Below are 288,358 nucleotides of genomic sequence, written 5' to 3'. Positions count from 1 at the left end.
GGAAGATTTGATGACCCAAAGTTGTGAAACTTATACAACCTTGTGGAATCATCAGCAATACCAGTAGCTAGAATCTGTTTAGGATCTCTTAGATCCTTGATTACAACATCATGAGGTGAAAATTCAACAATTTTACCTTCACCTGAATGAGTTATCTGATATACAGATAGCAGGTTGCAGGATAAGGTTGGAACACATAATACATCATTAAACTGACCATTGTCTAGATGAACAGTTCTAGTCCCTACAACATTAAGAGATCTATCATCACCAACATATATATTTTTGGTGTTACAATCATTTAAAGAAGAAAACATGGCTTTGTTTTTGGCCATGTGATATGAGGCTCCAGAATCAATGAGCCACTCATGAGAATGAGAAGAAGAAGATACATTTAATGCATAACCAGACTGAGATGATTAACAACGACATGCAAAAAGTGCCATTCCTGAAGATGAAGCTGAAGTTGAAGTTGAAGAATGCTCCACATGGATGTTATGTTTCTTCATTGCGGCTTCCAAGGCTTCCATCTTCTTAAAGCATTTAGATTCTAAGTGGCCATCTCGATTACAAAAGTTACAATGTCTATCAGTCTTCTTCCATTTGTTTTTATTGGTCCTATCATTTTGTTGAAATGATCTTTCATTTTGAGGCTGAGTTTTCTTAGGACCCTTGTTTAGTTTAGGACCATTCTTTTTAGGATATGACTTCTTAGGATTCTTTGAATTTGGTTGCTGCTGGGCGGCTAACTCTTTCTTGGAAGAGTTTCCAAGATTAAGAAGACCAAGGTGTAAGAGTTTTTCTTGTTCTCTTATTAAAGAATCACAAAAAGAGTCAAAGGAAGGGACCTTGTAGTCTTTTCCTTGACAAATGAAAGCTTCCCTTGTAGAATGGAAGGTGGAAACAAATATAGAGTAGGCTGGTCCCAACTTAGTAAGGATGGAATAAATAAGGTTACTATCTTCTTTCTTAACCTTAACACCTTCCAAGAGATATCTAAGGGTCTTGAATTTGGACAAGAAATCTTCAATGCAAGAAAAATTATTAGGATCCAATGTAAGCAACTCATTTTCAAGTTGATGGGCTCTAATTTCATTTTTAATCCCAAAAACTTTAGTGATTTGTTCCAATGCTTCATGAGGAGTTTCAAGTTCTGCAATATGGAATCTAAGATCAGGAGAAATAGACATCCCTATCAAACCACGTGCTTGATCTTGTCTATTTTCCCATTTTGCAGCCTTGTCTTCATCTTTTGGTTTCTTCTCTTGGTCTGTGGTTATTCTGTAGAGACCTTTACTTCTAAGTAAATCTTCCATGTAGGATATCCATTGGAAGTAGTTAGTGCTGTCAAGAATGACTTGGCATGGACTTTCCATTTTTAAAAAAACTGAAGCTGAAGATTCTAAAATTAAGTGTTCCAATGGATAGATCTCGAAAAATTAGGCTGTTTTAAAAAAAAATGGCTCTGAAAAAGGCTTCCGGATGAAGAAGTTATGGCTTTTTGAAAAAAAATTGTTGAAGTTGCCGGCAAAGTGCGCGAATGTGTGGGAATGAAAAAATCCGCCCCCACAAAATGGAGACTTGAACCCAAGACCTCTACTCTCTTAAAATAGCTTTGAACCAATTGATCTATACAAAAAATTTGAGAGAGAGAGAGAGAGGGGGGGGGGGCCTTGGTTTGCGTGCTTGCCTTGAGAAAGCTCTTTTTCCCTACAAAACACAAAACACAAAACCCAACACGGACATGCAAAGAAAACGAACCTTATGGCTCGAAGTTAGCTTTAGCCAAAAACTAGATATTTTCAAAAATGAACCTTGCGTCTCAAAGTTAGCTTTAGCCGAAAAACTAAATATTTTTCTCAATGTTTCTGATTTTCCGAGATCACACTAAGGTGCAGGGAAAAGAGCATATGCATGAGAAAAATCCTTCCTTTCTGTTTCTGATTTGCCCAGATCGCACAGAGTCGCAGGGCAAAGAGCATACGCAGAAATGAAAGGTATAGATCCGGTTAAAAAAAAAGCTAAATAAACCGAAACCGAAATAAGCAGAGAGAAAATAACAGTAAACTGCAAATAAAGACTGTATACCTCCAGATCTTAAAAATGACGCAACTAGGGCTACCGGAAACCATTTCGCGTGAAACGAAAGGGGTTCCTCACTGGAACAGATGCTCCGAACACAACAGAGTAGTCCTCTTGGCCCGAAAGCAGTCAGAAACAGCAGATCTAGGAAACGGCAGTCGGATGCAGTTCTACCGGCTTCAGATTTGGATCACCAACGGACGCGACCCTCAAATAGCTCTGATACCATGTAGGAATTTACAGGGTAAGTTCCTCAGAAAGAACACCAAAAGGACACCGCTCACAACCAGATCACAGATCAATACACCAGTATTTTTGACGTGGTTAAAACCCTCAAAGAGGGAAACAGTCCACGGCCTGCGCCAACGTGGCTACTACAGGCAATTTATTAATCAAAGAATGAAAATTTACATAAGCTTCTCTCATGCACAGATTACTCGAACAATGACCCTCCATGCGCTTTAAATAGAACTCATGGACCAATCGGGTGTCAAGCCACGGATCAAGTGTCGGTAATACCGAGGAGAGAGTGAACCGTCGGATCACTACATATCGTGACCGTCGGATTGTAAGTTACAATATGTACAACGGTAAAGAAACACACTTTACCAAACTCTATACTAGACCAAGTTGAACTTAACTATTTCCTATGTGTCGGAATATCCTAACAGAAGGCAATGTTAGAAGGTTGGGTCAACTCATCATCAATTTGAGTAAGAAAAGGATTGAATTGCAAAAGGCAAAAAATAGGGAGGTTGGTAGTCCCATAGACTATTTTTAGTCTCTTGGACATTAAAATATCATTCATTCATTCTCCCCCCAATGGCTTGAGGCCAAATCAATGGAATCTAGGATCCAGACGATCCGCTCCAAATGTTGAGTACAAACCTTCTTTGGACTGGGATATCCAGATTTATAACTCTCAAACTGGATTGAATCTAGGTTGGATCACTCTTTTCACATTTCCCAAAATTCGAATGTCTATCAAACCGGATACTTTTATTTGTAAATAAAGGTTGTGTGTTGAATGTTGGTTGCACTTCCAAACTTACATCGCTTAGAACCTATTGTAATTTAACCTCGATACATTCTCACTGAGAGATGTTGATACTTGAACTGGCAACCTTAGAACTTCATGACGAACTTGAAAATATGGGAATTTAACTTAGACCCACAATTAGATCCCACGCAAGAACAATCACTTTGATCTTATTGCATCAAAACACCACACATTCCATATGTATATTTATTTAATCTAAAAGGGGAAGGTTAGAAAACTTCTCTAATATGAATAGTGACACCCCTGACCTGGACCCCGAATTATAATGTACATGTACATGTAATGCTTAGTCCGGTGAGCCAGAATGATATTAAGGCTTACATGCCTTTGTATGTATAGAAGGTTAGGTCAGTGTTCCAAGGAACTGATATGTTTTAAGGTCGATGTACCTGTGTAATTGGGTTAGAGAACTAGTATTATTAGGTTGGTGAGCCGAGTTCCATTGAGGTCGGTATGCCTTGATATGTATGTTGTATTAGGCTTGTTAGCGCTTGAATTTGGCCTCAGGCTGAAAAAGACAAAATCCAAGGCAACATCAAACCACTTAGCCTCGTAGCTAGCCGTACGGGGACAGGAGAGGGCTCTCTCCGGGTCTATCTCGGCAAAAGGTTTTCAAATGGCTGAGATGACCAATAAAGAACATTGATTTTAGGCTAGTAAACTGATAGGGAAAGTTTGATTTTAAATTTTTAGAGTTTTGTTGGAAAACTGAGCACAACAATTTTGGGTTCGGGGATGAGACACAGTTTTTGCAGAGGTCTTTTTGGGGCAAGGTAGGAGATTTTCTTGATGCCTTTGAAATAAGTGAATGGATAGAAATGACCGGTGAGGAACTAAGGAGAGCAAGAAACCATCGAGAGTTCTCCTTAAACAGATGAAAACATAGATATTAAGCAAACTTAAAGGCAGAGCATAGAAACCATGAATTCTACCTTAACACTTCATTTACTTAATTTGCAGAAGAGAGGAGTAGGAAAATGATACACATAACAAACTTACAAGTACATGAGAGAAGCACACCATCAACACAAAACACAACAGGAATCCCAAATAGTGCTGCAAAACCCTGGTCTTTCCTTTGCCAAAATTGCAGAGATACAAAGAGTAATACAGTCTAAGCGTATCCCTCAAGAGTCCAACCATGAAAATGACTAAGAAAATACATAATATAGGCAAGTCAACACATTCCCTTGCCTCTAGGGGTCGAGCTCATCATCCTAGGAGCTGTTTCAACCAATTCTAAACTGAGCACTACAAACTAGGCAATCAAAACAACTTGCCTCTATAAACTAGGAAACCAACTCATTCATTAATTTTTTGCCATTTTATGAATGAATCTTCTAGAATAGGTAAAAAAGTGTCATGTCAACATGAAATTACATCAATTACATCAAGGAGGATGAAAAATCCCACCAAAAAGTCAAAACTGGTCAAATTCTGCGTTTTCCTGAGCTGAAAGTGCAAAACTGGCAAATTTCCCTCATGCATAGCGCGCCATTTCTCAACACGTAGCACGCCTTTCAGCCCACTTTTGGTGCACTTCCCGGCATCCAAATGATGCACAAGTGGTCTTGTTGGAAATTTCTGGATGTCTACTATCCAACCGAAGTGGAATTTCTCAATTTGGTGGCCATTTGCCCCTCCAAAAATTCAATCTCCCAAGACTGCTTCCTGTGTGTCCAAAAAGTGGCAAAAGGTCATTTTTTGCTTGTTTTTTGACCTTTTGGGGGCTCAAATCTCCATGAAATGTCTTGTCAGTGGCTGAGCAAGTGTAATTTGTCATGAAAAATTCACAAATGCTGAGTTTTTTTGAAATGGACCTCCCCAACTTAAGGGTAGCGCGCGGCGCGCTACGCGTTGAGCCAAAACCCTGATGCGTAGCGCGCCTGAGCCCTACGCGTAACGCGACTTTCAGATGCTTTTTGGAGGCCTTCCCGGTGTCCAAATTGGGCGCACGATAGATCATTGGAAATTCCTTTGAGTCTAATTTCCAACACAACTGGAATTTTTCAATTTGGAGTTCATTTTCCCTGTCAAAAATCAAATCTTCCAAGACTGGTCAAAATGTGCCAAATGAGGCTGCCTCAAGGCAGAGTGTTGTTGCGGTCAACTTTTGAATGCCTTCCTCAACTCCAAATGGAGCTCATGATAGCTCATTGGAAATATCTTTGTGTCTAATTATCATTTGACTCATCAATAAAGTCATTTGGCCAACCAAGCTAGGAGAAAACTTGAGTTTCCCAAGGTCACTTCAGAGGTGCATTCGATTCTCCTGAGGCAACGATAGTTTTGACATTTCTCTCAAAACATGACACCTGTGTAAAAACTGAAGGAGGTTTTTCTTCATTGGTCTTGTTTTAACAAAAGCCTCTCTTGTTTTTCCAAAATTCATCTTTTATTGCTCAGAAACATCATTTGAGTAAAACCTACCCCGATGTGTGGAACAAGAGATTTTGTCGAAATGAAGCGAAATGAAGGGGATAAGTGGCTTCTAAATTCTTGGGGAAATTTTTGGAAGTAGGGAGGGATGTTAGGAAGCAGGGGAAAGTGGAATCTTGGAGATCGAGTGAGGGGAAGGGGTCCAAAAGGGAAAAATACAGGCCCAACCTAAAAAATTGTCAAGTTGTAGCAAGAAACTAGGGTTTGTGCAAAAATGAGGAATTTGGGGGATCTCAGTGATGGGAAGCATTTGATAAGGTACTTTAAGGATAGGGGAAGGTGTATGAACATCAAGATACAAGTTTTGCCAATGATTTGACCATCCAAGAGAAATTAGCTTTCAAAACCCTAGGAGAGGGAAATGACCTTGCCTAGGCACAACTGAAGCATGAACAAGGTGTAAAATGACTCATTAGACACTGACATGATGAGGAAAACCCTATGAATGATGATAGGCTCAGCTGAATGATGACATGGACCGACATTTGGACAACTTTAGAAAGAGTGAAAGCAAAACCTAGATCTAATGCCTAGTGACCAAATTTTGCTTGAAGACTCTTTGAAATGAAAAAATTTGACCTTGACACTCTGAGACCACTTTGTACGAGCATATTTGATCACTGGAGGAAGGCTGGAAAGACTGACACTAACAAGGCTGGTGGGCCAACATACTTATAAATTTCAGGCCAGAGTGGTTGGGGAAATTATACCAGTGAGCCTGGTTGACATGGCATTGTAGTCAATTTGTTATTATGTTGCAGACCGAAGGACAAAAGAATTTGGGGTTCCAAACTCCACAACAAAAGGCATCATGAAATGAAAATATATTATAATATTATAATATAAAGTAAAGGGAACACCAAGTCTATAAAAAGGTGTTTCAATTATTAAATTGGAAAAATAGAATGGAGAGGCAGGGTCTCTCTAAGTGATCTTGTAAGGGCACCTGGAAGGCTTGTAAAGGCATTGATACTCCTAGAAGCCATAGGACTGCTAGTTGGATACTATCAAGCTTGGTACCTTGATTGTGTGAGGCCTGGGAGGGTACCTGGAAAGCTTGTGAGGCTAGTGTTACTCTTGGAAGCCACAACAACGTTGGTTAGAGACTGTTAGCCTTTATACCTTGGCTATGTGAGGCCTATAAGGGTACCTGTAAGAACCATGAAGTTAGCAAAACTCTTGGAAGCCACATGACTCTGGAACATTCGTGGTCAATTGAGATAAGATTTTATGGGGGATGTGAGCTCATTGGTTATAGAGTGTCAGGTTTGGTACATTGGCCCTATCATGTTTGGTGTGAGGCATGTACCTCGCTCGAGAAGCCGCTGCCGAGAGGAGTTATGACCCCATCTTAGGGGTGAGCAAGAGCTGAGAGAATAATAGCAGTGTGATCTACAATTAGGAGGAAAATCAAAGGTCTGCAACGAGCTGAAAAATTTTGTAGATAAGTATCCAAAACTTTATTTTCTCTTGTTTATGAGTTATCATAGCACGTTTTTGTTATGTAATTATATGATTTTTGGTTGCTATGGTTTTATCGTGCACAATAGTTATGTGCTCTGGTTAAATTATGTATGTGTTCTTGGTTGTGTTAGTAATTGTGTGAGTGTCGTCACCTGGCGGGATGGCTGGGGATGTTACAAGTGGTATCAAAGTTCGGTTGTAGCATTGGGTTTTCATGTGAAAAGGCGTGTAGAGACAAGATTTTCAAGGTTTTCCTGCAAACTATTTGACTAAATACTTCAACCATATGTTGGTTTTTGTACTTCTATACTTTCCAGAGAACGAACATGATGTTCTTGACAAAGTGTTCCAAAGAGTGGTATTTTCCTCTATATGGAACAGGGACTACAAGTCATATAGATTCCAAGGAATTGAACCCTCCTCTAAATCTGCATTTGGATTTGAGACCCCATTTGGGTTTGAGCTCTATGAAGGTTTGGTTCACAAAGATGAAATTATTGACATGTTCCATGGGCATATTTCATATAGAGGATAGTCTGTGGCAAGTACATGCCAAATGTTTGACAAAATAATTATAGTATTCCTTTTTGAATCACCTCACATTATTATTCCTACGTTACATCGCATTGGGCCTACAAAGGCTAACCAGAGGCAAAGTACAAAAATTTTAAGAGTTTGTTTACAAATTATTTGACAAAGGTTGAAACATGTGTTCTTGCTAATGAAAGGATTCTAACAGTTGCAGTTGTCATTAGTATACCTACAAACTGTTTGAGAAAATTCCCTAGGTGAAATAGAGCCTAGGAGCCCCAAATTCTCGAAGAAACCTTTGGTAAAAGTGATTGCATGGGGATTAATTGAAAATCATGGGGTTGTGTACCAAGTCAATGATTGAGCTACAAGATAGAAATACCAACATTGTTGTTGTTTTTTATTAATAAAATTGAAGCATACGTTGACAACCCTTCTAATGATGATCATAAGTCTAACAAGTAATCAATGTATTACATTTTATGGATTCTCTGTAAAATGAATGAAATGAAATGAAATTTTAACTTCCACGAGACTAGATATAGTCTATGGGACCACTATCTTCCCTACTTTTTTCCTTTTGTAATTCAATCCTCTTATTATTCAAATTAATGATGAGCTAACCCAACCTTATAATAGTCCCCTCACTAAAAATACAATGCCAAGGAACTGATGTTAACATACTATTGTAATTGTCTCTAATGTCTCTGAAAGCAACACATTCCAAAATTAAATGCTTTTTCTGATTCCACTGCCCCAGAAGTACAAAAAGTACGCACCCATTCTTCACAAGCTTCTTTAGGTCTTTTCCATCGACCTGTTTTGCACCGTAGTTGATTCGAGTTAGTTCTTAATTGAGCAATAAGAATCTTTGCTCTCCATGGAACGTTATCTCCAATGTACTATATTTATTGGAAATCACAAGTGGGGTTTAATTCTTGAACATAGTATTTCTTCTTCCTACCCAACTCTTTTTCCCGTATATACTTACAAAACTTCTCCATAACAAAACTCTTTTAATCCTTGCTATTTGTGGGACATGCATTGAGGTAAGTATTTTTTTTTTGCATCCATCTATTGTTTTGTCTCATCCATGATTTATTTCTTTCACTCATTCCTTCGTTGAAGATAACTTTAGGTATTCTACCTTCTCCCATTTGTTCAATTCTTTGTAGATACCTTACGAGACACACCATAGCAATTGCTTCGATGGAATTTTCTCCAGTTTCACTCAACATTATCTCATAAGAAGCCAAACTTTTTATTTTAAACTTGCTCATGATCAAGCGTTTTTGGATTTTCTCAATTTGCTTCCATTTTGAGAAAGGGATGCTACTAGCCACAATTCACACCCATATAATATCGGAAAAACTAGGAGTCCAAAAAGCACTTTAATTGTTTTCCAATCCCATAACTCTCTCTCTACATCTGTTTTGAAGAGAATATAATGCTTTCCACCCTCCTAAAATTCTCCTTTTTGTAGTGCTCCCAATTAAGCTTGTTATTGAAATCAATCCCAAGGTACTTGTATTCTTTTACTTCTTCAAGGATGTTGCTTTCAAAGAAGAATGTATGTTGGCTCTACTTCTTTTTATTTGAGAAAATCATTATTTTGGTATTGCTAGTATTGACTTGCATCCCCACTGCTTTACAAAAATGGTCAAGGGCATATAGGTGCATCTGCAATCCCTGGGTTGATTTAGCAATCAATACAAAGTAATTAGCATATAAGTGAAGCTTTATCACAAACTCTCCCAACTGAACACCATCCCCACCTTGTAGATTTAGCCACTCTTCCAATTTATCAATATATAAACCAAAAAGAGTAGGGGATAAAGGGCGGCCTTTCTTGACTCCGATGTCACTTCTAAAGATTTCTAAAATGCCTTTTGAAGTTCTAATTTTGACTTTCACCTCTTCATAGAGCCTATGGACAACAACTGTATAATGCAAAGGAATTTTAAGTTCTTCCATTGTACTCCACAACTTATCTCTAGGGACCGTGTCAAATGCCTTTTTGAAGTCAACAAAGCAGCAAAATACTTCTTCTTTGCCCTCCCAAACCTTTTCAATAATGTCTCAATGTGATACCAAGATCAACTATAGAATTTTTCGGCCTAACACTTGCTTGCCCTTTTGCCCTCTTTTCTTTGACTTCCGCCCACTTACTAATTCTAGTTTTAACCACGCCATTCAAGAGCTTTACAAAGAAAGGATTGATCATAATGGTTCTATAGTTGATAGGATTATTAATGTCTCCACTTTTAAAAAGGGGTATTGCTAGATTAGTTGTCCAATCTCTTGGGAATCCTTGCCGAATCACGTCGTTGAATATTTCCATAATGTGCGGTGCAAGAATGTTAATTCCCCACTTTAGATATTATGCTTGAAGTTCAACCAAGTCCTTTGTCTTTCCGATTTTCAACTTCTTATTTCATGTCTCTACTTCCAACCCTTGAAACTCTTGAATGGCTCAAACAAATGTATGTAGAAACTATGAAATTGACCAAGTCCAGTTTGGTAAGCATCATCTATATGGGTGATGAGTTTCTGGCCTCAAAACAAGGAAAGCAGGTACATATCTGCAATATTAAGAGTAGGTTTGGGTTCAAATAACATTTTGGGAATGTGCTTATTGATACGTATACAAAATGCAACAACATTGTAGGCGCATGTAACATGTTTGACATATTGTGTGAACAATACATGAAGACAATGACTGCTGCAAATTTTGTCATCAAAAGAGGAGCATATGATCGGCAATTATTGTTTGTATGTAAGTATTGCTTGTTTTCATACATATCTACATATGAAGGCTATAAGCTAGTTATATCTCGATTTAAGGGCAACAACCCACTTGTGGCCAAATTGCAAGGACGATCTTGACTAGAATAAATAGTGCACCCCGAAGGATGCATCACATTTTCCCATATGAATGGAGGGCTACTTACAAGGCAAGCAATCATGTGGAGGCCAGTTACAGACCCAAATTTATACTAACTATCACACAGAAGGATCATGATATTAAGCTATTTCCGTGTAGTGGTCCAGGAAAGGAATATCATGGCCTACCCATTATCATGTAATAGTGGATGGGGATCTGAAATACCTAGCACTAGAAATTCATATTACAGTCACCAGGAACTTCACTCGTGTATCCTTTCCATTGAAAATAATTTAAGCCAAAATTAGGACATAATCATCCACAGAGATGTCATGCCTAGATTGTTGGCTATATCCGAACCTCGTATCTCCCAAAATATCCCAAACGATGGTGTTGGAATGCACAGATTAACTGTGGTTACGTAGAGTTTACATGGATTAAATATGGTTACAGAGAGGTTGAGGAGGGAAATTCGTTTTTTGTAAGAAAGCAGTATGCGGACCCCCTGGTAGTTTTGGGATGAGAGAAGAGAGGACCCGTGATGCACGCCCACCGTCGATTTGACGTGGGCAGTATTGGACACAAACCATTTCCAAGAAGTGGCTCTTGCTTTGCCAAAGACGAGAAGGCATGATTTAACTTAGTCATGTCCAAATTTGTGAAAATGATGTTATTTCTTCTGGGTTCAATGTAAATATAGGAAGGTATATCAGTACAACTCCTCTTGAGGTCTGGCATTGTGCAAACATACCTTATTCGTTTCTGAAGGATATCACAGATGTGCTTTTCTCACTGTTGTTTATAAATGGTCAAGAAAGCATGTCATTGCTCGATTCAATGTTTGATGCTAGTGCACTTGGATGTGGGTTAGAGCGAATGTCCAAAGACTATGACAATGATTTCACTAGGCTCAACGATGAGACTTTATTCTCTTTTAAAACTTTTTGAATTGCCAAAGTTCCAGAGTTAAACAAACTTGGAGAATTCTATCCAAGTTCAATACAAGGAAAGTCAAAAGTGCAATATCCAATAAAAGCATTATTCTCTAGGTCTTACTTGAGTATTGTAGATTTATTCCATTAATGCTTGACTCAACAATTGAAGACGAAGAGCATGATTGGAGCTGAGATTCCTATTCAAATAACTATATTCCAGCAATTGGAACATCAGTTGGCTGCTATTTGGGCTAGGTAAGTGGAAACTGCTTTTCACTGGCTCGAAGATTGAATTCCAACCCTCCATTGGGATAAAATTGGGGATTATCATTGGAAGGTCTGAAAAGTCTACCCACCCAATTTTGTTTGGATAAGAGATTATATTGAGGCATATTGTTGGAAATAATACTGAGAGGGGGATGAATCAATATTATCAATTCAGTATAACTTTTTCATTTCCATATTAAGATTCATATACGCTACTTCAGTTAAGGAAAACCACGTGTATACGCAACTGTGTGTAATGCAACAAACACATATCCAGTGAACTTGTGATTCAGTTAGTTGATCCTTAATGCGTGCATCAGAACATTATTAACCATATGAGCAGTAAACAGGAGCAGTAAAATAGAACAGATCATCACACACAAGAAGCACACATGAAAACCATGATGTAAGGTGGAAACCCAATGTGGGTGAAAACCACCTGCTGCAAGTCGTCTCAATCTTCTTTTTAATAAGAAACTTCTTTTTACAATATTTCTGTACTGGTGCAAGTCTTATACCAATACACAGGCTTCTACCTGTAGAAGGCCACAACCTTCTCTCATTTTCTAGCTTCTCTTGGAAGGGAGCTACAAACCCCTTAGCTCTTGTACTAACCGATCCTTTTACTTGTACGTAGGTGCCTACTGAATGCTCCAACCTTCACTTGTTTTCCAGCTGCTACTGGAAGGGAGCTACCACCCCTTAGCTCTTGTACTAGCTGATGTACTAGTACGTAGGTACTGACCTACAGAAGGCTACAACCTTCTCTTTCTTCCTCCAGGTACCTCGTTTCATAAATTTTCAGACTGGATACTCTTGAAACACAACACCATAATCTGAAGGCCGCGTTTCATCCAATTTTCATGTTGGACCATCAATATCATTTAATCACACAACCAATCAACACTAGCATCATCAATCTCTGAACCACCCAATACTGAATCACTGAAACCCTGTCAACAAAATGCAGTCACCAAAACACAGAGCAGAACACTGAACTCTGCAACAATATTCAGAACCAACTATATCATCAAAAATCATGCATCAGAGTGCATACGCTACTTAGATGTATCTAACCTACGTATGTACGCGCTTTTATCATAATCAACCAGTGTATATGTCTGTAAATATTCATTCATGATTTGCAGTTATTCCAAGCTTGAGTTATACCCAGATCATAACATTTACAGAACATTACATGCGTCAGTATACGGATCTAGACTAAACAAGATCAAACCATATGGAGATAATTCATTCCAAGCCATTAGATCTCGATCTATCCTTAGATCTTGTTCTCCATCAACCGCTGAGATTCCTCCTTAGCTTAGATCAAGCAAAGCATCATGAACCCATAACCTGCATATTGGATCTCATACTTCATCAGATATTCAAGACTTTCTCAATGCATTTGCCTAATGATCTTCTTCTCCTTTTATAGTCTTAGGCCTTACTCAATACCATGGTCCAAAACCATTGAGAAGCAATACTAGGGACCCAATACCTGGGTTCAACACTTCTGACGCAATACCAAGGACCAAAACCATAGGTCTAAATACCACAGACCCAAAAATAAGCTTTCCCACATGTACGCGCTTTTCCGTGCATGGAAGTGCGTGCATACGCATACACGACTTTTGATCAGCAATCCCGCGTGTATATGCGTCTTTGTATATAGTGAACCTACGTGTATAACATGCATGTATACCCTACTTGGTATATAACGTACCTGCATATAAACGCGACTTGGTACATAGTGAACCTGCATATATACTCTTCTTTCTTCATTCTTTGTAGTCTAATCATCAACTCTTTGCTACTGACCTGCTGCACTATGATCTGTCATCTGTGTGAGTTTCCATCAAGGACAACACTTGTATCATAATGCCAACAATCTCCCCCTTTGGACTTGATGGCAAAGCTAACTTGTCGTACTGAGAACTGTCATCTGATTCCTTTGAGTTGTTCTGCATCCCATGTATTCTGTCACATCTGATATCTCTTCTATAGATTCATCTAGTTATATATAAGTGAGTTATTCTTCTAAAAGTGGGTTGCCATCAAGTAAAACACATGCATCATAATGCCAACAATCTCCCCCTTTGGACTTGATGGCAACAACCATACCTAGTCACTCTCCCCCTTTGACATCAAGGGCAAAGGGCGGACCAAGATATTCTCTTCCTTGATATACATTCCGTTTTCCATACTCCCCCTGAGTACCTGCTGAAATCTCTGATTGAGATCCCCCTTTGTATATGCCAAGTTGTACCAATCTATCCATGATCCCTCTGAGTACATGCTGAAATCTTTGCTCTATTGAAGAGTGTTGCTCATGCTCCCCCTGACTGTAAGCAAGGTCTGCAAAAAGATGTTCCACAAGAAGAACATGACTCTATCATAAATGACCTTCCTATCACCAAAAACACATACATACATCCATCTCCCAACCAAGTGGGGATATACCAATATTGACTCATCCACCCAAGCAAGTGGGGATGCACCAAATACCAATTGTTTATACATGACTAAAGTATTACATCATCGTTCCCATGCAAGGTGGGGGTACAAATTACATCATATGATCAAAAGGGATTCATCAAATGACTACAATAGATAGAGACAAACTATTACATCATGAGTCTTGATATGACCTTTACATGACTTTATAACAGAAACCAACCATCTAAATAAGACCATGATAGTCATCAGCAACTATCATACACAATGTATGATCTGCTCCATAAGCATCTGTCAACAGCATCTAGACCAGCAACCTGTATATGTCCAACAATGTATGTCTTCATATAGATATCAACTCATCCTTTTGAACATAATTCTGCATATGACCTACAAAAACACCATAGCCATCTCATCAAGATCTGCATGATCCAAGTATCATCACTTTGGGAACATTTGCATCAATAAACATATGTAAGTATCAACCTATCATCATATAGGTAAGAACTCATCATCATTATGTCTCCAACAATGCAACTTTGAGTAATCATTCATGTATCCAGCATTATGTATTTTGAGCTCAAGATCATTTGTCAAGACTTCTTGATATCATCAACAGTGACAATCCTCATCACCATAACTATATTATATGATCTTTATGCATATGACGACAGCAGCATATGAGTGACTCATCATCAAGTAACGAAGATGTGTATTCAAGCTTTGTAGTTCTCCTTATCCTTATGAAGATCACCTTGTCAGCAGCATATATGCATCATCAAAGAATCAACCACAAATCTGATTTGAACACCAACTATGTAACCCCAAAGAATCATATGAGATTTTGTCATGGATAACTCATAACCATATCATAGCAAGATGTATCATTTATCCATATAAGCATCATTACCAAGGACTACTAGCCATAATGCCAACAATGCATTATTAAAAGCATATGCTCCCCCTGATCCTGTGCCATCTGTTCACTGTCAAATCTGATCATGCATATATCAGCAAGAAGTATCAAGGCATCATCATCATTAATTTAGGATCAAAACACTTTAAAACATCTTACAAGTTTCAAGACATTTCCACACATCATCAGTAGATTGTAATCATTATCAACCAGAGAAAATAATGGACTGAATCATATCAGACTCTTTTTCTGAGCCTGTCCCTACTGCTTTTCTTCAAACTAACAAATACGCCACTGTGCCGTAACTAACTCACGTATATACACGACTTCCCTTTATGAAACTTGCGTATGAGATTTAGGACACTGAATTTTTACACTTTCAACTCCCTCTGAGTCTGTTATGTCTGTATATTGCGTTGTGCCACATCTTTTTGGCTGTACTTCCTTCTTCTACCATATCTTCAAGTGTGATGATGTTTTCTCCTTTTGGTATGGTGCCCGTACTTTGTTCCTGCAATCCTTAGCTATATGTCCAAGCTTGTTACATGCATAACATCTCACATGTTTCATATTCCTTCTGTAGCAATCAACAGCTCTGTGACCAAACATATTGCAAGCAAAGAAATATCCCTTAAAGTACCTGGAACGTGATGGTCTTTCTGTGTGATGGTCTTGAACCATTCTTCTTCTACATCTAGCTGCAACATGTCCAAGATTATGACATACATAACATTCAACATTATTCATCGAAGGAGTAAAAGATTTTCTTTGAAGAATTTCTTTCCTTGGCTGTTGATGGGGTAGTCCTCTCATCTCCTTGTTGATTATTTTAGATTTCTCATTAGAATTACTTGCCTCTCCTTGTGAGCTAGATTGATCTTCAATAGATTCATAAAAACCAAGGCCAGTTTTGATAGCAGGAGACCTTTGACTACTAAGAATATCATCCAAGATCTTAGTGCTATCATGAAATTGTAAGAGCTTAACATTTTCTTCTAAGTTATCTTTTAGAATATTTACCTCAATCTGATGTTCCTCCTCCTTCTCATGATACTGCTTCTTCATGTTTTCTTCAACTTTTCTTCCTTCTTCCAACTGATTTCTTAGTTCAAGAACTTCGTTTTCTTGTTTTCAAGATCTTGGAGTAGTTCTTTATTCTACTTATTTGATTCTTCGAGATCTTCTTTTAGCGAGAGAAACATGGCTTCAATACTTTCATAGTAACTGGATCTTTCTCTGAGTTTCTTGATTGTTGTGCTCCTTTCATTTACTTCATTTCTTAATGATGTCACTTCATCCTGCAACTTTTGACATTTATCTTCCTTTTCCTTGAATAGCTTCCTTACCTTGTTTCCTTCCTCTAGTTGAGCTTTTAGTTTGGTAACTTCTTCTTTGGAGATACATTCCCTTTTGTGCAATAGATCTTGTTGATCTCTAATTTTGTCTGTAAGCCTTTTAAATTCTGCCTCTATTTGATATCTTTCTTTCTCACCCATAAGAGAAAATTCAGTTGTTTCACTATCACTTTCATCATCTTCAAATGGATAGATAAGTGTATCACCAGAGGATAACAAATTCATACCTGATAGTTCATCTTCATTCTGAAGTGATTCTGAATCTGAAGTGCTTCTTCCACATATTCCCTAATCGATTCTCCCACTGTCATAGTTCTTCTTAGATGTCTTCTTCTTCTTAGGCGATTTCTTCTTAAGCTTCTTTCCCATTGTTCTACGGATCTCCTTCAAGCGATCAAGCTTCTACCAAAGGACCTGCTCTGATACCAATTGTTGGAAATAATACTGAGAGGGGGGGGGTCAATTAGTATTATCAAATCAGTATAACTTTTTCATTTCCATATTAAGATTCATATACGCTACTTCAGTTAAGGCAAACCACGTGTATATGCAAATGTGTGTAATGCAACAAGCGTATATCCAGTAAACTTATGATTCAGTTAGTTGATCCTTAATGAGTGCATCAGAACATTATTAACCATATGAGTAGTAAACAGAAGTAGTAAAATAGAACAAATAATCACACACAAGAAGCACACATGAACACCATGACGTAAGGTGGAAACCCAATGTGGGTGAAAACCACCTGCTGCAAGTCATCTCAATCTTCTTTTTAATAAGAAACTTCTTTTTACAATATTTTTGTACTGGTGCAGTCTTATATTAGTACACAGGCTTCTACCTGTAGAAGGCTACAACCTTCTCTCATTCTCCAGCTTCTCCTGAAAGGGAGCTACAACCCCCTTAGCTCTTGTACTAGCCGATCCTTTTACTAGTACATAGGTGTCGGCCTACTGAATGCTCCAACCTTCACTCATTTTCTAGCTGCTACTAGAAGGGAGCTACCACCCCCTTAGCTCTTGTACTAGCTGATGTACTAGTACGTAGGTGCTGACCTACATAAGGCTACAACCTTCTCTTTCTTCCTCCAGGTACCTCATTTCATAAATTTTCAGACTGGATACTCCTGAAGCACAACGCCATAATCTAAAGGCCACGTTTCATCCAATTTTCATACTGGACCCATCAATATCATTGAAGCACACAATCAATCAACACTAGCATCATCAATGTCTGAACCACCCAATACTGAATCACTGAAACCTTGTCAACAAAATGCAGTCACCAGAACACAGAGCAGAACACTGAAATCTGCAACAATATTCAGAACCAACTATATCATCAAAAATCATGCATCAGAGTGCATATGCTACTTAGATGTATCTAACTTGCGTATGTACGCGCTTTTATCATAATCAACCAGCATATATGTCTGTAAATATTCATTCATGATTTGCAGTTATTCCAAACTTGAGTTATACCCAGATCATAACATTTACAGAACATTAACATGCGTCATTATACAGATCTAGACTAAACAAGATCAAACCATATGGAGATGATTCATTCCAAGCCATTAGATCCCGATCTATCCTTAGATCTTGTTCTCCATCAACCGCTGAGATTCCTCCTTAGCTTAGATCAAGCAAAGCATCATGAACCCATAACCTGCATACTGGATCTCATACTTCATCAGATATTCAAGACTTTCTCAATGCATTTGCCTAATGATCTTCTTCTCCTTTTATAGTCTTAGGCCTTACTCAATACCATGGTCCAAAACCATTGAGAACCAATACTAGGGACCCAATACCTGGGTTCAACACTTCGGACGTAATACCAAGGACCAAAACCATAGGTCTAAATACCACAGACCTAAAAATAAGCTTTCCCACATGTACGCGCTTTTCTATGCATGGAAGTGCATGCATACACATATACGACTTTTGATCAACAATCCCGCGTGTATACGCATCTTTGTATATAGTGAACCTATGTGTATACCCTACTTGGTATATAGCGAACCTGCATATATCCACGACTTGGTACATAGTGAACATGCGTATAACCTGCATATGTACGCGACTTGGTATATAGTGAACCTGCGTATCTACTCTTCTTTCTTCATTTTTTGTAGTCTGATCATCAACTCTTTGCTACTGACCTACTGCACTATGATCTATCATCTGTGTGAGTTACCATCAAGGACAACACTTGTATCATAATGCCAACAATCTCCCCCTTGGACTTGATGGCAAAGCTAACTTGTCGTACTGAGAACTGTCATCTGATTCCTTTGAGTTGTCCTGCATCCCATGTATTCTGTCATATCTGATATCTCTTCTGTAGATTCATCTAGTTATATATAAGTGAGTTATTCTTCTACAAGTGGGTTGCCATCAAGTACAACACATGCATCATAATGCCAACAATCTCCCCCTTTGGACTTGATGGCAACAACCATACCAAGTCACTCTCCCCCTTTGACATCAAGGGCAAAGGGTGGACCAAGATATTCTCTTCCTTGATATACATTCTGTTGTCCATACTCCCCCTGAGTACCTGCTGAAATCTCTGATTGAGCTCCCCCTTTATATATGCCAAGTTGTACCAATCTATCCATGCTCCCTCTGAGTACATGCTGAAATCTCTGCTCTGTTGAAGAGCATTGTTCATGCTCCCCCTGACTGTAAGAAAGGTCTGCAAAAAGATGTTCCACAAGAAGAACATGACTCTATCATAAATGACCTTCCTATCACCAAAGACTCATACATACATCCATCTCCTAACCAAGTGGGGATATACCAATATTGACTCATCCACCCAACCAAGTGGGGATGCACCAGATAACAATTGTTTATACATGACTGAAGTATTATATCATCTTTCCCATGCAAGGTGGGGGTACAAATTACATCATATGATCAAAAGGGATTCATCAAATGACTACAATAGATAGAGAAAAACTATTACATCATGAGTCTTGATATGACCTTTACATGACATTTATAACAGAGACCAACCATCTAAATAAGACCATGATAGTCATCAACAACTATCATACACAATGTATGATCTTCTCCATAAGCATCTTTCAACAGCATCTAGACCAATAACCTGTATATGTCCAACAAGGTATGTCTGCATATAGATATCAACTCATCCTTTTGAACAAAATTTTTCATATGACCTACAAAAGCACCATAGTCGTCTCATCAAGGTCTGCATGATCCAAGCATCATCACTTTGGGAACATCTGCATCAATCAACATATGTAAGTATCAACCTATCATCATATAGGTAAGGAATCATCATCATTATGTCTCCAACAATGCAACTTTGAGTAATCATTCATGTATCCAGCACTATGTATCTTGAGCTCAAGATCATTTGTCAAGACTTCTTGATATCATCAACAGTGACAATCCTCATCATCATAACTATATTATATGATCTTTATGCATATGACGACAGCAGCATATGAGTGACTCATCAGCAAGTAACGAAGATGTGTATTCAAGCTTTGTAGTTCTCCTTATCCTTATGAAGATCACCATGTAAGCACCATATATGCATCATCAGAGAATCAACCACAAATCTGATCTGAACACCAACTATGTAACCCCAAAGAATCATATGAGATTTTGTCATGGATAACTCATAACCATATCATAGCAAGATATATCATTTAGCCATTTAAGCATCATTACCAAGGACTACTAGCCATAATGCCAACAATGCATTATTAAAATCATATGCTCCCCCTGATCCTGTGCCATCTCTTCATTATCAGATCTGATCATGCATATATCAGCAAGAAGTATCAAGGCATCATCATCATTAATTTAGGATCAAAACACTTTAAAACATCTTACAAGTTTCAAGACATTTCCACACATCATCAGTAGATTGTAACCATTATCAACCAGAGCAAATAATGGACTGAATCATATTAGACTCTTTTTCTGAGCCTGTCCCTATTGCTTTTCTTCAAACTAAAATATATGCGACTGTGCAGTAGCTAACTTGCGTATATACGCGACTTCCTTTTATGAAACTTGCGTATGAGATTTAGGACACTGAAGTTTTACACTTTCAGCTCCCTCTGAGTCTGTTATGTCTATATATTGCGATGTGCCACATCTTTCTGATTGTACTTCCTTCTTCCTCCATATCTTCAAGTGTGATGATGTTTTCTCCTTTTGGTATGGTGCCCGTACTTTGTTCTTGCAATCCTTGGCTATATGTCCAAGCTTGTTACATGCATAACATCTCACATGTTTCATATTCCTTCTGTAGCAATCAACAGCTCTATGACCAAACATATTGCAAGCAAAGCAATATCCCTTAAAGTACCTGGAACGTGATGGTATTTCTGTGTGATGGTCTTGAACCATTCTTCTTCTGCATCTGGCTGCAACATGTCTAAGATTATGACATACATAACATTCAACATTATTCATCGGAGGAGAAAAAGATTTTCTTTGAAGAATTTATGTCCTCGGCTGTTGATGGGGTAGTCCTCTCATCTCCTTGTTGATTATTTTAGATTTCTCATTAGAATTCCTTGCCTCTCCTTGTGAGCTAGATTCATCTTCAATAGATTCATAAAAACCAAGGCCAGTTTTGATAGTAGGAGACCTTTGACTACTAAGAATATCATCCAAGATCTTAGTACTATCGTGAAATCATAAGAGCTTATCCTTTTCTTCTAAGTTATCTTTTAGAATATTTACCTCAATCTGATGTTGCTCCTCCTTTTCATGATACTGCTTCTTCATGTTTTCTTTAGCTTTTCTTCCTTCTTCCAACTGATGTCTTAGTTCAAGAACTTCGTTTTCTTGTTTTCAAGAGCTTGGAGTATTTCTTTATTCTACTTATTTGATTCTTCAAGATCTTCTTTTAGCGAGATCGTAGCTTCAAGGCTTTCATATTAACTGGATCTTTCTCTGAGTTTCTTCATTGTTGTGCTCCTTTCATTTACTTCATTTCTTAATGATGTCACTTCATCCTGCAACTTTTGACATTTATCTTCCTTTTCCTTGAATAGCTTCCTTACCTTGTTTCCTTCCTCTAGTTGAGTTTTTAGTTTGGTAACTTCTTCTTTGGAGATACATTCCCTTTTGTGCAATAGATCTTGTTGATCTCTAATTTTGTCTGTAAGCCTTTTAAATTCTGCCTCTATTTGATATATTTCTTTCTCACCCATAAGAGAAAATTCAGTTGTTTCACTATCACTTTCATCATCTTCAAATGGATAAATAAGTGTATCACCAGAGGATAACAAATTCATACCTGATAGTTCATCTTCATTCTGAAGTGATTCTGAATCTGAAGTGCTTCTTCCACATATTCCCCAATCAATTCTCCCATTGTCATAGTTCTTCTTAGATGTCTTCTTTTTCTTAGGCGCTTTCTTCTTAAACTTCTTTCCCATTGTTCTACGGATCTCCTTCAAGTGATCAAGCTTCTACCAAAGGACCTGCTCTGATACCAATTGTTGGAAATAATACTGAGAGGGGGGGGGGTGAATCAATATTATCAAATCAGTGTAACTTTTTCATTTCCATATTAAGATTCATATACGCTACTTCAGTTAAGGCAAACTGCATGTATACACAACTGTGTGTAATGCAACAAGCGTATATCCAATAAACTTATGATTCAGTTAGTTGATCCTTAATGAGTGCACCAGAACATTATTAACCATATGGGCAGTAAACAGGAGAGCAAAATAGAACAAATCATCACACACAAGAAGCACACTTGAACACCATGATGTAAGGTGGAAACCCAATGTGGGTGAAAACCACTTGTTGCAAGTCGTCTCAATCTTCTTTTTAATAAGAAACTTATTTTTACAATATTTTTGTACTGGTGCAATCTTATACCAGTACACAGGCTTCTACCTGTAGAAGGCTACAACCTTCTCTCGTTCTCCAGCTTTTCCTAGAAGGGAGCTGCAACCCCTTTAGCTCTTGTACTAGCTTATCCTTTTACTAGTACGTAGGTGCCGGTCTACTGAATGCTCCAACCTTCACTCGTTTTCCAGCTGCTACTGGAAGGGAGCTACCACCCCCTTAGCTCTTGTACTAGCTGATGTACTAGTACGTAGGTGCTGACCTACAAAATACTACAACCTTCTCTGCTGACCTACAGAAGGCTACAACCTTATCTTTCTTCCTCCAGGTACCTCATTTCATAAATTTTCAGACTTGATACTCCTGAAGCACAACACCATAATCTGAAGGCCGCGTTTCATCCAATTTTCATACTGGACCCATCAATATCATTGAAGCACACATTCAATCAACACTAGCATCATCAATCTCTGAACCACCCAATACTGAATCACTGAAACCCTGTTAACAAAATGCAGTCACAAGAACACAGAGCAGAACACTGAACTCTGCAACAATATTCAGAACCAACTATATCATCAAAAATCATGCATCAGAGTGCATACGCTACTTAGATGTATCTAACCTGCATATGTACGCGCTTTTATCATAATCAACCAATGTATATGTCTGTAAATATTCATTCATGATTTGCAGCTATTCCAAACTTGAGTTATACCCAAATCATAACATTTACAGAACATTACATGCGTCAATATACAGATCTAGACTAAACAAAATCAAACCGTATGGAGATGATTCATTCCAAGCCATTAGATCATGATCTATCCTTAGATCTTGTTCTCCATCAACCGCTAAGATTCCTCCTTAGCTTAGATCAAGCAAAGCATCATGAACCCATAACCTGCATACTAGATCTCATACTTCATCAGATATTCAATACTTTCTCAATGCATTTGCCTAATGATCTTCTTCTCCTTTTATAGTCTTAGGCCTTACTCAATACCATGGTCCAAAACCATTGAGAACCAATACTAGGGACCCAATACCTAGGTTCAACACTTCAGACGCAATACCAAGGACCAAAACCATAGGTCTAAATACCACGGACCCAAAAATAATCTTTCCCACATGTACGCGCTTTCCGTGCATGGAAGTGCATGCATACCCATACGCGACTTTTGATCAGCAATCCCGCATGTATACGCGTCTTTGTATATAGTGAACCTGCGTGTATACCCTACTTGGTATATAGTGAACCTGCGTATATACGCGACTTGGTACATAGTGAACCTGTGTATAACCTGCATATGTACGCGACTTGGTATATAGTGAACCTGCGTATATACTCTTCTTTCTTCATCCTTTGTAGTATGATCATCAACTCTTTGCTACTGACCTGCTACACTATGATCTATCATCTATGTGAGTTGCCATCAAGGACAACACTTGTATCATAATGCCAAAAATCTCCCCCTGTTAGCGCTTGAATTTGGCCTCAGGCTGAAAAAGACAAAATCCAAGGCAACATCAAACCACTTAGCCTCGTAGCTAGCCTTACGGGGCAGGAGAGAGCTCTCTCCGGGTCTATCTCGGCAAAAGGTATTCAAAGGGGCGGAGATGACCAATAAAGAACACTGATTTTAGGCTAGTAAACTGATTGAGAAGGTTTGATTTCAGATTTTTATGGTTTTGGTGGAAAACAGGGGGAAAGCAATTTTGGGTGCGGGGATGGGACACAGCTTTTGCAGAGGTCTTTTTGGGGCAAGGTAGGAGATTGTCTTGATGCCTTTGATTTAAGTGAATGGATAGGAGTGACCGGTGAGGAGCTAAAGAGAGCACGAAACCATCGAGAGTTCTCTTTAGACAGAGGAAAACATAGATATTAAGCAAACTTAAAGGCAGAGCATATAAATTATGAATTCTACCTTAACACTTCATTTACTTAATGTGCAGAAAAGAAAAGTGGGAAAATGATACACATAACACACTTACAAGTACATGAGAGAAGCACACCATGAACACAAATAACCACAGGAATCCCAAAAAGTGCTGCAAAACCCTGGTCTTTCCTTTGCCAAAATTGCAGAGATACAAAGTGTAATACAGTCTAAGCTTATCCCTCAGGAGTCCAACCATGAAAATGACTAAGAAAGTACATAATATAGGCAAGCTAACACACTTCCTTGCCTCTAGGGGTCGAGCTCATCATCCTAGGAGCTGTTTCAACCAATTCTAAACAAAGCACTATAATCTAGGCAGTCAAAACAACTTGCCTCTATAAGCTAGGAAACCAATTCATTCATTAAATGTTTGCTATTTTATGAATGAATCATCTAGAATAGGTAAATAAGTGTCAATTCAACATAAAAGTACATCAATTACATCAAGGAGGATGAAAAATCACTCCAAAAAGTCAAAACTAGTCAAATCTGCATTTTGCTGAGTTGTAGGTGAAAATGTGGCAAACTTCCCTGATGCGTAGCGCCCCAATCCTGAACGCGTAGTGCGCCTTTGATCCAACTTTTGAGGCACTTCCCAGCATCCAAATGAGGCAAAAGTAGGCTTGTTGGAAATTTTTGGATGTCTTCTTTCTAGCCCAAGTGGAATTTCTCAATTTGGTGGTCATTTGCCCCTCCAAAATTGCAATCTCGCAAGACTGCTCCCTGTGTGTCCAAAAAGTGGCAGAAAGTCATTTTTTGCATGTTTTTTTACATTCTGAGGGCTCTAAACCTGATGAAATGTCTTGGTAATTGTTGAGCAAGTGTAATTTGTCATGACAAATCCAAAAATGCTGATTTTTTTAGGAATGGACTTGCCCATCTTCAGGGTAGCGCGCGGTGCACTACGCGTTCAAAGCAAAAACCTGTGTGTGGCACAAAAAAAGTCAAAATTGACCAAAATTGCTCAAAATTTCTTGAAATTTGAGCTGGAAGTGCATCATTGAGCACCATGCTCCTTCAAGGTAGCCTCAGCCAAAATATGAAGGATATCGGGCCTTTTCCTCCGTTTTAGTGCCTTGGCCAACCATCCTTTGAGCACCTATATTCTTGCTTTACACACATGCATTCGAGCCCAATAGTGATTCTTCATGTGTCGGAGCATGTCCTTGTCCCTGTTTTCTTTCGCTATCAACCTCTCTAAATGTGTGTTCACCTGAATGAGCATAGGGTTTTTCTCCTTAGGTGTCAAATCACCGGGTCTCTTGCGAGCCAAGTTCCGGTCTTCTCGGATCCTCCGCAACTCATCAAGAGAGTGTTCATCCTCTAATTGCTTGTTGCGTTGCTCTAAATAAGTGATTGTCCAATTTTCCATCTCCAATTTTTGCTGCAACAAGTCATTTTCAGCTCTTAGTTGCTGGATGATCTCCTCTGACTCTAGGCTAGGAGAAATGATATCAAGATCAACAACATCTATGCCTGGAACACCTCATGGCCCCTCATCAACCTTGGGCTTCTTGCCTCTCTCTGGTACCTGTGCTGCTGTCGAAAGCGAGGCCCCTTCCACCTGATGTGAAGATAACACTCGCTGTGCTGATGAAGAAGGCGAGACCCCTTCCACCTGATGTGGAGATAATACTCGTCGTGCAGATGCAAATAAGACCCTGTGGCCTCTCTGATATGTAACATAAGGAGGAGTGCTAACATGCTCGGGCTCAGGAATATCAAACTGATGTGAAGGCCCTCCCTCATCACGAACAACCTCGGGAGGTGGTTGTGGCACTGTGAACAAGTCACGAGAAATAAAATCCTCCCATGGCATACCCTGTTGTGCCAACTGATGCATGACCACAATCTTGATCAGTGCATAATGATAAATGCTATTGTGTTGCTGTGCTGGGCTCTTTCTTTGCACCAAGGGCACCATCCTCTCTATATTTCGGCACATGAAAAATGGAATGTTCATCATTCGTACCTGTGTGAAATGCATCAACAAACGGATATGGTACGAATACAAACGTGAAAATCTACCCTCACAAGTGAAATAGCGAATGATGATCCTCATCAAAGGTGCATACTCGTCTTTTAAGAATCTGAAGGGAAAAACACCAGTTAGGTACCTCAGATATGCAGGTTTGATATATGGGTCATAATGAAATCTGTCCAACTGTTGGCGCTTGCTCCATTCTTCTCCAATATTGGGTATCCCTGTTGCTTGAGCAACAATCTCAGGTGACAATGTGAAGTTCACTCCTGCAAGATTCACATGCCCATTGTGCAAATGTAGGAAAAACAAGCGGTTCAATTCCTTGTGGTGTTGAATTTGGGAGATCCTCTCACAATATTCATAGCATGATAGATATCGGAAACATGACACTGCAAGTGGACAAGCTTGTAGATAAGCCAAAGAGGTGGGTTCCTCCCTGACATGCTGACCACCCTTACCACCCATGTGATGCCTCCTTGGCACCTCTACCTCTAGTGTTGATTCACGGTCATCACTTTGCTCATAATCTATTTCGGTTTCTGACATGGTTTTGGAGGCAAGTGACTGAAAAATAATGCTGACTGTGTACCCAATGGACTGCTGTTTTGACTTGTTTGAATGCTGAAAGATTTGGAGAAAGAAGCAGATTTGATGGCTTGCTGGCGATTTCCTGAGCAAGAAATCCAACTCGTAGCGCGCCCAGCCTGATGCGTAGCGCGCCTCCCAACACGTAGCGCCTGAGTTAAATTGAACTGGAAACTGCGCGTTGATGCGTAGCGCGCCCTCCAACGCGTAGCGCGCCTCCTCTGATGCGTAGCGCGCTGCTGCAACTACTCAATTCGCCCAATGAACCTTGAAATCGACTTGACAAGTATCTTCTTGAAGTGTTGAGAGGAAAATGAGTTACCAATGAGGGATGGCATGCTTTTATAGGCTTCCTTTTAATTTTTCACTTGCCCAAAACCCACTTTGTTATGTTTGCATGTTGACATTTTTTTTGCTTTAATTGGCTCTGACCTTTAATTTCATTTCTTTGATAAATTGGTTGAAATGATGATTTCTTCTGAAAAAATTTGCAGGGATAGCTTCTGGGATGCTTTGGCATAGGAGACCAAGGCTGCACTTCGACATTTGAAGAATTTGAAATTTTGAGAATTTTTACAAAAATGAGATAAAGACCTTGTTTTCAAAAACAGAGTTTTTAAGAACAAGGCAAAAATTTTAGCTGTACAATGATAAGAAATGTTTAATGAAGGACATCCCTCTGGCCTGCTGGTCCTTGATGACCTCTCAAGACAAAACTAGACTCAACCCTAGACCTAAGACCTTAAAATTTAAAGCAAAATGAATGACCCTTTGAGGACTTTATTTATTTGAACAAACATGAACCAGCAGTGCCAAACAAGAGGGGAATAATGACATAAATTCCTTCCACCGAGATTATGGCATGCCTAACGGAATGCAACATGATCACACTGATGAGACACCTAACTATGAAATGCAAAAATCTTTTGATCTCTGGTGGAGGGCTACTAGACCGACTCTAACACCCCCTTTGGACTTGATGGCAAAGCTAACTTGTCGTACTGAGAACTGTCATTTGATTCCTTTGAGCTGTCCTACATCCCATGTATTCTGTCACATCTGATATCTCTTCTGTAGATTCATCTAGTTATATATAAGTGAGTTATTCTTCTACAAGTGGGTTTCCATCAAGTACAACACATGCATCATAATGCCAACACATATAAATGAAGATGACAATACAAACCGTAAGGCACGGATTTTGCCTATTACAAAACATAGCTATTTAAGGAAACTCCCAATAGTATTAGGTGAGGAACCTGTCCAGGAGCACCTGACACTGGTTTGGAAAGGCAAAGGTCAACTTCACTTAATGCTTGTTTCAATGTCGTACTTCTGAGGTAAGAGATACATGAGAAGACGTTGATCCTCTTAATTCTTTCTTCAAGATTGGTATCTTTGATGTGTGAATTTCGTATTCTTGAGAAGAAAACTCTCCTCTTAAAGCGTGTTTGACAATGGGTGTGTCTAATGTTCATACTTCTGAAGGTTGTTTTGAAACAAATATCTTTATAGCCTGAGAAATATCTTCTACATCTAATGCTTCTCTCGAAGTAGTTGTATATGATTCCGATGCATTTGAAACAATCATATTGAAACAAGCTTAAGAAGGGAAATTATTTCACATTCAACAGAAGTAGCCTCCTCCAAACAGTTATTAGGAGGAGAAGAAATTGAAACTACAAAATAAACATGCAATGTGCCAGTTACATTTCAAACATTAGAGGTAGCTACTGGAAAGCGACCAAAAGGGACAAGCACTACTCAGAAAATTGCAAGTTGGTAATTTATCAACTTAGAAGAGTTGATAGGGTAAGGCATTTGAAGGAAGCTTAATAGGAGGAGACATTTGCATTCGACACTTCCCTATCATTAGGCACAGGTACATCATAGGAAGCAGAGCAAATTTCTCAACACATAGAACACAGACTATCAGACTCATCATATATTGGCGATACAGAGGAGAACAAATGGATATCCAAACATGCAAAGGATTGCATATGTAATTCTCCTCTACCTTCAAGTGAGAACCTTAGTCCCCATAGCAGTGTTATTGGTAGTGGCATTTCCTTTAAGAAGAACAAGTAGTGTCAAGTATAGCACTAGTGCAAACATAAGTGGGGCAATAATTGAGGATGAGAAAGCTAGTGCAGTGAACAATAGTGAAAGTGATGAAGCTGGTGCATGGGAAGATTTTGTTGAGAGTGACAAAAAAAATGTAGTGCAAGTAGAGGTAGTAATAGTAGTGTAGTCAGCAACGAAAGCAGCTGGTCTAATATTACTAGTGGGGTCAACAAGCCTCACAAAACAAATGACCGAAGATGGGAAGCCATACTAGAAATTCAGCAGTGAGATGGAATTTTAGGACTGAGCCATTTCAGATTGTTGAAAAGATTAGGGTGTGGTGCTATAGATGGGTAAATTGTTCACTCGAAATGTTGGGATCTTCAAAAAATTCACACATTACTCCAAAAGCTCTCATTAACAATATGTTACTGACTATGGAATCATTCATGCTATTATAAAATCTCCTTTATCGAGTCAGAAAAATTTGCAAGGGCTCAAGCCGAAAAAGAAAACCTACAACCTTTAATGTAAAATTAGATATGCAAAATTGTGGTTGCAATTCCCTTTTGTCTAAGAGCCATTGCTTACAGAGTTTTGGAGCAAAATATATTGAAGCACAATACAATGAAGTCGATCTTCCTGATTTTCTATGGGGGCCTAAATCCTTTGACTTATGTGCCAAATTATTTTATGGATTTGCTGCTACACTCACTGCCTACAATGTCGTTGTAGTTTACTGTGATGCAGAATATCTTGGAATGACAGTAGCCGTGTGAAATGGAAATTTAATCTACAAAATTGAGGTGTTTTTCATCTTCAGTTTATTGTGAAGTTGGAAAGATTCCATTATTGTATTACATGCTACCAAAGCATGCTCACAAGACTTCAAGGTGGAAGGAATGTATACTGACCCCTGACTTAATTGCTGCCAGGAATTTGGTTGATCCTTCAAAGGAACTTCAAAGGATGCACAACCTGGAAGTTTAAGGTCCATTGTATCAGTCTTAAGTGGTAGGTCTGCAGGAGGTCAAGTCGATAAGACTCCAGTGCCAATTATAGATGGAAATGAAGGTGGCTTCTTGTGGTTGGTCCAGCTAAGTATACCATGGAAAAGTGGCTCTATATATATTTCTAAAGTCAATACTGAAATTCCTTCTGATCCTATTAAATTGCTATTGCAGCTATGTACAATTCAAAGGATAATTTCTCTACTGCACTCTATAGCTGAATGTAGAGGATCATTTTCGGACTTGCCTTCAACAACCAGGGAAAAAATAGAAAATAGTAACATGGCAAGATATGACCATCAGCATATCATCATGGTCAGCTATAAACTCTCACAAGTTCAATATGGCTAAAATGTAGCGATGGTGCTTCAATGATAAGCACTGAAATGCAGGATGTGCTTTGTTCATTTGAACGAAGTTTTACATTGTAATATACTATTGTTGTTAATTATGTGTTGTATGATTGTTCTTGTTTTTTCTAGGGGAAAGAATATACAGAAAGAAAGTATTGCAAGTATTAATTCATTTATTTGATGCATTAACGAAGGTATCATGGTGGTCGTGCTAGATTGCACACTCATCAAGGTCAGGCCTGGATCCCGTTGGTGCACGAATGGCACAGGGAATTGAGGAAGCCCTGAATGGAAGTCAGCAATGTGGCATATGAACAATGAACCCACAAAAGCTACTTGGGAAGATGAGGACACTATGCAACAATAATTCTTATAATTTTGATTATGCAATGCATTGAGGATAATGTATAAATAAGGGAGAGGGGAATGTAACACCCCTAACCCAGATCTCGAATTGTAATGCACATGTACACATGATGCTTAGGCTAGGGAGACAGAATTGTTGGAAATACTGAGGGGATGAATCATTATTTCGTTATTTTTAACAATTTTTCATTTAGTTAATCTTGAAATTGAACTCACATCACATAATCAATCATTTACAATGTATGAACACAAATATCAAAAGTGAAAGTCAAAATCTTGAAAAAGAAACACTTGTAGACAAACTTCAATTTATTATAACCATTTGTGAGGACACCAATCCTCTGTAAGCACCAACTTACAAAAATTGCATGCTCCAACTTGTCAAGAAGATGAGCGCACCAATCCTCAGTAATCACCAACTTACAGATTTCGTAGGCACCAACCAACTCCTTCAATTTTCTCTTTGGACCTGTCAACACCAATTCTCATAATGTATTCATTTTCTTTAGTGGGTATGTCCCCCTACCATGCCGCCCTTATGTTTACACCTTCAAGCTTGACCACAACCACTTTTCCTTCTTCTTTATCCTACTTCCCGGTCACCTTGAAGTCTGCATTGCATGATCCAACCTATTGAAGACATTCCTTAACAACTTCGACAATCAACAAAATTTAGCTAACATCTCCCTCAACATTTTTGTCACACCTTCAAACATACCACCACCTCTTCTTGAATTTGGTCTTGATTTTAGGCTTAAAAACAAGTCTGTAATAAATGAATTAGGGACCAACCTCCTTTTACACTACACACTAAACTCAACCTTCTACAATGCTAGAGTTTTGCCACTAGAAACAAGCTTGAAAACAACCTCCAACATAACTCAACTAGCTTCAAATTTGGATCAAAACTTGCCCTCAAAATTGTGCAACAAAAGGGCCTCCAACCAAGCTAGGACTTGGCCTTCAAACTAGGCCTGAATTCAGCTTTCAAACAAACTTGAAATTTGGCCTAAAACACCCATTATTATGTCCTTAAAAAATACCTCAAACAACTAGAAACCCTTCCCCAAAAAAAATGCCAAAAACCTTTCAAAAGATGTGTCAAAACCCTTCCACAAAAAGTTGCTTCAACCCAACGTCACTTCACTTGTTCTTAATTCATGAGGTATGAACTTTGGACCTGCTACTTCTCTCTCCTAAACATAGAACAAATATTTGATTTGAGTGGTTATAAATGCTCCTTCTAATGCCTATTTATAGTGCATCTGGACACTGGGTTAGGGTCGACTTGTCCAATGATTGGGCCAACTGGTGCAATTGGTAATGTGTATAGTGAATATAAAAAAATGCATATCTCCTCAACCATGAGGAGTTAGAAGGTGTGTCATATACCATTTGAAAGGCCTCAAATAATATTTCTAACAATATATCACATGCTCCCATTTTAGCTAGATAATTGGAGTAAAAGTTCCTTAAAATATAGGGTATCCAAATGGGGCCTTCTTGTACTCTGGTTGGGTCATGCTGACAAAATATTCCATATCTCCTCATTCCTATGGAATTAGAGGGGGTGTTATATATCGTTCGAAAGGTCACAGAGTTATGCTATTTGACTATACAATTTCCTCTTTCATTTGGATAACCTTTGACATCAATAACAACCATTCTCAACAATATCCCACTTTGTTTTTGATGGAAATACTTTGATTTCTATTTCTTCCGACAACTATTCTCATGTCGGAATTCTCTTCATACTTCTTGTCAGTTGCTCCCTCTATCTACATTCTCTCCCCCTTTGACATCAATAGCAAAGGGTGCTCCCTTTGTCTACACCTTCTCCTCTTTTACTTTCACTAAGGATTGATCCCCCTGAGTTCGTACTCTAATACCTCATAATGTCATATGTATATAATACAATTGTGTCATTATATGTAACTTCATAGTGTCTTCAAGACTGGACAGGCCTAACTTCATAGAGGCCAAGCTAGGTGTCTCCATCATAAGGGCTTATTAAACAATAGGTTGTTAGATCATTGATTTTTGTGCTTTTATTTGAACCTTCTCCCTTATTGATGAAGCACTCTATCATGTTCACCATAATTTGTTATCACAAAAGTTCACTTCCAAAAGGGAATGCTTAATGCACATTGATTGTTTTCCTTATAACTCATTGTCATTAGTTTTTCAAAATCACGAATCAGAGGATCTTCCACTTTAATATCCTCATTAGCAGACGTATTTTGGTGTTAATTATGGACCTTCACTTTTTCTTCTTATGTTGCACATATCACTGTCATTGATGACAACAAGTTTCACTGATGTCAAAGGGGATGTATGAGACAACAACAATGCCATTCATGGGTCAAAGAAAGCAACATGACAACTTTATATCTTGCATACCCTCATCACATGAAGGCAAAGGAAACTTGATTTTTATTGAGTCTTTTACAAGGTTGTGATGCCCTAATGATCTTATAAATACCATGGTTGGATAGTGCTTGTTGAGACTTTTCCAATAATATGTCCTACTCTGAAATACACCTCCCAGATGAGAAGTTATGGCCATTTAAAAGTAAACATTTTTTGAGGGCCCAAAACTATAGGGCAGAACCCCCAAATATCAATACGTTAAACAATGCACAACCCTTGGGCAGATATATGGCTTGGTGGTTAAGTCTACAATGGATATCAACAAAAGTTGCATGAATTTTAACATGACTAAAGGTTGTGCATCTTCCCTAGATCAAACGGATTTGAAATTTGACCACAAATTTGAACGAAAATAGATGAGTTAACTTGCATGATGTTTAACAACGATGATGGTCGATTACTGACATGACATGTGGTGCATCATGATTGGCTATAGGAAATGACACTATGAACAAATTATATGACTAAAAAAACTTTAAAAATAAACACTTGAATGAAAGAGTCATTATTCCAAGAGTAATTTTTATTTTAAAGGCTAAAAGTATAGATTTTTTCAAATCTTAGTCTAAGACAACTTATCCCATTGCAATAAATACATAAAAATCAACCATCAAAATGAAGTATCACCTTTTAATGAGGCATTAAAATTGCAACATTTTTCTAACTATAGTATTAATCAAATGATAACAATAAATAATATCATGGAAATATCTTTGTATAATTTAAAATTCAACATTAATTTCTAATTTTATTTTTTTTACTTTTAATCAAAATATCAATACTTGTAGATGGAATGAAACATAAATTATTTATTTAAGTTATTGTTGCATTGTGGATATTCTAAACAAATGAATTTATCGTAATTAAACCATATAATCCAACAAACATAGAAATGACTCATAACTTCATGTAAGATCTTATGGCAGTTAAAATATTTATTTCAAGTTACCATTCAAACATCATTTACATAAAATGTCTTACATAATTATTTAAAATCACTCATATGCTTTGACACACCATCAGAATTTACAACATTTTTAAATGAGTGACTGGATGTAGATGAAGATGACTCATATTCTTCTCTTTCATCAAATAGTGCCCCATCTGAGTTAACATGCATACAAAATTATTCTAAATCTACGATTGGGTTTAACAGACTCCCATCTCAACATTGTTTCTTCTAGTAGCAACCTCTTCAGAATCTCTATCATCCTAAAGCGAAGAGTTCATCTCTTTGTTAAATTGAAGTCATAAACAAGTATGTCAACATCCTCCAATTTTAAGAGGTTTGTGCAACGACAATTTATATTTGTACCCTTTCTTTTTCTCTTTCTGCCAATTTTTTTATCAACTATCATCTCTGGCTTGTACACACCATTGAATAGGTGTGTATTTGTGGCATACCAATGTACTTCAACACCTACAACATCATTTTTTTTAAGGATAGCCATGTGGATCTTCATCTGCTAACACTACGATCATGTAAATCTTCTTAATATATTGTACATAACACCTGTAAAGTTCTTCCATGGCTTCATGTTGTGCAAGAGATCTTATGGAACCAATATACATTTCTCTTTCCTCCACTTGTGAAGAATTGATAATACCTTGATAGTGTTGTTGTTCAATGATGTTTCTTTCCTCATGTTCGTTTGACACATTTTGTGGACAAATAAATGGAGTCTTCAAAAGTATATCTTCATTTGTTGATCTTGAAATGATATCACTTTGTTTATTGAAAAAATACTCCCACCAAACAGAATCAACAACATCAAAGTACTCATATGTATATCTAATAGATTTTTTAATTTCTTCCAAACATTCAGAATAATTTATATCTCTCTTTTACCTTTGTGCATTATGAATTTCAACAACTAAGTGTAATAACAATATTTTTGATGCAAATATTGGATGATCTGGAATGAACTTCAACCTGATGACAACCCCCATTCTACATTTGTTGAATACTTCTTGCCCCATATAAGTGTTTTTCTATCAATTTTTTTGATACGAAATTGATGTTGGGAGCTAATGTCATTAAGTTGTTCATTGCATTTCTCCTCACCATGCGATCGCAGAATAAACCTTCGCATGTCAATACTTTCTTCCAACACATGAAAAATAGGCTTTGGAATGTATGATTTCTTAATACATTCAATTAATGATGACAAGATCCCAACATCCTTCCTCCTAAATGATACTAAAAAATGATTGAACATATGATCAATATGGTCATGAGTGTGCGCAATAAGAAGAAAACCAACCTTTACCTTCTAAAAAAATCTCAATTCAACAAGCATGTTTATATATCAAAAAATAATCTGATTTTTATTTTCACGACAAGTGTTGTCCAATTGCATATACAAAACTTCTGGAAGATTACCAGACTAATGAGAAAGTACATCATGAATTATGGTTATTGTCATATTTGCATCATTGTGAATATTTGGAGCTATAAACTAAACCCTTAGTGACATTTTTCCATTAAATACCATATAACCGACAGTAAATAAAATTTTCCTCCTGTAATTTTTTGGTGTTCAGAAAAAAAATGTGGTAGAAGTGCTTTTTGTTGGTCCATACCATCAACTATCAAACCCAAATATTTATTTGGATTATCATAACACTTCTTTCGATGCTTGTACAACTTTTTCCTTTCACTTGTTTGTTGATCGCGATGCTCTTGAAGTGCTTTGACAATGGAATATGCACATAACATAAAAGAAACCTATTAATAAATACATTTTCATAGTTGATAACTATACAATTTTTAAAAATAATGTTATGAATGCTTACCTCTTTCCGCCCCTTGAAATTTATCCCTTTTTTATTTAAGAGAAGCACATGTACTACAAACCCCCATCCTTGTCTTCTTAGGAATACATACATTGTTGAATTGTTTCCTCCATATCTTCACAAAATATTGATATGTAATAAAATTACCATCTCCTTCAACACCTTTTGCATATTCTTTGTATAAGTTGTAGATTTCTCATCTTGAGAAATTATCTGGAATATGTATTATGTCTCTATTTGGCATACACTCTCCATGATTTGAAAAGAAGTCTTGCATCCATGACATTGCAGTATTTTCTAATGGCACAAACTCTCGTTTATGACATATTTCTGAATAAAATGTGGGATCTTTTTCCAAATTTTCTTGGATTCTTGACAAACAAAAATTATCAATTGAATGAAACATTTTGAAAGTCTTTCTACAAAGCAATAAAGACTCAATATGATAATCATAACCTGACAATGTAGATTGCATGCACCCCACTAAATATGAGTTTTGCATGCTTTTATTCATGAACAAATATCTCCTCATTTTCTCCAATGCAAACTTGAAATCCATATGTTTTAAGCAATCCTTTAGAAAACATTCGCTTGAAATCAAATCACTAACAGAACTTCTTCTCGTGAGATATTTTGTCCTTCCTTTTGTATAACGGAAATATCTTTGATGGATACGGAAATGTCTACTCCTACTCCTAGATACAATTCCATCGTTTCATCATCATCTCTATAAGAATTTTCATCATTATTAGGAGGAATATTATCCTCACTATGATCATTCTGAACATAGTTAGGAAATTTATCACCATCATTGCTTGAAAAATATTCATTACCGTCCTCACCCGCAATAAATTCTTCACTACCATCATCTATGCTTTTGAAATGCTGACTTGGAGGATATTCTTCATCATCTTCATCCTGCCCTTCATCAGTGTTGCCCTCATAGTCCATAGAATTAGGACTAAGTGGAAAATTTTGACTCTCTATTTACTGGAAATTCTTCATCTTGCCCTTCGTCACTGCCGCTCTCATAGTCCTTAGGATTAAGACTAAGCGGAAAATGTGACTCTATTTACTAAAAATTCTTCATCCTATCCTTTGTCATTTTTTCTCTCATAGTGCTTAGGATTAAGACTAAGTGGAAAATGTGACTCTCTGTTTATTGAAAATTCTTCATATTTCCCTTTGTCACTACTTCTCTCATAGTCCTTAGGATTATGACTAAGTGGAAAATGTGACTCTCTATTTACTAGAAATTCTTCATCCTGTCCTTTGTCATTGTTGCTCTCATAGTCTGTAGGGTTAGGACTAAGTGGAAAATGTGAATCTCTATTTATTGGAAATTCTTCATCCTTCCCTTCATCAATGTTGCTCACATAGTCCTTAGGATTATGACTAAGTGGAAAATTTAGCTCTTTATTCATAGTGAAATAAATTTTGTTATATTCATCAATATGTATAGGGTTGTTACGCGACGAAAATGTTCATGTTCCATAAAGAAAAACTTCACTATCAAAAGAATCTGTGGCTCCCAAACAGAAGATGTTGAATGATACAAATGCATTATCTCTCAATCACAATTTATAGCTTAAAGAAAGAAAAATTCCCTCCAAAGTTTCCCTCAAAAAAATTTCGCGGAAAATTTTCCCTCGAAAAATTTTGTTTGAAATATTTCCCTCCAAAATTTCCTTCTAGAATTATTTGAAAACATTCCACTAAAATTTTGACTCTACTTTCCATTCAAAATTTTCTTTAACACATTCAAGAAGCGATAAAGCAATCTTATAATCTCCGCTATATAATAACTTCCGTTGTTACTATTCCTTACATCACATCAAGTCTTTTGGAGGTTTTGTTAAAAAACGATATGTGAACAAATCATAAACGACATTGCACGAAAAACGTGATTTTGCTTATTTACAGTTATGTGTTTTGTGTTATTGTAACGGTATCATTATGTTTTTTATAACTTACTTATTATTGATATTATATTATATTTTGTTTGATAGGATTTTTCTGAGAGTATTTCAATTATGTTGGGGGGTTATTTTATAGAGCAAGATATTATGAATGTGATCAGCGATTTCCACATAGATTTAAAAGAAGATATGAGAAAGAAGCAAAAAAAATTACTTCATGATGATAGAAGACTACATACAGGGGATCATCAAAGAATGTCTATAGTGAATCAATCGAGTAAAGGTAGACATGTTACTTTTGAATATGAGGAAGATGAAGTTGAAGAATATGTTTCAATTACTGAGAATGAGATTAAAATTGATGTTGCAAAGGAGAAAATCTATAAAATATCAAAAAAAAAAAATGTCAAGTAACGTCTCTCTTCCAGTTGATGATGAAGAGATTGTTTATGTAGAAGAAAACATAATAACTGATATGAGGAAAAAATCAAAATTTAGTCATTCTAAAAAAACCATAGGCAGCAGTGAAGGTCAAAGTGAAAGCTCAAAAGGAACTAAGGAAATCATAACACCAAGTGCAGATTTAGAGGATGACATTATGAAAACAAAACAAAATGTCATTAGAAGTCGGTTGACAAAAAAAACTTAATTGAGGGTGGTTGTACATTGCAACTTAATGTCATCTGATTCTATAATACAAATGAAGGATAGTCTAAATATCAAATTAGAAAGCTACACCACTTGCATGTTCATAACTTGAAGGCATTGTTCAGGTACAATCTATATGCACATGTGGTTGATTATATGGTTCTTGTTGATCCAATTCAAGTTCCCAACAAAGAGGCATTTGAGAAGTCAAAATGTTTTGAATACAAATATTATGTAATTGGGGAGAACCATTTTGTAGAGGTTAGAAGACAATTGATGGAGGAATATCCCAATAACTCACGTTTTGAAATAGTGAAATGTATCGTTTATTCATGGTGAATTTGAAGAAAAATGTGGTGGGGATAAGGAAAAGGTTAATCTAGCCTTTCAGAAAGAATGTTGTATGGAAATGGGTTATCAAATTGAAGAAAAAAATCAATTCAAAAGGTGGCAAAGTAAATTAATAGATATTCAAAGGTATGGATAACATTTTTCAGTTGGCATTTATAACTGGAGAGATATGAGAATTGATTAATGATATTTTTGACATGTGAGAGAATATTTCCATAAAAAACTAAAAGGTTAAAAATTCTAAACCATTGATATGTACCAGAAGTAAATCAAGTCTTGAAATCAATCACCTTCCAGATGATATGAATATCACATCTTGGAGAACAATGCAAGGAGTGAAGGATGACAAACTTGTCAAATCAATATTATCCTGTGTGAAGTTAGGTGAATTAACATTAGACGAAATGTGCGAGGAATTTCAAAATAAGTTTGTTGAATTATTTTTTTATTATAATTTTCTTTTAAATATAACATATTGTTATTTGTAGTATTTGTTATACATATAACTATATTAACATTTTTTAATTTATTTAGTCAATCACAAGGTTTATATGAAAATACAATAACAAATGGTTAAATTGTTAAATGAAGATAGTCGGGACGATATTCTATGCAACTACCCAGATTCAAGTTTTACATTAACACTAAAATATTTTTATCTTGCATTTAAAAATATATGTTCATTTATACATTCATTTTTATTCATATTATACTATTTTTATTTTATAATTTATACATATATTTGTTTATTTCATTAAAGATGTTGAAGAATGATGCAAATGGAGTACTAGATAGTTTTAACATATTTATTGAAAAAATTAAGTTGGGAAGGCTGAGAAAGCAACGTCTTAAGAATGTTGAACTTAATTTGATCCTTACTTGTTTCATTTGGAATGAGTTCGACATTATCCACTATCAAATAATACAAGGTGATTGTGAAGACATTGCAAAACTCATACCTAAAAGAGATTATTCCCTAGTTATTGCAGATATTCATCTGGTTTCAATATCCCAAACATTGAATATGATAGTGAACCTTATACTTATCAAGCTTTTAGTAAAGTGGTTACGAGATTTCTAGAAGTCACAACATCACCATTTTGGAGATTTGTGATATTTCATTCAGACACACACTTTGGAATGCTATTAACAAGATTCAAGAGAAAAGCAAACTTAAAGATGTAGCTTACATGGTAAAACATTGAAATTGTATGCTTTGTTAATGTTAAAAAAAATATTTATGTATAAGTTAATTAAGCTTTAATTATTTCATGTTATAAGCAAAAGTCAAGTCATATTGATTGCTAAGATCAACCAACTATAGGTGATTGTGAGTTCATTCATGTTGAATGTTGGACAAAAGATGATAGCTGTAAGCATATGCTTCTGAATCGGGTAGATGGAAAGAGTTATAGCCAAGTATTGATTCATGATATTGCTGTAAAAAAACTAGTATATGAAGATAAATAAGTAAAATGAGAGATAGTTAACATTTATCAAAAACCACAGTCATTGATTAACTATTTTATAGATTTATGTTCAAATGAAGGAGATTGGGTTTTGAATTTATTCTCATGTTCATAAAAGTTTTACTATATAAAATTGAATTTCAATATTTTTTGTTTTAATTTAGTTTAATTAATTATTTCTTTTGTACTTGATGATTAGGTACAACACTAGCATGTTTCCTAGAAAAATGAAGAAATTGCATTGTCATTGAAAAAGACTCACTACAATGCAACCTTATTCAACAAAGAATTAATGATATTCATTTTTTTCAGATGCAATGCAAAAAGTTGGTTTGAGTAAAAGGGATTATAATGAATCACATGTGGAAAAAAATACAAAGGAACCTCAACCACTATTAGATCGAATGATTGGAAAGCATTACTTTGGGAGATTTGCAAACATCAAAGATCCGTTAAAAAAGGAAAAGGACCAAACTAAAGCAGAAAATATTATGGAAGAAGACAATAATGAAACTCTAGAAGATGATAAGCATGCAAATCAAGCCCAAGCTCATTTTTTGGAACTATTCATTAGTTATACTTCTAGTGTTTTGGCTTTGAGATTTTATAAGAAGAATAAGTATTCAATTATTGTTTTTATATGTTTAATATTTGTATTATGTGAATTTCACTTTAATTTTTTTTGTGGATCATTATTTTTTGAAAAATATTGTGATTATTATTGTTTTTTGACATAAAAGTCATAAAGATTGTTATTTCTTAAACCTTTTTGGTTAAAATTTTCTCATTAAAATCGTTTATTTGACATGTCATTTTTAGCAAAAAAGTCTCAAAATGTGTATTTTTTTTGTTATATATATATATATATATATATATATATATATATATATATATATATATATATATATATATATATATATATATATATATTCAAAATAAGCATTTTTATGTCAAATGTTAAAAATAATTGTTATTTTACCAACAATTATTTGATGTGAATTGAAATATTAATTAACGACAGATAAATATATAGAAAATTGTAACTATAAAATATACTATGCAAAAAAATGAAGATCTCACTAAAAAAATGAAAAGACATAAAAAACGCAAACCTAAAAAACGCTTAAAAATAAATATATCAGGGAAGAAGAAGAAGAAGACAACTAGTTCAAAAATTGTTAAATTTAAAAAACAATTATCCACACTTAATACATTAGAAAATTTAAATTGTCAAAAATAAGTCTTCTAAAAAAATCGGTTGATGTTGCATCAACACTTTTCAAAATCAGCATGAAAATCACTAACATTTTAAAAATAATGTTCATACTTGATACATAAGAAAATTTAAAGTGTCAAAAGCTACAAAAAAAAGGTGTATTCTAAATAGGCACTTTTCAAAATCGGAAGATTTTTGCTATCTCAAACAAATGGGTACTCAGTACAGTTCTCGTTCGATAGTTTACATTGTTTGAAAGTGTTTATAATACAAGGAGTCTAAAATATTCATATTCCAAGGATAATCAAATAGCACGATTGGTGGCATAATTTGATTGGGAGGCCAAGGTTAGAGGTTCAAATGTGACCTCAATGTTAGAGATTTTTTTTGTTATTTTATTTGTTATTGGGAAAGTACATTATGTTGCATAGTTAGGAGGACGAAAAGCCCCCTTTTGTATAACTACTCACAAAAATTATCATAATGTATAATGGACCTTGAAAGGGACATTTTGTCTTATGGTTAATATAATTATTTATTTTAAATGGTTTTTGGGGGTTTCTGAGCTCATTATAAGTCCAAATTAAATTCTTGAAGAAGCATGATGATTAGGGTTCAAGTTGGAACACTTACGAAGGCATGTTGTTATATGTTTTGGTAGATTATGAGCAAGTTATAGTTGATGTTGAGTATATGGTAGAAACAGGTTCCAAGATGAGGTTTTTGTGACTAGATTGATGAGTAGGTTGGAATAGAGTTTGGACAGGGTATGTAGCAGTATGAAAATTGTAGTTTGATTAATTTGAATATTTATCTTGATTAAAGAACAAGTGGATCCACTTTGAAATATTTTGAAAAGAGGTCCACGAGAAGTTAAAGGAGGTAGGTGCCTCCACTAAGGTTGGTGCCTCAATCAAGTTGGAGCCTATAGTAAGTTGAATCTTACATATCACTGAGTTTAGTGCCTCAATTAGGCCAGAGCCTAGAGCAAGTCGAAGCTTGATCATCTCTGAGGTTGGTGCCTCAATCAAGTTGTAGCCTATTATGAGTATTTTCTTGCATATTTTCGAGGTTGTTGCCTCAATCAAGATGTAGCCTACCTCAAGTATTTTCTTTCATATCATAGGGGTGGAGGCCTCCAGTAGGTCGGTGCCTATAAATATATGTAATAAATTGAAGAATAAAAAGAAGAATTTGTGGTTTTCTCCTTTATGGGTTTCCTTGTAAAAAGCTTGTGTGTCCCTATGTTGATGTGATGACTTCTTGATGTATACTTCATATGATGATGCATTATTCTATTCATTGATATGTTGCAAATGGTTATGATTCATTGTTATATAATTTCTCATTGATTAAAATTTGTAAAATGGTAAAATTGTTGCCACACTAATTCACCACCTCCCCCCCTCAACCTGTCTTAGTGTGTTCTTTGGTCCAACATTTTCTTCACACAAATCCTCGTACTCTTGATTTTCTTCTAGATTATCTTCATCTTTCTCACACACTTCATTATTTTTTGCATATGAATTATCCTCGTATGCATACTCTTCTTCCTCGATTACCCATTCCTCATGATTTTCAACAGATTTTGAATCTAGGGAGCCATCCTTCACAGGCCCCTCCAACACCAACTTCTCAGCAAATCCCAGTGTCTCATCAAGATGAGACATATCTTTCTACCTCTACTTCATCTTGCTGAGATCTAGGACTTCCCCAATCTTCCAAGTTATCATGTAAGCCATGACCTAGAAAACAAAAGAGAATGTGACTCAAACTACACCATGTTTTTTTAGTCTTCTTATTCTTGGAAGATAAGTTTATCCTATAGTAATGATAAATCTAATGGTTCATTCTTGTCTTTATGTTCCTTTTTCTATTCTTGATTGCACGTTACTATCATGTAACAAGGACTTCTCTTAGGCTTCATTACCTAACAAAAGAGAGGGCATAGATTTCTTAGCCCCATTCTTAAATAAACTTTTATATGGGGGAATCATAGGAGGGGGAGGAATAAATCAATAATGTTTAACTGAATGACATGATCTTACAAAAGCAAGCTCTTCAACTTCATAATTTGTGTGTAAGAAACAACATATGTGATTCGAGGGTGCCATTGAACTTGTCACTAATCTAGTTTCCATATGATATCAGCATGCATGATTATTTCATTCTCTAGGAATTTAGTATCCGGATTAGAATTCTGTGTAATATCATTGTTAGAAATCCATCTTTGATCACTTTGATAAGGAACATGGTCATTCACCTGCATTGTTTCCAGCCTCCCTAAGGATCTCCAAAGATGTGTTGTCCACAAGACATGTCAACCATACAAACATCATCCAAGGTGAAAAATGTGTCTTCAAAACTATTACTCAGCCTTCAAGGTACCCAAATAATGCAAATCTTGCAAGTATTCCTTCAAAGTTTTTTAAGAGTGATAAATCCATTAGATTTTGACAACAACCCCTTCTATTTTCTTCCAAAAGTGGATGTTTAATAGAATCCACCAATCTTCTAAAAATGGACAAGCTTCCATATTCAAACAAACCTCAATGAACTTGACACTTATACAGAGTAAGACGATAGTCAGCCCCTAAAAGAAAACCAAACATGAGGTTGTTTTGTAAAGAATTTTAGCAAACCCACTACCGGTACCATCAAAGATATTTTTATGAGGAATTTCTTTTTCCCATGTAAGGATTCATTGTAATAATTACTTTTCTTAGGATCCACTCCATGGATTCATGGATTTTTTCCTATCAAGAGAAAATATATCCACATCACGTGAGGCTTGGGTTCATGGCCCTACCTTGAATGATTTACCTAGATTTGAATTTTCAAAAGATGTGGAACTTGTGATTCGATCAACCATTCTTTCTCCATCCAATATTTTAGCAATCTCCATGGCCTCAATATAGATTTTATGGCATGTTCTTCAAGTCTCCTTTGTTGCCTCTCTTCTTCTTATTTTTCAAGCAAGATCCTAGGCTCTCTCCTACTCTTTAATCATCCTTTGCACATAGAAAGTTACACTCCTTTGGTTTGTTGATGAGTTGAACCCTAATTCTTTCCAACAAGTAGAAGCTAGCTCATGTGCATTATATTGATCCAATGCATTAACTATAAAGTACCATCCACAAAGACCTATGTTCTGAGAATACATATCAATGTTTGGCTCCTTTTGTCTTATTCTCTACACCTTTGTGAAATTTTATTTACTCCTGTGGGAATATTTTCTTCCTTGATTTTCTTAGGAGACCATTTCGTGTTGCTTATGCAATCACATACGATATGTCCAAAGTTGTGACATTTACAACATTCCATATTGTATTTGAATAATGGAGTGAATGAATTATGATTTTTACTATTGGGTGATAGCATGGAGTTGGGTTACACTTTTTGGCGAAGCAAGGACATGTTTTGGTGAAAAAAAGATGGTTGATCGAGCAATTTTAAGCGCTTGATCGAGCAATTTTTAAGCACTCGATCAAGTTGTTTAGGTGCTTAAAAATAGTTTGATCGAGCATTTAAAAAAACCCTCGATCGAGCCATTTTCTGGCCCGAGTTTGAGGCTTGATCAAGTTATATGTTTTGATCGATCGAGTGTTATTTCTTATTAAAAACCCCAACTAAGACCTACGCAAATCATTTTGCTCAGACCGTGAAAGAAAAAGGAGTTCGACGCAAGATTTCTAAGCTCGACCAAGATGGAGGAACTCATTCAAGCTACCCATCAACCCCACCAACAACCCATAGGCTTAAGCCAAGGTAGGTTTCATCTCATTGTTGTCTCTTTATTTAATTTCTTTTGCAAAATAAAATAAATTAATTTGAAAAGAAAAAAAACTATTATACAAAAACTATAAAATACAATCACGAAAACCACCATGAAAACCACAAAAAACCACCAAGAAAACCCTTGAAAACCATAAAAAACAACCTTGAAAACCACTAAGAAAACCCTTGAAGACCAAAAACAACTTAGAAGACCATCAAGAAAACCATTGAAAGACACAAAAAAAACTATAATTTAGATTTTTTTTAGGTTTTAAATTCATTGTATAAGTTATATGCAATGGTAGCATGTTTATTATAAATATTTTCTATGGTAAAAAACTTTATTTTTTTATTATTTTAGGTTTTTAAATTCTTTTTAAGAATTTAGTGAAATAAATTTCAAATAAAAAAAATATTTTTTATTATTAAAAATGCATTTTAAATTTCAAACAAATTTGACCAGAAATATGCCCAAAAGTTTTTCAAAATAGAAAACAATTAAACTATAACCAATAAATAAATAAATTAGGAGCTTGAAATTGACATAAACAATATGGTTGTTCATGGTGAACCTCTATTAAATCAAATAACAAAATTTATTTCACTTTTTTATTTTAAATTTAAATAAATTTATATTTTTAATATTTTTAATAATAATATAATAATTTGTTTTAAAAATTAATTGTACCTAAATAAAATATTAACTAAATTAAAAGTCCAAGACGATTTTTTTTGTTAGTTAACATATAGATATAACAAAACATAAAGTTATATGTAACTAACTAACTCTATATATATATATATATATATATATATATATATATATATATAATATATAACTATTTTTGTGAAGTTATAAGGTATAACATAATTATAACTATTACATATATACAACATAACTATATAACATAGTTATAGCTATAATAAAACATGTATTTATATCTAACATAGTTTCATAACTATTTAACATAATGTGTTGTTCATAATAACATAAGATGAGTGATGTTCAACAACTTTTTAAGGCTCGCGCTGATCTATAAACTGTAATTTTCTTTAAAATTTCCAATACTCATATTTGTATAATTATTTAATGTAATGATATGACAACTATATATCTCTCAGTTCCCACCCTTATTAAATGTATTAGTTGAGTAATGATTTTGTAACTTACACTTCCTATATTTTTATTTAACTATATAATGCAACACACACACATATAAGTTCAAGTTTCAACAATGCATCATTGATACATACATTAAATCCATGATGAAAAATGTGTTTAAAGTGAATATATAAGCATTTTGACACTTTTATAATTTGTACTATATTGTTTGATTATGTAGTGTGTTGTACCAGAAACATTGTCTTCATGTGCTTGCACCTAGTACATGTCATGTGTCAAAATCAAACATTATAAGAACTTGTCTTATGGAGTATTTGGTTGGCATGAAGTTTTATTAGTTTTGCAAATAGGTTTATTTCAATTTTTTACATATATTTACATATTTCTGCTCTATGAATAAAATGCATTATTTATAAATGGGAAAAAGTGTAAGTTAGATTTGATCACATTTTTTGATTGTGTTTACATGGAACTCAATACTTTGGTTGATAATTTATCAAAAAAGAGACTCTATTTAGTTTAGGACTTCAACCTAGATTATTCTACTTGAGTTTATAAATGGTTTTCTTGTCAACATTCTTTCTATGTCAACATTTTTTCCTTGGATTAGTTTATATGTATTATATGTAATTTGCAGAGCCATCTCCCATATGCCCACCAATTGCAACCCTTTGGATTGTTGGGGGATATGTTATACATAGTCAGGCTAGATCGTGTAGCCATACTAGATCAGTTTGTTCCACTCATAGATCCTCCCTTTGACACCAATCAGAGTGTTAGAGGCATTGTTTATGCCTCTATTGATGATCTTGCTATGAATAGTGGACCTTGTTCACCTGTTGTAGGTACACATATTGCATCTTAAATCCTCTTTAAACTTTATATGTTTATGTCTTGAAATTGTCTTTAATTTTTAAATTGTCTTCAATTGATGTGTTTGAATTTAATGTATATGTTATTATGCCTCTAGTTTGTTATATATATTATATTATGTTTATGATTTGTTAACCCTCAACGGGGCGAATATAAGGATCAAAGTGCGGTGTTAATCCCTCCATGGAACAATGTTACAGGCAGTATCACAGTTGAGGATGTGAGGGCTCAACAAACATGGATCACATGAGAGTTGGATAAAATATCTAATAGTTCGCCTATTAGGCGTAGTTTGTCTCTGATGTTGGATATCATCAATAGGTTGATCGAGACATACCAAAGGATGGGCGGGCCCACTAAGCCACCTCCTATATTCCATACATAGGATTAGAAGGCTAGAGGTTAAAGGCCCGCATATTTGGAAGGTGGTGAAATATGCCACCAAGAACATCGATGTTTGTGGGGAGTTGTTCAACATCCCTCCGGACTGTCGTGCTAGACATGTTGGTTCGGTTTCACTAAAATATTTTAAGAATGTTGATGCGGCCCCTTTTGTTTATGATTGATTCATTGGATCTTGGGGCTAGTTTCCCCACCATGACTAGGTCCCCATTTATTTTTAAAAGCATATATATGCAGAGTTTGTGCTACATATGAGGCCAGATTACACCAACAACGGATCTAAGTTTTATGGACCCAACTTGCAACGTATTTATGAGAGTGTCGAGGCTCGTAGGGACCCTACGCACGTAGCACCACCTCTAAGAATTTTTCCACGACCATCTTGGAGTGTGGTATTGTCAACGGAGCTAGAGAAATCATCGCAGCTTGGCGCTGAGACTAGGCATACCATTGCAGATAGCATGTAGAGGAAATTGACCATTGCACATGTCACATTGCGTTGAAAGATGAGAAAACCACCAAGTGTGTTACCTCATGGACCACTAGTTTCATTACATGATGATTCATATCTCGAGAGTCTAGGGTGTGAACAACTTTTGTCATATGCATGTACGTGTTGTGATACCATCCATAACACTTGGAGGGTGCATGGCCCACGTGACATAGACTAGGTACATATATACGGAACTTTTGACTCTTATCATCAAATAATATATTATTTATATTAATAATTTTGTATCATATTGCATTTATATTAATAATTTCATGATAACATGCATGCACAACCTAGCCACACAAATGATCTTCTAAGATCATCTGAGGGGGCAGCTGACTAGCCAGAGCAGCTTCCTCTAGTGCATGTTTCCATGGCTTAGTCTCCACCACCTCCACCTCCACCTCATAACACTCATGGACTAGTAGTTGAGGTAAAAGATTGTATTCCTAAGATTTCAATATTTCTTTTTTTAAGTTACATGTATGCATGCTAATTAATTTATAGACTAATTATAATTTTTCTTTGCCATTGTATACACAAGCCCGTATGTAGAGCGGTGTCGATGTTGCAATGACGTGGACACATGAGTGGGATGTTGGGTATGAAAACATTGAGCCACATGTAGGGGAGCACCAAACCCAGATTGGTCAAACCCCCATCCCACCTGACTTCCATTTTCGCTTGACGAAGTCATGGGTAGGGGACTATTTAAATGCACAGTTCTCATTTATTTCTAGATTGTTTTATTTTATATAAATAATGTTCTAATTAATTTGAATTTTAATATGTTATATTGTAGTACTGGATTATGGACGCGCACTCTGTGTAGTGGAACACACATAAGAGTTCTAGAAGCGATACTTTCTAGAGTGGGTCATAGAAAGTTTGTAAATTTTTAGGTCCATTTCATAGGGCACGTTCACATGTGATGTGAAGACTTTGTATATTTTCTTACATGGGCATTTTATGGATGCATGAACATTGTTTTAGTTTATGAATGCCTATTATTTTAGTTTGTAGATGCTCATGTATAATGTAATTTGTATATATTTTCATATGGATAGTTTATTATCATACATAACTAACAAGTTAACAATTTGAATTCTCAGGAAATAAACTAAGAAAATAATTATAATCTTAGAGTATGATGCAAGTCACTTTTATACTTAAAATGAGCTAAAATATATGTTCATGGTTCAATTAAAAAACACAAATAGGATTGAAATACATTTTAAATTCAATTTTAAAAGATGTCTTCAACTAGTAATATTCAACTAATAAGTTTTATTAAATTTTATTTCCTTTGAAGTCATCTACGGGAGCTTAGTCATAACACATGATATAAATCATATGTATTGGAATTTAATATACCAAAAGACAACTAAATTTTATATAATTTTATGAACTTTCCTAAATTTAGTTGGCTATCCAAATATTTCAATCAATTCCTTAACTTAAGACTTCAATTAACAACATTCAAGAAGTAAAATTTTACAAAATAAAATTTTGAATTATGGTTTCATAGACTAAAGAAATAAGTACAATCTTACTATGATGCAAGTCACTTTGATACTTAAAATGAACTAAAATATATCATGTACATCAATTTAATATTGAATTTGTAGAAAGTGTCTTTTAGTGCAGTCAATGTATGTTAATTTAAACAATTAATGATATGTTTTATATAATTTTATACACTTTCCTAAATTTACTTGTATATCCAAGTATTTCAATCAATTCCTTATCTTAAGACCTTCAATTAAGAACATTCAAGAAGTAAAATTTTACAAAATAACAATTTTAGTTGTCATATTGGCTTGTAGAAAGTGTCTTTTAGTGCATAATCAATGTATGTTAAATTACAATGATTTTAAAAGATGTCAAGATGTAAACTACAAATAAGTTTTATTCGATTTTATTTCTTTTGAGGTTATCTAAAAGAACTTAATAGTCATAACATGATATATATATATATATATATATATATATATATATATATATATATATATATATATATTGCACTTTTAACTATCCAATATGAAACATGTGTGTAACTCTTTCCATGTTTTATATCAAACTAGCACGTGAAATTTTATTAATAACATAAAAATATTTCAACGTTGTTCATAACCTAGACAGTTGAATTTCCATTTTAAGTAAAATAATACGTCAAGATGTAAATTACAAATAAGTTTTATTCGATTTTATTTCTTTTGAGGTTATCTAAAAGAACTTAATAGTCATATATATATATATATATATATATATATATATATATATATATATATAGATATAGATATAGATATAGATATATATGTGTGTGTGTGTGTGTGTATTGCACTTTTAGCTATCCAATCTGAAGCATGTGTAACATAAAAGTATTTCAACATTGTTCATAACCTAGATAGTTGAATTTCCATTTTAAGTAAAATAATATTATATCAACTTGGTTGTTACATACTGAAATGGATTTTCTAGAAACCAAATGTATGACATGTATATAGATCTATAAAATTTCTTGCATGCTCAACATGAATACTATACATGACATTTAAAAAAATTAAGATCAAAAATTTTAATTAAATCTAAATCTAAATCCCTATTGATTCTAAATTTTAATTAAATTTTAGATCTATGGGGTTCACATAAGGATCTTATCCCTAAAAATAAAACCTCCTTGAAATTTGGTGTACTTTAGAAACTTAAGCACCTCAAGGAAACTAAAGCTTATATAACATATATGTACACCATTATGAATCCATCATAGATCGTAGGGAAACATTTCTTTATTCAAAATTACAAAATTACAAGAGTATTCAGCTATCACATTTATTAGATTAAACAAAAATCATACATTTGAGATCTCTTATACTAGATTAGATTACACTTGACTGTTATAAACTTAGCTTCAGGGCTTTCCATTTGCATCATCTACTCATATGGCCAATGGATCATAGAAATGCATGTCTCCATAATATGTTTATGGTTTGATTTTGTCATCTTCCATATCTTTGGTTCACCTTTATTTGTTTTGATTTCTATGAGATTGATCCGATCTACTATGACTAGATGATTGTATTGACAAGATATATATCCAAGCATAAAATCTTTATAAATGATGTGATTAGTCTATTTTTTAACCTTTTCAAAAAAATTACCCATCACAACCATGTCACAAAATTGGTATGTGAATTTTTCATCTTCATATGGTATCACCAACCTACTTTGCACCTGTGTACATCTCATCAAATAGTAGGTGACATTCTCTTCATTTCCTGTGGGGGAATTGACAATAAAAACATCGCCTACAACCAAAATACAAAAAATGTATTAGTTAAATACGTTAAAGATTTAAATTTATAGATGACAATGTTAATGATAGATGGGCCACATGACAAGATCAAAAAATTGATCATGATCAAGTGAAACGATGGCCTCTTCATCGGGAATCTCTTGCCACATCGAAATTAGATGAGGTCCCTTTGGATTAATAGGTACATATTTTCATCTTTTCACATGCCCATGTTTTTCAAAGTGATCAAGTCTACATCTATCAACATCAATGAAAAACTCATAAAAACATGTGATTTTTCTTGTCTCGATGGAAAATATTTCCCCCGTGTCATTTCTCTACATTGAGTATAATTCCCTTATTCCTTCTACAATATTACAATACCAAGGAATGGATCTATTCACATCACCAAGTTCAACATTCCAGAAGAACCTACGCACAAACCTAATAGATTCGTGACCTTCATGTCCTAAATGGGATCTGCACCAGTTGACCACCTCTACTGATGATTTGAGTTTATCTACATCATGACTCATTTGGTACCTCCTAAGTGCTCACTTCACATAATCACTTGCACCATCATTCTCACCCTTTCCATGTCATGTTTCAAAGTAGCTCCAAATATGTTGAATTTTTGTCTTCTTGTGTAGGCTCAACCAATAAAAGTATGTGATAACTTGAAATGCCCTGCACAACCGTCTAACCATATCCAATTTTTCTTGAATGATATGTCATTTTTTTGAATGATTCATAAATCAGGTCAAATCAATGTTGCATGAACAACGTGTCATGCTCATGATCATCATTGATGTAAAAGTGATACTCCTTAATCACATCACGTGACCCATCAGTGATATACCTACCACCAATATTCAATTGTGCATGTCTATACAAAATATGTACTAATATGGACACTTGGTCTGAGTGATAATACTCACTCTAAATCTTTGTCTAAGGATAAAATGTGTAATTCTTAACAAATTACACCACTAATAAGATTGTGCTTGACTGAAATACTTTGTGAGAATGCTTAAATTCATACACTTTCCACCTGAACCTATGTGAATGTTTGATATATTTATAGATTTGGTTTTCAAACAACCCCATGAATTGTGAAGTATGAATCTCATCCTCAACATAGTTGATCCTCTTAGGTGCCAAAGTTGAAGAAAATGGTTGATTTCCCATGACATACTCATAATGCTTACATGTGATGGTGACATCAGACATCCCATATTGGTTGCGATCAATAAGAAATTTCCTATGGAACAATGCCAAATCACCACATTTAGTTGATCTGAGTTGACTCAACTCCCAGATTTAACCAAGATCTTTTGCTTCTGTGATGTAGTTAGAATTGCATGTTATAAGAGCATAAATGAACATATATGCATGCTTAAACAGATTGAAACATAATGAAAATCAACAAAATCATAGACATGAGACATTGGTAACGAAGTTCGTCCAATGTGGACTATGTCTCCGGGCCCGGTGTCAAGATGGTGTTGGCCGCTTCATTCAGTGTTAGAAATGGTGAAGATGTACATGGAATATGTATTTTTCATACAATGACATGTGCCCTCTACATGAGTGGTAAAGTCTCTCCCCGAGACGTTCCCCTACAAGAACTATCACTCACAATAGACCTCATATCATCATGACATAATCTTACACATGGTGACAATGAGAATCCTGCCATCATTGCCTTAAAGGTATCTCAACTAAAACACCCATGGTGACAATGATTATCCCACCATCATGGCAACAAAGGGATATCAATCAAAACATACATAATAATCCATGATAAATACATCTCACATGAAATAGACACAAAGATTTTGCATCATACATCAACCAGGAATCAAACAACATAGTACATCTCATAGCAAATTATCAAAGAAGTACATGACAACAACATTGCATATACCTCAACTCTGATGTTGGTTGAAGAATAGAATACTCAGTTGCTGGATCGGAATGCACCATCGAAATCGTGGCGTCGCATGGCATAGAATCGATTGTCCACACTCTAAAATCTGACACCATCACTCCAATCTAGAAAATGGCCGAAAAAAAAGAAGGCTCAACGGAAAAAACTGACTACAACACTGAATTTTTGTCATCGAGAGGTGTAAAATAGACTATCCATTTTCTGAATTCTGACACTGGCTAAATCTAGGCCTGTAGAAATCTTTTAGATTCCCTCATGATTCTCCAAAGATTCCCTCCTCTGGGTTAACTGGAGATCTGCAACTCAAATCAGAAGACTGATCTCACCATTGGGATCCTTACAAAATTCTGAAAAGAATGAGTATAAAGTTGGTTGCTTTCTGAATCTGGGAAATTTTAGCCTCCAAGGAATCTGGAAGATTCCCTCAAGATTCTCAAAGATTCTCCTCTGCTGGTAGTCTGAAAATCCGTTGCTAAAAAGGCGAATCCAACCTCGCCATTGCGTTCCCTACGAAAATATGAGAAAAATGATTGTAAACTTGATTACATTCTGATAAAATGATTTTTTACCTCCCAGGAAATCTTTTTAGCATCTTAAGATTCTCTGCAAAAATTTTGTCTCAAAAAGTGTGCCATCATGGTTATGCCTCTGTGGATTGTGCCATGGTTCTGTCTCTGGCCTTGCTCATAGTTCCACTTCTCCGTTCAGCCTCCATTCCTCGTTCCATTCTACACTCCCTATGTAAATGAGAACATAAAGATTTATATAGACCTCTTGTGGCAAAATTCTCAAGGAGTTGGCCGTTGGTGCCATGGTAAACATGAAAATTGGTTGAGGATAGGTCGGGGGATGAAATCCTGCCCCTCCTATTTTTTAACACACATCGATTCAAATTTTGGGTGGGCGGCCTTTGATTGCGGCAATCGTATATATGATAATGTTATGTGTTGGAACAGTTTGATACGATTGTGGATTGTTATGGTGTTGTGTATTGGAGTGAGAGCGCCCAAGAGGCGAGCCAGCCACACCGGTTGGGCGGGTTCAAGCCCTGCCGCCCTCGGTTTGAATTGTTAACATATGGTAAATGGGTGGTTCCATCGGGGTTGGGTCGTGTTCGTCGGGGGTGGCCCGCCCACCCCAATCACATGTTTATATATATCGTATGGTGGTTGGGGGTCTGGCTGGGTCATGGTCACCGAACTATTTTTAATATAAGTTTCATTTTTAAAAACATATAGTTGGGTTTGATGGAGGTGGCGGGGGTCATGGCCTGCCACCTAATTTAATATATTTTTTATTTATTTATTTTATAATAATAAGCCATTTTTATTTTATCTAATATAAGTGATATTAGACAAATTAAATAGGCAACAACTTTGCCCACTCTCGAGAGCTAAGTTCCCATGCCGGTTGACGATGAATTCGTAGGACACTTAAGCCTCGCCCACTTCCCAACTTTGACCAAAACTTTGACTAGCTCTATCTCCTCCATACGAGCTCGAATTTGAGTGACATTCGCACCGTTGGAATTAGGGCAACGAGCACTTCAATCTGATCTTGGTTCGAGAGAAATACAACCACTATGAATTTTGACCATTTATGAGTCCTCTAGGACTTCTACATGTGTCTGGAGCCACCTAGATCAATCCTCCCCACTAAGGAGCTTTTGGTCCTCCAAAAGCATGAAAATAAGTTGCAACTTCTTTGTACCTTTTCTGCACTTACAAGTGTCTGATAAGTCACCCTTCCTTCTCCTTCACCTTTGTCCTTCGGAGCCATAAGCGATGAGCCGACACCTGCAACTTCTGTAAACCTGTAGTACAATTGTAAAAATTACATGCTTAATTTACATGACCAACTAATGACCCAAGCATCCCATACTTCCCACAAGTTTATAACACATACTCGGTGGTCAAGTTTACATCAAAATGGAATCAATACACCAGCTATCAAAATAAGGCCAAAATATCATCGTTGCTTCAATAAGTGATGGAAAACACATCATCACTGCAACACATGATTTACGAAAATAAGGCCAAACACTATTTTTTTTAACAAGTGACAAAAACAGAACATCACTTTCACAGTTTAAAATACATCACAAAATAAGTCTGGACATCATTATTGCTACAACAAGTGATGTAAAACACATAATCACTTTTATAGTTTAAAATGCAACAAATGATTTACAAAAGCACGGCCATGACAAGATAACATATCTAGAAACCATTTTTCACTTATGAATGTGAATGGGTCATCCCCCTATGGTGGTTTTTCTTGTCGAACATTTTTTCAACTGATTCATGCACCGACGCTTTGTCTTTAAGGCGTTGCTCTGGATGGAGCCTCCAACACGTGGCTCTTTGATGACCACTTCTATTGTAATGAATACAATAGGTATTCTTCCCCAAGATCTGCTTAACATGCTTCTTCCCCTACTATAGGAGAAGGCCTTTCACGCCTTATCCTCTTTCATGCTGCCATTCTCTTCCAACACTCGTCAAATACATGGTTATGTAAGCCAAAAAATGTACATATTTTTCAATGCCATGATTTATGTCCATCATTAACAACATGATTGTAATCAAAATGAAATTTGAGTATTGAGAATTTTTATACCTTTCCTTGTTGTCTCTGGCGTAATTATGGTGATGAGAGCTTGCCTCAACTCTTTCCCTAGAATGAGCGGTGCCATGGGATGATGGTGATGTGTTCCCATCATTCTCTTTCCTTGATGATTTCAACAATGTCTAGAAAGCATCTGAAACCTTTGAACATTCTACTTCGATGTATCCCAAGCCTGCAAATCGAGGTATTTGCAAAACCTCCAATGGCAGAGTTATTCCTTGGCTATTAACACCAAGTCCTTTTTCTTCCTTGTACCCCATCCTGGTAAGTAGCTTCATGTTTGTCCTTGTAATTGGTATTGCCATATTTCCAACAGAAATTATACTATGTGAAGATGAAACTGAAGGGAAATCAACATCTTTTACCTCCACTGTCGATTTAGAAAGAACTGATGAGGGATTCTCGTCATTTGTTGTTGGTGGTTTGTTGGTTGTCTTGGTGCATTCTCCAACTTCCTTCCTGACATACCCAAGTCCTTCCTGACAGGGTAATTCCTCTACTTTGATGGGGTTGACAATGCCTTGGCCATTAATGCCCAAGCCTTTTCCTTCATACCCAATTCCCTTCAACATTTTGGAGCCAATTCATGTGGTATGATTTTCAAAAATAGCGAAATCATCATCAGGAAACAAACATGAAGACAGAGAATTACTTTTTACCTCACATGGGTCACGTTGCAACTTTTCCAAGGCCTCGTCCTTAGCTTACAATTGTCGTAGAAAACTTTGTTTCTCCTCGTTCTCTTCTTTTAGACGCATCCTCAATTCAGCGTTCTCTGCTTGAAGACTCTAGTTGTTGTGCTTCAGCTCTTCCAAGGCCTCTTCCGTGGCTCGCAATTGAAGCTACAATCGATGATTTTCCTCTGTCTCTTCTTGTAGAGCTTCATACATTATGTCCATATTTTGGGACACTCTGAGCATGGTCTCGTATATTGATTTTTCATCCTCTATCACTGCAAGTTCCATTGTTCACAATCGCAATTCACATCCACGCGAAGATCGCTCTGATACCAAACTTGATCTGAGTTTACTCAACTCCCAGATTTAACCAAGATATTTTGCTTCCATGATGTAGTTAGAATTGCATTTTATAAGAGCATAAATGAACATATATGCATGCTTAAATAGAAGTAAACATAGTGACAATCAGCAAAATCATAGACATGAGATGTTGACAACGGAGTTCGTCCAGTACGGACTACGTCTCTGGGCCTGATGTCAAGATGGTTTTGGCCGCTTCATTCAGCGCTGGAAATGGTGAAGATGTACATGGACTATGTTTTTTGTCATACAAGTACATGTTCCCTCTACATGAATGGAAAAGTCTCTCCACGAGACGTTCCACTATAGGAACTATCACTCAATAGACCTCGTTCAACATGACATAATCTTACACATGGTGACAATGAGAATCATGCCATGGCCTTAAAGGGATCTCAACCAAAACAACCATGGTGACAATGAGTATCCCGCCATCATGGCAACAAAGTGATCTCAATCAAAACATACATAATAATCCATGATAAATACATTCACATGAAATAGACACAAATATTTCGCATCATACATCAAGCAGGAATCAAACAACATAGTACATCTCATAGCAAATGATCAAAGAAGTACATGACAACAACACTACATATACCTCAACTATGATGCCGGTTGAAGAATAGAATACTCAGTTGTTGGATCTGAATGCACCATCGAAATCGTGGTGTCGCATGGCATAGAATCAATTGTCCACACTTTGAAATCTAACACTGTCACTCTAATCTAGAAAATGGTCGAAACATAGAAGGCCCAGCTGTAAAAACTGACTGTGCCACTGAATTTGTTTCATCGAGAGGTGTAAAATAGACTATCCATTTTCTGAATTCTGACATAGGCAAAATCTATGCTTGTAGGAATCTTTTAGATTCCCTCATGATTCTCCAAATATTCCGTCCTCTGGGTTGACTAGAGATCTACAACTCAAATCAAAAAATTGATCTCGCCATTGATATCCTTGTGAAATTTTGAGAAGAATGAGTATAAAGTTGGTTTCATTCTGAATCTGGGAAATTTCGGCCTCCAAGGAATCTGGAAGATTCCCTCAAGACTATCGAAGATTCTCCTCCGCTGGGAATCTGAAAATCCATTGCTCGAAAGGTGAATTCGACCTTGCCATTGCGTTCCCTGTGAAAATCTAAGAAAAATGATTGTAAACTTGATTACATTCTAATAAAATGAACTCCCAGAGAATATTTTTAGCATCTTAAGATTCTCTACAAAAATTCTGTCTCGAAAAGCGTGCCATCATGGTTCCACCTGTTATGTTCCTATAACAATAGGTATCATAATTTATGATTGACTTAGTTTATCTCTGTAATATGTATATACCTTTACTTTCTGCAGATGCTTTCCATATTCAAAATTCAAAAAAAAAATGTAAAGAGGGTATATCCTAAAATAAAATTAAAGGATAAAAAGAATAAAAAGAAAAGGTCAAAAAAGATAAAAATGAACCCCAAGAAAAAGGCTAGGAAAGTGTGCAAGTCCAAATTCCATTGTTATTTTACTTTTTGTACAATAATGATTGTGTGCAATGTGTTGTTATGCCACAATCCATGGTAACGAAACAGTTTAATCTTGGTTATTCCATGTTTTCAATTTCATGCTTAGAGATAAATAATAAAATCTGACCAAACTGTTTAATCTTGGCAGATAAGTAGATAGGTAGAGTAAATAAAAGAAGGAGCTCAATATTTTAATCTGAGCCCTTGGATGTAATAAGGATAGACTTAGATAGATTTCTATTGTAAAAGGAAAAGAAAAGTTTGATAAGGGTTTTCCAGTTTAAGTGCACCCTAATAAAGAGTAGAAAAAAATGGTAAGATGAGTAGATGGGTAAGTAGTTGGATGGTTGCAGAATTATGGTGATTTATCTTTTCATTTACTTTCATCACCAAATCGTTTAAAGTGTGGATGACCATGGAACAGTTATAAAGTCAAGTGACTAATTTCCCCCCATTCATTTTACTTTTTCACTAATTTCCCACAAGAAAAAATCAAAGTGCCTAAAAATTCAGGTTAAAGGGGCTCAGAGCATTTCTCTGACTTCTGGAGGGACTAGACCCTCGACCCAATAACTTATAAGGGTGAAGTACTTCAACCCCTTTACAAACATTCACTCCCTCCATAAACATTCATCTCACCTAAAAATCCCTTTTCCTAAGGTGAAAGTACCATTTACCTAGGGAAAGTAATAAACCTTACCTAAAACCCCTTTTGTTTACATAAAAACCCATAAAAATCATTAAGCCTAAGTTATGATGTGTAAATATGGATGTATAAATAAATATCAAATACATTATACTTAGCGCAATTTTCTTTTCCGCTTTCATTTCATATTAACTTTAATTTTTATTATATTTAACTCCCGAAAAATAAACCCCTTTCCTGTATATTTAATTAAAATCCCAAATGTTAAATATCCCGCCCCGTGGTTTGAAATATATACCATAATAGAGTCGATCTGCGACTAATTAAGAACCATAACCCCCTGCCAAACCAAAAATGATTAATTAATCAAAATGTGATTAATTAATAACCCGTTCCTCCAATCATATCGCCCCTGACGTCATTAAGTCGCCCAACCCGCAGTCAATATCCCGTCAAACACCTCCATTAACCCCTTGATCAAATCACACTCCCGATCACCGTACGATCTGACCCCTTCAGACCCAACGACTGACGCTCATATCGGGCAGCCTCCGAAGGCTGACCTTTACCTGCCTGATGTGAGCGGTTTCACCATTCACCCCGCTGCTACATGGCGCCCGATGAATAGCATCAGGCAGCATCCCCCTAATACCGCCAAGCGCCCAGAATCTATGCAAAACAAACCACTTACCACCCACCCGCTATGCAACAACCCATCTATTGTTCAGTTCGCGCCATATTTTAAAAGTTTGCCTGTTAAAGATTCAAACACCAAGAACCCAGGTTTTCTCGCCCTTTGCCCATTCTACTATGTAAACTTATGAAACCCTTCTGCTCCACCTAAAACCTCTGCTAACCAATTCAAGCATGGTTTACCTCCTGAAATCATTTTGGAATCACTCCATAGACCTATAAAGCTCGATAAATCCATTAATGACCCTCCCTGTCAACCCAACATTTTCCTAATAGTTTGCTTTGTTTACAGGTGATCAAAAGACCGTATCCTTGGATAAACAATCTTAATACTTGTCATAAGACCTGTTTACTCCGATATTGTTATCAAATCTATTCAAATAGAGATGGAAAATAAAACATACAGTTAAGAGACAAGCAGAGGAAACATGAAATTAAAAGATTTACTATTGAAATAAACAATAAAAAAAGACCTAAAATATACAGTGAAAGTAAAAGGACACAGTAAAGAATAGTTAAAGAGTATCATATTGAAGACCAATTCAAGTAAATCAACTAGCATGAAGATAAACAACAAGGAAAACAATTACAAAGCAGAGCATATAAATTCATATCAAAGTGAAGAGAGATGAAAAACAAAGTGGTAAAAGTAAACAATAAGCAGTAAAAGTAAACATGGATGCAATAAGGGTTAAACAGAGATGAAAAAACTTTCACCAACAACAATGAATTTTACCCAAAGTAAAAGAGAAAAACAGTTAAAAGAAATTCAAGGTTAAAAGATGAAATCAGAGCAGAAATGGTACATTCTTCATAAATTTCTTGTTTAAGTCATATTTTTCATAAACTATTGTGACCAATCCAAGATGTATTTTGAAAAACTGGAGGCGATTTTTGTTCCTAACAGGACAATCTACAAAAACCTATCTCACATTTTACACAGGTATTACCAAAAGTGAGATAAGTGCATGTCTTCACAGCCTATTTTTCAGTTTGTGCAAAGTCCTGTTTTTTACATCTTTTTGCAGAGAATATTGTGAACATTTGGAACTGAATTTTGGAAACTGATAGAGGTTTATCTCAAAAACATTCTTATATACAATAAACTCTTTCACTTTTTACATATCTATCTCAGATTGAGATATAAAATCGTATCATTGGAACCTAAGTTTGCAGAATTTATGGGGCAGAATGCACAAAGGAAGGACGCAGTTAGTGACTGGGATGCCTCATCATCACTTAAGAGTTGCTATCAAATTTGAATTTCACTTCTTTGTCACCATAAATCCATAAACATAGTGCCAAATAGATTCATTAGTTTTGAATGTCCTTTATTTAAGTTCTATTATTGTAAAACAATTTGAGATATTTGTAAACCAATCTTGATATTTTTTCAAGACATTTCAGTTTAGAATTTGTATAAATACTTCTTCATTTGAAGTATTTTGGGGTGGATTAAAAACATTTACCTAGACTTTTGTTTTGAGTAAAAGAGCTACTATAATCAAGGCTGGACTAGTTTACTAGATTGAATAAAGTTGAGGACATTTCACTCAATTCATGTGCACTGTGGGAAACAAATAAGTATCATTTCTCTAAGTTCGACTATTGTTTTCCTTCATGTTGTGAAATATCATATGTGTTTTCTTATAAATTCTTAAAATCAAACAAGGAAAAATACTATCAGAATTAGCTTAAATGCTCTATGTTTTAACTGTTTGCTCATTTAATGTTTTCTATGAAGTTGCTTAAGTTTGGGAATTCTTAGTTGCTCCCTTAAATCTGTAATTCATTCCCTTTATTGGCCCTTGGTATAGGATTCTTAACTTCCCTTGCTATTTTCCAATCTTCTCTTCTTCAGCTTGATCCCTGCTAAGGATTCTTCATTTCCTTGGCCCTGGTTAAGTCCTCCATCCATTGAAGCCTTTATATTTGTCGTTGTTGTGCTATCTTGCCTCGTGAACTCTTAACTCAGTGATTAATCAAATCCTGATAAACCTTTCCTACTTGACTCCATAGCCCAATGGCCCGGATATCTACTCTGCCCATCTGTTTCCTTTAATTCCACCAAACAAATCACAACAAATCCCTTGAGAATTAATAGCTAGCCTAATATCATATCAAAACAACGCTAAATCATAAAGAGAGAGCCCTCTCTAAGTATAGATCAGCTAGGATCTATACTTAAAAGATTGGTTTGTAGTTACCTTGGATCCTTTCCTTCTTTCAAATAACTTCTAAGGAAAATCTGAGTCATAACACCGCTTCTGTAGATTGTGTCATGGTTCTATCTCTAGTTGGGCTCGTGGTTCCACCACTCCGTTCGGACTCTGTTCCCCATTCTGTTCTACACTCCCCATGCAAATGAGAACATAAAGGTTTATATAGACGTCTTGTGGTAGAATTCTCAAGGAGTTGGCCGTTGGCTCCATGGTAAACATGCAAATTGGTTGAGGAGAGGTCAGGGGATCAAATCCCACCCCTCCTATTTTTTAGCACACACTGATTCAAATTTTGGGACCATTTGATACGATTGCGGATTTTTATGGTGTTGTGTATTGGTGTGAGGGCGCCTGGGAGGCAGGCTGGCCACACCAGTCGGGTGGGTTCAAGCCCTGTCGCCCTCGGTTTGAATTGTTAACATATGGTAAATGGGTGGTTCCACCGGGGTTGGGTCGGGTCCATCCGGGGTGGCCCGCCCACCCCAATCACATGTTTATATATATCATATGGTGGTTGGGGGTCCAGCAGGGTCATGGTCACCGGCTTATTTTTAATATAAGTTTCATTTTTAAAAACATATAGTTGGGTCTGGTGGAGGTGGTGGGGTTCATTTTTTATAATAATAGACCATTTTTTTTTTTTTTGTCTAATAGAAGCGATATTGGACAAATTAAAGAGGCAACAATTTTGCCCACTCTCGAGAGCTAAGTTCCCATATCAGTTGATGGTGAATTCGTAGGACACTTAAACCTGGCCCACTGCCCAACTTTGACCAAAACTTTGACTGGATCTATATCCTCCATACGAGCTTGGATTTGAGTGATGTTCACACCATTGGAATTAAGGCGACGAGCACTTCGATCTGGTTCTAGTTCGAGATCAATCTGACCACTTTGAATTTTGACCATTTCTGAGTCCTCTGGGACTTTTGCATGTGTCTGGAGCCACCTTGATCATCAGTGCATCTTCTCCCACCTATACATATTTTCTTGTAAAACAATTATTTTGGCTCCCTTCTACACAATATTAATGAAACAAAGTCATGCATTGTAGGAGCAAGTTGTTTATGATAGTTCCTCTTGTAAAATTCTCGGAAAGTGTCATAATGAAGCTGAAATTCAACATGATATCGGCAACAACACATGTCACGAATTGTATTAGGCCTAATAAACCATGGCTTTAATTTCTGAAACATCCTTATGGATATCTTCACATGGTGATTATTTTCCTAAAATTCCTTGAACAATGCACCTTTTGTCATATCTACAATGTGTGTAGCGTGTTCCACATACTCACCTTTAGTTATGAAATGTCATATGACATGCTTTCTATCTGCAATTGCTCTCCAAAACACTACCACAAATGCTCTTATTCTTGTTGTAAGCCTGTCTTGATAGGGTTGCCTGGTGATAAGGGCCCAACAAGAAAATTCCTCATTTTTATTCACCTAAAGCCTGAATTTGGTATTCTTGTGCAATGTTTTTCTCAAGACATGGAGAAATTTTTACATTGTTGCCAACTTTTGTTGTCTTAATGTACTTGGTACAACAATAGAAATTGTAATTTCCCTGCGCACAACTCAAAAATTGGGTTTTCTTATTTTTCCAAACATAGTGAATTCCTTTGATATATTTTCAGTGACATTCATATGTGTCTTCTTGCTTTTAGCATCTTGGACACCCAAAATCTTTGTGGCATGTTTTATCTTCTTATGTTTGATCAACCCATGTAGCATCTAAGCTTGTGTAACAACTGAATGATTCTCAAAATATTGTTGAATGATTTTATTGACATGGTCTCTAATAGTGCGAGTAGGAATAGGCTCCCCAAGGTCCTTTGTTGTGCTTGCATCCAAATTTTTTGTAAATGGTCCACCCCTTTCCAAACCACTACAACTCCCTATTTTCCTATCAACTTGAGAGGAAATGATTCGTTCTTCCAGTGGCTGATTAAATTGATAGGGAAAATCATCTTCCTCCAGTGGTTGATTATCTTGATCTGGCACATATTGTTCCCCTAGTGACGGTTGATCATCCTGATCAGGTACATGTTCCTCTGGTGGTTTATTAGGTCCATAGGGTACATCTTGATCATCATCCGGTTGATCATCACAATGGGAAACATCTTATCCCTCATGTGGGTGCTAAATTTCCATCTTTGCATAGTGGAATACAAAATATACTTGTAAGTCAAGTGAATCATCGTCATAAGATAAGTGAATAGTAGATATAGATACACATGTTTATTTAATAAATCACCATATGTGGAAGGTCTTGATATGATTTGATAGTAGGCAGTTAGGTAGCAGAAGTTAACATGGAGCAAGGTTTCTAAGTTGAAACATGAAAAGAAAAAGGTCTTGAGCTCATCGAAAGATGGGTTGAAGAAGAGCGCACTATAAAGGTATCATTCCATGTGTCAACAAAAAACATGATTCAGAATATGATGAAAGGTAAAATCATTCCTCCTCAATCAATAAAAATAAATTTGGAACCCTAGGGTTCTAGTCACAAACATTAGGGAAAATTTAAATAAAAAATAAGTTGACATTTGGCAACTAGGTAGTAGAAGTTGACATGGACCAAGGGTTATAAGTTGAAACATGAAAAGAAAATGGTTTTGAGCTCAAGGAAAGATGGGTTGAAGAAGAGCACATCGGTAAAGGTATCGATCCTTGTGTCAACAAAAAGGCGATTTAGAATATGATGAAAGGTAAAAGCATTCCTCCTCAATCAATAAAAATCAGTTTGGAAACCCTAGGGTTCTAGTCACAAACCCTATGGAAAAGTTAAATGAAAAATAAGTTGACATTTGGCAACTATGTAGCAGAAGTTGACATGGACCAAGGATTATAAGTTGAAACATGAAAAGAAAATTGTTTCGAGCTCAAGGAAAGATGGGTCGAAGAAGAGCACACTAGTAAAGGTATTGGTCTATGTGTCAACAAAAAGGGTGATTTAGAATATGATGAAAGGTAAAATAATTCATCCTCAATCAATAAAAATCAATTTGGAAACCCTAGGGTTCTAGTCAAAAACCCTAGGGAAAAGTTAAATGAAAAATAAGTTGACATTTGGAAACTAGGTAGCAGAAGTTGACATGGACCAAGGGTTATAAGTTGAAACATGAAAAGAAAAGTGTTTCAAGCTCAGGGAAAGGTGTGTCAAAGAAGATCACACCAATAAACGTATCAATCCTTATGTCAACAAAAATGGTGATTCAGAATATGATGAAAGGTAAAATAATTCCTCCTCAATCAATAAAATTTAATTTGGAAACCCTAGGGTTCTAGTCACAAACCCTAGGGAAAATTTAAATGAAAAAAAAGTTGACATTTGGCAACTAGGTAGCAGAAGTTGACATGGACCAAGGGTTATAAGTTGAAACATGAAAAGAAAAGGGTTTCAAGCTCAAGGAAAGATGGGTCGAAGAAAAGTGCACCAGTAAAGGTATCAGTCCATGTGTCAACAAAAAGGGTGATTCAAAATAAGATGATAGGTAGAAACATTAAGCATGTAAGAAAGGTAAAAGAATTTGAATGATGATGTGAATTGTATGTAGGAGGCACCTGAAGATGATATAATCCCTATGAAACTTGTAACTAATAACAAACATTTTATTATGAGAAAGAAATCAGTTGACAAGAGAGGAAAGAAATCAACAACACATGAGACTGTTTCATTTGTAAGCACACCTGAACATATACATTTTCTCCAGGAAAACGAAATGAATCACGTACATAAGACAAAAGAAAAAATAAATGGTTAATTTTCCCTTTAATTCTAATATGTGAAAGAATCAACAAAAAAGGTTTATCTGAGATTTTGTGTATGATAAAAATTCCTAAAAATACCTAACATCCTTCTGCTCAAGTAGTAACTAGGAGTTGTCAAGATTTTAGAATAGGGTACTGGGGCCACGTCATAAATTTCACTGGTGACGCTTCCAGCGCCAGCCAAAAAGCCAACCATGGTATCGAGAGGGTTATAGTGGCCAAACATATTAGGGCTACATCCCAAAAGAGTTGGTGATGATTCTAGTAGCCTCACCAAGATCACCTCTGGTCTACGTGCTCCCACAGCTCAACCTATAGGGAAATAAGCCCTAAGATTTGGCCATTAAGTTACCTGTGTCCAGTAGAAATGGATGAATCTTAGCTTCCAATTGTCAGTTTTGGACCCATAACCCCTACCACATGTCGGGAGACAACATGAAGGTCCATGATAATCTGCCACCTAGGCCTTATCCCCTTCATGGGTTTTTGTCCATGTACTGGATTTTTCATTGAATGATAGATGATTTTAAGCTCCCTAAAAGACAAGCTTTTATGTTTCAATATGAAAAACAACCATGACAGCTTATGTGTTGCCTATTTCCATGGTCCTAGCTTGAACTATAAATTATCTTGTGGCCCCTGTGGGGAATTTAGTGTGTTCAGGTTAAGATTGTTTTTATAAAAGATTTGCTTCACTTAGGGTGTGCAACAAAATATAAGCTCAAATAAATTAGGTACAAAGATTCCAGGAAGAGGATACCTTTATACAAAGTTTAAGTGAGCTTAATGTGTGGGGTGAATGTGCATGCAAGTGAAATTGTGAACATACAAAGTGTCAATTGATGTGCATATGCAGTGATATTTTACAATTGCATTAATTAAAATATGTGTTGTTTGTTCCTTGCAAGAAAATGTATGATGTGTGGATGATGGACCACCTACTTCTTTCCTAATTATGCTATGTGAGCATATGTTTGTGTGCAAAATTTCAAAGTAAAATATAAGCAATTACTCTACTTGTAATGGTTAGTAAAGTAAACTGGTTAGTTGTGATGGTGTGTGCAAGGTGAATCTAGTGCACATACGAAGTGTTTGAAGTGAAAGTATGTGGATTTGTGGTTCATGATCCTTTAATACATTCCCTAGTTACACTATGTGATGTTTGTTCCTTGTAAGAAAAGAAATGATGTGGGGATGATGCACCGCTTACTTATTTCCTAATTATACTTTGTGAGCATATGTTTGCGTGTGAAATTTCAAAGTAAAATATAAGCCTCAATTACTCTACTTGTAATGGTTAGTAAAGCAAATTGGTTAGTAGTGATGGTGTGTGCAAGGTGAATTTAGTGATTTCTACAACAAAGATCAGGTTATGTTTTTGTTCATACATCTCATTCACCAAAAATTTGAATTAAAATCCAATTCCAACTGAAAGGGATTGTGAGAACGGAAGGAAAGAGAAAAATGATTTAAAAAGAATAGGTGTTAAAAATAAAATTAGAGGAATTGGAAAGTAAATTGTCAATATATACGTATTTCCCAAGTAATATAGTCCCACAAGCAATAATCTCTCTTCACTCTCCCCCCAACGCACGTTTAAGAAATGAAAAAACTTAAAACCATTTGGGCATATGATTGAAGGTGTGTGATAAAGTTGATCTATTGTTATATATAACCCCAACAATTTACTAGTGAATCTAGGTTTGAAGCTTTGTTTGGTTTCACAACAAGTCACATTTACCAAGTGAAGAATTTCAAGACCTTTTTCAAATTTACTTCTTCTTAGCAACAATTTTTTATTTCTTCAAAAGACTATATAAATCCCAAACTAAAAGTGATCCCTACTACAACAAGGATAATATTATATTTGTGTTCATATATCTCAGTTACCAAACATTTCAATTATTTAAATCCAATGTCAACTATTTAAATCTACTCATTTATATAATAATTTGCAAAATTGTTGAACTAAAGACAAATAGAAAATAAGCTTAAATTCTTATATAGGAAACTTCTAAATACATATTTCAGAGGGAATTATTTCTTAAAGAACTTAATGATATGGCGAATCTTTTAAATTTGAGAGAATGATATATTCTTGAGGAATCAAGCTAGTGATTACCAAAGTGAAGGGCCAAATTTATTTCATGAGAGAAAACAAAATCTATATCTATAAATTTATACAAATTTTATCAACTATAAGATAAAATGTGACTAAAAACCATACAATACATAAATGCACACTTCATGATACAATAAGGAACATATTCAAGTAGTTTTCAAGTATGTTATTATTTGAAAGTCCACTATACAAAATCAAATTAGTTGGAAAAGTCTTTCTTCATTAGAAACACCATATCATTTAAAATTTTAAAATGTGTAACTAATTTACCATAAAACAATAGTAAGAATAACTTTCTTAAAGGAAGAACTTATCATAACCGCAAAGAATTTCACAATTCCAAATAAGAAGTGGAAGAAATGTGGGATGAGAAGTATGAGATGGACAATTAAATTGTTGATAATTAAAAAAATAAAATAAAAAATAAATATATATATATATATATATATATATATATATATATATATATATATATATATATATATATATATATATATATATATATATATATATATATATATATATATATATATCAAGAGATAGAAGTTTTAGTGGATTTAGAGAACAAATAAGGTGCTTCAAAGTCTTATCAACAATGAATGTACATTGGTAACATTTGTGATGAAGAGGGGCACAAACGATTTGAGCGTTTTTTTGGGAGAATGTGCATGGAAATTTTAGCACAACAATTAAGTAGGGCACGAGGGGTATGAGGATTTAAAAAACTATATGTTTCTACAAAGAACCTTTTTTATGCATGTGCAAACATGGATATCCAATGTATTTTATGTTTTCAATTATTTTCATCAAATATTGACAAAGTTTAAAATAAGGAACTCATATTTTTTTATTTTTGAACCATATTTTGCAATATATTTAACGATTACATGTTGGAAAACAACTAGATGAATTTAATTGAAATTAGATTGTCACAATCTAAGAAGATTAACATTGTAAACATTTATAGCATATCATCAATACATGCATGCCAATTTATTTCTTTTGCATTTATTATTTATGAATTTAATGTTGATTTATCACATGAGTCTTCATAGAGCATTATAGTTATATGCAATAATACACTCCTTTTTGTGCAAGCACGAATCTACACTACACTTTTTATGTCTTTAAAAAACTTGTTCTTTTTAAAAAAATCTCATAACCTTGATGTGAGAATTGAAAGAAGAAACTTGTGAGGTTTTCAAAGATAGGGATCGTCATTTAGGATTCAAGGAATAATTAAATGTTATATATGATTATGAATGTTACAAAATTTTAATGTTGTTATATATGTTTAACAAAGAATGTCTTCTCATTTCATGCACATTGGAAGTAGGGATATTATTTCTCCTTCTAGATCTTGACACATTTTCTCTCTTTTAACTCCTACAAGGATATCAAACATTAATCAATCTAATGTTTATAGGTTTTGGAACACTTATGTGACAACCATTTTTGCTAATCCCTCTTGTAAATAAATTGTCATGAATTGTAATTCAAGCAAATAATATATGGAAATTATGTTCCAATGGTTTTATTTGGTTATATTACATCCTTAGATTTTGTAGGTTATCCTAAACCATTACAATTCAAAGGTGGTTCATAATTTGCATGAATTCAAGTGGTTTCAAAAAAATCCAATAAACCATAGTTTCAAGTAGTTTTAAATAATTTGCATGCTTTCAAGTGGTTTTCAATAATTTGCATGATTTAAAGTGGTTTTCTTTAGTTGTTGTTACATCTCATTTTTAACTACATGGTATTACTTTCAATGTTTATTTTATCTTAGTTTTATTGTTTCATTCTCCATTTGTTTCTATCTTTCAACCATATTTCCTAATGCATACAATATGAAGCAAGTAATACGAGAATTGATACAATTTGAATTACCTATATTTGCATTAATTTATTGAATTCCATGATATTCTTGTTCTCTCAATGTCTAATGTCTTTTTTCTCATCCTTTCTCTAGTTTTTTCTCATATTTCCTCTGTGGATGGCAATATATTTCCTTTTCTAGATTGAAATCTCCAATTTCCCATATTTGTTGTGAATCATTGTGTAATTTTCACGCTCTCATATTTCTCTATGAATAAACGTTTGCTACATTTTTTTTTACATTCAAATTTAGAGACTAATTTATTCTTTTTGGGTTTGATAGCAAAGGCTCGATCGAGCCCTCGAGTCATAACATTTTTCATTAATAAAATTTGGTAGGTGGTAGGTGGTAGGTGGTAGGTGGTTGGTGGTGGTTAGCCTTTTAATGGCTCTACAACTCGATCAAGGGTTTCTTTAATGCTCAATTGAGCAACTTAAATTTTGAATTTAAGCACTCGGTCGAGCTCTTGAGGTCTAGTTTTAGCACCCCTTTTGTAGATTTCTCTGTAACCCCATGTACCCTAGTGGATTTAGGGCAAAATTTCTCCTTAAGTGGTGGAGTTGATCATGTTGGATTCGTGAATTCTTTATCCAATGGCATATGAATTTGAAACTTTTGAATTCATATGATATTTTTCATCTAATTTCTTTTAAACATAGCACTTGAAATTTGTTTGGACAATTTCAGAGGGGCTAAATAAAAATTCAATAACATAAAATATACACAACAAATTTTTTTCTTAAAATACCACTATCTTCATTTATGAGTCCTCTCTAAAAGGGTACTCTTGGTTTTTCGATTTATTTAAAGAGTTGAAAAAAATCTTACGCGAACACATGTGTCTCCAAAAAGAAAATTGAAATACTACTTTGCTAACTTCAAACAATAATGAAAAAATAAAATTTTGCATAAAAAAAATAAAATTTTAATATATATGTATGTCATGCTCATGCTCACATATATATATATAGATATATAGATATATATATATATATATATATATATATATATATATATATATATATATATATATATATATATATTATGTTACGTGAACACATGCATACCTCTTAAGTTTTGCGGAAATTTGCAAGGAAAAGTATTGCTTTTAATGGAAAATTGAGAGATTATACAACACTAAAAAAATTTGCAAAAAATATTATTAGGACAGCAACATAATTATCCACATATTGTTTGTGTACTCCGAATCGAAATTCACAATGCTTATATGAATTATGAGGGCTGCAATTCGATAAAATAGGAAAAACTTGAAATTTCATTTCCACATTTGGCCCAAAAGGGTAACTCGTCTTCATGCATTCACCCTATTGTAACCATTAGGACCTCTAGTTTGATTTCCTACAAACTTGTTTTTGGAAATATGATAAGGTCATGTATTACTTACATAATCACTCCTAGCATAGGCTCTATATTCCCTTGCTTTATGTCCAAAGTTTGTGCGTGAAAAAGAATGACCAAGAAAAATAGATGGATACCTAGATGAGTTGGATTCCCTTGATGAAGTAGTTCTTCTGAAGTTGTTTTGCTTTGGAGAGGATTCAATTCTTTGATGACCTTTGTCTCTTATTACGTTGGTGCCTTGAGTTATGTATGTACCCCTAGAGAGATCAACATAGCTTCTTGGTGAAGTAGCTCTTCCAACCTCATCTTGGTTTCTTCCCTTGCATCCAATGTGGTTGAAGCTTTGAAGAATAACAACATGGCTTTCGATATTTTCTAGTGACTTAATGCTTGCATCTTCTTTGTATGAAAACTTTCCCACATAAAAAAGACTTGTTTTGTCATATGGTAATCTTTGTTTATTGAGAATATCATACAACATTTGAGAACTTTTCAAGTTTTTGTTGAGCTTGTCTACCTCATTCCTTAATGAGGCAATCTTTACTTCAAGTTTCTCACAATCTTATTCTTTTTCCTTCAACTTATTTTCATCACTTATTTTGTTCTCTTAGCTTCTTCTAGTTGGATTTTCAAGGATATGACTTCTTCATATCTTTTTTCTTGCTCTTTTTGTTTTTTTATCAACTTCTGCATCTAGCTTCTCATAGTCCTCAACCTTTTCCTTTAGCTAACTTGTCAACATGTATTCTCCCTTTCAAGGATTTGCAACTATTCCTTAAGCCTTATATTTTCTCTTCTCAACCTCACAAATTATTCTTCAACATCAGTGGCGTAACCTTATTATAGATCTGATTATATCTTTTGATTTCCTTCTTCTTCTGTACAAAGTTCTATATTCATGGCTATGGAGGAGACTTTTTTCTGGAATTTGGAGATACGATTTCTTGATTTTTCCATTTGTGTTTCTGAGGTATACCTTCCAGCTGTTATGCTACGTCTGAAGGAACCTACTCTTATACCAATTTTTGGAAATACTGGGAGGGGGGTGAATCAATATTTCATTAATTTTAACCATTTTTCACTCAATTAATTATGAAATTGAATTCACATCACATAACCAATCATTTATAGTGTATGGACACAGATATCAAAAGTGCAATTCAAAAAATTGAAGAAGAAAACTAAAACAATTTTCAATTCATTACAATAATTTGTGAGTACACCAATCCTCTGTGAGCACCAACTTACGAAAATTGCAAGCTCCAACCTGTCAACAAGATGAGGACACCAATCCTTGGTATTCACCAACTTACAACTTTCGTAGGCACCAACCTATAGGAGACTCTAATATCCTCAATTGAGCACCAACTCAACAATTTGTATGCACCAACCCACTCCTTCAATTCGTTCCTTGGACCTGTCAACACTAATTCCTATAACATATTCACTTTCTTTAGTAGGGTTTCCCCACTGACATGCCCCCCTTAGGTTTGCACCTTCAATATTGACCACAACCACTTAACCTTTTTCTTTATCCTACTTCTTGGTCACCTTGAAGTCTTCATTGCATGCTCCAACCTCTTGTAGATATTCCTTAACAACTTTTTCAACCAATAAAACTTAGCTAATAGCTCCCTTAACAGTGTTTTTACACCTTAAAACAAGCCACCACCTCTTTAGGAATTCAATGCCAATTTTGTGCTTAAAAATTGGACTACAAAAGATGAATTAGGGCTCAACCTCCTTTTACACTACACACTAAACTCAACCTTCTATAGTGTTAGATTTCAATCTCTAGATACAAGCTTGAAAATAGCATCCAATAGAACTTAGCTAGCTTCAAAATTGGATTAAAACCTTCCCTCAAAATTGTGCAATGAAAGGACCTCCAACTAGGCTAGGACTTGGCCTTCAAACTAGGCCTGAAATCAGCTTTAAAACAACCTTCAAATTTGTCCTAAAACCTCTAATAATATGTCCTTAAAACATACTTCAAACGAATTGAAACCCTTCCCAAAAAAATGTCAAAAATCCTTCAAAAGATATGCCAAAACCCTTCCACAAAAAGCTACTTCAATTCAGTTTCACTCCACTTCTTCTCATGAGGTATGAATTTCATACCCGCTCCTTCGCTCTCCTAAACACATAACCAAATACTTGAGTCAATTGGTTAGAAATTATCCTTCTCGCATCTATTTATAGTGCGTCTGGACGTTGGGTTAGAGCCAACTTGTCCATTGGCTCGATTGACTACTGCAACTGGCATATTGTATAATGAATATTAAAAAAACCATTTATCCTTGTCCATGAGGAATTAGAAGGCGTGACATATACCATTGGAAATGCCTCGGAATAAGATTTCCAGCCATATATCCTATATTCACATTTGAACTAGGTAATTGGAGTAAAAATACCTTCAAATATAAAGTATCAAAATGGATCTTGCTTGTACTTTGGTTGGGTCACCTTGAAAAAATATTTCATATCTCCTCATTCTTATGGAATTAGAGGGAGTGCCATATACCATTAGAAATATCTTAGAATATGTTATTTGAGAATTTAATCTCCTCTTTCATTTGGAGATCCTTTTGACATCAATAACAACCATTTTCAACAAGAATTATATTGAGCCTTACATGCCTCTATATGTATAGAAGGTTAGGGTTGCAAGCCAAGGAACTAATATGTCTTAAGGATAGTGTGTCTATGCAACTAGGTTAGAGAACCCATATTATCAGGCTGGTGAGTTGATTTCAATTAAGGCTGGTGTGCCTATATATATGCATGATGTATTAGGTTAGTGGGCCAACATACTTATGAATTTGAGGCCAAAGCGCCTAGGTAAATCAAGTCAGTGAGCTTATGTGATGATTAGGCCAATGAGACAGGATGACATGTAATTTTAGACAATTTTTAATTTTGTTGTGGACTGAAGGACAAAAGAGTCCAGGGGTTGAGACTCCACAATAAAAGGAATCATGATATGAAAATATATTTTAATATTATAATATAATGTAAAGGGGACACAAATTATATAAAATTGTGTTTCCCTTATTCAATTGGATAGTCATAATAGAGGGATAGGCATCCCTAGAGGTGAGCTCGTATGGGTACTTGGAAGGCCTGTGAACGAAGTGGTACTCCTGGAAGCCATAAGATTGTTGGTTGGAGATTATTGAGCTTGGTACCTTGGTTGTGTGAGGCCTAGAAGGCCTATGAGGGTAGTGGTACTCCTGAAAGCCACAGTACTGCTGGTTAGAGACTGTTATGTTTGGTACCTTGGCTATGTGAGGGCTGGAAGGGCACCTAGAATTCAATTCTTGGAAAATATCCTATCTAGGCCTAGAATCTCTAAATCTCTCAAATAATCACTTAAAATAACCAATTACATGTCATGATAAAATAATTCCCTATTCCTCTATCTCTATTACATCATATTAAAAAAACAAACCTCCTAATCCTATATTTATTCCTTAATTAAATTAAATTAAGGGAACCCAATCCTTTTAGTAAATGTGATAAGACCTTCTAGGCCTTGTTGACTTTGAAGAGATGCTACTACATAAAGTAGCCAAACTATGAGAGGTGCTTTTATGCCATTAAAATTACCCAATGCTTGTGTCTACATCATCCTCATCCACTTGAGTGTTTTTCAGTATGTCTTAGTGTTAATACTCGAATTTGATCACCTCACAATTTTCTACTAAACCACACATCTATGTAAATTTAGAAGAGTGTTCTAGAATATAGAGATGAAATTTAGAGCCTTAATCAATGTGTTTACTCTATGATACTTTGACACTAAATGAAGGCCTCGAGCTTGTTATTACTCATATGTTACAAAAATTGTAAAGAACACTATTGTAGTTAGAGAGAAGGTGTTACTCCAAGGACTTGTGAATATTGAAAAGGGTATGCTAAGGAATGCTAAATTTGCATTTTTCTCTTTCATTTTTCTACAACATGGGTCCATTCATCTAGTAATATCATACAGTCCATATTTACGGCACAATAGCCTTCCAAATCCAACAACCTCACATCTGTATCCCTCTATCACATCTATCATGGAATTCTACAATGAGTTACACGTTAAACCCTCTCCATTTTACGATAGACAATCTCAAGATTCAAGACATCTTAAAAGGTGTACATAATGGATTTAGGAATCAGAGTGGTTAGTTCTCTCTAAGAGTGATGAAAATGGGACCACTAGGTTTGATTTGAGATTATTGTAGTCTTTAACTTCCATGATACCTAATGTCCATGATTTCTTCATATATGTGGATTCTTAGGTTGAGATATTCCATCAAAGAATAAATTTATACATTTTGCATATAATCCTACTCAATGCCATAACATGTTATATTGGCTATTTAAGAGAGACGATGACTAAACAGTCTATGTTTTTTACCTTTTACAATTTTCCATAACCAAAATTTGACCATGAAAACTTTGCCAAAATTGCAATTCTCGATTTGATGAAGTTGTTTTTAATGCAAAAATGGATTAAACACCCTCAAATATCCCTACTACAACCAAATTGTGCAATCTTAATATGATATCTAAAATTTGATCAATCCAAACTGATTCTTGTTGGGTTGCTAAAAATGGTGATTTCCCTTTAGATTATCTTGAGAGGCAAAAAAATGGTAAATGCGTAGAGTTAAGATTACATGAAATATAAAGATAACTTATGCTCGAGCCTTATCATGGTGTACTAACCAACTAAGGTAACACCTCACAAGTTAAAAAGTGAAGTGTTGGCTCAAGCCTTATGATACAAGGGCCAAACTCCCATAAGAGTTGTTTTTACCAATACATATTCATGCACCCCAAGCCTATACAATAATAAACATCATGGTTTGTTTGAGGGACCTCCCCAAATAGAGTATGGATTTCGTCTATGGCTTTAGACTATGACTTTAAATAAATCCTATACAATCACATTATCGTATTATACATCATTTTGGTGTTTCTAGTTGATGACATGTAAGTGTAGTGTTTCTATGTTTGAAGCAAATATGCTTACAATAACCTTTATGTTGGTATTGTGACATATTTGGCATCAAAGTTGTGACAATTAAATGTTGTGGACATGATGAATTTTCAAGGCATTTTTTAACTTTGCTAATTTTTTAGAATGATCAAAGTTGATATTTATATGTTGAAAAATGTTGCTTTTAACCCTAAATGTGGTTGTGAAGTTTTAATGCACTCTATTTGTGGCAATGTTCTAAACATAATTAATACACCTTTAAGAATAGATATGGTAGACTAAACCTCTTGAAGTATTTCAAACAAAATCATTAATTTTATTAAGGTATATATTATGTGCTGAGCACACACACATACTTGGAGGGTGGGATGCAGGAAGGGGTTGAATAAATATAAGATAAATTTTACTTATTCAACATTCATGACCCATAAGAAAACAAACACATATGAGATCTATCGGCTACAGAATATGGAATACGAGATTTACATGGAAACCCTTTCGAGAGAAAACACAAACTTCTCTTAATCATTCTTTATATGCACCAACCTATTGGAAACACCTATCCCAACTACTATGAATATTTGTAGGAACCAACCTACTAGAGACAACATTCTCCACCACTGCAAAATATTTGTAGGCACTAACCTACTACTTTTTACTTTATCAAGTCTGTTGTTTGCTTCTACCTTCACCAGGTATGCTTACTGCTTCTGCCTTCATCAGGTTTCCTTCTCCAAAAACTTGTTGTTTTTTGCCTCTTCCCAAGAATGAACTTGTACAACATCTCATGTATCCAATTTTGTAATCTAATTCTAAAATTTTTACTTGAGGAACTTATATATGTATCCTTGGATCTTTAAAATTTCATAGTCTGAAATTCCCAACAAAAAAAAGTTACAACAAAAATTCCAAGATGACATATTTGAAACTAATTTTAGGATCATTGGAAAACCAATTTCCACAAGGCATATCTCTGAAAGTATAATGAACCAAGTTTAAAATTTTTACCTAAGGTACTATTGTATGTCTCCAAAAGTCTCTGAAATTTCACAATCTAAAGCATATTAGAAAATAAGTTATAGCAAAAATGTTAAATTGACATGTTTGAATCTTATTTTGAAGAATATTCAAAAATCCTAACTTCTATACGGCATATCTTCAAAATTATAGTGAACCAAAGTCTAAAATTTATATTTGAGGTATTGTTTTATGTATCCACAAGTCTTTGAAATTTTCACAGTCTAAAACATTTAGAAAATCAATTATAGCGAATATGTCAAATTGGCATGTTTGAAATTGATTCCAGGACTATTCAAAAACCTTATCTTTTGCAAGGAATATCTCTGAAATTGTAGGGAACCAAAGCCTTAAGTTTTGACCACATGTACCCAAATATATTGCCTCTATTTCCTCGAAGTTTCACAATCTGAAATGTCTCATAACTTAAGTTATAGTGAAAATCCCAAGATGATTCAATTGAAGCGAATTTTAGGATTGATCAAAAACCTTAACTTCCATAAAGCATATCTCAAAAAGTATAGTGAACCAATGCCTGAAATTTTTACCACATGTACACAAAGATCTCACCTTTATCTTCTAAAAATTTCATGGTTTGAAACATCCCAAAAGAAAAGTTATAGTGGAAATTTCAAGATGACTCATTCATTCAATAAATCACATTTTTGCTCCACCTTTAAAACCCCAAGAACATTCCCCAACTTATATTGCACACATTAGATATATTTTTCTTGGATGGTCTTTAAATGCATTAACTTATACTTTATTTATAACTTTTATGCATTCACTTATGGGGCACACTTGTAAAATTGACTAGGTCAACCTATACTTTTTGGTTGAGACGACTTGATTGAATATTTTTGTATCTCCTCGTTCCTATGGAGATAGAGAGAGTTCCATATACCATTGGAAATTTCTTGGAATAATATTTTAAACCATGATCCCTATGTTGACATTTGAGATAGGTCTTTAGAGTAAAAAATTCTTTCAAAAATAGGGTGTCCAAACTGATCATCAAAAAAATTGGGTATCCAAACAACATTTCGAACAATCTTCATCTTTCAATATTTATCTTGAACATCTATAGTCTCCCCATATCTTTGACATCAATGCAAACAATACTTCAAACATTATAATGTGTAGAATAATCTAAAAAATAAAACTATATTTCATACTTAAAATAATTTTTTAAGTTATTTTAACAAATCATATTTACAAAATGTTTATCAACCATTTATTACACTAACACCATGTCACATCACATGATAGAAAAAAAAAATACCAAAGTGCATAAGAGTTCGGTGCAAATCACCTAAATTACAAAAGAAGGAAACCAAAGCCAATAAGAGTTTGGTCCAAATCACCTAAATTAGAAGAATGCATTCCTTCTCCTTAAAATTGTATCTTTAAAAAATCAATGACAATCACGGATTTAAATTCCACTATGCCACTTTAAAAGTGAAATGGTGATAGTTTGGTCCCAATCATCTAAATTGTAAGAATTAAGTTTATTCTCCTTAAAGATCACATGTTAAAATAATCAATATAAATCAAAACATCAATGGATTAAAATTCCACTATGGCACTTTAAAAGAAAAATGATTAAAAGTTTGTAATAAGACAAATATTGGAATGATGGTTTGACCTATGCGTGAATATTATTGGAGGTATACTAGCATAGATCCATCTTAACCCCAAATCTATCAAGTGCCGAGAGGGATCATATCTCTCGAGGTGTAAACCTCTTTTTTGAGTGAAAAACTTGAAGAAAGGTTTGCACCTCGAAATATTTGATCCCTCTCAGCGTTTGATAGATATGGGGTTAAGATGGATCTATGTTGGTTTCATTCATGTGCAGCCATGAAAAAAATGTTGAGATGATAGAGATTGTTAATAACTTTAGTGATGAAAAATGATGCATTAAAAATTTTGAATGCAAAGTGGCAATGTAACATTGTTGAATGACTAATAATGCGAATAATAAGAATGTAGCCAATTACAAATAGTATTCATTTTGATCAATCTCAAACTATTTTCTTGTAATGTTATTACTGTCACATCTATTAGTTTTTCCATATTTTCATATGGATCATATGAAAAGGGAGGTTAAAATCATTGACCATTCAAATATTTAAGTCAAACTATTGTAGTAAACGTTGTATCTTGTCTCTCTTACTCTCCAATATTAATAGTAGTTTTTTCCAAAGTCAATCATTGTGATTTATGGAGTGCTAAACCCCAAGTAAGTTTCAATGGTTGTTGTTTTCTATTACCTCATTTTGAATGCAAAGTGAGTAACAATGTTGAATAATGGGAAATGGGAATAATAAGAATGTAGTCAATTACAAATAGTTTACAATTTTAGGAAGCAAACATTTCAGATAACTGAACATTTTATTTAGGATGAAAATTCAACTATTTTATTTATGATTGAATTATTGTAACACAAAAATTAATGCACATCGTCAATAATTATTTTTGTGCTTACACTGAAATCAATGCATCTATATTAATCTAATTACATTAAAATTAATGTGCATTGTACATCTAGTTACATCAATTTAGGAATCATCATCTACACTGGAATCAATGTATCTAGTGCAAGCATTCAAATAGAATTAGAAATCAACATTTACATTGAAATCTATGCATCTAGTGCAAACAATCAAATAGGATTAGAAATAAACATCTACAGTTAAATCAATGCATTTAGTGCAAGCAATCAAATAGGACTACAACTCAACATCTACATTGAAATCAATGCATCTAGTGCAAGCAATCAAATGAGACTGGAAATCAACATCTACATTGAAATCAATGCATCTAGTGCAAGCAATCAAATAAGATTAGAAATCCACAACTACACTGGAATCAATGCATTCAGTGCAATCAATCACATAGGATTAGGAATCAACATCTACGCTAAAATCAATACATCTAGTGTAAGCAATCAAATAAAATTAAAAATAAACTACATTGAAATGAATGCGTCCAGTGCAATCAATCACATAGGATTAGGATCAACGTCCACACTGGAATCAATGCATCTACTTCAGTGAAAAACATTGTATCCTCTCTCTCTCTCTGCCCACCATCTATATCTATATCTCCCTATGTCTCTCCTTATTGTTCTCTCTATTTAATCCCCCGTCCCCTTCGCCCAAACACACATTTGTCTCTCTTCATATCTATCTATCTCTACCTCCCTCCCTCTCTCTACCTCTCTCATATTCCCTCTCTTTCTCCCCACCATCTATATCTATATCTTCCTCCATCTCTCCTTCTTTGTCTTTCTCTCTCACCGCCTAGACACACGCTATCTCTCTCTCCCCATAATTATCTATCTCTCTCTACCTCCCTCCCTCTCTCTTACACTCTCTTCTTTCCTCTCTCCCCCCTCCATATATATCTCTATCTCCCTGTGTCTCCTTTTTCTCTCTATCTCACCCCAAAAATATACACATTCTCTCTCCATGTCTAGTTGTCTCTCTCCCTCCATCTCCATCTCCCTCTCCCTCTCTCTCCTCCCCTTCTCTCTTTTTCCTTCTCTCTCTTCCTTCTCGCTCTCCTCTCTCCCTCGCTATTTCTCCATCTCTCTATCTCTCCACCTTTCTCCCTCCATTTCCATCTATCTCTCCCCCATTTCCTTCTCTCTTGATTCCTCTCTCTTCCTTCTTCTCTCCCCATTTCTCTAGTACCTCCCTTTTTCTCTCCCCACCATCACTCTCTTTCTCTCTCCACCGTCAAACTCTTTCTCTATCTCCTCTCCCAACTCCATCTCTCTCTCCCTCCCCTTCTCCTTCTCTCTCCCCTACTCTCACTCTTCCTCTCTCCCAATCCAATCCAATTATTTTAGAGGGAAAGGAACAACCCTCAAATTCCACTTAAAATAAGGTCATAATGTGGTTATTATTATATTTTAGTTATATTATTTATATAGATGTACTTTATCAAATATCTCCAATTCCTTTTAGAAAGAGGTAGTGGTATGTCTATTATTATATTTTTTACTATATTATTTATATAAATTCATTTATAAACCTAATATAATAAGTTAATTGTGTTATTAAATTTTTAAAACAACTTAATAAATTATCTAGATTTACCAAAAAAAAGACTTATAATAACTTCAACATTAACTTATTGTATTTTTGTAATGTTATATATATATATATATATATATATATATATATATATATATAATTTTTTATTTCTTTTAAATTAGCATATATTTGCCATAACTCTATACTTGTTAAATAAATAATGGGAAGTTTGCCAATATTTTTTACTTAAATATAAGTTGGTATCATCTAAATAATTTTCAATATATTAATCTCTCAAATTTTGATCTTTGAAATTAATTTGCAAATAATCTCACAAGTATTTTATTTTCATCTAATTCAATTATATAATATTAAATTAATCTCTCAAATTTTGATCTTTGAAATTAATTTGCAAATAATCTCACAAGTATTTTATTTTCATCTAATTCAATTATATAATATTAAATTGGATCCTTTAGTTAAACTCAAGCCCTAGAATATTTCCAGATTCGTTATATTTCCAGATTCGTTGGATTACATAGTGGAACCCAAACGATAATAAGTTAATTTTGGCATAACATTTTTAAAACAATTTAAAAAATTATCTACATTTACCATTTGAAAAAAATTATAATAACTTAAACATTAACTTATATATATATATATAATCTTTTATTTCTTTTAAATTAGTAAATATTCGCAATAGTTTTATATTTGTTAAATAATAGGAAGTTTGCGAAATATATTTACTTAAATAGAAATTGATATTATTTATATGATTTTCAATACATCAATCTCGAGAATTTTGATGTTTAAAATTAATTTATTAATAATCTCACGCGTATTTTCATCTAATTCAATTATATAATATTATATTAGATCATTTAGTTAAACTGAAGCCTTTAAATATTGTTGTTTTTTTAGAGAGAAAATCTTTATATGGTTGAAGCTTTCATGATTACAATATGGCCGAAACCAGTCAAAACACGGTCGAAGCCCACAGATACAGCAAAGCCATACAGCAAAGCCGTCACATATCGCCGAAAAAAAAACTTTCGCAAGATTCGAACTCGGCTGGGAGAACGAAAGCCATCCGCCCCAGCCGTCTAATCATGCACGCTGGGATTATATAATATTACGTTAGATCATTTAGTTAAACTCAAACCCTAGAATATTTCCAAACCTTATGAATATATTAAGGATTCAATAAAGCAAAGTTGCTGTGGATGCTCAAACTCTAGAATATTTCGGGACTTCATGGAGACACATTTTATGTTTTCGATTGAGACACATTTATCATATTTTTTTTAATTTGGAAAGCTTCATGAAATCAATAGCAATATAGACAATAATTTCCATCGCCTCGTGTGAAATTGAGGCCTAAATACTTTATGAATATAACCTTGCCGTTCAGTGAGGGTTTTAAATTGTCGATTTTGTAGAAGCTATGAAATTAAAAGGCCATTGTATGCATGTGATTATTCAAATGTTATTATACAGTGTTTATTTTTTCATTATTTTTAAATATTTTATAATACCTTATCAATATAACCTTGATGTTCAGTAAGGGTTTTATGTGATATATTTGAGGATATCAATAAGGCTCTTTACAAATTATCTTTCAATGGAAAGAGAGAAAGATATGGGATATTTAATATTAATTGTATTACAAATAATTATAAATGAATTTGAGTTTATACGATTAGAAAATAAATATTTGGGATATTTAATATTAATTGTATTTTTATTTAAATATAATTATAAGTAAAGTTGAGTTTATAAAATTAGAAATAGATTTAATAATAATTGAAGTTTTATTATTCTTAAAATAATACCAAATTGATTTATTGATGTAGGATGTTTTAATATTATTATGTTATTGAATCAAATTAATATATATATTATTATCTAATTTTAAGGTCACAGCTAAGTCAGACACCAAATTGGTGTATCAGAGCCTCTAGTTTTGAACATGCGACCTCTTAAGAGGAAACAAATGCTCTTAACCATTAGGCTCACTCAAGTTGTATAGGAATCAACTCCATATAAGCTACTAAATCATTGTGATGTGCTACCAACTCACTGAAATACTTATGAACCCTTTGAAACACTTGTAGGAATCAACTCCATATAAGCTACTAAATCATTGGGACGTGCTACCAACTCACTGAAATACTTATGAATCCTTTGCAACACTTGTGAACCCTTTGAAACACTTGTAAACGCTCTAGTTTTATAGCTTGAAAGGAAATATCATATAGTAGAAAAACCTCAAGCAAGAAGTATCTAAATGATTTAGAATATCACAATTTTCAATGTTATTAATGTTTTTGTGGTTGGCTAATCCACAACGAGATTTGAATTGGTGACCTTTCTGCAAAGATTGTGTTAACAGCACACCCATTCATCGTCAATTTAAAATCCCCTAGGTTTCAATGCTATTAATGTCGATGCACAAACATGAGCCATTAAACCAATCAACAAAACAAGAGTCATTAAACCAATCAACAAATTCATCTAACATACTTCAAATACTTTGATACTATAACTAAAGAAGAGCAACTATAACCCACACTAGGAATCTTTTACTACATAGCATAATAATACTAATATCTATCAAAATTTAAATTAAATCCAATTGTAAATATGTTAAGATATTAATCTATGTTTTGGTGGTTAAATATTTTACATCATAAATAATAGTATATACTCATATTTTAATATTTATAAGAAAAAATAATCAATCAAAAAAAAATATAAATTAATGACCAATATTAAAAATTTTCCACTTATCAACTAATAAAAGAGATAAGAACACTTACACAAAATTAATTTAAACAAAATGAACTAAATTAATAAATGTAATGATCAAAATTTATATAACATATATAAAACATAAACAATATAGATGTATCATTTAATATTATATATATATATATATATATATATATATATATATATTAGTCTAACACATTGATGGAGAGATGTGGTGATACTTAAAACTTATATCTAATCTTTATGTGGATGGAGAAAATCACAAGAGAATGGTATTTTTTATTAACGCAACAGTTGATTGGGTTGTGATGTGAATATCCTTGTCACTTAGTCTTTCTCACCACTTTTGCATTGACAAGAAAAAAAAAAATCACCCATTACTAGAATACTTGTATTTGTATGTTTTTTTATAAAAGCTTTTTATTACTAAGCCAAATACACCTCAAATTGTATCTTCAAATTATTTTATAACATATATACTTTTTTTAACCAAAAAATAATCCTACATTGATTTAGAAATGTGGCTCTCAACAATACATAAACTTTAATATACCATGATCTTTGTACTATTGGAGGTAGCCACAAGAGAGTAGTGTCCCCTACTAACATAATGGTTGATTGGTTGCAATTTGAATATGCTTGTTTCTTTGTCTTTCCCTCTTTCTATGCAAAAAAATAAAACTCTCGCATTGCTTTACAATACCCCTTTCACATGCCTTCCTACAAAAATTGTTCATTACTAAGTGAACCCAAAAAAAGACCTCTCTATAATACCACAAAGATTGGGATATGTGACACACAGCAATATATATGCTCTAATATACCATGATCTTTCAGCTAATACCACAAAGATTGGGATATGTGACACACAACAATATAATATGCTCTAATATGATGCCCTATATTAACATAATAGTTTATTGGTTCTGATGTGAATATGCTTGATTAATCACACACTGGTTAAGAGATGTGCCAGAGATATGGCCCACAAGCAACATATATACTCCAATATACCATGATCTTTACCGGGAATGGTGATAAGGGAGTGATGCCTTGTATTAACATAATAATTGATTGATTCCAAAATGAGTGATGCCCTATATTAACATAATAGTTGATTGGTTCCAATGTGAATATGCTTGATTAATCACACAGTGGTTAAGAGATGTGAGATATGGCCCACAAGAAACATATATACTCAAATATACTATGATCTTTACGGGGTATGGTGATAAGGGAGTTATGTCTTGTATTAACATAATAATTGATTGATTCCAAAATGAATATCCCACCCTTTGTGCAAAATTAAAATAACCCTTTTGCATGCCTTGCTACAAAAATGTCATTACTCAGTCAAATACACCTAAAATGTCTACGTTGAAATTGTTTCTACTATATAAATACATCTTTATACAAAAAAAATTAATCCCACATTAGTGAAGAGGTATAACAATGTATAAGCTCCAATATATCATGTATAACTTACCAATAAAGGTGGCCACAAGAGAGTAATGCCACTCATTAACATAATAGTTGATTGGTTACTGTGCGAATATATTTGTTACTCAATCTTCCCACAAAAATGCCCACTTCTATTTCTACAAAAATATATATATATATATATTTCTAATCATCTCAACTATATTGGAGGGTTGTTTTTCTAATATTTTTTTAATATGGCTCAATATTCAAATTATTATTGAGAATTAATTCTATATATCTCCCAAATGATATAATGTTTCATATTTCAAAGTTAACATCGAATAAATGTCTAAGATACCACACAAAAGGACCATCTGTATATGTACTGATAAATAGCCTGTTTTATTATTTGGGTTGAAGGTGCTGGATGACATCGTTTCTTTTGATTATTCCAACAAGTGACTGTTTTCTGATTGGAAATATATAAGCACACTTTAAATCCACAACAAATTACAAAATGAAGTGTGCATCGATAAAAACAGGGGCAAACTGATTCCTTATTGATGAATGATGGTTGACACCCAAAAACTGAAATTACTTTTCTTTCAGCAGTGATGAGAACCGGGTTTGGGAAGTTGCTTTCACTTGGATAGAATTGATTTGTGTATGATTCTTGGCCTTTTCCTGTGAGATTCGATGTTCTGGAACCTTTAGATGTCTCGACTCTCTACTTTAAAATGGAAAAATAATCATCTTCAGATTTGAATTTTATGTAATTACAGACACACCGCCTGATCCATTTGCATTTAAGGAAAGTGATTGCATTCAATGACACAAAATAAAAATAAGTTCTCCATGTTTTTCACTCAACTTCGTCAATGTGCTTCAAATAGAGTCATTTCTATTGTCCTTACTCTTAGTGAAGACCTCCATACATGGGAAGCCAAAACCAGAAATCATAAAAAGAAAAATGCTTCAAACTCAAGTGTGCTTCAAATTTCAATTTTTCTTGACATAAATGCAAACGACGATAGCCAAGCCCAGAATGGCCAAAGGAATTGCAAATGGCAAAATTTTTGATACAGAGTCCACAGTTTTCCCAGAATTGTTATGTGCTTGTTTAACTGTCGGTTTCAAGGAGATCGAAGAGGGATCGAAATCTCCAATGTAATATTCTTCCATAGTTTCCCTTGCAGTGTTACTATGTCCAGCATCTTCAAAATCATCCGTTGCGTCTTTGCCTGTACCAATGTAAAAACAGCAAGAGCAATATACCAAGAGTAAGGTACTAGGTCTGTTCTTTCAAAGTTTCACGTGACCTTTATTCGATAAGATGTAAATGTTCCATCTGGAAACTTCCTAGTTAAATACCCAAAATCACAATTGCAGAGTCCCAATCAACTGAAGACCCAATAAAGGAAATATCTTTTGTGCTAAGCAATGGAGAAAGGAAATATGCAATCGCTAGTATCCCTATGATTGACTAGAAAAAGGGGAAATGCATTAGAAAATACCAGTTGCTGAAAGCAACACTTCATCTCCTCCTGGATGCTCCTCCAAGTAATTGGTCACATCATATACCTATATACATGTATGTATTGATTAAAGATTGCCAGATGAAAACACATAGCATTAAATTATAAAGCTACCATGTAACCCAAAAGTTAAACATTGCATTCCAAAGCATATCTGCAAATATAGCAATTAAAAAGAACATCTCAAACAAGACATGAAGCAATAAACATGTAGATCATATATCATGTTTGCAGTTGTTATTATAGTGCCATTGCCACTCCAAGGAGATGTAATTAACAGAGAATTTCATTATTTATAACCCACTCAATATTAACTTTAATGTTTTATTATATTCTCCATTGCTAGACACAAAATGGCTACAACGGGGATCAATCATGCTTGCACGCAAAACATGTGTACTAGATGTTGCAGACCAGATTATCGATGCACTAGAATCAGGCAAAAAGACCAAGAAGATTGGAGTCGAGGGAAAAAAAATAGCCCTCAATAGCACGATGAACCTTCTTTAAAACAAGATGCTACTAGTAAAACATGAGGATGTTATCAGCTCGTTGAGCACCACTGTCAGAGTTAAGAAATTTTAATCATTTGCTAGGCTGGCAGATTTAACGAAACTACTAGGTCAGTTTTCAAATGGTAATGCTTTTTTCTCCACTTTGCGGGAATGGCTTTGGCCCTCCGTTTTCAGCTCTTTCTTTTCTTGAAAATTCTATGCCAATCTTTTTGAGCCCACATTTTTTGTCCTTGAACACACCTCCAACTATATGAAGATCCACCCGACTGAAGCTGCATAAAATTATTCAACACCGTTTTGAGAGAGATTATTCGTCCAGTTGCAAGGCAGAATTACAGGATTACTATGGCAATTTTGATATGCTTACTACCCTTCAAACCAAACACAAAAGTGGAAAAATGTATGCCCCGTTATTTACATTTTGTATAAAAATAAATTAGAATGTAAAGGAGTTTACAAGTCTCTATTCAGTTGGCTATTGACACGTGAAAAGTTGTCCTGTTAGTTGCCTTTGAACCATCTTCCTAATTTCCCATAATCGCTGGTCAAGTATGAGAAACATACGAAGGGATGCCATACCCCATAGCTCTGACTGTATGGTTTGTGTCCCCTTGGTACTTCCATGATGAGGTGATCCTTTGAACACATTCATGATATAAAAATAAGACTCGTTTTGCTTCTACACAGATTGTTTCCATACACGCATACATGATTAAATGTTTGTATACTGCTCTCTCATTTCCTTCTCTGTTAACTATATGTTTCTGTTAATTCCATAACTCGGATATTAGTCTGTTAAAGGATTTGGCTAATCTATATTTGACGGCTTTGACCCCTGATGTTTTTGGTAATTCAAAGTTAACGTGAGAAATTCCAATCGCAATTCACAAATAGTTGTGGTGAAGAGTTCAGAAGAAGGGAATTGGGGAGACAGCAATCGTCCAGAGGTTTTAAAGAAAGAAAAAAAAAGTCTAAAGGCTATGTCCTCTAATTAATAGGTATTCCAAAACCTCTTAACAATTTTTCATTTTTAAATACGTGTTATATTTCAAAAAAAAAAATCTTATTTATATATATATATAACCATGGTGAATAAGTTGGGCCAGATATATTTCAAATTAAAATATTTATAAACTTGTTTCAAAAATAAATATTTATAAACAGCAATGCAAAAAATGGAAGGGTATATGTGATGGGCATTCTAACCTCTTCCACAAAACAACTAACACTGAAATATAATCAGAATGAGCTGTTGAAACAAGAGATTGAGCAACTTTGATCAACAGAATTGCCTGAATTGCCTTAACCAGGTGTTAGATGGCGTATCTCATCCCACCACAAGGAGCAGACAAAGAGCATGCTCGTTCTCAAAAACAAACTTGTAAGTTTATAAAGAATGGATAAAGCTGGAATCTGCAAGAACTACCACATCCCAGAAATGCAGTATGAACATGAAAACAACCATCTCCAAATGCTGCAGCATGCCAATGCAACCTGTCCTGAAGAAGACCAAATACTGTGTTGATTTCTGGTAGCATCAGATGTGCTCTAAGCCTCCAAATTTGCAGGGAGGCTTGGACACATGTATTCTAGAATACCCAGAAATTGTTTTGGGAAATTCCACCCGGAGACAGTTTTATTAAAATAATTAATTATTTTTAATGGATCCGTAAGTCTAAACTTAGGAAATTAAAACAATTAAAGGGTATTAATAAACTGGGGGTGAAACTTCTAGAAGAAGACGAGGATCAAGTCAAAATGGTCTAAGCCATTGATTAGAATCTAATCTGGACCATTGATTGATCAATGAGAGGATTATAAGGACTTCGATGGGCATTTGGAAATCGAACCAGGCAGATACTCAGTTGCCCAAGTAGATCGATTTTCTCACTGGTTGAAGTTTGGCAAGAGAAAATCGAATCAGAGAGAGAGTTGCAGGTGGAGAGAGAGGGTATCAGCAATAGTTGGGAGTGCAAGAAGCAAAGAGAAGACGCAGAGGAGAGGAGGGACAGCGAAGAAGCAGTGACGTGGAGTAGAGACAGTGACGCTGGGAATGCGCAGTCACTGTGCAGAAGATGATGCAGTGAGACGCAGTGAGGGCAGCAGGTCCTCTCCAAAATCAAAATTTCATTATGAAGCATGAGAAAATTGTCTGTAAAATTTCTCACAAAAATTCCTCTTCCATTCTGCTGGTTGTATCTTGTACATGAGATTTTGCTGAAGATTAATAAAGAAACCCTCATCTGTTGCACCGGTTTTCCCACATTGGGTTTTTCCGGGGACAATTGTCCAAAAATAACTGTGTAATTGTGATTGTACTTGTGCTAGTATTTTTCCTTACATTTACTTTCCACGTATTTGAATTGTGAAGGCTGCAGTAGAATTTATTTCGATATTTGCTGTAGAAACACTATGAATAACTTATTTCTGAATTAATAAGTAGAAGAAATAATATCAGTCACTGCAGTTGGATTTCTAGTTAGAAATTTTCACATGGTATCAGAGCTAAGGAGAAGCAAGAGAACGGAACCAGAAGAGCCAGCGTTGAACAGAAGTGGGAGCTGTGTAGGCAGTAGATCGAATCCCCAGAGGGATTGCAAAGTCCAGGAGGGAAAAAATTTCGTGGGAAAATCTCTCTTTGAGTGAGTTGACAAAGAGAGATTTCCATATCGAAGTTTTCTAGTGACAGAGGGAGTAGTGCAACAATCTCAGCACATAGCAGACTTCAGGTGGGATGCAGTTTTTTTTTGTTGGGAAAAAAGCATAAAAAATCTATAGGAAAATGGCACAATTAAGGATGGAAAATCAAGATGTCTATGAATTATCTTCCAGATTAGAAAAAGAATTCACATGCTTCTCAAGTTCTATGTCGACAAATGTTTGGTATATTGATAGCGGCGCTTTAACTCACATGACTGGAGTGTGAGAATACTTCTCGAGCTATCAAGAAGAGCATTGATCACTCAGTGCCTTCACTTGCCCCATTCCCCTTATCTTAGAGAGAGAAGAGATAGCCCCACCTCATTATACGGGGCAAGGCAATAAGGTTATCCTAACCCTATCCCTATCATTTTACAGAACAAAATGTACTCCAATAGGGAGAGGCACCATGGCATTTCAAACGAAAGCAGGAACCAGCATCCGAGCCACTAATGTTCTACATTTTCCCGGGTTAGGAATGAATTTGATTTCAAGGTCCCAGTTATAGGACAAGGGATACGATTATACTTCACTGGAAGGAAAGTATACGTCAAACATCCAAGCTGGAAGAAGATGAAACAAATTGGAGCTTGAAGCAACAGATTGTATAAATTGTAGCTCGAGCCTCCAATGGCACTGATAGGCAACAACCATAATGATGAGAAGGAATTGAATGAACTCTGGCACAGGCGAATGGGACACTTACACAATGGAGCACTGAGGATGCTCAGAGACATTGTTACGGGAGTACTAGTCCTCATTACTGAGCATGATGATGTATGCAAGGGATGCGTACTAGGGAAGTAAACTGAGGCAGCTTTTTCCAGAAGTAATAACAGAGCAAAAGGCGTATTGGGATTGATACACTCAGATATTTGTGGTCCAATGTCCACGAGAGTTCTTAGTGGTGGCGAATACTTCATCACCTTTATTGATGATCACTCTAGAAAAACCCGAATCTATTTCTTAAAGACCAAGGATGAGGTCTTTGATCGGTTCAGAGAGTTTAAGGCTCTTGTAGAGAACATGACAGGGAAAAAGATAAAGGTATTGCGTTCAGATAATGGTGGAGAGTATACGGACAAAGACTTCACAGATTTCTGCGCAAAGGAGGGCATCAAAAGAGAATGGACAGCTCCATATAATCCAAAGTAGAATGGAGTAGTAGAGCGAAAGAATAGAACTATTGTTGGGGCGGCAAAGGCTATGTTGTATGACCAAAATTTGCCTAGATTCTTATGGGCGGAGGCATGCAACACAGCAGTATATATCCAGAATAGAACTCCTCACGGAGCATTGGGGAATAAAGCGTCTGAAGGAGTCTTCATAGGGAAGAAGCCGAAAGATGTTAATTTTAGCTATGTTCTATGCTTAGAGCAATTTATTTCAATTTTCACAGTTAGCTCCATATCTTTTCCAGGTTAGCAATCACGTCAGCATTAAAGTAAACTGCAGATAGAACATAAACATAAATCGCAAACGACAAGCCAAGACAAGAGGATACAAGATGTGGAGCTAACTGTGAAAATTGAAATAAATTGCTCTAAGCATAGAACATACCTAAAATTAACATGGTATCAGAGCTGAGGTGAAGACAATGCCCAAGCAAGAGTGAAAGAGAAATCACCGAAGACAGTTGGGAAAGGACAAAAGGATCAGTGGGTTCCTCATCCCCCTTCAAATTCACCAAGGGTGAAGTCGAAGCAGAGAATATTATCAGAATGGCGTAGCGGAATATGGCCTACCTAAAGATCACTTCATTGGAAGACCGGCTCTCAAGGTGGAAGGAAAGGCAGATAACTAGTTCGGCCATTATGCGAAGGAGTGTCCAAATGGCAGGGACACATCACTTGATGATGATAACAATCATTGCAGGGACATCTTCAATGATCGAAGGAATAACAGGTAATGCAGGTCATCAAAGAAATGGCCGATTCTTCATAGAAATCAAGGAACCCCAGGTATGAAGAATCGAATGTTGTTTCTGATAAGATAAAGAAGCGTTATCTTGTATTGGCCCTCTCCTTCAGATTCTTTGGGAATCTAGCTTATAGATTGTAGTGCTTCAAGGCACATCATCGGATAAATGGGTGCACTCTCTAATTTGGTAGAGATGGAAACAATCGTGGGATTATAGTTGGAGCCGATGCCACCTATCCCGGAAAGGGTGTAGGGAATGTTAACTCTCAATTGAATAAGGGTAACTCGATTCATTTACAGAATCTCTTTTATGTACCTGATCGCAAGAAGAACCTGGTGTCCATCTCGGAAATGGAAGTCAAAGGTTTCAAGGTGGCTGATCCGGACTTAAACAGGAACGCAACAAATTACAGAGATAACCATAAACACAGATATGCAGCGGAAATAATACTTCATTTCATTAATGTAAAATACTGAAATATGCTTACAAACAGTAATGGAAATAAACCAGCTAGGGCGATGGTAGCTTATCTCTGAGAAGAGATGTGGAGGCTACATGCCTCTTAACTGTGTTACAATGAGGCTCGAAGGCCTATTTATTGTTGAGAAACAATGGAAAACCCTTAACATTCCAAAACCTAACCCTAGAAGATGAAACGCCAAACTGTGGGCCCCGTTTGGGTAAATTGGTACATCAACTTCCCGGGGTCGTAACTTTGGCATACGATCTCCGTTTGATGCGTACAATAGCTCGTTAGAAAGATCTATCCGAGCACTACCACTTTGGGAAGAGCAACGTTGGTCCATGGACCCATGTTGCCCCCATATTTCTCAAAAAACGTCGTTTAGGGCCTCAAAACGGCTCCGGAAGTTCAAGACCCAAAAAAACTACTAAAAATAGTAAATTGTGCTACAATTTAGGAAACGGAAAAGACTAAAAGAGGTAGTTGTGGGGGTCCAAATGGGATAGGTGGGTGGCCACCAACATCCACCTGGATCATTCCTCCCCCCTTAGGAAGCAATGGTCCCCATTGCGTTGAGTTCCTCCCTAAGATGAGGAAGCTTTTGTTGATCTGGGTCTCTAGTGAGCTATTCTGCAATCTTTGATGTGTCCAGAAATGGTGGGAAGCATGGTCAATGACGGTCCACATTGAACACTCGGTGCAAGTGAAGGAATGGAGGAATGTTGTGCTTCAAAGGATTGTTTCCCGTAGCCTTGGTACTAGTGTAAGGACCATGTCGAAGTGGTCTGAGTTTCTGATGGGTTCTGGTAAGGTGTTCTCTCTGCAAATGTAACCAAACTTTGTCGCCCACTTGAAACTTGTGTGGTACCCCTGTGGGTGAGGAGAAGTTGTTCCTGTGTTCTATCATGACCGTATCCCTTTGTTGTTGCTGCTGCGTGGAGGAACCCTTTGCGGGGGTCATGGATGTAGCAATGATCTTCCCTTTCCTTTGGGAGCGAACCAGACAGAAAATAAATTTCCTAGTCTGTGAGATGAGCTTGCTGCCTTTCTTAGCAGTGATCAAAGAAGTGGCAGTAGGTGGGGCTACCTCTGGTATCCTATATAATGAATTATTCAAAGAAATAATGACAACGCGAGGTCTTGACTCATACACAGCATGTCGCCTCCACAAGTATGGCTTGCCTAATAGTACATCACAAACATCCAGAGGTGTAACATCACACAATACCTCGTCTGTGAAGGGCTTGATGCTGTAGGGAAGGCGACACTGTTGGCGAACTTTGAGATCTCGTACTTCATGAAGCCACCAGATACTGTACGGCTGCGGGTGTGGTGTAGTTGGTAGGCCCAACCGCTTCACGACCTCTGCTGAAACAAGGTTCTTTTGGCTACCATTGTCGACAATGAATCGTAGCGGTGAACCCTTCACCCACATTTGTGAGTGGAAAAGATGCTCCCCCTCCTCTGGATCTTCGGGCTCATTTTTCTTGATCTTGGCGGTGGCAATAGTGGCACTGGGATCCGCATCAATGATCTGCTTCCCTTTGCCATTCCCCATGTCGGGTTTTGGCTCAGGGTCAGAACATGCATTTGATTTGGAAGCCTTCAACTCGGCCACCAGCGACTGCTTGGTCCGGCACTCACTTGTGTTATGAGTGGGACTCTTGTGGAACTCACACCACTTTCCTGTGTCCTTCTTCGGCTTCATGGTGTTGTTCTTTTCTTGCGGCTTTGACGGGTTGTCTTGGGTCACCCCGCCTTGGCTTTGTCCTTTGGGCTTCGGATTTGCAAATCCAAAGTTTCGCTACTTCTGTTTGAACTTTTGCTCAATTTTGACAGCGTATCAATACGTCGTGCAGAGCGAGGAGATGTTCAGGAACTCCATCTCTTCCTGGATGTATCTGTGTAGGCAGCCACGGTATTTGAGTACCAAATGCAGCTCAGAATCTTTGATACCCAACTGTGTGCGAAGGGTATGAAAAATGTTTGTGAACTCTGGCACATCTTGGTCTCGTCCCTGCCGCAGCGTGGTCCACTTTATGTATTTGTCCTCGTAGCTTTTGACAGGTTAGTACTTCTCTTTGATGGCATCCCGGAAGTCATTCCAAGTGGGTGCAGCTGAAAACAATGAGCCTGTACTTTCATCCTTCTGCTCACAGTATGTTTCCCACCAGTCCTTGACGTGGGGGGCTGCTTTGAGAAGAGCGAAAACAATCTTTTCCCGACTCGAAAATTCATGAACAGAAAAATAACCCTCTAGCATATTTAACCATTTGTCTACGGCATCTGCATCTATTTGACCCTCAAATATGGGGATTTCAAAATTAACTTGTACCTTAAACGGTGTGGCATTTCCAGAGTAGCTGTTGGAAGCCAATGCGTTGCCTCTGGGTATCCGCTAAAGGATCTGCGCAAAGCTATCCATCATCGCGTTCTGTTGTCGCTCGAGGGTTTCTTCGAGCAAGATTTTGATAGGATCTCCTGCCCCCTCGTCTTTCTTCTCATTCGCCATGGGAGGTCGTCGGGATTTACGAGGCTGGTCTTGCAAAGGTTTGACCAGTTCAAGCCCTAACTCCTTATATCCTGACCTTGTTGGGGACATGCAAAGAAAAACAGAGAAAAAGCAGATCGCTCTGATACCACTGATCTGGACATAAACAGGAATGCAACAAATTACAGAGATAACCATAAACACAGATATGCAGCAGAAATAATACTTCATTTCATTAATGTAAAATACTGAAATATGCTTACAAATAGTAATGGAAATAAACCAGCTAGGGCGATGGTAGCTTATCTCTAAGAAGAGATGTGGTGGCTACATGCCTCTGAACTGTGTTACAATGAGGCTCGAAGGCCTATTTATTGTTGAGAAACAATGGAAAACCCTTAACATTCCAAAACCTAACCCTAGAAGATGAAACGCCAAATTGTGGGCCCCGTTTGGGTAAATTGGTACATCAACTTCCTGGGGTCGTAACTTTGGCATACGATCTCCATTTGATGCGTACAATAGCTCGTTAGAAAGATCTATCCGAGCACTACTACTTTGGGAAGGGAAACATGTTGCCCCCATATTTTCCAAAAAACGTCGTTTAGGGCCTCATAACGGCTCTGGAAGTTTAGGACTCGAAAAAACTACTAAAAATAGTAAACTGTGCTACAATTTAGGAAACTGAAAAGACTAAAAGAGATAGTTGTGGGAGTCCAAATGGGATAGGTGGGTGGCCACCAACATCCACCTGGATCAGTGGCATTCATCGATGGAAAGGTATGTGCTAAAAAATATAATTTTCAAAGATGCTTTTTCTCATGGGTTCAGGGTTGGCAATTTGTATCAAGTTGCAGGATGGTCCATTGGGGATCATGTCAATTGACATATCACATCTATAACACCGGAGGTCTACCTATGGGGCCCTACATGATGTGAGTCAAATGGTGATAGGGATATCTGAATTCAAGTAGAGCATGAAGGTACATGTCTGAGATGTATCAAAGGAAAATCTTATAAGGGGACCATTCCCCTCATGCAACAGGTCCACAGGTTTGGAACAACCCGAGGAATTTGAGATTCATGATCGGGAATCTCATGTATACAAGTGGAAGAAAGCCCTCTATGGCTTGAAGCAAAACACCCCGGGCATAGTATGAGAGGATTGATAGCTATTTGATGAAGTTGAGATTCACTAGGAGTGAAACCGATCCAAACCATTACCCGAAGGTTGTGGATGATAGACCTCTCATACCGGCACCTTATGAGGACGACCTATTTCTGACAAGTGCAGACCCTCTCATTTGCAGAAGTAAGAGGGAGTTGGATTCCGAATGTGGAATGATAAACTGCAAGCCTGTGACTACCTCGAGGATATTAACTTTCAGAAGTTATATGGTAGTGATGTCGGATCAAATTTGGGAAATGCCTCTAAGTTTCATAAACTCATTCACGTTGATGTTCTTGGTGAACTTCCGTCCGAACATATGTTTTGCAGTTAGCATGGTGAGCTCATATTTGGTTGAGCCTCACTGGATTGGTGCCAAGAATCTTCTAAGATATCTTCTGGGCACAATCTCTAATGGATTAAGATACACTGCTGGAAATATGAAACTGCATGATTATTCGAATGTTGAGTGGGCAGGCAGTGTGGATGATCACTAGAGCACTTCTTAGTGCTGGTTCTCTTTGGATTTTGCTTCGATATCATGGATGAGCATGAAGTAGAAATCGATTGCTATAAGCACCACCGAGACTGAATACACAGCTACGAGTATGATCTCGTGTGATGCTGCATGGTTGAAAAAGCTCTTAAGTCAGTTGTTTGTACACATGATGAATACCGCTGTGGTTCTCTGTGACAACCAGAGGTGGGATTTGATTATTGAGGAATCCCGTATTTGATGATTGCTCCAGCAAATAGACATCAGATACTGCCTTATCTGGGATATGGTAAGTCGATGAGCGAGGAGGCTCCATCACATTGAGACTGATGTACAGGTTGCAGACATTTTTTGTCAAAGCCCCGGGGAAAGGTCAAATCTGTAATTTTCCCGAACAACTTGGAGTCGTTGAGAGACCTTCTTATAAGGGTCCTACATGTTGCATGCATTGAGCTCTAGGAGCTCTGGGGGCCTTGGGGTACTTACTGGAGCAACATACGACCAGAGGGCAACCCACCCTCCCCTAGTGGTGCGCTATGGAACATGATGATTCATTCTCTTGTGGGCTCGGATGATTCGTTCTCCATGGCGACTGTGGAACAGGATGATTTGTTCTCCTATGGGCCAAGATGATTCGTTCTCCGTGGCGACTGTGGAACAGGATGATTCGTTCTCCTATGGGCCAGGATGATTCGTTCTCCGTGGTGACTATGGAACAGGATGATTCATTCTCCTGTGGGCCAGGATGATTCATTCTCCGTGGCAACTGTGGAACAAGATGATTCATTCTCCTGTGAGCCAGGATGATTCCTTCTCCGTGGCGACTGTGGGCCAGGATGATTCGTTCTCCGTGGCATCCACTCACAGGATGATTCGTTCTCCTGTCGAGGCATCCTACCCATGCAGTCTGGGACTCATGGGAAGTACCTCTCATCTGATCAATGAGCAGGGAAATGAGGGTAGGGACCATAGTAATTCTATCGATGGACGCATCGTTGTATCTACCGTACTCCCTATGCTAGGATGACCTCCATTGATCTGGGATCAATGAAACTGATCTAGGATCAGTATGAGTGGTTTGAGACACTTTCTTGTGATATTGATCTGGGATCAATAAAACTGACTTCGGGTCAGTACGAGTGATGTGACACACTCCCTTCAGATGAAACTGACTTCAGGTCAGTAGAGAATGGTATGAGACATTCTCGATCAATTCTTCTTCTTCATGGTTCAGCAGAGCAGAGCAGTGCAGGGCACTGATGGCAGAGATAGTACAGTCGGACATATGGATCAGCGGATGGAGTTCTCCTTAGTTGAGAGGGATTGTTAAAATTGGCAACTAGGGCCAAACTCCATGTGGGTCATCTTATTTATGGCAGCTGACATTTTTCTTGGATCCCTCTCATCGAGAGGTGTAGGATTGATCTAAAGATCATCCGATTCCGATAAGTATTTATGAAGATATGAATTTCTTTTGATTATGGACAAATTGTCAAGTCGGCCAACAACTTATGTAGGCTCAGAAACCCAACAGTCATGTCTATTCAACCTCTATGTTTTAGTATAAATAGAAGAGGACTTGAAGTCATTTGTCACACACACACTCTCTTGTGATCTCACTTCATCTTGTTTTGGGTTTGATGAAGATAAGAGCTAGAGGGAGTGCCCTAGGGTATACGCTGCCCTAGATTACATGCCCTAGATCTAAATGCAGTCATGGGAGAATAAGCTCTTCGCTCAAAAAGCCGGAAAAGCCGGAACTGCCAGAAAAGCCGAAAATGTCGGAAAATCCAGAACTGCCAGAAAAGCCGGAACTACCGGAAAAGCTGGAATTGTCAGAAAAGCCAGAAAAGCCAAAATTGCCAGAAAATCTGGAATTACCAGAAAAGCCGAAACTGTCGGAACTGCCGAAAAAGCTGGAAATGCCAGAAAAGCTGGAAATGTCGGAAAAGACAGAAAAGTCGGAAACGCCGAAACTGCCGGAAAAGCCAGAAATGCCAGAAAATTCGGAACTGCCAAAAAAGCCAAAAAAATCGGAAATGTCGAAAATGTTGAAACTGTCGAAAAAGCTGGAACTGCCGGAAAAGTCAGAACTGCCAGGACTGCCGGGACTGCCAAAACTGTGGGGAACAACCGGGAATAGCCGGAACTGTCGGGAACTGTCGAAACAACCGGAGCATCTATCTCCGAAGGAGAGCAACATGCAAGGGACAGCTAACTAACATTGGGACAGTTGTATGGTACTTAGCAGCAAATACACCAAGCATGCAATGTTACAGCTAGCATGCAAGGGACAACTAGCATGCAACAACAAGCATGCTAAGGACAACAAGCAAGCAAGGGACAACAAGCAAGCAAGGTGCAGCCAACACATAGGTCAGGATGGCAACATGGTGCAACAATTGCACATAATGCAATACAGTGATGGGTACAGTCATGATTAATGAAGCGTGATGAGATGCAGCATAGTGATGATGGGTGCAACATGGTGCAGTGCGGTGAGGTGCAGCATGATGATGAAATGCAGCACAACGATAGGTGAAGGAGTCACCTTGGACAATTAGTTGAAACAGCATGTCTTCAACTGATCTCATGTATCATCTTCTTAGAGATGATCTATGCTCTTATCTAGATAAGTCAAAGTGTTGACTTCTGTTGTAAATGTACTATCTTTCTCTCTCTGCTGAACTATTGAAGAACATATAAGAAGAATTGATCAAGGGTTTCCCCACATTGGGGTTTGTCCCTGGCTAGCGCCACATCTTGTGGCCTCTTGTCTTGGCTTGTCTTCTGCGATTTATATTTATGTTCTATCTGCAGTTTACTTTAATGCTGATGTGATTGCTAATCTGGAAAAGATATTGAGCTAACTGTGAAAATTGAAATAAATTGCTCTAGCATAGAACATACCAAACGAGAAGTGTGGCATATTGTCATATTCCAGACGAAAAGCGTAGTAAACTGGATTAGACTGCAGAAAAGGTGTACCTCTTAGGATATAGGAAGACCATGAAGGCATACAGAATCTACATTCCTAGCAGCAAGAAGATTGTAGTAAGACGGGATGCAAAGTTCATGGAGGATAGAGCCTTCAGGAAATCTCGAGAGATGACAGCAGAAGATGTCCCATTAGTCCAACAATAGCAGGGGTAACAAGGAGGACAAGGTGGAGGAAAGACACTAGGATCGAGCACAGTGACCAACACCAGTATTTCCTCAGATGTAGGAAATCCAAGCAGTTCTCAGCGGGTGGAACAATGGGGAGATTTGATTAAGCCTCCCACCACCAGTGGTAGAACCAGCAGGGAAGTACGGCAGACGCTGAGGGACGCAGAGGAGTTTGTCGGAGCTCCTAGAACCAAGAAGAGGCAGCGTAGACAACCTGACAGGTACCAAGCCTTGGTAGCACAAGTTGAAGAACCCTCCAACTTTCAGGAAGTCATACAACACCAAGTTTGGGTGGATGCCATGGTAGAAGAGTATAGTTCTATCATGACAAATGATGTCTAGGAAGTGGTACCTATACCAGAAGATAGATCAGTTGTAGGATCAAGGTGGATCTACAACATCAAGTATGTTGCAGATGGCAGTATAGAGAAGTACAAGGCTAGGTTCGGGGAAAAGGGGCATGCACCAGTGTTCCACGGGGACGCCTCCCCCAGGGTCGAGTGCGCGCACCCCTCGCACCGGGGACGGGGAGTCTCTTGGGGGTGCATTTCCCCACGCACCCTTTTTGGGGAGTCTCGGGGAGACGCAAGGGGGTGTGTTTCCCCAGTGTGGGAGTCTAGACTCCCCAAAAAGGGCGCTTCTGGGCGTCCCCCTTCAGTGTGGGAGTCTAGACTCCCCAAAAAGGGTGCGCCTGGGCATCCCCCTTTAAATTTGTCTAATAAGACCTAAAAATTCAAAATCAAAAATTCAAAAATCAAAACCATTAAATTTTTTTTTAAACTAAAATTAAATCTAAATAACTAAAACTTAAAAGTCTAAAAAATAATTAAAATTAAAACTATATAAATTTAGTGTTCAAACTTTGAAAATATACTAGTATGTTTTGCTTTCAATTTAGATTCTAGAATGATGAATGATGAATTTAGTTTTTAAATCGATGTAGATTGTAGAATAATGAACCATTAAATGATGAATGATATCGATCAATGTATTTGAATATTTTATTATTGATTTTTATTTTTGTTTTTCGAATCTCATGGTATGTATGAATAATAATTAATTCAATAATGAGACTTGTCACTTGAGTATGTCATATGAATGATGTATGTATCAAAATGAATGATGAGGATGGATCAATGATTCAAATTTCAATTGTCTATTTAATATTTTTATGCTTTCATAATTGAACAGTGAACAATGAATATGAACTTGAATTATATATATATATATATATATATATATATATATACCTCGATGACTCCCCACACCCCTGAAATTTCCCTAAAATTTGAGGGTACTCCCACACGTCCCCCCTGTGCGTCTCCCCGCACCAGAGTCTTGGTGGAACATTGGTATGCACAAAAGGAAGGAATAAACTATGAGAAGACCTTCACCCCAGTAGCTAGATATACCTCTATCAGATCCGTTATATCCCTAGCAGCTCAAATGGGATGGGAGATTCACCAGATGGATGTCAAGACAGCATTCTTGAACGGGGTGATAGAAGAAGAGGTGTATATAGAACAGCCCGAAGGCTTCGAAACTCATGAAAAGAGAACTCATGTATGCAAGTTAAAGAAAGCCCTGTATGGGCTCAAGCAGGCACCCAGAGCATGGTATGGTCGGATTGATAGTTACTTGCAGCAGTTGGGATTCGTCAAGAGTGATGTTGATCCCAATCTCTACTATCTAATGGTGGAGAATGAGCCACTTATTCTGGTATTATATGTGGATGACTTGTTTCTAACAGGGTCATCTAGGCTCATAAAGGACTGCAAGAAGAATCTTGAAGTTGAATTTGACATAAAGGATATGGGGTTGATGCATTATTTTCTAGGGTTGGAAGTTTGGCAGAAGAATGGGGAGATCTTCAAGGGGTAAGGAAGATATGCTACAGAGATGTTGAAGAGATTCAGAATGCAGGATTGTCGGCCCATGGCTACACCTATAATCACGAACTGGAAGGAAATAGATGCATCATAAGACAAGGAAGTGGACCCCACCTTGTACAGACAACTCATTGGGTCGCTCATGTATCTGATCAACACGAGGCCAAACATTTGCTTTGCTCTCAACACCCTTAGTCAGTTCATGGTGGAACCGAAAAGGGTGCATTGGCAGCAGCTAGGCACATTCTTAGATATGTGTGTGGAACAGTCGGATATGGATTGAAATACACCGAAGGAGATGACATCAGATTGAATGGATTCACAGATGCAGATTAGGCATGTAGTTCAGTAGACCGGAAAAAGTACCTCCGGGTATTGCTTCAGCGTTGGATCAGTAATGATCTCTTGGTGCAATAGGAAGCAGAAATTAGTAGCTCTGAGCTCAACAGAAGCATAATATATGGCGACCAACACAACTACGTGCAAAGATATATGGCTTAGAAAATTGCTTGATTTTGTTCAGGAAGAGGATGGAAGCAACCAGTATTTTCTGCGATAATCAGAGTTGTATTAAACTCTCTGAGAATCCAATATTTCATGATCAGTCGAAACACATTGATATCAGATGTCACTTTATCAGAGACTGTGTTCAGCGTGGGGCAGTATAACTGCAGTATGTCCCCACAAGAAATCAAGTAGCAGACGTACTCACAAAATCTCTAGGAAGAGCTAAGTTCATCCAGTTTAGGAAGCAGATGGGTATGATAGAGAACCTGTTTCAACAATAGAAACAGATGGTTTCTCAGTTGCAGCAGCAACAGATGAGAGGGTTGCAGTGCAGATGCAGAGCTGACAGTGGTAGGGCCAGCAGCAACACAGATGCAACATTTGCATAGTAGTTGGTGGGCAGTGATGTCAGACATCAACAGCGCAGAGGGTGATGTTACAGAGTCAGAGTGATGCTTCAACAGGTTGCATTACTAGAGCACATTCCTCGCTAAGAGGGAGTGTTGATTTCTGGTAGCATCAGATGTGCTCTAAGTCTCAAAATTTGCAAGGACGCTTGGACACATGTATTCCAGAATACCCTGAAATCGTTTTGGGAAATTCCACCTAGATACAATTTTATTAAAATAATTAATTATTTTTAATGGATGTCTAAGTCTAAACTTAGGAAATTAAAATAATTAAAGGGTATTAATCAAACTAAGAGTGAAACTTCTACAAGAAGACGAGGATCAAGTCAAAATGATCTGAGCCATTAATTAGAATAAAATCTAGGCCATTGATTATTCAACGAGAGGATTATAAGAAGGTCTTCAATGGGCATTTGGAAATCGAACCAGGCAGATACTCAATTGCCCAAGTAGATCAATTTTCTCACTAGTTGAAGTTCGGCAAGAGAAAATCAAATCAAAGGGAGAGTTGTAGGTTGGAGAGAGAGGGTATTAGCAATAGTCGGTGTTAGGTTCCTATACCAATAAGAGTCATAATTTTGAATGACTAAGGTTAAGCCTTGTAATATTGTACATACCTTTGCTTTCTACAAATGTTTTCCATATTAAAAAATAAAAAATGTAAAGAGGGTATGTCCTAAAAGAAATATCAAAGGACAAAAGGAATAAGAGAAGGTCAAAAATGAAAATATATGAACCCCAAAAACAAAAAGAAACCATGAAATTGTGTGAGTCTAAATGCCACTCCTATTTACTTTTATACATAATAATGATTGTGTGCAGCTTGTTATTTATGCCACAATCCATGGTAATCAAACTGTTTAATCTTGGTTATTTCATGATTTGAATTTTATGTTTATTGTTAGAGAATAAAATTTGACCAAACAGTTTAATCTCGGCAGATCATTAGATAGGTAGAGAAAATAAAGGAGCTCATCAGTTTAATCTGAGCCCTTGGATGATATAAGGTTAAAATTAGATAGATTATTTTTCATAAGAAAAATGGATGATAAGGGTTTGTTAGTCTAAATGCACCCAAATAAAATAAAGAAAAAATGTTAGGGTAAGTAAATGGGTAAATAGAAGAAAGGTTGCTAAAGTATAAAGTTGATTGGATCAAAACACATTCATCATGCTTAGACATATGTGCTAATATGTATGATCAATTATTAAAGCAAAAGACAAAGGTTTACAAGTTAATTTAATTAACTCCCTCTCAGTCATTTTTTCCCCTATACCTTACTAATTTCCTACCCACAAGCATGTTCTAGTATTTTAATCCTTCAAGTCATAAAGGCTCTGAGCATTTCTCCGACTTTTGGTGGGACTGGACCCTCGACAAAATGATTTATGGACACAAGTGCTAGAATCCCCTTCATAAAATCCATTCCCCCTTCATTACCTCAAAAAACCCCTTTTCCTAAGGTTAAACACCATTTGCCTAGTAAAAGTGAAAATCCCCATGTAAATCCCTTTTCACCCAAAAACCCACAAAAAACACTTTATCCTAAGTATCGGGTATATGTAAATAAAGTGTGCAAACACATACATTTTACGTTTTTACTTAAGGAAATACCCACCCCGCCCATCGCATTTCATATTAATTATTGATTGTATTGTATAATCCCCGATAAAATCCTTTTCCCTTATATTAACTAAATCCCTATGTAAATACCCCCAACCCCTAGTTTTAATAGAAACTAATACATTGGCCCCTTATCCCGACAAAACAAATAAAACCCCTCCTTAACCTTAAATAATCACAAATCACACCCGGATGCGGGTGACCATCGAGGCATTTAATGGAGAACCGACTGATCAGCGGCGTTTAGACGAGCCAGATGGTGGCCAGCGCACCATCCTATGCTCACCTGAAACGAACTCAGGCGCGCCTGCAAGCTGCATTTAATGGTCGCTCAAGCCGAGACCTGGACATCGTCTGCCTTGATATGGAGCCTCCCAACCCCTCAGTCTTCCCTCCTTCCCTCAGTATCTGCCCACCCCAAGCTGAAAATCCCTGCAGTCGGACAGTTACCGGGAGCTGCTGCTGGCTTCTGTGTTGTATTGACTTTGGAAACGGGCATCACTATTCCCACTCCAGGCTTTGCCCTCTGAATCCTGACCAGACGCCCTCTGTTCATCCTTTGCTTTCCTTCCCAACCTTCTATCCTGCTGAATTCCCTTCCCACCATATTAACATGGTCCGTCATCGAATGAGGAGTCGCAGAGGTGGTATTCGCGGTGGCAGCGCTCGCCCACAGGCAGCGCAGAGCTCCGAACCTGCCTCACCTTCTCCTCCCCATGAAAATCCTCCCCCTCCCAGCTCGCCTCACAGGCATTATCCTCACGCTCGCAGCGAATGGGGTCGTGTGCAGGCTTCAATTGCTGAGCACAGCGATTTCAGGTTCCATACTGCTACTTTTCCTTTGCCCCCCAGTTCGGCCCCTCACTCGACGCAATTCAGGTTCCGGAGCAACCTTAACAGACCTATCATCACTGCCAACATAACCGTTGTCTTCTCTGAAGAAAGTGAGCAGCACGACGCTCCATTGGGACGCTCTGAAATGCAGCATCAGGAGGAGCGCAGTCATGGAATAGGCCGTGACTCTGGGATGCTCCCGGAGGAAGAAGGCAGGGGAATTCGGAGTGGCAGTCTGCATGCAGAAGGTGGACACACTGATGACAGTCGGCAACCAGGTGGCAGCTCAGTTGGAGCGTCTATTTTGATGGCTATGGCTGGCAGTACGAGTGGCACTCTTCCTGCGAGGGAGCCACAAGGTGGCGTGGCGGAAGGCGGCGTGGCGGAAGCGGATGAGGATTGGTATCATTATGCATGTCGCATAGTTGAGGAGACTCCAGACCAGGATGAACCCAAATGAAGCCACGTGGCATCCGCTGCCACCCACGCATCAACTAAGGTCTCAGCTGCTAACTGGTTTGGTCAAGTCACTTGTTGTGTCTGTTTTTTGTCTAAATGAAAGGCTGTTCTGTCATTACTTCACCTGTGTCATTTTGTGTTATGTCAAAACTTCTTCTGAAGCTCTTTTGTTTTGGGTCAAGGTCACATGTTTGGTTTTTTCGCTATGGCAAACTGGTTTCCCCAAATATGGGGCAGTTTAGATACTCCTGATGAACAATGTTCAAAACGGCTAAGGCTGGGGCCTCATTGTAACTCTATTTTTTGCATCTTTTAATAGAATTAGTCTTACTTAGAAAAAAAAAATAATCACAAATCACTTGTGATTAAAGCATCGGGCCCCCCTAAAGCCTCCGTACATTTCGTCTATGCTATTCCCTCGCCTGACCACTGATCATTTGCGCCCAAATCCAACGGTCCCTAGCCATATTGGTTGTGCCCGATGGACGAACGTTACCCGCCTGATAAAGTGGTTTTCCCCGACCCTCTGAAGGCTACGTGTCAAGCTCTAGACTATATCGGGTGATCCCTCCTGAAAACCACCTTCGCCTCATAAGCGATGCGACAGCCTCTAATACCCCACCCTCCCCGCCACCCCGTAAAACCACATATTATCCATTAATATGAATTTTCGTGCCATATTCAAAAAGTTGTCCGTTAAACCTTGAAAACCCTTGTTTTCGTGCCTTTTGCCCCATTTCACAGTAAAACCCCTTAAACCCTTCAGCGCCACCCTGAACCTCTGCAACGTAATTCGACCTCCGATTACATTCAAAACACTGCCACGACTCCTTTCTCAGACATCCCTGTGCCATAAAGCCCTCAATTTCCTTTCCTGCCAACCCGGGTTTTCTTAATAATTGTTGCATTTCGCAGGTAATTAGTTGAAGACCAGAGCTTGGATAAACAGTTTTGATACTAGTCACAGAACCTGTTTACTCCAAGACTCGACAAGAAACCTATTAAAAAAGCCTATATTCAGAGGAAGAAGACCAATTACACGCAGAACAGAGAAGAAGATAATTATACACAGAGCTGAGAAGAAAACATTCACACAGAGCATTGACTGTTAAAACAGAGGAACCAGACAGAGCATACAGTCAAAAGACAAACAGATCAAACATACAGAAAGTTGATTAATATCCATTACCATAGGCTGATACATATAAAAAATTGAATGATTTACTATTGAAATACACAGTAAAAAGTTAAAATGTACAGTAAAAGTAAAAACACAGTAAAGGATATTGACAGCTCATCAAAGTAAAAGTGCATCAGATGAAAGTGTATCAGATTGAAAAATCAAAGTGAAAAAAAAAAAAAAAAAGATGAAATCAGAACAGAAATGGTACATTTTCCATAAATATTTGTTTTAAGTCATAATTTTTCAGAAACTATTGTGGTCAATCCAAAATGCATTTTGAGAAACTAGAGGAGGTTTGTGTTCCTAAAAATCCAATCTACAAAAACCTATCTCACTTTTTACACAGGTATTACAAAAAGTGAGATAAATGCATATCTTCACAGCCTATTTTTCGGACTGTGCAATGTCATGTTTTTGACATCTTTTTGCAGAGAATGTTGTGAACCGCTGGAGCTGAATTTTGGGACACTGAAAGAAGTTTATCTCAATAACATACTTATCTATGATAACCTCTTTCACTTTTTACATATCGTTCTCGGATTGAGAAATACAAAGGTATCACTGGACCCTAATTTTGCAGAATTTCTGGGGCAAAATGCACAAAGAAAGGAGGCAGTTAGTGACTTGGAAGCCTCATCATCAATTAAGAGTTGCTATCAAATTCGACTTTCTCTTCTTTTTCACCCTCAATCCATAAATATAGTGCCAAATAGATTCATTAGTTTTGAGTGTCCTTTATTTAAGTTCTATTAATGTAAAACAGTTTGAGATATTTGTAAAACCAACCTTGATATTTTTTCAAGATATTTCAGTTTAGAATTTGTATAAATACTTCTTCATTTGAAGTATTTTAGGGTGGATTCTTAGACATTTCTATAGACTTCTTGATCAAAATACTGTAAAGCTATTGTATCACTCACTGGGCCAGCAAGTTGGATTGATGAATAAAGAAAAGATATTTCATAGGATTCATGTGTTGAGCAAAGTGTAGACAAGTATTTTTTCATGTTGTTGTTATCTTTATTAAAGTTTTTCCACAATCTTTAATGTGTTTCTAAATCTGAATGCTATAACTGGAACAATATCTCAACATTTGTTTAATTACACTCTGTTTTAACAATTATACTTATAAATGTTTTCCACTAATATCTAAGTTAAGAAATTCTTAATTGCTCCTTAGTTTAGGTTGTTTCTTACTAATCCATATCAAAGGATTCTCAATTGCCCTTTGTTTTGATTACTCTCTATTCCTCATTTAAATCTCAGTCTTGGAATTCTTAATTGCTCTCTCACCCTGATTAAACAATTTCACCCTCCTGTTCCAAAGACCTACACTTTACCCTGCTAGCTTGCCCTTTGAACATTCCCTTTAGTGAGTTGATCCAGTTCTGCTACCCTTCTGTTGACTCCATAGCCCAATGGTCTAAAGACATCATTCTATCCATCTGTTTTAAGGATCCCACCACCCAATCTCAAATACAAATCAAAAACCTCAAGAACAATCATAACTAGCCTAAAATCCCAGCAAACAAAGTTAAATCATACAGAGAGAGCCCTCTCTAAGTATAGGTTGGCTAGAGCCTATGCTCCAAAGTTGGTTTGTGGTTACCTCGGTGATTTCTTTCTTTAACCTTGAGAAATTACTGAGTGATAACATAGTGGCGACCATACTGGGGAAGACTAACATTTTCTTCATAAATCTTTTACAGGTTTAGATCTGATCTATGATGGTGGACAGTGATCAGACACACAAAGGTTAAAATCATCCACCTAGCGACTCCAAATCAATTTCACAATCAAGACTCCACTGGAGGAATGAACCTGAAAGAACAATATGAAAAGATCAGGCTTTTAACTTGGATTGTTATCCAAGACATTATGTTCTTTCTCATCAATAAAGTTTTTCAATGTATATTGTATTTTAGAGAAGATTTTAGATTAATTTTTTATTATTTCCCTTTGAAAATTGTAGATATAAAGTCTCCTTACACATTTGAGCAGCATTCTTCTAACTCTTATGAAGATCATTTTCCAATTGAGGAGCATCAAACAATCAAGACTAATCATACAATCCCTGTACATATTCTTGTACCTTATAAAGTTCCTGATAGATATAAGCCACTCATCTTACCTCCTACACTCCATGCTTTCCCTAACAATTATTACAAGTATCTCCCTAGGTTTGATGGAGAGAATGGTATCACTGCCCAAAAACATATTCAAGGTTTTGAGAATTATTTGGACTTATTTGAAATTGATGAAGATGATGTTATTATCAGGCTTTTTTCTCTTTCTTTGCAAAGTAAAGTAAAGAGTTGGTTCAAGAATTTACCTATTGCAAGCATCTCAAATTTCCAACAGTTTGTCAAATTTTTCCTTGATAGATGGATAATCAAAGTCAATCTTTTTGTGATCATAGAAGAATATAATCAGTTAAAAAGATAGCCAAATGAAACAATACAACAATTTTCTGACAGATTTGATCAGCCTATTATTCAATGCCATCAAATATAAGACCTCCTCTTGATTCAGCTCTTTTGCATTATCCAAAAGCATTTGATCCAGAGATAGAATTTCAGCTAAGAGAAAGAAACCCCTTACACTAGAACAAATGCAGAACATTGCAGTAGATGTAGAAGTTAATCTACAAATTAGAAGAGAAAAGTTGAAAGCAAAAGCAGAGGAAAACAACATTGTAGAGGTAAAACTCGACATTTTGGTAAGCAAGATAGAGGAAAGGATACAGAAAATCACCATGAGAGATAAATTTTTTGCTCAAAATCACCATGACACATTTATTTCACAAAAAGAAGAGGTTGATAGCCATGGAACAAATTCCTGCTAATTCCAACTACCATAGATCAAAAAATGGATTTATGGATCAATATGTGGAGAAGCAATCTGTTGATCTAATGTGTATGTTTGAAGACATTCCTTCTTTTTATGATTTGCCTAAGTGTGATCAGTATGATGATAATTATATTCTTCAAATCCAAACTAACTTTATAGAGCAACCATAAACTAGTTCGGGAAATAAAGAAATTCAGTTTCAGCAGCTTGAAAACAGTGATCATCTTATTCATATCAGCTATGAAAGTGAGGAAGAAAGTGCAGAAAATTTGGAAATAAGTGAAGCTTCTTTGCCTCTTTGTTTTGCTTCATTTCAGTTCAAAAGAGAAAACTTTAAAGCAATCAAAAATCAACAGTCTTTAGGTATTGACGTTAACAACAAAGAAGACAATAAAATTTCTGATCAAGATCCTTCAGTTTCACAATTACAATTGTCGAATTCCATTGAAACACCTGATCAAATAATACAGGAAAGTTCTATACCATTATGTTTTGAATCAACTCATTTTTTAAAGGAAATGTGGTATGAAAGCTTTAAAGAAAGGGATGAGCAGCATGTAGAAATTTGTGAAGTCCCATTCGAACCTATGAGTAATAAGTTGCAGCAATCCTTCCAAGTTTTTCATGATCCCATAACTGATGGGTTGGATAGTGAATGCAATCATAATTGTTCTTCATTAACTAACAATCAGATTCATGATCAAAATGATAAAGGTTTTATGAGTCAAACATTTCAATCAGAAGAAATATCATCACAAAGCTTGTTTGAAAATATGCAGGGTGATAAAGGTGAAAGTGATATTTCAGTTTCATGGCTTGGAGGCCATCCAGAACAGATGTACAATTGCTTAAATCAGTTCAAAAATAGTGTATATATTTTGGAAGATCCTTTTGTACAGTTTTTAGAGTCCACAAAGGAAATCAAATATTTCCTTATCTTCTCATTGGTTGACAAGGTTATATTGGGTTGTAGAACTTCAGTTTTAATCACAAACAAGCACAAGTAACAAAATCCACCAATGTATATGATGCTTGAATGGTTGCATTGGCTGTTTCAGTTTACCTAACCAGCAGTTGGGCAACTGATTAAGAGTAAGTAGGTAGGATTTCAGTTTGAATAAATTCAGTTTTTCAGCAGCAAGTTTATTTCAGATCAGATTTCAGTACAGCATGTGTCAGATTTCAGTTTGTAGAAAAGAAGATGATTTCAGTTCAAGATTTTCAGTCACAGATATTATACAATAATGCAGATTCACAGAAGGGCACTTTACAAGCTAACATTAGCAAAAATTCACAGGCTACTGATCTTCATTAGTTCTTGACATCTTTTCAGAAGATGCCATCCCCAAGTGGAGCCACTGTTAGATTCCTGTACCAATAGGAGTCATAATTTTGAATGACTAAGGTTAAGCCTTGTAATATTGTACATACCTTTGCTTTCTGCAAATTTTTTCCATATTAAAAAATAAAAAATGTAAAGAGGGTATGTCCTACAAAAAATATCAAAGAACAAAAAGAATAAGAGAAGGGCAAAAAATGAAAATATATGGACCCCAAAAACAAAAAGCGACAATGAAAGTGTGCAATTCTAAATGCTACTCCTATTTACTTTTATGCATAATAATGATTGTGTGCAACTTGTTATTTATGCCACAATCCATGGTAATCAAATTGTTTAATCTTGGTTATTTCATGATTTGAATTTTATGTTTATAGTTAGAAAATAAAATCTGACCAAACAGTTTAATCTTGGCAGATCATTAGATAAGTAGAGAAAATAAAATGAACTCATCAGTTTAATCTGAGCCCTTGGATGATATAAGGTTAGAATTAGATAAATTACTTTTCAAAAGAAAAATGGATGATATAAGGTTAGAATTAAATAAATCACTTTTCAAAAGAAAAATGGATGATAAGAGTTTGCTAGTCTAAATGCACCCAAATAAAATGAAGAAAAAATGTTACGGTAAGTAAATGGGTAAGTAAAAGAAAGGTTGCTAAAATATAAAGTTGATTGGATCAAAACACATTCCTCATGCTTAGACATATTTGCTAATATATATGATCAATTATGAAGGCAAAAACAAAGGTTTACAAGTTAATATAAGTAACTCCCCCTTAATCATTTTTTCCCTATACTTACTAATTTCCTACCCACAAGCATGTTCTAGTACTTTTAATCCTTCAAGTCATAAAGGCTCGGAGCATTTCTCTGACTTTTGGTGGGACCGGACCCTCGACTTAATGACTTATGGACACAAGTGCTAGAATCCCCTTCATAAAATCCATTCCCCGTTCATTACCCCAAAAAACCCTTTTCCTAAGGTTAAACACCATTTGCCTAGGAAAAGTGAAAACCCCCATATAAATCCCTTTTCACTCAAAAACCCACAACAAACACTTTATCCTAAGTATTGGGTATATGTAAATAAAGTGCGCAAACGCATACATTTTACCTTTTTACTTAAGGAAATACCCACCCCGCCCATTGCATTTTATATTAGTTATTAATTTTATTGTATAATCCCCAATAAAATCCTTTTCCCGTATATTAACTAAATCCCTGTGTAAATACCCCCAACCCTTAGTTTTAATAAAAACTAATACATTGGCCCCTTATCCCGACAAAACAAATAAAACCCCTCCTTAACCTTAAATAATCACTTGTGATTAAAGCATTAGGCCCCCTAGAGCCTTCGTACATTTCATCTGTGCTATTCCCTCACCCGACCACCGTCCGCTCATTTGCGCCCAAATCCAATGGTCCATAGCCATATCAGCTGCGCCCGATGGACAAATGTTACCCTCCCGATAAAGTGGTTTTCCCCGACCCCCCGAAGGCTACGTGTTAAGCTCTAACCTATATCGGGTGACCCCTCCTAAAAACCGCCTTCGCCTCATAAGCGACGCGATGACCTCTAATACCGTCCCCCCTCCCACCCCCCGCCAACCCGTAAAACCACCAATTATCCATTAATATGAATTTTCGTGCCATATTCAAAAAGTTGTCTTTTAAACCTTAAAAACCCTTGTTTTCGTGCCTTTCGCCCCGTTTGACAATAAAACCCATTAAACCCTTCAGTGCCACCCTGAACCTCTGCAACGTAATTCGACCTCCGATTACGTTCAAAACACTGCCACGACTCTTTCCTCAGACATCCCTGTGCCATAAAGCCCTCGATTGCCTTTCCTGTCGACCCGGGTTTTCTTAATAATTGTTGCATTTTGTAGGTAATTAGCCGAAGACCAGAGCTTGGATAAACAGTTCTGATACTAGTCACAGAACCTGTTTACTCCAAGGCTCGACAAGGAACCTATTTAAAAAGCCTATATTCAAAGGAAAAAGACCAATTACATGCAGAACAGAGAAGATAATTATACACAAAGCCGAGAAGAAAACATTCACATAGAGCATTGACTGTTAAAACAGAGTAACCATACAAAGCATACAGTCAAAAGACAAACGGATCAAACATACAGAAAGTTGATCAATATCCATTACCATATGCTAATACATATAAAAAACTAAATGATTTACTATTGAAATACACAGTAAAAAGTTAAAATGTACAATAAAAGTAAAAAGATAGCGAAGGATATTGATAGGTCATCAAAGTAAAAGTGCATCAGATGAAAGAGTATCAGTAAAAGTGTATTAGATTGAAAAATCAAAGTGAAAAAAGATGAAATCAGAACAGAAATGGTACATTTTCCAGAAATTTCATGTTTAAGTCATAATTTTTCAGAAACTATTGTGGTCAATCCAAGATGCATTTTGAGAAACTGGAGGAGATTTGTGTTCCTAAAAGGCCAATCTACAAAAACCTATCTCACTTTTTACACAGGTATTACAAAAAGGGAGATAAATGCATATCTTCACAGCCTATTTTTCGGACTGTGCAAAGTCCTGTTTTTGACATTTTTTGCAGAGAATATTGTGAATAGCTGGAGCTGAATTTTGGGAAACTGAAAGAGGTTTATCTCAATAACATACTTATCTACAATAACCTCTTTCACTTTTTACATATCTATCTTGGATTGAGATATACAAAGGTATCACTGGACCCTAATTTTGCAGAATTTCTGGGGCAAAATGCACAAAGAAAAGAAGCAGTTAGTGACTTGGAAGTCTCATCATCAATTAAGAGTTGCTATCAAATTCGACTTTCTCTTATTTTTCACCCTCAATCCATAAATATAGTGCCAAATAGATTCATTAGTTTTGAGTGTCCTTTATTTAAGTTCTATTAATGTAAAACAGTTTGAGATATTTGTAAAACCAATCTTGATATTTTTTCAAGATATTTCAGTTTAGAATTTGTATAAATACTTCTTCATTTGAAGTATTTTAGGGTGAATTATTAGACATTTCTATAGACTTCTTGATCAAAAGACTGTAAAGCTATTGTATCACTCATTGGGCCAGCAAGCTAGAATGATGAATAAAAACAAGATATCTCACAGGATTCATGTGTTGAGCGAAAGTGCAAACAAGTATTTTATTTTGTTGTTGTTATCTTTCTTAGAGTTTTTCCACAATCTTTAATGTATTTCTGAATCTGAACGCTATAACTGAAACAATATCTCAGAATTTGTTTAATTACACTTTGTTTTAATAATTATACTTATAAATGTTTTCAACTGATATCTAAGTTAAGGAATTCTTAATTGCTCTTTAGTTTAGGTTGTTTCTTACTAATCCATATCAAAGGATTCTTAATTGCCCTTTGTTTTGATTACCCTCTATTCCTCATTTAAATCTCAGTCTTAGAATTCTTAATTGCGCTCTCACCCTGATTCAAACCATTTCACCCTCCTGTTCCAAAGACCTGCACTTTACCCTGCTAGCTTGCCCTTTGAACATTCCCTTTAGTGAGTTGATCCAATTTTTCTGCCCTTCTGTTGACTCCATAGCCCAATGGTCTAAAGACATCATTTTATCCATCTGTTTTAAGGATCCCACCACCCAATCTCAAATACAAATCAAAAACCTCAAGAACAATCATAACTAGTCTAAAATCCCAGCAAAAAAAGTTAAATCATACAGAGAGAGCCCTCTCTGAGTATAGGTTGGCTAGAGCCTATGCTCCAAAGTAGGTTTGTGGTCACCTCAGTGATTTCTTTCTTTAACCTTGAGAAATTACTGAGTGATAACAGTCGGGAGTGCAGGAAGCAGAGAGAAGATGCAGAGCAGAGGAGGGACAACGCAGAGGCAGTGATGCAGAGCAGAGACAGTGACGTTGTGATTGTGGAGAAGGTGACGCAGTGAGGGCAGCAAGTCCTCTCCAGAGTCGGAATTTCACTGTGAAGCATGAGAAACTGTCTGTAAAATTTCTCTCATAAATTCCTCTTCCATTCTGCGGGTTGTATCTTGTACATGAGATTTTGTTGAAGATTAATAAAGAAACCCTCATCTACTGCACCAGTTTTCCCACATTAGGTTTTTCCATGGACAATTGTCCAAAAAATAACTGTGTAATTGTGATTGTACTTGTGCTAGTATTTTTCCTTACATTTACTTTCTACATATTTGAATTGTGAAGGCTGCAATAGAATTTATTTTGGTATTTGCTGTAGAAACACTGTGAATAACTTATTTCTGAATTAATAAGTAGAAGAAATAATATCAATCACTGCAATTGGATTTCTAGTCAGAAATTTTCACATACTGATCCTGAAAATAACTTATCAACATTTGGAATTATCATTAGCATACAAGTTTGACAGAATCATGGTGCATGTTCCTCATCCATTGGCAAAGCATTTCACAAAATGGAGTGACAAGAGGCTAGAAGATGACTAGAAGCTGACCATTAATTGTAAGAGAATATGCATGAAATAGAGAAAAGATTTGGTGTCCCAGCACCCAAAAGGGAATTATTGCTGCAAAATGGAAATAACCAAAACAGAAACACGGAGACAAAAGGGGGCACTTGCACACCCATGAGATGGAGGAAGACATGGACAATAAGCACTTAGTCATAGAGTATTGGCTGATTGTATTGAGAACTGATATGGGATACATCTGAGAGTGAAGGAAACCCTTATTTATATCATTATATAATGATGAAAAACCCTAACAAAACCTTACCTTAAGATTTATGCCACTAATGACTTCATTAGACTCTTATTATGTAAAAGCAATGTTGCAAACATCGGCGTGGATAAAATCGGCAAGGGTATGGAAAACCAAAAAATTGTAAAAATCAAGAAAATATTGGGTAAAAATCAGCAAACATCAGCAAAATTAAGATACCATCATACCACCAAAATATATGTAAAAATCGACAAACATTGACTAGACCATACGTAAAAATTGACAAACATTTGCTAGGCCAAAAAACAGAGATTTAGCAATTTTGGCTAGGCCAAAAAATCGCAATTTTGCTAGTTTTTTGCAATAATTTTACTATATTAAAAAACCACAGACCAGAGCCATGCTGCGAAGTACAAAAAAGTTATTTGGATTTTGCTATCACGGAGTACTTCTAAAAATTCCAACTGAATGTGTATTAACATTACAAACTAGGTGTGCCTCCTAAAAATGCAGTAAGTTTACTGCTTATAAAACTGTCCTATTGAGAATATAAAAGGAAAAACCTATGTTGCCAATAAACGTGGGTTCGGAGACGGGTACATCATTTTTTGAAACAGGGTGCGTGGGTTCGTCGAGGGTATATTATAATTTATATATATAATATATAAATATTATATTTTATAAGTTATAATATATATGAATTTGTATATTTTTCAACTTTAAACAAGAAAACTAAAATATTTATGATTTAAACTTTAAATATTTAAACATTATTTATGATTTAAACTTTAAATATTTAAACATGCACATCATTAAACATTCAACACTCACAATGAAATTTCAAAATTTCTAGTTTGATATCAAGTGCAAATTGGAGTTACATATTAATAAGAATCATGATATATGTCCATTGTCATACTACATTCAAAATTTGCCTTAAGACATCTCCAAACAAAAACTAGGAAATTTTAAAATACTAAAATAAATATAGCTAACAGTGAACAATGGCTTTCTCAAGCCATGTCATCAACATCACTCAAATCTTCAGTTAGCATGCTCTCCAAGTAGGAATCACTCTCATCTTGAGGCTCTTGCTCATCCATAGCAACTGGAGGTAGCTCAATAAGGCCATCTGGTTGTAACTCCCCGTCCACAAACATAGCATCATCTGTGTATTGGTACCATCTCTTGAAAGGACCCTCCTTGTACTCAGAGTCTTTTCGAGATATGGGGCAAAGTGTGCTCTGAATATACACTAAGTTCTTTGTCTTCTTTGAGCCCAGCCTATTTCCTTTTACTGAATGGATAAAGGCATAAGTACTCCAATTCCTCTCGCAAGATGAAGAACTAGCTACCTGGAATATTAGGGGAAGCCCATTAAATTAATTAAAAAATAAAAAATAAAAACTAAAATGAACCCCAAAGAACCCGATTTTGGGATTCCAAGTACCCATCATCAGGGTTCTCCGTACCCGTCAAGACAAAAGATCCCAAATTTTTTTAACGGAAAACTTGGTTCTTCATAGAAGAACCCGTTCTTATGGGTTCTTCTTAGAAGCACCCGTACCCGAATCCGGTACTTGGGGATGAGAACCCAAGACGGGTTCGAGAAGCCCACCCATCTGTTCGGCAACCCATGCAACATAGGGAAAAACATATAAACATTGTAAAAACCAAAGAATTAAGGTGCCAGGTATGCACTTGCTACTAATTCAGGTGCATCTCAAGCCGTTGGGCTTGTATTTTCTGATAGTGCAAGGGGTCCATTTGATTTTGAGTGAATTGGCAAGATGATAGCCAAGCCAAAGCTTCGGTTCTTCAATATCTCAAAGGGTCGCCTTCAACGTCAAGATGTACCCAATCACTAAACGTGGGAGGTTTGAGAGGTCCAAAAGAGTGTTATCTTCCTATGCTTGGAACTATCAGAGATGATACTACATATCAGTATAGATTAATTTTAACCATGGTTCTAGCAAGCACTGAGAGATCAAATCTATTAAGGTGTAAACTTCTTGAGTCTTTTAGAGTGAAGAACTTGAAAATAGATTTACACTTCAAGAGATTTGATTCCTTTGAGTGCTTTATAGATTCATGGTTAAAAACTCTCTCTCTCTCTCTCTCTCTCTCTCTATATATATATATATATATATCATGTTTAATTTTTCATTGCTTCAATTGCATTTTTGAATGCATAAATGGATACAACTCCTTGACAATGCCCTTGGGCTCTTCTATTGGGTAGATGACACGGCCTAAATTTGCAATCCCAACAAATATTTAAGGGGATACATTGTAGAATAGTATGAATGCTCAAAAAATTTTAAACATGAGAATTTCTTTTTCAATTACTTTACATAATATATAAATAGATTTTTTTAACCATCTACAATATATACATAATTGACATTGAAGATATTTTACTAGCATGGACATTGAACTATTTTATTTATGATCCATATTGAATTTTTATTATTGATAATATTTTTTAAATGCTACATATCAAATTTATATTAGTAATTGAATAAATTACACATTCCTCTTAGTAAGAAGCAATGTTGAAAATATCAGTATCAAAAAAATATCGGCAAGGGTCTAGAAAATTTCTTATTGGCAATATCAGCAAATATCAGCGAACATAAAACATGCATAATATATTCATTTTTTTCAGATTTTTAAACATATAAATCAATAACAACATGAAATAAAGTTTAAACACATTGGCACATAAATATGAAGAAAGCACTGATATATACGTAATGGATGTAAAATAAAAATGATACATCAAAGGCGATAACAAATCCTATTGATCCTGGTAATTGTCCAATCAAGGACTCATGTGGAGAACCAATACAAAATAACATCACATATACAAAAGTATCGCATCATCATGAGTTATATGTAGCAAAACAAATAAAACTAGTAGCTATCTATTTGAGATCAATGCCCTCTCCCTAGCAGCTATCTTTCTGTCTTTTTCATCAATTGCCTCAAGAGCTTTTTGTATAAGCTACGCACTAGAAACCGTACAAAGCATTACATCATGTCTAAGGAGTCTAGCCAGATGGTATTTCAATCATGTAACCCCTCCTGCCATCTTGGTCCCACACAATTTGCATGATAGATATGCCCGATTTGTCCCACCATCAGGCTCCCCATACTCCCAAAATGGGTCCAAGGCTTTTGGCATATTTGTAGTGAACTAATTCAAACCTAGGGCACCAAAAAAACAAAAAAATGGCATTAAACACCCCAACACAAAAAATAATAAGTAAAAACCACCTCATTTAAAAAAAAAAAATTACTACATTATTTGCAATGTGAATGAAAAATAGCAATAATAGGGTGTATAAGAAAGTTAAAAAAAAAAATGAAGTTTGTTGTCCAAATATGGAGAAAACCCTTGCATTGGCTCATGGGCATGAAAATCATAGCAAATGGAAAAAAAACAAAGAAGCAAAATGTTGGTAGGCAAAGAGGCAAGCAAGCATAACCCTAAATCTATGAAAAAAAACATTAACATAGGGGCTTTTCAGAACATCCCTGTTAATGGAAGAAATGAAGTTTGTCTTGCTGATCTTCAATCTTTGATCCACAAAAAAAAAGTTGGTGGTGATCATGGTTGTTTGAGCCTCAATCCCTCCTTGAAAACCACTACAAAGCTCTTCCCCTTCCTTCTCTAGGACTAAGATGTAGGAATTTACAGGGTAAGTTCTTCAGAGAGAACACCAAAGGACACCGCTCACAAACAGATCACAAATCAATACACCAGTATTGTTGATGTGGTTAAAACCCTCAAAGAGGGAAACAGTCCACAGCGTAAGCCAACGCAGCCACTTCAGGCAATTTATTAATAAAAGAATGAAAATTACATACGTTTCTCTCATGAACAGTTCATTGATTCTGGAGCTTCTTATCACATGGCCAAAAACAAAGCCATGTTTTCTTCTTTAAATGATTGTAACACCAAAAATATATATGTTGGTGATGATAGATCTCTTAGTGTTATAGGAACTGGAACTGTTCATATAGACAATGGTCAATTTAATGATGTATTATGTGTTCCAACCTTATCTTGCAACCATCTATCTGTATATCAGATAACTCATTCAGGTGAAGGTAAAATCGTTGAATTTTCACCTCATGATGTTGTAATTAGGACCTAAGAGATCCTAGACAGATTTTAGCTACTGGCATTGCTGATGATTCTACAAGGTTGTATAAGTTTAACAACTTTGGGTCATCTAATCTTCCCTCGGTATTTGTTGCTCATAATGATGAAGTGAGCAAACTTTGGCATGAGCGATTTGGTCACTTAAACTATCGCTCCCTTCAGAATCTATGTAAAGAAAATATGGTGACAGATCTTCCAATGGTATCTTGCAGAGATGGTGTTTGTTTCGGATGTGTACTCGGAAAACATTATCAGGATAGTTTTGAAAAGCATGCCTCTTGGCACGCCTCAGCCCCTTTACATCTTGTGCATAGTGATTTGTGTGGTCCACTTCCAGTTGTTTCATTCTCTGGCTACAAGTATTTCTTAACTTTCATTGATGATTTCTCCAGACACACTTGGGTATACTTCTTAAAACTCAAGAGTGAAGTATTTAACATGTTCTTGGCCTTTAAGGCCTTTGTTGAAAAACAATCTGGACATCAAATTCTTAAGCTAAGATCTGATAATGGCGGAGAATATGTTAACAACAAATTCATCAACTTTTGCACTGAGAATGGAATTCAAATGCAACATATTGTTCCATATACTCCACAACAAAATGGTGTAGCTGAAAGGAAGAATCGCACCTTAAAGGAAATGGCTAATTGTATGCTTCAATCTAAAGGACTTAGTCTTAATTTTTGGGCAGAAGCAATTAACTGTGCAAAGAACATAATAAATCGCACTCCTACAAAGGTTCTAAAGAATATCACTCCAGAAGAAGCATGGAGCTCAATTAAACCAGATGTAAGTCACTTTCATATTTTTGGAAGTGAAGCATGGGCCCATATTCCAGATGAGAAACATAAAGCTTTAGAACCTAAGAGTGAAAAATGTATTTTTGTTGGATATTCTGAAGATGTCAAAGGATACAGACTTATTCCACTTAAGTCAAAAAATGTTATCATTAGAAGAGATGTAAAGATTTCTGAAAATATATCGGCCTATGAGCCTAGTTCGACGGATGTGCTACCTCTCTCTATCCCTTCTACTTCTGAAAATATTTCTTCTTCAAATGATGACAGCGAGGATGACAATCCTCCCCCACCTTCTCAGGATCCTCCTTCAGCTCCTCAGCTTCCGAAATGGGTCCGTGCTACTCGGGATGCAGCAAGTGCTCTTGCCGGTGATCCTACAAATCAGTGACGTACACGTTCTCAGTTCGATAGAGCCTCTTCTTTACTTGCTCAAGCTTCAACTAATTATGATCCTGACACCTTTGCAGAAGCTTCAGGCCATCCAGATTGGGATGCAGCTATGAATGAAGAATATCGTTCATTATTGGCAAAGGATACATGGGATCTTGTTCCTCTACCAAAGGGACGAAAACTTGTTAGATGCAAATGGGTTTACAGAACCAAGTATGGACTAGATGGAAAAGTTGATAAACATAAAGCTCGTCTTGTTGTTAAGGGTTTTTCACAAGTAGAAGGAATTGACTCTACTGAAACCTTCTCCGAAACCAAAATGAGCAAATAAAACTACCAAAATCGCTTTTCTAGCCGTAGCCCAGCCTACCCAGTGATATTTGATGTCGCAGTGCGATATTTTGCCGAAATTTCGGCGATATTTCGGAAATATCGTGATATTTTCAGACAAGAAAACATCACGATATTTTCTCGACAATATTTCGGCTTGTCGAAAATACTGCGATATTTCCGAATATCGTCGGTATTTTGGTGATATTATCAACATTGGTAAGAAGTAACGAAATTTTTTTAACTTTAAATTACTTCTTTTTGGGCATTGAAATATTTTATTATGATCAGCATTAATTTTTTGTTTTGACTCTCTCTCTCTCTCTCTCTCTCTATATATATATATATATATATGAAGTTGATATTAAAATATATTAGTTAAAATGGATATTCAAATAATTTATTTAAGCATTATATTGAAATATTTTTAAAAAATAAAAGAATTATATATCTTCCTCACAATCAAAAGTGAAAAGATAATTTTCTTTTTTACTTTAGAGATATAAAATTACATTGAGAGTGAGAGAAATATTTTAACCACATCTCCTTCATACTAGGTTGTAATATCAACATGGAATTGAGTGAGCATAGTGAGAATGTGATTATTGATGTTCTATAATGCCTTCAATTAAAACTAACCAAATATGTATATTCATTTTTATTTTTTATTATTGCAGACATTGTTTTTTCATTTAAATAATATTTTATTTTTTTATTTTAAAAGGGATATGTGTTAACTCGAGATTGAGTATGGAAAGAATTACATATCTCCCTCATACTGGGTTGTAGAATGCACCTCTCGATGCAATCACGATGGGATTGTGACTTCGCTTCTCCACAATCAGATTGCATGACATTTAGTGTTGCTCTACAGCCAACAACAACAATGCTGACATGGGATGCAATCTCTCAACCTTCTTCAAATTTAACTTCACATTTCATTACCTTAAGGAAAAGGGTGGACCTCTCCGACCAAACTGTAGAAGCAATGACAATGATCCTAGGCAATCAAGGAATGCACAGTGAAACACACCGTCAGAGCAAATTAAAGAGAGCTCTGAAGAGAACAGGGTGGGTCTCTGTGAGGAGGGCTCTATCATCTTATAATGTAGGGGATGCATTGTTGGCCCTTGCTTCAATCAACTACATGCAAAATGGAGGGGCGAGCTTAGGAACATGTGTGGAGTTATGTCACCCCCCTCCATCATTAAATTGAGTTAACTAAAATAGGTCGAGTAGAAACCCCCTTCAAAACTTTTTGAGTTTTTACATTGATCTTGATTATGTACACATGGTGAAAGTATGTTGGACTACCCAATTCTTGTTGGTGATGAGAATTTCTTTGCCAAAAATGGCTCTTTGATTTGCACTTTCATCCGCATCGAAATTGTTATCATGGAGGACATCAAAGAGGGATGTTTCATGAAATTTCTTGAGCATAAGTTGAGATCTCTAGATGATACGAGAGATGGAGGAAGATGAGAAGATGTTGATTCCTTGCGTTGCGTCGATGTAATTAGAGTTCCCCAAGGCTAATATTGTTCCCCGAATGTGATAGATGGACAAAGGAGGAAACCACAAAATAACACGCTCAAATATGAGTTGTTTCTTAGTAAATTGCTTGATTCATTTACTAGAAGCTACATGATTAAATAGACTCAAAACCTCTAAGAACATATATGTCAATCTTAGCTCAAACATGCATGACTGACACTTCCTAAATTAGAACTCTAGCATGACTGACAAATCATAAATTTAGACTATCAATACACTGCCTGAAATTGCACGCCAACTAAGTGTAACTGGGAGTAATTATATCCAACACTTTCCCTTAATTACAACCACTAATGCCTATTGTTCTAAGTCTCGGCTCAGTTTACACCTAAGGTTTCTCTATGAAACTCAAACACATCTCTTGTTAATGGCTTTGTCAATATGCCGGCCAATTGTTCTTTTGATCTACAAGATTCCAAGTGGATTTCTCCATTGTTTACAAGTTCTCTAATGAAGTGATATTTCGTATCAATATGCTTGCTTTTCTAATGAAAAACATGGTTCTTTGACAAGGCTATTGTTGAGTTGTTGTAACAATACACTGTGGTTTGTCCCTCTTGTTTTTGTTGCAGATCATCCAATACTTTGTGTAACCGAACTACTTGACAAGTTGTTGTTATTGCTGCTATATATTTTGCTTCCACTGATGAAATTGTCACAATAGATTGCTTCTTCGATGCCCATGAAATCACACATGAACCTATATGAAAAACATATCCCAAAGTACTCTTCATGTCATCCATGCTACCTGCAAAGTACTGTCAGAGTATCCAACTAAAAGATCATTATTAGTGTTGGAGTATAATATGCCATATCCTATTGTTTAGCAATATATCTCAAAAGTCTTTTGCCTGGTTGCCAATGTGAATCTTCTGGAGACTCCAAGAACCTGGAAATCAAACTAAGAACATACATAATGTCCGGTCTAGTGGCAGTAAGATACATAAAACTACCAACCAATCTCTTGAATAGAGTTGGATCTATATTGGACTCTATATATGTTTTTTGAGCTTTGTCCCTGTTGTAATTGGATTTGATGTTGGTTTACAATCTATCATCTTGAACCTCTGCAGGTCATCATGGCATACCTTGCTTGAAACACAAAAACACCAAAATTTGATTGAGTGACTTCAATGCCAATAAGGAATCTAATCAACGCCAAATCATTAATTTCAAACTCTTTCTTCATAGCTGATTTAAAATCGTCCACTAATAGATTTCCTGTGAATATCATGTCATCAACATATAGACAAACAAATAGAATTTGCCCTTGCTCATTCACCTTTGTATACAATGTAGCTTCGTTGTTGCTTCTACTAAATCCATAGTTGATCAAACATGAATCAATCCTACTTAAGTCCATAGAAAGTTTTCTTCAACCTGTAGACCTTATTTTGATGACCTTTTATCTCATATCCTGGTGGCTACTATGCATATACTTCTTCCAAAATTCCATTCAAGAACGTTGACTTTACATCCATCTAGTAAACATTCCATCTGCTCTATGTTGTTATGGCTAAGATAGCTCTAACTATATCTGACCTCCCAACTGGTGCAAAGGCCTCACCATAATCCACTGTGGGATGTTGTGCAAATCCTCTTACTACCAATCCAGCCTTGTACTTTTCTATTTCTCCTTTCTCATTGAGTTTTGTTTTGTAAACCCATTTAACACCTATGAAATATTTATCTTCTAGTAATTTTACTAGATCCCATGTATTATTTTTCTCTATGGAATTCATTTCTTCATCCAGTTCTTTAACCCAATTTTCATCTTTCATTGCCTCTTCAAAACATGTCGGTTGACAGGTAAATTTGAATTTACATGTGTCTTTATAGATCTCTCTCAAACTTCTAGTCTTTCTAGGCCTTAAGGAATCAGATTCACTACTTGATTGAGTATTAGGAGTAGACTGAGTTGTTGGAGAAGATGACTCGTCTTGAATAGAATGTCTTGGAGTTCTTGTTGGAGTATTTTTTATTGATGATTGGCTTTGCAAATCTTCTTGTACAACTTGTTCCTCTGCATCATCTTCTACTTGAGGTATCACTGTTCCAACTGTTGTAGATTTATTAATGCTTCCATCCCATGCTTCATTTTATGTAAATTCAACGTCTTTGTTAACTAACAACTTCTTTGTTATTGGATTGTAAAACTTATATGCCTTGGACCGATCACTATACCCAATAAAAATGCAATTCTCACTTCTATCATCTAGGTGTTTTCTCAACTCCTTAGGCACATGACCATATGCCACACAACCAAATACCCTGAAGTGTGCTACATTGTAACTCATACCTATCCATGCTTCCGGTGGAACGTTATTCTTTACACTTTTAGTGGGAGATCTATTAAAAACGTAAACTGAGCAAGCTACTGCTTCCCCCCAAAACTCATTTGATATTTGCTTTGCCTTCAACATACTTCTAGCCATATTCATGATGGTTATGTTATTTCTTTCAGCTACACCATTTTGCTGCAATGTGTACCTTGTTGTAAAATGTCTTTTGATCCCATAATCCTTGCAAAATTTATGAAAAGCTTTTGAATCATACTCACCTCCTCAATTTGATCATAACACTTTGATCTGATGACCACTTTGCTTCTCTACCATTGCCTTAAATTCTCGATACTTGTCAAAAGTTTCAAACTTCTTTGTGAGGAAATACACCCAAGTCTTTCTGATGTAATCATCTATGAAGGTTGGAAAGTAATAACTTCCTCCAATTGATCGTGTCTGCATTAGACCACATAGATTTGTATGAACCAACTCCAAAGGTACCTTTACTCTATAAGAAACTCCCCTAGGAAAATTGTCCATCTGTTGCTTTGCAAGAATGCAACTCTCACATGAACTGGTTGGCTCCTTAATGGGAGGCAATCCCTTACCCATCTTCTATTGCTGCAATAGTGCAAGGCCACCAAAATGTAGATGAACCTGAAGTTCCATAACCAAAAAACTATCCAAGCATGTTGTTTTTCGAGCAAATGAGTAATCATGTCTATCATACTTCATGGCAAGAGAATACATCTTATTCTTTGTCATCTTTACTTTGGCAATCAGCATCTTACTAGGAGGTCTATCATATATGAAGCAATCATGTCCTTTAAAGACTACATTATACCCTTCTTCAGTAAGTTGGCTAACACGAAGAAAATTGTGTTTCAATCCTAGAGCATAATACACATCTGGTATGTGCCTTTTCTAACCCTATTTGGTGAGGATGTTAATCGTTTCTATTCCCATAACTTTTAGAATATTATCTGTCCCCAACTTGATATCAGTCATGATTGAATCATCCATATCTATAATTATGCTTATGTTTCCTGCTATATGATTGCTACATCCACCATCTATAAGCCAAATGTCATTAGATAACTCTTGAGAAGTATTACACGTAAGGAATAACGATCCTTCACACTTCTCAAAAGAATAGTTTGCACCTTTTTTGTTAAGATCGGCTTTCTTCTTTCTGCATTCATGTGCATAATGACCCATTTTATTACAATAATATAACTTAATTTTTTATTTGTCATATTTTTTATTTGATTTGAACTTCTGTTGTTGCTCCCCCTTGAACTGTGAGGGTTTTGATCTGATCTCCTTTCCTGTTCCGAATCATCTCTCTAATCATTGTTTCTATTGTTCCGCCTCTGCCTCTTGATCTTGATCTTCCTCTTCCTCATGGGATAGAAACCTATGATTTGAATGTGTTTTCCAAATATTCCTCATGCCTATTTATTTGAGATCCAAGGGATAACAAGGATCCCAATAGTTCATCCACTGACAGTTGCGACTAGTCTTTAGACTCTTCAATGGTTGCGACCACTGCATCAAATTTCTTAGGCAAAGTTCTAAGAACCTTCTCTACCACTTTCTAATCTGCAATATCTTCACCATTCATCCTTAGCTGCTTGAATTGTTTATAACGTGGGTCATGTACTAGTACACGGACTCTTAACTCTTTGATTTTCAAATTCTCAAAATTCATCCTCAACATCTGCAACCTAGTTGTCTTCACCTTGTAATTCCCTCAGAATTAGTTTCTAATATGTCTCACGCTATCTTGGAGGTATTTGTTGCTGAAATCTTGGAAAAAATAGTCGCATCCACGGCATTTTGGATGACAGCAAATGCTCTCGCATCATTTTTTCTATTGATTCTAAGTTGATCTTTCTATGCATTCGTCAAAGCTTGTTCGATTACCTCATCAACTGGCTTTGTATAGCCTCGGACTACAAGTTCCCACACATCCTCGAAACATAACCAAGTCAGCGTCTTAATGGCGCAAACTTCATAGTCTTTCCCTGTTACAACTAAAAACAGTCGCTGGGAAAAATGTTCACTAACAGCTATATCTTCTTTTTTCTTTATTTAACTGTAAAACAACAGAAGGAAAGAAGGGAGGAAATTTTAAAGGTTAGGGCAGCAAGAGATGAAGGAAAGAGAGCATGGATTTATAAAGGCAAAGTTGTGATAGCGCAATTTGGACCTCCTTCCAGAACAGAGCAGCAATATGGTAATAAAGAAAAGGCAACAAACTCTTCAACAGGAAATCAGAAAGCAAGGTCACTATGGGAAAATAGGGACAAAGACTCAAATGTGGGTCTTGCATATCAAAATAAATAGCAATCAAGTCATACCCAGGTTTCTTTAAGATTAGTTTGTTGGAACTGCAGAGGTTACCCATGGAGATGAGGACCTGGGTTAGGGCCTATTGCGAAAAATAGAGACATAATTTGCCTCATAGAAACACATGAGCATGAAGGGTGCAAGACACCTTTGTTTGAAGGATACTGGAAGATGGCAGTGTGGAACAAGGCAACAGGGAATGGCAAAGGTCACGAGGGTATCATGGTTTTAGTAAGGGAGAAAGAAGGTCGTCTCGTTCAGTTAGAAAAAGAAGACTCAAATAAGCAATTCATTTGGTTTAAAATATCAGAAAATGGAAACCACATCAGAATTGAAGCATGCTATTTTGCGCCACAGGTTTCAAAAATCTACAAAGGTAGAGGGCTTGAACACAAAGATCCATTTGCAGCGTTAAAAGAGGATATTGCAACATATTCGCAGTTAGGTAAAGGCCTTATAGTGGGTGATTTCAATGCTAGGACTGCAAGTGAGCAAGCTAGCATTCTTTGTTGTAAAGATGATCATGACCCTATTTGGCTTACAGAAAAAAGTAATCATCAGTGGGAAAGAATTTCAGAGGACAAGGGCTACAATCTCTTTGGTGAACAATTGTTTACTCTATGTGGGGTCTTTGATTTAGTCATTTGTAATGGCTTGACTAGGTGGGCAAAGTCCGGTAATTTCACTTGCAATACTTACAATGGAGCAAGTGTGGTAGATTATGTAATTTGCTCACATGGTTTGTGTGAGAAAATGGAAGAAGTTTTGGTTGGAGATCAGCTGTGGGATTTGAAATTAGATCACAAGCCAATTTATTTATGTTTCTCTTGGATTGGAAAGAAACAATTTGAGTCAAAAATTCAGCATGTCCAACAAAATCTCCCACAGGGCAGAATTCTTTTGACCCCAGAAAACTGTAACACCTTCAAAATGACGCTAGAGAGACTCTTTGAGAAGGAGAAAATTACAATTCACGGCCTTCATAGTCATGAATTAACACATTTAATTCAATGCGCACTTGCAAAGTGCAAAAAGAACAAAAATTAAGAAGTCTGAAACAAATTTCTTTCCAGTTAATGCTTGGTTTGACGAGGAATGCAAAAAGGCAAGGAGAATGTGGAAAGAGTCAAACAAGGAAGCTCAAATCTTACAAGTAGTTATTAAGCAAGAAAAAGGCTGATTTCATGGTTTCAAGGAGGGAAGAACTAATCTTCCTTGGGAAAAATAATCCCAAATTACTTTGGAAGGAGCTCCAACCGAAAAATATACAAATTGGAAATAATATTACAGCTTCTAAATGGTTTGACTATGCAAGACAACTCTATGAGCAGGTTCCCAAGGTTGACCCTCCCCCCTTGGTCAACACTGATAATGAACTCTTCACGGTACAAGAGGTAGAGATGGGTATCAAGAAGTTGGGTGTTGGAAAAGCAAAATACTTAGCTGAACTCCAAGCAGAATATCTAAAGTGGGGCTCAAAGGTTCTTACACCTCACATTACAAAAATCTTCAACAACATCATACAACAAGGGCTCCCCACAAATTGGACAACTAGTCTGGCAATACCTCTTTTCAAGATCGGTGACGTCAATAATCCCTCCAATTATAGGACCATCATGATAAACCCTTTGTTTGCAAAGCTATTTGGAAACATGCTAGAAAACAAAATTAGCAAGTGGGCAGAAGAAAGAGATAAACATGCTAAAGGGCAAGCAAGTTTTAGACCTAAACATTCCACAGTTGATCATAGCATAACTTTAAGGCACATCATTGAAAAAGTTTGGGAGAAAAAGGAAGAAGTCTTTTGTTGCTTTGTTGATTTCAGAAAAGAGTTTAACTTGGTTCCTAGGGATAAACCTTGGCAGAGAATGGAGGAACTTGGGGTTCCTAAGCATTTGAGAGCAGCGGTGCATAGACTGTATGAAGAGGTAAAAGTCAAAATTAGAACTTCAGCAGGCATTTCTGAAAGTTTTAGAAGCGATATTGGGGTCAAGCAAAGTTGCCCATTGTCTCCTACCCTTTTTGGTTTATATATCGACAAGCTTGAGGAGTGGTTAAATTCACAAGGGGGTGATGGTATCTATTTGTGCAAGTTTGTTATAAGGCTTCTTTTGTATGCAGATCACTTTATTCTGATTGCTAAATCGGCTCTCGGTTTGCAAGAGCAATTACTATCCCTTGAGCATTTTTGTAGAAGTGTGGGGATGCAAGTCGATATCAGCAAAACAAAAGTAGTGGTCTTCTCTAAGAAAAAAAAACATAACCAGCATAAGTTCTACTTTGAAGGCAACATTCTGGAAGAAGTTGCAGATTACAAGTACCTCGGAATTGACTTCAACAAAAATCTAAGTTGGAATGGTTGTAGAAAGAAAAGAACTTTGGGGGCTTGGAAAGCATTTTATGCTTTTCAAAATAGGTGCAAAGAAGCAGAGTTATGGGACTGGAAGACCACTGAAACTCTTTTTGGGCTTCTACTGATTCTGGTGATTCTCTATGGTTGTGAACTGTGGGCTAGCAGTACCTTCGACATGCAGTGGAGACAAATTGAGAAAATTCAGAAGCGTTTGATTACAAACAAATTTAAGATTAAAAGCGTAGTTCCTTATTATATCTTGTTAAGTGAAACAGGGACTGCTCCTATTGAAGCAATTGCTATGGTGTGAGTCATAAGGTATTTTAAAAAAATTGAGCAAATGGAAGAGGGTAGATGGCCTAAGGTTGTCTTTAATGATAGAATGTGCAAGAGCAAAAAAACTTGGATGCAGCAAAATAACAAATGGTTTAGTAAATGGAGTATTTGCTTGAACGCGTGTCCCATAAACAGCAAAGAGATAAAAGCTTTTGTTATGGAAAAGTTCCACAAACATACTTGGGATAAGGAGCTAGGAAGAAAGAAAAATTTACTATATTGAAGTGTTTAATCCCACTCATAATCATCAACCAAAAGCATACATAGAAGCCAATATCTTTTGGAGAGCCAAAATTCTTATTGCTCAGTTAAGAACTAATTCTCATCAACTTCGTTGTGAAACAGGGTGCTGGAAAAGGCCAAAGGAAGTGTGGGAGGAAAGGGTATGCATTTTTTGTTCTTCCGGAAAAGTGGAAACAGAAAAACATTTTATTTTAAAATGTGAGGCCTTCAAAGACAATAGGGAAAGTTATGCAGATATATTGGCAGCTAGCTCTTTGGATAATCTATTTAGCGAGGGGTTTGTCGAGAAGCTAGAAGCATTTATTGTGAAGCTTCACAGAAAAAAGGCCAAATACATCAAGCAGATGAAGAAGCAATCTGTCCCATAGGCTATCTTTACCCTTATGGACATTAAAATAATTTCTTTCTTTCCTTCTTTTAACCAAACAAAAAACACTTTTCTTAATAAAAATAAATCCCCTTTCTCACTACATTCTTAACTTCCACATTTTTTAAACCAACCTTTTTATTCTTTTATACAATACTTTAGATTTTTTATACAATACTTAAAAACAGATCTTAAGAAAAATATCTAACCACTTGAAAATAATATTAAATAACTACCACTTTAAAAGTGAAGGACTTTGACCTTCCCAAAAAAATACTTCCAAATAAATTGTTTAAAGTCTTTTCCAACGACAATGTTGAATTCTTCGTAGACTCGCGATGGTGGCTCACGACAAATGACGCGGTTTCCGTTTGCTACAGGGTGGCTCTGCAAATACAATGGCTTTTTAAACTTTGACGGAAACCTTCAAACCACCGTGGCTTGTAGTGGGTAGGGCGGGCAACACAGCGAATAATTCGACTAAAGGTTGGAGAGATGGCGGCTCTCCTCAAACTACTTCCCACGGCTCCCTATGCAAACTGCACAACGAGAGTATTTTAACGGTGGTGTCTTTGCAGGCTCACAGAAGCTGTGGCTGCAACTTACGGTAGAAACGGTGGTGGCTTTGCAAATCAGAAAGGATCAACTGCGTACTGTAGCAGTAACTAAGCCAGGCTGTTCACTGTTATCGGACAACACTGGCTCTGACAGTGATGGTTGTGACGGCTGTCAACGGAGGTTGCTCATGGCTCCTTCAACCAACAATAATGAATAGTGAATTTTCTCTCTGGGTGCTTCTGCAAACTACAGTTACAACTCACTAATGCTTTGGCTTTTTGGGTCCTCTGGCTCTGATACCAATCTGATAGACGGCCAGAAGAGGAAAAGACAAAATAACACACTCAGATATGAGCTGCAGCTTAATAAATTGTTTGATTCAATTGCTTGAAGCTACATGATTAAATAGATTCAAAACCGCTAAGAATAAATATGCTAATCTTAGCTCAAACATGCATGATTGACACTTCCTAAATTAGAACTCTAGCATGACTCCCACCTCTTAAATTTAGACTATATGTAAACTGCCTGAAACTGCATGCCAATTGAATGTAACTGGGAGTAATTATCTCCAACAGAATGAAGGAGCTAAGTACAAAAGACCTTGCAAAGCTGCTAGCAATTATGCTTTGTTGTTCAATGCAATGCCTAACCCCTATGCAAAGGATGCTTCTATTACCCTTCAGGGTTTATGATTCCCCTTAGATGTAAAAGTAACATTTTTTATAAATATAATTGTAACAGACCCCTTATTATTATTAGTATTATTATTTTTATTTTTATTTTTTATTTATTTTTTGTCTAGGAGTATCAAATGGCCTAATCCCTCCCTACCTTGGATGCTAACTCCGTCATGCCATTCCTTGAAGGCCTAGAGGCGTTAACATTCTAAGTCTGTGAAGGCTGCACTAGTGACTAGTGCCATAGGTGCCCTTCTTTCCCATGGTTAATGGCATTGGATGTTGAGTGACGAAGACCAGGTTTAATCTGTGGAGGGTACACCGCATACCATCAGCCTGTAGAGAGGTGTTATTAGCTTCCCTTATATGTACAGGACAGAGACACGCTATTTGGGAAAGGAGATTGGGTTTATATGCTGCTCTTGCAACTCATTTTCATAAGATTTCATGGGGACCGCTCTGAAATCTATGTGAAGTGCAAAGGTTGTGGCCTAAAACAACTCCGGACCTGACCAGGCTGTATGCAAACCTTCCCCCGAAATCTGAACCCAGTGTTAAGAGTTTATCTATCAGTGCGGTGGTACATCCTGTACATCATCATTGTCGAATTGTTTTTCATGACCTCATCATCCTCGTACCCTAACCACTCAATTGGTTGTGTTAATTCCGTGTGCTATATGGCAGACCCCCTTGTGGCAACCCCTGTAGGCTCAACTATGACAGTGTTGGAGCTAATTTGTCTATAAAGAGACTGATTTCTAATATCCATATAGTGGATATGGCTGACATATCAACCAATCTCCTTTCTCATTGGGAGAGACTAATATGAACAATTTGATTTCTCAAGGGATGTGAAACATCAGCAATATAAACACCTTTGACCAGCTATCTTTCCATTCAGGGAAAAGGCTAAATCGTAAATAATATGATTTCTAAATAGATGTGAAACATCAGCAATATAAGCACTTTTGACCCGCTATCTTTTCATTCAAAGAATCTCATTTCTTATGAACTATATTCCTAATATCAAGGCAAACATATTTAAACTCGTGAGATTTACCAATTGCAGACCTTAGGGTTAGAAAATGAGGAATACCAGTTGCTACAGATTGCATTAGGAGATAACATATCCTTGTATACTTGTCAACTGTCATGGTCTTCAATATATACAGAAAAACTTATCCGTTATGCAGCCATTTAGTATGGATATAGAACAATGAACAAAGAAAATAAGCTAGGAACAGAGAGAGTGAACCAAAACAATATAAGTACAACATGCTAATGTATCATGACCAATGAGGAAATAAAGACTGCATTTTATTTCAACCCTGTGTTGGAGATAAAGACTGTCCATATTATATCAGCCCTGTGTTGGAAACAATGCCCGCTATAGCACAATAGAACATGCTGATACATTCTTTTCACCTTATTCAAGCAATGGGACGTACTAGTATATTCTACTCACATCGTTAAGAAATAGAGTATACTAATGTATTCAAAATAAAGTTGTATAAGCAACAACCATATCAGTATGTCCTACTCAACGAGGAAATAAAAACTGCTCATATTAAATCAGCCCTGTGTTGTGTTGATGACACTACGCCTACCATGATTAACTAATGTTAGCATGTCATCATTGTATACTATATCTAGTATCACGGTCACCTAAGGCAACAGTGTCCAACCAGGAGTAAACACACGTCCTGCCCAGGATTTCGATGTACTATTACTCTTATTGTGCTTACCTACTCTTGGTTAAAATTAACGCACAACAGTTACCCAAAACATTCTGCAGGATTGAGGCAACTATCGCACTAGATTTTCAAGCTCAAGCATACTAAATTTATGTAGCCTCAGTTTGAGACAATGCCTATCAATTACTCAAATGATTGCACTCGAATTTAGACCATCATACCTTGGTTATGTTAAATGTGACAGCAATCTGAAGCTACAGAAATATAGAGTCTAGAATTGCTGTTCATGTATTGCAAACATTCATTCGGTATGAGTGGATTTACCCTACTATATACCAACAGGGGCACCATCCTCAAGGAGGTCCATATGAATGAAACAAAGACAACTATATACTGGTTCCAGCAAGGTAACCTATTCCACGCACAGGCCTTAATAGATACTAGTGACAACAGAGTCCTTCCTGTATGCCAACAGTCGCACTGTCCTCAAAGAGGTCCACATGAATGGAACACATACAAACTATATACCGGTTTCAACAAGGTGACCTATCCCATGCACAGGCCATAATAGATTTAACAGAGTCCTTACTGTATATCAACAGTGGCACTATCCTCAAAGAGGTCCACATGAATGAAACAGAAACAAACTATATACTGGTTTCAGCATGGTAATCTATCCCACACACAGACCTCAATAATTACTAGTGACAACAGGGTCCCTTAATAACTGCGTAGACCTTGATGAGCCATAGGATATTTACTAAGAACATTTACATTAATAGCAAGCATCTCAGGAGCAGATTTGTAATCAATCATGGTTATGACATATGTCAACAGAAGTGTGATAAGCCACACTATTTGTTTTAAGTCTGATTTGTGCATAAAACAGATAATTTATTTCTGATGGTTTCGGATCACTAGGCATGCTTAATAAGAAGGTAAATTTTCATCCTGACAACACAATATCCTTCAAGTGTCAGATTATGGTGCCTAGTGATCCAGGATTGAGGAGATCTTAGCTTTGCATCATGTAATTCATGACTAATGTGAATAATAACAATACTTTGCATCATGATCTGAGGAGGTACATTTGGCCTATAAGTTAATAACAGTGCCTAAAGTATTATTCACCCCCTACTGCAAATTCATGACCCTGGTATACAAACTGTTCAGACAATTCAATAAGGTACTTCAGAATGGGCATTGGGTTAAGGTTTATATTTTTCGTCCCAACCATTGACAACTGCCAGTAACACAGCTACCACCCCCTAGCTCATGAAACCTATCCCAATGTCCAGACCAGGGACTCCAAAGGTCTTGTCCCACCTCCACCCTGCATATGGGACCATGTTCCAATGTACTGACCAGGGATTCCAGAGGTCTTGTCCCACCTCCACCCTGCATGTATGTACTGACCAGGGATTCCAGAGGTCTTGTCCCACCTCTACCCTGCATATATGCATTGACCAAGGATTCCAGAGGAAGTACCTCTCCACCCCTTAGCCAGTGAAAGGCTCCAGGGATAAAAATCCCCACCTTTGCTTATTTCGGGGATTCCAGGGATTTTCCTCCACCCTGAGATTCCTCAGCAACTCCACCCAATGCTAGGAATCCATAGTGTGCTTACTTCTAAGCATTAAGCATAGATACTGGCCTAGGGCAGCCAGCAACCTCCACCCTTTTGCCAACGAGGGACTCCAGAGATGGGGATCTCCACCCTCAGTTAATTTAGTTACCCCAGAGAACTTAAACACAAATTTCATCCACGGTAATAAGGAATTTACAATTACAACAATGGTGCAAGGCATAGGGATTGACTCAGGAATTTTCTCACCAGACCAACTGGAAGTAGTTCATGACAGCCAAGCAAGGGCAATACTACTAGTCTACATGCAGGAAAGGGCATAATTGCAGGTTTTTTCCCTCTGGAGGGTAAGGGTAACCAGTCACTTGCCTCATCCTAGTATTCTCCTAGCTAATCTGGGTATAGTACGTATTACTACTTCCCCACCCCAGGTATCTCAAGCAATGTATCAGGGTTGAATTTGCAGCAATGGCTTTGAGCCATGCAACCCCCAATTTCCAACAAGGCACTATTTATTGAACTACACTTTAACAATTGGGCAGTACATGAGTGCAAAACAGTGAATGCATAACACCATATCACTGATAAGTTGAGGGTTTAGAGTCTAGACACTAAGTAGGTGCAGAATAATAAGTATAGATAAGGTTATGAAGGTTCTTAAACTAACCTCTAGTGTTATAGGTACCCCTGTGACCCTTGTGATGTCGACCACATGAACCAGCACTTGTGCCTCCTTCCTTTGCAGTGAATGTCAGTTGATTAATTCGCAATACCAGTCATCTCGCCAAGTTTTGCGTTCTACTGGTTCCTTCGCTTCTACTGTCTTCTTTCTTTCTTTTTTGGTTTTTGTATTCTTCCTTCCTTTATATTGTCCTAACACTGCCCCTGGTTAGTTAACGTCTAGCCCCTCTGGACCAACCAGAGGTGTCCACCTATCCGTCTTGGCCCTGTCACTGCTAGTACGTTTTCTTTGGCCAATCAGCTTCCCGCCATCTGGCCTCTCTTCCTCTCCTTGCCTGCCATTTTCCCTCCTCCCGAGTTGGTTCTAGAATCTGAAAGGTGTCAAGAAATTTCCCTCCACCATGTGCTATTATCCTATAAAATATCTACCAGTGCTTGCGGGGTTCTTAGTTGTGTACATATTCCCATTCCATTTGAACCCCATGCTTGCAAGCACATTCAGCTTATTTGGTCTTGGAGTTGGACTCTATATGCCATATCCAATCTGAATCACACCCAAAAATGGTTTATGCCCTCGTGATTGTGCACCATACACAAGGAATTGGGTTTTATTCTTGAATATAGTTGTACTAAATTGGTTTATGCCCTTGTAATCATGCACAAGGAATTATGTTTATTTGAGCCTTGAACATTTATTATTTATGTTATTGCTATCACCTAGATGTTGTTGAGGCCCCTCCTAACTCCCCTAGTTAGAAGGATAGATTGTTGCTTAATGCATTTAAAGTCATCTTCTCATAATTAAGGCTCTACGAGTTAGAAGAGTGCATTGACCAATAATTATAAGTGGCCACCTAAGGAGGGCCACTATGGAGGTTTGGTCAATGGTTAGGGTTTTGATCAAGTTTATTATCTTCCACAAGGATACCAAAGAAAAGTGTTTACCATAACCCCACCTTTTCCACCTAGACCCCCAGTGGGTTTCATCAGTTTCCTTGATTATAGCAGCGTTTACTATTTTTAGCAGTGTTCTGGGTCCTAAACTTCTAGAGTTGTTTTGACCCCCTAAACAACGTTGTTTTGAAGTCCATCGCAGACCCATATCCATAGGCAAGGGCCTACCGATCCTGTAATACTCGGAGAGATCTTTATAACAAGGTATCGTACATGCCAAACAGAGATCATATGGCCAAGTTACGACCCCGGGAAGTTGGTTGCCCAACTAACCTCAACGAGGCCCACAAACTCTTGGCGTTCCATCTCCTAAGGTTAGGTTTTTGGTTGTTTAGGGTTTTCCTTTGCTGCTCAATATTAAAAAGGCCCATGAGCCTCATTATAACACAGTTCAAAGGCATGTAGCGGCCACGTCTCTTTTCAGAGATAAGCTCCCAACACCCGAGCTAGTTTATTTCCATTCTGTATGTAAGCATATTTCAGTTCTCTGATGTTAATGAAATGAGCTTTTATTTCTACTGCATCTTTGTGTTTATGTTTATACCTGTGTTCTGTTGCGTTCCTGCATAAGTCCGGATCAATGACCATGACCATTAGCATAATACCTACATATTTAAAATGTGATCAGGGTCATTACAATAATATTATTATAAAATCATGAGCATAGAAATAAAATAGCTCATGTATAAAGTCTAGCCTCTAATTTTCATTAAAGATGTGGTAAGGGACATAACATACCATCTCTCTTAAGACTTTTTCTTGGAATATTGAAAATCAAGCAATAAAGACCAATGCTAAAAAACTACTAGAAAGATTAAAAGGATGCATTGTTTCCCCAATCAAAGTGCAAAGGTATAACTCAAAAAAAACATAAGCATGACTCTAGATCTTGTTGCAGCATCAATTGCCCAAATGTACAAACTAAATCCATTTTTTGGTCTTTGTAGTAATTTTTGAAGAGTGTGTGCAAATAAAAGGGGAGGTGCACTATATGACTCAAGTCAATTGAATAATGGAGCAAAATTTGAACCCCAAACTAGTTATTCCAAACATTACTACTTACAACCAAGTAGACAAAAACATGATTATATCTAAAGCATGAAAGTAGAAAAGGGGGCTTTTTTTAAACATTGAAGACTCAAGAAAAGAGGTGCATTACAAAATGTGCAAACTTGGGTGTTCCACCAAAATTTCAAACTCCCATGCAGCTTCTTCTTTAGTGAGGCCCCTACATTTGATCATGTACTCTATACTTTTCCTATTATAGATATTTCTCCATGTTACAACAAAATCTAGCACCACCATATGATGTAAAAGTCCTAAGCATTAGGGGCTAACCTTATGCAACTCAACAAGACTACCCACTATCACCACAATGACTCTTCCTCTTACTTTTGGTCGTCTCTTCCCTAACTCAAGGGAAGTTTTCCTAAAAATAAGATCAGTGCGACTAAAGAGTGGAGGCTTAAGGTGATTTATTGAAGAGTAAGCCTAAGCAAAACAAATGTTGTAGCATTAATGGATGATTAAATGGTGTTAGAACAAAAAAATAGTGTAAAACCCCAATACCAAGTGCCTAATCAAACCTTGGACAAAATGGAGTCAACGAAGTATGGATCTAAGAGGGAAAATGCATGAATATGAAAGGCAATAAGGGTTGCAATGCATGCCACAAATCAGTTTTCACTTGCTGAAAATTATTGCAAAAATTTACCTTGGAATGCTAGGGATGCCATTCTAAAATATTGCTATGAAGGTGATGCCATATCATGCTAGCAACAACTAGGTTCGTCATGTATTGTTAGTTTTTGTAGCATCAAATGGTGTTCTAGTCTTAAACTTTGTGGAGAGGCTAAAACACATGAGTTCTTCAGAACCCAGAAATCGTTTCTAGAAATTCCACCTAGAGACAGCTCAATTAAATTAATTAGTCGATAATTAATTATTTCCTAAGTCTAACTTAGGAAAGTCGATTAATTAATAGGAATTAATTGAGAAATATGAGAATTCTCTAGAAATTCACATGGATCAACTCAAAGATGATCTAAGTCGTTGATGAGGATTTAATCATGGTCATTGGTTCCCCAATGAGAGATTATAGGAGGATGTCGATGGGGTAGATAGATACCACACATAGTGTAGATACTAAGTGATCTAGGCAAATAAATTTTCCAGTAGTAGAGTGATTCAGCAAGAGGATTTTAGCCAGAGATCAAGTAGCAGGTGGTAGAGGAGTAAGGTAGTATTTTGGTGGAGGGTTCTAGTGCCAGAAGAGTCAGATTGAGGGAGTGCGAGTTTGCCCACAAGGGCAGTGCAGGCAGCAACAACAGAGCAGTTTGATCTAGCTGGAGCAGTTGATTTTGTAATATTCCTAATGGAAATATACAATGTTAAACAAAGCAAACATAGCAAAAACTCATGCAAAAATTTACCGCGCATTTAACAACCAAGAATCTCTAGGAACTGCGCTAATCTGAGCCATTTTATTAATAAATAAGAGGGTACAATGTGGTGCTAGAAAGAGTGCACCTGGGATTGCTCAAGGCAAGCTAGCTAAAGCCCAAATGAACAATAAGAAATCCCTCTCAAATCTGCTACTATTCTCTCCTGGCTCTGCGCTGAAACTACCTAGAAAATATGTTGTTGGCTGCAAAGAACTACTATTAGGGCCTCCTTGGATGCTCTGAAAATTCCGGCAAAATAACCACAGGCTCTCCACCAATAACCCACAAAGGAATTGGCCAAATGTTGACCTTGGAATTTTGGCCCAATTTTCCCTTAGCTCCTCTAGCTGTTGGTTGGGTTGGCGCCCCTGTTTGACCCCTCAAATCTGCCCAGAAAATTCTGCCAAATTAATCTTGGCCTCTCCTTAATAAACCCAAAAAAGTTTTTTCCTAGTTTTGACGCTCCAAAATTGACCCCCAAATACTTGGCCCTCCTCCACAAGCAAAAGATGTAACCTGTAGCAAATGTTGCGTTCGTTGCTCCACCAAAATGATGGAAAATCCCCCACAACACTTCCTTGGACTCCACCTCAAGTTTCAGCCCCTAACTCCCTTCACTCCTCAACCACCAAGCGTGCCTCCTCTGAGAACTGCCCCTATGTTGTTACTTCCAATCCTCTCCACAAACTCGCACTCCCTGTTGTTGGTACGAACTGGTATAGGTAGGACTGCCTCCTTGGGCTGGCACTTAAAGTCCACCGAAGCAAGAGTTGAGATCTCTGCTCAGAAACACTCGTGTGCTAAATAGCACTGCAGACTTGGCTTCAAATCAAGCATGCTATGTCAAAGACACAATTCTGAATAGATGAATGAATGACCAAAATGAGTGCCTCTTGCGCGATTTATCAAAGAGCGTCCAAGATGTCCATGTGGGCCCAGCTTGACTTTCCCCACCAACTTCACTCTAATGAGAGTGTCTTCCACATGTGGGCCGTAATTCTCCATGGGGTGGCCCCCACGCTCCACTAGAGCCACAATATTTCCCTTCCTTCCTAATGTTTGGGCCCCCACTTAATCCCAAAATTCATGTGGGACCTCTGAACCCACATCTCCCAAGTGCAAACATGAAATAAGACAAAATTGGGCAATATTTATATCTCCCTTAGCAATATTGCTAAGTGGGAATATCAAAGTCCTTCCCGCCAAAATGTTGCATGTCCTCAAGCAACTGTTGAACAATGCTCTCTCCAGTTGTTGCTCCTGAGTCCCCATTATCATTGCAAAAATGTGCCAAGGTCCCAGATGCGCCATTGATTTTTCCCTTACCTCTGCATTGTCCTGACATGAAAGAATCCCTCAATACTAGGATCCCAAGCCATCCTGTCCCACCTAAAGCTCCCCTCGCTCCACTCACTATCCTGCCCAGTATAAGTGTTAGGAATCCCATGTATACAATCAATCATTAGGGAATCATGATATTGTGGCACTATGCCCAACTCTTAGTGAAGTAGTCCCACCACATTGGCCATCCCATGCACTCCAGGAGTATACTCTCGAAGATACCACCCAATCCTTGCAAAGATAGCGTCTTGCGCACGTGAGCTTCTCCTGGTATCATCATGCTGACCCACCTTCCATGCTACCATGCCATCAGTGAGTCACCAAAGCCCAATGGAAGATCTGAATGATCTTCCCCTATAGAAATCAACGCATCCCCAAGGGTAGTTGTACTGCCAAGTCCTATGATGCTCGTATCCCAAGCTAGTCTAAAAATGGCACCACTATGTAGTCGCTACGTAACTCTGATCATGACAGTGTGCCCCTCATGCTCAAGTTGTATCCACCTCTCCTAGGACCTAATGGCAAAACATCTATGGCGTCCCAACGCATCTTGACCAAGCACCTCCATGATGTCACCTCCTACCCATCCAAGACTCACCCTGATCCATAGCGACAACAAGGAAACTAACCTTGTCATGCAATCAAGGCCTCAATGCTCCCCCACATGTCAAACCAAGGGTGAGTTGGGTCATCCCCTGTCTTGATCCAACTCACCATGAAGCAAAGTGTCCAATTGACCAACCAAACCCCTAAATCCCACAACCAGAATGATTGCGGCATAGTCCTAACCAGTGTTGCAGGAACCCCCCCCCCCCCGCAGATCAAAATCCTGAAATGCGATTTGTATGGATCTGTGGGAGATCCGACGGCCGAAACATGGATCGGGCCGGAAAAAAACAGCTCCTGCCCTGTCGGAACCATACGACCTAATCTGCATTTCGGAATTTTCCAAACGCGTTTCTGCCAGTGGATCAGTCGTACGAAACGCGAAGGTTCAAGTTCGGATCCATACAGATCGCGACCACTTCATCAGGTAGTACGCCGTTTCTGTCGCGCAGCCCACTAATTCGACGTTTTTTTAGTTTTTTTTTAATTTCTACTGGTTGGGGGTGGGTCCAAGTTGGGTTAGGGTGAGGAGTGAAGGGATTAAAAGGACCATTTACCTCTCATTTGTTCACTTCTATTTTATGAGAGCTTGGAGAAGAGAGAGGAAGAGAGGAGAGACTTGAGGAGTGCTTGGAGAAGTGAAAAAGGAGGAGCTAGGAGAAAGAGGAGGAGTGAAAAGGCAGGAGCTAGGAGAAAGAGGAGGAGCTTGGAGGAGTAAAAAAGGGCTTCCATCTACAAGAGCTAAAGAGGTAAGTGCAAGCTCTGTCATTTTTTTGTCATTGTTTTTTGTATTTTTCTCCTCCCTCTCCTGCCCTTTCTCATTCTTTCTTCTTGCTCATTTAAATGCAAGTTGTCCACCATCTATATTCATATTCCAAGATGGTGTTCTTTTGGCTTTTATGTATCATTCCACTTTTGGTTTTAATGATGGCAAGGGGAAGTAGGAATAGTAGGGAAGAAGAACAAGAGGATAGTGGTCCCTATATGAGTGACCCAATGTATGATGAGGAGGAAGGGTTTGAAGAGGAAGGGGATGAACCTGAAGGGAACACTAAAACACTAGAGGGGAAAGTTGCATTGACACCCTTGTGGAACTATGTGACCAAACTTGAAGGGGGAAAAGGTGGTGGAAACTACAAATTTCCGCGCCCTCGTGGTTGTCATGAAGGAAAACCATTTGGTGGTTCATATACCCGAGTGAGGAGGCATCTTTGTGGGGTGATGGACAATGATGATAAAAAGGGTGTTGTGGGGATACAAATTTGCCCAAAAATTTCAGCTGAACAAAGAAGAGAATACATCCAAATAAAGAAGGTTGCACAACAAAAAAGCAAGAAACAAAAAACTCAGTCTGAATCAAGCATAGCCTCTAGATTTGGCAGCTCATCTCCTCATGGTACTTATGCAAGCTCTAGAGGTAAAAGAACAATAGGGGATTTCCTGAATGTTGCTAGGAGGGATGATGTGGATGGAAAGATAGTCCGATTTATTTGTGCTTGCGGTGTACCATTCAATGTGCTTCGCTCTCCCTATTGACATGAAATGGTACAGGCCATCAATGAAGCCCCAAAAGGATACAACTCCCCCATCTATGAGAAATCTAGAATAGTGTTATTAGAAAGAGAAAAAGCAAAGGTTCAAAGAGATTTGACATGTTTTACAAATGAGTGGGTGGATTGTGGGGTATCCATTGTATCAGATGGGTGGACAAATATTAGAAACCAACATTTGATAAATGTTCTTGGTGTTTCTGCTAGTGGTGCAATATTTATTACATGTCATGACTCCTCCATCAGTGCATCTTCCCAAAACATTGCAAATCTCCTATTGCAATCAATCAGAGATGTTGGTCTGAATAATGTGGTTCAAGTGATCACAGATAATGCAGCAAATTGTAAGGTAGCAGGAAAAGTTATTGAGCGTACTCATCCACACATCTTTTGGTCTGGGTGCTTGGTGCACACATTGAACCTTTTGATGCATGATATTGTGAAGCATAAAGAATGTGGGTGGATTAATGAGCTTTACAGGAGAGGGAAGCAACTCATTAAATTTATCACAGGGCATACAAGGGTAAACTACTTCTATGGCACTTACTCCGAGTTGTAGTTGCGTAAACTTGCAAAAACAAGATTTGCAAGTTATTACCTCACCTTTAGGCGGCTAGTGAAGGTGATACAAGCTTTAACTAATATGGTGATTGTTGAATCATGTGAGGAAATCAACACTGATAGAGATGGTGCTAAAGTAGCAAAGGACACTATTCTTGACATGTACTTTTGGTCACAGGTTAAATATGTTTCACAAATCACCAAACCAATTTATTACATGATCAAGTTTGCAGATTCAGATCGACCAATAATTGGGGAGGTGTATGAGCAAATGGATAGCATGTTGGGGCATATTAAAGACAATGTTTAGCCTAGAGATATCACCTTGTACAATTATATTCGTGCAGAGGTGGACAACTAATGGGAAATGCTAAATGTTCCATTGCATGCATTAGCATATGTTTTGACACCTAAATACTATCATCCATCATGGCTTTCAACACCAACACCTGGGGGGGAGCAGGAGAAAACCAAACCTAGATCTAGAAGTTCACGAAAAATATACTATTGCATTGAGTAAATTAATCACTGATGAGGAGGCTGCCATGGTATGGAGACAGTTGAGCAACTATACGCTTAGCATTGGTCCATTTGGGAGCATGCATGCAATTAGAGATCGAGAGACTTTTTCTTCTCTTGAGCAGTGGAACATGCATGGAGGTGGTACTCCACTTCTACAGACTTTGGCAGTGCGGGTGCTATCACAGGAGGTAAACACTTCTTCTGCAGAGAGGTGTTGGAGCTCTTATTCTTTCATCCACAGTGTTAAAAGGAGCAGGTTGAGTTTAGACCGGGTAGAGAACATGGTTTATGTTCATTACAACTTGTGATTGTTGTCTCACTATTGTGATGAAGCAAAGACTAATAAAGACCTTAAGATTTGGGACAAGGATATAGAGTGCCCAATTTGGAGAACGGAATGTTGCGATTAGAGCAATTAGAGGATGCTCGTTTCCAAGTATGTCCATTGTGGTATGAATTTCAAAATTCAGTGAATAAGTGTTATGTCCATTGAATTCAAATGTGTCAATTTTGCTTATAAAGCATTTCTCTAATTCATGTTTTTAATTTTTTTGTTAACTAGTTTTTTTGGTATGAATTTTTTGAGCAATTCCAGGACGATGATGATCGAGTTGAGATGCCACTCCCATCTAGTCCCTTGGTTCCTAGGTTCCATGGTTCAACACCAACAACAAGGGGTTCGTCTTCATTAGTTTCGGTGCCACAACTTCCACAAGCACCATCTTCTTCATTGCCACCACGTGGAGGGCCACCGCCACGTTCTCTTCATGGTGGAAGAAGGAGAGATTAGTAGATATATTCACAATTTACTACTTTTGTCATAGAATAATCATTAGACTTGTAGGCTTGTTGTGAATTTGAACCTTTTTGTCTTGGTGGTGGCCAAGTGGCCTATTTTGTAAACATTATTATTTGAATTTTGGACATGACTAATGTTCACAGTTGCTCACTTGCTAGATAATTGGCTTTATGTTTTATGTTTTATAATATGCTTTAAAAGTTGATGTATATTTGTAATTGCTAGAATGTAGATGGTTGATACTCGAATAATTAATCATTGATGTACAATGGAACCATGGATGCCATATCTATCTTGATTTATGTAAAAATATGCATGCTTTCATGTCTTCTACAACTAATTTGGTATTTGGGATGTTTGTTTTGAATATAAATGCAAAAAACATATAAATATATTATATATATATATATAGTAGATGCTTCTGAGATGCTTCGCTTCCTAGATTTTTAGAAAATGACGCTTCTGCGTCCCCACTTCCAAAAAAACGTCCCCGCTTCATGCAATGTTGGTCCTGACAACGGATGGAACCAACTTGCACCACGTCTCAGGTCCCTGCGTGCAATCAATATATGAACTCCATACATCACGAACCAATCTGGTGCGTGCTACACAACCCTGCGCTGGCCATACCACACAGTGGGATCTGTCATCCTGCCTCCTAAAAGTGCTCCCCAATGCTGCCCGAAGTCTAAACATCTGCCTATAAGCAAGGTCCACCAACCATTGTAGATGCTCTAGAGACACCTCGGAATGTCTCACCAAAAGGGAATCATGCATCACCCTAAGTGTGGGCTCAAGGGTGGTGCAAGTGCTATCTTTGTAGGAGATTGGACTGCCCCCAAGCATGCATCCACCAACTCGCATTCTAACCATTTGCCACAACTGGAAAGCCTCTCTCCCAATGCACTGTGTCTCGTCTAATTGTCTTAGATGAACATCATGGGTCCTGTTGCTCGTAATGAGAGCATCAAAAGATGATATCCAAGCCCCTTGTGTCAGGGTGCAATGTTGGAGAGTGATAAATGGAAGCTCACAATCAGACCTGTGATCAACTCGCTCTCCAAATTTGAGTGTGTCAAACCCAATGGTGTGTCTGATGTCTTCATCAAGATATCTCTCTAGCGACAACTCTCTAACAACCTATTGTGCATCATCTTGCTCGACTGCACAAAAGTACGTACCCCTACACTCCTCTGCATAGCACTAAACTACGTGGCACAACTCCATGCACTCTTGGATACCAACACTCAATGCCATACCCCCATGTACCATAGGGAATCCCAAATGTGCCCATGCAACCACCACGCTGCTAGTGCACCTGCCACAAAGCGATCTACACTTTCTCATCTGCCCTGCTAGACCTAAGTGACCTAACTCCACACTTGCTAGAGGGGATATCTTTGCTATGCCGATCCTCGATGACTCTTGTTCCCAATACCCCAATGGGGAACATCGTCTCCATATAATGCCTAGTCCAGTGACCTACCCATGCCACCTCGTCCCACCAGCTCCTTCCAGAGAATGCTAATAATCTTGTGACCCCATGCGCAACCAACATACCAATACAATCCATGGAGCTTGCTCACAAACCACCTATCCGCCAATGTCGACTGGAATTCTCTTGGGGAATGTATGTGCTCAGTCACTAGGTCGACTACCTCATCAATGCCATAGCCATCCCGCATGTTTGATATCGAATAGGGAGCTCCACCTGGATTCCAATGCCAACCTGGGACTCTAGTGCCCTCGGTGTCTAAGAGCTCCCACTGAGCTTTACTCCAAACCAATGTTGAAAATATCAGTATCGGAAAAATATCGGCGAGGGTCCAGAAAATATCTTATCGGCAATATTGGCGAAAATATTGGCAAAATATCAACAAATATCGGCAAGCATAAAAAATAATTTTTTCAAATTTATAAATATAGCCGATATTTTGCCGATATTTTCAAAATATTGCGATATTTTCAAAATATTGTGATATTTTCAAAATATTGCGATATTTTGCCGATATTTACCGATATTTTGAAAATATCGCAATATTTTCTCGGCGATATATCGTTTTGCCGAAAATATCGCCGATATTATCAACAGTGCTCCAGACTATGACCATCTCCATGAGTCCAGTCCACTCCACCGGATACCAACTCAGGATCTCTCGCCATCCAACCCCAAGAGAGGGATCGAATGCACAAACTCTCACATATAGAACAACCCCGACATGCAAATGTTGCACCTTATGCAACTTCGATCGTCTCATCCCGTTATCCAGGTCCACACATGAGGTCTGACTAGGTAGACCTATCTCCCTCTCTCCAATGGGCAAAGGTGACCCAATAGTGTTGCTAACTTGGTCATCCCCTCTGGTATGTCTAGACAACTCCGCCTCTCTCAATCCAATGTGTAGGGGTGGGCTGATAATGTTGTAGATCTTGTCAGTGCACCTTTGAAGCGAACTGTGCTGGAATCCCAACGTGTGGTCTCTATGCTACCCCTCATCAATGGCTAGCACAAAGGATGGTTGCACATCCTCCTCCATCATGGGCTCGACATGAGCCTCCAACTGCTCCTCCATAGACAATCCAACATGCAAGACATGCTCATCAGTCAGTTGTAGGTGGCTATCGTTCTGAAGCTTTGTCATAGACCAGGATGCCTCATCAATGGATACCTCATCAATGGATGTGTGCTCAATTGCCTCCTCCAATCTGTCCACAGGGGCTACCAAAGGAAATGTTGACACCTAATCTTTGGGATTAGGAAATTTATGTAAATAATGTAAATAGAAAATAAAGAGATTAGGAATATGAAGAGACACTCAGAGGTGAAGCCCAAGAGTCGCTCCCTCCATGTATATATATCCATTAGCAATCTTAATGCAAAAACACAATTCGCATTGTGGAGTTACCTCCTGGCCTGACATGGTATCAGAGCCAACTCCATATTTAGCTTTTCTGACCTTGTAACTCCCTTTTGCCATTTCTGCAGTCTACCATATTCTTCATTCCTATGCTCTTTGTCCTCTACGTTAGTTTTATTGAATGCTTGGCATGGTAATGGTATAGTGTCGTTGGTTGAATGGTGGCTCCCTACGCATAGTCGGCCTGCACTGTTGGCCCCAATACTCGTCCACGCTAGTCTTTGGAACATTGCTCTCTGGATTCTCCTTCGACTGGTATGCTGCGTTGAATAATATTCCACTTTGGTTTCACTCCTCGGCTCCAGTCCATATGCGTTAATACTCCCCGGCTGCTCCACAGTCGGCTCCACTTTACCACAACGCTCCTCCTCCCACCGCTCACCATACCAATGTTGGTAATACCCCAGCACCAAACCGCCTCGACCTCAGTTTCAGTTCTCACCGCTATCAGTCGGCCTCACCGGTCCCTCTTCATTGAACATTGCCACCGCATCACTGCTTCCTTTTGCATACGCAGCCCCTCCTCCACCTGCCATACGTTGGATAATATGCTTTAATACCACTCCACCACCACTGAATACCACGCTGCCCATTGAGCATAGTTGTTTGATTGAGTTATTAATGCGTTGAAGAGGTATGAACGAATTAGTTTTTATATGCATTGCGATAAATCACGTTATGGTTGGTTTTTCAATCACATGTGTTCATGTCCACCATAAATAGATTGTGTAAAGGGTGCAATTAAAGGATGTGCGAGATCAATTCAACTGTATGCTCCTATACAGTCTGATGTGTGCATAGATGAGCATTGGATCGTGGCTACCTGCATACTTGTAGGAGGATTGATCTAAGCTTTTTGGATGAAGGATGATTAAACCGTGAGTGGAGGTTGACAGGATTCATCTCCATATTATACCTTTGTCCCATCCATATATATATATATATATATATCAGATTGCAATTTTACACCAGAGGTGCATTTGTTTGCCACCAAAACTACATTTTTTTGCCACCAGAAGTACAATTTTTTTTTTTTGCAGTATACATTTTAAATGCATTTATTGATATCTATAGTTGGAGTAGTTCTCTCTAGAAAAGAGAACTATCATGAATGGTCATGGAAAATAAAACACACTCTCATTTTCAATGAGTTGTGGAAAGTAGTTTGCATAGGAGAAGGAGATGATGAACCTGCAAAGCCCACCTCAGATAAGGAGATTGTTGTTTGGGAAAAAAAGAACAGCAAGGCCTATGCCTTGATTGTAGCATTTGTAAATGAAGAGGCGGGTCGCCATATTTCACCATTTTCAAATGCTTTTGAAGCCTTACAGAAGTTGAAGGAACTCTATGACCCACATTCTGAACTTGAAGTTGTCCAATTGATGATTAAATTCTTCAGTCTTGAATTGAAAAATGATGACCCTCTTTCTTTAGCATCAGAAGTAAGATCTATTATGCATGATATCAAAACCGTTGGTGTTCAAATAGACATTCCTCTCATAGCTTATGTCAAGGCACTATATCCCACTTATTCTGTTGGGTCCCTATAATACTAGTGATTACCCCATTACTATTGTAGTTGTAGCCCTTATTAATATTGTTGTGCCCCTGTTGCCCCCATATTGTTATTATTGTGCCCCATAGAATCCCTCTATTGTTATTTTTGTGGCTTTATATTATTATTATTAGGTCGGCTAGGCTATATTGTGACTCTTTAGACTCCTATATATAGAAAGGAGGTTTTGTCATTTGAATCATCCAAGAATTGTTCATTTATGTAATGTAAAGGAGGTTGCCCCCTCGAAGAGGCTGAATTCTAAGGCGTTGATCTATCTTTTCTATCTTTTTTCTTGAGCTGGTTTCATAACCTTTGGTATCAAAGCTTTGGATTCTAGCATTTCACTACTCCAAACAGGTCATCGTGGCATTTTCGCTATAACTTTTGTTCTGCGATGTTTCAGAAGCTAAAAAAAACCCATTTGAGCAGAAATCGCGTTGAATCTCGGGTCCAAATTTCAGATCTTTTCGCGCTATATTTGCGGAGATATGATCTGAGGAAGTTGGTCTTTTTGTAGACTCCTGAATTACATTCCAAACAGGTGACCTGGGGAAAATCGTCATAACTTTCTCTCTGATTATCGGATTGAAATTTCGTAAGAAGGTACAGAAAGATGACGCATTGTCATTTCTTGTATATATTTTTCAGAGCCAAAGGTCGAAACAGGGACACGTGGCAGGTCGTACAAGTTCGCTCTACTGAACTAGTCTATAATCAGGTCACTGTGGGAGATTTGACATAACTCTTCCTTGAAGAATCCAATTGGGATCAGGCTGGTGGCATTGAAAAGAGGACACAAAGAGCTACTACAAATCGCAATTTCAGAACTAGATGATCCAAAATTACAGAGATACATCAAAGGCAATATGGAGCTCCTACAAAGTGAAAAAAGGTGTGTAGATTTTTTTAAATTTTTGCTTAAGCTTGGTTTGAAAAATTATTTTGAAGGAATTCAAAGGGCATAGTAGAGCATTGTTATCAGTAACTGATGCCCCAAGGAAAGAAAATGCAAACACCTAGTAAGCAACCTGAAAACTCTAACATGACTCATGAAGAAAAGGAAAAAATGCTACATGATATATCAAAATTACAAGACCAAGTGCAACAAATTTCACTCTCACAAAAGCTAACAGAAACTAAGATAAATGGCGTGGAATCTAAGATAAAGGGCGTGGAAGCTAAGATTGATGATTTGAAGACAGATTTGAAGAGAGACATGGCAGATTTGAAGACAAATTTGACAAATTTTCTACAAGAAATACTTACTAATGGTGAAAAGGTAGTAAAGGAAACTCATAATGCGAACAAAAGAAATGTTAATCATGATTTCATAGACTCTAATATGGGATCGAAGACCCACCATATTCCAAAAATCGATATGAGGAAGTTTGATGGCAAAGATCCCGCAACATGGATATTACAGATGGAGCAATTTTTCGATCTCATTAATGTGAAAAACACACAAAAGGTACGTATTGCAACTTTATATTTGGAACCAAATCAATTTGTATGGTATCAATGGCTTTGCTCTCGTAAACAAATTATCACTTGGGCAATTTTTACGGAAGAATTAACAGCACATTATGAGGATACAAAAAGCAACACTTTTTTTAGCCAATTGATAAGTCTCAAACAAAAGGGTTCAATAATGGAGCACATTGAGGAGTTCCAAAAATTGAACATAAGAGTAAAAAATATTCTAGAGGAGCATAGGATTGATGTGTTCATAGGGACTTTAAAGGATAATATCCAGCATGATGTTCGCCTTCGGGAACCTGATTCATTAGAGAAGGCATTCAGGTTAGCAAGAAAAATGGAAAGCAAAATTATGGCAACCAAGAAGCATACCACTCACAAATATAAAGATGGAAGTGTTGTTGCCTCTAGTCTTCCACAACCTATAAGGTTGACACTACAACAATTGGAAGAAAAAAGAGCAAAAGGGCTTTGTTACAGTTGTGATAGCAAATACACTAAAGATCATAAATGTGCTGAGAAGAAATTATTCTACAAAGATTGTGAAGAGGAAGAAGAAAAGGAGCAAGAAAGGTCAAAAGAAGAGGATATACTCCAAGAACAAAGCCTAGATAAAGAAGAAATAAATCCGACCATATCTTGTAATGCATTGGCGGGAATTACCACTCCTCAAACCATCAAGATAGAAGGACAAATCAAGAAGAAAAAAGTAATAGTGTTGATTGATTCAGGAACTACCCACAATTTTATTCATTGTAAGGTAGCAAAAGAATTGAATTGCTTCTTATATCCAGCACCAGAGTGTCAAGTGATGGTTGCAAATGGAGGAACAATAAATTGCTCAGGAAAGTGCCATAATATCAAGCTATCCATGGGAGAATATGTATTGACTACCCCAATGCTTTCCATTCCAATGGGAGGTGTTGATGTTGTACTAGGAGTCCAATGGCTACAATCCTTGGGTACAATAGCTTTTAATTTTCAAGAACTTTTCACGAAATTTTCTGTGGAAGGAAAGGAAGTTGAATTAAGGGGTATTGCGGGGAAACCAGGAAAGATAATCAGCTCTAACGGTATGACAAAGCTTCTAAAAAAGGAACAAAGAGGTGTAATTGCACAATTATGTTCGCTAGATGTTTCCACATTGGAATCATCTATTTCTCCAGATCTCCAAAAAGTCTTGGACAATCATTCCAAGGTATTTGAGACTCCCAAAGGTCTCCCACCTATTCGTGATCATGATCATGCTATTCATCTGATTCCAGGAAGTGTTCCTCCAAACATCAGGCCGTATAGATATCCCTATGCCCAAAAGAGTGAAATTGAATGTATGGTTGCAGAAATGCTAGAGGCGGGTATAATTCAACCGAGTCAAAGTTATTTCTCCGCTCCAGTATTATTGGTGCACAAGAAGGATGGATCATGGCGCATGTGTCTGAATTATAGGGAGCTCAACAAGCTCACTATTAAAGATAAGTTTCCCATTCCTGTCATTGATGAATTACTGGATGAATTGCATGGATCAATTTACTTCACCAAGTTGAATCTTTGTTCAGGATATTATCAAATCAAAATGAAGACTAAAGACATTCCGAAAACAACATTTAGAACTCATGAGGGTCATTATGAATTTTTGGTCATGCCTTTTGGCCTTACCAATGCACCTTCAACATTTCAAGGTTTGATGAATTCCATTTTCAAACCATTCCTTAGAAAATTTGTGTTAGTATTTTTTGATGATATACTAATCTACAGCAAGTCTTGGAAGGATCATGTTGAACATGTTGATAGGGTGCTACAACTATTGGAGGAGAAACAATTATATGCAAAAAGATCCAAATGTTTCTTTGGAGTACAAGAGGTGGAATATCTTGGTCATATTGTATCTTATGAAGGAGTTAAGGTAGACCCTAGCAAAATTAAAGCCATTAAGGAATGGAAAATCCCCACATCCATAAAGCATCTACGAGGATTTCTCGGGTTGACAAGGTATTATTGCAAGTTTGTTAAGAATTATGGGAGAATAGCAGCACCTCTAACAACACTATTGAAGAAAGATGCATTTTCATGGACTCCAACAGCAAAAAAGGCCTTCGAACATCTTAAAGAGGCAATGTGCCAAGCACCAGTGTTAGCTACACCAGACTTCACAAAAACCTTTATTGTGGAATGTGATGCTTCAGGAAATGGAATTGGTGTTGTTTTAATGTAAGATGAAAGACCCATTGCTTTTGAAAGTCGTCCAATCAAGGAAAAGTTTTTACACAAAGCTATTTATGAGAAGGAAATGTTGGCAATACTCCATGCACTTAAGAAATGGCGACCCTACCTAATGGGAAGACACTTCAAGGTAAAAACAAATCATGATAGCCTTAAATACTTTTTAGAACAAAGATTATCCTCTGAAGAGCAACAAAAGTGGGTCACAAAAATGTTGGGTTATGACTTTCAAATCATCTACAAAAACGGGAAGCAAAATGTGGTGGCAGATGCACTCTCAAGAAAGGATGAGGATGTGAAAGCATTGTTGTGCGCCATTTCTATTATCCAACCAGATTGGATAAATGAAGCAAGGGAGGAATGGAAGAATGATGAAGAAGTGTGGGCACTTATTCGAAAGTTTCAACAAGATTCCAGTATGTCTGATACATTTAGCTGGCAAAATGATTCGTTATGGTACAAAGATCGCTTATACCTCTGTAAGAATTCCCAGCTAAAACAAAAGATTCTTATGGAATTGCACACCTCTCCCTTAGGAGGGCACTCAGGATTTTTAAAAACTTACCACAGGGTTAAGAAGGAATTTTTTCGAGATAGCCTTAAATCAGATATTCAAAAGTTTGTGGCGGAATGTTTGGTTTGCCAACAAAATAAAGTTGAAACAATTAAGACATCGGGTCTATTACAACCTTTATCCATTCCAAGCCAACGTTGGGAGGAAGTTTCAATGGATTTTATCACAGGTTTACCGAAGTCTGAGGAAAAGAGTGTCATCATGGTGGTAGTTGACAGACTTACCAAGTATGCACACTTTTGTGCATTATCACATCCATTTAAATCCAGTACAGTTTCTTCTGCATTTATGGAAACAATTCAAAAGCTACATGGAAACCCAAAGATTATTGTAAGTGACAGAGATCCCATTTTCACTAGAAATTTTTGGACAGAATTATTTTCTTGTCTTGATACTCAGTTAGCTCATAGCTCATCTTATCATCCTCAATCTGATGGGCAAAGTGAGATAGTAAACAAATGTTTGGAAGGATATCTTCGTTGCTTTGTATCTGATAAACAGACACAATGGGTCAAATGGTTGCCTCTGGCTAAATGGTGGTATAACACTTCCTTCCATACAGCAACAAAAATGACCCCATTTATGGCACTTTATGGATATCAGCCACCATCCATCACATCATATTGAAGAGAAAATTCTAAGGTTCAAGCAGTAGAACATCACATCGAACATCAACAACAAGTCCTCCAACCCTTGAAGGATAACTTCGTGTTGGCACAGAATAGAATGAAACAACAGGCAGATCAACATCGCAGCGAAAGAAGTTTTGATGTAAGTGATTGGGTATTCCTACGGCTACAACAATATAAGCAAATGTCCCTCAAGCAAGCTAATAAGGATAATACATTATCACCAAAGTATTATGGTCGTACAAGGTGTTGCAAAAGATTGGTACTAATGCATACAAATTGGAGCTTCCTGCAGCTTCTCGATTGCACCCAGTTTTCCATGTTTCATGTTTAAAAAAGGTTATAGGTGACAAGCTCCCAATTCAAACAAGATTGCCAGAACTTGACGAGGAAGGAAAAATTATATTGGAACCAAAAGCAGTCACAGAAACAAGAACTCGACAGCTACGAAAACGATCAATTTTGGAATATCTTATCAAGTGGAAGAACTTATCCGCTGAAGATTCCACATGGGAGGATGAGAATTTTATACAGAAGCATCCAGAACTACTCAAGCGTTGAGGACAACACTTTTTTGAAGGAGAGGGGCATGTTGGGTCCCTATAATATTAGTGATTACCCCATTACTATTGTAGTTGTATCCCTTATTAATATTGTTGTGCCCCTGTTGCCCCCATATTGTTATTACTGTGCCCCATAGAATCCCTCTATTGTTATTTTTGTGGCTTTATATTATTATTATTAGGTCGGTTGGGTTATATTGTGACTCTTTAGACTCCTATATATAGAAAAGAGGTTTTGTCATTTGAATCATCCAAGAATTGTTCATTTATGTAATGTAAAGGAGGTTGCCCCCTCGAAGAGGCTGAATTCTAAGGCGTTGATCTATCTTTTCTATCTTTTTCTTGAGCTGGTTTTATAACATATTCAAATTATCTTGAGTCATTGCAAGCAAGTGGAAACCTCAAGGAGATTACCTTTAACTCCCTTGAGAAGAAGTTTGTTGAGAGAAAGAAATCTTTTGGGAAGAAGACAGCTCCTCAGTCCTTTGAAGAAGTTGTGTGTCTTGCACATAAAGAAAAGAATCATGCACATGGTTCTTCTAGAGGAAGAGGTGGTCGAAGAGGAAGAGGAAGAAGAAATTTTAGAGGCAGGGGGGGCAGATAGTTTCAAAGAGAAATGTTTGATCTTCATTGCATACGTTGCAATACAGATGGACATGATGCATCCACATGTAAGTTGCCTTGGGACAGAATTGAGCGGGAAAAAAATGAAGCTAAAGGTAAAACCCATGAAAAAAAGAAAGGTAAAGCACCCGAAGCCGCTCACTATGTTGTGGCACATTGTAGTATTGGAGTAATTGAAAAAAATTTTAATGCTTCACTTGCTTCTTGGAAAAATGATTGGTTGTTTGATTTAGGAAAAACTTACCACATGACCTTTGGAAGAGATTTTTTTGAACAATTTACTGAAAATGTTGATGGAGCAGTGTACTTTACAAACAAATCAAAACTCAAGCCATCAGGGCTTGGCACCATCAGGCTCAAACTGCTTGGTCTTCCAGACTTTCTTCTGCATGATGTTTTATATCTCCCAGAGCTGAGGAGAGACTTGTTGTCTTTGGTCCACATCCGCCAGTGAGGACACTCCATTCATATGTTTTATGGCAAGGTTGAGGTCATTTGTCATGATGGGGATAGAAGAAGAAAGAATTCTGAAACTGCAAGGTACCTCAACTCGTGCACAAAATTTCTCATACAGTTCTCATTATGATGAAGGTACATTTCCATCAAGTCTTTTATGGCATGCTAGATTTGGACACTTGAATTATGACAGCCTTCATATGTTGAAGAAAAGTGGTTACTGGTTTGCCTACAATTCCTAGGAAACTTGAGCAATGTGATGCTTGTATTTTAAGAAAGCATAGCAAACAGTGTTTTCATGATTCACATCAGAGCAAATAGAAAACTTGAACTCATTCATTTAGAATCTTAGATTTATGTGGCCCAATGCATGTTCTTTCTGCAAATGGAAATAAATATATGATGACATTTACTGATAACTACACCAGAATGTGTTGGGTTTATTTATTAAAGAACAAATCTAATGCTTTTCAAACATTCAAGAACTTTCATGCATGGATTGAAAATGATGCACAATCTCATATTGGCTCTATTTGCACTGATAATGGAAAAGAATACACTCAAATGAATTTGAAAACTATATTCGCCAGCATGGGATCAAACGTCAAATAATTGTGCCTTATAATGCCCAAGAGAAGAAAGTAGCAGAAAGAATGAACAGGACAATCTTAAATATGGTACGTTCCATGATGTTTTTCAAGAATGTAAAATTGATGTTTTGGGTTGATGCAATTCTATGAGCTATGTATGTAAAGAATAGATGTCCATCTAATGCTATTAGAAACAAGACTCCTTATGAAATGTGGTATGGCCACATTCCTACGGTAAAGCATCTCAGGGTCTTTGGTTCCACCTGTTATGCCTTAATACCTAAGGAACAAAGAAACAAACTTAGTGCAAGAAGTCGTAAGTGTATCATCTTGGGGTATTCAAATACCTCCAAAGCATATTGTCTCTATGATGAAGTTAATAAGAAGTTTGTTGTATCTAGAGATGTGATCTTTCTTTAATCTTCCCAAGGCTGACAATGTTGTTGAGCGGCACGTTGATCACTTGGATAGATTCGGACATGCAAATTCATTTCAAAAATTTGATAATTAGATTCCATATCTTGAAGGGGGAATTCCTATACTGGATCAATATGTGGAATCTTCTTCTAAAGCACTCTCCCCCAAATGAAGTTCCAGCCACTGATGACAATTTGAGTGATGTGATTGACAGAATTGGGAGATTCAATCTTGATTCAATCCCAACTCAGTGAACTGAACAACCTGGGCCATCTCAGAAAGGTCCTCCAAAATGGCTGACAAAGACACTTGAAAGTGTTCATCTTGATGAGGTTGGAAAGACAGGAACAAGAAATTCAACTAGGCAAAATGGAGGTGATGTAGACGATTCTGATTCACCTGTTGATATGGATGTTTCTCATGATTGTGAACTGAACTTGTCTACAGATTTTGAACCAACTTCCTTCAAAGAAGCTGCTTCTCATGATGAACGGAAAGAAGTGATGCAGAAAGAGTATGATGCCTTGATAAAGAATGGCACTTAGAAGTTGGTTGATCCTCCATTGGGAACCAAACCAATTGGCTGCAAATGGGTCTACAAGAACAAGTATAAAGTTGATGGCTCACTTGACAAGCACAAAGCCAAGCTTGTGGCAAAAGGTTTTGCACAGAAAGAAGAGGTCAATTATGAGGAGACTTTTGCCCCCACAGCAAAATGGGCTACCATTCAGACACTCTTTGCCTTGGCAGCTCAGAACGGTTGGAAAGTCCATCAAATGGATGTAAAAACTACTTTCTTGAATGGAGATCTGAAAGAGAATGTTTTTATGTCCCAGCCAGAAGGATTTGTTGTGAAGGGCCAAGAACACAAAGTATGCAAGCTTGTGAAATCCTTGTATGGCCTCAAGCAAGCATCGCAAGCCTGGTATGAAAAGTTAACTGAGCATCTTCTGAAACTCAACTTCAAACATTATGATCTTGATGATGCAACTTTGTTTGTCAAGAAAGTTGGCAAAACAGTTGTATATCTTGTGGTGTATGTAGATGATATTTTGATAGTTAGGAACAATGAGAGCTACATTGCATCCATAAAGAAGGAATTGAGGAAAGGTTTTGAAATGACTGACTTGGACTATGTTCACTACTATCTTGGTATTGAAGTAACTCAACATCCGAAGTTTATATTCCTCTCTCAGAAGTACATTGGAGATCTATTGGACAGGTTTTGCATGGTTGAGTGCAATCCTTTGACTACTCCAATGGAACAAAACTTGAAGCTCACATCCACTGAAGGAAAAGAATTTGAGGATGCAACAAAGTATCGACAACTTGTAGGAAGTCTCAACTACCTGACTACTACCAGACTGGACATTTCATTTGTTGTTGGAATCCTCTCCAGGTTTACGCAAAAGCCTTGTGAGGGACATTGGTCTATTGCAAAAAGAGTTCTAAAGTACTTGACGGGAACTCAAGACTTTGGACTCAAGTAGACACAGGTGGGCGACTTCAACTTGATTGGATACTCTAATTCAGACTTTAATGGAGATGAAGAAATTGGGGTATCTACTTCAGGTTATGCTATGAATCTTGGATCAGGAGCTGTCTCTTGGAGATCACGCAAATAATTAGTTCCAGCAAATTCCACTACTGAGGCAAAATATGTGGTAACAGTTGAAGCAACAAAGGAAATTGTGTGGCTCAAGAAAATTCATGAAGATTTGCATATGAAACAAGTGCATTCAACTCCACTCATGATTGACAACACTTCTGCAATAAAGTTGGCAAAGAACCCAAAGTTCCATGGTCGAACAAAACACATCAATACAAAATACCATCTGATTCGACATCATGTTGAGGCCAAGACAGTTCATCTATGCCATTGTTCCACAAATGAGCAGATTGCAGACATCTTCACCAAAGCGCTTGGACTCGCGAACATCCCTTCAGATTAAGGGGGGGAATGTTGACACTTAATCTTTGGGATTAGGAAATTTATGTAAATAATGTAAATAGAAAATAAAGAGATTAGGAATATGAAGAGACACTAGGAGGTGAAGCCCAAGAGTCTCTCCCTCCATGTATATATCCATGAGCAATCTTAATGCAACAACACAATTCGCATTGTGGAGTTACATCCTGGCCTGGCAGGAAACTCCAACAGGGGTGACTCCTGCGTCACACTAGGTGTATCCTTGTGCTCCTCCTACGTGCCATTAGCCTCATGCTCAATCGGTTGGAATGTATCTAGATGAACTCCCTCCTCCAGGGGTATGTTCTCTCTTACCTCATCACTACCTCTGCCCCCATCTTCGTCTCTACAGTATTGCTACTAGGGTTTCGTTGAATAATCATGCTCCTCTTATTTCCTTCATCTACGGGTCGGAAACTACTATTTCTTCTTGTTGCCTTTGTTGATAACCACTCTTCGAGAAGCCCCACCAGTCTCTCGATGCTCCTTGTAACATTTTCAAATTTCTCCTACTGAGACATTTTTGGGCATAAGTTCAATCTAGAGAATAATGTGGGACTAGTGTTTTAGCCTTTGGAATTCTAGTCCACAATAGCACTTGAGCATTTGTGTGATTTAGACCCACAATTGACCAAAATCATGCTCTAATACCACTATAATATTCCTAATGGAAATATACAATGTTAAACAAAGCAGACATAACAGAAACACATGCAAAAATTTACAGCACATTTAACAACCAGGAATCTCTAGGAACTACGCTGATTTGAACCATTTTATTAATAAATAAGAGGGTACAATGTGGTGTTGGAAACAGTGCACCTGAGCTTGCTCAAGGCAAGCTAGCTAAGCCCAAATGAACAATAAGAAATTCCTCTCAAATCTGTTGTGGCTCTCTCCTGGCTCTTCGCTGAAACTACCCAAAAAATATGTTGTTGACTACAAAGAACTGTTGCTATGGCCTCCTCGGATGCTCTGAAAATTCTGGGAAATTAACCCCGGGCTCTCCACCAATAACCCATAACGAAGGAATTGGTGGCCCAATTTTCCCCTAGCTCCTCTAGTCGCTGGCTAGGTTGGAGCCCCTGTTTGACCCCTCAAATCTGCCAAATTAATCTTGGCCTCTCCTCAATAAACCTAGAAAACCCATAAAGGGTTTGTCCTAGTTTTGAGACTCCAAAATTGACCTCCAAATACTTGGCCCTCCTCCACAAGTAAAAGATGCAACCTGTAGCAAATGTTTCATTTGTTGCTCCGCCAAAATGCTGGAAAATCCCCCACAACACTTCCCCCGACTCCACCTCAAGTTTCAGCCCCTAACTCCCTTCACTCCTAACCTTCCAAGCGTGCCTCCTCCAATAATTGCACAGTCCTTGTGTTGTTGTTGCCAATCCTTTCCACAAATTTGCACTCCCTGTCGTTGGTACGAACTGGTATAGGTAGGACAACCTCCTTGGGCTAGCACTCAAAATCCATCGAAGCAAGCGTTGAGATCTTCGCTCGGAAACACTCGTGTGCTAAACAACACTACATCCTTGGCTTCAGCTCAAGCGTGCTATGTCAAAGACACAATTTCTGAATAGATGAATGAATGACCAAAATGAATGCCTCTTGCGTTATTTATCAAAGAGCTTCCAAGATGCCCATGTGGGCCCAACTCGACTTTCCCCACCAACTTCACTCCAATGAGAGTGTCTTCCACATGTGGGTCGTAATTCTCCATGGGGTGGCCCCCATGCTCCACTAGAGCCACAATATTTCCCTTCCTTCCTAATGTTTGGGCCCCCACTTAATCCCAAAATTCATGTGGGACCTCTCAACCCACATCTCTAAGTGCAAACATGAAATAAGACAAAATTGGGCAAGATTGATATTTCTCTTAGCAAAATATTGCTAAGTGGGAATATCACAGATTCAGTAGTTGGTCACCAAGATTTTGATCAAGAGAGTCAGTGAATCAATTCTAGAGTCAGAGAGAAGCAGAGCTGCAGATTTCAGGAGTTTCCGGAGGCAGCAGCAGCAAAGCTTGCTCAAGCACTGCACAAACGCTGACACATAGGGAAGTGTGAATCGCTGAGAGCCAGTTTCGAGAGTTGAGGTCTGTTGTGGGGTGAGGAAAAATCCTCACAAGAATTTCGTCAATGATTCCCTCATATTGGATTGCCAATTTGGCATCAAAATTATTGTACTCAGATTACCGCTGCATAATAATAAAACCCTTATCTGCTGGACCGTTTTTCCCACATTAGGTTTTTCCGGGGACAATTGTCCAAAAATAATAGTGTTAATTTGTGTGTGATTACTCTAAATTTCTCAATTCCGCATATTTTATTTATTCTACATAATTTTTATTTGTAAAGAATTGCAATGTGAATTATTCGTTGTTTGTCATAGCAAATACATTGTTTAATAATTAACCAATTAAAAGAATAATTTCCAGTTGCTACATTTCAAGGAATTTTGACATGGTATCAGAGCAATTTTGATCAAATCAGTAGCTCAAAGACGAAGAGGGAGAAATTCGTTGTTCAAAGGGAGCACCGACGCAATTTCTCTAGGGTATGTGCAGGGCCTAGCTAGGCAATGCGAGTAGTAGAGCAAAAGTTCGATTTTCAGTTGCAGAGTGGTAAGAAAAGTTTAAATTGCTCATAGCAGAGCTCTAGCAGGCAGAGGTAGAGTCGGAAAGTAATTCTGAAGATCAGCGCAGCAGAATCGTTAAGCAGATTCGAGCAGAATAGGAAGGGAACAGCACACATAATTATACTCAGGATGTCTTCAATAGATTCCTCAGATTTATCCAATATGGCCATAGGTAGATTTGATGTTCAAGGAGCTACATAATTGTTTTCCAGATTGGAAGACGAAGTTGCTCAGATAGCTTGCTTGTCTAACACAGCTTCACAAGGTGTATGGTATATAGATAGTGGAGCGTCAGCTCACATGACAAGGGTTAGAGAATATTTCTTTAGCTACAATGCAGAGCAAATGGACTTCCAAATAACAATGGGAAATAGGACCAAGTGTACTCTAGTGGGGAGAGGTACCATCGATCTTCAGAGGGAGTCAAGAGAAAGTACCAGCGTTACAGATGTACTGCATGTGTTAGGATTGGATATGAACCTAATTTCAGTATCCTAGCTATAGGATAAGGGATATGATGTCCACTTCGTAGGGAAGAAGGTGTTCATCAAACACCCGAACTGGAAGAGGGTGAAACAGATTGGAGTTCGAAGCAACAGGTTGTACAGGTTGCAGCTCGATTCTCCAATGGCACAAGCAGCAACAGTAATAGTGGGAAAGACCTGAATGAGCTATGGCATAGGAGGATGGGACATTTACACCATAGGGCACTCAAAATGCTCAGGGAGACAGTGACAGGTGTTCTAGAACTTGGCATAGAACACGATGATTGTGCAGAGGGTGTGTGCTTGGAAAATATGATAAGGCAACATTCCCAAGAAGCAATAATAGAGCAGATGGCGTGTTTAAACTTATAACCGCAGACATTTGTGGCCCTATGTCCACTAGAGCTCTCAGTGGGACCAAGTACCTCGTCACCTTTATTGATGACCATTCCAAGAAAACCTGGATCTACTTCTTGAAGACCAAGGATGAAGTCTTCAGTCACTTCAAAGAGTTTAAGGCTCTAGTAGAGAAGGCGAAAGGGCAGAAGATCAAGGTGCTTCGCTCAGATAATGGTGGAGAGTACACATATAAGGACTTCACAGATTTTTGTGCAAAGGAAGGCATTAGAAGAGAGTGGATAGTTCCATACAATCCACAGCATATTGGGTAGTAGAGCGGAAAAACAAATCTATAGTTGGCGCTGCAAAAATGTTAATTTTAGATAACAATGGTATGTTCTATGCTTAAGAGCAATTTACTTTAATTTTTCTTATTAGCCCAATATCAACTTCTAGATTAGCAATCACATTAACATGATAGTAAATGCAGATAGAACATAAATAAAAAGCAGAAGACAAACCAAGACAAGAGGACACAAGATGTGGTGCATGCCAGGGACAAACCCCAATGTGGGGAAACCCTTTGATCAATTCTTCTTATTATTCTTCAAAAGTTCAGTAGAGAGAGAGTACAATACATAAAATTCACTGGCCCAATCACAGTCAAATCTATCCAGTGAAACTGCAGTCAACGGGATGCCCTAACCAAAAATTCAACGTTGATCAACTTAGCAGAAATCTTCCTCCAAATCAACTCAGTCAAACCCAGTGAATTCGGCCTCCAAGGATAGTCTGAATCAGCCCAAAATAGTTCCAAAAATATCAATCAAACTCGGCCAACACAGAGCCAAACCTGCAGTCAAACTTGTTGCACAACACAAAGAATCTCGGTTTCTGTGCCAAAGAATGCAGCCTGCCCAAACAAAAATAATCCCACAAAAATCGCAACCAAACAAGCTCAACGTTGCCCGATCAACACTGTTCAAACTTCCTGCAATTTGGTCAAAGCCGGAAACAGAAAATCACAGTCAAACTTCGCACGTGTGTTGGAGAAGAAGGTTGCCCTGAAGTTGTACGACCCAATCAGATGAGAAGAGAGAGATATGTGTGAGAATGAATGATGTCAAATGAGGTAGATGCACCTTCTATTTACATGCAACGTTGAGGATGAAAAGACATGTCTTTTGGGCTTCTGAGCCTACATTAGTTTGAACGCCGACCTTGACAATTTGTCCATAAACGAAATAAATTCATAATTCCATTTATACATGTCAGAATGAGATGATCTTTAGATCAATCCTACACATCTCGGAAAGAGGAATCCAATAAAAATATCAGTTGCATCATATGAGTTGTCCAAGGTGGAGTTTGACCGTAGTTGCCAAATTTAACAAAAAGCGATGTTATATGACCAGGATTTGCTCAAGTTCTTATGGGCAGAGACGTGTAACATAGTAGTGTATATTCAGAATAGGGTTCCTCATAGGGCATTGGGGAAGATAACGCCAGAAGAGGTCTTCTCAGGAAAGAAGCTAAAAATTAGTCACTTCACAATTTTCGACAGTGTAGCTTACTGCCATGTGCTAGATGAGAAGCGCACCAAATTGGATCAAACTACAGAGAAGGGGTTCCTCATTGGTATAGTGAAACCTCAAAGGCATACAAGATCTACATTCCCAGAAATAGGAAGATTGTAGTGAGACGGGACATAAAGTTCATGGAGGATAGAGCCTTCAAGAGATCTCGTGAGATACATGCAGGTGATCAAAATTAGCCAACAGAAGCTCCAATGCTCTAGCTATCAGGAGGCCGAACAACATCAGGTGTGGAGGGATGCCATGATAGAGGAGTACAATTCTATCATGACAAATGATGTTTAGGAGCTGGTGCCAAGGCCTGTGGATAAGTTGGTTGTGGGCTCTCGATGGATCTACAGGATCAAGTACGTTGCAGATGGCAGCGTGGAGAAGTACAAGACTCGGTTCGTGGCAAAGGGGTATGCAAAAATGTAAGGCATCGATTATGAGAAGACCTTCACCCCAATTTCCAGATACACTTCTATCCAATCAGTTATATCCCTCGCAGCTCAAATGGGGCGGCAAATTCACCAGATGGATGCCAAGACAACGTTCTTGAATGGGATGATAGAGGAGGAAGTATATATCGAGCAGCCAGAGGGTTTTGAGAGTTAGGAGAGGCGCACGCGTATGTGCAGGTTCAAGAAAACTTTATACGAGCTCAAGCAGGCTCCTAGGGCATGGTATGGTCGTATAGACAACTACTTGTAGCAGATGGGATTCGTCAAGAGTGACGTTGATCCCAACCTTTACTATTTGATGGTGGAGGGTGAGGAACCTGGCAGTAGAATTTGACGTGAAGGACTTGGGGTTGATGCATTATTTCCTAGGTTTGGAGATTTAGCAGAAGGATGGGGAGATCTTCCTTGGTCAAGGGAGATATATTACTGAGATTCTGAAGAGATTCAGAATGCGCGATCGTAGACCTATGTCCACGCCAATGATCACCAACTAGAAGAAGATTAATGAACAAAGGATGAAGATGTTGACCCAACCTTGTATAGATTGTTTATCGGTTCTCTCATGTACCTGGTTAACACTAGGCCAGACATTTGCTTCACAGTCAACACTCTCAGTCAGTTTATGGAGGAACCAAAAAGATTACATTGGACAACAGCGAGGCACATATTTAGATATTTGTGCGGCACAGTTGAGTATCGATTAAGATATACTCAAGGAGAAGATGTTAGATTATGTGGATTCACAGATGCAGATTGGGCAGAGAGTTCAGTGGACGGGAAGAGCACTTTTGGATGTTGCTTCAGCGTTGGATCGAGGATGGTTTCTTGGTACAGCAGGAAGCAGAAGTCAATGGCACTGAGCTCTACAGAAGCGGAGTGCATGGTAGCTAACACGGCCACATGTGAAGCAGTATGGCTATGAAAGCTGCTCGTGAGCTTGTTCAGGCAGAAGATGGAGATGACTAGTATCCACTGTGACAATCAGAGTTGCATCAAGCTCTCTGAAAATCTAGTGTTTCATGATTAGTCAAAACACATAAACATCAAATATCATTACATCAGAGGTTGTGTGCAACGTGGGTCAGTCTAGCTACAGTTTATTCCCACAGACGAGCGGTTGTAGATATACTCACAAAAGCTCTAGGAAGAGCTAAGTTTGTATATTTTAGAGAACAAATGGATATAGTGGAGAACCCTTTTCAGCAACAGTTGGATACTTCTCAGTGGCAGCAGTAGCAGCAACAGTGGGTGGGAGTGTTAGTTGGGTTGCAGAGAAAATGAAGAGTTGGCAGCAGTACAAGTTGTACAGTGCAGTGTCAACAAAAACACAAACCTAGCATGGTTTAGCTCAATGTTTTAAAACTCCGACTCCGACTCTGACTCGCCGAGGGTCAACTCCGACTCGGTATCGACTCGACTGGCTCATTTCAATGACTCAGTCATTGTAAAAAATACATTAAATATTTATTTTTTATAAAAACAAACAATTTTAAAGATTTTCATTCATGTTTCCAAACACACAGCATTAGAATATAGATAGAAAACAACATATGATCAAAGTAGGCTCATGAATATATCCATTATATCAAAATCGCACCCAGTGCACTGTCCAATACAGACACGATGATGATATAGAGATCAAAACAAAAGCACATAACCAAGGAGGCTATAAATGGCCTCTACAACAAAAGTCTGTGACTAGTACTACTGGCTACTGCTAGAGTTGCCAACATCATCTAGCTCAGTGTTACTTGGGAGCGGGAGCGAAAGCGGGGAGCAAGAGCGACATTTTCAGAAGCTCCCGGTTTGGGAACGGATCCCAAAGGAGTTCAACAACCAATGTCACTAACATCAAGGTACATAGAGGGATTGGTGCTCTTGATTAAATACAAATTCCATACCCTAATACATGACAAAATTCAATGGAAACATTGCAATCCCCAGTCCTGAAATCCTGAAAAACTGATAAGTCTGCTGGATTTTGAATGAAATCTAAAATTCTACTTTCTCCATATGAAATCCAATGAGGCCGGAACCACTCTCAAACATCCTGAGTCATTTCATGGTAATGTTAAAAATTTAAGTAAAAAGATGAAAATGAAGATTAAGGAGAATGTCACTTTTACTTTAAGAATTTAACATTACCATGAAATTTGAATAACATATCAATACTAGGAGAGGGGAATGGACCCCAAAGACCAAAAGACCAATTAATAAAACCATTTGGAGTCCGCCACACTCAGAAAAAACGTAAATAAATCAAAAAAATTGCGTTTTGGGGGGTTCACTGGCCGCTTTCCTTGACCCGGCCGGGTTGATACAGATACCGAGCCGGCCGACTCATGCAATGACTCGGTCGGCTCGATATTAACTCGGTCGGCCGAACCGGTTTAACCACTGAGTTGAAATTTTTTGGCCGAGTCGGTTCCGAGCCGGTCGGGTTTAAAAACACTGGTTTAGCTATAGCCAATCACAAACGAATCATAGTTAATGCAGTAGCTGATGGACAGTTGTCAGCTAAGTCACCTAACACGGGGACACGCAGGACATGCAAATTCGAGTGTCTAACACGGGGCACGTAGACCTCCCGGAACAGGACACGTAGGACATGTTATATATTATTATATTATATATATATTAAAAATTAATGCTAAATAGATATTTCAATGATTTCATATTACACAAATTCTCATTCATGATACAAATTCAGACATAGATCTAGATTCTACATTGTAAATTTGTAAGTTGTACAATGTAACATTATGCATACAAATACAATTGTGACAAATTCATCAATGATTCAATAGGAGAAAGACAATAAACAACAGTTTTCTCATTAAGTCATCGAAATCAAAATGTGTTACATAGGTAGTAGGTATTGAGTCCTGAGGACTCCTGACTAGCAATGCCAATGGCAAATAGAAATAGAAAATACAAAACAACTACAAGGTAGTAGGTAGCTCATCAATCATCATCATCAAAATCAACATCATTGTCATGGTCACCACTACTCTCCTCTGCATCCTCTTCGTTTGTATCCAATGTAATCTCTACATCTGCTGGTGTGGAGGATGACCCCTCAAGAGTATCACCATCATCAAAAGTGACAGGCTCCAACACTGGCTCGTTAAGATTCAAGTTGGCCAATGCCAACTCAATATTGTTCTCCAAACCCATATCATCAGGAAAGACATCCCACATCTTTGTCTTTCTCTTAAACCACCCATCCCTCTGCCTGTAAATAAGACGGAGGTTGGTGTGCACATACACCATTGTCTTTGCCCTGGACTACTCAAGCCTACTCTTCTTGAACTATATAAATTCCCATATGTGCTCCAATTCCTCTCGCAACAAGAAGATGAAGTAACCTAAGAGAGGAGTCTCATGGCTAACTGTTGTAGAGGTGGGCTTGTTGCCCCATGAGTTGCCCACCAAGAATAGGGCTTATTAGCCCCCTGTCTCAAATAACATCATAGCCTGCAAATCACCCAGTGCCAGTGGAAAACTTTGCAAAGGAATCATCCACCTCATCAAGGGATGCTCTATCCTAAAATATCCACCTCAACGCATCCTTCCTCCCCAGTGAAATTTCACCATCCATGTGAGGAGGGAATCTACAGGAAGGTCCACCATTCATTCACTCATGGTTGTAGTATTTTGGGTTCAATGAGTGAGCCAAACAATGCAAAGGTGTGCAATTCTTGTCCCATCTACTGACAAGAATATCCTGTATGGTGGTTGTTACTGCTCAAACTAGCAGGGGGCCTAAGGGGAATCCCTAAAGGGAAAATGCTAGGCCAAGGGCAACGAATGGAAACTTAGTCCATTGTCACCTTAGTTAAGGCTCCCTTCTATTTACGGATTTTCACCGATGGGAGGAGACCCGGTATGTATTGGAGTCACTAATGAATGATAAGTCAATGGAAATGAGTGACCCAAACAAACTCTTTCCCAAGAATGTTTGAAGGGTGGAGCTTGCTTGCTCACTAAGCAAGGTAGTATAAATTCTAGGGAAAGGAAGAAAGGATTTTAGGGTTTTGGGAACTCCTTCACAAACCCTATTCCCATACACCTAACCCCCAAAATCCTCTCTTCCTTTCCCTAGAATCTATACTACCTTTCTTAGTGAGCAAGAAAGCTCCATATTTCAAACATTTCTGGGAAAGGAGTTTGAGCGGTAACAATGGTGAAGAAGGCCTCCGCTGATGTCTCATACTCAAGGCACTCACTCTGTAAAATAATGGTCCTCACGGACTCAATCATGGAATCCCATCCCTCATAAACCTCTCCTAGGATGGGTTGGTCTGTATCTAAAAATTGTTGCAAAGCATGATAGGGTCTATGATCTTAATAGTGAGATCTACCCTCTCCCACCAAGCATCATCTAACATTGTGTCCTTAACTCTTGTTGAGGCTACTTAATCTGTCTTTCTCCCAAAAGACCACGGCCCCAAGAGCAGTCTTGATGTCCCTCAACCTCTTCAACATGATGAATGAAGAGGCAAATCGTGTATCTGCAATCTTCAACAATGATAGATGTGTGTACTCCTTGTAGACTGTGTGGCCATTATTATGATTTTGTACAAAGTTGCAGATATGTTGTGCATCCACAATAACACTTCCAATCCAAGGCACATCAAAAGCAATAGTTTTAAGTGCTAAATTTCAAGGAATGGGCAATGCAAGGTGTCCAAAATACTTGCGGATATTTAGCTTCCACAATCATGCCAACAACCTTGCAAACAAGTGCATTGTCTGTAATTATTTGCACACAAGAATCACCACCTACATCTTCAATCACTTTAATGAACAACTCACCCATATATTGTTCATCCTTGTATTGTCCAAGTGCATCCACTTATTTCAAAAAAATTGGTCCATTCAAGGAAGAAACCATGAAGTTGATGAGTGGGTGGCGTGTTGGATGAATCCATCCATCAGAAGCAATACTAACTATTAATTTTTGTAGAATCGGATGTGTTCTAGCCTTGAAATTTTGTGGAAAGGCTAGAATACATGAGATCTCCAAAACCCAAAAATTGTTTTTGGAAATTCTGCTTATAAATGACTTAATTAGATTATTAATCAGTTTTTAAATAATTCCTAAGTCTAAACTTAGGGAATATGACTAATTAATCAGAATTAATTAAGTTAAGATGTGAATGCTCTAGAAACTCACACGAATAGACTTCAATTTAATCCTAGTCATTGATTAAGATCTAATCTTGGTCGTTGAAGTCTCAACAGAGGATTATAAGAAGTCGATAGGGCTTGGAGAAATCACTTTTGCAGTTTGATTTCATGAGTTGATCAATTTCCAAAGTAGCAGAAATCAGTTGCAGGAGAGAGAGCCAGTGAGATTGAGGCAATGATTGAGTTGCACGGACAGTGAGCCAGACGAAAGATTTTCCAGATCCAGGGAGGCAGCAGCAAGTGAGTCGAATTATCCTAGAGAGGCAACGCTGAGGAACTGCACAGTGCTTCAGTCAGGGAGATCGATTTGGTGAGATTTGTTCTCAGTGTCAGAGGCCAAGAAGGAGTCCCAAAGGGCCAGAGATACTATTTTCTCAACTTCCAGAGGCAGAACGACTTCATCTGAGCTCAATCCAGAGCAAGTCGTCCAGCCAGCTACGCAAAGCAGCACAGAGGCTGACGTAGTGCTCTAGGAAGCCGAGTTTTGATAGGGACAGTGCAGCCAGATATTGTCTGTGGGAGAAGGGTAATTCCCTTTAGTGTTTTACTCGGATTTTCTTCTTGTTTGTATTGCCAATTGGGCATCCATTGATGTACTCAGATTTCACTGTTGCATAATAAAATAAACCCTCACTACTGCACTAGTTTTCCCAAGTTGGGTTTTTCCAGGGACATTGGTCCAAAAATCACTGTGTAAAATTATGTGTGCTAGCATTTCCTCTAGCGTTTATTTCTTTCGTAGTTTTATTTGTGTAGGTTGCAATGTGATTGATTCAATATTTGTTGTAGCAAACAGTAAATAAATTGTTAAAAATTAATTTAACAATTAGGAGAATTATTTCCAATTGCTGCAATAGGATTTCGGGTTTCGAAACTTTCACATGGTATCAGAGCACATATGATCAGCGAGAGAGCTCAGTAGCAAAGGAAGAGGGAATTTCGTTGTTCATTGAAGACAGCAGACAGCAGATTGAAACCCCAGAGAGCAGCACAGTCACCTTGGCCAAGAGGACGAATTTCTTGAGGAGATTCGATTTTTCTGAGTGCGAGGTAGAAAAATTCAATCTCTCCAGATCAAGGGATTCCAGAGGCAGAGGGAGCAAGCCCAACATTTTCGCAGAGTAGATCTCTAGCTGGACGCAGTAGCTTTGCAGCAGTCTACTAGAGCAGAGATAGCGTCGGGTGGAAGAAGAGCACACACTGAGGGAAAATTTTCCTCAGGGAACTTCTAGTCTCAAGAAGTTCGATTTCCTTTGCAGATCAACAGTCATTGTGTGCAAAGTTTCTCACTCCATAAGGAAGTGTGAATAGCTGAGCGTAAGGGAAGAGGAGATTTTCGACATTTATTGAGATGGCCACTATTGGGCTTTGAGATGAGGACAGGTTGGAGGTGCTTCCAACTATGTCATCTAGAAGGCAAGGATGTCCTTCTTTCTGGATGAGTTTGGCATGAAGACATACATAGATGCAACGGTAGTTGTGCCCCAGGACACAAATCAGCGAAAGGAGTACAGAAAGGAGATGGCGCAGGCAAAGAGGTCGATCCTAGACGGAGTCCGAGATCACATTGTTTCTCATATAGCTAGCAAAGATACTTCTAAGGTGATGTGGGATACACTTTCCATGCTATACCAGTGCACTTCCGAGCAGCAAAAGATGTACTTAGAGGAGAAGTTGAGGCTCATCTGAATGCAAAAGGGGGAAGGCATAAACCCCTTCCTCACCAGGATTCCGGAGGTCCGAGATCAGTAGTCAATTGTTGGGACAACGCCTCAACCCACAGAGCTTGTGAGATTGGCACTCAACAGTGTCTTTGAGGAGTCACAAGACTTTGTCCAAAGCATATTGGGAAGAGGCAAGCTACCAGAGTGGGACAAGATTTGGGCTGACTTGCAGTAAGAGAATTGAGGCGAGCTTTTCTAAAGAGCTCCATCAGTAGCACCAGCGGATTGAAGCAGGTGAAGGAGGAGGAGAATGTGGCCCTTGCATCAAAGAATCTCAGTCAAGGACAAGGGGAGCAAAGAAAGAAGAAGGACTTGTCGAAGGTCAAGTGCTTCAGATGTGGTGAGCTTGGTCACCACAATACCCAATGTCCTCTCAGGAAGAAGGACAAGGAGGAGAAGCAGGACCAGAAGGTAGCATCAGTTGAGATCGATAGGTTGTCCTCCAAGCTAGAGAAAGACTTCGCCATGTTTGTTGACATACCCCAGGAGTAAAGTGGGGTGATTTGGTGTTGTAGCCCCAGAGTGCTACAGTTGGGCAAGATTCTTGAGGAGGTCCACCTCTTGAATCAGTACCTTGCTACGAGAGCTCGCAGTATTCAGTAGCAGGGTGGATCAGTGGCAGTAGATGCAGTCAGATGCCTCAGTGACAGCACAGATACTAGCAATAGTCAGAGACTCGGGTGACAGATGCATCATACTGATCGCATTTGATTCAATATCTAGGGTGGTTTTCAGTTGCAGATGTCGTAGTTGCAGCAGCGACAGATGAAGAGGGAGTTGCAATGCAAATGCAATGATGGCATTAGTATGTCAGTGTCAGCAGTAGCGCGGATGCAGTAGATATCAGAGTTGCACAGTAGTTGGTGGGCAGTTGCATCCAGACATCAGTAGCGTGACAGGAGATGATGCAGAGACAGGGTGTTGCTACAAGTTCAGCAACAGAGCACTAGAACATATTCCTCGCTAAGAGGGAGTGTTAGTTTTTGTAGCATCGAATGTGTTCTAGCCTTGAAATTTTGTGGAGAGGCTAAAATACATGAGATCTCCAAAACCCAAAAATCATTTCTGGAAATTCCGCCTAGAAATGACTTAATTAGAATATTAGTAAGCTTTTAAATATTTCCCAAGTCTAAACTTAGGGAATATGACTAATTAATTAAGTTAAGGTGTGAATGTTATAGAAACTGACACGGATCGACTTCAATTTAATCTTAGCCATCGATTAAGATATAATCTTGGTCGTTGAAGTCTCAACATAGGATTATAAGAAGTCGATGGGGCTTGGAGAAATCACTTCTACAGTTCGATTTCATAAGCAAATCAATTTCCAGAGTAGCAGCAATCAATTGCTAGAGAGAGAGCCAGTGAGATTGAGGCAGTGATTGAGGGGCAGGGACAGTGAGCCAGAGGAAAGATTTTCCAGATCCGGGGAGGCAGTAGCAAGTGAGTCGAATTATCCCAGAGGCAGCGCTAAGGAACTACACACTGCTTTAGTCAGGCAGATCAATTTGGTAAGGAGAAAAATTTGTTCTCTGTTTCAAAGGCCGGGAAGGAGTATCAGAGGGTCGGAGATATGATTTTCTCAGCTTCCAGAGGCAAAACGACTTCATCTGAGCTCAGTCCAGAGCAATTCGTCCAGCCAGCTACGCAGAGCAATGTAGAGGCTAACGCAGCGCTCCAAGAGGCCGAGTTTTGATAAGGAAAGTCCAGCCAGAGATTACCTGTGGGAGAAAGGTAATTCCCTTCGGTATTTACTCAAATTTTCTTGTTGTTTGTATTGCTAGTTAGGCATCCATAGATGTACTCGGATTTCACTGCTGCATAATAAAATAAACCCTCACTGCTGCACCGATTTTTCCAAGTTGGGTTTTCCGAGGACATTGGTCCAAAAATAACTTTGTAAATTTATGTGTGTGCTAGCATTTCTTGCAGCATTTATTTCTTCCGCAGTTTTATTTGTGTAGGTTGCAGTGTGATTGATTCAGTATTTGTTGTAGCAAACAGTAAATAAATTGTTGAAAATTAACAATGAGGAGAATTATTTTCAGTTGCTGCAATAGGATTCCAGGTTTCAAAATTTTCACACTAACCCCAGATGTTGGCCATGCTGATTTAATAAGTTCAAGCATTGTGTCCACCTCTTTCTTTGCCTTAACAATGTGGTTCTAAGCTTCTCTGACCTAGGAGGCACATACCCTAATGTAGCCCATTGAGATAGAGCTCAACACATCTCAAGACATAAAGGTGATCGTGCAACAATAAAGGATATGAAGTTCAGATAGAAAAAGAAGGCAATGTTGGTATCAAGCTCTTCTTGTCTCTCTTTCTGAAATATCTTGTCCATTGGACCAAATGCCATTGCCTTTTTTTTTGCTTGACCTACGCCCCCACCAAAACTCTCAAATGCAAATTTGTTGCTGCTCATCCCTCAAGAATGAAAGGGGATCCTCATTCTTGTTTTTTTAGATGATGTAGCCACCCTTGCCACACTAGCATTGGCCTCTTTTTCCATTTCTTTCTTCTTAGCTACAGACACATTTGCACATGCTCCAATTCCACAACCTGGTAAGCCCAACAAATGAGCTTTCACACAAATAAATTCTCTTGAAATGATTGTTGGAATAGTTGCATGTCCAATGAACATTGCCTCTTCCCCTTAACTTGTTGCTTGGCACTTGATCTCTTATGACATACTTCCACGAGGGATATTTACTTTCTTGAGCCTGTTGTCTTTATAAATTTACTCTGCCCTCAACATTTGAAGTTGTTGTTGCAACCCCACTTCCAACAGAGGGGACACTTGCAAACCCTGATGAACTTAGAACATGAAGGGCATCACCAATGGGGACATTATTCCCCTTCTTTTTCCCCTTCCCTGCTACCCTTGATTGAGCCATGAACGTTGTAAAAAAATAAAGAAAAAATGCACAAGCATGTAAAACAAATGGACAAGCAAACTGCTGTAGCAAAAATGGAAGAAAAATGGAAGCAAAATGCACTTATCGATTGCTTGAATCACCTCCAAAACGCTCCTAAACCCATTGCTAGTCGCTCCCACACACCCACAACAAGAAAGAGACATGTGAATGAGGGATAAATCGACCCAAAGTGGGATTTTAAAGCCGCGTGGCACACTTTTCAGAGGGACACGTATCTCGAAATCGAGATTCACTGGGGGGTAGGACAAATCTGGTTTCTTAGGTTGTTAGACATCAGCAACATATATGGGAGGATGATGCAGAGACGGTGTTGTAGCAATGCAGCACTAGAACACCTGCCTCACTAAGAGGGAGTGTTAGTCTTTGTAGCAGCTGATGGTGTTCTATTCTCAAACTTTGTGGGGAAGCTAAAACACATGAGTTCTTCAGAACCCAGAAATCGTTTCTGAAAATTCCATATAGAGACAACTCAATTAAATTAATTAGTCGATAACTAATTATTTCCTAAGTCTAACTTAGGAAAGGTGATTAATTAATAGGAAATAATTGAGAAATGTGAGAATTCTCTAGAAATTCACATGGATCAACTCAGAGATGATCTAAGTTGTTGAGGAGGATTTAATCATGGCCATTGGTTCTCCAACAAGAGATTATAAGAGGAGGTCGATGGGGTAGATGGAGAACACACATAGTGCAGATACTCAATGATCTAGGTAGATCGATTTTCCCGTAGCAAAGTGATTCAACAGGAGGATTCAAGACAAAGATCGAGTACCAGGTGGAAGAGGATTAAGGTAGTATTTCGGTGGAGGGTTCCAATGTCGGAAGAGTCAAATTGAGGGAGTGCAAGTTTACCCAAAAGGGTTGCACAGGAAGCAGCGACAGAGCAGTTCGATCTCGCTGGAAGATCAGTTGATTCAGTGGTTGGTGGTTGGGATTTTGATCAGGATAGCCAATGAATCAGTTCCAGAGAGAAGCAGAGCTGTAGATTTCAGAATTTTTTGGAGGCAGCAGCGGCAAAGCCTACGCAAGCACCGCGCAGAGGCTAACACGGAAGGAAGTGTGAATTTCTGAGAGCTAGTTTTGGGAGCTGAGATTAGTTGTGGGGTGAGGAAAAATCCTCACAAGAATTTTGTCAATGCTTCTCTCAGATTGGATTGCCAGTTTGGCATCCAAATTATTGTACTCAGATTACTACTGCATAATAATAAAACCCTCATCTGTTGCACTGGTTTTCCCACATTGGGTTTTCCTGGGACAACTGTCCAAAAATAACGGTGTTAATTTGTGTGCGCGATTGCTCTAAATTTCTCAGTTCCGCATATTTTATTTTCGCATTGCGATGTGAATTATTCGTTGGTTGTTGTGACAAATAAACTGCTTAATAATTAACCCGTTAGAAGAATCATTTCCAGTTGTTGAATTTCAAGGAATTTTCACATGTATAAGCTTAACATGGCAACCACAACAATAAGAGGGATTATATCCTCACGTTACATTATCTAAATGAAACACGGTTCATTACAAGGTCTTCCCAACAAAATTACAAGGGTTTCCTACAATACCAATCAACTTATGCAAAATGAATTGCACATATGGAAGACTCACATAAAATGATGTTATAGCTCCAATCTTCCATAAAGCTCCAAGCATATGATGTACAAATGTAACCCAAGGGGAGAGTTCTTCAATCGTCAAATTTCTCAACAACCATCAAAATGGCTCTTTATAGAGGAAGTCACGTCTCTCCATAGTATTCAAAACCGGAACCGGTGACCGAACCCGTCCACCTAATAAATTGAGTTTCAAATTGGAACCGGTCAAACTAGGACTACTCAAATCTCAATGAACTGGATTTTAAAAAAATGCATGAAATAATTAATTTTTTAATGAAAAAAATTATTTTAAGATTTAAAACCAAGATTCCAAACCAATAGAAACAAAATATGCAAAGTTTGCTCATCTATATACCATGTAAAGGTGAATATATCAAAATGGCACAAAGTGCGATACATATCATCCACAAAATACATGAGTGATGAGGCTCTAAATGGCATATAAAGTCCAAAAACAATGCTACAAGCTATGGGGCCATTGGCCTACTACAAGACTACAAGTCTACATGTACATATTAGTGATCAACATGATCATTCCTCATCGTGATCAAACGCATCACCACTCCCAGACACGGGATCATCAACATATTAGTGGCAGAGGTTGAGAAATAACTCTGGATGTTCATCCCCTTTTTTCCTTTAGATTGTTGGCCTTGATGATAAGGCCCAAGAGCAGGAGGAACATAATTAAAGGGATCATTGGTGGAATAAGGATAGAAGAGGAGTCTTGAATCTCAAAATCATCATACCCACCATCTTTCATGGCTTGTAAAATTTCTTTCTTCCTTGCAATTTCTTCTTGGATAGCCTTTTCTATAGCCTTATTCTCCTCAAACTTCTCAAACTTGGCAAGGTATTATGTCATAAAAGCACCCTATCACTTCCACTGGTGCATCACATGGCTTTACTTGGCCTCTTATCCCAACCAAGTGTTTTTTTTTGTTTGTGGAAAAACCTGTGAACAGTTTATGAAACCAACGTTTCGAACTAGCTTAGTGAGTCCATCATCAGGGCAATGTGATTTGTATTAGAAGAGAGAGCGTGAAATTAAGGAGCTATTAATAGTTAATTGAAAAAATATTTGATGTCTTCTTTTATTGTCAGCTTACAAATGACTAACTAATTAATAATTATTTATTTATTTATATCCGTATTTATTTATTTATTTTATATTATTATTTTTTTATATTTAAATTTATATATATATATATATATATATATATATATTAATATTATTATTATTATTATTATTAGAAATCTATGTTATATATTTAAGTTCTTTGCTATATATTAAATGTTTTACTAGTAATGTATATAATTTTAAAGTGATAGTTTGAAGGTTTTTTATGTTCACTTATTTCTTTATGTTAACTTATTAAATTTTATTTAAAGGAGAGTTAGATAGGGTGCTAGCAATGATTGGTTATATTTATTTATTAAATAATTTTATTTTATTTTAATGAATATTTGTATATCTGTGTTTATTGCGTTTTTATTTTATTTTATTTAATAAGGGTTTCCAGGTGTTACTTAATTTTAGTCTGTCGTCTCTATTCATGTTGTTGGAGGATTTTTCGATTTCAATCGCCTCTTTCACCCTTCTTTTTAAATAATGGTCTTTCTTGTGAATTAAGCTAGTCCGAAACGTTGGTTTCATAAACTGTTCACAAGTTTTTCCACAAACAAAAAAATTCTACCAACCTGTATGGACTCTCTCTTTAACACAACCAAGTGTTGTTTCAACTCGAGACTAACCGCCCCAATAGATTTATTACAAAAATTGCATATCATTTTTCCATCAATCACATCACAATGAGCCCGTGCAGTGTCCTTGGCCTTTGGAGGCATGGTGGCTAGAAATATTTGAAATTTCCAAACGAAAGAATTCTGCAAATTAAAAAAAAAAATTGCGACTAAGTAAAATGGAAAACCTAAGATAAATTTGAGAAAAAAATGGGGCATATTTAGCCTACAAAATTTAAGACTTGAAAACTAATAGTTGAACTTGAAATTTGATAGCATAGAACACATAAAAAAATTAAATACATGGACAACAATGAAATATGGATTTTTTCAAGTGAAAATTCTTACCTGGAAATGCAAACTAGCTCCCTTAGCCTCCTCTTGAAGATGCCAACTCCACTAACAACTCCAAACTAGCTCCAAAATAGCTCTAGGTCCAACTCCAAGCCTCCAAGATGACTACTCCAACAAAAACTCAACACTCTCCAAGCTCCCAATGAAGCTCACAAAAACTCCAAATGAGATGTGTGAGGCAAATGAGAGGGGAGACCTCCTTTTATTGGCTTGGAGGGGTTGTTTTTGGAGGGAAACATCCCTTAGTTTCCCTCAAAACCACCTCACAAGCCTCAAAATCGTGTTCGGTAGGTCCGCAATCGACCTGGCAGTGAACTGGTTGGTTTATGACAAAACCCATTGGTTTATCCCCTGTTTGACCCAAAAATGGGCGAGGGAGGGAGGCAAACCGGGTTTTCCTACCGGTTCAGTGGGTTTAGCCAAGGAACCGACCAGTTTGACCGGTTTCCGATTCAGACCAGCCAGTTTTGGATACTATGCTTCTCTCTTAAAATAAACAAATATTATTTGCTACCTCCATGACAAGTCAAAGAATAATATAAAAATGTAATTAGATCCCTCCTCAATCCTTGGTTGACCATGTCAAGACATGTGGACACTAACCTCTCTAGAGAACTCATCCAAAAATAGGAAGAAAGATACAATGAAAATCTCCAAGAGAGAATGTACAACTAAAAATAGGCATGATCAAGTCTACATGATGCGGGAGCATTTTTGAGAAGCGAAGCGTTGAGAGCATCATTTTCCAAAAATCCTCAGAAGTGAAGTGTCCCATAAGCGTCTATATATATATATATATACAGACACACTCGAGAAATAAGTTAGAGACTCATGAGCTCACAAACTAGAAGGACAGGACCAGATCGTTGATCAAAGACTTTAGAAGGGTGACTATTTCCCATATTTATAGAGTCCAAAATAGCGAGGCAGGTGTTTAAAGAAGGTTGCAACACAAAGTCGGGGATGATTAAATCCTATGCTTTCAAAAATGGTTGTTTCCAGAGGTCTGGAAACATCATGATATGATGGGACATCACGCCTCTCAAGTTTTATTTGATTCTATCCTTACAGTTCTGGAGTTTGTCATAACAGTTTTTTTTATACCTATTCCTTGTGAAAATTTGGATATTACATAGAGGAACTGAAACATGTATGTGTAATGGGTTGAATAGAAGATATCTCTAGAGACAGTCACTGGCATGATTGGATTATAGTTTTTTGACACAAAGACATGACAGTAGTATTATGTTTTTTACTTGGGTAGAAGCAAAAGGATGATAACAGGGGTAAATCTCATGTATATGTAACTTTCTTTTATAATGAAAGCAAGTGTTTTTTCTTTCTTGAAAAAATATAGACACACACACACACATATATATATTGCATTTATATTCAAAAATACACACTTACACATATATATTATAGTGCATTTATATTTCAAAAAACATCCAAAATGCCAAATTAGTTGTAGAATATAAGAAAATGTGCATATTTGTACATAAATCAAGACAGAGATGGCATCCATAGTACATTTATGATTAATTAATCGGGCATCAACCATCTAGATTCTAGCAATTACAAACAAACATCAAATTTTTAAGCATTTAATAGAAACTAGCACTAAATCATTGAAATGGCTTATCTAACAACTGTCAACATGACCAAATAATAATGTTTAAAAAATAGGTTGTCTACACACTAAAATAGGAAGACTGAAAAATCCAACTTCAAAACACTAATCTATCATATATGACAAATAAAGTAGTGAATATATTTACCATTCTCTCCTCCTTACACCACCACGATGGGAAGCATGTCAGAATTGCATTGGAACCCTGCATGAACCATGTGTCGAACCATGGGAAGCATGTTGAATAGTGTGTCAGACCACAGTCCCACATGTCGAATGGTGTACAAAACCATCATGGTTCCATAGTAGCGGGAAACATGGGAAAAAAAGCATTGTTCGAAATTTTTAGACCACAAATTACGTGGCACTTCAACAGCAATCTCATCCGACGTGAGGTTCTAACCTCCAAACCGAGGGGGGTGGTTCTTGCAACACTAATGATAACCCAAGTCAATATGCAAAAGGTCCACATAGAATGTGCCTTCCAACATGCATGCATGCAAAAATTATAATAAAATAACTTCAACATAGGAGGATGTGCTCAAGGGTCCACATATAAGAGCTCACTAAGTGCACCCTAAAATATGAACGAGAGATAAAACAATAAAGCAACCCTCCTATGAGAATGATCTATAATCAACATCCAAAAATAGTAAGTGATCCACAAGATGCATGCAGCCAATCCACATGTGAATCCCAAGGTAACCAACCCCATGGATAAATGTGCAAAGTACCAACTAATGTGGTCAAAGCCAAAATATTAAGTATCTCCACGTGCACACCCCCCAAGACAATGTCCAAATATAGAAATAAGGCCAAGTAAGAGTGTACAAAAGCCACACATGTGGGCCTCCAAATAAGCAACATGCTCCTTAAGTAGACTCCTCCATAACCACCTCCAATAAAATAATATATATGCTAAGTCAAAAAGATGAGGATGCTCTTCAATAGAACAAAAGATGCCAATCGCTGCTGAAATATCCATGCAATAATGATGAGAGAGCACCTGGGAGAGGTGTGCCCTAGAAAATTGTGCCATGTAACTACCTCAACCACTCGTCAAATATAAAATAATCTCTAGACAAAGTGCACCCTAGAGAAGTGTGCTAATCTCTCCAATAATAATAAAATAAGGCAAGCAAACTTTGACCACCATGCCCAAGAGAGGAGCACTCCATCCAAAACCCTAAATCTCCTCCAAAAAAAAAACCTTCGAGTGTGAGTAGCGACCAACTTACCAAGTAAAGTAGGGCATTAAAGGCATTAACTTCAATCTGGGTAAAAAGCATTAAATTAACCACTAAATGGTTAATTCAACCTCAACATGCGTGCACAAAGATTAATGCTCAAATAAAACCATAATCGAACCTCCCAATAGTCACCAACTGATTAAATCGACATGAACATGTGTGCTAATAGAAGGGTGCACTCCAACATCTATTACACCATGAAAACAAGTCGTATCCCCTAGAAATAATCCCACTGACAACAACATAATAATCAAATAGAAGCTCAACCTAGTGTGAACCTAGAATGCACCACCAAAGAACCATAAGATGATAATATCTCATCAAACTTTAGAAAAAGGCTTTATCGACAAAGACGTATGTAGTACACCCCCACCCCATCTAACTCCAAAATAAAATAAGTTGCATCATCAAGGGTACTAACATCATCAAACACATTCCACCTAGGTGGATGCCTAGCAAAGGTTACAATGTTAAATTGCATCACCTAGGGAAATCCCACCAAGGCAATGTGCATCATCCAACCAAATCAACAACATAGAGGAAGGGTCCATAGGAAAGTGCTAATCTATCTAATCATCAAGTATGTCCCCACCACACATCCAACAAAAGAGGACAATGCAGAACACCTCCTCCTGGTAATACAAATAATATAACATCACCATTTACAAGTCACTAGGAAGCTCCAACAACATCATGAAACATTCCTAACATCATCATTTAACCCCTTGGGGAGTTTGAACACCACACCATGATGAGATAGCATGTCCCATAACCATTAAATGTGAAATAAAGGGGTGATCAACAAGGCAGGCACATGTGAGAAGGCCACCAAACCAATCAACATAATCATTCAACCAAGGAGAAGTGAAACTCTCCTAACCAAAGATCTCCATCAAATGATCTAATTCCTGAAGATGTATCACCCCAAGTTGATCTAATGCTCCAAGATACTAGCAACAAATTGCTCCAATGTGATGAAAATCACAAATTGAAACCTCATACAATATGAGGTGTAACACTCACCTTTACCTCACGAATGCCCTCATGCTCCAATGTGAGCTTACCTTCCCTGTTTATAAGGGGAATCTTTGTTTGGGTGAGCACCTTGTTATTCAACTTCTAGAAGATACAAAAGACATCATAGAGTCTCCTCTTGTTGCAAAAGTTGGCTACATAGGCAACCTGCCCAACTTTTGTTAACATTCTATAATATATGCCAACCAATGTCTAGAGAAGAAGAAAGAGAAGTCCAAGTGGCAGCGAAAACAGATTGCATGGAGTGCAAAGACTGTCGTTGGATTTGGATGAATTAGAGTCCAAAATTGAGACCACCTTCCACATGGTCTCTTGTCTTTCAACCAATATTATGTCTAATGTTGGACGACATGTGGACAATAAAGCTTCAAGACATATGACTTATGAAAAGAATATCTTCACATGTTTCAATAGAAAAAGGGAGCAATGTGCTTAAAGTTGGTTGATGATGCCACTTATCCTATGAAAGGGTTGGGCTCTATCTCTTTCCAAATGCCTTCAAGTGATGTTCTTGAGTTGAATGATGTTTTGTTTGTTCCAAGTTTGACAATGAACCTTCTTTCAATTTCTTGTATGACAAATTCACAGTGTATAGTAACTTTTGAAAATTAGAAGTACACAATCACATGTTGAGGTCTAGCAAGTCTAAGGATCTTGGCTAGAGGCCTCAGAGAGGATGGCCTTTATAGGTTACTTTTTGATCTAGTGGCTCTAGTGCATGACCATGGGAAAGTTGATTGAGCCTACCAATTTTAAGGCATATTAGAGCAATAATAGTGAGATGCCATGATTAGGGAGTATAAGCTCATCCTCGAAAGTGATGTTTGAGAGACAATTTTAGAACCTTTGGTGGGATTAGCGATTGATTCCAAGACTACAACAAAGCTGGATTTGCAAGATGTAGAAGAGTTGAGGTATAGAAAAGAAGACTAGTGTTAGAAAAAACACTTTCCTCGCAAAGAATGAGCATTAGCTTCATGGGATGTGAAGGGTTTGTGGTCTCCTAGCCCCTTTGTTTATTGTTTAATTATAATTAGAGAGTTTAGATTGGGCATATGCTTGCCTTAGGATCAATGCTAGGGAGGCACACTTCTGATGTGGTAATTGTACATGTGGCATTTTTTCCATCTTCTACAAGGGCACACTTGTTGAGGAGGATGGCCACTAGAAGCATGTGGAATATCCACTTTGGAGCAGGACGTCAAGGACTTGGAGGTTGGGTGCTTGGCCCTAGGAGCATCTAACCACCATAAACACTATTTGAGGAGGAACGTTTACGTTAAAGAACCATTAATTGGATGGTGTACCATCTTGTAGGAGGAGCACTTGACATGTGGACACCTAGCTTGGAGAGTGCACCACCTTGGGGTTTTTCCAAACTATAATGTCACATATGGACACCTTGCTTTTAGAAGTGCTCCATTAGGGCATTTGTTTGTTGACTTGCCCTAGGGTTGCTTATGGACTTAGTCCATGTTTTATTGTTGGCCTCCTCCTTATTCTATATATAGGGAGGAGAGTATCTTTGTTAAAAAAACTACTTTGTATCTTAAAGATCTGAAGTTGGTGTGATTCTAGCTATTTGGAGAATCCTGGAAGAACATGTATTACTCAAATGTAACAAGGATTGGTTCTTGTGGGGTGTTGTTGTTGAGGTTCCTTCATTTGTGAGATAAAAGTGTTGAGTATTATAACTTGTGGGATGTGTTATCACTCATGATGCCTGAAGACTTGTACTAGTATTAAAGACCTTTTTGGCAAAATGTTCATGGATGATTTGGTTTGGGAGTCTTGGTTACACCTTTTAATGTCTATTCCTTATTGAAGATCACCTTTCGAGGCATTACTACATATTTTGAGGCATGGTGGCCCATGCAACATATTTCCACCTTTTGGAAACCTTATTGGCATATTTTTATGCATAGTTGTTCATTGAAGGTGCATCTTGTTGATCACTGGGATGACACCTGATGATTATATGAAAGACTCCATGCCCAGGAATGCTTCAAAGGACACTTGTACCATCAGATATCATTAGTCAACAGAGTTTTTTTAACTCTACTTCTATCTTCTCATCATCATTCTTGTACCCAGGTTCCACACCCTGCGGGGAATTGTAGTAAGTGATACTAGTAATGATGAGTTTTGAGTTGTAACAAGCTTAGGATGTTGGGACTCGATCAGCAAACGAGTACATCTTGGAGTGTTTTTTTATCTGGTTAATTATCCCTTCTCTTTCAGAGACAGATAATTTTTTGGGTTTTTTTACTCACTTTTGACCCCAAAGCCGGGGTGACGGTTTGAAGGTTGAGCCCCTAACACATATTAGTGTCTAGAGTCAATGTATATTATGATACTAGATCACACAAAAAAAATTCGTGGAATTTGGTTAGGTCTAGGTAGTCATCTTTTAAATTTTTAGATTTCCCGCAAGTAAAAAATTGCAAATAAAATTGTATTTAAATTGTAATAAGTGTAGTCTAGAGAAGTTGTATGGGGTATGAGTAATCAAAATTACATCTCTCACCCTCAAATTTTTACTATGACACACTTTGAGGGGTTAATAATGTATTTTGGACCATCAAAACCTACATTTCCTAAGTTCAGTGGAAATTGTGGCATTTAATTAGGCTAGAATTAAATAAAATAGAGAAAAATAAATTATTCCATGTGACAGAATGACGTGGAAATGACTTGGAAATTATCCTAAGTCAAAGAGTTGAGTCAACGGACATGTGGAAGATGACTGAGCACACTGCATCATAAATACACCATTATTTCATAAAATCGAATTTCCCAGAGTTAGCGCAGTAGTTGCACATGTGGAAAATCGAATTTATTAGAGGAGCTCATGCATTGAAGGAATATTCTATGGTATATTTGGACTAAAGATTAGGTGGGTCCTCATCTCACAGTTATCTTAGGTTCTTCTACTCTTAGCACTCCACTCTTAAGGATTACGAGTTTCACTTTGCAAGACTACGAGTTACATATGGAGGAATCACGCAGTTCCTGGGGACCTACGCAGAGCTATCTGGGGATCATCTACATATGTGGTATCACTTAGTTCGAGTTTGCATTTGTTGATTGGAGTTATCACGGTACTTGGATTCACTCATGGATGAGTTTACTATGCCATATATGGAATTCGATTTTGCTTTGATGTCTCTATCTTCTCCACATCGAACTTGACTTATCTTTCCTTGGGATTGCTCCAAGTTCAATTCTCACATGCATTCTTCCTTGGGATTTTCTCCCAAATCACTATATAATGAGGCTATATGCTCCCATATTGTATCATGTAATGAGCTATTGAGCTTGAGGAAACTTTGTCATTTTGTATTTCCATACTTTCTTAATACAATCAAGACTTTGGGGCTATCTAGCTGGTGTTCTCTTGACATTATGATGTGATGTCCTTTCATGCTACTACTATTGTGTTTAATTTCTTTCGCATATTGAATTGATATTAGTTTATACTTTCCATCTTGCTTGGATTGATGTGTGCAAGCTATCTTGCACATATCATTAATTTAGAGTAGTATTCTAGGGATAAGTTTGCCAACATTTTAAGAGGAATGTTTGGTTTACCTTATTCATTATATTGCTCTAATCTTGTGCAAACTAATACGTGTTCAAGTGTGTAGGAAAGATCTTTTGTATTATGTGAAAGAATCCATCTGGAAGTGGGAGAAATCTCAATTGGATCAACTCACTCCTAGAGTCACAACGATCCAAGACTCGACTATTTTTTCGCTCCAAGTTTTCCAACTGTGAAAATTCTATCACTGCAACAACTGATTTATTTTACCTACTTATTTTCCAATAAGTTATTTACGAAAACCTAAGTCACAGGACACGAGACACGGAGGACACGTAAATACGAGGTATTCAATATGAAACGCAGCGACCTGGAAACTGGACACGGGGGACACGTTTTATATATATTTAATAAAAAAAAAAAATATATATATATATATATATATATATATATATATATATATATATATATATATATATATATATATATTTTATATATATATATATATATATATATATATATACCGAAATATAGTTTTTTATCCATATTAAATTGCAGGTTGCAGCTTATCTAATCAAATTAAAATATAATTACTTCTCAAAGTTCATAGTTCACTTTAAAAAAATAAATAGAATCAAAATTTACAACTTACAAGCACATAAGAAACTAAATAGTAAGTACTTACTACTAATTATAAATTTAGAACTTAGATATTAAAACCATAAAATGCAGATTTTCCATTAAGTCATCAAAATCAAAATGTATCACTGTTCGGTGTTCAGTGTTTACAATGTACATAGATAGATCATAGACTATAGTAGATACTGACTCCTGAGAGAATGCCAATGGAAAATACAAAAGAGTAGATACTAGATACAAAAAATTGCTAATAGTTTTTAACTTTTGCTAATTATCAACAGAGAAATTTACAGAATGATTCTGCATTCTAGGGTCAGATATTCAACATTTAATACCTGCATCCATTGCTGTGAAGGGTCAGATATTCAACTTTGAATATGATCTTGAAGATTCACATATTTTCCATGCCGATATTAAAATCCCTGCTTGTCTGTTTTACAATTTTTATCATGTGTGAAATTTTTAGTTTCACTGATAGCCTGACATTGAATTATAATTACAATTATTCTGGGTCTTTTGCCCATTTACATTTATGTGCCCATATAGGGATCAATAACATAATTAATTACAGTTTCAATATCAGTGGGGTTAAGTTCTGGGGATGTTACACCTTTGCATTGCCAATAATGTCGAAGAGCTGAAAAGAACCTTTAATCTCTCTGGTATGATGAGATTGTTAAATTTGGTGATGCAATAAGACCTTCCAAGGAGCATCCCCTTCCACTGCAAATATCATCCATTTGCCTGTGAGGGCCATCCCTTGCATTTGGACTTTAGGAAGGTCCAAAGGCCCATGTGCACAAGGTAAGGTACAGATATTTCAAGCCACTGAAGTAAGCCCTGTAGGCTCTCCCTGTTTGCTTGAGAGTCTGAGACAATATTGCAGAGCACATGTTCTAAACTTCTATAAGCTGATTTGGAAAAAAAGATATATGATGAATAATACAAATGGCCTGCTGCTAAATTTCTGTCCATCACTATAATGCACCCAGCAAGAGACCGAACCAGATGTTTCTTTTCAAATTTGCCCATGATTCACCTCCAGTGATAACTTATAGCATGTTTAGATAAGAAATATTGCACATGTATGCCATGTTTCTTGCAAGTAATGGAATGCCAAAGCATGGGTTTGGTGGTTGTTATCATCTGATCATAGGTAGATTTAATGATTTTCAGCTTGAAGAATGCAGCTATGTGTAGGATTCTTGTTAGTAAAGGTGTACACAGTTGCCATTTATAATTCTATTCAAGGCATAATGAGGAACAGTGTGATTTGACTGCTGCAGCATGCTTCAAAGGATGATGCTGAGAGTCTATAATGAGTGTGTTCTGAGGCTGATAGAGTCATAGTGATGTTCTGTACGTTACTATGAACTATTTCATATTTTCATTCATGCATCTGATCATAGGTAGATTTAATGATTTTCAGCTTGAAGAATGCAGCTATGTGTAGGATTCTTGTTAGTAAAGGTGTACACAGTTGCCATTTATAATTCTATTCAAGGCATAATGAGGAACAGTGTGATTTGACTGCTGCAGCATGCTTCAAAGGATGATGCTGAGAGTCTATAATGAGTGTGTTCTGAGGCTGATAGAGTCATAGTGATGTTCTGTACGTTACTATGAACTATTTCATATTTTCATTCATGCCAAGAAGATTGCCTGATCATCTGTTTTTGTATTGAGATGGATTAATGTCTTGATCCTTAGTTATAACATGTTGAGATAAGAAAGAATGCACATGTATGCTATATTTTTCATGAGTTTTAAGTGATGCCAAATCATGGATTTGGTGATTGTTATCTTGTGTTTATAGGTATGATGTGTTTCTAGCTGGAAGAATGCAGTACGTATGCAAATAGTCGAAATACGTTAGGGCAACGTATTCCACCTACGAAATACGCGTATTCGGAATGTGGGACACGACAAGAAAACGTTGAATACGTATTCAAATTTTGATGACACGATGAAAATCGTATTGGACACGTATTAGGGCCATTTTCGTGTCCAATACGAAAAATACGGGACACGAGGCCCTAGGGGACGTGTCCTGTGACTTAGACGAAAACCCTTCAGTAAATATTAAAATAAATTAAATTGCAGATATCACACCATAATACAGAAACAAATGCATGCACAAGAATCAAACACATTAACATAGATATTTTTGGACAATTGTCCTCGAAAAACCCTATGCGGGAAAACTAGTGCAGCAAAGGAGGACTTTATTATTAAACAGATTTTCTGAGTACACTGGGTGCCAAACTGGCTCACCCGACTGAGATAAATTCTTCGACACCTCTCCTAGGCTTAGCGTCAGACTAGCTAGCCTCTGCGCAGCTCCCAGACCCTTTGCGTCAGCACTTCGCCTCTCTGCATCAGCACTGGGCCTCTCTGCGTCACCCATGCAGGCCCTCTAGTGACTGCGCAGTTCTGTTGCCTCTGTCTCTCTGAGTGGTTTTGCTTCTGCCTTTCAGACCTCTGCGCTGATCCTCTGGCACTGTCCCTGCGTCTCAGCTCCATACTCGCTACCTCTTGTTGCAATCCAGATCTCTAGTTAGAATTTCTCAGCAAACCCCACTCCAGAAATCGAACTGATTGGTCTCCCTCAGTATCTTTCCAACTGACCCTCAAGCCTTCTCTTATACTTTTTCTGTTGATGAATCAACGGCAAAAATTAAATCCCTAATCAACGGCTAAGATTAAAATAGACTTGATCTTCATCTCTTATAAGCTTCTCATACTTATCTTTATTATACCCATTAATAATTTTATTTTCCTGAGTTTAGACTTAGGACCTCATTAAAAATATTAATTATTTTAATAACTTTTCATCCGAATAGAATTTTCCAAAACGATTTCTGGGTCTTGGAGATCTCATGCTCTTTAGTCTCTCCACCAATTTTCATGGCTAGAGCACATCCCATGCTACCCCAAATCAACACCATCCAACGAAGAGCAAAAGGGAGTTTTCTTACTCTATAGCTACTTGATCATCCATTTAAATTCAAAATACTTCTTTGATTTTAGTTCTTTCAGAGTTATATCTCATATTCAAGAGTCGTTTCCAAAGCTAGCCAAGTATGGGGGTTCACTCCCTTTACTTGAGCCAGTGCTTTGTAAATTAATTTCTAAGTTTAGTTTTTGTTTCTTTTTCCTAATTTCACACTGAAATTTTTTTTTTTTTTGCAGCCCATAGGCTTGAACATTGGGCAGCAAAGAGCTTGAGGAGAAGCTTTTGGAAAACTACTCACTCGTGTGTATGAAGGACCCCCTCACACTATCCAAACACTGATTTCTAGGGAGGCCGTAGGCACTTGGGAGAGAGTTGCAAACTCATCTAAGTCGTGGACCTTTTGAGCCTTGTGAATCTCTTTTGGAGAGTTTTTTCCATCTTCAAGTTTGTTGTTGTTATATTTTTGGGGAGAAAGTCTAGCTTTGTTAGAGTCCTATCTTTGTAAAGATCTCTCTCATATTGTGGGTTGCCCTCTTAAAGACATTTTTTACCCGCTTTAAGCGCTAATAAAAGATTAAAAAAATTGTTGGAGGGAGCTTGGGATTTTTCTCATGGCATCCCCCTTCCTCATTTAGAAGAGGGATTCTTGTGGGTGGTCTAATCTTGCTTCTAATTTTTCTTAGCTTTCTAGTTTTTAGTTTCATATTGTGCATGCTTAAAATCAACACATTTCACTCCACATACAAATTTTTACTAATCTTGTATTTAAATTCCCACATGCATAAGCTTCCAAATTGTAAACTTGAGAATATTTCATCTTATGTGTAAACACTTCATACTTTGGCAAGTTTTAATTGTTACATAATTTCTTCAAGTATATGCTTCACTACTTGGTCAATTTATGATATATGTCATGAAAACTATTGTTGCACTATCATCTATTTGAAACAATTGTAGCTTAAAGAAATATATTCTATTTTACTTGTTTATTTTCCATTCAATGGTGCAAACACATATGAGCTTATTTACATTCTAGCCTCTCAAGTTTTGCAAACTATTTCTCTTTGAAGCATTAGTTTAATTTGGGGAATTAACACAATTTGCACTTCATCTAGGCATTTTAGTATAGGAAGGCCCCTAGCCTTACTAAAACTTACCTCCAACTTAAGTTGGTTCAATATACTTTTAGGGACCCTCTACCTCTATTGACTCCTCATTGTGAGATCCAAATATTTGGTTGAGGATGAGGTCTGAGGACTAGAGTTCAATTTGTAACTTTGTCTTAACACTAATTAATAAAACAAACCAAGAACAACATTCCATCACATTCGTTTTGTTCGCAAAGTTCTTAAATTTCTTACTATCTTGATAGTTTAAAGTCTCAAATTCAAATCTTACTTCAAGAGGCACTTTGGATGCAAGCATTGTAATCCCTTTTACCTTTGCAATAAGTTTTAATTTTCTTGTACTTGGAAATTGGCTTATCTTTTGGTTTAATTGCATATTGTCATGAATGGTTGATTTCACTTTCAAGTACTATTATTTTGGGGTTGTAAACTTAATTGCATGTTGTCAGCTTGGTCTAACATTTGAGTTCTTTTATCATCTCATTCTCACAAGTAGATTTCTAATGGCATCTTTTTTAGCAAGATAGTTTCCATGCTTTGATTTGTAGACTTATTCATCTTAAAAGCATTTATAATATCTTGTGCTAACAATTTATTGTTTCACTTTTTAGGATTATTTTGGCTTTCCATTTGAAAGCATTTCACTTCATTTTAAGCAAATACAATTTCATTTCTTAAAGAGCAATACTTTGAAGGCACTGGTTGTTTATGTATTTCATGCTTATCTTATGTATTGATGGTTATTGCTCATATCAGTTTTGCTTATAAATATTAAAGAAATAATCTATTTAACTCTAACAATTCTCCTAGAAACTCACATATTTTTAACTTAACTTTTCATTAGGGACCACCCCCCTTAGCTAACCTAGGAGATAGCTCAAACGGAGAGAGTCGGAATTAGTTTGACAACCCCTTCTCTGAGTTCCTTGCCACCAACCACACCTTGTGGGGTTGAAGGCTTTTCTCACTAACTTGTAGGTAGGTGTAGGCGGCAGGGTCAACACATCTCACACATCCCAAGGCACAATAACATATTTGAAGGCATTGCCACATCTTGGATAAAGATGTTGGAGAGTTTAAGGAGTACCTTAGGTCTTGATGCCCCATTTATTATTTGTTGCATATCTTGAGGAGCTCTCAATTGTATACACATATTTCAAGGGTGCACCATCTTTGAGGTCATTTTGGAGGATGAGTTGGTCACAAATGCTATGGAATCAAAGTCAAGCACACTTTGGAGGAAGTGCCATGGCTTTAAAGAGAGGCATTCGGTATAATTTTATCATTCCAAAAGGACTAACTACCTTCCTTAGAGAGCAAACCCTTTGACATTGTCTTTATCTTACTTTATTTAAGACGATTTATATGTGGTCTTATTGATGAGCAATCCAAGGAAATCGGTCGCTAGTGGCACCTGGATTCATAATCTTGGTACATATTTTTGAGGTCATCCCATCCTTGAAGAGGTTGTTATAACAATCAATGGATCATTCCTTGCATACTTATCCATGAGTTCCACATTATCAAGTTTTTTAGCATGATTTGATGGGCACTCAACCCCAAAGACTTCCAACATCCGTCATTTATTAAAGAAAGGTTTGGTCAAGAGATTACACATGGAGGATTTGTTGTAATCATTAAGAAGGCATCCCACCTTTTGCACACATTCCCAAGGAACACTACCTTTGAGGGGTTTTTCTAACAACCATGGCCGATTGTCTTGCACATTTATCTAGAAGACCCTCTTTTCAAGGGGAATATTGGTACATATTGAGGACTGCCCTAGCTTTGAGAAGCCTTTATGGCATCATCTCATCATTCCTAATAAAAAAATAAAGCCTTGTCTTGAGGAACACAGCACCTAGTATGCCTCAACATCCATGGTACGAGGAGGAAAACTTGGCCAAATGATGAAAAATCCCAATTTGAGGAGCACCCTCTTTTCCAAGCAGTTGAGGTTTTTATCATGTAAACATCTTGAGGAGCATTCTAAGGAGAATGGAGACATGCAACACCAAGAACCTCAATACTTGGTCAAAGGGACATATTCCAACAAAAAGCTTGCCTAGGAGATGAACAAGTGGTATGAAGGCCCATTCAAACCCTTGATTTTGCATTTTTAAGAAACATCCTCCTAGAAGAGACCAGTGTTCCACAAGGACACGTCCCCCAAGGTGGGGTGCACACACCTCACGCTTCCCATGCACTTGGGATGGGGGGATGTCGAGGATATGTTTCCCCACATCGCTCTTTTGGGGAGACACGAGGAGACACAGGGGAAACATTTCCCCAGTGTGGGGGACATGTTTCCCCAAAAGGGGTGCTTGTGGGTGTTTCCCCTTAGAAAGGGCTTAGGCATCCCCCTTAATTTTGCTTGAAAAGAATAATCTATGACTGCGGAATCTTGATATTCAACCCTAGGGACCTACTAATGCTATGTAATTAATGGTAATGTTAAATTCCTGAAGTAAAAGTGACATTCTCCTTTATCTTTTATTTTCATCATTTTACTTAAATTTTTAGCATTACCATTAATTAACTCAAGATAATTGAGAGTGGTTCCAGCCTCATTAGATTTCATATGGAGAAAGTAGTATTTTAGATCCCACTCAAAATCCATCAGACTTAACTGTTTTCAAGATTTTAGGATTGGGGGGATTGCAATGTTTCCATTTGATTCTATCATGTACGAAGGTTTGGAACTAGCATTTAATCAAGAGGACCAAGCCCAGAAAGACACCTTTTGAGGGGGGACACGTCCCCCTCAATTTTGTATAATAACCCTTGAGATTTAAAAATAAATTAAAAAAAAAAAACAATTAAAAGTAAAAAGAAAAATATATAAGAAATATCAAAACCTAAACTAATTTCCAATCCCTAACTCACTCATTTGACTTACCAAGCTTACCTCTACTCGACTTACCCCAGGGTGCTATCTGACTTACCAGTTAACTATTGCATCTCCTCCCATGCAACGCTCCTTCAATGCTCATTGTCCATTTTTAATTTTCAGTTTTAACTTTCGAGTCTTGAATCTAGATATCGATACCTTAGATTGATTCTTTGACTCATCACTCTTTACCATTGTTGAGTTTGAGTTATCTCAATTTACTATTCCAATCTCCAGATTTCAGTGCTACTATTGCCTATTTTGCTTAGTACTAATTAGACTCTCGAATGGTGAATTTAATTTTTAAATCAATGTAGATTCTTCTTGAATGATGAATAGGATCAATGTATTTCATTATTGAATGTTGGGGTGTATGGATGAATGATGAGTATGGATTAATGTATTTCATTATTTAATTCAATTTTGTATTGATCAATGTATTTATGCTTTCATTATTGAATAAGAATTTGAATTTTATATATATATATATATATATATATATATATACGCCAATGTTCCCCGTCCCCCCTAAATTTTCCAAAAATCTGAGGGTACTCCCACATGTCCCACTTGTGCGTCTCCCTGCACACGTGTCCCCCCATCACAGAGTCTTGGTGGAACATAGGAAGAGACATATTGTGCATGTAATTTAGTATTTGTTCTAGGAGATAAAAGTGGATCTAGAATTCACTTTATTGTAAGAAAGATTGAGCTAAACTATATACAAAGAGTAGCTCTCTCATTTATTTTCCATCGCTGGATTTGTGGAGATCCCCTCCAAGCATAGTTGAACATCTTTTAGCAGGAAAAATTCAAAGGGAAAGAACATATATAAGGTTTTCATCTCTCTTCTCTTTTTCATGGATAATTAAGGTTTATGTAAAGGCAACCATTCTATTTGCTGCTGGAAATAATGTTCTGCATAATGTGAAGAGATAAAGCCCTACGATAGAGATTGTAAACCCTCCCTAGTCCTTGTGTAACCTTAAATGTTGGGGAATTTTCTACAGTGAATTCACAATGATTGTGGTGCATGTTAATGGCTCACTTGATCTTATGGGATTGTAATTGAAGATGTCGTGTTGTTCGGATTTTCCTTTTTTAGAAAGTTGTCTTACTTTGTCCTCTTTACTCATGATTTCATGTTATAGTTGTTCCTTCGTTGTTTATGGTTGCACATTATTTTTCTGGCAATAAATTCATGGTTGGAATGGTGCATCTTGATAAGGGCTCCAAGGCATTCACGTATAACCTGAAAATCTATTTGCACAAGTCATGGCACATCAGTTTATGGCTTGACTATGTCTTCTCCATCGTATTCAAGCCTTCTTTGTTCATTTATCTCGATATTCCATCATCCATTGGATAGGGACTGATCTTGGTCTGCCATCATATTTAGTTTTAAAATTCATCTTACACTTTATTTAGGGATGCTGCTGTATGCCAGAGGAGAGCCAGCCTAAAGTGAGAGGGCGGATTGTTGTGGTGACAATGGGAAACCTTCTTGAGTTCCCGAAGGGTTCGACTTGTGTTTCAACTTTCAGGGCTTTATTATTTTGAGTGCATGTTTGGGAGGTAACAGGACGCAAGTGTGTGAATCTCCTTGATAGCTTGAGTGATGCAAGAGGGGGATCTTGCAGTTTGACAATTGTTGTGATGTTGACTTGTTTAGAAGCTCAAGTGATTGGCCTGTGGAGCTTTGTAGGATGCTTTGCTTGGCCTTTATACTGTTGGTTAGGGTTTGCAATCATTTGGATTCCCTAGCTAAGGCCTGGGATGCATTTAAGAGTTCTTGCTTGGGATGAGTTGAAAGGACTTGTTGTACCATCTTGGGATAAATTGAGGTATTCGACTTCATTACTATGATAATATAAGTGTACCATTGCTGTCCTAAATTTGTGAATGCATATCTGATTTTCCTCATGTACTAAGCAAGTTTCATGGTTGTTTTAGTTGTTAATTTATTAGGACAATGGAGTTGAAATCTATGTTGATTTAGAATGCCTGATGAAACTTTTGGATCCAATGTGCTGCCATTATATTTCTGCTGTAATTTAACTAATTTTCAGATCTATGTATCGAGATAGCTCTTGCCCTCAAAGCTGCCAAAATGATTTATGCTTTAAATCTTTGCAATGTATACATTCTTGAGTTTGCCTAGACTTTAAAAATTCTACATGTTTCAAGTCCACATTCAGGATGCTTTTAGATTCCAATCCTTTGACAACGACTACACGACCATTTTGTTGGAAGGAGAGGAATTTATCATGTGGTTAGTGGAGTATGTTCCTACATAGATAAACCCTTAAATACCTTAAGCAATACATATTCCTGAATCCTCCCACATCTAGGACATAAAAGTCATCCTTGAGGCTATAGTCTTCTACAGTGAGTTCCACCTTATGCACCACACCTTCACATTGAATATGTTTATGCCCTTCGATGTTAATGTGAAAGAGTTAAGAAGTATCTAGATGGAGGCTCAAATGCTTGCCCTATTTCTTATCAAATATATTGTGTACTAAAGGAACAACCATAGCAAGGAACCTTTATTTTTTAATAGGAGGATAAAACTTGAAGGTATTAAGTCTACTCAACTCAATCACTGCAACAAGGACGCCAAGGTTTCTCATGTTTATAATTGTGCAAAGGATTGGCCTTGCGAACTGAAATCCTGATTTGGTTTGTCAAGAATATTATATTCTACAAATCTATATTCAAAGTCAAATTGGTGTAGTTCTTCAGCCATAAAAAGTCTTTGAATATCGTAGTGACGGCACATAAGCCAGGATTGAGAGTATTTACAACTAAGATTTGATAGCAGGAGATTATGATGTTGGATGGATTGATGGATAGAGGCTTTGATTTCTGGTATTTTGGAATTTGCCTCTTCCATGTCTCCTATCATATGCATAACACTTTTCACTAGACCCAAGTATTTTCCTCTTAATGGCTTCAACATGTTGATGTTTGCAGCTCAAATAGGTACTTCTGCACAAGCCTAAGTGTCCAGGCGTGCAAAAGTCACCCACAACATCTCCCTAGGATACTTTCCATTGGTTGAGCAAGTTGCTTTGTAACTTGGGAAAAGAACATAAGTACTATGTTGGCTCACTGAGCTAAAGTAAACTTAGGAAAAGTAAAGTAAACTACTTTAGTGACTTTGTTTTAATCTCAATCGTTGGTCTCAAATGACGCGAGATCTAATCTCAGCCATCAATCACTTTGGAGATTAGGGTTAGGAATTTAGCTCAATGTAAAGTTATAAAAGCAAGGCTAGGGAGAGGGAGAAGATGCACCATATAGTGGCACTAGCCTCAGGAGGAGGAATGTGATAATCCAAATTGTTGGGTCTATTGTCGCACTGAATGTCTACGCACCGCGACAATGGCTCAGATTGGGGGTTGTCACCCTGATCCCCAATCTCTCCGTTTAAGTTGTCTCCCAACAGCAGACTAGGGGGTAGACCCTACGAAAATGGAATGAAGAAGGACTAGTTGGGAATCAACCAATCCGAGAGACGCTGTTGAGCGACCAAATACTTGTTTAGATCTAGCAAGACTTAAATGATTCGATTAGATTTATAAGATTGATACCAGTGCCTTGTGGAGTCAACTATCTTGCTAAGAAATTTAGGACCAAGTATAGGATGGACAACTACTGCTAAGGAAAATGTTATTATGATGAAAAAGAGATCAAGATGTGATTAGCAAAGGGATGAGTGAGTAGTCCTAAGATGAGATCGTTTAATGTTTAAATACTTGGTATAAATTAACCTTATGACACGAGTACTTAATGAAATAGGATACAATCTCATACAAGACAAAGTGCCAAGTTCTCGAACACCAATAGGAAACAAAAGATGTCAAAGATACAATTGCTCATAAAGTGTATGCCTCTTAAAGAAAGATGACCGATATGCCCAACTTTTACAATAACCATAAACCAATTAATGTCAAGAGAACTGGAGAATGAAATCATTTATCCAATCTAATTAAATGACAATTCTTCAAGATCAACACTCTCCTTAGGAATTTTCCAAGATAATGCCAAATATACACATGCTCAAAATACTCAATTTCAAGAACTGAAAGATATACAATTTTCCACAAGTCCATGATAAAGTACTCAATAAAAAAAAAGTCGATCACAACTACTTGATAAATTCTTAAAACTAATTATTCAAGAAATATCCAATAATTCAAGTAAATAGATCCAAATTTAAAGTTAATTTCCTTGTTAGGTAGTGAGCGATCTTAATAATTATCAAGCATTAGAACCAATGATCACAAAACTTAGTTGAGACATACAAATAATGATAGCCTAAGCACTTAATTTTCAATGATTTAATATTTCAGGATAACAGTGAAATTTAGATGTTGATTAGTGCCAAAAAAACACCTCTTCAAATAATTCTGGAAATTATTAATTTTTGTAATGTTTCATATCTAGAAAAATATCTCTTCTCCTATAGTCAAACTTAGAGAAAATTTAACAATTTATATGTTGCCTTGACTACATAAGAATTTAAATGTTTTACTGCACAAAAATTTTAAAGATTATAGGCCCTAAAAGAAAAACTTTATCACAAAAAACTTTAGTTTTAAAATTAGGGTCACAATTAAATTTGAATTTAATGTAATAATGTTTAAAGTTCAATTAAAAAAAAATATTTGAAGGGCCAATGATAAACAATTTTTTTCAAAGTGGAAGAATAAGAGTTTAAATTTTTAAAGGGCCAAAGGCCGCTTTAAAAATTTAAATCGAAATTATTTTTTTAGATAGCGTGAGTGAAAAAGGATGAATGTAGGTTGAAAAGGCAGCGAGCATTGAGGAGGAACTCACACATTGATAGGAATAAGGGAGGAGCTAACACGGAGAAGTGATAGCGAGGAGCAGGAGGAAACAAGGAAAGAGGGTCGCGGGTAAGGGGAAACGCAGAGGAGAAGGTTGGCAGGGATGCAAGGGACACGAAAGAGAGGAGAAGCAGCGCAAGTTGAGAGAAAGGAGAGCAGGAAAGAGGGCCACGTAAGGGAATGAGGAAAAGGTGAGGGTTAGGAATGAGGAGTCGCGCGGCAGAGAAAGGAGAGGGTCTCACGCAAAGGGATAAGGGTGTGGGATGTGTGAGGGAGAAGGGTAAGGCGAAGGCAGAGAGGGAGCCGACGCAGAGGAGCGAGGAACTATGAGCTGGAAAGGAATGGAAGGGCCGCGTGAGAGAGAAGGCTGCCAGGGAGGAAGGTAACACAGCAGGGCAACATAGGAATAAGGGACAGCATAGCAAGCTTAGGGTCGCAGGTTTAGGAAAAAGGGGAAAGGTGAGCCGTTGAGTTAGGAAATAACGCAGTGAAAGAAGCCTGAGGATGCCAAGGGTTATTCTCATAAAAAATTATAATTTTTTTTAAAATGTAATTTTTGCCCAAAAATCAGTTTTCTTCTCAACATTCGCTATGAAAATCATAGATCCAAATCTTCAAATGAATGTTTGCGTTGTTTAATCCCTGCACATAAAAGTTTAAAGCTAAATCTTGCCCTCCAGGACCTAGATCTGCCTCAAAACCCCAAATTTTCCTTGAAAAATGTTCAGATCTGAACCTGCACAAACAAAAATAAAACCCAAGAACACATATATACAAAAAATAGAGAAAATCCCAAAAATCCAAGTGTTAGAAATTAAAAATTATGTTACAAGACTACAAATCTATACAAATAATTTACAAATCTAAAGAGTATGAGTCTGACTCTGCTTTCATATCTATAGATCTAAAGCTCTTTCTAGCCAAATCTAGCTATTTAACACAATTTTAAAGAGATAAGTAAAAATTTTAATTTAGGTACTAGCCCAGAAAATCCCTGCAAGAAGAAGTTTGTGAAATAATATTAGGATTTTAATCAAAAAGGCTCTCCAGATCTTATGTCTCGGGAGTCAGCCGGTCCAACTGAGGACTTCCCTAAACGCTCAATTTTTTAAGTACAAAAGATTTCTGTAAACACTAGATAAAATTGTCAGATCAATAGAGATATAAAATAACAATATAATCTTCAAGAATTAGAGATACCTGTTAATTCAATCAAATTAAAATTGCTACCTTAAATCCAATAAACTAAGCAGGATACCTGTGCAATAGATTATTCCACGAGAGTTATTAATCGACAATTTACAAATAGTATTCAGCAGAACATTAAAAACAATATTACCATAAAATACCGGAGAGAAACATTGTCATCAATAAAACCCCAAAGACTTTGCATTTATTATTCCAAAAATATTACAAGAGAGCTTTGAGAGCTAGTACACGATCTAAAAAATTTAATGATTATTTATAGATTAATTCTCCAATAGTTAGTTGGCTTAATCCCTGTCAAAGTAATCTCGACTGTTGAAAAAAAATTAATTGTCTTTTAATTTCCTCCGTCAAAATTATTTTATTTTTTAAGGAAATTCGAATTTTTCATTTAATTGAATTTTAATCAACTCAAAATTATTTATTTTGAGTTGATTTCCTCAAAAATTGACTTTGACTTGACTACCAAGGCCCAAGGGTGCAAAATCTGTCGAAATTTTCAATATTCCTTTGGCCGAGGACCCCCAAAAATTAATTTCTCTAAGTCCCGCGAATTCTACCTTTTAGACAATCAATTTTTCCTAGAACTTGTTAATTAAATTTTTGGCTTAGGATTTTAATTTATTTTTGCCAAAAGTTTTAACTAATTAACTCATGAGGGGATTAATAATTTTTTCAACTGTCAAATATTTTAGCCATGGTGCCTAACTATGAGGAACCATGCACTAAGATATTTTTTACATCAAGATATTACATTTTAATACATGAAGGGGGGAAACCCATTCGTTATAGACCCTCATTATTTACCCAATTCTACGACTCAAATATGATCTAGTAGACCTAATGATTTGTAATAAAATAATTTAACCAATTAGCTAAAATTATTCCCAAATCACTTTACAAAAGACTCGACTAGAACACTAGGACTTACCTAAGATCTTGACGACAAAATCCACCCTAGCTTTGGGGTGAGGTTGGAGGGAAAAACTTTGTCGATCATCTGTGTTTAGAAACACACATGAATCGGTGAGACGAAAAACCTCCTAGGATAGAAATCGTCACCAAAAAAGTAGGATTACCTAGGTTGTTACATACATAGATGGTCTTACTAGGATCATTTACATTATAAACTTGCAGAATGGGTTTACAACTTTTGCAAAATGATGACTGAAGATGATGATGAAATCTGGATGATCTCATTGTTTGATCATGATGGAATCTTCTTGCGAAAATGTATATTGTTATAGGGTAGTTGACGCGGAGTGGTCAACAGGGTCCAAGGAAATACAAGAAGGATCCTAGAGATCTAGATCTGCCAAGGAGATCGAGCACGATCTAGGGCAGAGTTGTTGGATCAAATCCAAGGCATTTGCATTTTCTTAGTATAATTGCACTGCACAATATATGTGTGAGGGGAAGGGCCCTCAGCCAATCCCAATATACAGAAGTATAAATGTACCATTGTCGCAATAATGCTACATCCAACAAGGGACAAAGCCTTATAATAAAACCCCAATTATGGCTTCCCAAGCCAAACCCCCAAATGTACAATGCAAAATCCATCGAAGTATACAAAATACAAATGCACCCTTACGGTGGGACCTCAGGTTTGCAACCTGGCCCTAATAGACAACATAAAACCACATGTTAGACCCTTAGGAAGGTTTGAGAGTCCAATATGCAAAATGGGCCCAAAACAACCCTACACGGGTGACTTGGGTCTTGCCACCTGACTGTCACACCCTACAGGTCACAAAATTGAACGAACAATATTTTTGGCCTTCCTTCAAACTTACAACCTCTGTTCTCAAACCTATGACTATTGTTGCGGCTCGGACCTGCTCTTCCACACTGCAACACGCAAAAACAGAACAGAAATACCCCTTAAACCCCCAGCGCAACATTCCTCTTTCTCACAAGTAGGAAGGACCCCCCTCTCAAGCAAGTACTTCTCCTCTAGTTTTTGACTTGCAAACCTCCCTTGGGATCAAACCTGAAGTTCCTTGCTTGATTTCTTACCTCAAACCTCCATTTAGTTGCATATAAATAGGTTTCATGGGTGATAGGGTGCGTGTAGGGTCGCAACCCTTCATATGGGCCCTAGCTGACCCTTCATATGGCTTATGCACACTCTATAAGAAGTCGTAGTCCCATATAACTTTGCCACACGGTTCAACACATCCATGTCTCTCCAACTTGACCCAATTCTTGGCCCAAGCCAACCTTCATGCTCGGCTATGTCTACCCTTGTACGGTCCCAGTCCACCTGCTGACAACCGTGCCACCTTCCACAAGGAATGAGATGGCCAAATTCTAGCCAAAGCTCATCCACAACTGAGGGATGGTGGGGCACGCTTCTGCCAAGTGCCTGTTTCGTGCCCAAGGCAAGTTCGTGCTCATGCTCACTCACTAAATGCATCAAAACATTGCAAATAATGTCACAAACATGCTTTGCACACAAGATGTAATCTCTCTCTAGGATGGTTGGCATTCTCTCTCTATGACACAAGATAATGCGATGCACATTCAAAGTGTGGGGGCCTGACATCCTCCACCACCAAAAATCGTTCACATCCTTGATAACAATCTAGCCAGCAAACTCGAACCATCAAGTCACCAACTGAAGCATCAACGCAGAAACTCCTAACCAAGTCTCCAATCCGCCCAATCCAGTGTCCCCACCATATGGGAAACTCCAAAATCTCCTAGCACTAAGTGATCAATCACAACACACTACAACCATCTACACTACCCAAAGCAATGTTATCAAAATTGGACCGGTCATCAATCTGGTAGACCCCTCACACTAGGAACCGTTCAGAACTAGAACAGAACCTGTAAAAAAACTGGACTAAAAACCAGTTAACCAAAAACACATAAAATATTCAAATTTTAAAGTAAATCATATATATTCATGTGCATCCATATGAATCCAAACCATTTATACACAAACAAACAAGTTCTCATTTATATAGCATGTAAGGGTGCACATAACCAAATTAACACCGAGTGCAATCCATCTTTGAAACAAAAATACATCAACAAATAGGGCATAGATGTCCTCTAGCATCCAAAAAACTCATGTTGCAACAAATACCTACTTATCATCAATATCTTTGCATATATTGGGATCCCCATCACCAATATAACCCTCTAAACATTAAAATAAGATAGCAAATGCTTAGCATGACAATTCAAGATTTTGTTTGAGTGATGGGTACATTTTTCGTAGGATCATGATAGAGGAATTTAACAATCAATGCCACTAACATCAAGGTACATAGAGGGATTGGTGCTCTTGATTAAATGCTAGTTGCATACTCTCGTAGATGACAAAATTCAGTGGATACATTGCAATTGCCCCAATCCTAAAATCCTAAAAAACTGTTAAGTTTGTTGGATTTTGAGTGGGATCTAAAATTCTACTTTCTCCATATGAAATCCAATGAGTCCAGAACCACTCTCAAACATCCTAATTCAATTCATGGTAATGTTAAAAATTTAACAGAATTAAAATGAAAGATAAAGAAAAATTAATTGTGTAACATTAGTAGGGAAATATGGTCAAATACTAGGCTTCCCCGGTCATAAATCATTACTTGAAAAAAATTGCGTTCAAAGCGTCCTGGATGGCATTATACAAAATCAGTCGGTTCAGTACTAAGCTGGGCAAAAAAGGTTTGATTCACTAGTCCGAACTGATTTTTCCCTCCAACTAGTCGGACCGGCCAGTTCTGAACGATTCAGTCTGGTTCTGATAACATTGGCCCAAAGTTGTCAATGGAAGACGCTCCTCCCAACTCTATTTGCAAAGTATCAAGCTGCAATTGCCATCATGTTGACCACCAAAATCTACATGTGTTTAGCCACCCGTGAACTCCTACCATATTCCAACATAAATATGAAATGTCTCTGCGAACCGATATCCCCCATAAATCGAATTGATTGGGTGATTAGTCCAACCAGTGTCTAATTCATGAGAATGCACATCCCCACATCTTCATTAATCGTTTCCCCATCACTCTTATCACATACTCATCCACAAATAATGTCATCATTGTCTTGACTCCATCAAGAAATCATCCACATAGTCCAAGTGTTGCACTTTTGGAACATCAATCCATCAAGACAATCATCTCGAACAAAGGCATCCCATGCCCCACAACCTACGAAGACCTCCAAATGAATTCCATCTAGCAACTCCACTATTTGCTGCACACCCAAGTCCATCAAGATGTCCCAAAACTCGTAAATCATCAAATCAATCATGTGGTCCTCTCGTGACATCTCAGTTTGCATTTGTGTTATCGCTCTCGATGCCTCATCGAGTTTGTTTGGATCCATTGCTCCTATCATCAGCCAAGTCTCTCCACTTCTCATCTCTGCTCATATAAGAAAACATGTTGCTCACATTTGTTGAAATTACGATGTTCTATGTTGTAACAATCACTTATCACAAAACTTGTTTATGTTGCAATATTAGATAAAAAATTGTAGATAGAACATTAAATGCAAAATAGAAGACAACCAAGAATACAATGAGACACGGAGAATTTAGGTCTAATGACCAGGGAAAAACCCACAAGGAGAAAACCCAATCAGATTCTTCTTCTATTAGAAATCAATTGTTCAACAGAGGTACAGAGTACAATGAGAGATCAAGAGAATGAGTAAGTTCACCCAAATTTGAACAAGTTGTACCATGAAGATCACTAGTAGCAGCAACAAATGCACACATTAAATCAACCTTCCCTTCAACTGAATCAACACTAAAACACTAAAGCATCGAATCAACCTTGGCTCCCCAATTTTTTGCTCTTACTCTCCAAGTCTCTCTCTCAAAATCTTCTTCAACTCTCTCTAACTCTCTCAAGTTCGAATTCTTCTTTCACAATGCACAAGTAGTGAGGGGAGAAAGAATGAGGCACATATATATAGGAGGAGCAATGAATCCATGCCATAAAAGAGGAGTAACTCGCATGCCAAGAGGAGTGTAACTCATGCCCATTTAGGAAATGTAACTCATGCCATTAAGGAGGTACGCATGCCTTTGTAACTTATGTTTTTAAGAGAGAGTCTAACATATGCATTAAAAAGTACGTAAGAGGAATCTTTTATGATATGCTTTTATTGAGTTTAAGAGAGTGTAAGAGCATTAATGAGAGTGTAAGAGGAATATGCCATGCCAATAATGAGAGTGTAAGAGAACATTATTAAGAGCCACGATTGAGTGACTTGAATTTTTTTTAATAATAATATAATAGTATCATAAGAAAAATAATAATGATGATATTGAAGATTAAGACGACATTGAACTATTAGGATTGAATGATGATTAGAAGGGATTTTCCATCAACAATACTTGATTACCAATTGATGCAAGTTGATTTACTATCTTGAGACTTTCTAATTTTAGACTTTCTGTTTTTAGAAATTCTATTTTAGACTTTATATTTTTAGAAATTCTATTTTTAAAATTTCTATTTTTAGACATTCTATTTTTAGACATTCATCCCTGAGCTGCCAATTTTCAACACTCCCTCTCAGCTAGGGAGGAATTTTTTTCCACAACAAAGATCTTTGCTTTCTCTACTCATCTTTATTCATCTTTGCTTTGTATCATCTAGAAGACTGGAACAATGATGTCTTAGTGTAATGAAGAAGAATCATCATAAGGGAAATTCATCCATCACCCTATATTCTGAAACAACAAAACTGTCGCTTGTTGACTTTAATGTAAAATACACAAAGGTGTTTGTAAATAATATTTCATTAATAATATGAAATGTACAAGGATGTTTGAATGTTACAATGAGGGTCTGCATATATACCTAGGCAGGTGCCCCTTGATGATTGGCCATGTCTTTTCATTAAACTAATGACTATTAAAATAATCATTACTTTGATTATTTATTATTTACATTTATTTTTATTTATTTTATTTGTTATGAATTATATTCATAGAATTGCCCTTTTCTTCGAAAAGTTTTGTCCTCAAAGCTTAGTTGCTGAAAAATTTCTTCACTTTGCCCACGACATTTCGACATGTGTAAATCATCGGTAGTACTATCTTGCAATTTTGATTTCTCCATTTTTCCCTTGGGGCCCTTTTTTTATGTTATAAATTAATTACTATTATTATTTTAAATTACTTTATAAAAATTTATTATAAAGTAACTTTATAATTTAATGAAGTTATTTTATAATGACTTTATAAAGCACTTTTTGTTAAGGTCCTTTATTTATTTTGTTATGCACTGTAAGGAATCGTACAGTCACGTCCGTACATGCATCTGGCATTGGTTAACTCCTCAATATGCAAGTGGTTTGTGTTTCTTGTATCCATTCCCTCATCAATTTGATCAACTACAAATGTTGCATTTGATGATTTGGAAGAGAAAAATTGATACACCCTATTAAATGGCAATTTTGTTTCCAGAAATTGAGTTGCATATCCTTGAGTTTATTTTACAGGCACGCAAAGACATTTTTTTTCTCAAAATCCTATTTATCACGAGTGGATTGTATGTAATTGACTACAATAACACGGACACTGCCTCTCCTTCTATTACTGCTTTCTTGAAATACCTTCCAGAAGGGAAAAATCAGGTGGTTCTTGTGATAGTTATTGAAGCCATGGATGTTTAGCTGGCACGCATTCTCAATAAACCCTAGGGTTGTGCTCACACAAACCCTTTCTGCAACTCTTTCGGATTTGTAGGTCACAATTTTGGGAATCTGGAGGGTTTCTGCAATTTTGTAGAGTTTGACGGGCTGCCCCCTGAGAATTATTTGGAAGTTATTGGGTAGGGTGTTGAGGTATAGAATGCAGGCGTAGGCGTAGAGTGAGAATTTGAGGCGATATGAGATATGGGATTCCAACAAATCTTGGTATTTGTTATGTTGCATTATGGGCTGTTGGAGCTGTATATCGTGGTCGTCGGTGTTGAAGTCGAGCTTCGGGACGTCGTTGTCATTGTACAAGTTGTAGAGCATGATCTTGGTTCCGTGAGCACCGATGTCCTCGAATTGCCTGAGGAGGAGCTCTAGTGTCAAAAAGGGGGACCACTGGAGAACAACGTTGAGCTTGTGGTTCTAGGCTTCGAGGGCGGTGCTGGAGGGATTGTTGACAAAGGGCATGGGTTGTCTGGTGGAGGAGATCTCGAAGTCTAAAATTGGGACCACGATGTTGGTTCGTTGTGTTTGGATTAAGAAGGTCTGTGAGAGAAACGCTACGTTGAGCTTGGGGAGCGAGCCATAGGGAGTGCAAGTGAAAACGATGGCGTATGTGGCCAACCTCATTGTCGATGTCTTGAAACCGTTGTCGTATCGCCCGACCGAGTTGGCCGCGTCTTTGGAGGAGAAACCGAAGTCGACGCAGCGGCGCAGGCTGTCAGGGTCCATTTTGCCCTCGTTGTCTTGGATGAGCAACGCGTGGGTGTTGTCACACGGGTTCGTTATTTTGTCCACGACCACGTGCGTGGCGCCGATTGGGATCTCGTTGTAGATCAGCATACCCGTCAAACCAATGAGATCCACGAGCCTGCGCACTTGTTTCAAAACATTGCATGAAGAGAGGTAACGACAGCAAAAATAGCGAAATTGGTCATCTAACACCCGCAAAAAGTATTAATATCCTCCTATTGAACAAAACACATCCCTGTTTTCAGGTCGGTATTGGCAATAGAGGCGGAGAAGATTAAATTTCTTCCACAACACTTTCCAATAATGCTCTTCCGGCACCTCTCCCTTTTCCCTCTCAGCATCTACAAGACATTCATAATCCGAAATCAATCCCTCCATGAAAATTTTCATATCTGCTTCGCTCAAGACTTGAGTATAGTCGGAGATGACACCGAGCCTTAGGGTTTTGGGAAGACATGTGTGAGGTACGTGATATGCTATTATTTTGGCCCCTTTCTTATGGGCTTTTATCACTGCCTACCCTAATCGAGACTCTAGGTTCCATACATAGAATTTCACATCCTCATCTTCAAAATTATCCATATTCATATCAATTACAGTCAACTTTCCCTGGCTTCTACAGGAGGCACCCATGAGGGCCAAGTTCTTTAAAAGTTCAAATACCAGAGCACTAACACCCACAACAAATATTTTTGAATCTTCCAACTTCACCTATATCTATTTTCCAAATACAGAAATTTGGGCATCGTAACGACAATTCAATGGCGCCACGTCCTTTGGCTCTAGGGGTTCTATAGGAAGAGATTCCAACGAATCGAAATAGAAGAACTGAAAAAGTGGATGAAACTTGCCAGAACAAGCTTTAACAACCTCCTGCCCAACAATTCCACCAAACATGGTTTCCATGGAATTCAACACTGCACGGTGACCACTAGCAAAATGCTTGAGCACATTTATATTTTTATCAATCTCATTGACATTCAACTTAATCAGGTTGTTGTCACTATAATTTAAAGCCTTTGCCTTAGTATCTGCTTTGATGAAAGTGATTGTTGAATTGTGATTATGGTAGAAATCATTGTATTCAATTGCTTTTTCCACACTTGAGTTTGTGAACACCACCACTTGAAAAGAAGACAGGTGTTGTGGTGATATCTCAGATTCAGTAGAAACTGAAACTGCAGTGTTTAATTCCTGCAACTTATTACAGCAAGTAATTGCCCTGTTTTTTCCAATATCAACTTCACTAGGATAAAAATTGGCAGACAAGTTGTTGATAAAAATAGAGCACCTGCTTCCATCTACAGTGTTGTTAGCTGGCATATTGACAAAGGTAGAATTTGGTGAAGTAGAAATGGAAGCAGTTGATGAACGTTGAGCAAAATTTGGTTCAACCCTGGTTCTCACAAGAGGAGGTTTCTTAAGTGTAATAGTGGGTTGTGTTGCATTTTTTTTAAGAATTGAAGCATAGGACTTTTTGGGTGCTTGTTGAACTACAAGTGGGGTTTCTTGAGCATGATTGGGAGGTTCTCTATTCTGAACCATTTCAATTGCTGAATCATTTGAGCCAACTGAAACTTGTGGGACTTCGTTCTATTGCATGTCATTTTTGTCGTCAATTTTTATTTTCTCCCCTTTTTATTATTTGTGGATTCATTTCTTCCATAGGAACTCTCTACGTCCGCATATCTACAATTGTATTTACATCCTAATTTGTCATATACCCACTTTGATCATCAGCCTCATTCATGTCACCCTGAGAAGATCTCAATTCAACATCATTTTCTTGATTGGAACATTTTTTAATGTTAGTTCCTTTCATTGCAATGTAGTCTTCCTTTCGACATGCTGAAAATTCTGCAAATAATTTTTTTAATCGCTGAAACAATTCTTGAATTTCACTTAACTACTCAATGAATTCAGGAGATAAACTTAATGGCATATTGTGCAGCGGATAATGTCCAAAGGCTCGCATGGCTCTGATACCACTGAAACAACAAAAATGTAGCTTGTTGACTTTAATGTAAAATACACAAAGGTATTTGTAAATAATATTTTATTAATAATATGAAATGTACAAGGATGATTGAATGTTACAATGAGGATGTTGCCAAGAGGAGTCAGCTACCAAAAACAGTTGTTTGGTGGAAAGGGGTGGTACGTTGCTCAGGCTCACATACAGCGGCAAAAGCGAAAGGAGTAGTTGCCAGTACCCAGAATCCAACGACGAAATGAATACTCCTAATACGCTGGCAAATGTTGCATATCCGCTAGTGAAGTGGTTTCCAGTATATCGGGGGCAGACTGGGTGGGAAGCGGTTTTAAATTTTTGGATGCGATCATACTCCTCGGGTGACACGTGGCTATGGGGCGGTTTTGGTCTCCACCCCTATCGAGAGTTAAATATCTGCTCCTTGGCTCGGAGCGATATGATCCTCCACCATAGGATTAATTCCAGCGGATCTACGGCTATGATCTATCGTGCTTGTCTGTGGGGCCTCATGGTTAAAGGGCGAACTTATAGACGGCGCGATATTCCTCTCCACCGTTGGATCATCTCGGCGGGATCGACGGTAGCTTTGACTATGAGTGGTACTCCACTGCAGTTGGTCGGGTTGCTTATGTGGCCTTCGTACTTGTTGCCTTTTTGGGTAGTGAAGATTTTTGGATTAAGGTCGATGTTTTAGCATTAACTCAAGAACTTAGGTTTTCTTGAAAGTAGGGTTTGTTTAAAATCCAAGTTACCATGTGGATGGTTGTATTCTATGTAAATACTTCTCCGTTTTAATGATTAAAAAGATACTACTCTTGCTTCAGCAAAAAAAAAGAATGTTACAATGAGGGCCTGCATATATACCTAGGCAAGTGCCCCTTAATGACTGGCCATGTCTTTTTAGACATGTTTTTTCATTAAACTAATGACTATTAAAATAATCACTACTTTGATTATTTATTATTTACATTTATTTTATTTGTTATGAATTATATACATAACATATTCACTTGGGGGGGATTGTCACTTGCAACATATGACAAGGATCTTGCACAACCAAGACTCATCTTTGCTTGGGGGGATAACCCACTTAACAAGGATCTCACACAACCAAGTCTCATCTCTACTTGGGGGGATAACCCACATGACAAGGATCTCACAAACCAGATCATATCTCTACTTGGGGGGATCCGCTTGTCAACAGATGACAAGGATCTTGCACATCCAAGGCTCATTCTACTTGGGGGGATCCACTTGTCATCACATGACAAGGATCTCGCACATCCAAGGCTCATCACTGCTTGGGGGGATCCACTTGTCATCACATGACAAGGATCTCGCACATCCAAGGCTCATCACTACTTGGGGGAATCCACTTGTCAACACATGACAAGGATCCAAGGCTTATCGTTGCTTGGGGGAATATACTTGTCATCACATGACAAAGATCTCGCACATCCAAGGCTCATCACTGCTTGGGGGATCCACTTGTCAACACATGACAAAGATCTCGCACATCCAAGGGTCATCATCCATGACCATGCTCTCTAGGAAGGGTTCACATCCGTTAGTCCAAGTTGCTCTCTGAAAACCAATAACTTTCCTTTCAGTAAAGGCTTGGTAGGAATGTCGGCAATCTAATAATTAGTCACTATATGATGGAGTCTTACTGCTCCTCTCTACACCATATCCTGGATATAGTGATATTTGAACTCAATATGCTTAGATTTGCCATGGAACACGAGATTTTTTACAAGTCAAATCCCATTATTATTGTCGCAGTAAATTACTGTTGTATCTAGCACATGCTCAAACAACCCTCCAAAAAACTTCCTCAGTCATACTGCCTCACAGCTAGCCATGCAAGCAGCAATGTACTCAACTTCAGCCGTGCTAAGGGCTACAGAGTTATGTTTTCTTCTCATCCAAGATATCATAGTAGATCCCAAGCTAAAGCAGCATCCAGATGTGTTTTTTCTATCAGTAGAGTTACCAACCTAATCAACATCAAAGTACCCATGTAGCCTTACATCTCTGGTAGTATATTTCAATCCAAGATCGATGGTTCCTTGCAAGTATCTCAACACATGCTTTGCAGCAATCTAGTGTGCATGAGATGGTTTAATCATATATTGGCTCAGAGTATTGACCGCAAAACATATGCCTGGTCTAGTGTTCACTAAGAACATCAATGCCCCAATCAGTTTTCATACTCGGAAGGATTTTCCAAATCAGGACCTGCAGCTTCACCACATAGCTTCTTGAAGTTCATCTCCATTGGACTATTCATGGATTTACATTTTGTCATACCAAATCTTTCTAGCAGTTTGACAACATATTTTCCTTGAAAAAGGAAAATCTCACCAAGTTTCTGCCATACTTCAAGACCCAGAAAGTAGTGCATCAAATGAATATCTTTCATTTCAAATTCATTAGCTAACTCCCTCTTATACTAGAGGCTAAGAGGTTCTCCACCTGTCAAGAATAAGTCATCGACATATAATACCAAAAATCAAAGGCATACCTTGGACCGTTTTGAAGTAGAGATTTGGATCAACATTGTTTCTGGTAAAACCAAGCTTCATCAAGAAGCTATCGGTGCGGACATACCAAGCTCTTGGAGCTTGCTTCAAACCATAGAGGGATATCTTCAATCCACACACATGAGTTTTTTGGTCATGTACTTCAAAGCCTTGTGGTTGTTCCACAAATACTTCTTCCTTGAGGAAGCCATGTAGAAAAGAAGTCTTCACATCCATTTGGTGAAGGGACCATCCTTGGCTGGCAGCTAGAGCCACAATAGATCGGATGGTTGTATATTCCCTCTTTCTAAGAAGACCCTCTAACCACAAATCTAGCTTTATATTTTTTAATACTGCCATCAGCACCATGTTTAATTTTATACAGCCATTTAGAAGACACAACAGATTTACCTTGAGGTCTTGGAACCACCTCCCATATATCATTATGAATGATGGACTCATATTCTTCAATCATTACATCTTTCTAGATTTGAGCCTTCACGGCTTCTTCAAAAGTGCATGGTTTAGCTTGAATAATGTTGCTAATGGCTACAACATATCCTTGGAACTGACATGGTTTCTTGCTTTCTCTAAAGGTTCCCCTAGGAGCAACATGTTTATCAACAGCCATAAAGGTCTCCTTTTAGCAAGAGGATCACATGGAGGAGGATCCAAAAGATCCATGAGCTCCATGGGTTCATCAACAAAATCAATTTCAGGCTTAGGATTTTCTTGTATCTCAAATGGATCATCTTGACTATCAACATTAGCAAGAGGAAGAGGAGTGTCTCTTATCTTTCCAAGAGTTGCATCTTCATCAAATGTTACAACCCTGCTAAACTCTATATTTCTTTGTCCAGGTACATATATTTTGTAAGCTTTAGAATTTTCACAATAACCAACAAACGTACCTTTCTTACCTGAAGCTTCCAGCTTGTTCCTCTTTTTGTTTGGCACCTCGAACTAGACAGGGTAGCCAAAGATCCTCAAGTGCCCAACCAAGGGCTTTTCACCATAGAAGACTTCTTTCAAAGTCTTGTTGTTTAGGGCACAATGAGGAGATATATTTTGAACATAGACAACTGTGTTAGTAGCTTCTCCCCATAGAAACTTTGGTAGTTTCTGATCATGCAACATAGCTTTGACTGCTTCCATGATAGTTCTATTCTTTCTCTTAGCCACACCATTTTGTTTTGGGTTATACGGTACTGTGGTCCCTTTCCTGATTCCAGCTTCCTTTTAGAAGTCTTGAGCTCTTGTCCACTTCATGTCCACTTAAAGTCATGGGATGGCTCAACATCTTCCTCAATCTCGATACAAAGGATTGGTGATGAGGCGGGTCTTTCTTTCTTTTCTAGATGTGAGAGTGGCTCCTTCATTATCCTTGCACCAACTTCCTCTTGGAGTTTACTCTTCCTGCACTATTTTGCACCCTAATGATCTTCAAAATCTATTTTTCTTGATCGCATCCTCATTAAGAAGTTAGTGAAAGAATCATTCAAATATTCATGCAGGAAGAATAACCAATTATCTATAAACATAAATCTAAACAAGAGCGGTAATACAAAGAAACAACATAAGACTTGAAAATACTTATTTTTTAATGAGGATTGAAGGAAGTTGTTAGCTCCCTCTTGATCTGGCCTCTATAAGTTATCATTGTCCATTAGTCATATGTCATTGGCAGAAGAAATGCATCTTCTTGAACACCACTTTGCAAAGTCCATCATTATCCACTCTAATCTCAGGGATTTCAGAAACCATCTTTCTCATGCGAGATAATGCTTTATAGTAAAGATGAGTGAACTTTTGGTGCCACAATTTATATTGATGAGTGCTTATCATGAATCAATGCATGGATAGGTCTTCCATTGATTTTATAAAGATCTTCAAATCTTGATCCCAAAGAGAAGGCATGTAATAATAATTATACATATTGACTTCATTGTCTGCAATGATATTAGTTATAATCCATCTTTGATCGCTGCAAAAGATGTTAGTTTAGAAAACTATCATTCCATCTTTTGCAAAAGTCATGATTCTTACCTACAACCACTATTTTTAATAAACTCTAATATCAAAATTACCAAAACACATGAAATTATAATCTTTCTCATATAATGTGAGAGAGTTATTCTTCCATAGCCTTCTATGCATTATACTTCTTTTCAAGTCAACACTTCCTTGCACATGCATAAACAAAAGCAAAACTACTCTTTACTTTTACATGCATCAAGAAGTACCAAAACCATATATGAGAGAGTTATTCTTCCATAACCTTCTATGCATTATACTTCTTATCAAGACAACACTTTCTTGCACATGCATAAACAGAAGCAAAACTACTCTTTACTTATACATCCATCAAGAAGTACCAAAACCACATCTATTAAACACACACAACACCTTAATTACTATCTACAAAATTACTATCATAACTTGGGTTCCTTGAAATCTTGGAAAGACGGTAGCAATAAAATTTCAGCAGTGAAATTCAACAGTAAGATTTCAGCAGTAAATATCAACAATGAAATTTCAACAGTAAATTTTAGCAGTAAGATTTCAGCAATAAAATTTCAACAGTAAATAGAAAGGGACAGCAGGAGATATTTCAGTTGTAAATGAGATATTTCAGCAACAAAGAGGGAAGAGAAATTTCAGCAAAAAATGAGCAACAAGAAGGAACAAGAGATATTTCAGCAAAAAGAGAGTTGCAAATGGAGTGGAAAGCAAGATATATTTTAGCAAAAAGATAATTGCAAATGGAGAAGACAGCAAAAGATATTTCAGCAGAAAGAGAGTTGCAAATGGAGCAAACGACAAGAGATATTTCAGCAGAAAGAAAGCTAGAAATGGAGCGAACAGCAAGAGATATTCCAGCAGAAAGAGAGCGAGAAATGGAGTTTGTCTTATTAAGCTTGTCTTCACCAAAGCTCTGATAGCATGTTGAAATTCTGATGTTCTATGTTGTAACAATTACTTATTACAAAACTTGTTTATGTTGCAATATTAGATAACCACGAATACAATGAGACACGAAGAGTTTAGGTCTAATGACCAGGGCAAAACCCACAAGGGGAAAACATATTCTTCTTCTATTAGAAATCAATTGTCCAACAGAGATACCGGGTACAATGAGATCAAGAGAATGAGTAAGTTGACCCAAATCTGAACAAGTTATAGCATGAAGATAACTAGTAGCAGCAACAGATGCATGCACTGAATCAACCTTCCCTTCAACTGAATCAACACTAAAACACTGAAGCACTGAATCAACCTTAGGTCACCAAGTTTTTGCTCTTACTCTCCAAGTCTCTCTCTCACAATCTTCTTCAACTCTCTCCAACTCTCTCTCAAGTTTGAATTCTTCTTTCACAATGCACAAGTAGTGAATGGAGAAAGAATGAGGCACATATATATAGGAGGAGCAATGAATCCGTGACATAAAAGAGGAGTAACTTGCATGCCAAGAGTGTAACTCATGCCCATTTAGGAAATGTAACTCATGCTATTAAGGAGGTATGTTGAATTTCCACGATCCTGGTGTCTGGGATAGAATCTTAAAATCTCTGATGCTACAAAACCAAGAATCTCAACAAAGCTACTTTGCACAGCAGAATATAAACAACAGTAAATCACACATGCACAAATATAGACAACCTTTTACAAATTTTTCAACCCAACTTCGTTATATTAATCAACATATAATACAATTGTCTAGGGCTCCTGTACCAGGGATAGTGGCCCTAAAATATCCAATGGTACAAGAATACAAGATACAATGACAATCTTGTTGCTCTAGTGCACAATCACAGCCTCTATGTCGTATCTCGTCTTGTCGGTCCTTCACTCTCGATCTACAGCAACACAACTCTACCTCTATCAATGAAACAAGTCCATTTGCCCACTGAACACGACTCCACCTGCTCTCATGTTGATTGTAAGTCCATCTACACATCGAGACTTCGTTTGAGTTGTTCACAACTCCGTTTGTGAACAACTCCCTCTGCCCACTACTGCTCCTCAGCTACTCAGGGTCTTCTTCCCACTATAGCCTTCCACTACTACTATATGAAGGCTAACATAGGGCAAGAGGGTTGCCACCTATCACTGTTGCACGTCTCTTCTCCAACAATGAACATGGGCTAATCCAATCTGCTCCCCTAAGTTGACCAATCCTTGAGCTCTCAAACTGCCTCCTTCTAGTAGCTTCTTTCCTCCATCAAAGAGCTACTCATAGGCTCAATACTTCACCCAACACACAGTTGTCCAAGTCTGCTTCTTCTAGGGCTACTCTTGGGACACTTACACAATGCCCTCCACCGACCAAAAAATGCCCAATACTTTTGTCCAACAGGACCACCATCCAACTAGCAATCTAACTCAACACAAAGTCATCACAAACACATACCTCAACTTTGTTCATGGGTTGATGTGTATTGTTGTAGGTCTGCACCACCAGTTAGCACTGCAACAAGCATTGCTACAGCACTTTCCTACGCGTCTAGGCCTTCTCCACAGTTGCGGCTTCTCTTCAACCAAGTTTGTCCACCCTCTTCTATAATTTTGGACTACAAACTACCCCCAACAAACCTTCACGTTCACTTGTACAAGGGGTTTGGGTCTGAATAGCCTTTCGGCCCCCTGTCCAAGACACATAAGGCCTGCGGCCTACCTCAAATAAGCAACCAGGGATGTGGACTTCTTAATAGAAGAGAACCCTCCTCAAATCACTCCAAAACATCATCAATACTGCCCAAACCTACAACTACCTCTTAGCTTCAAACTCAAACCTATGGGAAAGAGTATACACACTAAAACAGACCCATCACTTGTCCTCCTTGCTCCTCTAATCTGCGGTTGCCTCAGAGATGATTTTCTATGAGAGATGCACACTTGGATTATGTAAAATGAATCTCATCGCCTCTTATTTATACTAAACAAGAGGGCTCAAAGAATTATCTAAGTGACATGTCTTTTGGACATAACCATCTCAAGCCTACATGGCTTGTATGTCCAAAAACCCATTTTTAAATTCAAAAATTCATGTCTCATCTTCTACAACTCGGATTTCAACGATTTTCGTTGCGTTGGATTCTCCTCGCCATCCTCTATCATCTGCATCAATCACATGTAGAAAATGCCTCATGGCTTTGTCTCAAACATCAATGGGTTCTAAGCCCACAAGTAACTTTTGTGGTGCTCCAACCTCCAAACCCCGAACCCTAGGGCTTGGAGTACCTCCCAAGCTATCAAAAATAAACACTCCCTCTTAGCGAGGGAGGTACTTCCAAGACTAGGAAGTAGCTCATCATCATCATCACTACTCGCAACACTCGCCCAACTCCTGGCACTCACAACTGCAACAATCCCTGTAATGAACTACGCCTCTCTTGAAAGTGTCGTTGTCACTGGAAGCATCCTACTTCTTCTTCTTCTCCTGAATTATCTTCCATTCTCTCCATGATTCCTTCTTGGTAGATGTAGAAGCACCCTTGCTCCCCACTAACCACGTGCTCTTCTTGGGCTGCAAAGTCTCCCTCTGAACCTACAAACTCCCTCTAGAACTCGACTCCCTCTAAGCCTTTGGAACCTAGACCTTCTTCTCTGGAACTTGTACCTGCTCCTCTGAAGCTTGCACCTGCTCCTCTGAAGCTTGCACCTGCACCTGCTTCTCTGGAACCTACACCTAGTCCTCCTGCTTCTTCTTCTCATGATCCATAGGCTTGCCCATTAGCCTGTATAGACCATGCTCTCTAACTCCAATCACAATACCTGCGGAGCTAGAGCCTCTGGGCTTGAGTCTTGCCTTCCCATCCTGGAATAAGACCTCAAACCCCTTCTTCTGAATCACTAAGACAGATATCACGCTATATCTAAGTCCCGGTACAAACAATACATCCTAGACCTGCATCACTCGTCCTGACTCCATCCTGAATGGCACAACTCCCGATCCTCAGATCTCCTTCTAATTCTTGTCGCCCAACACCATGTGCAACTTCGAGTCCCACTCAGCTAGAGTCTTGAATACCTCATGTGACCCTGTCATATGTTTTGATGCACCACTGTCCACGTACCATCCATCCTCATCGATGGTACCCTGCGAGAAATGAGAGATCATAGCAAAGTCCTCCTCCTCCAACCTCTTAGTGAGAGCATCTATCTCAACAGAGGTGGCAACACTGGCGACCTACTTCACCTTCTTCTTCTTCATCAAACATCTCGACGAAAAATGACCCATCTCGCCACAATTGAAACACTTGACTTTACTTAAGTCCTTTTTCTACTTACCCTTCATTCGTGCTGCAAGTGCCACATCATCATCTGAAGCCTTCTTCTTTGGATGAAGATCCTCGTCTTGCAACTCTTCCTGAATGAAGTTGTCCCACAGCCTATTCCAGTCTAGGAACGATCCCCTTGATAAAGGGCTTCCATTCCTCAGTGAACCCTTTTAAAGCAATCCTCACCATATCAGAATCTAAAATAGTCACACCGATAGCAGCAAGCTCATATTTGACCTGGGACAATCTCGTCAGATACGAAGTCACTCCTTCTCCCTGTATCATCTTGGTTGACTTCAACTTATCCTCCAATACCAGTACCTGGTTCTCGTTCTTATTCTGAAACACATTCTTAAGAGTCATCCACATCTCATGTGCAGTGTTCCTCTCAGATAAATGAGGTATTAGGGGGTCCTTCACACCATCTAGGATGATCAATCTCACCCTCGTATCCAATTCCTTGTACACTTCCATCTCCTTAGCGTCGGTTGGCTTCTTGATCTCTTTCTCGGCAAACTCCCAGATCTTGTTGACCTGCGATACCAACTTGATCCTTTCCTTCCAAGGACTATAGTTAGACAGCACTTCCAACCTATCCTCATACCAGAGACCAACCTGCAACATCAACATTGTAGTGAGCCCTTCACCTACAATGTGACCAACTCCCTCTTAAGTTGTACTTCACTTGTGCACTCGTTGATTCATTGTCTCCCAAAGTAACTCAAACACGCTCTGATACCATGTTGAATTTCCACGATCTTGGTGTCTAGGATAGAATCTTAAAATCTCTTACACTACCAAACCAAGAATCTCAACAAAGCTACTTAGCACAGCGGAATATAAACACCAGTGAATCACACGTGCATAAATATAGACAACGTTCTACAAATATTTTAACCCAACTTCATTATATTAATCAACATATAATACAACTGTCTAGGACTCCCGTACCAGGGATAGTGGCCTTCAAATATCCAATGGTACAAGAATACAAAATACAATGACAATCTCGTTGCTCTTGTGCACAATCACAGCCTCTATGTCGTATCTCATCCTGTCGGTCCTTTCCTCCCAATCTATAGCAACATAACTCTGCCTCTACCAATGAAACAAGTCCATCTGCCCACTGAACACGGCTCCACCTACTCTCACGTTGATTGTAAGTCCATCTACACATCAACACATCGAGACTTCATTTGAGTTGTTCACAACTCCGTTTGTGAACAACTCCCTCTGCCCATTGCTGCTCCTCAACTACTTAGGGTCTTCTTCCCACTATAGCCTTCCACTGTCGCTATATGAAGGCTAACATAGAGCAGGAGGGTTGCCACCTATCACTGTTTCACGTCTCTTCTCCAACAATGAACATGGGTTGATCCAATCTACTCCCTAGGTTGGCCAATCCTTGAGCTCTCAAACTAGCTCCTTCTAGTAGCTTCTTCTGTCCATCAAAGAGCTACTCATAGGCTCAATACTTCACCCAACACATAGTTGTCCAAGTCTGTTGCTTCTAGGCCTACTCTTGGGACACTTCCACCTTGCCCTCCACCAACCACAAAATGCCAATACTTATATCCAAGAGGACCACCATCCAACTAGCAATCTAAATCATCACAAACGAATCCAATGACAATATGCAGTCTCATATGTTGTTGTGTCCTTCCACTCTGAGAGATATCACCCGAATAGCCTTAGTCCTCGAGTCACAATAGATATTTGGCCAATATCTCACATGGCCAACCCCAACTCATCCTCTACGATGTGGTCTCGTCCACCACCGTTGTCCAAGGCATTGGCACTGTCCAATCTCGAGTTCATTCCTCCCTAAACAATCTTTGCATCTGTCCATGCTATCAAGCTCACAAGTGAATGAGAGCCCATCTCAAACACAAATGTGCACCAACCCCCACAATTACCATCCTAGTTGCATCCTCTCTCAAAGTCTAGAAGTTTCCCTTGCTTCTATCCATTGCACAAAATCCATGGTGCTCTCATCCCAGTGCTAGAAAGTCTCCACGCAACAAACTTTTACATAGTTGACTCTCCACCAAGCCACCAGAATTCCCAACCTGTCTTGTTACCAAACCAGTCAAGTCTACATATCCAACTCTAAATTGCCATGGTTACGTGCATCCTGCTTTGATTTCTCCAAGAGGTCCATCTAATTCTTACTTCTTGGATTCTATCTGCTAACATGTCGTTAAATTTCCATGAAACTCTGCAACTACTTAGATGAATAATTGAAACCTGAAATCTAGTTTACTTTCACCAAGATACAGAGTCTCTTAACAATTCATAAGCAGTGGAATAAAAGCATAGAGATAAAAACACATCACACAAATTGACACTTATTTCTCTCAAGAAACCCAACAGGGAAAACCTACTTGCTTGATGTGGTACTTTATTGATTGTCTTGGAGCAATTGAATCTATTACAAAGCAATATGTCTCTCTTGAGAAAGAGTTATGCTTCTCTCACAAATATCAACTGATATAGTTAATCCCGACCCTCTAACTCACAACCAATCCTCTATTGCCTCCTTGAATTGCTCTACAAACCCTGCTTCCTTGCTCAATTTTGTTGCTCCTTCCTTATGCACTTGGTAGCCTTATTCCTTGCGCAGATTCCCTATTTCCTAGTGCACTTCAGGTCCTATTTTCTAGCACACTTGTGCCTTATCTTAGCACACTTCAGCCTCCTATTTCTTAGGACCACAACTTCTCTTCTTTGCGCGCAACCAACTCATAAATCCTTGCGCACTTGTTCCTCCTATTTCTTAGGAAACAATTCCTCCACTCCACAAACAAGGCTACTCTCACAAACCCATGAGCTTTGTCATGTCATGCAAACCTTTGCGCACAAAACAATGAATTCCTTGTGCCTTCATCCTCCTCTTTATAGGCCCAATTCAAGCATGCAAGGAGGCCCAGTTCAAATTTAGAAGTTGAGTTCTGACTGACAAGTTAACTGAGACTTCATCTCGTCCTTTCTCTAATCAACACTGGAGTTCTAAACTCGTTCTCTCCAATCAACACTGTAGACTAACTCGCTCTAACTGAACTATAACTGCCACATCACTCTGTAGTCAAGTTGATGCAGACTCCTATTTAACTGAAGCTCCAACGTTATGCATGCTAACTTGATGATTATTCCAGTAAACTGGAAATAACTCATCCTAACTAAAGTCTAACACATGCTGACAATTTAAGGTCTTCACTAGCTAAGGAACAAACTAGAAGACCTTGCTTGCTACATTTTCAACACATGTCACCTTCAACATCCATGGCCTCATCTGCCATTCGTGTCTCCATATCCTGAAGACCTGCCATCAAATCTCGTCACAACTTTGTTGAAGAATTGACACACCCTTTCTGCACAGTCCTGGAAAACCTCTCAGATGTCACCCAATCAAAGAGATGGAAGAGTACACAACTCCTCCCAAATATCTCAGAAACAACATGTAGAACTTGTACCACCTACAAGCCCTGATATCCAACCCAGTATTGCCCTTCTAACAATTGATCATAGAATGTCCCCCCAAGCATCAATGGAAGAATCACCCTATCTATAATCCCTACAAATGTGCTCTAATAGAATGTCTTGATGTCACCTCCACTACAGGATTTGATCCCAACTCCTGGTTGGTGAAGAACCTGCCATAGAATAATCTCTCATACCACCTGTCATACCCCCAGAGTCTTCACATGATTCAAGGCACCTCGTGACCTCTAAGCATGCAGCACCAACATGTTTCCTCAACGACGACGCGACCAACTCGCAAGTACTACACCTAGACTATGCCTCTACAATTATACTTATGTATGTATGTTTAGTTATCAATGTAATGCAGAATAAGAACAAGTAACTATTGACAAGTATATTTTCACTTCACATTCACATCATCATGTCATACAATATCATCATGCTACAATAAATTATCACAATATACATACACATGCATAATACAAATGTGTACAATATATGTGTGAGGGGAAGGGTCCTCGGCTAATCCCAATATACAAATGTATAAATGTACTAATGTTGCAACAATGTTACATCCAACAAGGGTCGAAGCCTTACAACAAAACCCCGGTTATGGCTTCCCAAGCCAAACCCCCAAATGTACAATGCAAAATCCCCCAAAGTATAGAACATACAAGTGCACCCTTAGGGTGGGACCTTAGGTTCACAACTCGGCCCTAATAGACAACATAAAACCACATGCAAGACCCTTGGGAAGGTTCAAGAGCCCTCTCAGAACCCTCTTCCAAAACCGGTATGCAAAATGGGCACAAAATGACTCTACACGGGGAACTTGGGTCTTGCCACCCAACTGTCACACCCTATGGATCACAAAACGATCCGAACTTTGTTTTAGACCTTCCTTTGGACCTGTAACCTCTGTTCTCAAACCTGTGACACTTGTTGCAGCTCGAACCTGCTCTTCCCACATTGCAGCATGCAAAAACCGAACAAAAATACCTCTTAAACCCTCAACCCAACCTTCCTCTTCCTCACGGGTAGGAAAGACCCTCCTCTCATGCAAGTACTTCTCTAGTTTTCGACTTGTAAACCTCCCTTGGGATCAGACCCGAAGTTCCTTGTTTGATTGCTTGCCTCACACCTCCATTTGGTCGCACATAAATACGTTTCATGAGCAGTAGGATAGGTGTAGGGTCGCAACCCTTCATATGCACCCTAATTGACCCTTCATATGACCTGTGGACACTCTATAAGAGTTGGTGGTCCCACATAACTTCACCACATGTTTCCACACGTCTATATGTCTCTCCAACTCAGCCCCTTGGTTCAAGCCTTCCTTCATGCTCAGCCACATCCACCCTTGTGCAGTCCTAATCCACCCTATGACAAGTGTGCCACCTTCCACAAGAAATGAGATGGCCAAAGCTCATCCACAACTTGGGGATGGTGGGGCGCGCTCGTGCCAAGTGCCCGTGCCATGCTCAAGGCAAGTTTGCGCTCATGCTCGCTCACCAAAAGCATCGAAACATCACAAACAACGTTGCAAACATGCGTCACATATAAGATATTATCTCTCTCTAGGATGTGGCTTGTGTTCTCTCTCTAAGATGCAAGTGACACCATGCACATCCATAGTGGGGGGGCCTGACAATCTTGGTTCGATGGAGAACAATTTATTCAGAAAGAGGGAGTGTTAGTTTTACTTCTTGATGCATATGTGTTCTCCTACAACAGAGATGCAGCATGATGACAATATTCTATGGAAGCCAATTCAACTACGTTCAATTCAGCAACAACAGTACTTGGTTCTTATGCACAGCAGAGAAGTCGTTGGGATGATTGTGTAGCACTTGGTTCTTATGCACAGCAGAGAAGTCGTTGGGATGATTGTGTAGCACTTGGTTCTTATGCACAGCAGAGAAGTCATTGGGCTGCTTGTGTAGCACTAGTGTGTCCTGTGGGGTGGACAACAGTTATATAGACAAAGGTAAATGTACATGCATACCTCCAATATGCATGCACCAGCCTTAGACAGTTTTAGTTATCTCCAAAATCAGAATTTGTTTCTTCTTATTTGTTTGGATTTTCCATCTTTAGCTAAAACACGAGTTAGAGATTTTTCTAGATTTAGAGCAAGGTGTAGATTCCTAGGAGTGAGATGCTTGCTTTAATGCATAGCTTATCTCCTAGTGGGCATTCTATTCTAAACAATTTACTCATGCAGAGAGGGCACACTATTCTAGGCAGGGATAGGATCTGACATGATCAAGCTAGGTGCCTCAACTACACTGTTTACATGCATTGTACATCCTATTATCTCCTACTCAATAAAGGTGAGAATGAGATAGGGACATAACAAATGATATGTGTCTTATAATTTTGGCAAGTGGGTCAATATGTAAGTTTCTGTTTCAGAGTCGATAAATAGAGAGTGATTTTCTGTTTCGAGTCAATAAATAGAGAGTGATTAAGAGTTGCAGATTTGTGCTTATACATCCTATTCTCTCCTATTCTATAAACTAGAGAGGGGCAAACAGTTGAAATGTGTCTTAGAGATTTGGCAAGTGAGTTTGTATGTAAGTTTCTGTTTTAGAGTTAATACACAGAGAGTGATGGAGTGTTGCAGATTTGTGTACTGCAAATTGTGCTTGCTGCAATTATTTTCAGATTTATATGTGTGTAGATCTAGCATTTCTTTTACTTACTGTTTTGACAGGTTATCACTTTTCGATTACCTAGGGTTTGTTTAGGACTGTAGGTTAGCTTACCATGATCTGTAATTTTTGGCAAAAGCATGTACTGCAAATTTGTGCTTGCTGCAGATATTTTCAGATTTAGATGTTTGTAGATCTAGGCATTCTTTTACTTACTGTTTTGACTGGTTATCACTTTTTGATTACCTAGGGTTTGTTTAGGACAGCAGGTTAGCTTACCATGATCTGTAATTTTTGGCAAAAGCATCAAACTTCTTCAAGGTGTACTCTCCTCCATTATCGGACTAAAGCACCTTGACCCTATTTACTATCTAATTTTCAACCAAGGTTTTTGATTCACTGAATATAAACATGTCATCCTCAGTTTTCATAAAATAAATCCAATATTTTTAAGATGAATCATCAATGAAGGAAACATAATACAAATTACCTTTCAATGAAGAAGAGTCAAGACAACATAGGCCTGCATACATCTGAGTGTATCAATTCGAGAATCTCTCTTGATATCCACTCACTGGATTAAAAAAGGTAGTATTAGCATGCATATCCAGTGCACATCCTTTGCACACACCAATCTGCGCTATCTTGAAATCTGGTGATCCCAGAACCATACCTTTCAAGAGAGGAGGAGATCATATTGCAAGCAGCCAAGAAGCTTGTGCCATAGCTTGCACAGCTTGCCACTATCATGTACAAGGCCTTATGTTCTGTATTATCAGCAAGTTGCTTATAAAGGCCTTTCATGCACTCCTTTGGCCAAAACCCGAGGAGGTTCTTGGCTGCATTTAACTACGGTACATTGTCAATCATTAAACTCAACTATATTTCATATCTATAATAGCCAAGACTAAAAGGAGATTCTTAGCTAATCCAGGTACAAAAAGAAACCACTTAAGCATCCTAGAAGGAGATAATACAATATCAATTGCTGGATATGTAGCATCATCACCCAACTCCACTTGCATGCCCATGTCTTGTTCTCAGAACCATCGAGAATGCAGTTTAAAGCTTGGATGCCAACTCATCCACTCCTACCAAAGTATCTGCACTCCTTGCAAAATGTGCATGTTGTTGATTACCCTTTCCTTTTCTCTTCTATAGACATTGATAAGCAAAATGCCCTTTCTTGTGACACGTGTAACACATCACACAGCCCCGGTCCTTAGCACTACAACCTGAAGAAGATATCTACTCCTTCTTACCCTTCATAAGTCCACTTTTCTTTCCACCTTTCCTCACCTTACTGATGAGAGCAAGTCTTGTGCCTCATCTCCTCAAGTTGGCATTGTTTCCCACCCCGTTTTTTCTTAGACAAAGATGTCCCATAGCTTCTCATAAGTTGGGAGGTTTTACAGAGCATACACCACCTGAACAAAGGCTTCCCAAACACAAGAGAAACCATTTATTGCAATACGTACTCATCATCAATCTTCATACCAATAGCAAAGAGTTGATCTATGATTTCAATGATCTTCATTAACTTGCCAAGATGTTTGAAGTAGTCATTTGTGTTTGGTGAGCTTTTTCTCAAGACCATCTTCCTTAAAAATTGACAGTCTAATAAAAAGTTGTCAATGCATGGAAATTTTGCTTTGTCGATTTCCCTACAGTGTGAGGAAATGATGCCCTTCACAGAGTTCAAAGGAATCCACTTTGTCTTAGCAACTCTCTTCTCATGCTAAGAGAATAGTTGAGGATCAGTAGGAACTATAACTTTTCCCTAGACTGAACTCCAAAGATCAATCTCCTCCATAAGCATCTACAATTTGCACTTCCGAGGGGTGATATTGGAGGCTCCTTCTAATTGATCATGCTCTCTGAAACCTGACATTCTAAAGCTTGGCATTCCTATAGTCCCTTGGATCACAACTCAAACGAAAACAGTTCAACAAAAATAACAACCTATATTAGGTTCATATTCACTTTACAAAATAGTTCAACCTCTCATAGGTCCTTGTACCTTTCTCAAGCATTGATTGCAATACAACTCTAATACCATGTTGAATTTTCTAATTCATAATCACATATATGCACTCAAAAATAGCCCCAAAGGTTACCTCAATAGGTTTAACCATCCACCCAAGGCATGCTACCCACTGAGGGGCGATAGATCACATGTTCAAATCTAGTCAAGTCCCTCTAGGTTACCAATGACTATTGTGGTTGGCATTTGATTCGCCCCCCATCAAAATATTAAAGGGAAGAGGGGAGGATCACACAAGGTGTCATTGGAAGAAAAAAAGAATCTGCACTAAAGGATTTTACCCTACAGCTAAAACTGAAAACACCAATCAAAAATTTGATTTTCAAAAACTAAAAGAATAGGACTATAGATCAAGAGAAACATAGTGTTTCAGAATTTAGATCAATCCAGAGAGCAACAAAGGGTAGATCTGAGAAATACTAAATCTGAAAATCAAAACTAGCAAGCTAAAAATCTGTAGCACCAATCACATAACTTTGCATTAATGCTTAAACAATAATTACAAATTCCTACTTGTTTGCTAATGCACCCTTCATCTCTTTTTATAGAATCAGAAAGGGTTCCATGCATGCAAAAAATATCTAATCTATGCAACAAATTCCAAGAATAGAAAAGTGTAACTCCCCAAGTAATGTACCTTGCATGTGCCAAGAATACATAGAAACATGCCAACACACTCCAAGCACACTCCTTTATGTAACTCCTCAAGTAATGCACCCTACATGTGGCAGGAATGAGTACACATATGCCAACACACACCAACCAAACTCTTAGATGTAGCGGCCACATTGCAAACGCACTGTGTGGCAAACTAAGTCATCTACCACGCCCCCCTCCCCCCATGTCTTGAATCCTTCATGTCAGACATGACATGATGATGAAATGTGCCCAACTCGAGTTTGACTCGTGTCCGGCACGTGCCAACATTGTGTCCCAATTTTGCAACACGTGTCCTAGGAAAAGTGACCCCGTGCTCTGCTAAAAGCTAGTTTTGGGCCAATTTTGCTCAGTCTTGTTTGTTTTTTTGGAGGTGTAGGAGTGTGTGAGAGACCAACAAAGGATGAAGACAAGTTTTGGAGGATATTCAAGGTGTAGGTAAGTGGATTTCCCTTCTGATTTTTTTTAGTTTTGCTACAACAGTCTACTAGTCCATTTTTGTTTACTTGCACAACCTTACAACAGTCCATTTTTCTTTATATTCACAGCAGCCATGGCTCAATCAAGGGCAGCAGGAAAGGATCAAAAGAAGGGGAGAAATGCCCCCATTGATATTGCCCCCCCTCTTTCAATTTCATAAGTGTCTACCAGTATTCCATCTGTTGGAAGTGGGGCTGCAAAAGCAACTTCAAAGGTTGAGAGAAGCATCATTTTAGCAAGATAGCAGGCTCAAGAACTGAAATATCCCTTGTGGAAGTATGCTACAAGACATCAAGGGCAAGGGAGAAGGTTAAAGGGAGGAGGCAATGTTCTTTGGACACGCAGCTTTTGCAACCACCAATTCCAAAGCTCCTATTTCCGTGTGAAAGGGCATTTGTTGGGCACATCTTGTGGAATTGGAGCATGTGTAGGACTCCATCTAAGAGGAAAGAACTAGAAAGAGAGGCCAATGTTGGTGTGGCAATGGTGGCTGCAACATCTAACAAAAACAGGAAAGAGGATCCCCTTGCATTGTTGCGGAAAAGCAATTATCCATTTGAGAGTTCCAGTGGGGGTGCATATCAAGTAGCAAAAAGAAGGGCACTTGGTCCAATGGACAAGATATTTCAGCAAGAGAGGTGAGAAGAGATTGATCTTGCCATTGCCTTTTTTTTCTATCTCAACTTCATACCATTTAATGTTGCACGATCACCTTTATTTATTGAGATGTGTCAAGCTCTAGTTCAATGGACTCCATCAAGGTATGTGCCTCCTGGTAGAGAATCTTTGAAATCACATTGTGATCTAGGTGGATATTGATGGCCACCCACCTATTCCACCTAGACCCCCAGTCGGTTTCATAATTTTCCTTGATTATAGCAACATTTACTATTTTTAGCAATTTTTTGGGTCTTGAACTTCCGGAGTTGTTTTGACCCCCTAAACGGTGTTTTTTGAAGTTCGTTGTAGGCCCATAGCCATAGGCAGGGTCATTTTCAAATCCTGTAGTACTCAGAGAGATCTTTCTAATGAGGTATCATATGCATCAAACAAAGATCATATGGCCAAGTTACGACCCTAGGAAGTTGGTTGTCCAACTAACCGCAACAGGGCCCACAAACTCTTGGTGTTGCATCTCTCAGGGTTAGGTTTTTGGTTGTTTAGGGTTTCCCCTTGTTGTTCAATAATAAAAAGGCCCTTGAGCCTCATTGTAATACAGTTCAGAGGCATGTAACCGCCACATCTCTTCTCAAAGATAAGCTACCTTGGCCAAACCTATTTTATTTCCATTCTGTATGTAAGCGTATTTCAGTTCTCTTACGTTAATGAAATGAAGTTTTATTTCTGCTGCATTTCTGTGTTTATCGTTACATCTGTTTTCTGTTGCATTCCTACATAAGTCTGGATTAGTGGCATCGGAGTGGTATGCTCTTTTTTTGTTTTTCTTTGCAAGTCCCCAACGAGATCAAGGTATAAGGAGTTAAGGCTCAAACTGGTTGAACCTTTGGAAGACCAGCTTCGCAAACCCGATGGCCTCCCATGGCAGAAGAAAAGAAAGACAAGGGAGCAAGAGATCCTTTCAAAGTATTACTCGAAGAAGCCCTCGAGCGACAAAGGAATGCGATGATGGACAACTTTGCCCAAATCCTTCGGCGACTACTCACAGGCAACGCATCTTCATCTAGTAGCCACTCTGGAGGCACCACTCCCTTTAAGGTACAAGTTAACTTTGACATTCCCATATTTGAAGGCTAGCTAGATGCAGACATAGTAGATAGATGGTAAAATCTGTGGCAAGGATATTTTTCGCTTCATGATTTTTCCAATCAGGAAAGGATTACTTTTGCACTCCTCAAAGTCGCCCCCCATGTCAAGCACTGGTGGTAAACCTACTGTGAAAAGAAGGACGAGAGAGAACCCTCACTATTTTCAGCCGCACCCAATTGGAATTATTTCTGAGACGTCATCAAGGAACAATATTACCCTATCGGGAGCTATGAAGATAAATACATAATGTGGACCACGTTGCGGTAGGGAAGGGATCAAAACATGTCGGAGGTCACAAATATTTTTCATACCCTTCGTACGAAGTTGGGTATCAAGGATTCTGAGCAGCATTTGGAAGTACCGCGGTTGTCTACACAAGTACATCCATGACGAGATGGAGTTCCTGGACATCTCCTCTCTTGGCGTCGCTTATAGATACGCTGTCAAGATCGAGCGACAATTTAAAGAGAAGAAGCAAACTTTGGATCTACGAATCCGAAGCAAGGGAAAGGCGCCCCCAAACCGCAGAACAAAAGATAAAGTCAAGACAGGGCTGCCCAGGACAACCCGCCGAAGCTACAAGCAAAGAACAACACCATGAAGACAAAGAAGGACACAAGAAAATGGTGTGAGTTCCACAAGAGCCCCACTCACAACACAAGTAAGTGTCGAGCCAAGCTAATCACTGGTGGCCGAGATGAAGGGTTCCGAATCAGATGCATGTTCTGACTCTGAGTCAGAACCCGATAAGGATAATGACAAAGGGAAGAAGATTATTGATGTGGAGCCTAGTGCCATCGTTGCCACCACCAAGATCCAAAAGATTGAGCCCAAAGATCCATAAGAGGGGGAGCGCCTCTTCCACTCACAGATGTGGGCAAAGGGTTCTTTGTTGCAGTTCATTGTCAACAGCGGGAGCCAAAAGAACCTCATTTCAACAGAGGTCGTAAAGCAGTTGGGCCTACCAACCACACCACACCCGCAGTTGTACACCATTGAGTGGCTTCACCAAGGACGAGATCTTCGCGTCAGCTAGCAATGCCACCTTCCTTATAGTATCAAGCCCTTCACAGATGAGGTACTGTGTGATGTTGCTCCTCTTGAAGTTTGTGATGTATTATTAGGCCAACCATACTTGTGGAAGCGTCATGTTGTGTATGAGTCTAGGCCTTGCGATGTTATTATTACTTTAGACAATAAGTTATACAGGATACTAGAGGTAGCATTGCCTATCGCCATCTCTCTTTGGTCTCTATGAAGCAACGTAGTAAGATCATTTCCCAAACCGGGAAATTTCTCTTCCTTATGATTTGCCCTCAGGGCAAAGAAGAAGATTGTGGCCACATCCAAGGCCTTCAGACAGGGCTCCTTTGCACGGCAGCAGCAAATGGACAAGGTCGTGGAGGAGTACAGGGACATCTTTACCTCACCCACAGGGGTACCTCTACACTGTCAGGTCAAGCACTCCATCGATCTGACACTGGCGCGTCGCTACCCAACGGACCAATCTATCGACACTCTATTCTGGAGAACGATGAAATCAAGAGGCAGATTCAGGAGTTGTTGTAGAAAGGGCACGTCAGGCCAAGTTCATCACCCTGTGGGAGCCCGATCACATTGGTACAAAAGAAGGACGACACCTGGAGACTCTGTAATGACTATGAGGCATTGAATAAGATCATTGTCTAGAATAGGTATCCAATCCCACGGATTAATGACCTTCTGGACTAGCTCAAGTGGGCCAAATATTTCAGCAAGATTGACTTGAAGTCAGGTTATCACCAAGTACCAATCAAACCCTCCGATGTGTTGAATACTGCCTTCAAATCCAAGGAGGGCCTTTACGAATTGTTGGTCATGCCTTTCGGGTTGACAAATGCCCCCGCAACCTTCATGAGGCTGATGAATGACATCTTGTGGCCCTTCACCAACTCATTCGTGGTAGTGTATTTGGACGACATCCTGATCTTCAGCCAAAGTTGGGAAGAGCACCTTCACCATATTCGACAAGTCCTCCAAACCCTGCGTCAACACAAATTGTGTGCCAATTTGGAGAAATGCACTTTTGGTATGACCCAGGTTCAATATTTGGGGTACATCATTAAAAGTGGGGTGTGCATGTGGACCCAGCCAAGATACAAGTTATTCGGGATTGGCCAGCCCCAACCACTCTAATAGAGCTTCACAGCTCTCTAGGTCTTGTCAATTTCTACCGCAGGTTCATGTTGGGTTTCTCTCATACCACTTGGCCTTTAAGTCAAGTTACCAAGGGCGGAGTGAAAGCAAAGTTCTCTTGGTATGAATCCCAACAGAGGGCATTTTCCAAGCTGAAGCATCGCCTCTACTCTACACCAGTGCTCACGTTACCGGACCTGCAACAACCATTTGAGATTGAAACTGATGCCTCTGACTATGCTATTGGTGCAATTCTTACCCAGCAAGGGCATCAGGTGGCATATCACAGAGAGACACTTTCAGACACAGTCCGAAAGTATTCCACCTATGACAAAGAGATGTATTCCATCGCGCAGGCCTGTCGACAATGGAAGCATTACATTCTGGGGAAGGAAACAGTCATCCACACAAACCACCGACCCCTGCAATTCATACAGACACAAGGAAAGTTGCAGAACGATCGCCATAAGAAATGGTCCACACACCTACAACAATTCCATTTGAACATTAAGTACAAGAAAGGAAGCACCAATAATGTTGCAAACTGCCTCAGCCGACCGTCGATCATGGCGCTGACCACTGTGCTCGACTCTTGTGGACACGAGACTTCGAAATGACCACATCTTTACAAGAGTGATCCAGAATTCAACACCACATACCAAATGCTCCTAGAAGGTAAGCAAGTTCCAGACTTTCACCTCCAGGATGCACTATTATACCACCTGGGACACCTCTGTGTACCTTTAAGCGAGCATGCCAAGATGATTTGGGAGGTGCACTACAGTCGAGTTGCTGGACATTCTGGGGTAGAAAAGACAGTGGCAGTACTACAGAAGTTTTTTTATTGGCCAAACCTTCAACGGGATGTTGGGAAATACATCAGATCTTGCACTGCATGCGCCATTGCCAAACCTACAATCAAGAAGCAAGGTCTGTATACTTCTCTACCTACTCTTAGCCAATCTTGGGAATCCATCTCCATGGATTACATGTCAAGCTTTCCTTCTACCAAGCATGGCAACGACTATGTTTTCGTCGTCGTCGACAGATTCTCTAAGATGGTCATTATGGCGGCTTGCAAGAAGAGTATCTCAGTAGAAGCCACTGCCAAACTCTTCTTTGAACGAGTATGAGTACACTTTGCGATCCCACAGTCCATTATCTCGAATCTAAATAGTCGGTTCCTAAGTGCAATTTGTTCAAGCCTCTAGTTGTTGTTGGATACCAAGCTCACTAAGTCCACGGCCTTTCACTCCCAAATTGATGGCCACACAAAGGTCATCAACACAATGAGCATGCACATCCTGCACATGTACAACTCAAAGCACCCACGCACATGGGATGAGAGTCTCCCCTATGGCCAACACATCTACAACAGGGCTCTCCACAGCTCAACTGGCCACAGCCCCTTTCAAGTGGGATTGGGATTCTAGCCACTATGTCCCATTGATGTTGCCATACCATTTGGAACCACTCAGGCAGAGTTGGCTCATGTCTAGTTTGAAGCCAACAGGGCTAACAATTCCATTGAGCGCATTCAGCACATCTGTCAGCAGGTCCATGACATATTGGACAGAGCAAATGCAAAGTACAAGTAGCGTCATGATCAGCATCAGGTGCCACACAAATTCCAGGTGGGCGACAAAGTTTGGTTACATTTGCAAAAGGAGTGCTTTACTGGGCCCCACCGCAAGCTTTGATCGCTCCAATATGGGCCTTACACCATCACTAAGGTTGTAGGGGACAATGCTTTTGAGCTCAACATTCCACCATTCCTTGACATGCACCCAATATTCAATGTGGACCGGTTGCGGCCATACTTTCCCCCATTGTTGGACACATCTGACATTGTTGAGCAGTTAACACCAACAGAGCTCAACCCAAGTTGTATCGAACAGGCCACAACTGATAAGATCATGGACACACAGATCAAGAACACTCGCCATTAGAGGATCTAGCTATATCGAGTTGTCAAAGCAGGCCAGCTCCTTCACCAAGGCAAGTAATTCACCAGGGACCAGGTTCAATAGAAATTTCTTCACCTCATGGAGGCTCTTCACGCAATGGGGACCATTGCTTCCTATGGGGGGAGGATTGATCCAGGTGGATATTGGTGGCCACCCGCCTATTCCACCTAGACCCCCAGTCGGTTTCATCATTTTCCTTGATTATAGCAACATTTACTATTTTTAGCAGTTTTTCGGGTCCTGAACTTCCAAAGTTGTTTTGACCCCCTTAAAGGCATTTTTTTTAAGTTCGTCGCACCACAAATCTTGTGTTACTCGGAGAGATCCTTTTAACGAGGTATCTTACACACCAAACAGAGATTATATGGCCAAATTACGACCTTAGGAAGTTCCAACTAATCCCAACGGGGCCCACAAACTCTTGGTGTTCCATCTCCTAGGGTTAGGTTTTTGGTTGTTTAGGGTTTCCCTTTGTTGTTCAATAATAAAAAGGCCCTTGAACCTCATTGTAACATAATTCAAAGGCCTGTAGCCGCCACATCTCTTCTCAGAGATAAGCTACCATCGCCCGAGCTAGTTTATCTCCATTCTATATGTAAGCATATTTCAATTTTTTGATGTTAATGAAATGAAGTTTTATTTCCACTGCATCTCTGTGTTTATGTTTATATTTGTGTTTTGTTGCGTTCCTCCATAAATCCAGATCATATTTTGGCTAAGGCAAAGAAGAAAGTGGATAAGCAGTTTGAGCCTATTAAATCAGCATGGCCAACATTTGGGGTTAGTATTGTTTCTAATGGATGGACAGATGCAGCACGCCATCCACTCATCAACTTCATGGTGTCTTCCTTGAATGGACCAGTTTTCTTGAAAGCAGTGGATGCTCTTGGAAAATGCAAGGATGCACAATATATGGGTGAGTTGTTCATCAATGTTATTGAAGATATAGGTGTTGATTCTTGGGTGCAAATCATTACAAACAACGCACCCGTTTGCAAGGTTGTTGGCATGATTGTGGAAGCTAAATATCCACAAATATTTTGGACACCTTGCATTGTCCATTCCTTGAATTTAGCACTTAAAGCTATTGCTTCTAATATGCCCTGAATTGGAAATCTTATTGAGGATGCAGGGCATATCCAAAAATTTGTACAAAATCATACCAATGCCCTCACAATCTACAAGACTACACACATATATCGTTGAAGATTGCAGATACACAGTTTGTCTTTGCATTCGTCATGTTGAAGAGGTTGAGGGAGGTCAATATCGCTCTTAGGGCCACAGTTATTTCATAGTTTTGGTCTTTTTGGAGAAATACAAATCAAGCAGCCTCAAAAAGAGTCAAGGATACAGTGTTAAATTATGCTTGGTGGGAGAGGGTAGATCTTACTATTAAGATCATGGACGCTATCATTGCTTTCTTACGATTTGCAGATACAGACCAACCCATCCTAGGAGAGGTTTATGAGGGATGGGATTCCATGATTGAGTCTATGAGGACCATTATTTTTCAAAATGAGTGCCCTAAGTATAAGACAGAAGCAAAGGTCTTCTTCACCACCATACAGGATATTCTTGTCAGCAGGCGAGACAAGAATTGCAGACCTTTGCATTGGTTGGTTCACTAATTGAATCCAAGATACTACAACAATGAGTGGCTCAATGGTGGGCCTTCACGCAGATATGGATAGTGATATTTCACAAGGGAGGAAGGATGCATTCAGACAGGTATTTCAGGATAGAGCATCCCTTGATGAGGTTGAGGATTCCTTTGCATATTTTTGCACTAGCATTGGGAGATTTGAAGGTTATGATGTGATTAGAGACAGGTGGGCTAAGAAGCCCCATGCTTGGTGGGAAACTCATGGGGAAACATGCCCTCCTCTACAGCAATTAGCCATGAGGCTCCTCTCTCAGGTTACTTCATCCTCTTATTGCAATACAAATTCGAGCACATATGGGAATTTGTATAGTTTGAATAAGAGCAGGTTTGAGCAGTCCAGGGTAGAGACAATGGTGTATGTCCACACCAACCTCGTCTTACTTACAGGCAGAGGGATGAGTCGTTGAAGGGAAAGACAAAGATGTGGGATGTGTTTCCTAATGATATGGGTTTGGACAATAGTGTTGAGTTGGCATTGGCCAACTTGGATCTTAATGAGTTAGTGCTAGAGCCTGTCACTTTTGATGATGGTGATAATCTTGAGGGGTCATCCTCCACATCAACAGATGCAGAGGAGGATGCCGAAGAGAGCAATGGTGATAGTGATGTTGATTTTGATGTTGATGAGTTATAGCCTATGAGATTCTTCCATCCTGATCTATGGTTCTAATATCTTAATCTACCCTATTTAATATTTGTTCTTTGCCATTGGCATTCTAATATATAGTATTTGTGACTCAGTATCTATGTAATTCATTTTGATTTTGATGACTTACTAAGAAAACTACAGTTTATAGTTAATTTCTTATGTTTGTCAATTTATCGCCATTGATGTAGTAGTAAGTACTAGTGGTATCATTAATGAATCATGATTGTATGCATAATGTATGATTGAATTTGTATCACCATCATGTATATGTTTTAGTTTCTAATATTAACTTTTTTAATATATATATATATATATATATATATATATAATGTGCCCTCTGTGTCTCGTGTCCTTGTGTCAAGTGACTTATGTGGCAAACAAACACCAACACATGTCAAGAACTCAACTCATTATTTAAAATCAAATAACTCACTCATGACTAATCACTAGTCAACCAATCAACTCTAGTATATAAAAAGCACTGTTAAACATAGAAAACCCTTGAAAATAGGAAATGACAAAAATTGATGATTACTTGAGAAAAGGTTCAAAGCAATGGAAAAACTAACACTTATTTCCCACAAGGAGTCAAGGTTGAAGCCTTAAATCATTTAGGAAGACCACCCTTGAATTGGCATGCAACAATTAAGGAGTTAAAGGAAGTTAAATCAGTGACACGGACCTACTTCCTAATAGTTATTGTTAAATTTCCGTAAAACCCAGTGACTGATACACAATTTTTTAAGTGTAAAAACCAAAAATACAAACAATTGTTGCACTGGAAACTTAAATTGCAAATACATTGAGCTTTCTAACTTAGAAATCACAGTGAAAAATAAATAATAAATCTAAAGACTAACACATTCAACACATAGAACACAAGGTGTACCTAGGAAACCCCAACTCCGGGAAAACATGCAACTTTGTGTGTCTTTTATTGTCTTCAGCAAAAGGGTTTTCTTTAGAAAATTATAGCAGGGGAGAACTTCCCTTTCACCACATGAAAACAACTGATCAACGTCCAAGATAACTTGATCTTCCTTTTGCTCACTTGATTTGCTAAAAGACCACCCAGATCTACCTATTTGCACACATGTGCGAGCGCAGATCTCTCCTCCCTGCTCACACGTGCGAATTGGAGACTCCATAAATGTTGTCTGAGCTGAGGCAATTCAGCCCTCACTCGATCTCTTCCTCTTGGACGTTGAACCACTACGATCTCTTGAACCCTAGTCCTTTCCTCTTGTTGATCTGACACACTACTTGTGCTCAATTGACTTGCCACTTCGTCGCTCTCTCTGCACTTGTAATTTTGACCTCAACCCTAACATCTCTCTCAACAGCTGAGATTAAATCATGATGAAGGGCTAAGATTAAATCATAAGTTAACTTAGGATTTTTAAATTTTTCCTAAGTCTAACTTTAGGAAATAGTTAAATAAATTAATATTCTGCTAAAGTGGTTGTCTTGTGGGTCCCTTTGCTAGCCTTAGCACTTAGGCAAGCAGAACCCTTACTTCTCTACTCCAATCAACACTCCCTCTTAGAGAGGAAGGTGTTTTACACTACACCCAACTTCTCTCTGAGGTAAACAAATCTACTCCCTAGCAAAGCCTTAGTCAGAATGTATGTTGTCTACTCCTCTATTGGTATATACTAGAGTGTAAGTATACCTCTCTGAACAATATCCCTAATGTGATGATAACATATGTCGATGTGCTTTGAGCAATCGTGAAACACTAGATTCTCAAAGAGCTTGATGCAGCTTTGATTGTCACAATGGATCACGGTGGGCTCCAACTCTATCCCAAACAAGCCCACGAGAAGCTTCCTCAACCAAATAGCTTCGCACTCTGCCAAATTGGTAGCCATATATTCAGCCTCGGCTGAGCTCAATGCAACTAATCTCTGCTTTCAGCTAAACCAGGAAACAGTTGTTGATCCAACATTGAATGTGCATCCCGATGTGCTCTTCCTATCTCCATCCTGTATATGGAGCTCCCTGCCCAATCTGCATTAGTGAAGCCCTCAAGCCTCATCTCATCAACCTGTCTATACCACAATCCAAACTCTATTGTTCCCCTAAGATATCTCAATACATGCTTGGCAGCAACCCAATGTGCTCTGGTAGGCTCGACCATAAACTGGCTCAAAGAGTTAACTGCAAAACATATGTTTGACCGCGTGTTTACCAAGTATCTACCTTTCTCTAGTTTGTGACTAGAGGCATGGTCAAGGCCTACAATCTTGCATGTGAAATCTCCTCAGAATCTTCAAGGTTTACTTGTCCTGCCCTAAGAAGATCTCGCTATCACCTTGCTAGACCTCCAGCCCAAGAAAATAGTGCATCAGCCCCATATCTTTCATCTCAAACTCGCCTACAAGATCTCTCCTGCACTCTTGGATGAGCTTATCTACACCTGTCTAATCAGATTGTCCACATATAGCACTAGAATAAGTAGCTCACCTCCAACAACAATGTAGTAGAGGTTGGAGTCTGCTTCACTCTTGGTGAAGCCCAATCCCTAAAAGTAACTATCTATCCAAGCATACCGTGCTCGTGGAGCATATTTGAGCCCATACAGGGCTCTCTTGATTCTGCAGACATGAGTTATGATTGCTCAGTATAAATGTCCTCCACTCAGCAACTCCATTGAGGAACGTTGTCTTAACATCCATCTAATGGATCCTCCACCCCATTTGCATTGCAATAGCCCTGACAGACGAATATCTAGCCAGTGGGGCAAAGGTCTCATCATAATCAATTCCCTCTACCTGCGAGAACCCCTTTGCCACGAATCTTGCCTTATATTTTTCAATGTTCCCATTAGCCCCATGCTTGATCCTATAAACCCAGTGAAAGCCCACCATAGATTTTCCCCTTGGCCTCAACAACACCTCCCAGACATCATTCTTCGTGACGGAGGCATACTCCACCATGGCATCTCGCCACACTTGCTGAGTGGTTGTCTCCTGGTAGCCAGAAGGCTCGGCATTCGACAACTCGATCATAAGTGCCATATATCCTAAGTGCCTTTGTGGTTGTTTGCTTTGTCTAAATGATGTACTAGGAGCACCGAATTGCTCCCACGCCTCCTGGATCAATTGATTTTCCCATCTCGCTATCCTTCTCCCTGTGTTGGGACTCACTACCTGAGTGGGCTCTACTCTCTCCTCCAACTGCATGTCCCCTTCGTCCTTATTCACTCCCTGAGCTTGCTCCTCCTCCTCCTGCACTGTAGCCTGCTCACGCTCTAAGGACTTTACTCAAAGCCATTCCCTCCTCAAACTTCACAACTCTCCTGATGACTGCCTTCCTAAGTGCTGGTATATATATATATATATATATATATATATATATATATATATATATATATATATATATATATATATATATATATATATATGTACGCCTCGAATGTCCCATTGTAGCCCATGAAGATTGCTTTCTTTGTTGTGCACTCCAACTTCTTCCTTTTCTCTACTAGTATATGGCAATACACCAGCCTGCCAAATATCTGGAAATGTGACACATTCAGTTTCTTCCCAGTGAAAACCTCCTCCAGTGGAACTCGCCCCAACACTCTGTGTGGGCTCTAGCTCTACAAGAAAGTTGTTGTATTGCATGCCTCAGCCCAAAGTAATTTGGGCAACCAATGGTCATGCAACATAGCTTTGGCCGCTACAACTATGGCCCTATTCTTGCAGTCTACCACCCCATTCTGTTGAGGGTTATATGGTGTAGTTAGCTCCCTCCTGATGCCCTCCTTGGCACACAACTCCTTGAATGCATTTGAAGTGTACTCACCACCATTGTCAAACCTCAGAACTTGATTTTCATCCCAGTCTGGTTCTCAACCAAGGCCTTGTACTCCAGAAACTTTGAGAAGACCTCATCCTTCTTTTTCATGAAAAATATCCAAGTCTTCCTCGAGTGATCATCTATGAAGGTGACATAATACTTGTACCTAAGAGGGATACTGTAGAGAAAGGACCACATACATCTAAATGAACAAGGTCCAAGATACCCTTGGCCCTGTTATCTTTGCTAGGAAAAGAGGTTTTGGCATACTTTCCAAGTGTGCAACCCTTGCACACCTCATGTTGATCCACGCTGCACTGTGGCAGCCCTGTCGCTATCTCCTTGAGAATCTTCAATGCACTATGGTGTAGATGCCCCATGCGCCTATGCCATAACTCCCCAAGCTCCCTGCTTGAGTCATGACTCCCTCTATTGGTTAATGTTGTGGTTGTCTCAAATTGCAATCTATACAGACTCTTGTGCCTAACCCCAATCTACTTAGCCACCTTGGAGTCTAAGGGTTTTATAAAAACCCTACTCTGTCTGAAGGTCACCTCATACCCTTTATCCTCCAATGTTGAAACTAAAATGAGGTTCTTCTTGAGCCCAGGTATGTAAAGGACATCTCTAAGATACAGAGGGTTTCCAAACTCCCTCTCAAATCGGATTGTACCAATACCCTCAACTTGGTACTTTCCATCATCTCCCATCTCAATGTCGAACTACATGTCCCTTTTTGATAGTTTGTTGAAATACTTCTTGTTTCCCATCATATGACAAGAGGCACCGCTATCCACATACCATAACCTAGTAGCCATAGAGTTTTCCATGCAAGCAATGAGTGAAAAACTCCTCAAAATGAGAAGAAAATTCATCCATCTCTGCAGAGGTTGCTACTTGGTCCTTCTTGGACCCTTTCTTCTTGTTAGGGCATTTAGTAGCATAATGCCCAAACTAGTGGCACGAAAAGCATTTGATCTTGCTGAGATCCTTTTTCTTCTTCTCGCCCTTGAAGCTCGGCTCTCCACCACCACTACCCTTTTTGCCCTTGGATCTACCCCCTTTGCTAGCTAGGGAAAAATTCTCTTCTTCTTCTTCAATCTTAACATGAGACCCATCTTGTATGTGAATCTCCTCTTGGATGCAGTCACCCCATCATCACTCCCAATCTGGAAGCTTTTCTCTAGCACAGATCGCGTCCATGAAGGCTTGCCAAGATTTGGTGAAGACCAACAGGGCAAAATTCACCAGATCTCTATCTGGAATTGTCACGCCCACACTAGCCAACTCTTCCCTTAAGTAAATTTGGTGATGTAAGACACCACAGAATCTGACTTGGACATCTTTCCTTCAAAACCATTTTTTTGGCCTCATGCAAACCCTGATAGAGACCAATAATTGATGTCCACATGCCTTTGGTTGTCTTCTTCCCAATCACGGAGGAATAATGTGGTCTTTGACTCCTTCCAAGATGATTCTCCTTGCCTTGGCATCCTTCTTGTTATGTTGATCCAACCTTTGAGGGTCAGTGGGTGCAACTGGGACATTATCATCAAATTCCCACACCCCTTGCTCCTCCAGCACCATTGCTATCCTTTCACGTCATGAACAGAAGTTGGACGCGCCATCCAATCTATCTTCATATATGAGACCCCAATACAAGATATTGTTAATTTGTACTGCTCAAAAGAAATCGCACTGCACAGAAATAATGTGCACTGCTCAGAATCCCTAGTGGCCAAATCGATCTGATAAACTCGCTCCCTTTGAATTGCAGAACCTGCTCCTGAAGATAAAAACCATGTTTGGTCTTCAATCAGAGACTATGCTCTGATACCATCTTAGAATTCCTTAAAACCCAATAATTGATTCGCAATTTTCTAAGTGTAAAAAACATAAATACAAACAACTATTGCACTGAAAACTTAAATTTCAAATACACTAAATTTTCTAACTTAGCATGCACAGTGGAAAATAAATAATAAATCTGAAGACAAACACATTCAACACATAGAACACAAGATATATCTTGGAAACCCCAACTCTAGAGAAAGCCTGCAACTTTGTGTGCCTTTTATTATCTTCAACAAAAGGGTTTTCTTCAGAAAATTAAAACAAGGGAGAACTTCCCTTTCACCATAGGAAAACCAGTGATCAACGTTCAAGATAACTTGATCTTCCTTTTGTGCACTTGATCTATGAAAGACCACGCAGATCTACCTATTTGTGAACATGAACGAGCGTAGATCTATCCTCACTGCACACACGTGCGAACTAGATATTGCACAAATGTTGTTTGAGCTAAGGCAATTCGGCCCTCACTTGATCTCTTCCTCTTGGACACTAAACCATTGCAATCTCCTAAACCCTAGTCTTTTCCTCTCACTAATCTGACACACTTTTTGTGCTCAACTGACTTGCCACGTACTCGCTCTATCTCCTCTTATAATTTCGACCTCAACCCTGACATCTCTCTCAATAGCTTAGATTAAATCATGATGAAGGGCTAATATTAAATCACAAGTTAACTTAGGATTTTTAAATTTTTCCCAAGTCTAACTTTAGGATAGGGTTAAATAAATTAATATTATGCTAAAGTGGTTGTCTTGTCGGTCTCTTTGCTAGCCTTAGCACTTAGGAAAGCATAACCCTTACTTCTCTACTCCAATCAACAGTTATCTGAACACCTTAGTGTTTGTTGGTTCAAAGGTATTTCCAAGTGATAACACTACATATAGTCTACTTCAAAATTATGTATAGTCAATGAAATAAGATAACATTAGAAGCTGCAAGGATGCCCTCAGTCACCAATGTTTCTACTATTGTGATTCTTGATCTATCTGATTTTGAAGGTCCTCTTGACTAGTGGCTCCAGTAAAGCAATTTTTATTTAGGTACCGATATTGTTGTTGCTCAATCAGGAGTTGGGACTAACTTTTCACTAGTTATGGAGATAGACGATGATATATAGATTGTGAATGAAGTATGAGTCATGACATGGATATTCATCTTGGGGAGTTCACACTGGATGTCCAGATTGGTTTCTTGTTGTTAAAAAAGTAGTTGTATTGATGCTAGCATTACTTAATCATGTGCTTTTCAATCGCTTTATATCAAATTATGTAAGACCAAATTTCATATTGTTAATGATGTTGACACCTAATCCTAAGGGATTGGGAAATTAGTGTAAATATTGTAAATAGTAAAATAAAGAGATATTGGAAGATGAATCCCAATAGTCTCCCTCTCCTTTTATATATTTACTTATTCTCTTCATGAAATTCATCAATTCATTCGGAGTTACAAACCTGGCCTGACATGGTATTAAAGCACAGGTCTGAAATTAGCCTCTTTTTGCATGTAACTCCTGCAATTCTAGGCGATATTGTTTGTCCTTATTTTCTTTGCTCTCTGCGTGCAGTCCGTTTGATGTTGCTCTCTGATGTACGTTGCTCAGACATTTGATGAGGCATCAGACATTTCCTGCAAATTATATGTGTATGGTGCAGTGAAAAGGTGACTGGTGTGTTGAACATTGAGCTCTGCAAATTGTAACTGGTGGTGCATTCATCCCTATCCGTTAAATAAAAAACTGGTATGTGCATGAATATCATTTTGAAGGCCGTGAAATCCATGAATAATGCATGCTCTCTGCTTTGTTAGTACTGGCATTGTGCATATTTGAGCTCTACGTTTTTATGGACTGTCATTTGAAGGTCGTGATGGCTCACATATATTTTATTTAATGCATTGAATATCAATTGAAGGCCATATGGCATAAATCTCTAATTTTTTTTGGGTTGCATTGAACAGTTTTTTAAAACCGTGAATCATGGCATATACAATTCAATGTAAATTTGGTGTGTGTTAACCCATTCTACGTTGAAGACCATGCATGGTTCGTTGGTGCTCTCCAAATGTATGTTGGAAAGTGCGCCCATATTGAATGCCTATATGAATTATGTGTGTTGGTCTGCAATGGTATATAGTGCATTAAATAATTTTGAATATTCGTTTTCTTATAGGTTGTGTTCCATTGATTGTGCATTGAGATTTTTATAAGAGTCATATTGTATACGATATATATTGCATGGTATATGGATGGTATATATGTTGGAAGATACAAGTTGTATGAATATTGAGAGCTTACATCCTTATTTGATAATTTTTTGAAGACATAGTTGAATGCCAATCAATTAATTGCAGAGACACATCAGTTTTTGTTGCAAGTATTATAATTATTTTGGGGCCAACTCAGAATTATATGATGCGTTCACTCATCTCCATAGTTGGAGTAGGTCTCTTTGGCAAAGAGAACTATCATGAATGGTCCAAGAAGAATAACAGAGGCAGGGGGGCAGACATTATCAAGGAGGAAGACCTAATCTTCATTGTATACGATGCAACAGAAATGGACATGATGCTTCCACATGCAAGTTGCCTTGGGACATAATCAAGCAGTAAAGAAATGAATAAAAAGGTAAAACTTGGTAAAGTGAAAGGTAAAGCACCTAAATTTGCTCATTATGTTGTGGCACATTACAATATTGGAGTGACTGAAGACTTATTTAATGTTTCACTTGCTTCATGGAAAGATGAATGATTGCTTGATTCGAGAGCAACTTGCCACGTGACTTTTAAGAGATATTTCTTTGAAGAATGCATTAACAATGTTGATGGAGCAGTCTACTTTGCAGACAAGTCAAAACTCAAGCCATCAGGGCTTGGCACCATCAGGCTCAAACTGCCTGGTCTCCCAAACTTTCTTCTACATGATGTGCTCTACCTCCTAGAGTTGAGGAGAAAATTGTTGTTGTTGGTCCACATTTGACAGCAAGGACACCCCATTCAAATATTTGATGGCAAAGTTGAGGTCATAAAAGCATCAAACAACTCACTTGTCGTGATTGGGATAGAAGAAGAAAAATTATTGAAGCTGCAAGGAACCTCTGCAAGTGCACAAAACTTTTCATATAGTTCTCACTATGATGAAGGTACACCTCCATCCAATCTTTTATGGCATGCTAAATGTGGACATTTGAAATATGACAGCTTTCGTTTGTTGAAGAAAAATGGTGAAACTGGTTTGCCTACCATTCCTAGGAAACTTCAACAATGTGATGCTTGTATCTTTGGAAAGCACAGCAAACAGTTTTTTCATGATTCTCATTCTAGAGCACATAGAAAGTTTAAACTCATTCATTCTGACTTTTGTGGCCCTATGCTTGTTCCTTCTACAAACGGTAATAAATATATGATGACATTTATCGATGACTACATTAAAATGTGTTGGGTATATCTATTGAAAACAAATTTGAAGCTTTTGAAACTTTCAAAAAATTTCATGAATGGATTGAAAATGATACACAATCTCATATTGGCTTTATTCCTACTAATAATGGAAAATAATATACTTCAAATGAATTTGAAAACTTTCTTCGCCAGCATGGGATCAAACATCAAACAATAGTGCCTTATAATCCCCAATAGAACGGTGTAGCTGAAAGAATGAATAGGACAATCTTAAATATGGTACATTCAATGATGTTTTTCAAAAATGTAACGCTGATGTTTTGGGCTGATGCAATTCTATGTGCAGTGTATAGTAAGAATAGGTGTCCATCTCATGCTCTCAAAAATAAGACTCCCTATGAAATGTGGTACGGCCACATTCCTTCGGTGATGCATCTCAGGGATTTTGGTTCCCCCTATTATGCCTTGATACCTAAGGAACAGAGAAACAAACCCGGTGCAAGGAGTAGGAAATGTATCTTCTTATGGTACTCAAATACCTCCAAAGCATACCGTCTCTATGATGAAGTAAATAAGAAGTTTACAATATCTAGAGATGTGATCTTTCTTGAATCTTCCAAGACTGACAACCTTGTTGAGTGGCAGCTTGATCTTGGATAGATTCATGCATGCAAAGTCTTTTCAAAAATTTGATAATGAGATTCCACATCTTGAAGTGGGGATCCCTATATTGGATCAATCTATGGAATCTCCTTCTAAAGCACTCTCTCCCCCTCATGAAGCTCCAGCCATTGATCAAAAAGACACTTTGAGCGATGTGATTGAGAGAATTGGGAGGCTAAATCTTGATTCAACCCCATCTCAGTCAATTGAACAGCCTGGGCCATCTCAGAAAGGTCTTCCAAAATGGCTCACAAAGACACTTGATAGTGTTCATCCTGATGAAGTTGGAAAGATAGGGACAAGAAGCTTTGCTAGACAGAATGGAGGTAATGTAAATGATTTTGATTCACCTGTTGATATGGATGTTTCTTAAGATTGCGAACTAAATTTGTCTACCGATTTTGAACCAACTTCCTTCAAAGAAGTCGCTTCTCGTGATGAATGGAAAGAAGTAATGCAGAATGAATATGATGCTTTGATAAAGAATAACACCTAGAAGTTGGTCGATCCTCCATTGGGAACCAAATCAATAGGCTGCAAGTGGGTCTTCAAGAACAAGTATAAAGCAAATGGCTCACTTGAAAAGCATAAAGATATGCTTGTGGCAAAAGGTTTTGCACAGAAAAAAGGGGTCGATTATGAGGAGACTTTTGCCTCCACAGCAAAATGGGCTAACATCCGAACTCTCTTTGCCTTGACAGCTCAGAACGGTTGGAAAGTCCATCAAATGGATGTAAAATTGGTTTCTTGAATGGAGATCTGAAAGAGAATGTTTTTATGTCTCAACCAGAAGGATTTGTTGTGAAGGACAGGAGCACAAAGTATGTAAGCTTGTTAAATCCTTGTATGGCCTCAAACAAGCACTGCGAGCCTGGTACAAGAAATTGACTGAGCATCTTCTAAAACTCAATTTCAAACACTATGATCTTGATGATGCAACTTTGTTTGTCAAGAAAGTTGGCAAAACAGTTGTATATCTTGTGGTGTATGTAGATGATCTTCTTATGATAAGGAACAATGAAAATTACATTGCATCAATAAATAAAGAACTGAGGAAAGGTTTTGAAATGACAGATTTGGGATATGTTCACTACTATCTTGGTATTGAAGTAACCCAACATCCAAAGTTTATATTCCTCTCTCAAAAGAAGTACATTGGAGATTTGTTGAACAAATTTGGCATGGCTGAGTGCAATCCTTTGACCACTCCAATGGAACAAAATTTAAAGCTCACATCCACTAAAGGAAAAGAATTTGAGGATGCAACAAAGTACAGACAACTCGTAGGAAGTCTCAACTACCTAACTACTACCAGACCAGACATTTCACTTGTTGTTGGAATTCTCTCCAGGTTAATGCAAAAGCCTTGTGAGGGTCATTGGTCTGCGGCAAAACAAGTTCTAAAGTACTTTAAGGGAACTCAAGACTTTTGACTCAAGTATACACAGGTGGATGACTTCAGCTTGACTGGATACTCTGATTCAGATTTTGATGGAGGTAAAGAAACTAGAATATCTACTTTGGGTTATGTTATGAGTCTTGGATCAGGAGTTGTCTCCTGGAGTTCACGCAAACAATCAACTTCAACATATTCCACCACTGAGGCAAAATATGTGGCAGCAGCTGAAGCAATGAAGGAAATTCTGTGGTTCAGGAAAATTCTAGAAGATTTGCAGGAGAAACAAGTGCATTCAACTCCTTTTTTGATTGCAACACTTCTGCAATAAAGTTGGTCGAGAACCCAAATTTCCATGATCAAACCAAGCACAAAGTATCACTTGATTCGACATCATGTTGAAGCCAAGACTATTCACTTTCACCATTATTCCACAAATGAGCAGATTGCAGACATCTTCACCAAAGTGCTTGGAAGAGAAAAGTTTGAAAAGTTCAGAATGATGTTTGGACTCACCAATTTGTCCCTTCAGATTAAGGGGAGGAATGTTGAGACCTAATCCTAAGGGATTGCGAAATTAGTGTAAATATTGTAAATAGTAAAATAAAGAGACATTGGAAGATGAATCCCAATAGTATCCCTCTCCTTGTATATATTTACTTATTCTCTTAATGAAAATCATCAATTCATTCGGAGTTACAAACCTGGCCTGACAAATGGCCGGCCCTCCAATAAACTACATGGGGCAGGCCCAAGAACACCAGCAGTCCAATTGCTTTAGGGACAAAGCAATTCAAGGGGACACACTATCATGATGCTCAAAGTGTATATATTGTCTCCGGCTGAGAAGAAATGCCCGGATATGAATAAAAAAGCAGTAAGGAAGCACAGTTTTGTATTAAAAGGCTTAGCTCATGGTTTTAGAGGAATTAGAATTTATAAGTTGTATGTAAGCAGTTGAGTATGAGAGTTTAAAGATACTAAAGTGAAGTTGGATAGAATAAGTTCGTGATGTAACAGTGAAACAATCTATTTCACATGTAAAACATAAAGAAACACACATGGGAATACTAGTTATACATAATCTCTTAAGACTTACTACAGAATGTCTTTTTGGTAAATATTTTGGCCGTAGTCTAGCATTCTACAAATTATTCCTTTCTGGCCACTCAAAATAATAAGAGTCCAGCGAGAATCATTGCACAATCCAGTTACAGTAGAGGTACTTTAAAGTGTTAAATCTATTTATGCATTAAAAGTAACAACTTCCTCAATCAAAAATTGCTATTTTGGCAAAGATTACCTGACCAGATTCTGGTGATGACAAGTCAGAAAAGGTTGAAATTCTATAATTCTTAGCCTTCTTCAATGTTTTGTATATTTTGTATGGATATTCTATAATTGAAATTCTATAATTCTTAGCCTTCTTCAATGTTTTGTATATTTTGTATGGATATTCTATAATAGACTGCCTATCGGGCCAAGTGCAGCACCCATACTTCTCTTGGAGTTACTTAGGCCTCAGCATCCACACTGCTTGGAGTTGCTTAGGCCTGAGTTGGCACACATACTTCGTCAGCAAAGTTATTTTATCTTGTGCAATTGTCTTGAATAATGAAAGTATCTGTTCCTTTGGCTAACAACTTTCATACTCTTTGGAAATTAAATTTTCCAACTTCCGTCCAGAAATCTTGAACTTCAGCTGTAAGTTTTCCAGTTTTCAGTTCAACTTTTAATTAGTGGATTGCTTTTCTATTTATTAAAGCAATTTTCAACCGGTTTATTAGCAATTTTCGTGTTACATTCATAAAAAAAATACACCGATATTTCATGCCCAGAAGCACTATAGTAAGGAACAAAAACGGAAGAAGAACTGCGAGTAGAAAGCAAGTAAATCTACAGAATTATGAGCTCGTCCATAAATTTTGCGCACTATCAGGTACAAAATGAAAAAAAAAAACAATTATTCGGATGATGGATGGTAGTACAAAGAAAAAAAATAAAATCTTATAACACTATCTTGGGAAATGGTAAGTGTAAACCTTATGTTACAATACCTTGAGAAATGATATGTACGAACCTTAACAAAAAATTAAATTTATATGAATCTAAAGGGCTCAAAATCGTTGTAAAATAAGAATATAAAGATTTTGTGGGCCAAATACTTCATTAGATAGGATTTGTTATGTGGCTAAGATCATTGGCAATGAATTTCAGCAACTAACTATTTTATTTGTAGTAGCTTAGCCTTTACATATATCAGAGGGTTGTTTGTAGTATGCTCATGCAAACCAAACTCAAGATTTTCACCTTAGGCTATGCCTTTTTGCCATTAGCATACAAATCTAGATATATCTAAGGCGGTCGACTTGAGTTGAAATTTAAAGTTGTAGTTACATAGATTCTTAGAATTTCATCTATCATTAGTACACAAAGTATTGTCCCAACGCCAAAATGTCTAACACTCTTTAGTTGAATTGAACCTATACTTCACAGCATAAATGCTTTGATTAGTACACACTTGGAGTTCAATATAGTATGAAAACCGTTCTTGTTTTGAAAAAAATCCCTGTATAGTTTGAATAATTAATCTATAAATCATGGTATAATGGACCCCTATTATAGTAGGTCTTGGAATCATCAAAGTTTATTTACATTGTTGCTAAAACATATACTAGGAATTCATAAGGTGCAAATAACGTTATTTCAAAAAAACTTAATTTCCTCCATCCATCTTAAGTTTGAAGTTTGGAATTAAGCTTCAGGACGCACGCCACATTAGAAACATATCAGTTTCTAACACGGATATTTTGATCTTTTTACATGGAAAGTGATCTCATGTCCATTGACTTTAAGGACTCCAACCACAGCCCCCCGTCTCTATTGTGACTCGTCCTTTAAAAATGATAATAATTTAAATTTGAATCCTCGAAAATCAGCATGTAATTTACACAAAATGATCATCTACCACGATGCATGTACTGGTCTCAGTCAAATTATAAATAATAATATTCTTTTGCACATTTGATAACAAGGTCTTGTTTACCCATTCATGGGATGACCTGCAAATATAAGCAGTTATGCATACAATCCTAGTCTACCTTGTAATCTATTCCTCATGGTTCCATGGAATTTGATAAGTTTCCTCAACAATAATGGCAATAGATCTTGTGGAATAATCCTTCTTCATCCCATTTCATCCCCTTAATTTGATGAGTTTCCTCGACAAAGTATGTCAGTAGGTCTTATGGAACAATCCTTTTTCATCCCCTTAATTTGATTAGTTTCCTCAACAAAGTATGTCAATAGGTCTTATAGAACAATCTTTTTTCATCCCATTTCATCCCTTTAGTCTTTCACAAGTCCATCTAGAGTATGTATTTAGTGACTCATTCTTGACATTTGTTATGGGCTAATGGCCTCAGCCCTGGAGAATAAATGAATAATAAAAATATCAATCAAAATGCTTTTATAAATGAGATATTATAACTCAACTAGGGAATATAGACAAGCACCTTATAATGGCTAAATATGGCAAGAAAGCCCCCAAAAACAACTCCCACAGTCCAAATAAATCATGGAAACCATTAAGAATATTTTTATATACAACTGCCCATAGCTACCAATCACGTGTTGTAATTCAATCCGATTAAAAGTATGCACTCCTGTAACATAACCTGGGGCTCGGTTTGGAGTTGAAAAAATGTTTCCTAAACACATGGTTACAGCACAACACTGTTTACCAGTTCTATAATCTCCAGTTGAAGGCAACGTATTTTTAGAGTATGCTTTGGAAATATAAAGAAAAATCCAATGAGAAGAATGAAACTCTTCCAAACAAGTTAAATTGTTATCTAATACTCTGCTGCTCACAAAACAGAATACAAAGAAATTGCTATAATTCTAGTTCTAGGCCACAGCCCAGCCAATGTGAGAATGAGACAGACATATGGAGTTGCCTATCTCAAAATGAACCAAACCAACCTGATCATATCATAACCGATGAATACTGACTCGCTTCAATTTAGCTAACTCACAATAAGTGGTTGTAGATGCTGCGTTGCATTGATTGGGTCGACTATGTATGAACAGTGAAAATGAATCAACATTATTTTTGTGGACATCAGTATGTGCAATGGGCATGAATGTGCAGTATCACTACATTTGATTATGGGCAATGGGCATGAATGTGCAGTATCACCACATTTGATTATAAGCAATGGGCATGAATGAGCATGCAATCAATATGCACATAAAACACTCAAGCCTGTATTCCCTAATTAGGAATTTTAATCAAGTTTGACCTCACTATTACAGTCTAGCTTGTAACAAAACCCCTGCCATCGCAAACCAGCTAGTATAGGTCCTGACTCCAGACTCCTCATAGAGTTGCAACTGCCAAGTTTCAACTACCAAACCACAATGAGGATCGGGACTCTAAAGATAGCTTAGCTTAGCCACTAGTTGACTACACACAGCAAACACTAAGTTCACTACCATAAAAATTCAGTGGATATGACAAAACATCTAGCTGCAAAGGATATCGTCAATACAATTCTAGTAGTAGTGTCTCACTCAGGGCACCAAGTCCTAAACTATTATTCCTTATCAACTCCTGCCCTCCTCCCCTGCCCCTCCAAATGTTATTGTTCATCCTAGTAGTGTAGTGTAGTTAGAAGTCCCATTGACAGCAGCTTTTGCTCAATTGTGCACATTAATATAAATATAAACTTGTTTTAATTCCCACCATGAGATGGTTCCTTGTTAGTTTATCAATGAATGATTTCTGTTATTGGAAAAAATAATAATTATATAGCCCTCAATTAAAACAATTGATACTTAACTCTTTAAGATATTGGCTAGTTTGAGTTGGCCTAATGGTTAAGAATATGTACTTCCTCTCACCAGTTCAATCCGAAAAAGATAGATTATGCACACTTCTGTAAAGTTTAGCAGTCCGAAAAAGATAGATTATGCACACTTCTGTAAAGTTTAGCAGTCAAATGGCTGCGCAGAGGCAGGTCCCTTATCCCATAAAGAAAGGTAAAAAGGTCCTCATACACCAATTTGGTGTAAAGCGGGTCCTTGTCCCATAAAAAAAGGTAGAAGAGTCCTGATGTAACACAGGTCCCTTGTCCCATTAAAAAAAAGGGCTCTCAGACACCAATGTCCAAAAAAAAGTCCAATACCAATTTGATTTTGATGTAAGACCGGTCCCTCGATTTTGATGTAAGACCGGTCCCTCATACAATAAAGAAGAACTTCTTGGTTGTCCACAAAAGTGTCCGCATACACCAATTTGATGTAAGATGGGTCCTTGTCACAAAAGGAAGGAGCTCTCAGATACCAATTTGGTGACCGCTATATTCAAAACCGAGATTCAAAAGCTTGCATATTTACAGGTGACAGTAAGTTTAAATGTCTCAAAAAAAGACAGTCTCTAGTGAGGGCTTCAGGGACGTAAGTTCCAGTCCATCCTCCTCCCAGGTGGAGTTTACAGTACAGATAATGACAAAAGGAAAGAGCGATGATACATACGCACCTTGCCATCGATGATAAGCCAGCAATCCTTGCCATTGTTGTGCTGAGAGACCTCCGACAAGGTATACAGCTTCGGGATTGAGTTTACAGAAGAGGTAGGCATGGCTATCGTATATGGTGAGGAAGAGGGAGAGGCAGAGGCAGATGGGCACACCTCTTCTTCCCTTGCCTTTGACTCTTCCCAAACTACACATTGCATATATGCATACCTTCATTGACTCATACCTGCTACTCCTACAAACTGCAATTAATTAATCGTATTCCGACTAGAAAAGTCGTTTAGTGACGACATGGAATGTGGCTTCACCCAATTACAGTCAAAACGTATTTTGGCTATTTCGGCGTCCCATTTTGGACGCAGATAATGTAGGAAAAAAATGCAACTTTCTTTTGTATAAATTTGTATAACTAAAGGTTAGAAAAATAAAAATTGCGTGGTGAATGATGCTTTATATACTTTATCTAATTATTAAATTAATGTATACGTTTAAAAATTATTAAATCTAAAAATAATTTATTCGTTTACAATTATTAATTTTAATATACCGTGATTGATTTTTTATATATTTTATTTAATTATTATATTAATATATATGGTGTTGTGTTTGGTGTATTTAAAGATTATAATGCTAGGTAGTAGTTAAAATCACCATAGATCCATTTTAATCTCAAAGCTATTAAGCCCCGAGAAATTAAATCTTTTTAGGTGCAAATTTTTTTTAATGTAAAATTTTAGGAAAGGTTTGCACCTTGAGAGATTTGATCCCTCTTAACAGATTCGCGGTTAAGAGAAATCTAGGTTGGTTATATAATACTATATAATATCTATATTTTGTATTTGTGTCTCTTTCTTATTCTCTCTCTATATCTCACCCCCCAAACATACACACTCTCTCTCCATATCTATCTATCTATCTATTTCTCCATCCCTCTTCCTACCCCCCCTTCTCTCTGGCTTCCCTCCGCTCTCCTCTCCCCCTCACTCTTTCCTCACTCCCTCTCTCTCACCTTTCTCTTCCTTGTCACTCCCTCTCTCTCACCTTTCTCCCTCTATGTCTTTCTCCTTTCCTCCCTCTCTCCCTCTCCTTCTCTCTCTTGAGTTCCCTTTCTCTTCCTTTCTCTCTCTCCCTTTCTCTCCCACCTCCCTTTGTCTCTCCCTCCCCATCACTTACTATTTCTATCTCCCTCCAACTCTGTCACTATCTCCATCCCTCTCTCCTTCTACCTTTCCCCTCCATCGTTATGTCTCCCTATCTCTCTCCTCTCCTCTCTCTTTCCTCCTCTCCTCTCTCCCTCACTCTCACTCTGTCTCTCCCTTATCACTCCCTCTCTCTCTCCGCCTCTATCTTTTTGTCTTTGTTATTTCCTCCCTCTCTTTCCCCCTCCAACTCCATCTCTCTCTCTCCCTCTCTCCTTCTCTCTCTCCACCTCTATCTCTTTGTCTTTGTTATTTCCTCCCTCTTTGCACCTCCAACTCCATCTTTCTCTCTCCCTCTCTCATTCTCTCTTGCCCCCTCTCTTTCTCTCTCTCCCACTTCCCTTTGTCTCTCTCTTCCAGCATTGTCAATATCTCTCTCCCTCTCTCTCCCCCATCACACACACTCTCTCTCTCTCTTCACCCTCGAGCTTGTTACTATCTCCCTCCTCCCTCTCTCTTAAATTTGATCCCATTGTATTGTGTTTACGAAAGTATCTAAATTTATAAAAAAAAAAAAAAACAAAACAAAATAAAAAAACAAAAACAACAACAACAACTCAACTAGTTGTAAAATATTAAACCTATGTTTTGGATAAACCGTGTCAAAGAAAATACAATAATGAAAAACTTAAAAAAATCATGCAATATATTTCCTCTAGTATTGTTAGTCACTTTGTTTGCTCTCATCCCTTGGATCCTTAGTTAAGATGGATCTTTGTTGGTTATTAATAATATTATTTATATTATATAAATTTCACATCTTTATATATATAAATATTCTCACTTTTAATTTTATTAAAACTTTGATTTGATTTCTAAAGGAACATTTTTGGGAGGGTTTAAATATATCTCAAATGTAATTATAACATTTTTTCCTTTCAGATTCAATTAAAAATTGTTATAAAATTAAATTAAAATAAAATATTTTGATCGTAAAATAAGCTATGGTTTTTGGGCATGTGGTATTGATAAGTCATGGTATCGTAACAAACCCTATTTACAAGCTAATAATATCCATGGTAAAGTGGGTGAATATCTATGGTTAAGAATCTTGCCATACTGTTATAAAATATTTTGATTGTGAAATAAGTTATGATCTTTTGGCATGTGGTATTGATAAGTCATGGTATTGGCTCATGGTATTGTAATAAAGTTTATTCACAAGTTCATAATATCAATGGCAAAGTGGGGATGAATATCCATGGTTAAAAATCTTGTCATATTATTATAAAATATTTTGATTGTGAATAAGTTATGTTTTTTGGGCATGTGGTATTGATAAGCCATGGTATTTTAACAAAGTCTATTTACAAGTTAATAATATCCATTGTAAAGTAGGGGTGAATATCCATAGTTAAGAATATTTTCCTATTGTTATAAAATATTTTTATTATGAAATAAATGATGTTTTTTGGGAATGTGGTATTGATACGCCATGGTATTGTAACAAAGCCTATCTACAAGTTAATAATATGTCCGTTAAAGAGGGGGTGAATATCCATGATTAAGAATCTTGTCATCTTGTTATAAAATATTTTGGTTGTGAAATAAGCTATTGTCTATTGGCATGCAGTGTTGATAAGCTAGTATTGGCCCATGTATTGTAATAGTCTATTCACAAGTTAATAACAAAATCAAAATATAACAAATTGAATTTTATTATTTAACCTTTTATTATTAATTGAGCCAACATTTAAATATTTACACTCATTCCTGATATCACTTTTAACTTTTTAATTTTTTAATTGACCAGACATTTAAAATCGTTTACATACTTACATTACACCTACACATCAACTCTATACTAGGTTGTAGCGTAACCAACCTAGATCCATCTTAACCCTGATCTATCAAGCGTCAAGAGGGATCTAATCTCTCAAGGTGCAAACCTCTTTTTTTGGTGCAAAACTTAAGGAAAGGTTTGCACCTCGAGAGATTTGGATCTAATATGTCAAGGTGCAAACCTTACGGATCTAATCTCTCAAGGTGAAAACCTCTTTTTTTAGTGCAAAACTTAAGGAAAGGTTTGCACCACGATAGATTTGATCCCTCTTAGTGCTTGATAGATTCGGGTTAAGATGGATCTAGGTTGGTTATATAATACTATATATATATATATATATATATATATATATTGGCATCTATGTGTGTCTTTCTTGTTCTTTCTCTCTATCTCAACCCCCAAACATACACACTCTCTCTCCAGATCTATCTCTCTCTATCCCTCCCTCTTCCTCTCTACCTCTCTCTTCCCTCCTACTCTCCCATATCCCTCACTCTCTCTCCTCGCTCCCTTGTCACTCCCTCTCTCTCTCGACCTTTATCCCTCTATGTCTTTCTTCTTCCTTCATTTTCTCCCCACCTCCAACTCCATCTCTCTCTCCTTCTCTTGAGTCTTCTCTCTCCCTTTCTCTCCCACCTCCCTCTTTCTCTCACCCCCCATCACTCTATCTCTCTCTCTCTCCCCCTCCTCCATCTTTGTGCATCCCTTTGGTTCTCTTTCCCTTCTCTCCCCACCTCTTCTCTCTCTTCCATACTCTCCTCTCTCCCTCTCTCTCTCCCCATCTCTCCCTTGTCACTCCCCCTCTCTCTACCCCCCTATCTCTCTATGTCTTTGTTCTTTCTTCCCTCTCTCCCCCACTCTCTTCTTCTCTCTCTCCTCTTCTCTCTCTTCCTTTCTCTCTATCCCACCTCCCTCTCTCTGTGTGCCCCATAATTCTCTCTCTCTTTCCGCCCTCCAGCTTTGTCACTATCTCCCTCCCTCCCTCTCTCCCCCTCTCTTTCCTTCACTTTGCTTTTTGTCATCACTTGGATCTTTAGTTAAGATGTATCTATGTTGGTTCTTACTAATACTATTTGTATTATATAAATTTCGCATCTTTAAATATAAATGTATTCTCATTTTTTATTTTATTAAATTTAATTTCTATGGGAATATTTTTAGTAGTTATGAGGATAGAGGGTTTAGATATATCTCAAAACTAATTATAACCTTTTTCCTATTAGCTTCAATTAAAAAAATGTTATAAATTATATTAAAATGAAAAAAAAATATATATATTGTGAAATAAGTTATGGTTTTTGGGCCTGTGGTATTGATAAGTCATGGTATTGCAACAAAGCATATTTACAAGTTAATAATATCTATGGTAAAGTGGAGTTGAATATCAATGGTTAAGAATCTTGTCATATTGTTATAAAATATTTTGATTGTGAAATAAGTTATGATTTTTTGTCATGTAATATTAATAAACCATGGGACTAGCCAATGCTATTGTAATAAATCATATTCACAAGTTCATAATATCAATGACAAAGTGGGGGTGAATATCTATGATTAAGAATCTTGTCATATTGTTATAAAATATTTTGATTGTGAAATAAGTTATGTTTTTTGGGCATGTGGTATTGATAACCCATGGTATTGGCCAATGGTATTATAACAAAGCCAATTTTTTACAAGTTAATAATATCCATTGTAAAGTGGGGGTGAATATCCATGGTTAAGAATCTTGTGAAATAAGTTATGGTTTTTTAGATTGTTGTATTAATAAGTCATGGTAGTGGTTCATGATATTGTAACAAAACCTATTCACAAACTAATAACAAAATATAAATATAACAAATTGATTTTTTTTTTTATTACTTTAATTTCTTATTATTAATTGGGCCAACATTTAGATGTTTGCACTTATCCCCATCACTTTTGACTTTTTATTATTATTATTTTTTAATTAAGCTGACCTTTAGAATTGTTTACATACTTACATTACACCTACACATCTATTCTATACTAGGTTGTAGAGCGGGGCAATGGACCTAGATCCATCAAGCATCTAGAGAAATCAAATCTCTTAATAGATCCATCAAATGCCTAGAGGAATCAAATTTTTTAAGGTGCAATCCTCTTTTCTGAGTGCAAAACTTGAAGAAAGGTTTGCACCTCAAGAAATTTGATCATGGTTTAATTATTAATTAAATTTTTTTAGTTTAATTTTATTTTTTATTTTTAATCGCTAAATATAATTGGACATTACAACAACACTTCCATACTAGGATGGAGAGTGTCTCTTGGCCCAAAAACGTAATAAAATTAATTTAAACTTTTCATTTATAAAATATTTTGATTGTGATATGAGAGATGCATTTTGGGCATGTGGTATTGATGGACCGTGGTATGGTGTGGTTAATAATATCCATGGTAAAGTGGGGTGAGTATTCATGGTGAAAAGTCTTGTTAATTATAAGTATTATTTTGATTGTGAAATGAGGGATGGGTTTCCGGCATGTGGTATGGATGAGCCATCCTATTGGCCCACAGTACGGTATGGTTAAAATATCCACGGTAAAGCGGTGGTGAATATCCATGGTTAAGTTTTTTTGTGCTTATTAATGAAATTTAAATATAGTTACTAAATTACTATTTTAATTTATATGGTGAAATGAATCTTAATCCATAGCTACTATTTATATCTTATATATTTTCATGTGATAGAGGTGTAGATATATCTTAAAAGTAATTATACTATTTTCCCTTTTAAATTTAATTAAAAAAATGCTATAAATTCAAATAAAATATTTATAAAATATATTGAGTGTGAAATAGAGATGGTTTTTGGGCATGTTGTATTGATGAGCAATGGTATTGGCCTGTAATATTGTAACAAGGCTTATTTACCAGTTAATAATATCTATGACAAAGTGGAGGTGAATATCCATGGTTAAACATATTGTCATATTGTAAGTTTATGTGTTTATTAATTAAATTTAAATATGGTTACATAGTCATTATTCTATTTTATAAGTTAAAATGGATCTTAACTTATTGTTGCTACTTATATATTTTAATGTAATATGTATATTATGATTTTTTAATCTTAAAAATTATTCGTGATTTTAGTAATAAAAACTATTTTTATTACTTTACACTACAACATCTCCTTTGGGCTCTATATTAATTTTAACTAACGTGTAATGTTTACCAATTTACTTATTATAAACTAGACACATTAATATAAATTTAATATATTAAACCGTCATGTAAAAATATTTACAAATTTTCTTATATTACATCTACACATTACTCAATAAATTTGGTATCATAGATAGAAAGAAAGAAAGAAAGAAATTATTTTAACGTCCATGAAGCTAAAGATAGCCTATGGGACAGGTTGCTTCTTGATCTGCTTGATGTATTCAGCCCTTTTTTTGTGAAGCTTCACAATAAATGTTCTCATCTTCTCGACAAACCCCTCATTAAATAGATTATCCCAAGAGCTAGCTGCCAGCGTATCTGCATAACTTTCCCTGTTGTCTTTGAAAACTTCGTATGAATACAAATCTAATTTAATTGTAACTTTATTAATGTAAAAAAATAATAAAAATTTAGTTTTTTAATTTAATTAATAAATAAATAATTTGCTCCCTCGATGTGGGCGACATCAACATATTCACTGCCCCTCTCAATCTCTATAGCTCTCAATCCAATGACCTTCAATATCACCCTTCGGCCACACTCGCATGTTGCGGTTGTTAATGACACTGTCAAGCAATCATTGCAGCAATCAAGGTGACCACCCTAGCTCTGCAAGGCATTAACTGCTTCCTCCCACTTGGCTTCTCAATCCATCTCTCCCACGGCTATAACTTAGACTTCGAAGACCTCAGCTATGCATTCAATCCTCCTCCATGGGTGAAGCTCTACCCTGCTCGAGAATCGAGCCCGCCTTTGTCTACAAGCCATCATCATAGCCTGCTCGCTCATGCCCTACATAACCTCTTCTTATGCTGCAATCCTCCCTTATGGTGCATGTTCATCCTCTACTCTTACGATTGTACTACCCATCCCTCTGTCAATTATACATTTGCACCATCCGTCTTGATGGTTCGGGAATGTGGCCACCCTCGTTAGGGTGGGCATGGAAGAGGCAAGCCTCCACACCCACCTTGGTATGGCTTGGGTGCAGAAGATTTGATTCGAGCACCCTGTGAAGCTATCGCCGACAAGTCGTTGACCTCGATGCAATCGAGCTTCAACTCGTGGACAACAATGCATGGGCTCTCAGGATGTCCTGGGTTGTCTTCTCAAGGACCACGAAGAAAGCACTGTAGGAACCATAAAGTAGCGCTCAAGGACATGGTGAGCTCTCTCGGCATCAGTCTACTATCCTCATCTCAATCTGGGTTGTCGGTTTCCTCGCCTCGCATTGTTGTAGACAACCCATCTCAATCAACTTATCATGGGGTTGACATGATGTCTGCGCCAACTCCTCCTACTGTGGATCTTTCCTCCACGTCATTGCATCCCATCAAACGTCCGAGAACCGACGGTGATCTCCATGTTTTAGCAACTAGTACTTTGGACCAACACTTGTTGAGGAAGAGATGCATGTACTGTTGAGGCCTCCTTAAGTAGGTGTTCTGGCCTTGTCGCTTCCTGTTTGTTTTTTTGTCTTTTCTAGCTGTCTATGAAGCAAACTATGTTATATCTTTTTTGTCAATTTTTTTTGGAGTTGTCGATAATGCTATTTTTTTGGAGATTCCGGTGACGGAATCCGGCGGAAGAAATTGAGGTTAAATCTTGATTTGTTGCAATTAAAATGGTTTTTTAACTGCATATTTGGATTCAGCACCCTCGAAAACCCCTGGGACACTTTCATTGTGCAGAAACTAGCTATGGAACTTGCCATTCCAATAAATTCCTGCCAGATTTCGACCGGAAAAACCCGCCGGAAAGACTTTCAAAAAGTCGCGTCATAGACAACTGCATTTTTTTTTTGCTTATATCCGGCTAGAACCCTCGGCCTCCAGCGACCTTCTTATGCAAACTCATGATGTATTTGGACTCATACCCTCTACAAACCTAAGGCTAATTAGAGGGATTCTCGCTGGTAACCAAAGACAAAAATTTTGTGAGAAAAAGAGTTTTAACTTGAAAAAAAAAAAATTGATATAATTTGGAAATTTAAGATTAACTTTGAAACACTCATTTAAATATAACTATTTTTTCACTTATAGTTAATAAAATTAAAATTTTGTTTTGAAAAAATAATTTATATTATTTTAGTCTAACTATTCTATATTTTGAAAGTGTTTGTTATATTTTTTGGTTAAATTTAATAAAATTTCATAGAAATTTGTTTGAACTACATTTTTTTTTAAATAAGTAATTATTTTTTGTGATATTCTTAAGAATCAAGGAAGAGTCGACATAGTCAAGATAACCAAGTATAAAGGCAACTCTAAGTGGAGTACATGTCACTAGACTTGAACCTGGGCACAGATGTTTAAACCATCCCAAACACACTAGATACGCGTTGACTGCAATGTAAACAGATACAGATGTTTTAAAACATCCCAAACACCCCAAACACATTAGATACACGTTGAGTGCAATGTAAACAGATACAGAGGTTTTAAACCATCCCAGATACAGAGGTTTTAAACCATCCATCCCAAACACACTAGATACACTTTCGCTGACTGCAATGTAAACTCTGCACAATTTAAATTCAAAATGTTAAATCTATTTATAACTTCAAAAACTAATTTCAAACAAAAATACAATTTATCCAAAAATTAAATATTATCCATAACAAAAATTGCATAATTTTTTAAATGACAAATTAAATCAATTGGTTAGAGAATTCATGTGACAGTAAAGTTATTTTTCCTAAAATAAAAGTAAAGTGTTACAATTTCCAATAATTTAATATATTATATTTAAAAATTTTGAGATAAGTTATTTTAAAAAAAAATTATGAGTAATAATAGAATTTTAAAAAGTCATATTTTTAAATTTTAAGATAGGTTATTTTTAAATTTTTTATTAAAAATAATAAAATTTTAAAAAATATATTTTGTTAGCGAATAATTTCATTAACTCTAACCCAATTTTAGTAAATATAAATAAATTCTAATGAAATAATAAAAGAAAATTTTAAATTAAAATGTAAAAAATATTACACTTAAAATAGAAGGAATTGGAAATGTATTATTCTTAAAATATTCATCCCTTATCATCTATATTTTTAAGCAATTTGTTTCTATAAACTTGCAATAAAAAGATAGTGAAACCATTGATATATTCTACTCTCATTTGTTTAATTAAGACAATAATTAATTTATTATTATGGTTTTAATTAAGATAATAATTAATTTACTATTATGGGTTTAATAATGAAGCAAAACACTCTCAAATTTGGGTGCACATCGATGACAAAGTCTTATTAGCAGAAGCATTAAACTCTGACACGATTGCCAACAACAAGTGGTGTCCATGCACGTTCAATGCCCACGGGCTAACAACCATGATCACAATCTCGAATCATCTGCCTCATTTTCTCTGTATCTACCTTGCAATCTCTCATTACTTCGCTCTCACACTCCATTTATTTCCCGTGCCTCTCCCTCCTTGGAAAATTCAATGGCTTCGTGACCCTGCCCTGTCTCATTCCATGCCCAGCACTCACTATGTTTGGCTCTACTCACATCCCTCCCGACGTTGTCCTCAAACACCTTGACTTCACTCTTTGTATCCATCAATATGTTGATATGATCCATGAGTGTGGAAGAGCTAGACGTGGTGGACATGGTCAAGGGTACCCCCCTCGAATTCCTTGGATAGATGAGAATGCAAAGCTTTTCAACCCTCACATTATGTCTCATATCCGTCGCAAATTTGCTTCGTTAGAAGTTGAGGAAAGGAGACACCTTGAAGATGGACATTGGGTCGTCATGAATTTGTTAACTCGCCACCTATGGACTCAAAAGCAAGCCAAAGAAGGGGCGAAACAAAAAATGGTGGAAGTCAATGCTCAAGTTAGCAGCATTCGTCAATCTTTACGCCATCTATCCAGATGTATAGGCATTTCATTTCCACCTGTACCCCTTTCCCCCTCTTCCTCCAGCTCCCAGGGTGGTTTTGATACCCAATTCTCCTCTCATTTGTCTCATTTCCCTTCTCTCATGCTAGATGCTATGCAATTCCAAGGCCAGGTTGTTCAAACCGTAGAGGGGGAACGAGCTCAACAAGAATCAAGCTCATATGGTTGTCTTTTGTGGGGGAAAATCTAGAGGAAGAAGTGGCTCTGGCAACAGTCAACAAGAAATAGGCGGTTTCATCAAGCTCCAAAGGCAAGCATGTGGTCTGAACAGATTCTCATCCCATTTTTTCTTGATTTATCTCTCTTTTGCTCTTTACATAACATTTGTGTAGACAATCAAAGGCATTTTTGTAACTCTGAAAGCAGTTATATTTTGCAATCTTTACTTGCATCTTGAATGGACTATGCTCTATCAGACATATGCTCACAATGAGGGACCTTTTGGTTTCCCCTTGGTGAGCAGATGGTCCAAACTCAACCACTCTTGGCATTAGTATGGCCCCAGGTCTACCAACGATCTCATGATTGTATCATATGTAATCTACTTTTGCTAAAATAAAGTCTCTTACTTGCTTACAAATTTTTTTTAAAACAAAACATACTTGGTCATTTAGTTTCGGGTGAGTCCTTCCCATTTGGAGACCTTAGTTTGACTCCCATGCAGAGTACCCATCAAATTTTTGGTGCCAATTAAATTAAGGTTGAGGAAAGGTGATAGTGGTGGTAGTAAAGGTTGTATCTTTATATTTTTATATTTATATAGATAAAAAAGACTATGATATATGGTTGTTAATTTTCTTTATATAAAAATATAAATAAATAAATAAAATTATAAAGTGAAATATTAAAAATGTTATTTTGTTTGTAGTATTTATTACTTACGTATTTAAAAAAAATGATATAACTTGTATATTACTCTAACTAAGTTAAATGGTTAATGAACACCAAAAGGTTTAGAATAATGATGTAAGTAAGAAAGGCAATTGTAACAACAAAATTAGCAAGTAAAGTTGAAAGTTAGTTACATGGCTAAAAAAACCTTTTAATAACTCAAATAAACACAAATACCCATTTATAAAACACAATTAACTTATTTTTTTTTCTCGTTAAAACTAATCTATTATTTACAGTATCAAGAGAAACAGTTACATTTACAGTATCATTTTACCAGAGGCCAATTGTGGCACTTTGGAATAGGAGTGACCAGAAAGAACAGCCCTCGCAGGGGCACCACATCTGAGAGAAACAACCCTCGCAGGGGCGCCATACCAAAAAAGAACAGCCCTCGCAGGGGCGCCAAACCAAAACTAAACAGCCCTCGCAGGGGCGCCGGACCAAAACAGTTCATCCCTCGCAGGGGCACCAGCAGAACTTCAGCATTATCCCTCTCGGGTAGTACAAACATAACATAAACAAACTCTGAGCCAACATAACATAAACAGTAAAACCAAAACAAGACCTGAGCAGCGTTGGAGGTCATGATTCCGAACAGATGGGCGACTATTCGTCCGGCTCCTCCTCGACCACCCTACACCATCCATACTTCTCAATTTCCTCTGCAGTGGGAAAGGAGTCCATGTTGACATTGTCCCCTTTGCTAGTCGACACCTCCTGAGCCTGAGGAAGATTAGATGCGTTCTCTGGAGCATCCGCAGGCTTCTCCATGACGTCCTCTGAGCTGCCACCAGGTTGCTTCCCCTTACTGTATTGAACATCGCCACCATCCGGAGAGTCTTCGAGGAAGAGAACCGATACATGGGCACTGATTCGGGGTTTATTCAGAGAGCTGCTAAAGTTGAAAATGGCAGAACCGAAGGCAGGCGTGGGAGCCGGGTCAGAATCAGGGGCGCTTGAGTCCAGAAATTGGCTAGTTTGAAGGGGGTTGGCCTCAGAGATTCGATGACAATGGCAGTGGCAACAGTGGGATTGGGAAGCATCAATCAACGGCTGAGCAATCGCTGTCGAGGCCTTACCATATTTGCAGGAACACCAGGGGTATGGAGCAACGCAGAATAGAAAAACCGTTCAGACTTAAGACTGCCCCCAACAGTCAGGGAAATGGCTTTGACGGCAAGAGTTGTTGCTTGAAGAACCATAAACCAGGCAAGAGCCTGAACACCGAGAACCATGAACTGAGCGTGAACCAGCGCATGGAGAGCCGACCCACCACCTCTTTTAACCTCCCCACCGCCACCTCGAATCCCGTCCGCCATTACTGCTTGCTTCATTCGAACCAGTGAGCCGGACAGAGCATTGAATTGCTTCTGAAGAACTCCCATTCTTTTATTCCTTGAATCAGCTTGCATGCTTGATCCTTGAGGCAGCACATGGCCTGCATGTGTCCCTCCTTAAACACGCGTCCCGTCCATCTTGTCACCCGCATCCGGGGAAGCAGCATCACTTTGGACCAGGCTAGCGCATTCCTGTGCCTGGACATTATTTGGTATAATATTCATGTTTCCTGTGAGAAGGGTATTCTCGTTTTCCACCCCTATGTTGGCCAGGAGGTCAGCGACCTTGTTGCCTTCCCTTTTTATATGATTGAAGGTAATGGCTCTGTTGCTGCGGAGCGCTTGTTCGATGGCTTCCAGCCTTGCTTCGAGCCTCCAACTGGTGGCAATTTTCCTTGCTTGAGATCCATTCAGGAGGTGCTTGGCCATATTTATAAGGATCTGGGAGTCTCCTTCCACTACCAGGGGTTGAAAGTTAAGTTTCCAGGCGAGAAGGAGCCCTTGCCAAAGTCCTTCTAGCTCAGCTGAGTTATTGGTATCCCATCCAATGTTCCCAAAGTATAGCTGCAGGGGAGTGCCTTCATGATTCCTTAGAATTCCACCAAAACCGGCCATTCCAGGATTGCCTTTGGAGGCACCATCGAAATTGAGCTTATAGGAATGCTTAGGGGGAGCAGTCCAGGTGTCCTTGTTTATGATGCTGCTTTTAGAAGGGCCGTTATTGTGTAGTCCCTGAGGTAGATGCAGTTGCCAATTGTCTAGAATGGCTTTCTCATTGTTTAGAGTTGGAAAATCCTCCTGTGTCCAAGTTCGGAGCAGCAGCGTTTCTTTGAGATTCCCACAGAGCCTATTCCAAATATTTTCTATCGGAGATCGTTGGTTTTTGAATATGCGTTTGTTCCTTTCCTTCCAGATGCTCCAGAGGATGAGCCCTGGGATTATGTTCCACAAGTAGTTGAGAAGCTCACTTTTGTATGGATTCTGTGGCCAGTGTCTTAAAGAGTTGGTGATGTCGTTCTCCATTCTGCACCTTCTTTGACATCTAAAGCTCACCTTTTCCCATAGCTGATTGGCTAGGGGGCAGGTGTCCAGGAGGTGTTGGAGAGTTTCCTCATTATGATTGCAATTATAACAAATGGAGGGACCGTGAAAGTTTCTGCTCCTAAGTTTGTCCCATGTGAGGATTCTTTGATGTCCAACCAACCATAGGAAGTATGAGACTTTGGGCCAGGATCCGAGACCCCAGATTTTGCTCCAGATTGGGTCAGGGGGGGTAGGGATGTTGCATATGATTTTATAGGCCTCAGATGTGGTAAAGGCACCTTTTGGTTGATACCCCCATCGAAGAATGTCTCTGCCTTCGTCATGTCTAATGCTTCTTTTCCGTAACTCCTTCTCCAACTCCTCAACAATCCGATGATTTGTATTGTTGATTAACTGATTACCCTGTTTCCATTTCCTGAATCCATGCTCCGTCTCCTGCGTCCAATACTGTCGGATCTTTTCTTGCTGCTGCTCCTCCCCATTGAATTCCGGAGGTGGATGAAGAATGCGGCTGAGCTTTGGCATTTATTCCATGCATCTGTCCAGAATCTAGCAGTTCTGTCGTCTCTCACTTCCCAAAAACTATGCTGTTGAATTAACTGGAAGTGTTGTTTGGCTGCATTCCAGATTAGCGAGCCTTTGTCATTGGGAGTGAACCTGATGAGCTCTTCCTGAGGTCTGTTATTGGCATATTTGGCCGTCCAGATTTTGACCCAAGGTTTTTCTGGGTTAGTGAGCCATTGCCACCAAATTTTAGCGCTCATGATGGAGTTGCTATGCACTGGGTCTCTCAGCCCAATGCCCCCTTTATCTTTGGGCATGCAGACGGTGGTCCATTTTACAAGAGCCCATTTGCGATTAGTTGCCGTGCTGCCCCATAGAAATCCACGCTGAAGATTCCTGATTCTTTTTAGAACCCATTTCGGCGCTGCTAGGATTGAGAACAGATAAAGCGGCATTGCCTGAAGGACTGACTTTATGAGCACTACACGACTGGCCAAATTCAGAGTTCTGTGCGTCCAAAGGTTAAGACGGGATTCGAGCTTCTCAATGAGAGTTCGCCATGAGGAATGCTTTATGGCTGAAGCAGTAAGGGGGGCTCCAAGGTATTTAGAGGGGAGAGTGGCAGTGGGGAATCCCAGGATACGAGCAACAGCTGTCTTAACAACTGGAGGAGTGTGAAAGAAGAAGATCTGCGATTTGGAGCTATTGACGCTGGTTCCAGAGGCTTCAGAGAAATCATTGAGCAGGGCTTTGAAGCAGGAGGCTTCCTGGACAGAAGGGTAGCCAAATAGCATGGTGTCATCAACAAACTGCTGATGAGAAGTTGCAGGGGTGTTGTGAACGGAAAGACCTTTGAGCTGTTGAGAGTGGAGGGCGTGTTTAATGTGACGACCCAGACCTTCAGCCATTAGAACAAAGAGGAAGGGGGATAGGGGATCACCTTGCCTGATTCCTCGGGATGGTTTGAAAGGGCGGGAGGGGATTCCGTTCACAAGGATGGAGAAGTGTGTGGATGTAATAAGACTCATGATCCAGCGGATCCACATAGAACAGAATCCAAAGGCAGTTAGCATTTGCTGAATGTAAGTCCAGCTGAGTTTATCAAAAGCCTTAGAAAGATCCAGCTTAAGAATCATACCTGCCTGCTTGGATTGCTTGAGGGAGTGTATGATCTCGTGCGTGAGAAGAATGCCATCCATGATCTGTCTCCCTTCCACGTACCCAGACTGTTCCGGAGAGATGAGCAGTGGCAAGAGGGGCTTTAACCTGTTTGCGATAACTTTGGATATGACTTTGTAAATAACGTTGCAAAGAGCAATCGGCCTATATTTGTCAGGGGTGATTGAATCCTCCTCTTTTGGTATAAGGGCAATGAAGGTTGAATTGAGAGAGGGAAGCAGCCAATGGAGAGCTCTTGATTCTTCTACAATTTGCCATACCTCCAGTTTTATCAGCTCCCAGAAGGTGTGAAAGAAAGTAGTGGTGAATCCATCCGGGCCAGGGGCTTTTCCTTCCTTAAGCTGGGACATGGCCGCATCCACCTCCTGTGTCAGAATAGGGCGAAGGAGAAGCTCATTATGTTCCTCCGTGATGAGCTTTGGCACATTATTAGTGATTCTTTCAATTGCAGGTCGCCTGTCTCCCTCGGGCTCTTGATGAACATGTTTGAAGTGATTAAGGAACTCCTCCTCAATTTCCTCATGCTTCTCTACTTTTGCCCCCCCTTGTTTTTGAATGAAAGGGATGTTGTTATGCATTCTTCGGACACAATTAACTTAATTAAGTTAATCCAATCCTTTCAACTAGGTTTTCATGAATTATAAATCGGTCTAAGTGTTTTGCAATACCCTCCATAACAGTCTAGCCATTCCAACAAGTTGGTCTAAGAGGTGTCGGCTATATATCAACAATATGATTACAACCAAAAAGTTCCTTAAAATAGTCTCCCATAATATCCAACTTACATTCCGTACCCCAATTCTCATTAGCAACCACAGTGAGATTAAGGTCTCTCGCCATAATAGGTGAACCCATCCTCATCAAGCTGCAACAATCCATCCACTCCTAGAAACTCTTCCTAGGAGCACAGGTAGCATATATATTCAATATATGAAACCAATGCTTAGCATCCCTGGAAAACCTGGATAGTAAACTACCTGAAAAATATTTATAGACCAATAAGTTAACAACCCAAGGGTCCCATAACATAGCCAAACCCCCTGATTGTCCCGAAGCATCTGTAGCATAAACACTACACTCGTGACAATTTTTAAGAGTAAAGGCCAAACCTTATCACCGGGAATCATGGTCTCCTGCAAAAGAATGACAGAAGGATGATGGAATTTAATAAAATATCCCAGGGATTTTCATTTAAAGGAGCTTCCTAGACCCTGAATATTTAAAGACAAGATTTTCATATCATAAGTTTATTGACGAACATGAGAACTCTAAGAGCTTGAGTAGGTGAATTCACGTGAGTAGATGGGAAGGTAGGATCCTACCCCTCCAAAAATTTAAAGAGACAATTGTAGGAGAATCCCCCCAATACCATCCACTTTATGATTCGCCCGTCCCTTCTTTCTAATAATAGCATTTAGTTGATAGTGGGGGCTAACAGTCACCCCATCTAATGGTGACACTTTAGAGTGGATGGAGAGAGGCTCCAAATCAAGTGTTGGGTTTAATTTCAAAAGTTCAATATCACTCCCCATCAAATTAGTCGGCGGTTGATATCCACTAATGGAACCAAATTGAAGCATAAAAGTGGGTGGCTACACTGAAGGAGAGCAATACCCATCCCGGATATAAGTGTCATCTACCCCCAAATGACCAATGGAATCTCTGTTAGCATGACTAGCTCTCAATGTGGGGAGGGTGGAAAAAATAGAAGATACTCGAGAATTACCAAATCACAGGAATAATACAACATGTAGAATAGATATCCTCCATCACAACAAAGTTGAGGGTAGATAAAAGGATGGCTTTGGATGTTGCCAATATACACTTCTTGTTTTTCAATTACAAACATAAGCCTGATATTTGGGTTGCATTGCATTGAACAAATTCAAGTGACTAATTTATTAAAATATCGATGCAGACAAATTACAAAATTCCCCAATTTTTGAATCTAAAACTAAAGCGTCTTTGGAATTACTTCCAATTATATTTCAATGTTTTGTTTGTTGTATTTTAGTTGACTAGGATACTCATCTCCCATCTGAGAGACATGGGTTCAAGTCCAGCCAAGAGAATTTATTTTGCAAACGCTTTTACAATAATAAAAAGAGATGTTCCTTTTAAAAGCTCTTACAACAAGTCAAACATTTAATCCAATGCTTTTGCAGTGACCAATAACTCTTCTTTATTAAATTGTTCGAGGAAATGGGAGCATTTTTTTTCCCTTTGTCTTCTTGTACCAAATAGTTGGATGATGATGATGTTCATGTGTTATTAAAGGGATGTTTATTGTTTGTGTTGGATACAAATCCTACAAGGGGGAACTTTGAATGACCATGCTCATTGTTTACTTCATCATTTTTCGTTGTCAATGTGTTGTTTTTTGAAGGTTAATCTGATCTTTTATGTGTCACTTGGTGTGCACTAACATTTCACCTCCAAAAGCATATTTGGGAACTTGAATCTCAAGATTGAACACTGTTCTTTGAGAGTTCTATGTGAGTGATAAACATTGAAGGGGTCTTTAACCTCTCATAGCCCATCGATTTTATCCTCCCCTTGGGCGGATTTTCCTTGAGTCGACGGGGATTTGGATGTGCCAAGTGATGAGCCTAGGTATTGCAACAATAACGCTACAACTCCCAGGGCTACCAGCTTTACTTATCAACCCAGGGTTTGTACAAACTTGGAGGTGATAGTGCTATATGCATAAGTAGAAGTGAAGGTCCTACCTATTGTGACTGTTTGTCTAGCAAAAGACCCCAGGGGTTCCAAGCCAAACTTCTATAGGGCAAGAAGAATCTTAGTTCTTTGATGGAAGGAGAGCAAACCTATTCTAAGAGAGAGCTACTCTACTACAGTAATGAAGAAAACAACATGAAATGCTAAACTTACACCATAACCTAACTAACCAATTAAACAACTATGCTAAGCAGAATTGCTAAATTAACACTAACCTAATGCTAATTATCTAAGTTGCAGAAGTAAAGAGCATCAAAACTAGACGAAGGTGTAGTAAAGAAACTTAGGCTAAATCAAGTTTGAAGCAGAAAAAGCAATCGAAGGTCGAAATCAGTGAAAGGAGGACGTGAGGGAGCAACAGTGCATAAGAACCGTTGGATCAATTGGGTGAAATGCAAATGAATGATGGAGATTGGATCGCAGGAGGTTACATAGATAGATGGGAAAATAGGGTTAACTAATAGGATGAACGGTGGAGATCTTATCGCGAAGGCTTAAGTGAATGGATGGACGAACAAGGGAACAAAGCAGATGAACGACGGAGATCATGTCGCAAGGGATTAGGTGAGTGGATGGACGAATGAAGTTAACAGGAGCAATGAATGGCTATGATTTTATTGCTTGGAAAAAGAAACGTGCAGAAATGAGGGAGCGAGTTTCTAAGGCGGTAAGTAGTTTCTTGCACGCCCTTCAGGCTGTGAGCACTATTTGGAAATTTCACGCGATTAGACTTACTGCGCGGCACGTAGCACGAGAAAACCACTTTTCTCGTGTGCTCTCGAGCGGATAACGTTTGTGCACTAATCCACGCGAGATTGGCGATAGCCATTGGATCAGGCGAGGCTGATCAACGGTGGAGATCGACCAAGCTAGTTGGTGACCGGGTGAAGCGACAACTGTCGGATTGGGAAAGGCAGATTGACGGTGGGGGTTTAAAGTGCCTAAAGTGATCGGGTGATGCGATAACCGTCGGATCAGGCGAGGTAGATCGACGGTGGGGAATTAAAGTTCATAAATTAAGTGGTGGACTCCACGTGAGGCAGCAGTTGGAGAAAACAGTGAATCGGACGGTGATTGTGAAGATTTGTTGGTGATCGAACGGTGAGGAAGCGATGCATGAGGAATGTGCTGGAGGCGGTTTCAAATGAAAATGACAAAGAAAACCAGTGCGAGTGAACAAATAACTGCATTAAACAACGAACTCCATAGCCCATGCGAGAACTAGAGACCTGTGTTTTTAGGGCGGTTGAAGGGTCTCTTCCTCAAGTCATGGTCCCAGAGGGAGGAGATGAGGTTGAGACACCTGCGCACAACTTGCTAGTGATATTTTTCACATAGATAGCCTATAAATTGAAAGAAGGCACAAATAGAAGTAAACTACAACACAACCGATCTACTCTACGCTACTGTAATGAAAATGTAGCTACCTAAGCAAATAACCAGAAAAACCATGAATCCTACTTAAGCAACTAAACAGAACCAAAAAGCTATTTAAACAAATAAACAGAACCAGGAAGCTATTTAAGCAAATGAACAATGAAAACCAGGAAACTATGCTAGCATACATGTACAGTAAAGAGGAGCTTTGGCTGCTTGGGTCGGGCCCTAACCCAAGAGCTTCAGCCCTCGGAGTTAACTCAGAGCTGGCTTAAACATAACTCATTCTTATTATAAAAACCATGGATTACAGAGCAAACTGTCACAAGTCTTTGCAACTCATAAATAAAACAGAGTTTTACAATAGAAGTCTGAATCCTAATGAGGTCCTAAGCCTCTCTACTTATACATCTGATAAACTGGTTTCTGTCACTTTCACTTGCTCGACTGTCTTCTAGTCTTCAAAGTGATGGTTGTTTGCACTCCGATGATGGAGGAATATTCGAATGGAGGGGTAGTAAATGACGAGAATTTACCTCCTATAATTACTCTCCCTTGTCCCATTCGAGTTTTGACCAAGGTCTTTAGCCATAGTTTCTTGCTTTTATCCTTTATGCCTGCATTTTCCCTTGCTTTTATCCTTTATTCCTGCATTACATGCACTTTAGACCACAAAGAAAAATATCCAACTCTAACTCATTGAGCAACTTAGTCAATATCCATGTCCTTCATGGCTCTGGTAGCCTCTCTGACATCCCATGTTTTTGTTGTGGTCTCTTCGTCTCGTTTATAGAAGCCTGCTTTCCTTTCTACTTCTTCCCACTACCTCTTTTCCTCTTCTTATTTTCTCCCTTATAGCATCCCTAGGAGTAGTGGTAGACTGAGTTTTAGGCCTGTCCAATTGACCTTCAACCTTTGCATTGATTGCTCATACGTAGGTGTCCTGTTGAGTGCTTTTCTCAACCTTTGAGGGGAGTGGTATTCTCCGATCTTCAAGCTGTGTGGTAGTGTGTTCCATCTCCTTTTGCAGGCATGTATATTATCATCTTAGCAGCCTAAACATATCCTCAAAATGTGAAATTTCTTGCTCTTGGGCAACAAGATATCTAAGTGCCAGTTGAGGATCATTTGCAATTAGATTATGGGTGCTGATTAGGGCCATGGGATTTGATTGTTCAGCTCTGATAAAAAGAGGTTTATTTTGCTCTCTGGCCAATATTATTTTCTTATCTGCAGCACTTAACTTCTCATGATTTATTGATGATGCCAAAGCCATTAATTGTATATCTCCTAGCTCTGCATTAGGGTCCCAAATATTCATATCCGTGAGGGCCATGTTATGCAAGTAAAACTCAGCCATTTTGGCCCTATCCTCTAGTGCACTTTGATCACAAAGATCAATATACTGTTTGCAGTCCTGAAATGGCATGGTGTCCTTTTGTGCTAGTGTTTTAATCTAAAATTGCAGCCATTGTTCTCTGAAGTAAAGAGCAAAAGATTTAGCTAGCATCCTACACTAGATGGCCTCCAAGGAGAGGCTGGCCATATATGCTAGTTGGTCTTTATTTTCCTGCAGTTGTCCTCTTTGTTTTTCTTATCTTCTTCCTTTTGTTGTTCTTTCGCATCTCCATCAGTTTCTCCCTTTGTTTCCTCCTCTTGTTCCGGCATCCTCCTCCTTGTCTTCTTTCAGCATGTTCCTCTGTATTAGTTTCTTCTTCACCCATCTCACCCCATCTAGCTCTGTATCTTCTTCTTCTTGTTTTGCCTCCTCCTCACTGACAGAAGGATTAACATCATAGGTGAGTGTTTTGATTTCATCCTCTGGTGGTAAGTTTTTGAAGGCTTACCATGTTATGGGGATCCTGAGGCTTTGGAGGGCATCCTTAATGAGGATCCTAATCAACCCATGGTGAACTAACTGCTGGGAATTTCCTTCCTTTACTTTGCTGTTGGAGTCTATGGGTGATTGCATCAAGAAATAGGGTATGCTGATTCTTTGGTGAACTGTTGTTTCTACCGCAAATCTTAATTCATCAAGCATTTTCAAATGGTTGCCATAACAACATTGCATCTATGGACTCTTGCATTCCCTTTTGACTTATTAAAGAATTTCCTTTTTGCCATCTTTTCACTTATAAACCAACTACCTCTTAACCTTTACAACTTTTGATCAAATGATGCATATGAGTGAGTGAGTAGGATACTTACCTGTGGTCTTGATGCTATGCTGCAGTTGTCAAAGATCAGAGGCGTTGTTGATGGTCATTCTTCTTCCTCCTCTGTTATCTGCTGATGGTTTCTTGGCTTTTGGAGGTGTATGTGACTGAAGATCTATTGCTACTGTGGAGCTCTTGGATCTGATGATGTTGTTGCTGTGGAGCTCCTCGATTTGATGCTGCTATTACTGTGGAGCTCCTGGATCTGATGCTGCTACTGCTATGGAGCTCCTGGATTACCACTCGGCAATGTTTGGTGTCTCCCTTAGAATTTCTTGATCATGTTGTTGGCTAGTGTTGTGAGGATGTTGTAATAAATGGACAGAGGGAGTAGGAGTGTATGTGGATGCAGGGATGATGGTAATGGTTGAGGTGATTCTGTTAGAAAACACAATCTCACCTGAATTGAAGCAATGAAGTGAAAAACAATGGGTTTGATGGAGGGATGCATGGTAATGAGTGGAGGAGATGAATATATGTGAGGCAGGGTTCCCTTTGGATATTCTCTTTGCTCTTTGCTTGTCCTTTTCACCCACCTGCAAATAATAATTATGTTTTTTTTTTTAAAGAAACACCTAGGCTGCCTCAGAGAGGTTTTCACCCTAGATATCTGCCCTGGGCCCCTCAAGGAAGGTTTTCACCCCGGGATATTCTTATTCCCCCCCTTTTTTTTTCTACCCTACCCTACTTGTAAAACAAAATAAATTTCAAGTATAAGAATACTTCCAATGGAGCCAGGTGCACATCAAGATGACAGACAAGATGATGTGGAGGTTTGAAATGTATGCTTTGACATGTACTTGGATTTCAGAGCCCAAATGATTTGACTTTGAAAGGATCAAGCATATTTGAGGAAGAGAGTGATGCTGCAACTTAGTGACTGTCTAGAACCATATTTCAACGTAGTTGTGATATCCCTGGTCTTCTTGCTGATTTGGATCATCTTGGATGTCTCCTTCTTTCATGACCTTCAAATATTCCTCTTTTTGCTAAGTGTTCTTTTGAACATATGGAGGATTTGATGGTAACCATGAGGGAGCTTTCTTAATCTCTGATTTTGTTGTTTGCTCTTCATCAAATGCAGCCCATGGTTCTTTGATATTCTCTTTTGAATGTTCTTCTTCTGTATGTTGTCCTTCAATGATATCAGGAGAATCTCTTTTTTGAAATACTCTTCCTGAGACATGGTGAATACCATTGACCTCAAGAGGAGATGTTTGGAAGTGTTGTATCTCAGCATTGTAAGTGGGCCGAGCTACTTCAATGTGTGGGTTTGGAAATGGTGGTACAGGTAGTTGAGTGGGAGTGTATATTTGAGATGGATGTGAATGGGGGTGTGGTTGTGGTGGAGGTGAATGGTAAGGATAACATGGAGTTTGGTATGGAGGATATTGAGGAAAATACTGAGGATATTGAGGATATTGTGGATGGCTCCCATAAGTTCCTTGCCAACCTTACTGCCAAGATTGGTTTTGGGGTTGTGATGGCCAATGTTGTCAAGGAAAAGGTGTGTTCAAACTACTTGGAGGTGGATGTGCATAAGCTTGAAATTATGAATTAGGCTCTTGCATCATATCAGGTTGAATAAGCTGCCATGGTCCTCTTGGAGCTACATAACATTGCTGCATTGGCAATGGACTTGGTCCATTGTCCTCCTGGTGAACTTTCTTCAACCTTGGTAATGATGGACAATGTCTAACATCCTGTGATTCTGCAACAAAAATATTAGCATTTTCTTTTCCTTCATCTTGTATTCTTAACATTTCTACTTGTTTTGTTAGATTGCTAAGAATTTCTGCTTTAAAATCATCAAACAAATTTACAAGTTTAGCTTGACTTACTGATCTTGATGCTGATTTACCTACTCTTGCTTTTCCTCTTGATATGTGTTTGCATGTTTCACATATTTCCTCAAATGATAATTGGTATACACCACCTTTACTCATGATATTAAGGAGATCAATCCATTCATCCCTAATTGTTCTAAGTAAGAGGGTTTTTAGTGTGTCAGATCCTAAACGATGTAGTTTTGCCCTCTTAACATTGTACATGAACCTCTCTATTAGATCCTCTAGACTCTCATCTTCTCTTTGATTCATTCTAAATATTTCTTCTTTAAGATCATGATCTTTATATTTGTCTAGAAATATCTTTTGCATATCATTCCATGATCTTATTGAATTAGTCCCTAAACTCATGAACCATCTAAGAGCTCTATCCTTTAAAGTTGTTGGAAACAATCTCAGGTTTTGAGTTTTTGATAGGTAATAACAAGACCTACAAATAATTTTAAATTCAAAGAGAAAGGTTTCCGGATCCTCTGTCCTTAGACCATGAAATTTTGGAAGAAAAGATGGAGGGATGTTCTTCATGTGCACACTACCATCAATATCTTGAATGGGAAATCCAAGAGGATCTTCCTCATTGTCATCATCTCCATCCATTTCTTCTACATTCTTTGCCATTTTCTTCTTCTACCTACAAGAGTGAATGGTGATGTGGCTCTTACTGCACCACATGATCAAATGGGGGGTGGGTTGGTATTTGGAGAATTTTTTGTTTTTGTTTTTATGATTGAAATTCTACTTGCAGAATGGAAAGGAAAGCATATAATGACAACTGAAAGAAAGGAAGAAACTAGATTACTTTTGCAGAAATAAACTAATGGAAGAAAGTTGGAAACTAGAAAATAGAAGAAAAGAGCAGTAATCACTTCTACTCTGACACCTCCCCAGCAACGATGCCAAAAAGTGATGAGCCTAGGTATTGCAACAATAATGCTACAACTCCCAGGGCTACCAACTTTACTTATCAACGCGGGGTTCGCACAAACTTGAAGGTGACAGTGCTATATGCACAAGTATAAGTGAAGGTCCTGCTTGTTGTCACAGTTTGTTTGGCAAGAGACCCAAGGGGTTCCAAGCCAAACTTCTATAGGGTCAGAAGAAGCTTAATTCTTTGATGGAAGGAGAGCAAATATATTCTAAGAGAGAGCTACTCTACTGCAGTAATGAAGAAAACAACATGAAATGTTATTTTAAACCATAACCTAACTAACCAATTAAACTGCTATGCTACACAGAATTGTTAAATTAACACTAACCTAATGCTAATTATCTAAGTTTCAGAAGTAAAGAGCATCAAAACTAGACTAAGGTGTAATAAAGAAACTTAGGCTAAATCAGGTTTCAAGCAAAAGAAGCAATCGGATGTCGAAATTAGTGAAAGGAGGACGTGAGGGAGCAATAGTGCATAAGAACCGTTGGATCAGTTGGGTGAAAGGAAAATGAACAACAAAGATTGGATCGCAGGAATTTATGTAGATAGATGAGTGAACATGGTTAAATAATAGGATGAATGGTGGAGATCTTATTGCGAAGGCTTAAGTGAATTGATGGACGAACAAGGCAACAAAGCAGATGGATGGCAGAGATCGTGTCACGAGGGATTAGGTGAGTCAATGGATGAACGAGGTTAACAGGAGCGATGAACGGCTAAGATATTATCGTGCAGAAAAAGAAACATGTGGAAATGAGGGAGCGGGTTTCTAAGGCAGTAAGTATTTTCTCGCGCGCCCTTCATGTTGTGAACAATATTTGGAAACTTCACGCGATTAGCCTTACTGTGTGACACGTAGCATGAGAAACCACTTTCCTTGCATGCTCTCGGGCGGATAACGTTCGTGCACTAATCCGCACAATATTGCGCGATAGTCGTTGGATCAGGCGGGGCTGATCAATGGTGGAGATCAGCCAAGCTAGTTGGCGATCAGGTGAAGCGACAGCCATCAGATTAGGCAAGGCAGATCGACGGTGGGGGTTTAAAGCACCTAAAGTGATCGGGTGACGCGATAGTCATCGGATCAGGCGAGGCAAATCGACGGTGGGGACTTAAAGTTCATAAAGTAAGTGGTGGACTCCACGCGAGGCAACAATTAGAGAATAGTGAATCGGACGATGATTGTGAAGGTTTGTTGGCGATCGGACAACAAGGAAGCAATGCATGAGGAACGTGCTGGAGGCAGTTTCAAATGAAAATGATAGAGAAAACCAGTGCGGGTGAACAAATAACTGCATTAAACAACAAACTCCATAGCCCATGCGAGAACCAGAGACTTGTGTTTTTGGGGCTGCTGAAGGGTCTCTTCCTCAAGTCATGGTCCCAGAGGGAGGAGATGAGGCTAAGACACCTGTGCACAACCTTCTAGTGATCTTTTTTGCCTAGCTAACCTGTAAACTGAAAGAGGGCACAAATGGAAGTAAACTACAACACAACCGATCTACTCTACGCTATTGTAATGAAAATGCATCTACCTAGGCAAATAACCAGAAAAACCATGAATCTTACTTAAGCAACTGAACTGAACCAGAAAGCTATCTAAACAAATAAACAGGACCAGGAAGCTTTTCAAGCAAATGAACAATGAAAACTAGGAAACTATGCTAGCATACATGTACAGTAAAGAGGAGCTTTGGCTGCTTGGGTCAGGCCCTAACCTAAGAGCTTCAACCCTCGGAGTTAACTCAGAGCTGGCTTAAACATAACTCATTCTTATTATAAAAACCATGGATTACAGAGCAAATTGTCACAAGTCTTTGCAACCCAAAAATAAAGCAGAGTTTTACAATAGAATTCTGAATCCTAATGAGGTCCTAAGCCTCTCTACTTATACATCTAATAAACTGGTTTCTGTCACTTTCAATTGCTTGGCTGTCTTCTAGTCTTCAAAGTGATGACTGTTTGCACTCCGATGATGGCGGAATATTTGAATGGAGGGGTAGTAAATGAGGAGGATTTACCTCCTATAATTACTCTCCCTTGTCCCATTCGAGTTTTGACCAAGGTCTTTTGTGATAGTTCCTTGCTTTTATCCTTTATGCCTGCATTTTTTTTTGCTTTTATCCTTTATTCCTACATTACATGCACTTTAGACCACAAAGAAAAATATCCAACTCTAATCACCTCATAAACAAAATATAATCAAAATTATGCAATAAGTTGTGAGAATAGTTGGTTTGACTAAGCTAGGAGGTGAATTGAGGACAATTAAGGCCCATATAATTACTCAATGATGAGGCTCATCACCAAGTCATTCGACGATGGATTCCTTTGTGTCACAGCCCCACACTGTGATGCCTTACGATAACTGTGGGTGACATATGGCATCGACGATATTTCGTCGTAGTTGTACAACTACTCTGACCTGGGCTAACCCTAACTTCTCATTCACTTCAATAGCCATTTTTCATTCAAGTGTTCTTATATTGAATTATTTCATTCAACAGTTATACAATTATGTGATACCGTAACATCAATACAAGCAGTGGAATAAAACTTCATTATCAGTCTGCGATATTGTAAATAACAATATGAACACAAGTATTTGTGACAGGAGGGGTAGAGGAATATGCAAATTGAATGAAACCAGAGACAGAACGGGGTTGTAGAAGAATGTAAGAATTACTATCAAATGGCTTATTACATGGCGATGATAATCTCTAAGAAGATGTGCTTAGCTTCCCTTGTGTGCAAATCTCCCTCGAGAGGGCGAGAATACACCCTTGGTGTTTACAACGAACTTTGGAAATGAAAAGGCAAGAATGGGAGGATACGAGGCATGGAGCGAAGAGTCAGAGGGCTAAGGTGGAAAGTTGATGGTCAACTTGTCAGGGGCATAACTATTGTACGAAGTGAGGATGAGGTCCAAAGCTCTCGATGAGAAAGGCTACGTGAAAAGGCTCCATACTTTAAACAAAACGAATTGGAGCCAAGAATGACATGTGATGCCCGCAAACAACACCATAAGTGGTAAACAAAAATTTGCATTGAATTGCGCAAACTTTCCAGAATGGTCAACAAGGTATGAATGGCGGCATGGATCACATGAGTAGTATTAGAAGCAAATGTGAGAATGTGAAATTCCTTTTTCTTCCTCTTTTGGATAGACGAGGGTTGACACATCTTAATTAAGAATCGTTTTCCCCGTCTTCGTCTTGCGTATTCAATGTCATTTTCTATGGTGGTGGGAAGAAACATTCTTGGTTTAGATCTTATTTTGTATCCAAGGTTAGTATTGTAGAACTCTCCTACGTACATTGCATCAAGGTTTGCCTTTGCCTCTAGAGTCCGAAAAAATTCTATAATTTTGTTTGTTGCTAGCTTCTTCTGAAACAAAAAAGAGCCTCATACGACACATCACATCCCAATTTCTCATATGGATGGAATTAATGGGTTATATGGTCATTGAGCTGGATGAACTTTCAAATATTGTGCATGTGTTCGTCGCCACCAGTCCAGTCTGTTTCTGAAAGAAATGTATCAAATTTTCATTCTTCTATGCGCATTGGATGTTTCATAAGGGAGCGAACGAGGAAACTTAACCAGCCAAACCGTTGGGTAGCATGAGGAGGGTGATTGCGCCGAGAGCTGCTCCTCAACCCAGTATAGGGGAGATGTGTAGGCGTTAGTCGTTAAATGTAAACATTTTCTAAATGGCGGCTCTATTAATATGTTGAATTTATACTAATATGTTAGATTTATAGGACGTGAAGGATATTACCATGAATTCAACATATTAATATGAATGGAATAGAACGTCGATAGTGGAGGGAGATATAGATCGAATCCTCCCCAAGATCTCCTCTAGGTCAACCCTTCCCCGGCCGCAGCCCAGTTGAGGTTGAATTTGATAGGCTGGATGTCGTTCTTGAAGGAAACCCAGTCACAGGACGACACGACAATGGAGGTTGATGAGCAGACAGTGGCCCTCTTCATCGATGGAGAGAAGGAGGGTCCAAATGGGGGACAACGATCCTCATCGCATTCTTGGTGTTCTCGCAGGGGAGCGTCGCATTCTCCAACTTCTCGAGATCCTTGATGGAGATGCGGTTGCCCATGGGCGTCAGGTGCTATTTCATAGGATTGCATTTCCGCCCATGTATGGGGCACCAAGCAACTTCTTTAACCTGCAATTCATGACTCTCTCTCTCGTGTAAACCAATCACAATGTGATTTTGTTAGCTATATTGTATCACAATCAACAATTACAACATGATCAATACGTACGATATGGTTAGCACAGTGGGTGATTAAATATGGAAAGGCCAACATAACATGTAGGTTGTTGATTAAATTTGACTAATTTAAGACACATCTTGGTGAATTTTACTTCAAGGAATGGGTAAGCAATGGTGTCCATTGATTATGTCCAATGTCATTAAACATCCCATTGAAGGATTTTTAAATAGTGTAATTTTTTCCTTTATATTAATATAGAAATTATTATTATGTTATGATAACATCCACCACGAGTTTAAGATAACATGGAAAGGGAAAAATAAAATAAAAGTGATTATTTCCTATATAATTAAATTAAATTAATTATTTTGATATTGCATTATATATTAGAAGTTTCATCTTTTTAATTGTAGATAATATTCTAATATCTAGTTAATTTTATTTATATATTAAAAAACAATAAAGTTTATATTTGTACTTTCTAGATAATTTTAATTATAACGGCATACATCCATCTCAATTCTGGGGAGAGGGATCAAATCTCTTGAGATGCAAACTTCTTTTAGAGTGAAAAGAGGTTTGATTCCTAAGATGGGAAGGTAAGATGGATCTAGGCTAGTGTAGTACATCCATCTCAATTCTCGGGAAAGAGATCAAATCTCTTGAGATGCAAACCTCTTTTAGGGCGAAAAGAGGTTTGATCCCTGAGATCGGAAAGTAAGATGGATTAAGCTAGTGTAAAGAGGGTGAAAATGGTGAGAATATTTAAAATATAAGTTTGATATTAAAAGACATGTCTATTTAAATTGTAAATGGTATTAGAAAGAATAGAAATGATTTATGCCACATGCATGAATGAGTGGGATAGAGGAGAGGGGGAGTAGTAGAAAAGGGACAGAAAGACAAGGGCACAAGCATACATTTCTCAGCCTTTTGGCTAAGATCAAGTGTAGTATATGGTCTTATTAGTTTAATATTTGATACGTGGTTCATAAAACCTCATGCTATTAAATATATTTTTCTAGGGGGAGGGCCCACTTGCAATACGTGGTTCATAGAACCACATGATATTAAATGTATTTTTTTAGGGGGAGGGCGCACTTACAATAGGTTGCTATTGGGGCTACCGGGCGTTGATTGTACATTGCACTACAGCACTAGCCTTGCGCACCCCACCAAGACAAGACCAATAAATAAATTGGGGAATGGTAATGGTTTATCCCACATGCATGAATGAGTGGGATAGAGGAGAGGGGGAGTAGTAGAAAAGGGATAGAAAGAGAAGGGCAAAAGCACACATTTCTCGGCCTTTTGGCTAAGATCAAGTGTCGTATTTGTTCTTATGAGTTTAATATTTGAAACGTGGTTCATAAAACCACATGATAATATTTGATACGTGGTTCATAAAACCACATGATATTAAATGTATTTTTCTAGGGGGAGGGTCACACAATTCGACATGTTGAGTTTTTGCAAGGAAGAGCTCAAGGATTGTAAATCGTTATGCAACCGCCTGACTTGTAAAGCTGTGATTAATTGTTTCATAGCTGGGCAATGTGACAGTTAGTTCACATTGCCCAGCTATGAAGCAATTAATCACAGCTTACAAGTTATGAAGCAATTAATCAGAGCTTACAAGTTTAAGAATATTGAAATTAGATAATTGTTGTAATGCGGTTAAGAATATTGAAATTAGATAATTGTTGTAATCTAAGGCGGTTGCATAACGATTGTAAATCCTTGAGCTCTTCTTTGCAAAAACTCAACATGTCGAATAGCAGTTTTGAAATTAGATAATTGTTGTAATCTAAGGCGGTTGCATAACGATTGTAAATCCTTGAGCTCTTCTTTGCAAAAACTCAACATGTCGAATAGCAGTTTTGGCAACGCTCTAGATTCGGACTCGAGGCGCTTATTCCAACACAAAGGAATTCTGTCGGATTCCCCTCCGTCTGATATCGATTCAGATTATGAAACTGATGGCGATTAGGGGAGCAAGAGCAGGAATTGTGTGAACAGAGATACAAAAGGGTTCGCTACAGCTATCCCTCTCCATCAGTTAGGAAATATTGTATTCTGCCTGTGACAAAACCTTCCATTATTTGTTGTATATTTACAGTCACACCCCACCAAAACAAAATAAATAAATTTGTGAATGGTAATGGTGTATTGGATTGAACTTGTACTGTGAAGGAAATGAACTTTTGTGTCGCATTAACTTAATTTTGTTGATCAGATATCGTGTTGTTTGCCGCATTAACTTAAACTTTTGTTGATCAGATATCGTGTTGTTTACCGCGCCCAAGTCCGGCAGGTATTATGGTGTATAATTGTTGCTCATTTTGGGTATTTTCTAATTCTTCCCCGTTTGCAGCTTTTCTAACTTCAACCCAGCAAGTCTGTAGAGCCTTCGATGGTCCAGCGATATCAATTCCATATTATGCTCAAGCGGTATGGTCCAGCTATCTCAATTCCATAGTGCTCAATCCTAAATCCATTATGATCTACAGATTCAATTCTTGAATTGTTGTTCTTTGAACGTAATAAAAAGCTTTGAAGGTGGACATATACCATCGATAAGTTTTTGATTAACTCCCTCATCTTTTAACGCACTTTCTCAATGTTGTGCCCTGAAAATGTTAGCAACCTCATATTCAATTAATATTCAATTAGAGTACAGCCTTCATTCTTCAAAGCATCCACAAACTCAGGAAGAAACCCAAGAACCTTTAACAAGCATATTGTATTTGACTCACACATACGCAAGACAGTCCATCGTAAAAGAATATCCACCATTTCTGTCATCTCCTTCCTTGATATGAGAGATATGAGAAGGTATTGCCTTCTGCAACAAGTCCAGACCATCAACATGCTTCTTCAAGTCTGAACTCAATAAGTAACGATGTACATCTTCTCCCAAATGCTTCATGAGATAATTCATCCTCTAGCTCTTGAATCATCATATTATGGGAACTGGTCCGTCTTCACACAGTTTTAATCCTGAAGATACATATACATGTACAAGTCGTGATGCAGGGATGGATGATGTGTATGTCAAACGAATTTGAGAAATGCAGGGATGGATGTGCATGTCAAACGAATTTTGCTGTACACGCTAGTTGTTTGTGGATCTCAATTTGATTTATATATATGTATATCAGCAGAGATTTCAACTATGGCTTGACTTTACAAAAGGCGTGCAGGAAGAAGTGATGCCGTGTATAGTCCAATGTCACTAACAACATGAGCAGCAGTCTGGGAAACGTTGAAAACTTAATTTTGAAATGTGACAATGTGGGTGAGTACGTTTCTAGAGAATTCAGGGATTCTTTTCATTGTCAATGAGATGATGTTGCAAAGAGGAGGGCAGAATAGTCAATGAGATGATGTTGCGAAAAGGGCAGAATAGGGATTGATTTCTTAGGGAGAGTGCAGGGTGCGTCCTCAAAAATATATACAGTATTGCTGAACTCATTTTGGGCAATAGAATGTGAAGTTCATTTTGATTGGTAATGATTTAGATGCTCTGTGCTATGACTCTATTTGGTGCAGCAAGGGTGATTGGACAAAGATCGCCCCTGCCTACAAAGCATCACGCACAGTTCAGTGCAGTTCACTGGGAAGTTGGGTGGGACACAAACTCAAGCATTTGCATGTGCTCAAGGAATAATAATAGAAAGAAATAAACACAAAGGGTTTTCCTTTTTATTTTATTGGTTACCTTCATAATGGAATTTGCAATACTAATATGGAAATACTAAGAGGGGGAGAATCAATATTTCTGTTTTTTGGTTTCAGTTAAAAACATTTATATTTGAAACACAGAAATAGATAACAAATAGACGCTTTTATTAATATGATCTTTGCAATAAATCAAGTACTATATATATATATATATATATATGCCAAGCACCAACTTGGACTCTTTGTGAGGCTCCAACCTCCAAAGCACCAACTCTGTCTTGTCAAGGGACCACTCTTGAATTTAGGAGCACTAACTTCCAGGATACCAATCTTTTCAGTTTTGAGGCACCAACCTCAAGGGCTCCAACCCTCTGTTGTACACTGTCTGGATCTGTTTGGTTGTAATTCTCTGCTCCCAACCCTGTTGGACCTATGACTTATTTTTGTCCTCCTATTCCTTCCACTTCTACCAGAACTTCGACTTCCTCTTTTTTTTTTTTGTTCCTTATAGTTCACCAGCTACCCTAAACTTTCCTTGTTCTCTGTTTTATATGCTTGATATGCCTGACCTTTGGCTTCCTCCTTGCTCGCTTGAGCTTTGGCTTCCTCAACACTCACTTGATCTTTCAGCTTCCTCTGCAGTCACTCTTCGACTTCCTTTGTCTCTTCGAATTCATCAATACTCACAGGACACGTTAATTAGGAAGAGAGGCCATCTTCATTATTATTCAAACAATAGACTTATTCTTTATGGCAATCGCAACATTCATGAACAGTTGGAGTTATTCCTTTAAACCCAAAATCACAATCACAACACTTTGGAGGTCTTTCTAAGTCGTGCCCATAGTACAGCCGATGGCCGATAGCGAATTCCCTTGCTGCCGACAGAGTGGATGCGATTATGTTATTAACCAGTTGTTAATAACTCCGTTGGGTCCATCGCCTTATCGCAATCCCCAATTTATATCGTTACACTCCTTCAAGACTTGCGATTGAACCAAATGCGATATTACATTAAGGCGTATTACAATGGTGCAGTCGAGTCCATTCTCCACCATAGATTTCAATCCTAAAAATCCGATGGTCTACAGCGATTTCGGGTGGACTACTTGCACGAGAGTTATCTGCTTGAAATGAGTGGTCTTTCTCCTTCCTCTAGTTGCTACGTGTCAACCATTGAATGGAATCAGACGCTCTCCTCTAAATACCACTTACCATTTTGCATCCGCCCGAAATCCCACTTATAGCTTTAAATCCGCCTTCCTTCGTTGACTAACGCCCGAGCTTGTTTGTACCCGATGACCATAGATCTTCTACCATCAATGGTTGCAACGCCTTCTCCGGATTCCTCTTCTGCTATTGTTTAAATCAATCTCCGCCGTTCATTTCTTGACACCAGTCTGCACGATTTAATCATGGCTGATCATTTCCTTCGACCTCGTCTGTTGATCTCCGAGATCCAACGATTCATGTGCGTTCAATCTTCATCTGTCTCCTCACTTTGACTTTGATTCATTTCTTTAGTGTTTTTTCCTGTGGTTTCGGGTTTCTTCAAGGTTTCAGTCTTTCACTTTTCTACCTCTCTCTGAGCCTGCCTTCTACAAATTCATACATCGCTGATTCTCTCTGAGCTTCACTTTGATTCTTCAACCGGATTCAAAGACCCATTATGATTCCTCTTTCCTTCTTTTGATGAATTCTTCCTCTCGGTTCTTCTTGGGAATACATTACACGCGATACTCCCAATATGGCTCCTCCGATGTGGCTCCTCCTCAATCTTCCGCTCTTACACTTGCTTCTTTTCTCCGCTTTGGTAGCTATGCTCTGATATCTCCTTGGCTTCATATTGACATTAATGACAATCTAGTTCAACAATCTCCCCCTTTGTCATTAATGGCAATATTCTTCTTCTCTCCCCCCTTTTACATCAGTGGCAAAGGAATGCACAAGGATTCTCCCTGTCGAACTGCTCCCCCTGTCTTGCAACATATTTATGAATCAACTTAAGTGATGCTAAAGAGATAACCCCCATATTTTGACGAAGATGTTCAAATGCTTCTCGAGGAAGAGGTTTTGTAAAAATATCAGCTATTTGCTCCTTAGTATTGATATATTCCAAGATGATATTTTGTTCAGCTACTTGTTCACGAAGGAAATGATACTTGATTGGTATATGTTTGGTCTTTGAATGCATCACTGGATTTTTGCCGAGGCTGATCACACTTGTGTTATCACAATAGATGGTAATTGGTTGATTTGGACCTATGTTGACATCTTTTAGAGCTTCCTTCATCCATAGTATTTGAGTACAATAATCTGCGGCAGCTATATACTCGGCTTCAGCTGTAGATAGTGATATGGATGTCTTTTTTTTGTTGAGCCAAGATACTAAATAGTGTCTCAGGAAGAATGCATTTCCACTAGTACTTTTCCGATCATCGACACTTCCGGCCCAATCAGCATCGGCGTATGCAGTGAAAGTAAGAGTTGAGCTCTTAAGGTACCAAAGACTGAAATCAGGAGTTCCTTTTAGGTATCTGAGAATTCTTTTTACAGCCAACAAATGGGATTGTTTAGGCGCTGATTGAAATCTTCCCACCATTCCTACTACTTGCATAATATTGGGTCTCGTAGCAGTTAAGTACAGAAGGGCTCCAATTATTGACCTGTAATGAGTTGCATCTACCGAAGGGAGTCATCATTTTTGCTCAATTTGCAACTTGTGGTCATAGGTGTGTTCATGGGTGCATAGTCTTCCATTCCATATCTTTTAAGCATGTCTTTAAGATATTTGGATTGAGATATAGACATGCCTGTTGTGGTTTGACATATTTGCAGTCCAAGGAAGTGAGATAACTCTTCTATCATTGACATCTCGAACTCTTTTGACATATTGTGAGAATACTCATGGCTTATCTCATCATTATTACTAGCAAAAATTAGATCATCAACATAAACAAGTGTGACTAGTAACTTATCCTCATCCATCTTTATGTAGAGATTACTTCCTACTGTTAGCGTTCGAATTTGCCTCAGGCTGAGGAAGGCAAAATTCGAGGCAACATCAAACCAAGCTTAGCCTCGTAGCTAGCCCTACGAGGACAGGAGAGGGCTCTCTCTGGTCAATCTCGACAAAAGGTAATCAAAGAAGCTCGAGATGACTGAATTGATGACTAATTTTAGGCTAGGTATGAAGTACAAGGACTATGGAATTGATTTTTTGAAGTTTTGTTGAATTCAAGGGAAAGGCAATTTTGGGTGCAGGGATGAGGCACAGCTTTTGCAGAGGTCTACTTGGGGCAAGATAGGCGATTGTTTTGATGCCTTTAAAATGATTGAATGAATAGACCTGACAGGTGAGGAGCTAAGGAGAGCAAGGAAGTCTCAAGGATTCTCCTTAAACTGAAGAAAACATGGAAAATTAAACAAATTTAAAGGCAGAGCATAACAAATTTATGGATTCTACCTTAACACTTCATTTGTTTAATTGCAGAAGATTAAATAAGGAAAGTGGTACACATACACAACTTATAAGTACTGAGAGAAACACACCATCAACACATAAGGCCACAGGAATCCCAAATAGTGCTGCAAAACCCTGGTCTATCCTTTGCCAAAAATGCAGATAAAATATGTACAATAGTGTATCAAGCTATTCCCAAGAGTCCAACCCTGAAAATGACTAAGAAAATACATAATATAGGCAAGCTAACACATTCCCTTGCCTCTAGGGGTCGAGCTCATCATCCTAGGAGCTGTTTCAACCAATTCTAAACAAAACACTACAATCTAGGCAGTCAAAACAACTTGCCTCTATAAGCTAGGAAACCAATTCATTCATTAAATTTTTGCTATTTTATGAATGAATCATCTAGAATAGGTAAATAAGTGTCAAGTCAACATAAAGTTACATTAATTACATCAAGGAGGGTGAAAAATCCCATCACAAGTCAAAACTGGTCAAACTGGCTTCGTTTCCTGAGCTGAAGATAAAAACTGTGCAAAAAATCTTGATGCGTAGCGCGCCCTGGAAACGGCCCGATTTGCCCACAAACTCACAAAATCGCCTTAGAACAATGCTCTTTGCTCTTGGAATGTGGAATGGGTTGCAAATGAGGAGAAATATCTTCATATAGACTCCTTGTTGATTTTTGCTTAACCCAAAACCCATTTTCTTATGTTTGGTTGTTGACACTTTTTGAAAATTAATAGGCTTTGACCTTTTTGGTTTCCCCTTTAAAATTGGTTGAAATAATGATTTTCACTGATAATTTTTTGCAGGGATAGCTCTGATATGCTCTGGCAAAGGAGACCAAGGCTGCACTTGAACGATTGAAGAACTGCAAATTTTGACAATTTTTTCAAAAATGTGATGGCGACTTATCTTCAAAACAGAGTTTTGAAGAGAAGTCCTAATTCAGCTGTACAATGATGAAAATTATTGAAGTGATGATCTATCAAAGACATCCCTCTGGCCTGCTGGTCTTCTAAGACTTTTCAAGACAAAATTGACTCAACCCTAGACCTAAGACCTCAAAATTTAAAACATGATTGTAAATGACCTTTGAAGACTTATTTTAATAAACAGGCCTGAACCAGCAGTGCCAAGCACGAGGGAAATGAGTGACACAACCCACTCCATCAGAGTTATGGCATGCCTAACGAAATGCAACTGATCAAAACTGATGGGACACCTAATCATGAAATGCAAAAGAGCTTTGATCTCTGATGGAGGGATAACTAGACCGACTCTAACACCTACCACCCCCTTCTTGAAGTCTTGTTGTTGTAGATAGTGATCCAATCTTGTGTACCAAGCTCTAGGAGCTTGTTTC

The 288,358-nt window shown here is 37.9% G+C and overlaps 1 protein-coding gene and 2 pseudogenes across 2 annotated transcripts; 2 read left to right on the top strand and 1 right to left on the bottom strand.

The window, feature by feature from the left end:
• Positions 1–86,273: 86,273 nt before the first annotated feature.
• On the bottom strand, positions 86,274–251,804 carry LOC149222584 (cytochrome b5-like). 2 transcript variants are annotated; one of them, XM_089385517.1, is made up of 4 exons: positions 251,451–251,804; positions 137,559–137,619; positions 86,949–87,015; positions 86,274–86,675 (listed from the first exon to the last, which is right to left on the bottom strand). In XM_089385517.1, exons 2-4 carry the CDS (start codon positions 137,580–137,582, stop codon positions 86,434–86,436), a joined length of 333 nt encoding a protein of 110 aa, XP_089241643.1. In that variant the 5' UTR covers positions 137,583–137,619; positions 251,451–251,804; the 3' UTR covers positions 86,274–86,433. The 2 variants fall into 2 exon arrangements, with proteins under 2 accessions (XP_089241643.1, XP_089241642.1); XM_089385516.1 differs by lacking the exon at positions 137,559–137,619 and having other exon boundaries at positions 251,451–251,796.
• Positions 251,805–280,755: 28,951 nt separating this feature from the next.
• LOC149222583 (U2 spliceosomal RNA) lies at positions 280,756–280,920 on the top strand (annotated as a pseudogene).
• A 213-nt stretch (positions 280,921–281,133) lies between these two features.
• Positions 281,134–281,293, top strand: LOC149222582 (U2 spliceosomal RNA; annotated as a pseudogene).
• Positions 281,294–288,358: the final 7,065 nt, after the last annotated feature.

This window comes from Pinus tabuliformis, chromosome Q (genome assembly GCF_031772625.1).
Source record: "Pinus tabuliformis cultivar Carrire ecotype Pingquan chromosome Q, CPIR1, whole genome shotgun sequence".
In the NCBI taxonomy this organism is placed as follows: domain Eukaryota; kingdom Viridiplantae; phylum Streptophyta; class Pinopsida; order Pinales; family Pinaceae; genus Pinus; species Pinus tabuliformis.
Note: the sequence above shows the minus strand (reverse complement) of the source record. Positions and strands in the feature narration are given on the sequence as shown.

Bases quoted from the DNA above. Each gene is read 5' to 3' on its own strand.
- LOC149222584 (XM_089385516.1), bottom strand. From the start codon at position 251,648: ATGCAATGTGTAGTTTGGGAAGAGTCAAAGGCAAGGGAAGAAGAGGTG. The intron at 87,016-251,450 runs GTGCGTATGTAT...ACATGTATATAG, and splicing joins GGCTTATCATCGATGGCAAG to GTATATGATGTGACCAATTA. The intron at 86,676-86,948 runs GTATTTTCTAAT...ACATTGGTACAG, and splicing joins AGTGTTGCTTTCAGCAACTG to GCAAAGACGCAACGGATGAT.